Here is a 286,017-nt window from a genome sequence, read left to right on the forward strand (position 1 = left end):
GCCAGGAGGGGATTAGGGGCTCCAAAGGGGGTGGATAGGAAAATGGGGCATCCATGCCTGGGCTGTTTTGGGAGGTGTGAGTTTGGAGGGGCTGCCTGCGCCGTGCCCTTGCAGACCCTGTCGCACAGGGGCATAGCTGAGGGGCTCTTCCTCATGAGATGTGTGCAGCCTTTGATGCCACAGCTATCTCACAGGGACTTGGATTATGTGAAGGTCCTTCCTCTTTAATCTGAGACTCTCTCCCTGGAGAGGTGACAGTGGCACCAGCTTTGCACTTCAGAGTGGAGCCATCCCCAGCGGGGGCACGTGGTGGCAGTGGGGCAGGGGGCAAGCCAGTGTGTTGCCCCGAGGAGCCGCCCCCTGTGGGCACGTAGTCTGCTTTTGTCAGAGAAATCCCAGCTTTGGCCCCTGGGAAACTTGCCTTAATCCTGGGCACCCTAATAACCAGAAGTATGTCTCCCAGCTAGCACGGCCACCCACCCTGCCCCGCAAAGGCCAGCAGGTTTTGGGGTGCCCTCGAGGACAGGGAGCGTGCTGCAGAGGGTACGTGCCTTGTTGCAGTAGGGCTGCATAACCCGATGTCTCTTGACAGTCGCTACCATTGGGGCATGTAGGGTGAGGAGGGGCAGCCCCCCAGGGTGCTCCCGAGGCCCTCAGTGCCAGGACACGGGTGCCTCAGGGAGTTGCGCTTCCTCCTTAAAATAAACATGGGAAGTGGTGATCTGATCCCTCTGCCTCAGGGATTTAACAGTGGCTTCATGTTTGCTCTTGGCATGTTAATCCATGTGGCCCTTCGCTGGGGCTGGTTGAGATGCTCTCATGGGCTCTCTTCACGGGGTCTGGGGCCACCAAGACCCCCACCTCGGCCACCAAGTCCCAGCAGGGCCGGTCCAGGGCTGCAGCTGGGGGCAGCAATGTTTTTTTCTCAGGGTGGGAAGGGCATGTTGAGGATGTGGTGCCTACCCCAGCTCCCCCCAGCTGGCGGGGGCATCGGTCGGGCGCCTGACCCCTGCTGCCACCCTTCCTCCGCCCAGGGGAACACTGCGCTGTGTGGGAAAGCAAAACCTGTTGGTGCTGTTCCTGAGCGATGCTTGGAGGTCAAAGCTCTTTGGTAAGATGAGTTATAGGTCACACACACCCTGCTGGGGTTCAGAGCCCCTTCCTGCTCAGAAAATATCAATTTGAGGGGGAAATGGCTTGTTTTCTCATGGCTGGGATGTGTAGCGCCCTGCTCCCCAAGTCCTGCTGTGAGGAGGGGCCTAAGAAACTATTATTGGTACTTTTAGGCCCAACTGGTGTGTGTGACACCTGTATTTCCAGAGTGCGGTGTGTATGGGAGGAGGATGGGCGAGGCTGATCTCAGCAGGCTGGCTGTAGGTACAAGGGGCTTTTCCCACCCTTGAGAGGGATTTCCCCAGGGGTCAACTTGCTCTGTCACAGCTGAGTGAGTCAGAAATTGTCCTCTAAAAGGCAGCTTTTTTTTTTTAAACAAACAAACCAAAAAGCAAAACCACCACCCCGTAGCCATCCCGGAGTCAATGCAGGTCTCTCAGCGGGGCGGAGGGACGAGCAGGAGCGCTGCGGGGATCCAGGCAGCCGAGGAGCAGGGTTGCTGTGTGGAGCGGAAATGCAAACCTATGAGACTGATTTTTTTTTTCTTCTTTTTTCTTCTTTCTCTCTTTGTCACACGATGTGAAAAGAACTGTGATTTATTTTGGGATTTCTGTCATCCTAGGTATTTTGGAAATATTTGCTGTGTCTCAGGGGATTGTAGGAATACGAGGAGTTTTCAGCAACAAATTTTTAGCGATGTCAAAAAAAGGAAAACTCCATGCAAGTGTAAGTAAACCCCCGCTTATCAGTGTGTATTGTTTATTAAAGGCCTTGTGACACCTTCATGTGCACGCAGCAGCGATGCTCCCGGGCAGGGCCCCAGCGTGCCGAGCCCCTTTGGCTGCCGGAAGGGCTCCGCGCTGAGTGCCATTGGCACTGCACAGACTGATAGTGGACAGGTGGAGCCAAAAACGCTGAAGCCTATATCCCTACTTAACGCTTTTAGCCAAGAAAAGTCCTTTTGTTTTTTTTTTTGCAGTTGGGTATTTGCATCAAAAGGACTTGTTCTTTGAGCATTGCCGGTTTATTTTTAGCAACTTGTGCAGCAGATCGCGCAGACGGTTTTAGCCAAATGTCTCCTGGAGAGCGGCACGCGTGGTGCCGGGAGCCCGCCTGCGCCTGTGCACGCATAGGGAAGGGGCTGCAGCCTCGGAGGCTTGGCTGGGTTCGCCCGTGGGGGAGAGATGTACTTCGGTGAGAGCGTGCAGCTGCATGCAGGGTTTCGGGCAGGTGAGGTCGAGCCCGTGCAGGAGCATTGCAGCTAGAGAGGAAAAAATCCCAGTAACTCTTGTTTCTGCAGGCTGTTTTCCTGAAGGTTGGGCTTTCTACAGGTCTAAGTGTGCTTTTTCCAGGTTTTTTGCATTACACAAATTGTATAAGTTGATTTAACCTATTTTTTTTCAACTTCAAGGTGCTTCTTCCTAATTTTTTCCTGTTAGTTCTACAGATCATTTAAACAAACAGAACTAACTACTGTGGTCACAGGAAGGCTGTCATCTTTTAAGGGTGTGTATAAATGCAACACCCAGAGAGGGCATTTTTAAGGCAGATCTTGGATGACCTGTCACCCAAGCTTGTTCCCAGGGAGTCTGTTCAGGGCCAATTTCCTGGAAGAGGGAAAAGCCAATGGCCTGCCCCGCAGTTATGAGCCAAACCTCACGGTCACAAAGTGGGTGTTACTGATGTGCTTATGCTGCCCAAGCCCACAGACTGCCTTCAAGTGAGATTTATGAACTAGCCTCTCTCTCCCTTGAGTCTTACTGGAGTGTTGCTCCTGGAACCTAATGATGCTTAAAGGGTGAGCACGTGGCTGATTATTTTAGGAGAGTAAGGGCCGAAACAGCATCTAGGGGAAAGGGGGAATGGCTGTGTGGAGGAAAATATGAGGGAAGGAGGTGGTGCAGGAAATGGGCAAAGCAGGAGAGCAGTGGAAAGGTAAAGCATGGAGAGGAGAGGGAAGCAGGCGAAGCGTGATCCCCGGACCCTCCAGAGCCTCTCCTCCCTCGCAGTGTACAATGGGCCTCTTATTTGAGTTGAAGCCTTGATTTATGCCCTGGCGCAGGCAGAAATTAAATCAAACCTCTTTGGTGTATGGTTAATTGTCGGCACACAAAGGGCACTGCCGGAGAGGATGTCAATTAGGCGGGTCAGAGCGGGGGGTGAGGACACACGATGCCCCACTCGGATGAAAGCCGCGAATTTGTAGAAACTTGACCCAAATGTCTAAAGATTGCTGGGCTAAATAATACCAATAATGTAAACCCAGCATCTGTTGTTCTTTCCTGCCTTGGCAGGATAAAGTTATTTCATGGCCTAATGAATTTTGAGCAGTACAAAGCGCGTCCTGCGCCCGTCACTCAGGGCAGCGCTTTGATATGGGAGTCATGCCGGTGACTTTGTGCTGAACTGCAGATAAAAGTCATTCCTGTAGGGATTCAGGCTCCTTCAAAACCGGTTCTCAGGGCCCAGCTTTATCCCAGCTCGGTGCTTTACAGCAGCCCTCCTTCCTTTTTTTTTTTTTTTTTTTGATGGCAACTTAATTAAATTACCAAGCAGTTCGTTTGTAGAGGCACCGGTTTCAGAAAATGACAGTAATCCTGGCAATTATCAGTTGCGCGCACAGATGGCTTTTTCCTTGTCGTTAAATTCTCAGTCCCCTCTTTGTACATTTTTAGCATGGAACGGGCAGGAGGGGGTTTGGTGTCAGTCTCGACAGGGGCCATCACGAACCCCAGAGGAGAGACTTGCCTGCAGAGGGCTCAGGTAATTTTCCTTTCTCAGTTGTTGTTCAAAGCTGACCAAACGCTGCGGTCCTCACTGGGGCAGATCTCTGTTACGTTGGATTTTGAAATTTAATTGACTTTAGGATTGTTATTCATGATTGTCTTTGGAGCTGCTGCAGAGCAAATCCGATGGCCAGCCGGCACGCCATGAATGTGTGCCGCCCGTCCTATGCTGGGAAAAATGCCTTTTCCCCAGCTGAAATGGTGTGGTTGCAGAGCTGAGAGGCTGGGACGTGGGGAAGCCTGTCAGAGTGATGGCGCAGCAGCAGCTGATGTGCTTCCCGGGGCAGTTTCCCATCTGGGGCTGAAGGCTTCCTTCTGTGCACGCTGGCTGCGGGTCTTCTCCTTCCCCACACCACTGTGGGAAGCAGCCCAAGGCATCCCTCCCTGTCGAGGGCTGGGGGCCCCCCACACGTCCCCAAACCCCACTTTGGAGAGGATGCTACTCTGACGTTAAGGGAGCAGTTCCCCTAAACCCACTTTAAGCAGGAACTTTTCCTGTGATGCTCCAGACGGCAGCTGAGCGGCCCTCTTACTGCCATCTCCCTTTGCGAAGTGGTATTGCCCCAGAAATGCTGGGCCAGATTGGAAATGCTGATTTCATAGAACCATAGAATGTTGTGAGTTGGAAGGGACCCAAAGGACCATCAAGCCCAGGTCCCGTCCCTGCACAAGACAGCCCAAAATTCACACCGTGTCTCTGAGGGCCTTGTCCAGGTGCTTCTGGAACATCGCCAGGCTGGTGCCGTGATGCCTCCCTGGGGAGCCTGTGCCAGGGCTCCACCACCCGCTGGGGGAAGGACCTTCTCCTAATGCCCAGCCTAACCCTCCCCTGGCACATCTGCCTGCCATTCCCTTGGGTTTGGCTTAGCTATGAGCAAAGCAGCAGCAAGCTGACACGTCTGTATGGGGATATGTGTGAGCCGGGGCACAAGCGTCTGCTCTATTCACAGCAGCGCTTGCAACACCCACTGGAGCCAATTTCAATATCGGATCCTCAGCCATGGCCAGCAATGATGCCTGGGGCAGGGCAATCCACTTCATCTCCTACTCAAAAAAAGTCTGCTCTTGCCAAATGCCCAAATGCCATGCAAGGCATGTTTCAGGGTCCCGGCAGGGTCTCCTCTGTGTTCAGCACCCTTTCAGGCATGCATCGGCGCCTCGGTCGATCCTAAAACCTCCCTGTGCAAGGGCTGATGTGGGGGTGCCTTGCCCGAGCACCGCTGTCCTTGTCCAGGCTTCAGAGTGCCCAAGCCTTACCTTGGGAAGATGAACACTTGTGCATGGGTAATGCAGCATTGAGGATGTATGGAAGATGGAGAGCAAAAATGAGTCATCAAGGTGATGTTTCTTTCAAGCAAAGAGCAAGATGAGACTTAATTCAAAGTGGTATGACAGAAAAAAATGCATTGCAGGTTGGCGACTCTGTCACTTATATTATAGGGCTCAACTCCTCTGGTTAAATTAGGAGTTTAAAAATAATCCCAGCTAGTTGGGCCTTCTGCGTGGTTATGAAACACTGCTTGGGGGTTTTGTCTTGTTCTCCACTGCTGGGGGTTTTGAAGCTAAAAAGCTCCACACCCCTTTCATGTCAATCGTTTTGAAGTGCCGTTTTGCAGTCAGGCTGCGGTGCCCCACACACCACTGGACAAGCTATCAGGGCACCAGGTACCGTGCCTGTGGTCAGATTCAAGTATGGCAAAGGATTTCAGAAGGGTGGCTGGAGGCTGCAGCTAGGTGTACCCACAGCCCTGGGGCATAGCTGGGTTGTTACGGCTCTATTTTTGTATTTCTGCGTGCTTTTGTTTTCCTCCCCCTCCTTGACAAGAAGGAGCTGTTATGGGGAGCATTCATCCTGAGCCTGACCTCTTGGGCAATGTGAAGCCTTTCCTCTTGGCTGTCTGGGAGCCAGTGTGGCCACCCTGTTTATAAAAGGCGATGCTCTTGGGCTGCAACTAATTTCTTCAGCTTATCAAGGGACAAAACGCCCTGAATTCATTTAATAGGAAGAAGACAAAAAAAGATCCAATACAATCAAAGCCATGTTCAGTGAAGCAATGAAAATCTGCATGCAAATTGCCTTTCCATATTATTAAGTGGTGATTCACTGTCCACGTGAGGGGTGTGAGGGTGGGAACGGAGATGAAGTGGGGGCTCAACCCCAGGGTCCTCAGGCAGGCTGCAGCAACGGGGGTTGGGGAGCCATGTCCTCTCTCCTGTCAGCAGGAAGGGCAGGAGGAGGGCTGGCGCGGGAGGGAAGGAAAGGTGCTGCTGGGGCAGATCAAGCCTGTTTTTTCCAAGAAAGTCCAAAACTGGGTGGCAAGCAGCTACTGAAAGTAGCTGTGCTGGGGTTTTCCAAATTTCTGGGTGTCCAGTGGCCTCAGAGTGGGTTTCCCAGGTGCCCTGTATTGCTGCTTGCCTCTTTGGACCTGGTTTTGGGATGCTTTAAAAACGCGGTAAGCGTCATGGGGCAGGGGAATGGGTAAAACCAGCCCTTTGCTAACGGTGCCCCTGGCTTTGTCCCCGCAGGCCCGGTTCACGGCAGACTGCCAGTTTCGGGAGCGCTTCCAGGAGAACAGCTACAACACCTACGCCTCGGCCATCCACCGCAGCCCACGCTCGGGCCGCCAGTGGTATGTGGCGCTCAACAAGCGGGGCAAAGCCAAGCGGGGCTGCAGCCCCCGCGCCCGGCCCCAGCACGTCTCCACGCACTTCCTTCCCCGCTTCCGCCAGCCGCAGGCCCCCGAGCTCGCCTTCACCGTCACCCTCCCCGAAAAGAAGCCCCCGCCACCACCAAAACCAAAGGTTGCCCCATCCCCACCTCGGAAAAACCCTGGCCCTGTCAAGTACCGGCTGAAGTTTCGCTTCGGGTAGCACGGCATGGTGGGGATGCCGGGGCAGGAGAGACCGGGCGCCTGGACAGCTTTTGGGGGTGACCCCACAGGAGACCTGTGTCCCCCTTCCCTGGACGGATGTGGGGAGGCTCCGGGGAGCTGTGTTGGGCTTGGGGTCTTCACCCAACAGTCCGGACAGCATCTTTGGTGGCATGCGCTGGAGCGACATAACTTGGACTTTCCAAAGAGTATTCCTGTGGTGAGCAGGAAACACTTGTGATGGACCTCGGGTTAATTTTCTGTTGTTGAAAGAAGCAGAAAGGTACCTCTATGGCGAACGTATTTTCTTACCTTATTTTCACTAGTGACTCTTTTGACAATCATTTTCATACAAGAGATATGTTCAGAGCCAATCTATTATGTTGGGGTTTTTTCCTTTTATTTTTTTGTTTTTTAATTCCTTTTTGCTGCACTTTTTTCCTCCGACTGTACCTCAGACACCGTGTATCCAGGTCTGCCCTTTCTCCATCTCTTAAAAACTAGCTCCTCCCTTCCACTTTTGAACAACGAGACCACGCCAAACAAATTCATTCACCTTACCTGTGGTGCAAGAGGGTCTTAAAACTCTTTGTTGGCAATAATGTAAATATATATATGTATTTTTTAAGGGTTGCTGGCTTGGGGAGGGTGGCTGTTTGCAGCCCTGTTCCTGGTGGTCTCTCCCGTTCTTCTCTGGACAGCTGGAGGAGTGAGTCTCCTCCTGCCCATCTAAGTATGTCTTCAATGTCTGTGTTGTTTAAAATACCTCTGCCCCGGCCCCGTGGCATTCCTGCTTGCACGGGGAGGGACCCACGCCGAGACCACTCCCTGTGGGGTGGCCAGGGGCAGCCCCTCTGCACCCCTGCTCCCCCAGGACGGGGATGCCTTTGGCCCCTGGGTGCCTACCGGTTTCTTCCAACAGTTTGCGCTGCTGATTTATTTTATCATTCACACAACACTTCCAGAGGGAGGGGAAAGGGTTTTATTTTATAGCAAGCGTGGCAACGTGGCAATAAATGCCGTTACAGCTACCCGTACCTTTGGAAGTGGTTCTTTCCTGCCCAGGTTGCCCAATGACCCTGGCTGTTGAGCTGTTTCTCCATTGTGGTGTTATCTGTGGAGTAATTGTGTGTATGGAGTCTTAACTGGCATTTAGCTGTGTTGCGTACGTACAGAAAAATGGTAGCATTGAACCTCACCAGTTAAGCCTTAAAAGGACCCCAGGTGGGCTCGTGTTAGCAAAACCCCTCCCAAGCTCAGCCCTGCTAGTTTCGAGCAGCAATAATGAGGGCAGGCGGCACCGCCGACCCTTTTCTCCAAATCTGATTGCGGTACAAATGGCTATTTCTGTTGAAGTCGTGGTTCTTCGCCCATCATGCTTCTGGGCAGGCCCTGGCCAGATGCATCCGCTCCGCGTGGCAGGAAATGCTTTCGCAGAAGGGCGCGCGTTCCACGTGCGGGGATGGATGGGGATGCCAGAATAAAATATAGTTGTGCTTCATTTTATAACCTGGTTATGTAATCTCTTGCCTGTCCGCTGTCCGTGTGTTTTTTTTCTTTTCTTCCCCTGAAAGAAAAAAAAAAAGACCGTTGCAAAGTTAGCCACTACACATGCTTTTCTCGGAGGGTTGGGCCAGTGTGGTATCGACGACAGGGTGGAGTGGAGCAGAATCGGTGCACGTGCTTCCTTTGTATGCCGTGCCCCGCACACTGTGTGCCGAGACAATCCTCCTGATGGCTCCTCTGGGGCAGTTGTTTGGGCCTGAGTCGCAGCAGGGGAGCGCAAGCCAAACACAGGTACGTTGCGCACCCCAGCCATTTCCAGCGAAACAGCCTCACTGCGAATTTACAGAATTCACATAATGCTGCCTATCTGTTGTTCAGCAGCCAGGCACAATTAGGTGTAATTAATGCTCAGTGAAGCATGGGGCCACATAAATGAACTAAGTGAATGAAAACATTTGCAGGAGCCCCGTAGGACAAGGGTGCCATCCCCAGCCTCAACCTGGGGTGGGTGCCTGGAGCTCCCCCGGCAGGTAGGAAAGGAGTGGATGTGCTGGTCCCTTGCTGCCACTGCTTTCCTTCAGAGGGAAAAGGTATTTTTTTAATCCTAATTTAAGGAAAATTCTCATCAGTAACTAGCCTGTATGACAAAAAAAAATTTTGATCTGTGTGTTTGTGGGCAAAAACTGATGCCAAACTGAGCTGCGATGGCAGCATCCAGTGTTTGCCATAGCAACTACCAGGAAGCGCAGCTTGCTCTGTTGCGGTTGCCGGGAGGGACCAGAGTGCGGGTGGCCACAGTTCGAGCACGTCACCCTTGGGACCCACCCAAGGAAGGAGGGGTGCTGCCAGCAGTCGGGTTCCCCCTTGAGCCAGCCCTCCCGCAGCCCCCGTGCCCACATGGGATGAGCACCACCGTCACCCTGTGCTTGTTGGTTTGGGTGAACCGCTGCTCCCACCGAGGAGAAAAGGAGCATTTATCGCATTTCAGAGCTGTCGGGTAAAATTTGGCTGAGGAAGCTGCCCGGTTGTCTCCTCTCTCTGGGGGCTGGTGAAACCTGTGCTCTCCTGCCCGGGGTGGGTGAGGATTTGGGCGAGCTAAGGGGGTGCAGGTGCTTTTCTCCCTCGCACCCCATTTCCCAAGGGGCATGGGGGTGCTGCGCTGCATGTCACCCGCTGTTGCTGAAACCCTGATGTTTTACTTGGGGTTTCATCAGGAAGCAGGAGCAGCCCCACAGCATGCAGCTAAGGGGTGCTAGCAGGCGTGGGAAGCTGCAGGGGGAGGCTGGTGATTTAATATTAGAGTGATTATTAAGATGCAGTCACCCTATTGCAGTGAAGAGGTCTGTGCCACAGCAGACAGCAGCCCGCTAGGGCCTCAGCAGAGAGCGTAATGCAAGTTAACCTAAGTGGCGTGGACTGACAAACCTTCCTTTCCTGCCACTCTTCTGGAAGGGAATTAACAGGTTTGCTTATCAAGAGGAGACTGAAGGTGTTTAAAAAATGGGTAAATATCCCTGTTTAAATTTAAAAATGGCCTGAGAGACTTTTAAGGCATAAAGGTAACTTTTTCAGCGTGATACATTTCTTGCATTTCAAAAGTGGTTTTGCTGTTGGCTTGCTTTTATTTACAGCTGTTGATTGCATTGTTGACTGAACCTTTCTGGCTAGTGCTTCCTCAAGCACAGAGGAGGTCATGTTGCTGCCCGAGCGGGATGAGAAGCCCAAAACGTGCAGCAGAAGCCCAGAGCCTCCCGCGGTCCTGCTCCAAAGGCAAGGGGGAGCCTCCTCTGCCCTTCAGCCGGTGGGGATTTACTGGGAGAAAAGACACGAGACCAAAACACTTCTCTTCCTCTTCCCTGCTCATTGGCAGCACTTGGTCTCCCGTGGAGGTGGCAGTCCCGCTCCTGCGGAATCAATGGGAGCAAGAATAAGCTCAGTATGGTGACTTGAGGGAGGGAAAATGGCAGTGACAGCCCAGGAAAAGAAGAAAGGCTCCGGCTCCTGCTTTGCAGCTCCAACTGTGACACGAACTATCCTGCCAGCTGCTTCTGTTTCATCCCAGTGGATGTATTGTCTTGGCTTCAACAGCAACAGCAGTAATTGTTGGACTTTTATAGAGATTTTTGTACTTTTTTTTGGATAAAAGCTCTTCATGTTGCCTTTAAATCTTATTGCACACAGAAGAAAAAACTTCCGGGGAAACCAAGGGCAAGGGGGCTTTCCTACGCATCTTCTTGGGGTGGCTGCTGAGGGCAGCGGGGCATGCCGGGGAAGGGGTTCTGCTTTTGGGGACCATGGGGAGGTCTGGCTGCTGGAAGCAAGTGGGGAGGAGGGTTGTGCATGAGCCGGCAGGCTGGCCTTTCATGAGGGACCAGCGGGCTCTCGGGCAATTTCAATCATGAAGCAGGGCTGGTACAAGCCTGGCAGTGTGTGACATCAGGGAACCAGGACGTATGAAGGTAGCATGGATATGTGCAGCTAACCATCTTAGGACACCAGCACGATGCCTCCAAGCTCTTTGTCAGCAAGGCTAAAAATGGCACGATTGCACAATGCGGACCGATAACTTCAATTCGCCCTTTCTTTCCCTCCCATTTGCTTTCTGAGTCATCTTTTCCTGCAGGCTTTGCAGATATAAAAAGTGTCAGATGTTGATTAGGCGCAGTACTGCATGGGGAGAGACACAGCGCCTCTGGAAGCTCAGCTCAAAGCACAACGTTAGCAAGCGTTGGAACAAACGTGAAGTCTCCTGGGAGCTCCTGACTTCCTTTTTGCTCTGCAGAGCTGGCGTTCCACCCCAGCCGTCTCGCTTTGCCGCGAGCTTTGCCCCTGCAGGCCGGGCCGGTGGCCACCATGGGCTGCACTGTCGGTGTGCTCCCCCGCAAGGGAGCAACTCCACTCTGCGCTTAACGCCATAGGGGGGAAACATTGGCTTAAACCCTACGCCGTTTGGGACGTTGGGGGCTGGCGTAGGGTTTCGTTTCATGACTTGTGGGTTTTTTTCTTTCCCTTCTACCATGTGGTGCTGGGTGAGGAAGCTGGAGACGAAACAAAGGGGATTCCTGAACTCCTTACCAAACAACTGCTGCCTTCAAAGGAGGTACAGGTCCATGTGGAGCTGAGAAAGGGGCCACATGGAGCCTGGCAGAGCGCACTGAGCTGCCAGCTGTGGCCCAGCTCCTTGGGTTTGGCTGTATTTGTTAAAAATCAGAAATTAAAAAACCTGCCCACATTCCCCTTCTCCCGATTGCATCTTGTTTTTGACCCCTACAGACATCCCTGCAGAGGCGTATCATTTTCCAAATCTCCAGAGATATTTGCTTACGTCCTGCACTCCTGCACTGCAGCGTGTTGCAGTGCAGGACCCTTCGGCACAGCCCACAGACGTGGGCGCAGGAGCTGCCGGGGCGCTGGCTCCAGATGCGCCGTGCTGTCCCCTGCCTTCCCACAGAGCCCCCGTTACGCCTTCATTTCCACTTCTCCCAAGTAGGACGGCCAAAAACTGGGCAATCACGTCTTAAAAAATCAGTGCGTGGGGTGCAGCGTGCTGGGCCTGTGGCGGTTTCCAGCAGAGGCTGCGGGCGTTTGTGTTCACGGGTCGGCGGTAAAACGGGGGTGCAGGGTAAGCTGTTTTCCCCCCTGGGGTTTGCTGGGGCCCTGTCCCCTGCGGCCCGGCGCAGCAGGGGCTGCGGCGGGCGCTCCCCCTCACGGCCAGCAGCAGGTGCCCCGACTGCGCCGCCCTGGTGAGCGCCCCCCGAAACAGCCCCGAGAGCAACCCACGCCCCGCGGAGCAAACAAGCGCCCCGGCCCGCGCCGGGTACCGGGCTGCCGCGCGCCGCCCTCGCGCGGCGGGTGCTCGCCCTGATTGGGCGGGACGGGGCGGCACGTGCCGCCGCAGCCGTTGGGCCGCCGCTCGCGCCACCGCCCCGCCGTTACCACAGCGGAGGGCGGGATGGCGGCGGGGGGCCTCCCGCCGCTGCCGGCCCGCACCTACGAGGAGTACCTGGAGTGCCAGGTGACGGCGCGGGACCTGCGGTACCTGGAGGTCAGTGGGGGGCGGGACACCGGCCCGCTCCGCCCCAGGAAGCCCCCTCAGCTGGAAAGCCCCCGCTGAGGGGCCTCCGGGCCGTGCGCCGGGAGAGGCCTGAGCCGCTCCCGCGGGGGGCTCCGCGCCGCTGCGGGTGTCCGCGGGCTGTCGTCAGCCAAGCCCGCGTCCGCCGGGGACGGAGCGGCCGCTCTCCCCGCGCAAGCTTTCCCCGCCCGAGGAGGTGTCGCGCGTGTCGCGGACGGGCAGGCCAGGCAGAGGTCAGTCAGCAGCGGGGCCGGGCCGGGCCATGCGTGACGTGTTTGAATCGTGGTCGGCCGCGGGGCTAGCCGACCGCAAGCTTCCGAGTGCGGGTCTGGGCCAGGAGGCCTTTCGTCTGAGCTGCTGTTTGTTTTGTAGCGTTCGCTGTCCGTCTGTCTAGGCGTGTGGGGTGAGATGAAGACAGTGGGGCTGGCTTTGATGTGCAAAGGCAGCTTCAAGCTAGTGCTGGCCCGCTTCTTAACCAAAACTGGCAAGGTTATCTTGTCCAGGGCTTACGAAGCACAATTTTTAGGCTGAATCATTCCAAGGGATACGCCTGGTCGAAAATGTCGTATCACAGATACTCGAAGGGTGCTGACTGCTGAAACGTTAATCTCTAAAAATGATCGCGCCCAGTGCTTGGAGGAAAACACTTTGAGGAAGGTTGCAAAGGGTGTTCTGTGTCACGATTAGAAGGCAGGTGGGATTGCTTAGGAGATTGCTCTCAGAAAGCAGCTACTTCTCCCCGTTTGGCTTTAAGAGACTGAGTTGTGCAGCCGGGGAAGAGCTGGCCGAGCCGCCTGGCTCGGGTGGAAGCGGCAGGGGTATGGCCTGGGGTGCTTTGCCTGCCAGGGCTTATCAGGTGTCCCGGCTTCAGCTGGAGGAAATATCTCATCCCCAGCTCCGCTACTTCCTGCCCCAGTGCTCTGTTCGGCAGCGCGACTCTCCTGTGGGGATGTTAAGTCTGAACTCGGGAACTGGTCCCAGCGGGAGGCATAAAAAGAGGACCAGACGTCCTTTCCCCGGGCCTAGCTGTGGCGCAGGCAGAGGCAGGTGGGCAAGGAACTGCAGGGCTGCAACTGCAGCCTAGGCTGTCGTGGGGACGGCAGGGGCCCCGGTACCACCGAGCTCCCCGAGACCACCTCCGGGGCGGTGCTGGGCGCTTCTCCACCGCGGCCGCGCTCGGGCGTCCGTGTTGGGCCGGGTCAGGGCAGAGCCCGTCGGAGCCTGCAGCCCCCGGCTGCCCAGCGGTGCGGTGCGCAGGTTCCCTTCCTGGGGCGCCTCCGGCCGCTGAGCACCGGAGGTGCCGCCGCGGCCGGCGGCGCGGGGGAGGGGTGGTGGGGCGCTGCCCCGGCGGCGGGGCGAGGAGGGGGGGGTGTGGGTTGCCCCGGCGGCGCGGCGGGGGGGGGGGGGGCCCTGCCCCAGCGGCGGGCTGCCGGAGCGCGGCCGGGCCGGGGCAGCCGCGGGGGCGAACCGGCGCTTCCAGGTGGTGTCCTCAGCCGGCGGCGGGGGGGCACGTCCCCGGTGTGCCGGCGGTAACCGGCGCCCTTTCCCTTCCGTTCCCGCAGAGCGAGGCGGTGGGGCGGCAGCTGGTGGAGCTGGGCTTCTGCGGCTCCGGAGACGTGCTGCGGCGAGAGGAGTTCGAGGCCCGGGCGGCGGCGGCGCCCCCCCCGAAGTAAGTGTCTGCCTGCCCGAGACACTCCGCGCCCGGCACCCGCCGCCTTCGGGAACGGGGACGGCGTCTGCACGGCGGCCTGGCAGCTTCCGCCCGTTTCCTCCGGTTGTAGTTGTTGTAACACCAGCTACCGGCCCCTGAAAGCTGCACTCTGGCTGGTGGGGCGGCTTCGTGGATTCGGGGTGTGCGTACTCTTCCTTCTTGTCACCCTTTCCCTAGGCTCAAATGCCGGTGTAAGAGAACTGAGGCAACGATGTTTCTGAGGGGGAAGATGTGCTTGAGACACCTAAACGCTGCTACTTGGCTACAAAATAATGTACTTCAATACCTGGATCATCCTTTCAAAGCTGTAGCCAAGAAACGCGTATTTTCTAACACTCCAGACTTCTGGGGCTGATGGTTACAAGACGGGTAACACACTCATGGAAAGGGGCGGTGTGTGAGAAGGGAAAATATTTTTCCTTTGTTGGTCAGTTGTTAGGCTTCGAGGACCGACTTTACTGAGTAATGTAGTTTAGAGTTCTTTTCCTGCCAACAGCAGCAGCTAAGCTTGTCTTGGTTCTTTGCAAGTGTTTTTTTTTCCCTGGGTTAGGGACTGGGATTGCTGTGGGAGTGCTCCCCTCACATAGGGTAGCTGGAGCAAATCATGCAAAGGTCTAAGCGAGCTAGTGCTTGGGAAGAGATTTAAATGGCTCAGACTGGTTGAGGGGCTCTTTGGATACTGTTATAATCTATCTGCTCCTTCATTAGTGGACCATTTTACTTCTGTTTCCGAATGCCTTTGCAGGAAGAGCCGATTCACTCTGTGCAAGTCCCTGACAAGTTCAAGCAGTGTATATGTTGTTTGGTTTTTTTTTTAGGGTTTTGTTTTGGTTTTAGGGTTTTGACTTTTGCTGTCTCGCTCTTGTTACAGCGTGTGTATAGCTATGGCATGGACTTGCCATAAAAACTCATATTGCACTGAGAACTCAGTGCTTTGCAATCCAGCTTTATGTTGTACCTTGTGGCTGGTTCCCCCTACCTTCTTATTTTTGCACCTTCTCCGCTCTGTTAAACTGGCCTACAAATCTTAAAATGTTTTGATGTTAACTTCTCTGTTTTCTTCCTTTCTTTGCCTCTTGAGAAAAATAACTATTTACAGGGGTTGTTCATTTAACTTTTTTTTTTGCTGCTATACTGCAAGAAGCTAAATACTATTATTACAATACTTATTTTGTCAGCATGCTTGGTGATTAGAAGAGCCACTGAGCAGTCTTACTCTCTTGTGGTACGTTTCCCTTTCCGTGCTATAGTGAAATTGTCATTGGATAATTTCAAAGCATGTATCAAATGCCTGTCATACTACACGTGGGCCGAGAACATGTGTGCTGTGTAGTTAAGCTATTGCCATACTTGGTGTATGATCCTGTATCAAACTTTTATTCCAGGCATAAGGTGACTTTTCTTTTAATTTAAAGAATTAACTGTTCATGTCACTATATGGAGAAATTAATTTTGCAAAACCAAAGGCTTAATTATTTGAATAAAGACAAAAAGGATTGATTTTTTTCATACACGTTTAGACTTCTAACTTTGTGTGACTCATGCCCAGGTGTACTCTGCAGCCAGATAAAGCTGATGGTGGCAGTGCTGGTGTCATCAGGAGAGAAGGAACTGAACTCAAATGGCTGAGCAGTTGGTCTTGTAATGTTCTCGTAAAGTATGTTTCTAAACCACTGATCATTTTTAATTACTCTTCGGGTGGTCCCGTGTGCAGAGATGAGTGAAAAGGAGCTAAAGCCAGAGCTCCCAGTGCAGTGGTGTGTCTTCCTTGATGTCCTGAGTGCATGTTCTGTCCTACTGTCCATTTTTGTTCAGTTATTCTTTGGTTAGTTCCTCATTAGATTGTAGGTGGAGATGCCAGGAATGACTCACAGTGTTAAGTGACTTATTTTAACCATGTTTGGTTGAGCAGATTATCCAGAAGTCTGTGTCAGGAGTTGGTGTTGTCAGGGGTTCTGAAGCATCTGCTTGCAAAAATATATTTCTGGCTTGCTTGTGAGCAGAAACAAGTTTCCTGGAGTTGGACTTGGCGGCACAGGTCTCAGAAATTCAGACTTCCCAATGGTTTTTGCGTACGAGAGCAAACCCTTTAGGCAGGTGTCTCTTTCTGCTTTGATGCTCCCCTCCACCCCCACTTACTGCCAGGGCTCTCCTGTCCCTTATAAAAGGGTTGACAGGGCTATTTCCCATCCACTATCATCTCCTCCATCAAAGAAAAACAATGTGAGTCTTTTAAGGTAAAACGTGGGAGATGCATATGGTGAGGGATTATTTGGATCAAAACACAGAGGAGTTAGCTGGTAAGTGACTTCTTGTGTTCTCTCTAGGAAACAAACTTGTGTTTAATGGTTTTGGAAATATATGCAAGTGGCTGGTACTCATAGCGATGGGCTCCCACAGCCGGAGTGCCTCCTGTGTACCTTACTGATGTAAACTCACTGGGCCCTAAGGAACTGTGTACACCACTGGCATTGCACAACAATGGCTTCAAGCTCCAGGTGCTAAAAAGTACTAAAATAAGTCAACAGCCAAAATACATATCGCCTCTGCTGCTTTTTGGCTCCATGGTGTGCCACTGCATATTATGTGTAGCTGCTGTGTTGGCTGTAGGCTTCCATAATTCCCATTTTACTTTTAAGGTTCACCTGTCGGTGGTCAGAAACACTTAATTTACACAGGCTGTGTTAGTTGGCAACATTTTTGTGCCACACCTTCTGCTGCAGCTGTATTGCAGAACAATCATGGAAACCTGTAATTTATTGGAAATGTTAAGCCTTATGTGAAGATCAGTTAGCAGGAGATGTCCTCCTAGCTGCAGCAGAATACTTCCAAGCGTCGTTTGTTTGGAGTAGCAACAAATCAGCAAGACAGAAGTCAGTAGATGAGGTAGAGCAGTTGTAAAAGTGAATGCAAACAAGGTGGACATTGTTAGGATGCTTCTCTCTTCTTTCAGTTGTTGCTTAAATGTAATGGTCAGGGTTTGCTCAAGAACTAAGTTGCCTTCACGTGTGTGGGAAGGCTTATCTTGACTGATATTTGAAAAATTAGCCTCGGAGTAACTATGTATTACATCATATCTCAAAGCTGCTTCTGGTAAGAAGGGCCTATATTTTCCCTCGAATGTGTAGAATGGTAGTGTGGTTTTCCTCTGAATCCTTATGTCCACCTTCTGAATGCTTCTTGCTCAGTTAAATAGCATTATCACTAAAGGCATGCAGTTGGTAGGACTTGCTTTACAAATGGTAAAAGTAAGTTGAGTACATGTTGCAGAACATGGATTTGGGTCGGCTGGAGGCAGTGCATTTATTTCCTTTTTTGGACTCTCTGTGAAGCAGTCTTAAACTTTTCTGGTCTCAGCGTCACATCTGAAGTCTAGTGAAAAATGGTAGGGGAAAGCAAGTAGAAGAAAGACTAGTTCCTTTAAAACACATTGTGCTTATCCACAAAAAATGGGCACCATCAGAGGGGTGGGTTTTGGCTTTTTCTGGTAAGAACAGAGGAGGGGGACAATAAGAAACAGTGAACCACAGGCACTGAGGGGCAGATAGAAACACTAGATGCCACCTGTTCCTTGTGGCGGCCAAGTATGTGTGTTTCTTTGGGATCTGAAATGAAGGGGCTTGAGCCCAGGGTTGTGTGTTGTTTTTTTTTTTTTTTTAACACAGGCAAATTGCAAGTAAGAAAGAAAAAAATCTTGATTAGGCCATCTCTAAATGAGCGCAAGATCGTTTATTGTTTCTGTTGTCCGGAGTGACAGAGCGGGAAAAATCTCATGTTTCTCAGAAGTGTCCTGTTACTTGCATAGCATTGAAGTTTAAGACCACCTGTGTTTTTCAGCCAACCATGCACAGAACAAATTAAACTCTGGTTGACGTGAGGACAGGAAACAACTTACTGTCAGATGTCTCAACTGGAAATACAGAATTGCCTTATGATGCTTTAAGCTCCTCTTGTGATAAAACAATCTGAGGCAGCAGCAGTTTGTAACTGCTTTGTATTTCAAAGTGTGGACCTGGGCTGTGTGGACTTCCTGACATCTATTTGGCACCTATACCCACGTTTCACTGTGGGATTGTTGTGGTGTCCACTCACAAGGCAACTGCACTGCTCTGACATGGGTTGGAAGTGACTTTGGAACAGATGGGTATTCGCAGATGAGTATTCGCTCCCCCTAAGATTTAGTACTAAGCAACACCAATAAAATTGCAAATCACTTCCATTTCAACTTTTGCTCTGCTGATGTCCACATCGAACAGCTGTCTGTGGTACTGCCCCGGTCATTGGTATGGTTTCTGTATCTGTGGGTTGTCTCTGACCCCTGTGCAGGCAGACTTGCTGTAATTCTGATATAGATGATATGATATATGGAATGATAAAATTGCAAAAGCCTGCAGTTGAAGAACCAGTGACTGAAATGGGGAGAATGTTTAGGACAGGGATCTTGTATCTCTCTGTGCTTCAGGATTTTGGTGCCTTACCTGGTATAACCAGGAGAGGCCTCCCTCTGCTTAAGATTCACAGCCCTTGAGCTCTCATCTGACTGCTTAGTGGTAGGAGTAGACTATGATAAGGGGGGAGTGGAAAAAAAGCCAAAACAAGAGAACAGGAACCATCCTTGTTATGGCTTTCCTCTGGTGGAAAGGCTGCTGCCTCCATTTAGATTATCAGGGCTTATCACTCGTGCAGGTGTTAAAAATACTGCGTAGCTTCTTCTATGCTAGAATATTTACTGGCATGTCCTGGGAAATGCAAGAATAACGTCCAGCTACATGCTGCTCTGAAATGGAGTGCTGGATCTTTGTCCTCTGAAATGGGTCCATTTAATGTGTAAAATACCCTTGGTGGTATTGTTTCATTGGTGTGTTTTTTTTTTCCCCTCAGAGGAGTATGAGAGTGACTAGTTAGCCCATCAGTCAGGATGCCTGCCTGAGCAGGGGAGGGTGTCCTTGATTCCAGCATGAATCCCAGGGTTGCTTTTCTGTGGCTTAATATACCAGCGCTGGCCTTTGGAACATGGACAGGAACCCAGAAAGATTTCCTGTGTGTAAATGGGAGTGGGAGTTGAACAGCAGATGGCAGAGCTGGGCTTTGCTCCTGCGTGGTAGAAAACCTGGATTTAAGTTTCATCGGCCTGAGGAAGGAATGAAATCCTGGTGCCAGCCATCCTTGAAGTGTGTGTTAAGCCATGGGACAGAAGTTACCATCTTCTCTTATATCTTTTGCATAATGTGATTCAGAGATACCTTGCAGTCTGGTCCTTTATCAGAGAAAGCAGCGAATGAAGCAGAAGGGGGAGCTAGTTTCATTTCTGCAAACTCTAGGCTCAGGACAGTTGCAGAGCAGTTTGCTTTCAAATGTTCTGTGACTGTCCTACCAAACACAGTTACCTTTAACCTGTCTGTCTTTGGCACCTGATCCCTTTATGCTACTCCTTTGATCCTTGACGCAGGAGGTGTGGGCTCAGAAACACCTCTGTCTGCTGAGAGTGGTTTTATGTGTACAAATGTCTCTCATAGAAAAGCAATTGGATTTAAATAAAATGTATTCCTTTTACAAACCATGTGGAAAACAGGTATTTTGGTACATGGGTCAACAGTGGGTTTTTGGCTGCCCTCTCTCTTTAACATGTTCTTCAGGAAGCTGCTAAAATGAAGCATTAAAGGTTAGGGAGGGAATGTTGCGTTGCTTCTTTTTTTTTTTAAGAATTGCTTTGGATTTTGGTATTGCAAGTGGTCCCACTGAAATATAATGGAAAGAGTTAAACTTCAGGACTCTGCACTTAATGGTAGCCTCATTGTTTTAATGTATTTCAGTGACTGGAGATTCAGGAAATGCCAAATTCCAAAGCAATTATATGTCTATAATGTTAAGTGCAATGTCTTCAAAACTAAATGACTGGTTAGGGCTTTTTACATGTGTATGCATATGGTCTAAAGGCTTTTCTCCTGTACAGAAAGAAAAAAAAGGAATCTGCCAAAAGCAGGCCTTCATGCAATATCTAGGATTTGAATTTGCAGTTTGATTCTTCCTTCAAGTCTTCTCTGGGTCTTGTGCTAGAGCGGCTCTGTACCCAGCGTGCACCTCACGGACTATGCTGTGACTGCAGGGGAGACTCTAAGCAGTTAAATGACAACCTATGGACTGAAATTTCTTGGAGAGTACTTGCTTCGTATGAATCAAGTTGTGGCTGAGTATTACTTGGGTACTCCTTCAGAGGGAGGATGCAGTAAGGGATCAATCTGTTAACCCTTGAAGGAGCGTCGGAAGTGACCTTCTCTGAATGTACCCAAGGACCTTAGAGAAAAGTGGCATGGCTTTAGTCGTTGCCTTTCCCATTTTAGCTCATAAATTAATTTCAACTTTGGCCTGGACTATACCTTCATGGAGTAGAGAAGGGGGAGAGGTACAGTCTGTACTAGCTAGTGCGTCAAACTGCTTCACAGGAAGGATGTGGGGAGTGCGTGATGCTCTCCATTTGCTGCGTGGGCCAGTGTCTTACAGCCAAGGATGGATTGAGGGATAGCCATTTTAAACACTTCGGGCTTTTTAAGTAGCATTAAAAATACGGAGTGAACCTACTCATTCCTAGGCTGAAATGCTGAAAGGCATTGAAGGTAGCTGGGTGCCTGGTGCAGTCAATTAACCAGCTGACTTCCTCCATGGCTTTGAAGAGTCAAGTCCCTGTGGATGCGGTAGGGCGCTCCTGGTTTTGTCCCCTGCCAAATCTCCCCCCGAGCTCTCATAGAGTTTGTTTTTCTGTGATGTTATGGAAAAAGTATGGTTAATTATATTTCACGTCAGTGCGCCTCTGCAGTCTTAGCACTTGCTGCGACTAGAGGCCAAACAGCTTCCGTCATGTGTCTGACAGTCTGCTTTTTGGCTTAACCAGAATGAGTGAGAATTGGAGAATGTGCAAGAAAATCCATGGCAGGAATATCTTAGAGCTTTTCTCCCCCCCCCCCCCCCCCCTTTTTTTTTATAAGCCCATAATATACAGATAACAATTAGATTGATATCAATGTTGGAAGGCTTCTCTGAGCTAAATTTTTTTTGAAGCTTGCTCATGTGTCGGTAATTCAGGATTGGGTGAAAGAGCAAACCGGAACAGCCTTAAGAATGTTTCGTGGTGGCCCTGCAAAATAGCTTTTTGGACATCTTCCCGTTGTCTTGGTGTTTCTCTCCTCCTCCTCTACGCCCTCCCTGGGAGTCTTTAAAACCAGTACCTTAGTGGGAAGGGGAGGATGACCCGTTCCTGACCCTAAACTGAACACCAGGGTTGAGACCAGGTTTTTCCTATCCCTGAATTTTCATTGCTGGTTCTATTGTTGAAATAGCAGCATGTTTTTCTCAACCATTCAGTGTGAAGTGGTGGTTTCTCAGACTAATGAAGGAAGGATTAAAATGCAACCCCCCTCTTGTTGGAAGACTGATTGTTTGATAGTCATTTGCTGATGATGGAGAGATCTGGTATTTCTTTCTGATTCTGTCATGATTTGCATCTCCTGAGATGCAGATATAGAAAGGAGCTGGCTTGACACTCGCTTCTTATCCGCAAAGCAATATTTTGCAGAAAATACTAGGAGACTAATTAGTTGGTTAAGTTTTAGAGTTGTACTAGTTGTTAGCGTCAGCACTAGGTGCTGATAATCCTGGAGTCATGCCCTTCTGATACTTAAAAATTCTCTGCGTTTCCTATTACATCTTGCCACCTACGTCTGTCTCTCCGTTAGCGTTTTAGCACGCTCTTAGCAACTCAGCCTTTCTTTAGGAAAACAAAACCTCTTTCACTTACCTCCAGTCTTTGCTTTTGCGCTAAGAGCAATTCTAAGTCTGTAAGTGGTCATGTAACCTAAATGCCACCTTTTCTTATATGTTTTGGTAAGGAAAGAAATAATTGCTGATGCTTTATGGACTGTCCTTATTTTGTTTTAATTAGCCCCAGGTTGAGTGGGATAGGGTAGGTATCCATAAGCTCCTTAAGAATTCCACAGACATAAGCAGACACTTAAATTAGCTCCAGTAATTTTTTTCTGGGTTTTACCCAAACTTGTGATGGCTACGTACTCAAATGTAGAAGACACAGAAGGCAATCTGAGACTGCAGAGATCAGTTTAGCGACCAGTTACTTTGTGCTTCCCCGTGTGTCTCTAACACCATAGGAAGTCTCTGTGCCAAGTGGCGTCTTAAGTGTAAGCCTCTTGAACAGATATAGCAATAACTTCCTTTCTAGAGCGTGGGCCTAGGAGACAGTTGGGTCATCATGAGCAAGAAAACGATGGATTATTCTTTCCCACAACAGACCTCTCCTGGTTGTGTACGATGTGTCAAGTCAGATGCCTTGAGAAATGTGCATGAAACTTCCTAAACCTTACAGGGAAACAAAAACACCTACCTGGATATGTTTGGCTGAAGATATAACATTAAGGTGTACATACTAACACTTGGTGCCTGAGTACTAAAGGTTTTGGGTAGAGTAGGGCCTTTGGTGCTTCAGAAGTCGGCCGGCAAGGCTCAGGGAAGCCTTGATGGCTGCAGGTGAGGACAGTGTTTTCTGTTTCAATTGTCTAGTCCAGAATTGGGCAAACTGGAAGAACAAGAGTTTTCCATCTTTCTGTCCATCACTGAGCAGAATTTTAAGATGGTGCTGTAATAAGCTCTTTATTTTGTGGTTTAGTTTTTCCTGTGTTTTTAATATAAGTGGTACAATGAGGAACAAGTTGATAGGTCACATGATTTCCAACTGGTAATTCATAGAAATAAGTGTATATACATGCTTTCCAGCGAATGAAAATATAATGTGGGAAGAGTAAGTAAAGATTTCCAGCCTTGCCTATGCAGGCTGTGACATAGGCTTCTGTCATGGTTTTAGCTGGGATAGAGTTAATTTTCTTCACTCTAGCTGGTATAGTGCTGTGCTTTGAAATTAGCATGGAAAAAAAAACCTGTTGAGATCACACACAGATGTTTTGGCTGTTTCTGGGCAGCGCTTATACTAGTCAAGGACATGTCTACCCTCCCATGCTCTGCTGGGTGCACAAGAAGCCGGGAGGGGAGGGGGCACAGCCAAGAGAGCAGATTCGAACTGACCAAAGGGATATTCCATATCATGTAACGTCATGCCCAGTATGCTACCTGGGAGGGGCTGGCCGGGGGAGGGAGGGAACTATGGCGGCTCGGGGACGGGCAGCGTCGGTCGGCGGGTGGTGAGCGGTTGTATCGTTCGTGTTTCTGCGGTTTTTTTTTCCCTGTTTTCCCTTTCCTTCCTTTTCCCTTTTATTATATTAACATTATTGTCATTATTATCATAATCATTTATCATAATTTAATTGTAATTATTAAACTGTGCTTATCTCAACCCACAAGTTCTTTTGCTCGTCCCATTCTCTTCCCCATCCCACAGAGGTGGGGGGGGTGAGCGAGCGGCTGTGTGGTGTTCAGTTGCCAGCTGAGGCTGAACCACGACAGCTTCTGAAAAAGCTATGTTGCTGAACAAATACCTAATACAAATCTCGAGTGGTGTATATTTGTATCTGGGGACCATTCATTTCACTGTATGTGAAAGTTGTCCCCCAAGTAGCATACGAACTCAAGCATTTTTTGGTAATTCCGAGTGTTATGTCCTTAATGTTCTTAATACAATCTTAAATATTTTTTGAAGAGGTCCAGGTGTGTTTGGATAGCTTTCTACTCTAGCCAGTGAAGTTGTTACACTAGCAGAATTGTTTTTTCACCTGTAAGTGTGTTGCAATAATCAACATTCTTTACTTAAGATGATGATGACCTATTTATTCTTAGTTTTTTTTCTTTATAAATTGTGGATAGTTTGGGAAAAACACTCGCAATAGGAGAATGAAATGTGTTTAAGTAGGTGCTGAAAAGTGTTTCCTTTCTAGAGGGATGGTTTGTTATTTTGCTAGTAATCTTCAAGCCAATGAAACAGGAGTCAGGCAAATGGATTTGCCTGTGGATTCCTACAGTTCATAATCTGCTGCTTCAGATAGCTAGAGTTTGCACTTTTTAAAATATCTATCTTGTCCAAAAGCTAAGAGGAGCTAAATACCTAGAGAAGAGAAATGGTTTAAAAAGAATTTGATACTTGTTTCCTTTTGGTAGAACTTCGCCTAAGGCAGGGAGGCTCCAACGTCTGCACCTTATTCCAGCTTCTCCTGCTGATGTGCCATATGAACATGCATCTTCAAAGCGCCGAAATTCGGTTGTTCTGTAGTAAATGAAAAACAAAGCAGCTTTCCTCCTCTGAAGTATATCAGGGATTGCAATCTCTTGCAAAACAGTAGTTCTGAGGTAAAATATTTCTCTGCACCAAAGTAAATTAAGAACCGTGGGCCCACACTAAGGAATACACAGAACTTTCTGCCTGGCCACCTCCAACGCAGTGGAGAGCGAGTTGTGAAAAAGGTCTTGTCAGGAGCTCTGTTGTGGTAAGGAAGCAGCTTTCACAAATACATGTACAGAAGCTAAATGTCTGCCAAGGCTGTTTGCTTAAATGTTTCAATGTCTGGCTGTCTTGGCTGCGCAACCCCCACATTGCTTTGGAGTGCCAATCTGCTTAAGGATAGCAGGAACCTCAGTGTTTCATGCTGAGAGCTTTTGATGCATGAAGTTCGATGCTATGTCTGCATACTCCTTGTGTGGGAGCCGGCACCCGTTTGTGGCACGTTCTTGTGAAGTTATGGTAGCCAGCATCACTCGGTTGGTACTGAGCAGATGTAGCACTTGGGATGAAAAGTGTTTCCTCCCCTGAGAGCTCAAGTCTGTTGGTTAGTGCTGCCTACTGGAAGAGGAATTACATCACATTTTTGTCTTCCACACATAGAAACATCTTTTAACGTAGCTTTGGAAATACTTGCAACATAGTTTTCTAGTTCATCTTCTAGCATCTGGTTCTGCTCCAAGACATTCTGGTGCATTTCTTAAACTGTGTGTGTGTGAGTGGTGTGCTAACAAGGCCAAATTTTTCTCTGGCTTACACCCCTGTAGAGAATTGCAAAACTGGTGGGAACAGCATGAGCTGTCAGCTTGGACTGGCTTTTGTGCGGAAGATGTGTGCATGAAACTATACAGTAACATCAAAATGGAGACAATTTGTGCTGGTCTCTGTAGGAACTTGAGACGCGTTGTGCTCCGCAAATACACCCTATTTTCGCATAGTGTTGTTCTCTACGCTCCAACTGAAGTACCTGAATCATCACAGATTTCAGTGTGTTAATTTCTAAAAGGCAAATGATAAAAATTGGCTGCATATCCAAGATTCAGCTGTATGCAAGCTTCTCTAAGCAAGCATCAGGTTTGGCACAAGCATGTGGATTCATATCTTTAACCTTAGTAAAAGAATAAGGATGCTATGATGAACGGTTTTAAAAAGAAACCCAAAACTTACTGTTAAAGCCGTTTGGAATAAAAACAAACAAGAGCAGCGCAACTAGGGTAAGTGTGCGAAACCATTGAATTGTGGTAGACAAGAGCTGGTAGTAGGTGATTTAGGAGCTCTATTGATCTTGATCTTTGTGTGGTTTTCCGCACAGAAGGGTGTGAAGAGGATCTCTCTTTAATGCTTCAGTGGCTAGATTTTCTCGTCCCTTTTAAACTGCACTGTAGAGATTCTCCGTAATGCTCTTGCAGGGTGTTAGATGCTGTTCACTAACATTCATATCATCTCATGCTGAATGCTGGTAGGGGCCATCAGCTTCCTCCGGAGTCAGGGGAGAGGGCTCGGCAGCAGGGTGTGTGTTACAACTGGGTTATTCCTCCTCACACATTCCCGTGTCCCAGCTGAATTCTGCCTAGTCATGTTGCTTTCAATTGTCTTGTCACTACTGTTGTTCTTCTCTTTGGATCCTGGCAAGGATTGTATTATGAAGATAGTTCCTGTCTGATGTTGTATTAAAAACCTGGGATTTTACTATGTCCTTGTCAATGGAGACAGGAGGTAATTGAAGGATATAAGTCTTTGGGATTTAGGGAGTAAATTCAGCGTTTCCAAATGCTTTACGTTTTCCTTTGAATCATGTCACAAAAGATTGCTATAGAAAATCTATGTTCCCTGCTACCTTTTTTTCCTAAAGATAGGAACCTGGCTGTAGCATTATGCTGTCATTCTCTGCTAGCAAGACAAATACCAAAACCTTTTTAGCCTATTTCTTCTGTGTTCAGAATATTTTTTTAGTGATGGTATTTGCAGGCTAAAGTCGTACTTTTTTTTTTTTGGAATTGCAGTTCAGTTTAGTAACTGGAAAGCAATGAGGTGTGAATGTCCACATTTCCTCAGGGTAATAAATACGTAGATAGCAGAGTTGCACATTCTTCGGACTCTTAAGGATGTGGTAATACCCAGTGACCAGCGAGTTCTTTGTTTTACGTTGGCTTTGAAATAACAATCTAAAAATTATAAGCTTGAAACTGGCTATTATCATTCAGGAGTCAGTTCTGTAGATTACGATACACAGTCTGGGCTGTAGCAACTACTTGCAAGTCAGTCCTGTTTTAATTGTTTTCATACAAGTTTATCTGTGCAGGTAGGGTTTTTTTCACTGTAGACATCTGTATACATCTGTATATATTTTTCTGCATCGATTGTCCTTTTGGCCTTTTATTATCCAGTCACAAAGCTTCACGAGGTCTTTCTGTAACTTGTTGTTAGGGTGTTGGACTCATCCCTACCCTGAATCATTTCCAGTCATCATCATGCTTTCTCTCCTAGTTGCTCTTCCCTTTTCCCAAGGTTTAAGAGCACGCTACCAGCCAGTACTCTACTGCAGTCCCTTTGTCTGCAAAATAGAAAATAGAGGGTAGAAGTAAATGATGAAGTTCTGCAACATTTATCCTAGAAAATGCTTTTCAGTATGCTTTCCACGTGATGTGGAGTCAGGGACACTAGCAAGAAGTCTTTCCTGTGGTTCAGTGTTTGCATGCTCTGGTTTCTGTTGTATGTAGGTAACATGGAAGATTTTTCCTTCTTTCTCTTAGTTCTTGATGGTATTTCTTAGCGAGTGCTAGATGATCACACAAGCTCTATGTATAATGACTATGGGAGGTGCTATGCAAAAGTCAGAGCGATATAGTCATATTACGGCTAACTTCCATGAAAGCCTACTCATGGATCTCACCTTTTGCTGTTGGGAAAAGCCATCATCTATTGCTGTTTAAGATTGCTTCTCATGGAGAGTTATGTCAGTCTGTGTATATATCACTATATGCTGTCCACTGTCCACGAGCAGTAATGTGAGTTTTGCTTTCTACTTGGAATTCTCTTATGTTGCTCCTGTTCTGTGATCGAAACAGATGTGTTTTGAAATGTTTGCCTGAGGGAACTAGTCAGTGACTAGCTAGGTGTAGGAGATCTTCGTTTTTTTTTTAATTTCCTTCTCCCCCCCGCCAACCTAAAATCTTGATTTGAGTCCCACAGACTACAACATGAACAGACGACATGCAGCGCTGGCTGTCTTTCCCAGTGATCTGGGACCTAACAGTTGACACATTGCTGTTATTAAAGAAATACTTAACTTTAAACAGCAGGAGCATTGTTGTGGCAATGTTGGTTAATATCCATGTACATTCTCGGTCCAGGAAGTTTATATTTTATGCCATCTAGTCAAGCATTTCAGGAGCTTGCTGGGTATATGTCTTTGTATTACATGCCACGAGAAGGCTTTTGAGTGTTTCTACAAGAACAGTTAATTTGTGAGGTAACATCAGCCTTAGAAATGAGTGCTTATGCATTTACATGCCTTTACTCTCCAGCAGGTGTCAGAAGAATTTGCTTTGTAATTGGCCTTTTTGCCAAGAAGTCTGCTGCTCCAGTTACCTGCAGTAACTTACCTTTGGAATGCACTGAGAAGCAAGAAGTTACACGAGCCTGTAACATTGCAGTAGTTCAATGTTTCAGAGGAAGGCTGATACAACTAAAAGAGACTGGTCAAAAGCCGAGATGAGGACCATGTCTTCTATTAGTATGTGTAAAAAGAGTAAGCCTACAGAACAGCACACCTTGAATAAGAAATTAAACTAGTAACTTTCAGTGCCATCTGATGCTTTTTCATTGATGTTTCAGTACAGAATACAATGGGAAAGATGCGTTCTTTTTCTGGCAGTGAAATACGGGCAATGGTATTGAAAAAAGTGCTGGAAACAAGTGATAAATATTTTAATAATGTTTGATTAAATTGATAGAAGCAGTATCGGGAATTCCAATCCATGTACTCCCTGGAGTCCAAGAGTAGGCAGTAATGAAGTGACTAAATTTATGGCATTCATCATTAAAACCTGCTCCTATCTTGCCTCCGTGGAGGAATAGTAAACGCTGTGGCTTTCAGAAATGCTTAAAGGGAGAGGCAGAGAATTGTAGATCAGTGAGTGTTTCCATAGGAATGTGTTTAATTGGTCACAGAATAAATAATAAAACACCTGGAAAACCATGATAATGTGGTTCTGGCAAAGGACAAGTTGGATTTCCACTCTTCAAACACATTGCTAAGAGGGAAAGAAGAGAAACAGTCTGACACGATGCACTTAAACTTTCTGAACGTCTTTGACAATATTTCTCCCTGGGGTTAGTAAAGCAAAGAGACTTGCCTTGGTATGCATTAAACCAGCTTAAAAACCCCAGGTGTAAGAATCTTTAATCTTGGTGGAAGAGATCCTTCCTCAGATCAATCTTACGTATGTCTATTAACTCCTGTAAAGGTTAAAATGCTCCTGAGGAACTTAGCTAGGCTACATGGATTGGGACTACAGTGACTGGTGAAATTCAGTGCTGAAAAATGCCACGTTGCAGGCAGCAGGAGAAGTATTTCTCAAGTCTTGAAAGGAAAAGGAGAAGGCTAGAAATGTTAAAGGTAATGTTAATTGCCATACGTGTCCTTCGGCCCTTGCCTGAGGAGCAAGTTTTCACTAGATCAACTGGGTGGTGCCATCAACTCTATTGTGTGAGGTACACATATTATTTACAGGCTTAAGTTCCTTAATATGTCTTCCAGGCATGGACTGAACTTAATGAATGATGTGATGTTGCTGTGGAAATGACAAGAGTAAAAAGACATCATTTGGGAGAGTGTTGATGCTCTTAAGATAACGTTTTCCTGTATTATAGAGTAACATGATTCGACATTTGTTCCATGCCCTTAAAAGGAGTAAGTTCTGGATGGTTGCTTAAAAATAACAATAGTAACAATAAAAAGTTACAGCCTTTGTTGGTCAAGTGACTACCCTGTGTCAAAGTTAACCTTAAAGGTTCTAGAGTGTAGTTTGATCTAAAGAGTGTGTGCAGAACAGCATTAAGCTTTCTGTTTGAAGGGAAGGGTGACTCTAGTAGCTAACTTATAGTTGTTGTAGGAGATGTATATGAAAAGATTGGATCAAGTCTGGAAGTAAAGAAAGCAATAGTCATGTGCATGCTGGCCCAGAAAATAAGTAGAGAAACCCAGTAACTGTAAGGGCAAGAGCAATGGTGAAAATGAAGAACTTGGTTGGACTTATTTATTATTAATTTTTTTGATCCCTCTTAGCATGTTGGGCCAATCGCTCGTCAGTGTTACTGATGGAGGTGTCCTCACCATTATGTGGCCTTGCATCATATCCAGAGTGAACTGAACCAAGGGATGAACAGGCCTTCCACTTGCTGTGATGAAGTATTATGCATTATAGCTATCTAGTGAAACCTTAAAATTGGAGAAGTTTCCCATTTTCTGATGAATGCTATCTTGTGATTTATTTTTAGCAGCTATTTCTCCACCACCATTAGAATTATCAGGAGATTTCTGTTGGGAGCTCCCGTCCCTCCCAGTTCAGTGCTGATAAAGCAGGCTGCTAGTTTGCAAGTACCTTTTTATCTCTTTTTGTTCCTCTCTTCTCTCCAAGTTGCTATTGCGCTGTAGAAGTAGTTAAGCAAGTTGCTTCTGAGAAAGGCCTTGTCGAGCATCTTTCATCATGATTGCCTGAGAAATTGAGTTGGAAATGAATGCATTTGCTTTGACTTGACACCTGGATTATGTGGTTTTCTCTCTGCCAATTTTTATCTCTTCCTGTTTTGTCTGCTGTTTCCCGAAGTATTTGCTTTCATCTCTGCCAGTATGTGTTGTTCTTCTTCACTTATGTGCTCATTTTTAACGTGCTTTCCTAGTTGTTAATTTGGTTTTGCTTCTTCTGAAGCCCCTAATGGAGGAAATAAGGTACGCTATAAATCCAAGAGCTATTTTCTTAGTAATTTTTACCTGGTGACTTGTGTTTTGGCAACACTGTAAGGGAGTGGATGGCAATGGCTCACTTTCATATCTGTCCCCATGGATGGGGGTAGAAGCACATGCCTGTGAACATGCCTCTCTGCTTACCAGAGTTTGTAATAAGTGGCATCCATGGGTCAAGAATTGGTGTCTAGGTAGATTGTTCTGATTAAAAATCTTGGATTTTTGCATTTATGACTCACAATATTGAAGGAAAAGCCTTTTCAAGGATTGTTGTAGGCTTAGGAGTGACATTACATTTAGCAATTACATTACAGTGGAGGACGATATGAGATGTGGGGACCTTACTGGAGTTGTGTTCCACTTGGCACTGTAATAGTTGAAGAGGGTGCCGATTCTTGTAAAATTCAGCTGCTCTTCATGGCATTCTAGTCTCATGAGTGTTAAGAGTATCTTTCACTTGGATGTTTCCATCTTTATTTTTTGTTATTGGATATGTAAATTTTTGTGAGGATCCATTTGCACATCAACAACCTGTACCTGTTCACCACCTAGCTGCAGGAAAGCAAGAGGAGCGCAGTGAGTTTCATTTTACGCTCTGATTTGCAGGTTAACTGGACAGAAGAGCAGTATGTAAAGGTTCTCATTTTGTGGCACTGAAAGAGTGAAATGGGATGGAGGGAGTTTACTCTATAGTGAGTATCTTATTGCTCACAGCCTGTGCACAGCATTTCCTATTGCTGTTGTGGAGCTAGTGCTAGATCTGCTGCAATCCCAAGGCCCTATTCCTGTCAGCAAAGTTGTCAAACCATGACAAAATCGGCTGTACTGTTCCTTGGGGTGCACTGAGGTTTCCCAGGTCAACCAAGAAACTGACAGGATGTGTGGAGTTTGGGACCTTGCTTATATATGACCAGATGCTAAAGAGTGTACTTTGGTCCTTCTATACTTTATTTTCAGTGAAGGCCTTTAGTGCACACTCAAATTCCCTTAGATTCAGTCCATGTACTTGGTGTTGATAGGAAAGAGGTGTTTGGCAGAAATGGGGTGGTATTTTAGAAGAAATGCCTTTAAAGCCTGCGCATCGTTTTCCCCTTGACACGTTCTTTCAGGTTGCGTGTCTGGTGCAGTGGCACAGGCTGTCTCCCTGAATATACAGAGAAGCAGGACTGAAATTTCTCCTTGTCACTAGTGTGTATCTTATTTTTGTTTTCCCTTTAGCTTCTACATTGAACTGTGAATCATTTTGGCCTACACAATAGTATCATATTACAATGCGGCAAGAGTTTTTAAACCACCCCAACTCCCTTCCCTTTGCAAAGGCTCATGAAAAAATGTCTTATTATTATGTTAGCCATTTAAGAAAAATGATAGCTGCTATCAAGCTGCTTTTCTCTACTTAGTCACTATAACAAAATTCTGTGAATTGTAGTACTGCTTCCCCGGCTGTTCGTGCTTAATTGGTGACACCCTTTTACAAACAGCTCAGGAGCAAAGGAAATGTCTCTAAACAGCGTAATATGTAACATGGCAATGTGTGATTAAAATTCACTACATGATCTCTCTTGGTATTTTATTGCTGCAGGTGCATAACAGCCAATGATCACACACATGCTACAGGCAGCATTGCAATTAATTGAAGCTATTCTATTTATACACCTGCCTTCACAAAACATCCTGCATGCAAATAGAAGATTTCAGAGAAAAGAATGAAGGAAAAAGCTCTGACTGAGCCGACATCATTGTAAATTAATCACTTGCTTAGGGGAAATATTGCAGAAGGCTACAAGCACTTCTTTAAACAACTTGATTTTCACCCCAAGGCTGCAGGTGTTCAAGGCATTTTGAAGGATGTTTACAGGTAAACTTCCACAGCAGCAGAGGCTGATTCAGCTCTTACTGAACTCAGGGGGCTGTCCGATTGTAGTGATCAGGCAATTCTTCGCAATGAAGAGAGAGCACAAGTACTGCATGTGGCATTACTGTTGATGGGTTAGCAAATCTTGCTCTCAGGCACGAGAAGGTTCTCCTGTCACCTCCGTGGTGGAGATGCACTAGAGCCACACCAATACCCTGTGTGCAGGAGAGGCTAGTCATCCTCCTGGCGAGCGTGGTTGGATATCATGTTGGTGCTGAGGCGCCAAAGTTGCTGAAGGCTGCTTGCCTGGCCAGACTTTTCCAGGGTGTGTTAGAGGGAAATGTGGTGAGTCACACTTTGCTGTTTGTCAGGAGCAAGCAGTGCGGCGTGCAGTTGCACTCTGCTACGTGCACTTGTTCGCGGAGATGGCATTGGCTGTGTTTACCCGGTCTGATCACTCTGCTCTTTTTAGGGCTGTGATGTGTGGGTTTGGGCAAGAGCTGTATTGTGCCCTCACTAACTTCCCTCGTGCATTCCAAGGAAAGGGTGTTTTGTTGTGTTTCCAAGAACGACTCCAACAGCTGTAGACATTCTAATTTTTTTTTCCTGGAAAGGTTAAAGATATGGTGAGAGAACGTGGATAATTAATGGGATTTGAGGTAACTTGCTGCATTTTTGTCAGATGTGTAACTGGTGTAACGGGTGGGTTTCTAGAAGAAAAAATTTCATAGTAGCGTAATGGTTTCTGTAGCCAGAGTGAGATACTGTATGTGTACCACATTACAGCATAAGACTTCAACCCTGTAAGTACTTCCACAGACTTAAGAGTCAATGAAGTGCTTAAATTAAGCATGTGTCTGAGAAGTAGCAGCACTGCATGCTGAGTGTCTGTGTTTAGAGAGAAGGTCTCGTCTCAGTGATACAAGATAGATGACAGTATAGCCGCCACATTTTGCACTGATAGCCGCAAAAATCTACAACTGCTGTTCTTGGAAGACTGGTAGTTCATGGCTTAAACAGTTTCATTTGCGAGGGCCGTCATGATGTGGTGATATCCACAGTCAGGCAAGTGCCTGTGACTGGGTTAGATCTAGGAAGGGCCGTAGGTGACATGAGCAGGCCTTTGGAAGATGCTGTTTGCGAGAGCCATGGAGAGACATTCATTAGCTTCTGTGCAAAGCAGGAAGACAGTGTGACTAGCCATGTGGCATTTGCTTAAAACTTCAAACGTTCATTATGTTTCCTCATGTGACTTTGAGTAGGTCTCATAACTACAGTGTTCTGGAGTCGAAAACAATAGTGGATCTGTGTGTGGGAAATTTAAGGTAGCTAAGCAATAGATTACTCCTGCTTAGTGTGTACGTGATTGAAGGTTCTGGTCAGCTATTTTAATATAAAGTTATTTTTAAGCAACATTTGGAATAACTCCTTGGTGGTGTCTTAAAATGTTGCTGATCTTCTGTGTAAAACCTATCCTGAAAGGGATACTGTGTGTTCCACCTCCTTAATACAGTGTTCTCTGTATCACAGAATGTAGACTTGATTCATTTTCCAGAGAAACTAGAAAATAACTCATTTGAATTACAGAAACATGTTTCAGATAGTTGAGGTTTTTTTAAAGAAAAAAAACCCAAACCCAACTAAAACCCAAGCTTGTTATCTGTGAGCTTTATTGGTTTTGCTTTATATTTGAGCCTCCCCTTAAAATAATGATTTTGAAGCCTTCTAGAAACAGTGTTGAGTAGATTTTGCACTCTTTTAGTAAGATCTTCAGGCCACATTTTTTGATTGCTGTGTTAATATAATGCCAGAAATGGAGTTAATTGCAGGTACAAGGTGACAGCAGTCCGTGTATCTGTTTTTCATTCTTGCGCACAAAGTTACTCTTTCTGGACAGACAATGCACCTCAAACCAGGAGGCTTGTTTGAAACTTTACGTTGTAGTTCATAAACATACACAGTGGTTAAACAATTTGTCTTGTGATTGCACTACAGAAAGAAATAAAGAAGGTTAATACAGTATTTGCTTTGAAGATAGACTGTTCAAAGGTATTGGTGTGACAGTTCCTATGGATGACTCTTGAGGAGCACGTAACTCTGGAGTACTGTAGTGCAGGACTTAATAAAGCAGTATCTGAGAAACAGTGACCGATTTCATTTGGAGTACTTCTAACCAGAGAGCTGTATAACTAAGTTACCTGTGTTGCTCAGGGCTGCCACCTCCTTCTAGTGGAACAAAACTATCTTGTTCAAGTTTTTGCCGTATTAACCAACTCACTGTGGCTGCAGAAGGATCCTTTCTGTCGTGGTCCACACTTCTGGAGCGGTGTACCAGGGGAAGAGTTCATGTTCATCTTGAATCTGAGTTGAGTGGGAAATGGAAGTTTCCATTTGTGTACTATGGGAGCCCTAAGATTTAAAAGCAGTTTAATGCTTAATGAGGCAGAAACTTTTTGTGGGACTTATGAAAAAAGGCTTTGAAAATCGTACAGGCAGTGACTGATGTGTATCAATGGGAATTTTTCAGTTGTGTTCAGAACTTTTCAGAACTCCCTCTTACCTGTCTTTTCACAAAATGGCTTGTGGATGTACAAGCTTAGAGTTCTCAACTGTCTTACCTCCAAACGCGTAGCCCTTGCTCATCCATGTACGTTATGAGGCAGAGGAGTCAGTTGTAAAAGGAATCACGAGACAGTATGTTAGTGCAGGATGGCCCTACAGCTTCCAAGACCGAAGGCCAGTGTCCCATGACATTGGCGTGTGACCAAGCTATCTGGAGTGCGGGTGTTTGTGCAAAGATAAGATATGCTGCACCTTGTCTGTGCAGGCGTAATGCTGCGTTGTGGAAAGGACCTTGTATTCCGCTTCAGAGGGGTGTATGGACAGGTGGTTGCACACTGGCGGCTTGGTTTGTGTGTTGCTGGTGTTCTAGTTCAGAGCCAAAACAGATGGATTGAGTGTGCAGGTTTATAGCCATGACTTATTATGACAAAGACAGGCATGTCAGAGGGTTAAAGGATTTCCAGTTCCACGGCCCAAAACCATTCCTGATGTGCTAGAATATGACCTAAACCTTAAAAGATTTGTATTTTATCCTTAGCCTGAAAAATATTCCTGTGCTGTACTTGACTTGTTCCCTTGCACCTGCATTTCACTGTGGAAAATATTTATTTCAGTGAGAAAATGTTGTCATGACTAATGTACCAAAAAGCAGAAAAGTTTTTTTATAAAATGTGCCTTGAGACTGTGAGTTCAAGCCAAAATCTTGATGTGTTATAATGCAATACCACTGCAATAGGAAAATGGCATTAGGTGCAAAGTCCTGAAGAGCTGTGGAAAACGGGAGGTAGGAGGTGAATAAGAGTAAGGATAAGTACTGATTTAAACTGTGATGGGAATCAATGCAGGAACAAATATTTCTCATTACAACTTCCCAAAATAAGACCTGTAAAATCTTAGCTCTCTCTTCAGTGGATTCTATTTAGTTAGCATTTGGTTTTCATGATTACATAAATATTGAGTAAAACAATTAACTACACTGTTTCCTGCTTTTGGGACATGATGGATTTGTGAATGCTTATGTATTTATATTGTTCTGTTTGATCCACTGCAAGCTGGGTTTTTTTTCTTGTTTTTTTTCAAATGATTCCCGCATTAGGTGCCACTAGAAGGATGTGATTCTTCACAAGGGATCTTCTCAGGAATTTATCTGAAGGAGTATCAAGCTAAGCCACCAAAATTACTATTTTCTACCCTAAAAAGCTTTCCCTCGAGGACTGTCAATACATGTATTTATTTTAATCATGTAGCCAGATGTACTAAGATTTTTATTTTAAAAGAAAACACTTGTAGTAGATTTTTGCCAAGTATGTTACACATCTCCTCCAGTGTGATAGCTGTGGGGTTTTTGTCGTTCAGTGACTTGAGACAGTCTGTAGACAGGACTGTTTTCTTGTATTGCAAGTGACTTGTTCTTGCAGGTGGATTTGCAATTAGAAAAGTCTAGTGTGACACTTGTAAAAACTAATCTTTCCTAAAACCTTTTTTAATACATAAAGGGGTATGCGTAAATTTCTAAGAACTTAAGATTACTGAGGAGAAATTCTGTCATATGTTCTTAGAGGTATATTTTTCTAAACCACAGAATTTAAACTTATGTCCTTACAAAGTATTAATGGAATTATATTTTGAATTACTCTTCAGGGTATGTCATGCTAGTGTTTTCCATAGTTTTCCTCCTTTGAGGGAGACAGCTCCATCTGTTGGATAGAAAGGAAGTATCCCTGTTGTAATTTTAAAATTACGATGTAAATAAGCACACGAACCAGTTGAATTTCACAAATAGGTCTAAAAAGAAAGAGCTAGTAGAAATCATCTTGAAATACTTTACTTGGAATTTCTACACTGAAAATACCGCTTAGATGTTTGCTTCGGCACATACTTCGCTGAGGGTTGAACAGGAACAGCAGTATCAAACTGTGCAGGGAGAAGAAAACAACAAAAAAACCCCACCTGTTTTTAGCTTTTCTGAAGTACGTATTGCACCTGAACTGAGAACTGAAGCTTTCGGTCTGCATGGGACAGGAGGAAAGACTGAAATGTGTGAAGTGGGTCATCTCACTGAGACTATCTCACTTGGGTTCCAGGCTTCGCATTGGCCGTCTCATCATTTCCAGGTGGTTACTAAAATCTGGTATGGTGCTCTTGAAGGAATGCCAGTGAAGATGGTACAGCAATACTGGAGCTGCAGAGTAAGAAAGAAGTGGTCAAGGAATATTATCCTGAAGAAACTAACAAGTCCAGCTGGGAACACCTGGAGGAAGCAGAGATGTGAACTTGATTTGTTCATGATGGGAAGTGAGGTAGAACACAAACACCAAGCAGCTATTTTGACTATTGCAGGAACTGAAGCACTTTACCTGTTTCAAGTGTGGAATTAAGTGAGAAAGACCGAGTTGATTACCAGAAGGGGTAATGAATGATAAATTTTGAGTCCTGAAAAGTGCAAAGCATTTGAAAAACACTAACTTGGTTAAGAATGGGGAGCATGAGAAGCTGTTGAACAAATTCTGCAGAAAGAAATCTGTCCGGTTGTGTCAAACCAACTGTTTATCTAGGCCTCTGGATCCTTAATGAAAGAGGAGACTTTAATTAGGAATGAAATCTCCAACTTCAGGCTTTGGAAAGATCATTGGTAGACCCTTTTTTTAACTAAAGAAGGGGAAAAAGGAGACCTAGCCAAGGTGCAGGATAAATCGGAGCATGTGACAAATGCTGGTGGAGAAAGGAGACAGTCTTGTAGTCTGTTTGGCTAGCAAACTTCTGGACCGTGGGGACATGTGGTCTGCACATCTACGCTTGGAAAAGAGTAACAGATGTCCTTTCTAGAACTAAATTGAAACAAGCAGCAAAATCTGTTACTCCTGTAGCTTTTGAAGCAAACAGTATGAAACTGTTTCCATGAAGATCTCTAGCAACTGGAATATACAGGAAGTGACCTACAAATGATTTATGTTGGTCTTCAAATAACACAGACACCAGAGGAAAATAACTCAGGATTGTGAAACTTGGCAACTTGGAGGTTGTTGAGCAGTTATAGAAACTTAAGATAATGATTCAAAGTTGGCCTGGATCTATTCTAGATATGCTGAGAAGATGTGCTTCTTGACTTGGGGTGGTTGTCTTGTGTCTTGAAATAACAGCATTAGCGAATACCACTGTGGGAAAATTGCTCCTTATGTGTGAAATCAGTATTTGCTAGTGTCGTGGTTCTAGCTGGGATAGAGTTAGTTTTCTTCACTGTAGCTGGTGCAGTGCTGTCTTTTGGACTTAGTATGAAAAGAATATTAATAGCACACTGATGGTTTAGTGGTTGCTTGGTAGTGCTTATGCTAGTCAAGGACTTCTCCAGCCTCCCATGCTCTGCCGGCTTCACAAGAAGCTGGGGGCAGAGGGGGCACGGCCAGAACAGCTGACCCCACCTGGCCAGTGGGATATTCCGTCCCATATGATGACATGCCCAGTATATGAACTGGAGGGAGTTGGCCGGGGGTCAGTGACTGCGGCTGGGGGACCGGTGGTGTTGGTCGGTAGGTAGTGAGCAATTGCAGTACTTGTTATTTGGGTTTTTTTATCTTCCTGAGGTTTCACCTGTCTCTTTCTCTCTCGTTATTTTCCTTTTCATTTTATTATTATTACTACTACTATTTCAGTTATTAAACTGTTCTTATCTCAGCCCATGGGTTTTCTTACTTTGGCCCTTCCGATTCTCTCTCCCCCATCCCACAGGGGTGGGGGGAGTGAGTGAGCGGCTGTGCTGTGCTTAGTTGCCAACTGGGACTAAATCACGACAGCTAGCAGGAGCACACAGAGCTGTGGGTAGAACTTGGAATCTTTAGCAATAGTATTGGCCTTGTTTTAATTGAGTACAGTGAGTCAAGTGTCTGATATCTGCAGTCCTGTGCTGTTGCAGAAAACAATGCCAGAAATCGCTAGTGGCACATGTCAAGACTCCTGGCCCCTGAATTACACCTCGAAGGAGTTGAGTTGTTTAATAGGAAGCTTCAGTACGATTGTGTGTGAAATAGGTATAGCTTATTGCCATGAGTGGCATGAAAGCAAACAAAAAGATGGGGACAGGACAGGTAAAGCTTTTTGTAATAGGAAGACAGTTTACATGTGCAATAACAAAAGAAGACTGCAGGAGGCAGTTGTTCGTCAGGAAGTTGGTAGTTTGTCAGTGGAGGTGATCACTGAAGATGCAAAAGGGTTGTGGGCAAAATAGTGTCCAGCACTTTATCCCCCACCCCCCCCTTTTTTTTTTCTTCCAAAATTAAGGGGAAAAAGAGAGGGTTTCCAGCTTCTAAGATTAGAAGCTTGTGGAAGAGTTTGTGCAAGGGTTCAGATCTACAACGTAGAGACTAAAGCACGGGAGATTGTGTAGGTGTCTATAAGATAAATTTTCTTCAATTAGGCAGTATTGATAATGTATCCAAGAGGCTTCAGTGCTTGGAAGTTACTTTCTGCCTCTGTGTGTGTGTGTGTGACTTGTCAAAAGAGATCTATTCAGGGACTGGACTGCCTCTTCAGGCTCGAGGACTTGACATTTGAAAATACAGGATTAAATTCGACTCCTAAGGGACTAGTTTCTTTAAAAGCAACAAAAGTTTGAATTGAATCATGCTTCTGACTCCTCTAACTAAAAACAGTAACCTAAATGAATTATCTCCTCCTGCCCTTCCAATAAATGTCACAGTACGGTTACTTTTAAAAAAAAAACCAACCATATTTTTTTATTACAATGCATGGAAAGAGAGTGTATTGTTCATCCATTACCATAACCTTTCCAGAGGTTATGTGTTCTGCACCTTGGTTTTCAAATTCTTTTTGAAAGTCCTGCAGAATTTGAAAGAGGCTGCACTTGTGCCTGCGTGTGTTTCTAGCGGTAAGGTAATAAAGTGGCTAACTTTATGCATCTTTGCTTAAAACGAATTTTGGTGGAAGTCCATAGATGTAGTAGCTTCTTTTCCTTTGCTTGAGGACATCTTAGGGAATATACCTGAATAAATAATCTTGTGATAAGATTAGACACAGGAGGTACATGGTACCTTGAAAAGCAGGAGTCTTCAGGGGGACACAGGGAAAGGAAGTACGTGCAGAATTTCTGTAGTGATGAGTTAAATATTTGAACACTAAAAGAAATTCACATATATGGAAAAGATGCTGATTTTCTCAGGTTTACAAATGAATCTATGGGTTAAAAGCTAAAGTGTAAAATAGGAAACTAGGACTAAGCATGTGGTCCCTTACAGCAGGAAGGTACCAGTTCATTTTGTGGCAAGAAATGCAATAATACTCAAGTAAAACCTCCCAGGTCTCCAGGTTTCTTTGTGGTTTTGTTTTTATATTTTGTTCATAATTATATTAATGTAATATGCGAGCTGAGAAACATCGCTTTCAAAAATGTAACTGGAGAACAATTGGGTAACATCTACATACTTTTAATCTTTAAATTTGAAAGCTTCTAATGGAAGGAAGCAGGATTTTTCTGTTAAACAAAAAAAAAAAAAAGGATTTGAGCCTTATAACCAAAAAATCAAACTTGTCCAAGGTTAAAAGGTGCTGTCAGCTATGCCTATGCAATGTGTAACATCAAGTCTTACTTTTGCAGCGATTGCTCAAAACTCTTGTGGATATGAGGCGAAGGCTGTGTGTACATTATCTAATGCCAGAGTATGGCAGTTATAAAAAATAAGTAACAATTACTTGGGGTGGGGTGAGACTCTAAAGTATAGTTTGGAAGGGAACTGATCCTTATCGGGCAGTAAGATGGTTTACATTAATCTGTCAGAATCACTCTTCAGTGGGAGCTGAGTGAACTGGTATTAGAGAGAACAAAAAGTGTGGATCAGGTGGGGCTGTTTGGTGGCAGAATGAGCTCCCTGCTCCCCTTGCATCTCAAGCTCTGTGGGCCATGCAGGTGGACACAGAGCACTACCTCGGAAGAGATCAGAGACAAGTCTTGACAGAAGAAAAAAATAGAGAATACAGCTTAGATGTGTTTGGTCTTGATATTAATATGCAAAAGCAAGTATGCAAGAATACAAAGATTCCAGGCCTGAATCAGGAAGATAAAAATTAAACGAAAAAGTTTATTCACGACAAAAATAGAGCAGGGGAAAAAAGATAAGCTTAGCAGAACAGCAAAACAGCAAAAAGGGTGATGGGAACATACATCTATCTTTATTTATCTCTCTGCTTCAATCCTGCACCAAAGACAAATGTATTTTCAAATGCTGGTTTTCTTAAGGATAATTGCACTTCAAGTCCAGTTCATAGATTCTGTAGGATTAAATTCTGCAAGCCAGAGTCGTTAACAATTCTGTATGGAACTACAAGGAATAACCTTTCTCCTCTTGGACTGGTATAACAAAGATATTTTTCTGAAGAAAATACTTGAAAAACCACCTACTCCAGCCAAAACAATGACTACAAATGGATTTGCCTCTTAGAGACCAAGGAAGTACACAAGAAAATTTTCTTTTTCTCAGGGAGACATCCAGCCTCGGCAGACTAAATAGAAAATCCCTTCAACACCACAGCAGAAAGCCTTGACAGAAACAAAGGCTCTACTGCTTTTCCGCTTTTTCTAAATTTATCAAACCTACTCCAACACACTTCCTTTGCTTTGTCTTTCTTTGCCCTTCCAGATTCAGCTGTTATGCTGCTTCAACTGGTACAACACTTGGTTATGTCTCCTCTTTTTCCTTTGTGTTGTCGTGTGTCAGTTCTTCCCCCCCCCCCCAGTTTTGCAGGCAAAGGGTAAATAGTAGAGGCACTTTGTTGTTGAAGTTGCTGCTGTTAATGTTCATTCTTATTTCTATTGTTGTAACTTTCTGGGTTTTTCATCTTTTCTTTCCTACCGTCAGTTCAACGGGTTGATTGTTACCTGTTTTTAAGGGGTTGATCCAGCACTGCTCTATTGAATCAGTCTTCATTTAGGTAACTACTTCAGCGTTGTTGTTCTTCCATCCTGAAGTAGTAGCATTAAGAATAAGGTCCATTATCCCTTAAGAAGCTTACACAACAAAGGAGGAGATGGATTCAAGTTGTCTGTTAGTCTTTGTCTTAAATATATAACAATATTGAAGTTAGGTCCAGCTTTTCTCTCTCTTCTTGGTATTACCTCTTATGATGTTTCTTCTACCTATTACACTTTTTAATCGCTGCTAGATGAAAGAATTAATGAATCAAAACATTCACCCTCCCTGTCCAAAATTTATGCAGGTGGCCACTCTGCTGCATCTTGTAGGGCTGACCCTAGAGGAGCAAGGGACAGCGGGAATGAAGTTAACGTTGTGTCACTTCAACCTTGTAGATGGGCTTTCCTGGGGACTTAAACCTTAGCTGTGCAATTCTCTCAAACCTCTAACTTAGCACGTATTTTCAGGCTTTAGCGATCATATGCATAAACACACACACCTCTTGCACAGATATAGTAGATTCATGTCACTCAATTTGCTTGCAATATAAAAGCAGCTGAAATCGACTGTAATCTGGCTGGAATTGGGTTCTTTTTTGTGTGCTTTTCTACTTAAAGAATAGTGTTGCTCGCAATGATTTTTTTTTTTTCAGTATCAGTTGTGTGTAATAAAGCCTGGAGTTCCTTTGACATCTTTGTCTATTAATGGAATAGGGTTTATAGGTTTGTAACCTAATGAGAGCTCTGTTCAAATACTAAGGTAACCACAGTAGTCCACTGCTTGTAACTCTGGATGCAAAGGGAGAAATAAAATAACTGCTCAAAGTGCAGGAGTACTAAACAGATCACCTTTTTCCTTCTTCCTTTCCTTTTAGTTAAATCCATTCGGAAAGAGGTCAGTGGAACTTAGGTTGTTTTTGTGGTTCAGGACTTCATTTGAATCCAGGCAGGGATGTCTGTCACAGGAAAGGGAGGGTCAAGGTTGACACTTTGGAGACAGTAAGCAACCCCACAGCCCAAGTTTTCCCAGGTTTTATTTCTGATGTTTGGATCACTTTTCTTTTTTCTGGATTTGTGACCTGTTTTTTAAAGCTAATAGCAGTGCAAGCTTTTGCCTACATAGGTTTATCTTCTAATAGAAAGAAACAGGGCTTGGCAGTAGCTGTCAGCTACAGCCTATTTCAGCTGTATTTACTTATTGAATAGCACCACATCGGCCTAAGGTCCGATCCTTATCCTTGGAGATCCAAGAGAAGTATATCACCCCTTTTACCAACAAGGTGGGCAGGCCTGCTGCTTGGAGAGCATGTTCTTCATCAGGGCTTGCAAAGCTGTAGCCAGCACTTGGTGTAGGGGGAGAGCTGCACATAGCAAGCTGCCATGACCCCCAAAACTTCAGTCCAATAACATAGATTTTACACCTGCTGAAGGTCTGCAGTACGTTGGAGTAAGAACCGTAAACCGTAATCTGTGCACGCAACCTAGTAATAAAATTCACAGCTGCTCATTGATGTTCTAATTGGTTAAGGTGTGTAGAATCTGCCCCACAGGTTCTTGGAAGTTACAAGTGTAAGGTCTGTCTGTATGTATTTAAAGTAGGCCTTTTTTCTTTCTTGATTGTACCTTTTGCCTCCTCTCCGATTCATGAACACTCAAAAACTTAAATACAGTACATGAACAAACTGCTACGAAAATAAAAGATCGTTAAATGATTTGTATTGAATCTATTTGAAAACAGGGTTCTTTCTCAGGGTTTCCCCATGCTCCCTTAGTCTCCCTGCTTCTAGCTGCATGTAGAAAGCACAGTTGACTACCTTAAATTAGCTGCAAGGGAGTAGAGCGTGGTCTGCTTCTTCCTGTGACTCCTGTGTTTACCTGGAACCCTTGGCAGAGCGTGACCTTGCAGCCGTCCTTCACACAGGCTACTTGGTTTGCTTTCAGCCATTGCAAGGAATGCTTTTCCCACATGTTCACTAGCAAGCACAGTTAAACTAGCGATTTAGGGGTTTTTGGTTTGGAAAATAATGTAAATGAACTTTCTGAATACTCACTTATAGGGCATGTTTGGTACAACTGTCTCTTGAATTCATGACCTGGAATCGGTTATGCCTTGGGACAAGCGTTTCATTTTTTTTCTTTTCAAATGGGACTTTCTGTTAATTCCGTTGGACGGCCTTTGTGTGGTGTGGTTTTGGGTTCTCCCCCCCCCCCCCCCCCCCCCCCCCCAAAGTCAGGTTGATGTGGAAAGAAAAATAAATTTTGAAACCTGTTATAATAAGGCACCGAAAGAGATATAGATGGGTCAAATCTTCTTCCTTATCAGTAAAAAAAAGTGGAATAAAGAAAAAATAACTGAAACGGGGGACTGCAGTGAACAAGCTGCTCTGACTTGCTGCCCTCCTTGCTTTTGCGTGTTTTGGGGGGTACTGGTTTCATCACAGGAGTAGGATGGCTTGGGGATTTCAGACCCGGTAGGCTGTAAGGCTCTAAGAAGGGAAGCTGCACTTCCTTGCTTGTGGACTTGCTCTGAAGAATGTAGCTACCGTTGCCGTTCCGCAGGCTCCTTTACTTCACAGAAAGGGGAACTGGAAGGCATGGGTCAAAAGTCCCTGTTTCTCCAACATGGATGAGGCATTCCAACCTGACAGATTTAGAGTGAGAACATCAAAAAAGAAACTACCTTTAGGTAAAACAAGTAGCGGTCATATCTATCCCCAGCTTCCATAGCCTATGGTTTTATTTTACTATTTGTACTATTTTGCGGTCCGTTTCCTTTGGCATTCTAACGTCTTTAGAGATGACACATGTCTTTGATTTTTGAATTGGCTGTCAGGCTGTGATGTTTTAATATTTTTAGTCCCTGGTTTTGCGTTGCTGCCACATTGAGCTTGATAGATAAAACAAACCATACAAAAATTACTTTGTATACCTATTCGGTGAGCTGCATAGCTTTTTCATTTCACTTGGTCACCAGCAGAGTAGGGGTTTAAGACTTCAACAATATGCGCTCTTCCCTCACAAATACAGTGCTACGAACGAGCTTCAGTATGCTTAGATGGCACTGGTTTGCTGTTGCTGCAGGGTGTTGTGTGAGTAGACAGTCAGACAGATGTTCAGGAGCCTGGATCTCTACAGATGTTTTGGCAGAACGGATCAGAATTGAAGTGCGCAGCTCATCATTGCAGAACCTAGCAGTGCTTCTCATAGAACTAGGCCCTCCACTGGCGTCCTTTGAAGGTCAGCAGGATGCACACCACTGAACTGAGCAAACTGGGAAGGGCCACAGGCAGTGGTGGGCAGCCTGTAAGCAGAAGCCCATGTGGGCTGTGGGTCCTTGCCAGCCATCTGGCAGTGGTCATTTCCAGGTTCTTTCCTATTGCAGCTCTAGCCAGCTGTGCCAGTCCATTTGTATTTATGGTCTACCCGCAGATGGAAAGCAGCTGCGTTTTTTCTAACTATTGTCCCTTAGGGACAAGCTTGCAGGCAAAACAAACACACAGAGAATGGGTGTGCATTATATTTTCCCCCTTCTCTCTTAGATTTCTACGTTTCTCTTACTCTTGAGAGAAGCAACCTATTTCTTTATCAACCTGCAGTTTAATTGGATTTTAGATGAACTTGCATGTGGGTGTCCTTGGTCAACCCACAGCTGGGTCCTGCTGTGGTGTCACAAAGAGCTCCAGTGGACTGGTAATACTGAGAATGATTCCCACCCCCGAAACACGTGTGGTGAGCCTGCACCAAACTGAAGCAGGAGCTACTTAACTTGTTATTGCTGAACAATGCCAGGCGCACGCCCGTGTGTGAAAGCAGTCAGCCAAAGGCATAATTACATTCTGTGGTGTCCACCAAACGTAGCTCTTGTGGGTACAGAAAGTCCGGACAGGAATACAAAACCGTTGTCCCAGCTGTCCTGCGGTTACATGGAATGAGCAACAGCAGATCCAGTTCTTTGCGCTTGAGTAGTTTCCAAAAATAGTGCAAACATCCTTTCTGAGGGCACAGATGGTGGTGTTGTGGCTTTATGCACAGTTGCACTGTATCAATTACAGAGGAGTGGTATAGGTATGTAGCTATATATCTAGGATGTAGAGGTATGAGCCTTTGTCACATGTAAAGTCGACACTATACAGATACTTTTAAGCTTAAAATTACCTGCATCTTTTTTAAAGAAGTGTTTGCAAATTCCTATTACTTGATTTTTTTTTTCTGTACAGTAAGATCCTGATAATAGCAGATGTGACGGTTCAGTAAGCAGTCCTTTTTTCTGCAGTAAGTGAACACTTTTGTTACTTTTAACTGTCCACATTGTCTCTTGAAGTCTGCTTGTATATTTTCATTGGTGTCGTCACTAACTTTCTCCTCATGTGACCTTGACACAGCTTTCAGGAAAGAATCCTGGAACTAGTTTGAAGTTTCTGGAGTGAAATGATGACCTTGATTTTCACTGGGGTTGGATTTCACATGATGATGTGAACTTCACATTCGCCTCAGGTGAATCCTGTTTTGTTTACTCCCCATACACAAGGCTGTGAGTTGAGACATTTTAGGCGACTGTTGAAGAAAAGCCCACTAAGCGAAACAAACCCAGAAGTTACAGAGGTGGAGTGGTGTTGTGGGGTCCTGTGCCGAAGAGAAGGTCTTCCAGTAATCTTGAGAGAAGCTGACTACAAGAAAGCTGGTTCCCACTGCTGTTGGGGTAAACTAGGGCACTGATACAAAATGGTAACACCCTTGGCAATGCATGGAACAGTAGCCCAGTGTAGAGGTCTGTTTACGCAGTTTGTGTGTCGTAGGCCATAGTCAAGAAGGGTAGCGAGGTGCACGGAAGTGTAAGAAATACCTGAATCTAAGAAATGACTAGGTTCCCTTACTCCTGAGTTGGGCAACTTTCTCTTGTGTATGGGACGTTCTGTGGAGCTCTGAATCTCCTTATATAATCTGTCTGTATAAATGATTTTCTAATGATGTACATGTGAAATAAGATAGTATGGCTGAAGAACAGGTCCCACATTACTTTACATCTAATGTGTAAGGGCAACAATGAAAAAACAAGGGAAAAATGATAGTTACTGCCAATTGCATAAGAGCTTTTCTGTCAATTCACTTTTTATGAAATCATGTGAAAAATGAAAATGATGCTGTTATGGGGATTTTTTTGCTGTTTCAGTGACATTATCACAGAAAAAAATTCAGAATTAAAAAAAATTAAGTTCTTGCCACAGCACTTAAGTTAAAGGCAGGCTGAAGTGGATCCAGTATTGTCTGCAGCTGAGATTGGCACCGAATGAGGCTCTTGACATTGCATGAACTGCGAATTAAACTTTGCTATGAATAGTAGTTCCTAAACTTTGCTATGAATGGTAGTGTTAGGGTTTTAAATGCACTTTGTGTTACCACAGCCTTAAGGTTCTTCCAGTCTTCACTGGCTGTTTATACTTTGAGAGCTGCAAATATGAAAAGACTTTTTAAATCTCATCAACCTCTAGCTTACTCAAGGTCAAAGGTTCATCTCAAGGCATTTGAAGTTAGATCTCTGTAGCTTCTCTCTTTGGTATCTATTTTTAGAGAATGAATGTGTATGTGAGTGTGTTTTTAAAAAAATACCCGAAGCGTAGATATACTGGCATTATTGCAAAAAAAAAAAGTGCTGCACTCTGAATAATATATTAAAAAAAACACAAACCCAAACCAAAAACCAACCGCAAACCAAAAGAACAAAAAACCCCGGCTGTACTTCTATCAATCAATCATAAAGGATTATTTAAAAAATTGTCGTGATTTTACTTACACCAACTTTTAACACAAGGCCTCATACATTTGATGATTCTTTGAGTGTGCATTAGTGATTTAAGGTACCTTTTGATCTCTTGCGAAAACATTACTCTGCACTTCAGCGTACGAAATTGCTCAGGCTGCTGTTTCATTGTCTGCCTCTTTTTCTACCAATATAAAAACCTTTTGGCCAGACTGGACTTGATGTTTTTCTTAAATGCTAGATGATAACTGCAAGAGCATTGTTTGCACTTATGGTGTTAGATGAGACCTGGCTTATTACAGTACCGCAAATTATGGTAACCTGACAGGTATAAAATCCCTTCTATGGATCAAGACGTTTTGTTCCACTGAGCAATTTCCTCTCCAGCACCAGGTATTGGCTCCTGTTGCATTTTTGAAGTGCTTAATTGCCGTTTGCAGTAGCATCCTTTTTGTAGGAGCAGATTGCAGAATTGACCCATTTTGTTATTTCAAACATACTCAGAAGAAATTGAGAGAGTACCAAATGCACGTAAAACATGGAAACAATAATGTATTTAGGTAACTCTTAATACAATCTTAGCTTGGCTTCAGGAAGAATTCTTGCTTGTTATTGTATGATGTGGTTACATAAAGGGGAGCTCCTCTTGGAACACGTCTGGAACATTCACCCAAGGGTGCAAAAAGTACTAAAAGATTCATTGCCCTTAGGCATGTGTAATGTGGAAGACAGCCACCTGGGAGTTCACAAATTAAATTCCTGGATTATCTTCTATCATAGGAAAGGAAGTGTTTGGTGTTTGAATAGCATATTGCAACACATTAGCCCCAAGTTTTGCTCTGGAGATAATTGTGTGGGGCACCAGAATTCTGTAATGCTTCTCAGATTGTTTTAATTGTTCTGTTTGAAGCTCAAGTAACTTACACTGTACAGTGAACAACTGAAGAAAATACAAACATCTAGTAGCTTCTGTTTGTTCAGATACCTGATTCGCTTTGTTAACCCTTTTTCTGAACTGTTGGTTTTTTCCCACTGTTTTACCTGCCTTGGAGCTCGTTCTTGCCTCTGTTTCTTGGACAGAGATGGCCTGTCATGGTTGCTTCTGATGACAGTTTTAATCAGACGCATTTGGTGAATTTGGGCCAAGTGTGGTTTCTGTAGCTTTTGTTGTCCTAGGGCAGTAAGAAGTGACTGCCCATCTGCAATGCCTTGTTATGGCGGTCGCTCTAAAAATGGTTCTCAGCTTATCATGGCAAACTGGTTAAGCCTGATAACTCCAAGTTCCTGCTAAGTGAATTTTTACATCACGTTTGTATCAAAGCTGGGCTAGATGCTGTGTTAAAATTTAGCACAAGTTGGTAGCTGCTTTGAAGAGCTCAGAGTTGAGCAGGTGAGGCCAAGCGAGGGATGTGAAGGCTGTCTGAAGTTTTGTGGCTGTGTGTGTGGCTTGTGGATTTTTTTGGTGTGGGTTTTTTGATTATTTCCGCCCCCCCCCCCCCCCCCCCCCTTGTCTGAGCCTGAGCCTGACAATCCTCTCTTACTTTTTTATTCTTTCCTTTCTGGAGCTATGGCCATCACTGCTCACAGGCAGTCATGCAGAGGTTTCGGTGCAACTGAGTTTAGAACATTTTAGGCTCTTAGGCGTGGGTGGCTGGATTTGCAGATGGGTAGACCTGCGCTGAAGCTGACTACACCAGGTACCTCAGCTGAGGTGTGATCTACAGATTTCACTTAGATCCTCTGCCGGTAGATTTTTTTTTTTTTCCTGGCTTGTGTTGGAAATTGGAAACACAACTTTAGTTGAGAGACACAAAATCTGTATGCTTGTGCCACACTGAGCAGATATCCTTTGGAGTAAGACTAGTCCAGAATTGTTTTATTGATGCAGGATAATACTAAATGTGTGCAAGTTCAATGGCAACATATATTAAAACCTACCAGCGTAGTTAAAAGATCCTGCTAAGGTGACTATCGGGAACAGTGGTGGAGAAGTGATGCAATGCGAAAGCCAAGCTAGTCGAAGAAGGATGAAATTATATATATATGAAAAACATGAGGTGTTTTCCTCTGAGACTGCATGTTGTGAAGAGAAGGACAGAGCGGGTGTTCAAAGGGAGCTTTTATGATTATTTTCATTTGCAGTCAAAAGCTCTACAGAGGCCCCAGGAACATCAGCTTCCTGAGAAGCTTATGCAAAAAGGCCCAGGACTGGGTAGTTTGCTTGGGACTTGCAAAAGCCTAAACTTGAATTTCATTTAAAATAAAATGGATGGCACCAAAGGAATATTTCAGATTGTCTTCTGGAGTTTGTTGCAGGCCATCAGTTGGAAAACAAAGACCAACACGCTTCCTGATGCATATTAATGTAAATCAAAAAGTGAAAACTGTGGCACTGTAGCTGTTTGTTTTAAATAATCAGAAAACTATGATTCATCATAGAGCAACAGGCAGGTAGTATCAGAAGCGTTGTTTTGAGTCTTGCATATTTATGGGAAAATACATAGAGGTTTTATAAGCAAGGATATCTGGTAAGAGGCATGAGCCCAGGATTTTTATCTCCAGCACCTCTAAGGGTTAAGTAATATTACAAATTAACTGTATTTGTGAAATGGAAGCAGTTGCATCTGGTTTGGAGAGTGTTTCAAGATTTCCTCTATGTTGTTTGTTTTTTTTATATCAAGATATACACACACACACACATATATGTATGGATATAATTTTTTTCCCCTTCTGTATTCCCAGTATTACCTGGGATTGTTTGCTTTTATGATTGCCTTGGTTTCTATGGCAGAAATCCATACATTAACATTAAGCAAACCACAAAAATTCCTATAATTACATCTTTGAAGATGACATCTTTTCTCTTTTGAAAAATTGACCAATATGTAGTTGGATGTCATTAGCTTTAAAGCCTTTCAGCCACAATCAAAAGTACATAAAAACTGGTGTAAGATGCAAACCGGTAAGTGGGTGCAAGGTGCAATAAGTGGATTGTGCTCAAACTTTGGCAGGGTTTTAGAGCACAGGGTGTACCATGAAACGCAACTGCGAGGAGGACATAAGATCAGATGGGTCATTGGTCTGCAGCTCTTGCTTTATGATGTGCATGCTTGTTGAAAGAAAAGAATATGGACGATGTTGTAATGCAGTACAAGTTGATGGTATCGTCATCGGGAACCCTTGGAAGATGTTGCCGGTTACAATTACATTTAGGACAATCTGCGTGAGAAGAGCGAATGACACGCAAGCAAAACTACCTGAACACTGTTCTACCCCTTGACTTAAAGATTTCATAATTTAATAATTTAATTAAATTTCATCGTTTTCTTCTAGCAGCTGCATTTTCTTTATAAGAAAGCTTTTGAAAATGTTAATAAGAATCACAGAAATAGTGTAGTCCTTATTAAGTACTAATTAATAAGATGGAGCCATAAAGAAAAAAGTAGTGAGGTGCAGTCTTGAGATCCTTTTTCATTTGTATTCCTTAGGCAAAAATGATTGAAGGAAACATGTGGAAGATGCTCTTTGCAAGGCAGAGGGCAGACATTAGCGAGATGTGTCTGGGGGAGGATGGGGATTTTGAGTTTTACTTGGGGTTAGAATTGATCATAAAATGCATTTGTGACTCTCCTGGCTACTGACTTGGGAATTCCTTGCTACACTTGGAGCGTTTGATGCTTAGTCTTGAAGAGGTGAATAGGTACCGATGTGTGCACATCACTTGACTGCCAGGCCCTAAGCTTATGAAGGCAGAAATTTGCCAGCAGGTGTCCTGTCCTGCTCTCACATCCTTGCCCTCAGTCATCTGTGTTAGTAAAAAGGAGATGATACAGCCACAAAGTATTCTGGTTGTGCATGATGTCACTTTGGCAACTGTAAGAGACCAGTGTGATGCAAACTTACTGGTGAAAATCTGAGTCTGTGAGCACTACTATAGCTTATACAAACCTATGACTACTGTGCGGGTTTGGGTTTTTTTGGGCTTGTTTTTTGGGGTGGTGGGTGGTGTGTTTTTGGTTTTTCTTAAGTTTTGGTTGTTTTCGGTTGTGTTTTTTTCCTCTCTGAGTTGGCCACAGGCATCAGAAGTATCTTCCATTTCTCCTTGTGCAAATGACAGGGCCAGCACAAGATTTGACCATTGAAGAAGGTGAAGGACTCTCCTTCAGTGAGGTCACTTTTGCTTCCTGTTACTGACTAGTCTGCGAAGGGTCAGTGTCTGTCTGTCTGCTGTTGGCTCTCACCTCCTGTTGAAATTGAATGCCTTGCCTGGTAATGTCAGATACGCAATTTTCTTAGTCATAATGTTCAGTCTTTTTCCCTTTTCCTTCTTAGGGAACTGTTGAATAATTTCTTCTTTTAGCTTATCCCTAGAATGTCCCTTACTAATTTCTCAGTTAAGTTGCATGGTGCATGTAGCTAGCTGGCTGTGGGAAGAGACAAGTTACTGATTGTGCTACTTGAAAAGATGAGAATAGAAAATATTTTTTCGGAAGATTTCACAGTAATAATAACAAAGTGATGGTTGAGCATTCCTTAAGCATTTATATTGTATTTATTAGGAGACAAAGATTAAATATTTGCATTTCAGGAGGTTTGCACTTGTACTTTATAGCCAGGTGGCTTGGATTTGAATTCTTGTGGTGGCAAATCTCCCAAATGGGATAGATACAGTATACTGTGTGTAACTACAGCCGCTCAGTGTTGCAGTGTAACCCCCAAATGGCTTCCGTTAATCAGAGATTTGACTCTTTCCGTCACAGATGCTTAAAGGTAATGTAAAAATACTAAATTTTTATTCACACTGTAACATTTGCTTTTAATAGGTGTCAGCTCTGATAAAGAGCCACAGTTCCTCTCTACCAAGAAGTCTTACTTCATGACCACAACACCTGATACCTTGTTTAAAGCATTTGTGTTATTGGGTTTGGCCTGATTTTTCAAAGCAGGCTGAGCATACAAGACAATTTTTGTATAAAGCTAAGTTAAGATGTTCCATGTGCTTTTTTCCAGTTCAGTTTTAATGGCAGAATGATACCTTCAAAGGTACGTGTTGTGCTATACTTGCATTCTTAGGAAATAACTTGATCTTCCAGGGTGAGAAGGACCATTAAACATAGGAACAGTTAACAGGATGATGAGGTTATTTCAATTATAGACAGCATCTTGGGGGTTGGACTATCTACGCCCTCTACGGCTTTCACGCTGTTTTCCCGGTGCAACTGGTATAAGATTCCATCCATGCAGCACTCACGTACGTGGAACACAACGTTTAGTCCATTGACGAAGGCACCAGCATGTAACAAGGCACCTGTAGAGTGCCAGTCGGCATCCTTGCACGCAGGCAACAACCAAAACCGAGTGCTCTCGGCAGACTCCCTCTTCGTGGGCCAGGCCTGGGGGTTCCTCTGAGTGCTCTTTCTGAATCCACTGTTCTGGGAGACGTATCCATGAGACGCAAATAAGATGGAAGCAGAGATAACATGCAGTGAGACGAAGGGTCAAAGAGCCAAACAAGCCATGTTATCATTACAGTCTTGTGTTACCCCCCACCCTACTGCCCAATGGTTTAATCTGATGTGAGCAGATGACTGGATCTGCTTTCAGGTTGTGATAAAATCTCCCTGATTCTGAATTGAGCCATCTAAGTAAACATCATCTTAAGTTTTGCAAGAAACCTTTGAGTGTTTCCAAGTGACAGTAGTTTGGATTTCAATTTTTACCCTTGCACGCTTAGGAAAACTCCTCGCTCGACTACTGGTGCTCGATTTGTGAGTTCTTCCCCACCTACTAGTCACGTTGCTCCATGTGACTGCCTTTCCTTGATGCCTTTGCTAAAGGAATCTTACTTTTTTAATAGCAGTCTGCTTTGTTGTGATGTAGTGCCATGAGGAGGGTGTATTCATTTAGCTTTCAAGTGTTCAGTTAGCACTTACAGTTGAAAAGTTACTTTTAAAAAGTGAAAAAAATAACACTCCATGCAGTGTTACTTGGCCTTTTAAACTTTTCCCCATTCTTTTACTAGGGGGAAATAATTAGGTTTTAAAAAAACAAAGAGAGAAAAGAAATTGAGGGAAATATGGGCCTTTTGCCAGTCTTTCTGCATGGAAAAAGGAGTCCCACTGAAAATGTATATTAAGAAAGATTTCTTTCTTTTTTTCATGAAATGTTTCAGCTTGGTTTCTAAACAAAACAGTGACAAAATAAACAGGTTTGCTTTCATGTAGAATTCCGGTCCATAAACTTGTTGTTTTGATAATTAGACTTGAAACATTATTTCTTTCTGCCTGGTCCTACAGAGAAGTCTGCAGGTCACTCTAGCAGAATAAAGCACAACTGATCTAAAGACAAGCCGTAAGACTGAGGGATGTTTGGACCCTGGGTTTTCAACATGTCCCTTTTCTTGCGTTAGGAATATATTTTGCCTTTTCAGTGATTCAGCAAGTTGCTTTTTAAAGTTATTAGTTGCATTCAGAGCCTGGAGGGTACTAGTATTTTCAAGGCTGACAAACATAATTTTGGATTCACACCTGCCTGAGTACAAATAATAATTCTTATTCACTCATCAGCCTGAGTAATTTGTCATTTAATAGCAATGCAGTTGTGTAGTAATAGTCTTTCTCACAAGGTGCTTCAGTTATTGTTGTACCAAATGCGGTATGAATGTAACAGTGATGACTAGGTAACGGAATGACATTTTCATCAAGGCTGGAGAAACGGAATCTCTCTATACTTGATAAGTTCAGGAATTCTTTTCTCTGCTGGTAAAAAATGCTCTGTCAGCTGTCTGCTGTCTTCTTGCATTTGAACCCTGTCCTTCATAGAAGAAATCTGAGTTTTTTCTATGGGAAAATGTCAGTTTACCTTGTAAAAAAACATAGCTAAATGTACTGCGTTAAAACAGCTGTCTCTGTGTCTCAGTTCATAAATTGAAGGGACATGAGCGGCTTTGGTGGGATGTTGTGGTGTACTGTTGAAACTCTGTTGGCTTTGTCTGGCTTCAGCTGCTAGCTGTTGGTTTTGGCTAGGTTGTTCCCTGCTGAATTAATGAGCTTGGTAATATCCGGTATTTTCTCCACATGAAGATATTTATAATGCTGTCACCTCTTCATCTTTCTGATAAGCAATTCCAACCATACCGATGTACCACGCTTTGAAGTACATCTTCGAGGCATATGCTTCCTCGTTTGGCAGTGCAGTGAAATGTTCTTGACCATCACTAACTTGTGGGTTTATATCGAGGGAGGAAGCACGGAGGGTATTGGGGTCCTTCAGCACTCCTCCAGTACTCACCAGCGTCATGTAATTAACATGGAGTTCCTGTGCTCTTTCGTGTGCTTGTAGAGGTCTGCTTACCCCCCTAAGTCCAAATGTTCTCCACAAGATGTGGAATGAAAGGCGATATATACAATAATATCTGTCCGTTGTAATGGTGAGTGATTCTCTGTCGTATCATGGTGTTATATTCTTGTCTCCAGTTGTGGTCTCTATCAGTCTTCCTCCCTGTCTAAAACCTGAATGAAGCGGCATTTACAGTATGTTTAGCAAGTTGGGCTCTAGCAGAAAGGATGCTTTTGCTCAGAAGGTGCTGCCAGCACAGTCTCCCCCGCTGTAAGTCAGGTTCCTTAAGTCAGGCTTATTCCCTGCCTAAGTACCTCAGTGTGGACAGTGGTCACCTGACAAGATACCTACATATGGTTACACAGGAACACAGAAGAGAGTGCTTTTTTCCCTTTCACAGGTGGTAGGCTTTTCTTTTTCTCTGCAGTGATGTGCTTGGCTGCTATGGACTTATATTTGTGCCACAAAAAACATTTGTTTTACTGTCTTTTTTTTTCCACAGCTCTCATCAATATCTCATTGCATTGTATTACATGAAGCATTTATAATTAAGGAATAACCTTAGTTTTCTCTAGGTCCTCTCGGTGGTTGTTGATTTTATTCTGTTCGTATTTACAAGAAATAGCTAAAGTCTTCCTTTTCAGTGCAGACTGCATTATATTTGACCGTTTTCATTGGTGTCGGGTAGTATGACTGAGGAAGGATACGAACAACGTAAAAAGCCATGAGACAAAGTCTGATAAAGAATGAGAAATGAGAAAAAAGCCAAGATTAATGTGTTTATTGCATCATAAGGCCAGATGTGGAATACCTGACCGTGGCAGTAATCCTGGCTGATGTGTACCCACTGAACAGGTTTACGGGGCAGAGTCAGTGTGCAGGTCAGACCATCCAGCTTGAGTATATTCTGTTTTTAACTGTTCTTTAAAGGAAGAATGTGTGGAAGTGTTTAAAGAAGCCTTAATTCTGGGTTAGTGTCTACCCAATTAGTGCTATATCTGCCCTAAAGTTGTTGGGATAAATGGATGTCTGATTGTAAAAAGAAGGTATTAATGACTTGAGTAAGAAAAATATCTCTGTGGATAAGTGGAATTCCTTCAGTTTGTTAGCATAGCCTGTAATTTTGTTGGAAAGTGCTGTCACTGCAACGGCAAATTCTGTTCTTCTGGAAACTGTTTAGTTTTTGTGGTATCTGGCAGCATCTTCAATATGAGCCTTCAGTTGTATTTGATGGAAATAGAACCGAGTTCCATCTGTTTAACACGTGCTTTTTACCAAAATTGGGGCACACATGCAAGTTTATTTCCGATGTTCATAAATAATAGACCAGCAAAACCCACAGTATCAAGGCAGACTCTTCTAGAATGGATTTTAACATAGTAACCACAGGAAGCAATTGAGCCCCCTCCTTACCCCCCTTTATTTTTCCCCGCCAAGCCGCCCGCATGCTCATTGTGGTGCATTAGGATTTTGAGCTCCATTTTAAAGCCTTCTTCAATTTTCCTGAAAAACCAAATGAAAATGGATCACGGTGACTTTAAAGAAAACAGGAAAATTGCTAATGATACTGCAGCTGTCCAGTTCTGTTTACAGTACACATGGGAGTATTGAAAATGGTCTGCTGAAGAAATGTAGATGCTTAGCCCACAGAAATATGGAAGGCAGAAGTAAAAGGCTTGGAACAGCAGCGGACTTAAGTAGAACACTAGCAGATTTGGCCCCATCAGGGTAACGCAGCTTCAACATGCATCAGTGGCTTCAGAGGAACCTGGCCTCCGAGATCTCCTGGCATACTCCTGCCGATCTCCGTGCCAGGGAATATGCCAACTGCCTCTCTGTGGCTCTCCGCTGGAGGATTGCATCTCGCGCCTATTCACAGGTTTTCTGGGCCCTCTGCTCTCCTTGGCCTGCCTGCTTTGTACAAACTCCTCAGTCTTGAGGAAAATCCGACTGCCTCTGGAACATCAAGGATCTGTGGCGCATGTTTCAAGTAAATGCTCCCAAGAGTTAAAAAAGCATAGAGTAAGTGGTTCATAGCAGTTGTAGAAAAATTTTAGCACCCCATATAGCAATCATCATTGAAGCTTAAGTAAATAAAATCAGCCCCTTTTTTATTTGGTGTCTTTCTTTGTTGGGCCTGGAATGGCCTCTTTAATCAAGTTGTTCAGGTAGGCAGAACTCAAAGTTTGTTACTGGTACGGAAATAACAGGCATTAACTTCCACAGGGTTTTCTGTTGTTTTCAGTGGCTGTCTTAGTTATTGTGTACTCATAGTGTGTAATAATAATAATTCTAGGAAATGCTTCTAACATGAGGCTAGGGGAAAAGCGTGTTTTGTACAAACTAAAACGGGCCTGCACCCAGTTTGTGACAAAGAAAGTGCCACTTCACCTGCAAGCTCCTTGCTGTCAAAGGGATGCTCAGAACTTCCCAGGGCTCCAGCAGTTTTGCATAATTCACACGCTTTGAAGAAATGGAATTTTTTCTTATCATACAAGTATTTGGATTGCTCTGTGAAGCAAACAGGCAGTATTTTGCCAACGTTTTCATGCTGGGTGATAAGTAGTTGTATAATATAGCAAGTTCCCACCACCATGTCTGCTAATTGATTAGTCCCTGCCTGGATCCTGGATTTGAGCTGCTGCTCTAGGCAGGTTGAAATTTCTGGGAGGTTTGTGTCATATCTCACAGCCTCATGTCTCTTAAATGCTCCAGGATGTCTAAAATGGCATTGTATGCCTGCGTTTAGATAGCATCAAATTTCAAACTGTGAAACAGTAAGTCTAGCGCAGCAAAGCAGGCCAAGACTGTGGAGTCTGCCAGAGCTTTTGGGGTTATGAGAAGTCTTATGTGTGAGGTATTCACATGTTGCCATCATGAGTATCGGGGTAATATAGAAACACCGAGGTGAAAGATGAGTAGTTTGTATTTCCAGGGAAGAACAGAGGTGCTGTTAAACCCCGAATACAGACTTTGAAAACACGTTTTTTTTCTGTGACGTAGTTCTCATTGTAAAATGATTCCTAAACCTTGGTTTTGATTTGTCATGCTGTACCCTTTATTTAGTAAAATGGGCTACTAAATTTGTGCGTGTGGGTATTCAGCATTACGATCTTGGAGTCTATAGTTAAATGACCCAAGATCAGGTTTGGAGTCCTTCCTTGCTAAAAAAACTAAGGCTTGCCAAGCCATGGAGCTTTACTAGTCAAAACATGAAACTGACTGTCAGCTGGACAGAATCTAGAATGATTAATTTTATTTATTTATGATAAAATTAGACCTCTCTTAGTAATCATTCGATGCACTCAAAAGGAATGTCACATTATAACCATATGGGCTAAAGTATATATGCACAAATACTCTGATAGAGGCACTAATAAATTTTTTATTAATACAAATATTGAGATAGTAAATTTTTAGCTGTCAGCAATTGCAGAGTAAGTTGGATCAGAAACATCTATTTCATTGTGCCAAAGAGTCGGGTGAATGATATCACAAAGCAGCTGGCCTGTGCTTTATGCCAAAGCTATTCGTTAACCTTTAACTTGAAAAAATAGAGGGGAGGATGGGGGCGGAATGTTGAGGTTTATCTTTGTGGCTGATTTACCATTGAACTTGTTGCATAAAATTTCTGTGAAAGCCAGAATCAAGTCCTTAAGGGGAGTTAAGGGGAAGTAGAGGCATCTTCTGGGAACTGTGAATTATTTTGTCAAATTTAAACTTGCATAATCTTACGGCATTCAGGCAGTCACAGGTAAAATGTTTTATATGTCTTTGGACTATCAGCATCTTTCTACTAGGTGGTCGCCTCCAGCAAATTAAAATAGAGTTCCCCAAATTAAAAGGTTTGTTGGGAATTCCTTTGGCTGCAGTGGGCTGAAATATGAGGAAGCCGATACGCTTGGCTCCTTCATTGCTGTCTGTGGAGAACTTAGAAAACAGTGTAAATTTTTTACTATAATTGTTGGAAAACAAGCTGACAAAATTGGCTTAACAATGTGTGGAGAAAAATGTGAACCAGGATCTTGTTGTTGTCAATAACATCATTCCCTTTTTAAATGAAGTAAAGCTTCTGTGGAGCTTAACGTTGGAGAATTTCATCACATCTGGCAGAGAATTACCTGTAAGATGAGGCTCGCTTATTCAGTCCCCATTTTCAAGAGAGGATGGTAAGTTTTTATGAGTTATTGTTAGGACTTGAGGTCCTTATTTAACGTTTTAATCCCTAGCTGCTCTGGGCCTTTACAGAAGTTTTGTGCAGTATAATAAGTCTCTCACTTTCTGGGAGGGTGTTTGCTTTGCTCTAAGTCCCTTAATGTTTTTTTGGATGCTGACTTAAAATTATTTCCTTCCGCTCTTGTAATTCTTGGTGATTAATGCAATTCCTCCAGTTGTACCAGCTGTGTCCATTCACACGCATCCAGCTCGTGCTTTGGGCCTGGGTTAGAGCCACATAACAATTAGCAAGCCCGGACTGCTTGTGAGTGGCGTGGTTGAACCTGATTCTTGGCCTATGTTTGAAGGGGTGGGAGGAGACAAAAGGTGACTCAGTAGTGTGTTGAGCCCCGAGTCCCAAAGCCATTTTAAGGGCACTGTATTTCACCATAGTATTGCTTGGGAGGCTCCCACATTATCCTTGCTTGGTTTGTAAGCATCGTTCCTCAACGGTACTGAGCCTCTTGGTGACAATATCGATGTTAGAAAGGTAGTCCTATTCTCCTTTCTTTGAGGCAGTGACTTGGTTGTTTAATTTGGAGGAAACATTTCTTGAAGAAGGGCCTTTGCCAGTCCTTATTCAGTTCGTTTTTTTCTCCCTGGTTCCTTATGTTTGCTCTGTGAAGGTGATTAACTGTAGCTTTCAGTAGCCAACACCCTTGAAGCTACCACCCCTGTTTGTTGCAGATTTTATTTAATTGCTCACTTCTTGAACTGGTGATGATAGACTTCTACAAGAACAGAGTTTTCTGATCCCACGCTGCTGTCTGTCAGGGGTTGCTGATGGTTGGTATTATCTAAGTCCTGATCCTTTTTAGCAGTAGGGAAATGGAGAGAGATTTTGTCATCTCCCGTGTGCTGCTCAAAGGTGAGAACAGCTGCTTACACAGAGAGCAACTGCTTCCTGAGGGAGGAGTGCTAGGGAGGGTTCTGCATGCAAATGGCTGCTGCTTGGTGTGCCGCTGCAACTCCAACTTGTTTTGGACTCTTCAGCCAGTTCATTGAGTAAGATGGCTCTTAGTTCATAAGGTTCCTGCTCTGGAATTTTCTTCATAGTTTTGGCTCAGAGAAGTGTTGGTGGAAAAGATACATTCATTGATATCCTCAGAATGTGTCCAGTGCCAAAGCTTTATTGTGTTTGCCTTTTTTCCCCCGTCTGTAACTTAGAGGCACTGGACCCTAGCTGACGGTCTTTTTTCCATATGCCTGGGATTCACAGATCCCTGCAGTCGGAGCCTGACTAAAGATGTTGCAGCAGTGATCATAATTAGTTCCGTTTGTGGTAGGAAGGGATGCAACTCAGCTGATAGAAGCAATGATTGTGTCTGTCGCTAATGTAATACAGAAGCTTCTCACAGCCTTTCCTCTCATGCTTGGGGTCTGCTTTTATTTTTAGCTTCTCTGACAGCTTTATTGGACTCGTCAGCCTTGACTTCTTAGCCCCATGACTACACGTAAGACATAGCTGTGTGTGATGGTAAGACCGCTGGGAAAATGGCAGTAAGAGGGTAAATGGAAACAGTGGGAAATGCCCTTTGGAGTTTGGTGCTTCTTCAGCTGCTGAGAAATAGGATGGTCTCTGTGAATTTGCTACTGTACGGTACAGATCAAGGAAGTTTAATAAAAGTTCAGTTGAGTCTAAGTGGTAGATGACAGTATGCTATGTAAAGCATATTATAAGTAACCATTATTGATATGCTTCTGAGCATTTTATCTGAGTGACCAGGATACGTAAGGAATCTATTTTAATCTGGAAATAAAGCATAAGTCTTTAACAAGGATCATTGACCTTTCAGTGGCTTAATATTGTATGCGCAGTTAACTCTCATAATTTAAATTAAGCCTGGGTGTCTCACTGATACATGAACTTTCAGTAAACCAACATATTTTATTTAGTAGTAATTTTTTATTACCCATGCTGAGGAGGATGTTCTATTTGTTATGAAAAGGGTAGGTCTTGTTCAGAAGTCTCTGAAGGTAATAATTGGGTTCATGAAGTCTGTACCACATCTCTGGTCACCAGTTGGGTGCAGGTGAAGAGGATTGCCCCTGAATAGGCCTCATGGTTTAGAGATGAATCTCACCTGCTGCTAGAGGATCAGGTGAGGTCAGGGATCAGAGCAGGAAGTCACTTGTTTTTCTTTCTGCTGTGTTCAAGGCTGCTGTGGTAATTTCTTCCGTAAGTTTCAGATAAAAATTCTGCTTGTGGGCTTGTGTTTTAATCTTACAGTATCGTTAGTTTGGAATGTGGCAATTTCAGGGATATGTTACCAGAAATATTTGTAGTTGATGCTGTCTTGTCTGTCATCTTGTTGTATCATTAGAGATAGGGATTTTTGTTGTTGTTGATTTTTCTTTTTAATCCATGGTGGCACAAATTACTTAGGCCCAGCCTAAATAAGATTTCCAATGTAGTTTCAGTGATACCTGTTGTTGGATTTCCCAGAGCTGGTTTGTTTAATTTTGGTTTTGTGTGATAAACAGTTGAAAACTATGTTTTCCCAGAATTTTTCAACAAAATCCTTAACATAACTGTTAGCTTGCTTATACTGCTAGGAATGTTGTTGCTTAAACTCCCTTAGTACCGGAGCATTCCCAGGTTTTAAATATGACAACGGTTTTAAAAACATATTTTAGGGGAGAGTCAGTAAACTATTCACTAGTAAGGCTGTGACAACCCTGCAAAGCAAATGGCTGAAATGGTAATGAGGAATGGAATTAGAGGGTATGGAGAAGTGCCGTGTACTGGGGAACAGCAAGCACGGTGTTTCTGTGGGGAAATGCTGCCCCACGAGTGTGTCAGTTATTTAAAGAAAATGGCAACTGTGTAAATTAAGGTGATGGGTCTGATGTAGTATCTATACAGTGTTTTTCAATAAGTGGGGAACAAAAACTGTTTCTATTTACTAGCTGAAGCTATACATGAATTTTTGCCCTGAGAGCTGTTGAGTTCTGTTGACATACTGAATGAAGATACTGGGGGGAAGAGGATTTCTGGCTTGTTTTGTGCTTTTGGTTTTTTTTTTTTTACTCCTGCTCAGAATTTTAAAACGTTTCGAGTACTGAAAACGTGAGAGATGTTAAATTCAGTGCTTACTAATCTGAGAACTCTATTTTTTTATCCTATTTTTTAGGAAAGGTTTTCAGTTGTGTGCAGAGTGTTGCAAATGGTTTTATGCAGAAAGCATTGTGTAAAAAGCAGCGAATAATCCCCCTGCAAGTGCTCACTAAGGTTGTTCAGCCAGGGTGAGTGAATCTGGTCCAGAAACACTGCTTTTTGGTCAAGTGAGCAAAATAGAAAATGAATTATGCTCTTCCCCACCAAAGCTGTGTGCTGCCCTGTGGTCCATTATGGCATTTCTAGTGGTGCTGTTTCACTTTAGGGAAACAGTTAATTTAGTATGCACTTCAATCCAAATACTTTGAGCTGCGTTTCTGATAGTAGTTTCTTAATGGTTTTCAGGCTTTCTGTTTTATACATCTCATTACATGAAACTTCAGAATGTGAGGCAGAGCAAAATTCTGGCTTTTTTACTGTAAATGTAGTTCAGCCAGAACTCGGTCTTCACCACCTCTAGAAGTTGTCCCAAAACCATCGTGCATGTTTTGGCACAGTTCGATACAACTGGCAGTCTCTAAGGCAGTTAACGGAGCTGTTGCGCGGGATGAACTGTTTTTCACCTTGAGGTGCAGTGAGGTGTTTGCGAGTTAGCGTGGAGGCCACTGGTAGACCCTTTTGCATTGCATCTGTCTGTGCTGGAGTTGCCACATATTGCAATTCGGCTTGAAAATTTCCTTGTATTGGTTCTGGTTCCTGCAGTCCGTTTCAGACTTATTCCTGGTCTAAGTTTTACATGAGGAACCTGAACAATTGTTAACTGGAGGGAATGGGTAATGCAAGGGCCTTCTCATGTAGCTAGGGAACACTGTGTTAAACAGGCTCTGTTTACCTCACCAGGGAGAAGTGGGGAGGGCTCCTTCACCGATATGAAGTTTGAGATTATCATTAGAAGCAGCCAAATATTGCAAGTCAGTGCATGTGCTATGGGGGAAGGCAAACAGCAGGAGAAGAAAGAAGCTAATTCAGACTTGATATTGCTCATCTGCACATGTCTAGTGTCTTTAGTCACTGAGCAAATGCTAATCCAAAATTTATCACTTGCCAGTCTGTAAGAAGCAAACAGTTTCTTGGTAATGATGACGACTTGTTGGGTTTAGCATTCAGTGGCTATATTACTATCAAGCCCCTCTTCTTTTGCTATTAAATTGTAAGACAGCTGCTGAAAACAATAGCAATGGTTGGGAGTGGGGGGAGTCCTCTCCCTGACCAAATACATGGGTCTGCATAATCTAGGCATGTTTCAAACTCTTCTTCCGCTACAGATATGTAAAGGCTGTGTGGACGTGCATTGCACAGCAGTGATACCTCTCTGCCTCTCCCTTTTTTGGTGCAGCTTTTTAATATTAGAGCATTTGTCAGTTGGTCTTAAATTGCAGGGATTTCAAGGGCTTCGGCCTGGAATTCTCTTTCAGAAGCTTATGATAAGACACCTCATAGTATCTTTCGTGCCATACACCTCAAAGTAATAATTATCTGAGTGTCGAATACTGTACAGAGCAATTATTTCGATAGCGTTTCCCCTGCCTTGGAACCCCGTCAGCTTTTGTTTTGTTTTAAATAAGCAAAAGCCCAACCCAGAAAAGCTTTTGTTCTTCTCACTAACTGCTCTCATGAAAACAGCTGTATCCCTTCAAATCAGACATGCCCAAAAGTTAATATTGAGGGGAAAAAGCATATACAGCTATCAATGTTGTTTGCGTTGCTGCTGAAAAGAAGGCACACGTTAGAAAGGGTTAGGCATAACTAAATACTCTAGGCAGTCAATACAACACAATAAAACACTGAATGTATAAAAATATTAGGAGCCCTTGGGAAATATTATTTATTTATTTCTGTTTATTTGTAAAGCTTGATTTATGTATCTAATGATGCTGTACAGTTCAAGAGTTCTTACTCTTATAATGCTGCTTCTAATCGTGCAAGGTATAACCCACGTGATGAAAAGAAAAGAAAAATGGCGGGGAGGGGGAATTAAATGCACAGAAACTCCTGTACTGAAACACATAACACTTAAAACCAGTCCTTTCTGTGGTGTAAGCACATAGAAGGCTGAGTCTGAAAGCTAGAGATGGGCTACAGAAACGTGAACTCAGATATTCTCACTTGTTCACATTTGGCCTCAGGGCAATATTAAAATCCAAACTTACACCTAGCTTATAATTTATTAGACAAATTAAAAAAATTTTGGAAGGTCCTGGAGTTCACGGGGGTTTCATTCTAGTTCGGATTTCAAGCCATCTTCTGTTGTAAAGTAACCAAACTGTACATGCTACAACTGGCAGATTTTTAAAAAATTTTCTTCAAAATATTTTGAGTGCTCTACAGCTGTTTTGCTGATATTAACATCTGCAACAGTGCTTTTCTAAGGAATGTAATTAATATTATTCCGCACAGAATTAGATGTCCCTCCAATTATTTATGATGTGATGAAATGTTTTCTGAACCAGTACTCACACTCAGGGGTCAAGGTTCACAACTAGAATTATGTTAGTAACTCCAGTTGCAATGCAGACTCTGTAGTCATGCCCTTCTAGCTGTGTAGCATGTTTTATAAATAAAATACTTGCAATTCTCTGTGGCCTTACCTCTCATATAAGTAAATAAATTAATGGATATGACCTTGCAACATCAGTTGTGGTATTAATTTTTTTAAACAAGAATGATTTTACCATTAAATACATCTTTTTCTCTCTTTTGTTGATATTTTCCAGATTTTAATTTACTTCTTACTATAGACTCAAACTTACTTTAAAATACATGGAGGAAAAAGCAGCACATGACTAAAGCACTTATGCACTTATGAAGAGCAAATAAGAGGATTATTTCAAAAGCTCTTCAAAGGAAAATCTTAACTGAATTACTTGGAAGCTTTAAAAATCAATCTTTTCTTCATAATTAATGACATAATGAAAGGAAGCAAAATGAATGGATTTCGATACAGTTTTCAGAAGCAGTTTAGGAAGTACAAACTGCACACAACTTTATCAGCAAGATGTAAGAAATTACTTCTTTGTCTTCAAATTCCATCTTTTATTTAGGTGATTTTTGTGGACAGTTCTTCAACTTAAAAGGGAATGAGAGTTTAAGATCTGTTGAGATCTAGCGTGAAACTTTCTAGGTCAAACCACCAGTAAAATAACAAGCTGATGTCTATGTTTTCACTTTGTTTTTCTCAGGTATAAAAAATGAACTAATGCTGTTCTCATCTCTGGAAGTTGCAGGGCAGACGACATTTCCTGCTTCAGATGTTACGGCGTATCGGACTGTTAGTTTGCACATATTTGATAAAGTAATGGGCAGGATTCCACCCTCTTTTCAACAGGTAATCCAGTTGAAGAACAGGTAATTCAGCTAAGCCTGTAGTTCCTAACCCCAAATATAACTTCCATCTACTGTTTTTTTTGGCTAACATAGTTAAACTCTCTGTTTAAAAATCCCTGCCTATGCACCTCCATAGTGCCCAGATGCCGTGAGGAGACGTCGGTGTACACCTCGTGCTACAGAACTCCCATGAGTGCAGGAGTTGCATCGTGTTAGGAGCACTTCTCTCATGCTTTGCAGGGATCGGCGAGGCTGTGGGAGCCTCCTTGGTTCCTCCTCTAGTTCTGTCACAGTGGAAACCTGTCTGTCTTTTTCAACCAGCCCTTTGAAAAGCTCATAGAAATTACATGGATGGACAGTGGCTACATTTGGATTGGTATGGGCTGCCAGAGCATGAATTTCCCTGATTTCATCATAAAATTGCGCAACTCCCAGGGTCAGGTTATGTTTTGAAAGAAAGAGTAACCCAAGGGTAAAACAAAGCAGAACAATGCCTGTCTGGGCAATGCTTATTGGTTTGTTTTCTGCTTAAATATTTTAACATCATTATGATTCTTGTAAATGGATTCAGGAAGGCTGAAGAACTGTAAACAGGAACCATATGCTTCAAACCCTTAACTTGTAACTTTTTTTCCCCCCCTTCTTAAACATGCTGCAGATTTTCTAAGTTACAGAGCCCTTCTCATTACTATTTAGCAATTCCGAACTATGGTCGTGGTAAGATGGATGAGGTATGAGGCAAGATTTACTTCTTGGCAAAAATTCAGTTTCTTGGATTAACCAATTGCCAGTGAGCTTGTTTGGGGATATGTATGGAAGCTGAGCACTGTGCTACCTTTCATCAAACATAATAAAACTACTATTTTATACTTGCAAGCACACATATTAGCAGCATGTAGACTCCTAATAATAGAAGTTGAGTTTAATGTAGTCTTTTTTTATTGTTTAGGATGTTGCTCCACACCCACAACTGTTGTCAGCTGTGTAGCTCTACTGAAGGTAATGAAGCTTTACTGAGATGTGTGACATGTCTATGTGTGTGTTTGAGTGGGAGATGTGGTTCACTCGTTGTGTGTGGTTAGGACTAAAAGCATTTTAATAATTTTAAATCGCAACATGGGTGTTTGCTGTTATCGACATAGTTACTGTATCTTGAGTTAAACAAACTCAAGTGCCAAAGGTTGAGGAGTTGATTATCCCAGGATAAATATATTACCGTATTTAAGAGAACACTGGTAGTTTATTTAAAAGATTATAGTAACGCTTTCCATCTTCCTCTGTTAGCTACTAAAAATCTCCCTCAGTATGTGCGGACACGTTTTCAAAATGTCTTCATCTGTATTTCCTCAAACACGGCCATTGCAATGTTTACCTTGTCTTCCTACCTTATCAGTTCAGCTAATATATTTATTTTCATACCTTTAAATCCATTTTTTTCCATGGAGCAAAACCCCCCAGTCGTTCTTCACTCTGAAAACCTAAATTCAATACAGGGTTCAATGGCTTTTGTATATCAAGAAAGCTAACTTCCATAGGCTCTCATACGGAGAAGACACCCGCTTATTCATTGTCTTTGACAGGTCAGTTGGTTGTATGAAGCTTTAGTGCAATGATTGTGACTTGGTCTAACTTCAGTATGCTTTTCAGGTAATGAGATTATCTTTAGGGAACATAGCGGAGTTAACGGAAAGAAGTCATTTTGTAGCTCGTCAGAAGAGAAAATACAAAGCCTTATTTCACTGTAAGCAAAGCATTCTCTGGCAATCAGAGGAAACTCTTGTCTGCAATAGCTAAGTAACTATAATTGGGCAAAAACTTACTCTCTTAAATACACACACAGAAATACTTTCTTCAGTCGATTTGTTCCAAAATCTTTTTTTTTGTACCTTGGAATTCAGATCTAAAAAAAAAAAGATTAAGAAAAAAACTCAAGCTGCTCTGAATTCCCTTGCAATGATAGGTATCCTGCTTGGAAATCCACTCTCGAGCCTTGCAGTGTATGGCATTTGCTTTGGCAGCAGTCTCAAAGCTTTTGGAAATTTCTGGAACATTTTGGGCAGCCGCTGTGAGCCTCGAGTAGTGGTGGTAATTATATCAAGCCATAGCTTGCAATTTTCAATTCCATCAAAGTCCACTCCCCCAGCAGAAAAGCAGGGAACTTTTTTTCCTTCTCTCTTCTTCCCTTTCTTTTGTGGTTTTTTTTTTTTTTCCCTTTAGCTGTTAACTGATACACTGCTTAAAAAAATCTCTTGTTGCTCAGAGCCCTAAAATGTGAATGTATTATGGAATTATTTGTATATGGGGCCAGGATTCAGCCAACTCTCTGAAATAATCTATTTTGCTGGTAAGGTGTTAAGTCCATGTGCTGAGGGAGACTGCACTTTTCCCACTTGGCAGATGGCAAATAGCTGTAATGTTCTCTCTCAAAAGTCTCAGGCACATATCCCACCCTTCGTAGTGGTCCCAAGAAATTTCTAGACTAACTCCAGATGCTTTGCTTGCCACCACCTGACTACCATAACTTATCTATGTCAGCGTGTCCACTGGCCTTATAAGAAGTTTGAGTAGGCCAGAATTCATCAAATAAACTGTTGTCCTTGAAAGTATCCAAATAGGGAGCCAAGGCTTTCAGACCCCGTTGGGACTCCCCGAGCAGCTTTGGCATTTTGAGGTGGTGCCATTGTAGCTCATTAGAGAGGTTAGAGTGTGTTTTGGGGACATGGGACCTCTTGGCAAGGGGTATGGATCCTTCTGTTTTGATCTAGCTCAGCTGCATTTTCGCAACCCAAACTTGTGTTAGCATCATTGTGCCTCTCTTTGTATTCCGTTTGGCCCAGTCGCTCTTGGGTTATCTCTGTGCTAAGCGATCGAGCAGTGCCAAAGCCCGCCTGCTGGCACAGAAATATGGTCATCCTGTAGTGAAAATGTTGGGCTGGTCCTTGACACTGGTACTTTCGTCCTTGGGCCAAAGACCTGTCAGTTGCAGTTCTGGAGTTAAGCTGATCCTGGAACAAGTCCCGGTAGGCAGCTTGGATGCAGCAACCCACTCGTTAAAGCCCTGTGGATTCAGTGCTCGTGTGTGTTTCTCCACCAGTTGACTATTGCAACTGTTTTGTTTTCTACTATGCGTATCACCTGTTGGTCTTTTTTTTCCTTTTTTGTCTCCCCTCCCACCTCTGGGTGAGAACTCTGGACAAGGTCCTGGGGCCTGTTCTGCTGGTGCCCCAGCATGCTGCTATCGGGCTCTTTATGTTGTGTTTTCGGCTTGCTGATTTGAGCAGCCTTCTTCACAGCTTGTTACAGTGCTTGAGCCTATTTCAGCTGTGTGTCGTTCTGGGTCACAACTTTTACATTTAAACCTCTTGATGACTAGGCCATTGCACTTCCCATCTGCCTTGGGGACTTGGAATGAAAATGTGATGCCTTTTTTAAAATCTGAAACCTTGTCTTTTCCAAGAGGACCACAAAAACCCAAATCCAGACGTGGGGAAGAAGAGAAAGAAGCTAGGAGTGGCTCCAGCCCTTTCGTATGTTGTCAGCAGTCTTAGTTTGCTTATATAGACAAGGCTACTTATGTCCGGAAGCAGACTCAGTGAACACTTCTGCTTTGTACGTGGAAGAGATAGTCCCTAGAGACTGTATTTTATTGCTAAGCTATTAGCAAATATGTTGGTTACTGACCCAAATAATAAAAGATAAGACTTTCTTTTTCTGTCATTTTGGTGGAGAACCAGTTTCCAAATAGCAAATTATTTTGATGTGGTACAAAGGAGATTTGGTGCCTTCTGACCATTTTCAGTATGTAAGACAGATTTCTTGCAGTGTTGATGCATTAGAGAAATAAGGCCACAGAAGCACAGCATTTCAGTGCTCGAGCCCAGATATTACCCAGTAATCTGCGCAAACCCCATCCTAAATACCCATTTTGTGAAATAATGAGGATTGGCCTGCTTGGAAGATATTAGCAGCTGTATGTTACCTTTTGGCTATGCTAGCTAGGTTGTGTGGAACTTGGCCTTGAGAAACTGTGGAGATGGATGTGTTGAATGCAGTCTTGTGAACAGGCGTGGTAACCTAAACTCTTCAAAAGAATGACCAATTTTTTTTTTTTCTATCGCTTGGGCCATGGGTTTTGATTTTTATAAGGTGGATGCTCAGCACTTGTTTCCTTTCAAGTGACCCTGATTTCCAACAACTTGAGTTAACTATCTGTAGTTGCTTCAAGAAATACGTGCTGCTATGTTGTCTGCTGTAGCTTTAAATCCAAGCATGTTGCCAAAAGATAACTATATTTGTTGTTTTGAAGTGCAAAGTTATTTAGGTTTTTAAAGTCAGCTTATATAATGAGTAATGTTCGTTCACAGCTCACCAGCCTGCTGCATAGCAGACTTGGTACATGAAAACATCTTCTTGTGCACAGGGATTTCCATTTTCTCAATCGCTGTTATCAGAAACATCTCTGTGCTGGCCCAGGGGGACTTCCTGCAATTGGGTGTTTGAGTCATAGTTGAGTTGCAGGGAGCTGAAACAAAGGCTAGATTATCCAAAGCAAAATAATGTATTTTGCTCTAGGCGTGTAGGCTGCTGATGGCCGCTGTGTTAGTGAGATTTCTCCTCTCGCTTCTGTCTTTCTTCCTATTGTTAGGTCAGAAATGAAGGGTGTGAAAAGTGCCCCCTTGTTCCTGTAGCCTCTGAGAGTGTTCATTTTTAATCTTTGCTTGAGGAATAGCTTGGACATTTGGAAAGAATGTGCAAAATTAGCTTATTAATTGGCTGTGACAGTTTCTGTGGTCATTTTTCTTGGAGGCAATAAGTCTCTGAAAGGATAATGAAATAAAATCGGTTTAAAGCTTGCATAAAAAGTTTATATAGATCTTTCATAATAAAAATAATAGTACAGCATAATACTGGGGAAAAATTAGTGGCATATTGTAATGGTTACGAAGGAAGGTAGTAAAAATAGCAAAAGTACTATCAGCTAGATAAGAGCCTGTAGTCTCATTGCAAATCCCACTGGATTTAAAGAAATGGAACTTTAGCCCAAGTAAGTAATAATTGTATCAGTTATCGCTTTAGAAAATTGGAATGGAATATCTTACTTTGAGACTTTTTTTCAGTCTCTCTCTAATGGTATACTTGTTAAGACTTCACAAATAATGGACTGTGTCAGTGTAATCCAGTGCAAGTATGCTGTAGTGCCTTCTGTCCCTGGAACACACGGGGTTTGCTTGCATTTACTTGCCTCCCTTTATGCAGGTCCATTTAAAGGTATTATTTCTGTTATTGTTTATTTTCACTTCTGTAAATTGCATTTGCTAGAGAGAGATACCTATAGTGAGGTAATAAGTCTGAATATTTTCATAGGACTTGTTTTCGTTTAATTAACATGAGTATCAGCATTTCAAAATGAAACTGTGTTCTTTTTACTCAAAGGCAAATTCTAACCCAGCTGCTGACTCCACTCCAAAATGGACGCCCCGTGCCCCATCTCTGTCAAGATAACTTTACTCCCAAGAAAAGCACAGGCCATTTCATATAGACACATAATCTTTGAAAATCCTGAGCAAAACATGATGTAAGTTCATTACATAGGGGGGATTTATTTGATAGATGATGGTATCCGCTTCTGTCTGTTATCTTGGGGATGTGGCTCGGGAGGGGAAGAGCATGTACAAGCACTGCAGAACATTATTTCAAACTATAAATTCCTGTGCGAGGTCCAAGCACGCGAGGTTCACCGTAGGGGCAGTGTCTTCCTTCCCCGGAGGGTTTGCAAGTGCTGCTGGTGGTTGTGGGGAGGGGGCTGTGCTGCAGCAGACAAGGTGCCCACTGACCTGTCTTCTTCCAGAACACTTTGCTGCCTCTCTGCGGTAATGCAGAAGGGTGCCCTAGAACAAGAGAGCTGGTGAAGCACCAGGTATGCTTGGTGCACAGGTGACTTCCTTACGTAATCTTTTAGGCTTCTAGATAATATCTCGGTTGTCCTTTCTTAGTGCTTATGGTTTCAGTGGCTTTAACAGAGCCCCATCAGTGTTTGCAGAGAGCTGAAAACAAATTCTGTCAAGCTTTGTTATTGCTTCAGGCATCTCGGTTTGAAATCTTGCAGAAGCCACGGAAGAACAGGGTGGTAGCTTTGTACGGTAGGTCAGGGTGGAGGCAGGCCCTCGGGGACACGCAGAGGGGTGAGTTACAGCTAGAGGAGATCCCCAAACTGCTTTCATGTTGGACAGACATACACAGAAGGTGCTTGGTGTTATCACTTACTGGTGTAAGAGTGCTGATAAAAATATAAGCATAATGCAATCTTAAAAGCCTTTTTTTCCTAAGAGTGTCTCTGGAAAAATTCATTTTGTAATAATAAAGCCTTCAGTGGGCCGGTTCCAGCATCGCCCTTGCTCATTCGTTACAATCTGGATAAGAAATGGAGAATGCTTTGTAAAGGAAAAGGGTTTCCATCTATGGCATGTGGTTAAGGTTGAGCGAGGCACTAAGATAAATGCAATAGTCGGTGGGTAATCCTGCGTTACACAGAAGGATGAGGAACATGAGGCACAGCGCAGATGTTGCTGGTTCTGTCTGGCCTCAAACCTATGACACTCGTGGTGCAGGTGACTGCATCTCTCAAAGTCAGGAGTCAGAGTGGTTTCAACCTTTTCTGGTGTCTCCTCTCCTGAGCAGTTCCCCTGGGGTTTTTTAATCTCCTTTGACGACCTGGAAGGTCTGTCTTTTTTATCAGCTAGTAAGTCCTTTTAAAAATTCATTATGGGTAGTGTAGAACAGAATAAACTTCTTTATCTGTAAAGAAACACACCTGTGCCTTTCCTCACCCAGCTTCAAGTCAGTCGGTTAGGTGTTTTTCAGGGGAACAACTAGACAAATGCTTGCAAACAAACACACCATTCTCTAGGGAACAACTTTCTTGCCTTGGCATTGCCGTGGTCTGGGCTTGACTCTGAACTTGGGCAGCTGCGTTTCACCCCGTTGGTAATGCGTGTTGCACTAGTGATAACCTCTATGGGTGTTAAATATCTGTGGTTAAATACCACTGTATGTTGTGTGCATTGCTGTCACTTGGTCTTACACTCTCACCCTCATGCTTACGCTGTGATCCTATATATATGTTAGGACAAGAGAGGCTTTGCTATTGTCTGGCAACTTAATTTTGGCTAACCAAGGTGGTTTCTGAGTAATTTCCCATCATTTCCTGCTGATTGTGTGGCCCATAGAGCACAGGCAGCCAGTGGCATGTGCTGTTTTCAGCATAGGTTGTGTGCCAAGGTTAGATGACAGCAGAGAGCTTCTCATTTGTTGGAGCCACCCAGCCTTTGCTGGCCGTGCCCAGGCTGTGACCCGCTGCCTGCTGTGGAGCAGCTGGGCACCCCTCCATGTGGGCTGTGGGAAGCCCAGGGCAGGTGGCTGGCTGGAGACTGTGGGCACGTGTGGGAGGCTGCCGTGGGGCAACGTCCTAGTCAGCCACCACCATGGCTGCCCGCTGGAGCCCCAGCGGCCACCAGCTAGCCTCCGGTGGAGGTGAAAGAGCCTTGATGCCCCAGAGGAAAGGGCGATGTGCAGGTTGTTACAGCTAATGTGCATGCTTTTTGAGAAGTATTGCAAGGAAGCTGTGATTGGGAGCCCTCGGCACAGTAAAACCCAAAACGGCTTTCTCTGTTTGGCCAGTATTGGCAATAGCCTGCTTAAGAAAGGCCAAAGAGCGAAACAGCGAAGGTGTTTAAGTGTTGCCTATAAAATGTAGAGTAGAGGTTGCTAGGAAATGTTGTGTAGCACCTGTCTGCAAAGGATTTAGTTTAAGCCAGCTCTGTCAGTTCCTCATGCTGAGGGTTCAAATACCTCTAAAAGTATTCCTGTCTGAAGTGAGGAGGAAAAGAAGGGAATCAAGATCTGTTGTTATTACCAATTTGCATTTTTCATTGGGTTTTCCCTACCATAAACATGATGATACACTATTCCTTCCCAAGTCCCACACCTAAAATACATAGTAATTGCAGTTTCGTGGAGTATTTTTTTTTTGGCAGAAACATTGAAAAACTGTGTTCTATTACATGAAGAAGGACAGAAGACGAGAAAGGGGTGGCTTCCAGCTCTCCCGACAAAATTCATAACAAATTTGCTGCTTCATTTAACATCAAATTGACAAACCCCTAGCTGCTGGTGAGGGAGTTTCTGTGCATCAAGGACCTTAGCTGGACTTGAACAAGTGACTTAGACTGAGTCTAGAAACTGTTTGCTTTTCTTGGCAAATAAGAACTGAGGAGGAGGGTGGAAGCTTCTTAAAAAGGTGATTTTTTTTTTTTGTAGGTTCCCCCCCCGTACACAGCAGTGTTCCACTACTGTGTTTATTTTTCATCCCATCTGTTAGTGGTTTATTTTTTCTTAATAGTACCAATAACAAAATATCAATTCACCAGTAAATCTGTGGAAGGGTATGTATAATATTAATTAGTGCTGACAGCTTAAATCTTCTCCACTGAAATGATTATCAAAGCTGGTCACCTTGACAAAAGCATCAGTGAGCTCCTGGGAAGTAAAATTGTTCAGAGCAATGGAAGTTTGATTCTGCAAGAAAATAAGGTCCTGTGGAATGCTCACAACACTTGGTTGATGCTCAGCCTGGTCTTGTTTTGGAGACACTTGCTGATGTTAGTGAAGGTTTCCTGAAGTTTGGGCTAAAGCCCATTTATTTCTTGCTCTCCACAGAGACCTTATCATCTCCTTCTCCATTGCTAGACTTCAAGAAATCTGATAATCATGGGATTTGTGGGCAGAGAATTGCACATAGGTTAAAGTTGAGGCAACATATTAGTAATTTAGAGGTAAGAATTCCTCCAGAGACAAAATGTGTGTTTAATGAAGCTCAAAGGAAAACAAACATCTAAAGGAATGTCAGCTACTAGGAAAAGGAACACAACTTTTACAATCAAGCATATCTCCCAAAATGCAAGAATAAAGTTCCTCTTGACGCTGTGAACCGTACTAGAAAATGTGTAAAGCCTTGATACTGCAAACCATACCGTACATAGCTTAGTTCAACGTCTGAGTTGGATGTGTTTGTTGTTTGACAGTAGGTCTGCTGGGTTTGGACCTTGGTTCTTTTATCACATGTAAAGTATCTGGGTGCGCAGTAGCAGCTGTAACAAATGCTATGTTTTCAGTAATATCCAATGTTTTTGTTGTTCTCAGCTGTGAGACCATGTCTAACCATTGTGTTGTCATGAATTCTTTGTAACTATTGTTTGAGCTGGAGAAGCCCTTCACCTGCCCTACTGTAACTCAAGTTGAGCAATCCCACATGCCTGTTTACCACAAAATAGGGCTTTAGGACGTAATAGGAATATTAAATACAGGGACAAACACAGGTGCATAACTTCTGGCTTCCTTCTCATTTGCATAATAGCAAAGTAATTGAAGTGGAGAAGGGTCAGGCAGCCAGGCATGAAGAAGATAAGAGCACCTCATTTATGTGTGCTGCCTTAAATCTTTTTGCTTTAAGACTTTTTTTTTCCCCTCAGAAAAAATTGGACATCTAAAATGGAGCATTTGTGAGGTGGAGCATGCAGGTGTATGCTGGCTCTCCCTGTTTCACTTGAACCTGCGTTTGCAAAGTATTTGTGTCTGTCATCCACTGCTCCAGCCTTACTCCCAGCAGTAGACTCTGGTTTTGTCGGTCATATTGAGGAAACTGGGAGCAGCCTGTGGCCATTGCTCATGTTTCTCAACTCCTCCTCCTCCCTCCTGCAATGTCCTCCTTACTGTAACATCTCTTTGTCTAAGCTGCTATTTTTTTTGGTAAGAAAACGAAGGGAGAAGGGGAGTGACAAGGAGCCTTCGACCTGTGTTATATTAGAGAACTGGCTGGGACTGGGGGAAGCTGATTGAACCTGCAAGGCTATTCACATCTATTCAAAAGTGGCAAATACAGAAGATCTTATTTAGTCTATGGGAAAAGCTAGGAGTGATAATTTAGTTCTGGGTTACTAGAGTAGGCATGGAGAATGGGTCCAGTGAAAGAGCATAAATCAGATGAGAGTTGTGTCCGATGTTTGGGTAATTGTAATGGGATGGTAGTCAGCAGCACACGTTGGACAGACACTGGGGCTGGGTGTGGAGTGAAAGCAGTTTATTTAAAGATTATTCCTCTGTTGTTGCTTCATCCAAAAGCAGATTTTTGATTTGGTGGTTATAGCAAATTCTGTGTTGTACTGGAAATAGAGATTTTCTGACTTTGAACCGTGCTGTTGGACCTGATAGTAAAATGTTGATATATTCTCATGAAATCAGTTTTAAAAGCCATCTCTTCTAGGCAAATGGCTAGCAAATCTTGACTGCTATGACCCTGATCCATCTGTGCACTTAAGCAACTGTTTTTCCCACACCTGGAAGCATCCCAGGAGCTCCCCTGTCCTGTGGAAGGCACCGTCCTCAAAGAAAGTAAGTGGTGTGCATGAGCCAGGAGGTGAGGGAATTCGGTGACTGTCGCTTGGGTGCTGCGTGGCTCCTGCAGAGTGGCAGTAGCTCTTCATAGCTCGCTTTCTCACTTTCCCCAGTCAGAAATGAAGGGTTGGACTGGGTACAGCGTAGAAAGGGTTAAGAGGTGGATGTTTTCCAGAGTTGGAAGTAAAAGTTGAGTTGAAGAACTGCAACTTTGGGGCACAGTTTTCACAGTTCGGTAGTTAAATCATAGCGTTACCTTGTCTAGACGGTGAACTATGACAGCAGCACAAGGGAAAATCTCTAAAACAACGAATGGAGGACATTCAAACAGGCTGTTTTAAACAGGTGTGTGTATTCTAGGGCCTTACCCAGAGCTGATAAAGGAACGTTTAAATTGTTTTTCTTAAAGTTTGTGAATATTGGATGAGTGACAGGACCATGTTACTGGTTGCTCAGACCATCTGAAACATTGGTGCCAGTGTTTTGTCAGGTGTGGGCTTCTCAACATAAGCTAAATCTGCAATAGCACTGGACAGTGTTCGAGAAGTGCATGAGCAACTCACATGTGGGTGGTTGTTTTTTTTCTTTTTTAAATTATTCCATGGAGTTTCAAATACCATGTAGTAAATGTAGTTGCTGCAGATCCTTGTTCATTTTACTAAATGCTGCAAGGTATGGTATTAAGGCCCTTAGACAGAAGAGTCCATACTGTGCATGTCAATGTCAGTATGCCCTGAGCTGCTCATATCAAGGCCTTGGGGTTAGGAAGCTCAGTGGGAGCTTTGCAGAGGGCTTTTATGGGAGTACATTTAGGATGCAGAGACCTCTCAAACTGTGAGAAGGGCTTTGTGAAACGGGGCACAGTCACACTGGATCCAGTTCTGCCCATGGATACGCTCCCTTCTCTGGAGGTCAGCATTAAGCTCCTCGCTTACTGTGCCCTTACAGCCAGAGCTTGGTTTTTGCTGTAATTGAGAAGTTTTGACACTATTTTAGAGATTGACTCTTCTACAATACACAAGGTCATCAACAGAGACACACAGATTTTAAGTTTGTATGTATTTTAGTCTTAGCCATGCCTTCTCGTATAGGTGGTCTGCTCTGGTCATGCTACACATCTTATGTAATAAAATCGCAAACTGATGGACAGAGGCTCTTCATACAAATGGTGATGCCTAGTGCCTTTTGATGCTGTGATTTTAGGTTCAAAGAAATTTAAATAACTGTCTTTCCTTGCATCGTTGTCTTTGTAAAATGTAAGAAAGATCACGTGATGGTTTTAGCTTTTGGTGTAGATTATAGAAGCTCCAGTTAACTCAATAGGCCAAACAGGGTAGTAGGATCAGCAGGCTTTATTTTACAACGCTGAACAAAAAAAGTGTGGGTTGGTGGTTTTTTTTTTAAATCTAGACCTCCTGTTTAAGCAGCCCCCCATCATGTTTATTTATAAATGAAGTGCTTTCCTCTTTATCTCTAGTTAGACATTTGTGTGTGCAGTAATCCAAATCCAGCTTGTGGTTTCAGCTGATGTTTTAGGTGCCTTTTTTTTGCCTTACCACTCAAATACAGTGGAAATACTGCTGGAGAGTAGAGGACTGGACTCTGAGGGTTAGACTTGGAAAGGTTATTGTACATCAGTGGGGGGTTTCTTGTTTTGTTTGTAGAAGGTTTTTTCTTCCCTTCCTTTTTTTTAGATTTTTCTTCTTTTTTAAATGGAGACCAACTTGTAGATGGAAACTTGTAGATGGATTGAGGTAATAATGATTTAAAGGATTATGGTTCTTACTATCTGGTGTCATTGCAGTTTGAAGGCATTCTGTGTATTGTTTCAATAAAATTACAAAAAGATGGCACCATGCAGTAAAAATCAGCCATACATATCTCCTTGCATATCGGTCTTGGCAATGCTGATATACTGCCTTCATTCTTCCTTTATATTGCCCTGGCTGCGTGTGGTAGGTCAGCCAGAGACTGCTTTCTTACTTTGCTAATCTTTACTAGGATTTTGATGGATGTTGGCTACCCTTGCATAAGTTAGGGTTTTGGGGTTTTTTTTTGAACCTCGCATCCTGTTTGAGGCGAGTTAGTTGAAAGGGGCAAGGGGGCAAGTATGCTTGCAGTGTTAGGTCTGTTGGAAAGGGAGGAGGGCCTAAGAACATGAATTAACAGGTCTCTAGAGCCGGTCTGATACTTCCACAAGGCAGCCTGCAGAACCACACCAAGGTTTGATGAATGTAATATTCTACTGTGGAGGCGGTGCGCTTTGTCATCCTTGCAGAGGCGGCTTGCTAATGAGAAGTGGTTTGACCAAGCTTACAATTCATGTGACGGAACATGAACGAATAAGTATCTGTCCCCATTACTACAGCACCTGAGAGCTTCCCAAGGCCTTTTAAAGTGTTGTGCCCTAGTGGAGCCCCAGGCAGCCGTAATGTGTCTGGCCGTATTGAGCTGGAGAAGGAGAGTCAGCCCTGTTTTTCAGACTGGAAACTAAGGCGCAAGAAAATGGAGCAAGGTGCCAAGCTTGCACCATGTATTTGTGAGAGAGCGAGGTGAGAAACTTGGATCTTTCCAGTCCCAGCCTTACGCCCTGGTCTCTGAGGTATAATTTTGTACTGTAGTCTCTCCCTCCTTTTTAAAGTATGCATACCTCACATAGAGAAAACAAGTACACATCTGATGTCTTGGAACATTGCTCAAGTAATAGTCCTGCCTCAGGACACAGTGCTGTAAGTGCATGGCACTGGGAGGTTGAAACTTGAAATGTTTTAAAATAAAAATTACATGTCTCGAGATGAGGGAGAAACTTTGGGACTGAGTTCTTAAGCCTGTCTCCCTGCTAATCCTGGGACAGGTGTTTGCAAAACACAGCTGCTTTGCAGAAGTTAGGCGAGAATGCGCATTCCAGTCTGGCTTTCTGCTGAACTGGAACATGGAGCGTACTTTTGAAAGAATAACAGTGTCTCTGTTAGATGTTCTGCCCATTATCTCAGTTTGATAAAAAGCATTCTTCAGGTCAACAGGGCTCTCTAAAAGTTAAACTACAGTGTTCTGTTTCCAGCTGTGACTCCAGTGCTCTCAGGAAAAGCCCACATGGTAGAAGATGTAGGAATATAAAATAAATGAAGCCCTAGGGAACCATAACAAAATGGGGGGGGGGAGGCCGAGAAGCAGTGTAGCCTGTTAAAATAAGAATCAAGGAGTCCTAACCCAAGTTCAAAAAGAGCTTTCCTTCTTTCTGCTTCACTAACACCTGTCAGTGAAGACCAAAAAAGTATGCTGCAAGCAAAAGGTGCCTGAACTGGGCAGGTGAGAAGGGTGTCTGGGCTGGTGGAAGATGCTAGCAGCTCTTGGAAAGAGGAGAGCAGCTTGCAAGGACAGTGTGGAAATGTACAGTTTCATAAGTGAAACTTTGAGTGTTATAAAGTAAGGATTGTATTTACGGAATTAAAAATGGCAGCCAGCAATTAGTGTTAACGTCACTAGGAGTTTCTGTACCCAAACAAGTTCCTCTAGAGAAGTATCCCTTCTAATTTTGCTAAATTATAATACTACTTTTCATTATTTTTTTCATTGAAGGACGCTGTAGCGAGGAGTGTTACTCATTGTTGATGCTTCCTCTTCTGTATGTGCAGGAAAAGCGTGTTTTCAGAAGGGGAGAAATTAATATAGGAATTAATATTTAACCCAAGTAGTTACTGAGGATTTGCCACCAGGGTGGTGACAATAACAGTGTGTGTGAAAAGGCATTCTGTTTTATCTTTGGATAGGTTGCTTGATCTTTGCCTGTCTGTTTCCCATTTGAAAAATAAGAACAGTAACCTTCTCCTGTATGTTGCTTCTTCCACTAGGCTGTTCTGTGTCTGGGAGTTTGGTTTCCAAGCTCACCACGACAGGAGGGTTGTACAGCACCTACAGCACCTACCACAGTAAGATCCTGCTCTCGCTGTGAGCCTCCACCCATGTGGTGCAGACGGAAACTGAAAATATCATCAGTCCGAAATGTGCAGTGAGGAGGTGACTGTAGTTAACATTAGAGTGCCTTGTAAAGAGAGAGTGCTGCCTCACAAATGGGGCTTTCACTCTAAAGCATCCTTCAGTAACTACGCTGAGGCGTGAAATGAATGGTAGGAGTAGTTAGGGGCAGCGTGTGAACGTTACGGTTACATGCGTGATGCTGGAGATGCCTAAGTCTATGCTAATAATGAAATATTTTCTGTTCTTCTCTTCAAGGACTCCAGTAACCTGCAAGCATGTTTTCTATACTAGTATGTAATTTGTAATCCTCTAGCTTTGTGAAGAACCTAATACAGATTTAAGAAGTAACTTTTTTTTTTAAAATAAAATTCATTTAAACAGCAGTTTTGAGGTCATGGCAAGTCAAGTAACCCTCAGTAGAGAGAAGTAGTGTTCAATGGGTGCTAGAGAATTCCTCGCCTCTCATTGTGCTCAGAATTCCCTCATCTTGCCTAGCAAGAAGCTGGAACAAACATTTTTGTGGCCTTCATGAATTCCTAACTAGTCACACCCCAAAATTTTGGCCTCTTTATGTGTGCGGGAACTTCCGCAGATTGGAATGCCTTGATTATTTTTTTTTTTCTCAGCCTTCAGTGTGATGGTAAACTAGAGTGCAGGAAACCAATTTGGTGCACTCTTATGTCTCCAGAAGTTTGCATTTCTTCACGTACGGTTTATTAAAGTCAAGCTGATTTTTAAACCAGTTCAATGCCATTATAGGCCTGCAGAAGCTTGCAATTCCTTGTGGACAGTTCAAGTCAGGCCAGTCACTAATTGATCATGCTGGGTACTGAAACGAGCCTGGTTTAAACCAGTCTTAAGAACATTCATGTGACCTTTTGTACTGTTTTAACTACCTTAGTTGAAAATCTCCCTTGAGGTAAATAGGTGCGCGTTTCCTGCGTGGGCAAGCCCCAAGAGGAAGGACGGATCTCTGAGATGCTCTAGTGAGATAGAGGATACACATCCTGAGAGGCAAAGAAGTGAAAAAGACCAAGACTCGAAGAAATAATCTACACTTCCATGAAGAAAATGAAGGAATAAATCTTTACCACTTAAAAAAAGTGGGGAAGGTCTGCCAAATAGCTCTTTGTCATTACCTCGGACAATGCTTGTTTGGGTACTGGGCCGTGCTTCCAGATCCTGGAGTTTTAGAATTCAGGCTTTAAGTGTTAAGCTCTTCATTCTCTCTAACACTCGTTTCCTAAATTTATAAAGTTTTACCTCAGAATGACCTGAGCCTATTTCTGCTTTCTTCATGATTCAAATATAACAGCGATACCTTCTGTTGTTCTTTATCCAGGAATAGCGTATATATAATAATAGTGTGTATTTGAAATGGGATTTCAAAGGGGTTAAGAGTCTGATACAGAGGACATGTCTCATGTTTTATTTCTGCACTCACTGGTCCCATGGCTTTTTTTTTTTATATACTTTTAGGCTATTAGGGACATTGTTGTGAGGGGAAAATGATGTTGATATATTTCTAAAAACATTTCTCTAAGTGAACAAATGCTTAATACGTTTCTCAGATATGACTCAAGAATAATTTCTCTTGATTTATTGCTTTTTTCCTTCTCCCCTTCCTGGGTGTCATCTTTCCCACCCCCCCTCGTCATTACAAAAAAGCAGCCAGTTAGTGCTAAGCTCTGCTCCAAGTGATCTTGCTTCTCTGTCACTTCAACCATGATGTGTTGCATTCCTGATGTTTTATTTAGTCATGGTATTGTTGATGGTTTTTCTCATGGGCCATGGGAGAATGAATTTATTTTAGTCCGATCCAGACCTTTTGTTTTTTTCCCATTTCGTAGATGTTGAAGCATAGTCTACAGAGCAAGGGGGGATTTGACACTGACAGTAGTGTATAGAAAATACATATGTATCAGATCATGCCTTTCCTTATCTTGCATCTTTCAGAAGTTAGACTTGCTGAATTAGACCCCTAGTAGTGAACACAGTACATCAGGCACAACAATGCCCTTTTGGAATTATCTCAAGGATTGTGAGAAGTTGCTGCCTTACACCTGTGATGCGTTGGCGATGTTTTAGTTCGGTGTTTTAACACTCCATGATTTTTAACCTAGGCAGGGCCACCCAGTGATAACTTGTATTTTTCAGAGACAGTGCAGCTTGATTTTTGGGCACGGCTCAGTGGGTTCTAATGCTGAAGTAGTGATATTTACTCAAAAAAAAGTTTTATACATCTTTGTGTTCTGCAAGTGGGGCAGTGATTATTTGCTGGTGATTGGCGAGGAAGACAAGGTTTTTAAGGAAAGGTGAAGTCTCGTATTGGAACCCAAGATTTAAGTGGATAAAGTTGCATAGTCTTTCAGGTGCCAACACCCTTCTTCTGGTTCAAAATAGCAGCCACAAACTTCAAGTGAAGTTGGCTAGCGCAGTTGTTGAACATGGATTTGTTAGTGATTCAGTATTAACCTCTGCCAGAAGAAGGAAGACTCTGAGAATCTAGAGTTCGTAACAGGACAGGAGAAGGAAAATTTTATACTCAATTAGATGTAAAAGACGGATAAGAAATGAATTGAGGTGTTTTAATCCATATGTTAGTCTTTCCTTCATTTTTCTTATTTTTATGGTGCAGCAGATGCACTTCTGAAACAGCTTCGAACTAATGTACTTCTGGATAACAGCTGGTAAAGTGGCCAGAGATTGACCTGATAGCTCTGCATCAGAGTTTTGAAGCTTAGATACAGGCTTTTCACTCAGTTTAAGGACATTAGTATGCACGTCTATATTAAAAATTGAGAAAAGGGAATTTTTCAGGTTTTGTGGCACTCTTTTATTGGAAACATGATAATGTGTACACTTGGTAGAAATACCTTTTTCTGATGCTCTATTGTGTCTACTTGGATTGACAAATGCCACTGCTTTTTAGCAAAATATTCCCATTGAGATAGCTGTGGGACATAATAATCCCTCTCCTTTCAGGTAGATCTGTGGTGAACTCGAAGGCTCTAGTTTGCCTTGGATTGCCTGAGAGCGCGCTTTTCAGTCAGTGTTCACTGCTTTAGACTTGAAAAGGAGAAAAGTTCCCACTGAAGCCACTTAACGTGGGGCTTAAGAAGTCTCGGCTTACTTCTCAGGTGTGTGAAGTACACTGGAGTCAGTGCAATGACCCTTGCAGAAGGAGAAGGTCTTTAGGTTAGGTTAAGAGACTTGTAGAAACCATTTTTAAGAATCTCATTTATGTTGAAGGGTTTTGTGGTTTAACGACAGCTGCCAACTAAGCCCCATACAGCCCCTCGCTCGCTCCCTGCCCCGGTGGGGTGGGGATAGAATCGGAAGAGTGAAAGTGAGGAAACTCCTGGGTTGAGATAAAGGCAGTTTAACATGTAAAGCAAAATCTCTGTGCACAAGCAGAGTAAAACAGGGAATTCCCTCACTTCTTCCCAGGGGCAGGCAGGTGTTCAGCCGTCCCCAGGAAAGCAGGGCTACATCATATGTAAGGGTGACTTGGGAAGGCAAATGCCATCACTGTGAATGTGTGTTCATCCCCATCCCCCCATCCCCCCACCCTGTTCCCCCGTTTTCCCCTAGCTTTATGTGGTGAGTGTGATGTCACGCAGTGTGTGACATCCTTGGGGTCAGTTGGGGTCACTGTCCCAGCCTGTTCCCTCCTGGCTCCTTTTGTACCGCCAGCCCCCTCGCTGGTGGGGTGAGGAGCAGCGAAGGCCGTGGCTCTGTGCAAACCCTGCTCAGCAGTAATGAAAACATCCCTGCGTTATCAATGCTCTTCTCAGCACAAATCCAAAACACCGGCCCATGCTAGCTACTATGGAGAAAATTTACTCTATCCCAGACAAACCCAGCACAAAGGATTTGTTCAGTGTTTTTGTTCATCTGATGCGTGTTTTCTATTGACAATGACCCTGAATTCTAGGGCACGAGGTTCAAAGGCTAACAAGTAACTTCTAGCTTATGGTATTCTTTCTAGTGATAGCTTTTTTTTTTGCCGGTTTTTGTGGAACAAAATTGGTTTTTCTTTTCATAGTTTGTACTTAAGGATACATAAACTTTATTGACCCTACTGCACCAAACAGTCCAGGTATGTACTAGTTCATTTGATAAGTTGCTGGCTGAGAATAAAGTATTAGGTCCGTTTAAGTTTATATTGGTACACTGTGAAAACTTGCTATTCTTATGCAAACATGACTTTGGCTGTAATTCTGGAGACATAAAGTAAGTGCTTAGATTACTCTGGATATATAATTGAAAAATGTGTGTTAGTGCAAGTCACCTTCTGATTAGCTATTATTATATCATACATGTGTGGTATTCATGTTTTTTGAAGAGTGGTTTAGGGCTTTGTAAAAGCAGAACAGACAATAGACAAATTAGCTACAACAGGGTGAGGACTGTCTGTGTATATTTACAGCACACTTAACCCAACGATGAACCCAGAGTCTTTGGCAATAATAAATAGTAATAATAGTCCCGTTTTTTTCTTCCTAGGTCACTAGCAAGTGTACGAAAAGAACTAAAAGATAACTTTTTGCAGGCCCTGGCAGACAGAGAGGAAGCCAATCGCACTGGAAACATTTCTGTGAGTATTTGTGAGATCACATTTCCCTTAACAGCTTTCAAAAGAATCTGAATAGGAAACCAAGGTACGTTTCAGGAATCCTTGAGGTGGAATGTTTGAAAAAGATTATTTGATTTAGGAGAGATTTCTTGAAACATTGAAGTTTGATGGTGGTGGGTTTGTTTGCTTGGGGTTGTTTTTTTTGTTGTTGTGGGTTTCCTTTGTTTTTTTTTAAATAAGCAAAGCGTATGAAAACACTGCTCAAAAGTCTACAAAAGGTAAGTGATGAGCTGAAGGATACAAGAAGAAAATCATCCAGTCAAGTGTAGTTTGATTTCCTAAGAAGTTGTAGAATCCTGCTGTGCAAATTTCATTCCCGTGTGTGCCTCAAATAGAGGAACGTGCAGCCTGATTGTTGGGAGCATGGCTTTGAAACTCATTACCACTGGTGCTGTTGGAGTTTCCCTGCTGAGTTTTGGTGGGGTGCTGGGTGTGTTGGGCCTAACACAGGCCTGCCTTACAAATATGGCCGTGGACCTCCTGACTGAGCCAGCTCGCACACACTAGCAAAGCTGTCTGTGTGCTGTGCTTGCCGGTGCTTTACTTGACTGGGATAATGATGGCAGAGGCCACTTGGGAATATGTCCTGCTTTGCCTGTCACTCCCCCACGTTCGTGTAGGTATGCTCGGGGGACAGTGTTGCTGAAGTTCAGATGGCCACTTGTAAATGTAGCTAGATCAATATCCTTCAATTTAGAGGGTGGAGGGTCCTATACTCTTGGCTTTTTAATAGCTTTAGTTTTGCGCAATGAAGGGTTTGTACCCACATGCTGTACAGAGAAGGAGGTTTTGAGTTTCCTGATTTAAGTCAATCTGCTTCCATTTAAACTTTGTAACGCAACGGAAAATGAGCCCAGAATTGTCATCCTAGTCTTATTGCCGTGTTTAGGGAGAACAGTGCGGGAGCCTGATTTCTGTCTGTTAGATCGCTTCTCATGTCAAAGAAAAATAATAGAAGAGACTGCAAAGGCAGCGCTGGGTGTTCTGGAAGTCAGAAGTGATCATGATCTTATTTCCTGCTTCTGCTTGCTTAGGAAGTTGAGCAGGCATGTACTAATGATATTTTTGCTTTCTTTATACTCTACTAATGGAAGTAAAAGCATAACATCCCTCCCTTCTGGAGTTCCAGGGTTGATATTCATTCTTTTATGGCTAGCTAATTAATCTCTAAAATGTGCAGAGAAAATGCTGCCTGAAGTGTGGTTCCACAACATATGTGGAACAATGTTGCGGTGGTTTAGCCTTGAAAATGGAAACACTCTGCGGCTTCTACCACGTATTTACTATAATGTTAAAAAGAAGAAAACCCAATTGCTAATGGGAGCACCTTACTCTTGTAGTTCACTTCTTCTAGCTGTGGTCTTCAGAGCATCCTAAAAAGGAAATGTAATGTCTTCATTTTACAGAGCGAGGCAGAACCCTTTCAGTGCAGGAAAGGTCCGTCACTTCATACTAACAGGTATTCCTGACTTCATGTAAAGGCAGCAGGGGTTAGCCCAGCACTTCGGACTGGCTGAGACCTCCCTACAGACTGATTTGGGTCCCCTCGCTGTGCTGACAGGGTACTGTGTGGATCTAGGGGTGGGAAGTGAAACATGCTTTTCTGTTACCACAGAGTGCCTAGGGAGGGCACTGGAAAGAGCTGAGGTCAGTGATAGGCTTCTCAGTCTTCTGGACAGGGTGCAGTAGCACTCAACTGGGATCCAGTGCAGTCTGGGAACTCAGGGAAACTTCTGCTAGAGATTCCCCTCCCTGGGTGAAACTCAACCCTCAGTAACCTGGACAGAAAGAGGTACAATAGCTTCATATGCCTAATATTTTTTTTTTTTTAAATATATTTTACTCATTTGGTTTACTAAACCAAAAGAGTTATGAGGGGCTTTTTTTTTGTTTCTTTTTTTCTGATGCTCTGAAGCATGTCTTTATATGTTGGAGCTGGTTTATTTCCCCTCTTTGTTATTGCGCTGTTCATCCTTATACTGCTGTGGCCGAGGATATTGAAACGAGAAGGCGGGAGCCACCACAGCTGTGTTAAGCAGAGCTTGGATTTGGAAAGCACTGTAAGGTTTTAGCACTCTGCCTGGCAAGTTAAATGCGGGGCTCTAAAAAATGAAGGTAGATAAATTATGGGATAGCCTTTAAAATTAAAGTAAAAAATAAGTAGTAAGCTTTCTATCAAAATAAAGACAGCTGTTCTTAGTTCCCTGGCCTTCTGCAGTGATATAATTTCTAGGCCCCCAAAACAGCCTCTGGTTATGTATCAAAGGTTTTTGGAACAGTGAGTAGTATTACAAGCTATTCAGTAGATACCTAGATAAAATGAAGTGTATCAAGTGTGCAATTTTAGCATCAACTCTGACTCTCCTGCAGTTAGCTAGTTTAGAGGAGACCCCATAATGTTTCCGTAATATATTTCAGTGTGGGAAAGCATTTCAAACAGTGATTCAGAACATAAACCTGTTGGCGGCAATCATAGATCTACACAAAAGACACATTTGGTTTTTCACTATTGTGTACCTGATGAACCAGCAGAGACAAGGTATTCCCTTATGAAACCGTGTTTGTTCATTTGTTTTGATCTTGATAGTGCCGCCTGTATTATTACTAGGGCTCTAGACAATTCTGTACGGTTTTTTAGAGATTGCACTTGTGCTCCAAGACCACGTACACTGGCTGTTGAGAAAAGCAGCCTACCTAAAGAATCCGCTGCCTATTTGGAAAGCTAAAACTCCTGCCAAGCAATGCTTACGTTGCAGGATCCTGTCTGTTCTCAGTAAGTGAGATACCTACATGGTTTCTGTGCTTATCTGTCCAGTATGTGGTATCTAGAACCTGCTCATTGTTTTGAGGTGAAGGCAGCGCAAGCCGTGGGACTGGCTTCCAAGTCGTACAAGTTAGACTAATAAAAATGGGAGACGCAGCAGAGAGTTGTCATGTGACTTAGCATCCTCGTTTGAATGGGACCGTGTGACAAAAGCAAGTTGGGTCTCTCTGAGCCAACGGGCAATTTAATTAAATCCTTGGGATTCCTTACAAAACACTGGTCAATGTAAGACTAGCTTTTCTTAGTCCGTCCAGGTAAGGCTGAGTAAGGCTTTGTGGTCTACCTCAAAAATGACTGTGCACACATGACAACATTCTTGGGATGAGATTCAGGATTACTGCAGAAATGGGAGATGAAAAAGCAAAGGATCTAAAAAAGGTCTGAGGAGCTGAGTGAGTGTGATCTTGACAAAGCTTTTTGTAATACTTGCTTTGCTGTAGCATTATCTGCAGCAAGGCTCAGCCTGTTATTTAAGGGTGAGCAGAACTACTTCTGTGTGACACAGTGCTAGGAGATGTACTGAACAGTGCCAGAGCTCTCACCTGATGTTGCTGGTGGGAGCTCTGCTGGTGTGTCTGGAGCCTTAGAAAACTACTTCTGCCAGAGGATGATTTTTCTGTTTGTCTTCTCTGGATATACAGCCAGCCTATGCTATTTGTACAAGCCTACCCCCACCCCCAACAACAAAACCCCAGAAGACCAAATAAAAAGCCACCACTCAACACCAAAACCCACAAAACCAGAACAACACCAACCAAACAAAAAACAACAAAAAACCCTAACCCAACAAAAGCAACAAAAAAGTAGGGTGAAATATCTCCTTTTTCTCTCACAGAGAGCAGGAGGGAGAGGATTTAAAAAATCCAGTCTCGAAAACTGCACTGTACTGGAAAAAAACCCCACATCTCTCAGCTGTGATGGGTGACACTCTGTGCCTTGACTAGCTGAGGTTCCTATTTCCTCTCTGTTTCATATTGGCTTTTGCAGGTCATCCATATGTCAAGTTCATCTGGGAGGTTAATCCTCTAAAACGAGCCTGCATTACCAAAGTGTTGCATTATTTGCTTATTAACCAGTTCCATGCAAAAACTGGACCCAGAAAAGGTTCTGAGAAATAAGATGCATGAGGCAGAAGAGTGTTTTAAAAAATGAGCGGGGGCTGCACTGAAAAGTAACAAGGGGCTGCTGGTGGATTTTGGCAGTACTGGTGAATTCTCTGTGTTCTCATAAATGAGAATTCACCTGAAATCCAATGCAGGTCTTACGATCAGATGAACTCAGCAGGCAGACAGGTCTTGACTTCTTTACACAGGTGTATGTTTACCCTGTCTAGCCCTCACCTATACTCTGGTATGCATTAAATATTACTTGTTTATTCAAGGTGATAAAAGACTCCATGGATATCATAGTTTGTATTTACAAAAGCCTTAGGAGATTTTGCAATACTCAGGTGCTCCTTATTGTGTTCCAGAGCAAATGTCTTGGGTACCGTGTGAATATCTTGGGGCTGATGATTTGGCTGATCATTTGGAAGAGGTTTGGGATGATGGGGCAGAGAGGAAGACTACAGCTACACTGGTGTATCTGAAGGCATAGGTACCCTGCAAGCTTGGATTTGGATTTCGGGGCAGTTGGAACCAAGTTACAGTTATGTTCTTGCGGGCATCAGTGCCAGCATCGAAAGTGTTCAGGCACTTCCAATACTTAGGTGGAATCTGTTGATGGACATTAAGGACATTAGCAAGCTAAGGATTCATCCTTCCTCCCCCGTTCCACTGACTGGGGGGTGCAGAAAGAAGGTTTCTACACACACCAGCACCCCCCAAAAAAAACCCCAAACAAACCAAACCAAAAAACCAACAAAACCAACAAAACCAAAAACAAAGCAACAACCCCCAGAAAAACCCAACCCAATGTTCTTGTTATCAGTTGTGTGAGAGCTGCAACCAGGAGATCAGATGAAATTCATACCTAGTAACAGGGAACTTGTTCAGCTTTTTCTGCACTGAGTATTGGCTGTGAACGGAGCTAGATGGCAGGGCCTCTCTGGCTTTGAAATGTGTATTATTGAAGCTGTATAGGCGCAGTGGTTACAGCTTGTTCCTTTAGAGCCATACAAAGCAAGCACTGTCGCTGACTTAGAAAAACTTGTTCATTAGGCACGTTCTGATATACCTGTTTCCTCTGTTAGAAACTCGATGAAGTGTAAGATTGCACTGTATATGACTAAAAATATTGTGCTGACATGATCTTTTTTCCCTTTACTGTTTCCCAACATCTATGAAGGGTTACCGCTCAAGAAAAAGAGGGTATTATAGACATGTTTATTTCCGTTTTAACTCAGCCTATGTTTGCCGGTTTAATAAATTGCTATGGCAATTCTATGAGTCATGCAGGTGATCATAACTTAATTTCAAACAAATCACTTTTGTCCTTGAAATAGAAAATATATAACAAATTTCCTGTCATCGGAAAGAGTGTAGCATGAAAGAAATGAGGCTGTGTTTCCTGGATGTAGATGTGATGGATTTATTTCCTCTCTTGAAGGCTCAGTTTGCATTTTTCCCCTGATAAAATGGGCTAGGGATGTGTGGAAATCGTGTTACTTGTTGGGACCTCTTATGCGTATGACAAATGGAACCTTTGTTCCTTATACTTTATCTCCAGAAATCGTAGGCGTGATAGTCTGCTACTATTAGTGTACTATATGATGATGCATGTCTGGCAACATGTGTAACAGAGTATAAAAGCACTTGCAAAGCTTGGAAATGGGGCCGTTGGATCCAGAGTCCTGTGAACCTTAAAAAACAGGTGTTAGGGAGCTGGCTGTACATTTATGGTGTAGTTATGTTTGTTATTTCACTTGTAGGATCATGAAGTGCCGGCAACAGAAAGGGGATGAGAAAGCGAGCAAAGAACATTACTTCAAATGTTATACAGCACGCTAAGGGAGCTCTTAAGTTCAGTATGATTTTTTTTAGTGTTTATCAGATCAGTTCTGGAGAAATATATCTTAAAAAGGACCAGTTAAATTTTTTCCCCCAAGATTCTGCCTCGCTAAGTTGTAGGTGCAGCATCATGAAAAAGTTTCTAGTTTAATTGTAATATGTGAATTGCAGATTATTTTAAATGCCTTAAAATTCCATGATCGGATGTAGTGTGTGTTTTCTGTTGGAGGGCTGCAAAACTGATACTCCCATAGAAAAGCACATGAAAAAGAGAAGAAATATAGAGCATCTGTCATTTCTTCCTCCTTTTCTGTAATTTACCAAAAGTGAAGCAAAAGTTAGGAAAGCTAAGTATATTTTATAAAATACGTGAATTAGATTATTTTAGTGACCTAACAGCTATGAATAACTGCAGATTACTTGTGCACATGGTCATGTTTCAGATGAGCTGACAGCAAGGCATATGGCATAGTATTTGAATGGTTTTAGTTGTCATCAGAAGACCTCAAAGTTCACTTAGGATTCCGATCAAAATACGTAATTTTATTAACTTCTATTAATTCAAGACCAATTAAGGTCCCTTTTAAAGACCTTGTAGTTGGTTTTATTTGTCTCAGCAGCAGTTCTCGGTTCTTCGAAAAGACAGCTCAAGAGGGACTGATGAGCGATTGCATACATGTATGTGAGGCTGGGTCTATATTAGCATTTGAGTTGGGGTGGGGAGAGTAGCTCTCTTACACACAGCCAGCCCGGTTAAGAACACTGATCGGACTGGGGATGCTACTGTAGATACATACAGCAAATGAACGTTGCAGCTGAGCTTATTGTATTTGTGACAGTAGGACGTGTTAAACGCTAGCTAATGGAAAACTTCCTTTGCGGCCTATCACCTTGAAGAAATAAAACTCTCAACAGGAAGAGAACTCCTTGAAGTGGGTAACGCTTCGCTGAATCATCAAAGAGCATCGCTAAAAAACAGACAAACAGGTGATCACAGCCTATAAATAAACCAAACGTACTATTATGTTTTCCTAAAGTAGCCATAGTTGGCCAATTCAGAAGTCTGATTCTCAATGTCAGGGTACGAGGCTGAATATAATTTAACAACCCATATAAGAAACAGTTGAAAAGACTTCCTTTTGTTTTCCAAGCGTGTCAGTTGTGTGCATAAGTTGTTGATGGAGACGAGTTTGTCATGTGTTCGTTCACATTCTTAACCCTTCTTTTTTTTAATTCACAATTCGAGAGGAATGTAAATAAAAGTGACTATATAAATTCTTTAGCTAGAAAATACATGTTTTTTGAGACACCACATACTGGGATTAAATCACTGACTGAAATACATGGTGGGGGAAAAGAAGAGCTAAATGTCTTTCCTGCGAATGGAAGAACTCTGTTTTTCAGTCTTGAAGCACACTCCTGTGGGACTCACACTTTCCAAAGTGATTGAAAAGGGTTATTGATAAGTTTTGGGACAGGGCCTTCCCTCTAGCAAAGACATCAAGAATTGGAGGTGTTGTAGGATTTTGTTGTTAGACGTTCTCTAGGCGCGTGGAGAAAAAAACCGGAGTCTCTGATGTATTGTGTAGGCCGACTCCAGATGGGGACTGTCTGTAATTTCCTCTTCCCACGGGAATGGCAGTTGAGCCACCATTTCATCCTTTCCAGGAAAAGCAGCAGAACTTGGAGGTAGCACTTTCCTGAGGGATGCCTTGTAGGGTCTCTCTTCTCCAACTGACTCATTTCTTGGATGTGTTTTATTTATTCCCTGGAGTTTATTTTGCTTTTGGGGAGATTTTGATTGGACACCAGAGGGAAATTTTTCACAGTGAGGACAGTCACCATTGGAATAATCTCCCCAGGGAAGTGGTTGACTCAGCCACGTTGGACACATTCAAGAGCCGTCTGGACAGGGTGCTGGGCCATCTTGTCTAGACTGCTCTTCTTAGAGAGGTTGAACTAGATGATCCCTGAGGTCCCCTCCAACCTGGGATTGTGTGATTCTCTGATTCTGAACGCTCAAGTGGCTGTCTAGTGATTCAAATGTGCAATAAGCACTCCATGGTGGTCCCAGGGTCTACAGAGTCACAGCATGGCAGGGGTTGGAAGGGACCTCTGGAGATCATCCCGTCCAACCCCCTGCTTGAGCAGGCACACTCAGAGCAGGGGGCACAGGACTGTGTCCAGGCAGGGTGTAAATGTCTTCAGGGAAAAGGGCCTCCACAGCCTCCCTGGGCAAACTGAATTTGCTTTCTGGTGTAGCCCTTTGCTTCATAAGTATTCTGAAAAAATTGCTGTGTTTCAAGTTAGATAATAGCAGTTTGGAAACTTTAACTCAGATCATAAAAGGGCAAGTTTACCTTAAGGATGTGTGTTTGCTTTCTGGGATATTTTTCTGTGGGATCCTTGTAGAAAGCAGAGAACATCTACTAGCTGGCTCTCACCACATCTGCCTTGCAGTGCGTTGCCTACTTGGATAGGGAGGTTGAGGTCACGCCCTTGCAGAAGTCAGTGGCTATTTTGACGTTCTTGAGCTGACTGGAGCCAGGACCCCTATCTCCTTGTATGTGTACTGCTAAGTTCCAGTCCTCCTTGAGACAGCACTATATTATGGGGCGGGGGGGGGGGGCGGGAAATTCTTCAGCGTGAATGAGCTCTTCCTATATTGAATTGGAATCTGAATTTCATCTTCAGTTTGCTCATGTTCTCAGCAGTTGCTCTTTGCAGGTGTAGATGTAAGCCAAGTGGGCATTACAGAAGTTAAAATGGGTCACACAACAGATCCCAACTGGGAGGTGGTACATGTAACTCAGGAGATATTTTCCTATCGCTCCTGGGCACGCACGAAATGAACCTTAATGAATGCCTTTGTGAAACACGTTGTCAGTTCTCATTAAATAAGTAATAATGAGATGTAACCAGGAAACCTGTTTTGTGAAATAGCGTGCAAACGTTTTAAGAGCCTTTCAGTGTTTGTTCGTAGGCATCATATTTCAGATGTTATATGTTTTATGTTAACTTAAAAAAATAAGCACTGGGGTGAAAAGATATCTGGGTAAGCTCGGTGAAATATGATCGTACTGATAGTGAAATGACAATATTTAAAAAAAAAAACCAACCAACAATTTTATTTTTTCTTTTCGGTCACTGAGTTTTTCAAAATCGTTACGCCTACAGGTATTTATCAGCATATTCAGCTCTTGAACCTTTACAATAGGAGTATTTCTCTTTCTCTAGCTATAGAAAGCAAAACCCAACCATCTGGCTGCCTAATGTTACCAAACACAATGACTTTCACATTATAAATTATTGCCTCTAAAGGAAGCAACAGAAAAAGGCGGAAAGAGCTGATGCATGAAAGCTTTTAGTGCAAATGAATGAAATAAACAGCTATTCTGTCAACAGATCATTTAATTGGCTCAAATTAACTAATGGTCTGATAAGTAAGACTCGGTGAAAGCCAGCTGTAAGAAGAGACATTCAAAGCATTACTGAAGGATGCATAAGACGACAGCTGGAATGAGAACTAATGGACTTTAAGGGGGTTCTGTGTGTTACACACAATATTCCTAAATATTTCCCTTCTTAGTGTTTGAGTGATGTTCTAGGCCGCCTTGCCTGTTAATACGAGCAACTTCATAGCTGTACTTTCTACGTGCTTGTGGGCTGTTGGATGTCACTGAGAACAGAGTTTGTTACGAGGGGAAACTGTTGTTTTTTGACAAAGTGATTTGCTGTGACGAATGTTTACTGAGAGAGCCACCTGAAACTGTGACATAGAATCAACAAGTCATCAGACGGTCATACAGATTCTTGCCAAGTACCCAGTGACCTCCTAATTCAAACCATTACAGAACTAGTCGATACAGCATATGCTTTCATTATGATATATACGTTATGACTTGGACAGTAATAAATTACCCTAGTACATGCATGAAGTACACTTACAGGTCACTTCTTGTAGACCTAGAAAACAGCTAATGTCAACCACGTGCATCAGTTGAAACCTTCCGTGAGTGACAAAGACAATATACATTGGTTTTATGTCGCAGCAACTTGTAATGTGGTGACACCGCAACACATGGGAGATGTTCCCTTTCATGTGGAAGTTGCATTGATGCAGTTGAAATAGAACATGTTGTAAATAATATGCTGTACTTATTCGAGAACTCGCTTTGAATATGAGAGCGCTACATTGCACGGTAGCTGACCTTTCTACTACTTTCTACTGAAATCTCGGTACAGAGAAGGTTCCTGGCAGAGGGTGTTCTAGTGTGGCAGAGCTGCTTTCCTAGCAGATATGCTAACTCTGAAGGTTTTGCAACCCCTGAATAACTTGTAAGGAGCATTTTCTAGCTAGCTGGCTGTCTTGGAAGAGCTTGGGACTGTCGCTGTGCTTGTTTGGTTCCAGCCGCTCTTCTCTCTGAAGGAGGCTCTTGCCCCTGGGGTTGCTCTGAGGGTTGACTCACAAGGTCAGGGAATGTGCATTAGGACAAAAGCCAGTCACGGTGGGGCTGTGGCATGGGCGGTTTTTGATGTGGAGTGTTGGGGGTGAAGCGTAGATAGGTGTTTCGTGACATCTACGTTCTGTGTGTGTTTTTCCTGAAACTGAAAGCTCATATTAAGGCAATCAGTTCAGAAAATTCTTTCCAGCAGGGAGGGTGCTCCTCTGTGAAAGTTAAATGCTTTCTCTTCAATAATTTTGGAGAGTACCAAATACATATGTCAGAGCAAAAAAAGCAAGGCTGAGAAAGAGATTAGTGTTTTGGGGTATTTTAAAAGTTTATGTTAATTCATGTTTGTTTTGCAACAAAATATGAGTTTCTTGTAGATAAATAGTGCTAGATAGGTGTGTTAGATGTAAGTGTGTCAAAAGTGGTTAAGTTACAAGTTTCATTGCAGCTATTTGAAAATTAATTATACTGCAGTTCTCACTAGACAGCAGAGCCTGCTTGTTCACTACTATGTAAGTTCCGAACAGCTCCCCCGGGGGGCGAAAAAAGTGTGTGTGTGTGTAGGATAGTTTTCACATCTCCAATCTGGTGTCTTTATCTTGGAAGCAGTTTTCACTGTGAACAGCAAAATCCTAGAACCACATAGTGTAATGAGCTGTCTGGGAGACAAGTATTAGAAAAGTAATCATTTGTGCTTCAAGTTCTAAAGGAAGCTAATCTAAATTTCATCAAATAATGCTTGTAAATATCTGCCCATTTGTACTTAAAATAGCATTGCAGAATGCAAACAGACGCTCTTTTTACCAGGTGTTGCACAGTTCGAAGAGATCATAATGGCTCTTGACCAGCATCCTGTAAGTAAGGAGAAGGGTTGCTTTTTTCCCTTTAAGAGACAGAGTAACCTAAGTTCATGCCATAAGCACTTTGCAGCAGTGCTGGCAATGAACTTGTCTTCAGACATTTTGATCGTGGGATCACTGTGTTTCTGCAGTGCTCGAGTAATAGCTTTTGACAGCATATGAGAAACTCTCCTCTACTTTGCTTCCATAAAACTTGTAGACTAATTCTTAAATAGATGTAGGCCTCTCATGCTTAATTAATTTATTATATTCTGTTTTTATGATGTTCAGTCAGCACTGTTGTTCTAATAACCTTTTTCGGTTTGGCTGTCCTGGACCATAAACTGCAATGTACAAAAACAAACACTTGAGAGTGAGGTCTGCCATACTGAAATTATTCTAAGCATATTTGTTGGCGTATGTACTCCTAACAGCTATGTAAGTGTCCCACAAATGCCAAATAAAACAATATGAGAGAAAACAGATTGTTAACCTAAAATCCACCAAAATACCAAAGGTTAAACAGTCATCACCCCTCCTCCTTGGCTTGAAAATAAGTCAAAGGAGAGAACCAGATATCAGATCCTTTTCATTAAGTTGGCTGTTTTTCTTGCATGGTATATGAACATTCCTTGATGTTTAAGTTAACTATTTTTCACATCACTGCAAACTGAAGGGTCACACTTTGTGCTGTGAAAATACTGTGAGAATTTACTTCTTTGGAAAATGTATGTTAGTGTTTAATGAATATCAGCTTGTGGGCTCATAAACATTTGAGCACTTACAGGGCCTTCGATCCAGTCATTGCAGAAAGGGGTGTTCCAGAAACTTTACTGTTGATGACCTTGGTTTAGTCTTTCACATCTTCGTATTTTGTAAACAGAAATTGTATTTTAGTGCTTCCCATAATACTTACATTCTTAAAATCAAGGATCAGCTGCTCTTTTGTGTTCTGTAATCACCTATGCAAGGCGACAACTGGCTGTTAACTCAAGTTCTCTAACGTGAGAATGGGCTTTCTCCAGAAGGCTGAAAAACCGGCCTGGAAGCTGGGTCGCACAAATGTCTCCAGCAAAGATTCTTGCTGTGGTAATCTACAGCAGTGAGGTGCTATCTGCAGTGTAATTTTAAAGCAGTAGATGATCGAATAAACAACTGCAGTCAAATACCACCATCTCAACTAATGGAGATAATGGTTCTGTTATTCAGGAATACAAAAAAATAGTTCCATAGGTCAAAGTGGTTTTGCTGTTGAAGTGGAGCTCAAAGGAGTCATTCTTGCTTTTATCCCATGTCAAAGCAGTGACAGTCTGATGTTATGAAACTTGTACCTTTCCTCTAGAAAGCTGTTTCCCTGCCCTGCCCCCCCTTCCCCCCCCCTTTTTTTTTTTAATTTTTCCTAATCAGTCCCTGGGTGCTTTGACTGATGGTCATGATGGTCATGACATGCTCCAGCCCTTGCGCTTTGTCTGGTAGGGAAGGAAAAGACACAGCTTGTACTGGGTAGCCTTTCTGCTTTCCCCTCTTCCGCCCTTGCATGTTACTATTACCTGATACACTGGTTTTTTCCTTCCTCCAGGTTCTCCCCTTGGTCCTTTTCTCCCCTCTTTCGCTGACCCAGGCTGCCTTCCGTTCCAGAGTGGAAACCCGCCCACCTATGTTTGATTTCTGCCCTCCCCTTCAAATTGGGCATTGACTTTGCTGTGTAACTGTGTAACACCTGTTGTGGCAGGGCCCTGGCAGGAGCTGGCTGTCACTGCTAAATAACAATAGTCATGACATTCAGAGGCTGTGTTTGTGGACAGTTGAATTGTGGTGCTGTAGGAGCTGGTTGTGAAACTGCCGCTGACCACAGTGGGATCTGGGTTAGGATTGTTAGAATCTGGTAAACTAAAAGGAGTTTTTTAGTAATCGTTACTGCTGCTGATGTGAGGGGGCACGCTGTTGCTGTGGAGTTCTCTAGAAGGACATGCCCCTGGTAGAGTTTATAAATGCCCCAATGTGTTCTAGGAGCCATCCAGAGGCAGGTGAAAACAATTTTGATCAGGTCGTGTCAGAGCACATTGTAAATCAGTGTGACTCCCTAGCCAAATGGAAAACCGCATGAACCACATGAGTCAGCTCCCCTGAGACACAAATGTTATTTCTGTCCAATTTTTTTTATCCCCATTCATCAGTTTGAGGCTTTCATCTCCTATTTAAGCAATGGCTTTTCAAGCAGGGGTGAAATTACACCTGTTGGTAATGCACGCTCTTGGTACTCCATCATTCTGTCATTTTTACAAAAGGAATTACCTGGAGGTATGTCCTGCCATGCAAACCAGCCAGCACTCTCACTTTCCAGCCAAGTTCAATGTCTTCCTTTTTGTTATCCATGGTAAAAATAAGAGACGTGACCCATATTGGAAGAGCAGGCAGGAGTGATGCACGCATACCTGTGTGATTTGGTGCACAGTAATATCTTATCCCTCTGCCAGTGCTCAGACATAAAGACTAAATTTTGCATCTGACGTGCGGTCAGATGTGGGTTTAGGCGCAAACAAGGTTACAGCATTCCTGTCAGTCCCAGACTGCCCTTTGCTTGTTTTCTGCCTCTGTAGAACTCTTAAGTGTTGTCCTTTTGAAGAGTGTGGGATAGAGACACTTAGATGTTTAGTCCTTTTATTTTCTCCTCTCTTTTCTTCCCCCTTTTCCCCCCCTTTTCCATACATTGCACTGATTGTCTAGGAGCACTTCTGTGAAGGATCTGGCCTAACATTTTAAGGGCAACTAGTCCAACTCCCCTGCAACGAGCAGGGACATCTTCTATAACATTTCTTAAAACCTTTCTGAACTGTTCTTTCTTCATGTGCGTGATAACGAGATAGATGAATTCCAGCGCTTGAGGTGGGAGTTGTTAATTCCCCCTTCACATCTGGTTTGCAAGAATGATGAATTGCCTCTCTTTGCGATACCAAACATGCTTCTGGACTGGACGTGTACGTTGTCTGCGTGGTCACGTAGCCGAACTATGTCCTTGGCAGTACGTGGCTGTTGCATCTGCTGCTGTTCAGCCGTGTGCTAGGTGGGTCTGTCTCTCACCCGCAGGTCGTGATGGAGAGGCCACCGAAAACACTAGGAGGAACAGTCACCTTTTTTTGACTGCAGTCTCTGTGTTAGTGTTTGTTCAGATTTGTTTCAAGTTGAGCTGAAATGTTAGGCTTTGCTTCCTAAAGAATATAGAGGTAGCCATAAAGTAAAATCTAGCTTTCCACAAGGAGTCAGCAGGTATTGCACTGACTTCTCTGGTAGTCACTGAAACTGAGATGGATTCCTGAGGACTTAAGAATGCACGGAAGATGGGGCCACAGTTTGTGTATAAGAGGACATAAGACAAAACCCAGAAAAGCTTCAAAAGCATTAGAAAAATAAATTTTAAAAGTCTAATAGATAACACATTATGTCAGGGACTGCAAATTGAACTGAGCAAGAGACCTCAGGTGTTGCAAGACGAAATCCACCACAACAAAGGCTAATTGACATGAGAAAATTGGGATCTCTATTTCTCTCAACTGCAATACCAGCTGAGAATTTGCCCCTTGGCATGGTTGGTCTTTTCCTTAGGTGTACTTGGATAGCCTTGTGGTACCAGTAACCTCACACAAACAGGTGCACCTGAGCGGCTCCTGTTTTGTTAACACAGAGAACAAAGTTAATGCTTTACCAGGTGCAGTTCACACCTGTGCTGGGAGTGAGGAAGATGGTCAAGGTTCAGAGGGGAGCAGTGGGAGGGCGGCAGCCTGAGAGCCGGGCTGTGGCCAGATGGACCTGCTTTGGGCTGGCTGCTTGCCTCCCCTCTCTGTCACCTGCCAGCCTGTGGGAGCACAGGTGCCCGGACACTTGAGCGAGTCCTGTTTAGCCCCACTGTAAGTCTGAAATCTAACACTCGGCAGTACAGGGACTGATCAAGTCAAGCCCCTGTTGCTGGGAAGGTGCAAAATGTCTCAGTTGGCACTGATGCGTTTAAAGTACTAGGCCTATTCTGAAATGTTTGCTATAATAAACCGAGCTGCCAAGGTAGAAAGGAGAACACAGGAAACCTGATGTAAATTTACAGGTGTCCATAGGCGTACCTATCAGATATCCTGCTGTATCACTGTTTAGCAGAGTCATGTTACATGGCTTTTAAGTTGGTTTACAAACCAGGCGTGCATGAGGAGAGTTTAACTAAATCTGCAGGCCTGGCAAGTAGATTTTCTAATCGCCATTTCAGGAAGTTTGTGGTAATGTGTATTTATAAGGTGTTTTCTGAAAGAATATGTAGCACCCATACTCCAGAATGGAAGTAAATGCTGTGTTATTGTTGCATTGTGGAAAGCAAATCAGCTGGGAGATCGAGCACTGGCACTCCTAAATTAAAAAGGAAACATATACCCCGTAGCTCTGAGGCAAACCAAAAGCTTGACATAATAATCACTGCTTCAGTTATCTTGTAGGGATGCATTTGTTCCTTTCTCCATAAATTAGTACTCCTGATGACCTACGTTATCTTACTTGTAACAGTCTCTGCTAATAAACACTTTTGTAAGTGGCTGACCGAAAGAGAGTAACATCAGAGCATTTTCAATACTCTTTTCAGTTCAGTAGCAAAATAAATTAGTAAAAAAGGAAAAGGTACCTTGTGAAAATACTAGTTTCCCCCTGAAATCTGTAGGCAAGCTTCAGTGCAGACGTAGCAGAGAACACATAAATAGGCACATTGCCTTTACCTCAAGGCTATGCTGGTGTCAGCTGGGTCTGCAATCATGTACTCCTGAAGGACTGGCTGACAGATTTTTTGGTGTGTGTACAATCATAGTTTTCTGGGTTGGTTAGAAACCCTTTTTTTCCTTGCCAGTTTTAGCAGAGTGCTCGTAATTACAGGGACTGCAGAGGACTCTCGCTTCCCTGTGTGTGAGGTCTGTGTTGGGAAAATATGTAATCCGTGTGACTTAATAACTGTACATTGATTTTTGTAGGGAAGAGGGTGACAGAATGGAGAAAACAGTTAATAGATTACGTACGGATTAAGAAGCCCTTGCTTCTTAAACAGGAGAACCTCTTCCTTCTGCTCCCAGCCCTCTCCTTGATTTCCCCCTCCCCCTTTCATATTGTATCTGGATAGGGCTCAGGCCTTGGTCTCCTAATGAGTGGATATAAAGCTGTGTTAAAAATATCTGGTGAAGAGACTGTTGTGTCATCAGAAAGCACCTCCGGGATGCTTTCTTCCATGTGTCCATCTCACCTTCACTTTACTTGCTTGCTGAGTGTGGAAGTCGTCTGAGACGAGGAGTGCCTCTTGGCTCTGCTCATACATGCGCAAAACAGTTTCTCATGGAAGGCTGGGGATGCAGCACAAATCAAAATACTTTGTATTTAGCTACGTTTTCCTATGGTCAGCACAATTCCTTAGAAAAGGGCAGTGGTGGAGAAAGAGTGAGCCAAGTTTTAAATTCACCAATGGTCTTGGCAACTTTCAGCAGTCTTGCATCTTGCCGTATTATCTAATGGGTCTCATTTCGTCCTGTGTTACACTTCTCCGTGAAGGCTCTGACTTGCCTCAACAGTCACCGGTCTTGTGGTTTCCAGGCTAGTGACTGCTTTGGTTTTTGCTTTTCACTTTATTTATCTCTCAATCATATCTGTAGCATTTCAGTATGTTTCAAGATGCTACTTCTCTTTCTGAAAGTTCGTCTATTTTCCTTCAGAGAATTTTTAAAGTCTTAGAAGTATGGTGCATAACACCTGTTCTCAAATAGAGTGTTATAACACTTGGCATTTATTGAAGTTAGAATTTTAAACCATAGCTTCTGCTTAATTTTGTGGAGAAAAATGCTGTTGGACCTACCTGTAAATAGCTTAGCGGAGGGGATTTTGAATTTTGCTAGAACAACTTCTCTGTTGAAGTAGCTTCTCTATTTAGTCTCTGCTAAATTGCAGTAGTGTGTATTACTGTTCAAACTAATTACAAAAACGGTGAAAAATGAAATTGAGATTAAAACAGTCTTTGTCACACTTCTCTGCTGCAGCTGAACGGGGAACCATCATGGTGCTGTTACTGGAGCAAGTGAAATTCTGGTCACTGAAGAGATTTCTTTGGATATGCAGCCTGTTATGGGGCCGGTATTTGTTGGATTTAACCCCAAGACACTTTCTCAGTGTTGGCGCTAGTAGAAATATCGAGCTGAATAAAGGGTTGGCTGAGATGAAAGTTTTTTCTTAAGATTTCAGTTGTTTAGAAATCTTATCTCCCTCCTTTTTTTCTTGCCTGCTTTTTCTCCCATTTTCTTTGTCTCTTTTGTAAATATTTAAGTCTTTTTTTTTTTTTTTTTTGTGGTAATTGCTGAAGCCAAGAGCATCCATCATGTCTGCTGTTGCTTTGCCAGTGAGCTTGTGCTGAGTCAGCACACCCCAAGGCATCTCCAATCCAAGCAGGCTCACCGAGGGTGCTGTTTCTGGCAGGGCAGCTCAGCTCCTGGCAGGGCGTCGGATGCAGATGCAACAATTACAGAGCTAAAAAACAAGGACTAGTTCTCTTGAATTGTTTGGTAGCAAGTTAAACGCTGTATCACCAGGCTCAGGAAGTGTGACTTGGAGGAAGAAGGACATACTAGTCCTGACCTGCTTTACATCGGCTTGCTTTTGGCTGCATTGTTGTGTCTTTTAAGAGTTGTCTTAAAATGCACCGTTTGCACAAAAATGGGTTCCGTAAGTAGAGGAAAATGAGCAGGAGTGCCTCCTATGAATTTACGTAACCATTAGATCCACTAATTTCAGGCTGTCTGCTGAAAGTAAGTTCAAGAAAATGCTCAGGCGTTCTGTTGCCTGGTCTATGCGACTCCACTCCTGTTTAAAATCACCGATCGAGTATTAGACAGCTCTTGTAGGCAAGAGCTAATGAAGTGATGACTCTGAAGTACCTAAGAATTTTGGTAGTAGAGGGAGATTTGTCAGGAGCTGTTCAAACATCGCCTGCACTATGTGTGGAATACGTTGGCAGGTAGGGGCAAACGCGGTTCAGGCAGAGCATGCAAGATTCCAGATTACTGTAGGGCAAACCCCATTTCTTACAGTCTCTCCTGCAAAGAGCAGCACCGTTTTCAGCTGCTTTACATCAGCCACAAGTTCTTACTCTCTGTTTTTGTTTTCTGTTGCATTTCTCATCTCAAATGCAAGAAGCTGATCCATGGGGTGCATTTAAAGTAACTGATTTGCTGAGTTAGCTAATGTGTCCGAATGAAGAAGGCGAAGTTTATGTTACGAAAATGTGCTACAATCCTTTCTTGTTCTCTCATGAGGGTTGCCCTTGAAGAACATTGGTCACTTTGAGAAATAGTTTGCAAACTTAGTATGACTTGCTAATAATAATAAACAGCATGGGAAGGTCTGCTATGTTTTTATGACTGCATACCATATTTAAGCAAAATAAAATGGGCTTCTTGTTGCTTTTTGACCAGTACCTATTGTGTAAGCGTTTTCTATTAGCAGAAGAAAGTAAAATACAAGATATAAACATTTATAAAATAAACCTAATAACTCAAAGACCTAGGGGTAGGATTACTGGGATCGCTAGTGGATGCAAAAGAAACTTTCCATCTTTATCAGAATGATGGCCTGGCTTCTATCGCACAGAACATGACAGGAAAAAGTTCCCCTTCCTTTGATTTAACTCTGAGGGATGTTGGCTTTTTCTTACATTTTTCCCTCAGAAGTGATCCATTAATTTCAGAGCGATGAAGCTTGTTTTTTTTGCGGAAGATATTGATGCACAAAGGAGAAAGGATGAAACCTGAATACACAAAGAGAGTACTGGAAATTCTGTGAACAGTAACATTTATCAAAGCATGCTGAATGTCTCTGGTTTTATTTGAACAAAGCTTTTGCATGTTTAACTTGAAGCACAAGTTCAGCAGAGCACCTAGAAGGATGCTTAACTTAAGCACGTGCAGATCTTGGTTTGCATCTGGCTCTGTATGTGTGCTTAAAGATAGGCATGTGCACGACCATCACGCTGATTTGTAGATAGGTGATGCATATATATCAAAGTTTTATCCTGTCCCGGTCTCTGGCTGGCGGTGGTGCTTATCTCCAAGATCACCTGTGCTGTCCCTTGGTCAAAGAGGACCCAGAAAGTGGTACGATGATAACTCACTGCCTCCTAGTTCCTGATGGCTGAAACATCGTAAAAGAGAAATGGAATGGAGTATGAGAAGTGTTCTAGTACTTAAATAGAAAGAGAATGGATTTGTCCTGGTTGGACAAAGTCAAGTCTGCAGCGGGTTCCTGCCCATTTGGTGGGCTTGCCATTGGGAATTATAGTGAGCATGGCTCTTATTAGCGAGGATTATGTAGGATGGTTAATTTCTGTGATGCGTTGGTTGCTGTTCTCGGGTCCCTTCAGTTGATCCAACTTAGTTTCATTTAATTTCTCCCTTTTCTTCTGTAGTCTTCAGCATAGTCTTGAAAAAAATTGAAACATTTTATCTTTCGGTGTCATAAGTTGTGCTAGTCAGGTATGGCGCTTGTCAGGCCACACCTGGAGTACTGGTCCCCGCTATACAAAAACCATGTGGACAGGCTGGAAGGGGTCCAGAGAAGGGCCACCAAGAGATGATCCAAGGACTGGGAAGCTGCTGTACAAGGATAGGCTGGGAGAGCTGGGTTTGTTCAGCCTTGAGAAAAGGAGGCTCAGAGGGGATCTCATCCCCGTGTACCAGTACTTAAGGGCAGCTACAAAGAAGATGGAGACTCCCTTTTTACACGGAGTCACGTAGAGAGGACAAGGGGGATGGACACAGGTTGCTCTTGGGGAGATTCCAATTGAACACCAGAGGGAAATTTTTCACAGCGAGGACAGTCACCATTGGAATAATCTCCCCAGGGAAGGGGTTGACTCGGCCACATTGGACACCTTCAAGAGCCGTCTGGACAGGGTGCTGGGCCGTCTTGTCCAGGCTGTGCTCTTCTTAGAGAGGTTGAACTAGATGATCCCTGAGGTCCCCTCCAACCTGGGGTTCTGTGATAAGTTGTTTCTTATTCTCTCTTTAAAAGATGAGGGCGCTCTCTCTCTCTCTCTCTCCCCCCCCCCCCCTTAAATTTTTTTTGAAATGGAGATGTCATTGATACTCTGATTAATTTCCTCTTCCTGAAGACTGATGCTGAGGACAGAACAAATGAACAGTATCACAGGCTTTTGAGTTTAGTATATGGGGAGATATTATCAGGCATATCGATTCTTTCCTTCCTACATTTCCTTTCTCTGTAATTAAGAGCAAGTTTCTGTTTGTGGAATAATTCTTTATGTTCCCTGGAACAATCACTGACTCGAAATCTGAATGCTAGGTAAACTAAGGAGGGAATTAATTGTAACAGGGAACAAAGATGTTCTTTTGGGTGTTATTAATACTTTCCTTAGTAAATAGGAAACTGTATATCCATTGGTTACAGAACTGTAGGCTCAGGTTTTGGCCTAGCTCACGAACTTGCCCAGAGGAGTAAAGGGGGGAATATGACTCGCGTGGGCCATTCAGATTAGATGTAACATGGAATAAGAACATAGGACGTGGCTTCACGCTGTCTCTCCTGTGTCTTGAAGAGGGCCACAAGGGGACTCTTGCCTGGGCTTCCTGAGCCAGTGTGTCAGCTCTTGCGGCATGGCCCCATGCACGGGGAGCAGGAGTTGGAGGAGAAAGGACGTACTGGGTTGGGCAGTGGTGTGGATGAAGAGGACGTAGTTTCTGCAGGACAGCTGGATGTTAGCAGAAGTTGGTTGAGACAAATCAGGTTGCTCTGTAGTTGAGGGAGAAGGCAGGTAGATGTAGAGGAATGAAGTTACATTTGTGTGAGAAATGCAGCAAACAGGTGCAATGTCTGAAGAATTACAGGTCGTTTCGTTTTTGGTAAGGGAGTTTGGCTTCTCTTCTAGCTTGCTTCTGTGATGAAGCCACTTTTCTGAGTTAAAAGTGAGGGTTTTGATATCGGTACGGTTGTGGTGCCGCAGGTTCTGTACAGCACTGGGACATGTCAAAATAGATGTATTTTAAGGATGAAAAAAACCCATAGTCTTGCATAAATAATGATGAATGAAAGCGATCTCATGCTCTCCAAGATAGAAATGCCATAGTAGACATCAGGAGAATAAGAATGAACTCTTACCTGCTTTTTATTTCACCTAATCAAACTGGAAATGTTAAAAAGTCGTTGTCAGCAGCTGGTAATGGATACAGTGTAATGTACAGTAACAAGCGAAATTGATAGATAAGCATTTTCTTTTCTCGGCCTTGGAAAGCAATGGTTGTCAGTGCCTCTCCGTTTCCTGGACGCACCGCACAATGGCTGTGTTTGTCTCTGGCTTGTAGATCCAGAATGTTCAGCACTGAGCAGAACTTGCTCAGCAGAGGTAATAACCTGGTCTGCCATGCAGCTGAAAGATCAAGTTTAAAGTAGGATTTCAGAAGGATTCCCAGCACTATTGTGTTTCAGCCTCATGATGAGACTTACACTGCCCAGCCATTTGCTGTTGATGGGAGCACTGAAGGCAAGAGGGGAGGTTGATGTGCACTTACTTAAATCTTGTAAGTTGCCTTTGAAAACAAGGAGAGTGTGTATTTGCCTTTCAGGTGACCTAAAACTAAATGTCACATAACTAAAGATCTGATCCTTCATATTCTCCCCCCTACCCCCCGCCTTTTCTTTGTCAAAGGCTCATCCTAAAGCTGACGTCTGTGGTGAACTTGAATTAATCTTCAGTTCTAATTGCTACAGGCTGCAATGATGTCTTTAGAAAACAGGCTTAATAGAGCATCTTGGGCACTGCTGTTTTTTCCTGAGATATGTTTTTCACCTTATCCCTTACCAAAATTTGCATTTCTATGCTTAAAGGTATGAAGGAAAGCCTCAGTTTAGGTCTGGCCTGTATTACATTGGGTGATGGGAGTTTTGTAACTAACTGAGGTGGGAGAAGTCCCACTGCGAATGAAGCTTCACGGCACTAAACCTAAATGCAACGCACGTGGAAACAGCTTCATCACGCTGAGTGTTTGCTTTGCAGTGGACAGTGGAGCCTTGTCTGCATCGACAGCCAGCACGTCTGAGCTGTGCTGCCCACTAGAGATGACTGACCAGGCAGGCACAGGCTGGAGGGCAGGGGCTTCCCACGCCGCAAAGTGCTGGGAGCCTGCAGTGGCACTTGCCTGGCAGTTCCTCATGTCCATCACAGGGCCTCGGGAACGTTCCTGGTTTTGCTGCTGGCTGGGACGGAGCAGGAATGCATTTCTTGATTCGGTGCTGGGATAGAGGTTTTCGTTACAACATCTTGGGTGAAAGAAGGGGATGTAGCAGATTTTATACCTTGATTCAGGTGCTTTTCAAGTCAATTAAGTCAACTGGAATATTTTCCTTATTTTCATGTAACCTTAGCATGTATTTCAGCCATGGTGTTGAAATCAAGCTCTTGGGGTTCTGGTGGTGAGGTGAAGCTGGAACTAGTTAAGTTGTCCTGGAGGTGCCCTGGGCCTTAAAACACATCAACGTATTGGGAGGAGAGAAGCGAGCATCTTTGCGTCTGGGAATTGCCAGGACTTAATATCTTGTTCTGATGAATGACAGAAGGGTGATGAAGAAGACAGAACTTCACATTCTAGTTCTTGTTCTGAGTAGGAGTTTCACTGTCAGTAAAGTTCTTGTGCAGAAATAGCCATATCCAGAGCAGACAACTTTTTCAGAAGGACTTCTATGAGTAACATTACTTGAAAAAGTGACATCAGAGCAGGGAACAGACTTGAGATTTAAGGAAAGGTACTGTTTCATGGGTAGTGGCAAGAAATTTTTCCAACCCCAAAGATGTGCACAGAGAAGCTTTTTGAACTAGAAAGTAAAGAAACTGTCAAAAAAAGGGCAGAAAAATAATTTAAAAAACCCAAACAAAAAACAGGAAAAAACTAAACAATAAAGGAAAAAACTAGCACCAGCAGGAAAGAGAGTTTGGGAAGATGTCCGTGTATTTCATTATCCTGAAGGGTACAGGAAGCTGCCAGGATTGTTGGAGCTTCAGTTGATTAGGTTGTACTTGAAAGTTAATAGTAGCCTTGCATATGAGAAAAGAAAAGGAGGCCAAGAAGCCTTTCAGCAGGGTTGTACACAAAGGGCCTTCAAAGAGATCCAGAGATTGTGCAAGAGAGGCACAGGACGGGAAGGGCATTGAAAGGCGTTACTGTCTTGTGGTCATAGTGGTCTGAGTCCATCTGCCACAGCCTTGTCTTACATCTTTTGGCAAGTGGAGTTGCAATCAGATGCTTTTGGAAAATCACCTCCTCAGTCTGCCTGTTTCCCTGTTGATAAGGCAGAGGTAGGGTATTTCCCACTGCAAAGGGAAACAAACTGAAAATTGCTAGGCTTTCATACGCAAAGCGTAACGGGTACAAGGCAGTGGAAAAGTATGTGTGGCAGGTAGAAATAAATTACTGCATCCAGGTCTTTCAGGTCTTTCTTCTGAGGCATGACAATATCAATTGTAATAAATTCCTAACTGAAAGGGGATGTGTGCAGTCCCTACTTGTCACTGGGAAACAGAAGTCTTGCCTGCTTCTCGCTTTTTATTCTGCTTTAGCTTGAACGGCTGCAGCCACCTTCCCCTGTGCAGGCCTTTTTTTCCCTGGCAAGTTTGTGCTCTTAGTTCCATCAGAGCCTGCGTAGGTTTAGACATGTTTGCTAGTATGTTGTCCGAGCTGAATCCCTTCTGCCGTGTTGTCTCTTTCCCCACAGTCGGCTCTGGGCAGTGCCACGTAGCACACCAGGCTGTCTCTGAGCAAGGTAGCATGCCTGGAGCGGCTCAGCATGCCGCTGCGTCAGGCAGAGCTGCGAGGGCTGGTGCTGAGAGCAGGGCATGTCGTGGTGCCGATGCCCTGCTGGGGGGAGAAGCCTGGTTTGAAGGTCGTGCTAACTGGGGAGCGTTTGAATGGCTTTGCACTGAAGGGTACAGATTTCCTGACAGCGTCGCGCAGGTTCGAGGAGTACCTGCTGTTAGAGAGAGAAGAGACACCTGAATTACCAAGAGCATAAACAACAGTTATAAAAGTCTCATCTTCTCTTTCTTCAGAACTGTGCGTTGATCTGAAGCGCATGGGAACAGCAGACAGACTGCATGAAATGTTATGAGCTGAAAACTAAAAATGGATGTCCGCATTAAAAATACGATGTCTAGGAAGAAGAGGATCTGTAAGAAAGATGAGAGGGCCAAGCAGTTACAGTTTCTAGGGTAAAGCCAGGCAGGCTATCAGTTAGAGATAAAATTACCTTTGGAGGTAGAAATGTAGTGTGGTAGTAATGGAGCTGTGACAAGAGGGGGCAGGAATGCTCCACAGCGTTCAAGGTTGAATTGAGGTTCGCTTAATGCAGGGAAGTGGAAAAACCATCAGCCAGAGAGAAGGGGAGACAATTCAGTGTGTGAAAAACAGCGTTGCAGGACTTGTGCTGACATTAACTAGGGATATTTGTATAGCAGACGTGATTTAAATGCACTATGTTCTTTCCATCAGGCTTGTGACAACCCTAAGTATCCCTGTCTCCTGCAAATGCATCTTTCTGTGGCTGGAGACTGGAGATAAACTGAGTTTTTCAGAAGTTTGGAACTGTATGTTTTTAGTGTATTCTCTGCTCTTTTGTGGATTGTGGAAGAGCTGCTAGCATTTGCAGCAGCTGATATTTAAGGAAAAATTAAACTTGCTTTAAAAGGTTGTCTGGCATCCTTGGACTGCATTGTATGGTTTATTTTGATTATTCACTTCATCCTGTCAGAGTGATCTTGTAGCTTAGTCTACTTATTAAAAAAAAAAAAAAAGGGGGTGGGGGAATATAGAATTAAAAAAAACGATGACACCATATTGTAGCCCACTGTCATGCATCATTGAATGTGTTCAGGTTAAGATTATGTTTTTTTCTATAAACTTAGAGTACAGATTTTACCAGGCTTTAAGACTTTATTCATATGAAGTTTGCATAACTGAGTGCAATTAATGGAATGGAAAATGTCCCAGTAGCAAAATAACAGGCCACAGTATTTATTTCAGCTTGCATTTTATGTATGTTTTATCTATGATTATGTATGTTTCACTGTATCGAGTGTGACCTAATAGGTATTGCAAGTGCAGTATTCCCACTGAAGTTTTTAGGATTACTTAATAGCGATTGTTTATGTGCAATTAAAACGCACCCAAACCTCTTCCATTTTTTCCTATTCCTGTACTGTTTACATATGTTTGAGAGCTATACTCGCCCGAGCTGGGTGGACGTTCTGCCCATGTCTGGGTTATTCCTGAGGAGCACTTCGTGGTGAGTTTGTAGGCTGTGTTGAACTATTCCTACGTCTTTCCATTCTTAGGTTTGGTATTTAGGAAAAAACATAAACAAAAACTAAACCACCAAACAATCAAAAAAACTGCAACAAACCCCAAACTTGAAATGACAGATGTAAAAATCCAGCAATCAAATTGCATTTTAGCAGTAAATTATCAGTGTTTTAAATACAATACACAAGCTTTCATGTATTGGGTAGCTCTCTATTTCTTACTTGAATTATTCTTTCTTTTTTGTTTTCTAATCCAGAATTGAGCAAAATACCACCTATCTAGAAACTCAGCTTGTTAACCATGTCTTTAACCATTGTGGTGTAGGAGCATTCATAGGCAGAAAAAATTCTTTGGAATAGGGATTTACTAAAAATACAGTATTTATGAAATGGAAATAATTATATGTTCTTAATATTCAAAGCTTAATCAATACAAGTTTCAGCAATAGAGTAACCTGGTTATCAACTTCAATGCAGACAACAGTCTGCTCCTGTTAGTCAGGCAAAGCAAGCCGGACTTTGTGTGGTCTTATTTCCAGCAGCATGGTCATGGATTTGATCTTAAGGATGAATCGTTCAGAGTCTTTAAGGATTCAATCCCAAGACGCTTAAAAATTGAGTTAGTTGGCAGCTTCTTTTCCTGCCCAAGTAGCCCTGTCCAAGAGCCAAGTATTGGAGTAAAATCCTTTACTATTGACTGATGATGATGATCCTGATGAGAGATGTAATGGAACAATTGCTCATTAACTGAGTTGATCCCTCCTTGACTCTATTCCTCTTGAGCTCAGCTAGGAAGAAAGCCACAAGATATATAGGAGACGAATCAGGAAACCTGAAAGGTATGGAAAGATTCCTTCGAAGCATACCTGATGGTGGTCTGTGTGTGGTGGGTAACTTACTGTGAGCTTCAGTCACACACATAGCTTTGAGATCATTCCTGGCATAACCTGTGGAACTTGCTGAACTTGCTTATGTGTGAGTTGGTTCGTTGTCTTATACTGCATTTGTTGGGTTCAAGTAACTATTTTTCATAGTTTTAGCCCATGAAAATTTGTTTGGTAAACCTGTCCTGATAAAAGTAATCCTCTCCTGCAAAGTGAGGAAGACTTTCTAGAAATCATATGGAACGTAAGTTAATTGAAATGGAAGATTTCTAGTGCCAAACCACAACTGCTTTCTTAGTGTCTGTAGTCTTGCTTTAAACTGATGCAAATACATGTGTTCTACATCTGTACTGGAGAGTTTAGCCCTGACATTCCTTCATCCCATGCAATATTTGTGAAAGAAAAAAGAGAGGATTGGATATGCTTCATACAGATGGGATATTTAGTCAGCTTGGAAATGCTTCCACCGTAGTTTCAGTACTCAGTAACTATTCCTGACCACCTGTGTTGAATTTAAATTGATAACTAGTTGTGACTTATTCTACTTTCACATCACTTAATTACTCTAGGTCTACTGTGGAGAACAAGCTGGAGGGAGAAGATACTAGGAACCACAGAGAGCAGTAATTGTGCAGCCTCTTATCCTTGCCTTTGAAAAGCCCTGCACTTAGTCCAGTCACAGGACTGACATTCGTGATCAGTGCTTGCCTTCAGGTGCCTCCCCCTGAGGGCTTTCCCCTTGAGTTTGCTCAAAGGAGATTTCCATAACATATTCCGTGCTTCCTGGCAACTGGTCCTCTTCTCTTTAACAACAGGGACTGCTAAACAGGGTAAACATGTCGGGAACGGACTCTTGCTTTCAGTGATCAGCAGTAGTGAAATGATGCGATTGCAAACAAGCAACTTCTGCTTTCCATGCAGAATTGTGGCAGTTGTAGGATATATATTGTTGTTGTTGTTCAGCTGGAACTTGCAGGCAGTCAATATAAAAACATTGGTTATCATACAACTCCGAACTAGTGTTGACAACTAGAGTTATCAAAATAAGGTTGGATAAAAGTTAATTTTACCTTTTGACACAGGAAATGAGATGGATCTGTTCATAAGATTTCTTGGGTTGCTCATGTTTCATCTTAATGGCCGATTGCCCTTCTTTTGGCTCTGAACGTAGCCGAAACCTAGCAGCTATAAATATGAATAGTAGCTGTTGCCAAAGTAAACGGTATTGACTTGGGTTTTAAGCAAAGACTATTAAGCCGTGTCCCTTGAATTACGTTACACTTGTTCCTTGACCCTGTGTGCCCTGTTCCCCCCTTCTCTATCCAGTGTGTATAAACCTAGCACCCAGCGCAGACTGAAGTCAAATACTTGGCAGAGATGCTGCTTGGTCAATATTTAGCGCTAGTGTTGGGCAACCACACTTCAGGAGTGTTGCCCATGGCAATTGCCACCTGGTTCAGGTCATGTGTTGCAAAACGTTGAAGACTTCATCTCAATACCTCAGGTAACAGAAACTATAAGCCCAACGTGATGTTCCAGGCAGATTAGCCGGTTCCATTGCATGGAAAAGCAAGTCAGAGCTGGATGCCGCATGGATCAAAACACAGGTCAGGAGCATTAGCGTTAGGGTTCAAAATGCAGCCTTGGGTGGTAAGACTTGCTTGTTCCATTTAGCAAATATTTCTGATGTATCAGGCTTGGTGGCTGCCTTTTCCCAGGAAAAACCTTGGAAGCTGCCAACAGAAGGGAGAATAAGCTGACATACTTAGAGGAGCAGTTTCAAATTCCAGTTCTGAAATAATTTGTACAAGTTGCCAGGTTTTGCTTTAATTTTTTTCTTTTTTTTTTAAACATATCACAGGCATAGACATTACTGTCACACCAAAATTCAGAGTATATTTATAGCAACTGTTGTCTAAGATGGGTACCAAATCGGGTAAGAATAGAAGAACAGCCAGTGAAATGACAAATTGCCTTTCACTACAGATCCTAAATATCAGCAGGTTAAGTAAATCACAGTTAGAAGATTGAGCTCCTCCTTCACCGCAAACATCCCAAATGGCCGCAGTCGAGAAGTAATTTGAGAAGGCAGATGCTGTTCTGCATCGCTCCCTGCAAGGGTGTATAGCCTCAAACCTGGGTGGCGAGAATGTAGGCAAGTGATGACCGTGTGCTTTTTTTAGGAAAACAAATCCAAATATTTTGGTCAAATGTGAAGAGGAGGTAACATGAAACCTTTAATGCTCTCTCTTTTTTTTCTTAATAAATAAACTCCAAACCCTAGCCTAGGCTTACCTGGGGTCGCAAAAATATATTAGTGATGCCGTAAAGCCGCAAAGTGGCTTTTGTAAGGGAAAGACTTTACAGTAGCGCTGTGACTATATAAAATGAAAACAAACGGTCTAGACCAGTCTCGGCTGTCTGTGAATTATTTTTTGGGCACCGAATGCAGGAGAAAGTTTGTCTCGCAACTGAACCTGCATCAGTTGTCTGAGTAATGCCTAGCTATTTATTTGAGGTGGTCGGGTGTCCGTGTGTTCTGTGTTGTTAAGGATATGCTGTGAATGCTCTGTGGTTTTGTGTTTTTTCTTTCTGTTCGTACAGTAGCGTTTAAGTATCAGCAAAATACAAGTACTGATCTGCCTCTGATGCAAAAACAAAACCCTCTGAAGAGCTCAAAATCTGTGCTAGGTATCTTAGACCTGAGGTGCCAGTTGCTTGTGAATGTTCTTGTAGGATGCAGCCCCAAGGACCTGGGTGCTTTTTCTGTATTTTGCAACAGCTATTCAACCGTTGCATCGCTATGTGTGAAAGCAATAGGGAAACTTTATTTTAGAAGGGTACTTCTAATCCTGTGAAGCAAAGCTGTCTGAGGAGGAAGAAATGCCAGAATTAACATGAGTTTCTGTCCATCTTAAACTCCTTGTTACGTACGCTCCGTGGTCTCTTTCTTCCTTGCATCTTTACATGAACGTGTGCTCCAGTCTTGGGAATTGGAGCTCCTCTCCATCCTTGTTGGGTTCATGCGTATGCTTTCACTGTGTAACTCGGAGGTTGTAGAGTTCAGGAGCAGCCATTATTAACTGGGCTTTGCATGGGAGGGAGTATTTTCATGTAGTTTTCTCATGCTGTTTTAACCACAATGGTGTAAAGATGTAGGCACAGCGAGATGCACTGTCCTTTATTAGACTGAACGGTGTATTTAGCATAAGCAAGAAGCTTTCAGGAACGCAAACTGTTCTCCTTTCTTCTGCTGTTTCACGGGATATTCGTTATCCAGTTTGCCCTGTAACAAATTCCAGAGCGGCTTTGCTGGTACGACCAAGCGAGGGTGGTACAGGAGCAGGCCGTGGTGTTTGATGCTGACTGAGCACTGCGCCGCGGTGCTCCCAGGCTTCCTCTGGCTTCTGGGACCAGACTCTGACACGTTCTGAGCAACGTCCTAGGCTCTCCTCCGTGCCAGCTTTCCAGTGGCTGCGAGTAATGTCAGAGGGCCTCGTGAATGGCCGAGCCTAGAGAGTCTGCTTGTATTGCCTGTATCTGTTCCCCTGCAGAGGGGGTGGCTGTTATGGAAGGAAGTCTATATAATTGTTAAAAGAACAAGCGCTGTGTGAGGAAATGATATCAGTGGGTTGGAATGGATTGTGTATGCAGGCCGGGAGATCTTATACTTATTAGCTTAAAACAATAATATTTACTTTATAACAACCTCTAGAGCTCCTTCCTGAGGCTGCAGAGGTGGAGAGCAGGAGCAGCCTGGAGCAAATAACTTCATAGCTCATTTTCCTCTTTATCTGCCCAGGAATTTACTGTAGGAAGGAGAGAAATTTAGGAAAAGACCCTCTGAGCCCCTATGTGTGTTCTATATATTGGATCGTGTGCTCTCTCCAGTGTGGGGTGTGCTAGTTCTCGGTGAGCTATGTATGGAGATGCCTGTGCCAGCCTGGGCTCGTAGACCATGAAGACTGAGGCAGGTAAAATACAGCACCGAAGAGCAGCTGAAGCGGGAACAATGAAGGAAGCTGCGAGGGGATGAAGTTAACACAATGTAAATGCATAACTCCACATTCTTGGGAGAGTTTTGCTGAAACACTGACTTTTAAAGAAAATATTTGGGGATCGTTATTACAGGAAATAAATTTCATGGTGTTTTTAAGTTGTATCTATAAAAAGCTAGAAAGGATACTGAGTAGACAGTACGGGTCTGGTGAGCGGGCCCTGCAGCTGCGTTGGCTTCACAAATGTTTTGCATGTGCTGTTGTTAAAGAGCAAAGGAGAAGGGAAGGGGGGAAAAAATCAGACACAAAAACCTTTAGTTCCCTCATCTTCCAAACCATGAGAATTTTGCCTCTTTTTTGTGTAATAATTGTATCAATTATGGTTTGCATTTTTCCATTAAATGTTTGAAATAATTAGTGAAGACTTCAAGTCCAAGAAGCAGCTGTTAGGAAAATCAGGCATAAAAAGAGTCCAGCAATATTGGCAAAGTGAAATTGCAATTATGTAAATTCCAGCTACTGGATTTCTAAGCATGGGAGTCCAGGAGAACAGAACTGGAAAGCTCTCAATTACATTGGAGAAAAATACTTGTTTGCATTATAAGGTAAGGCCATGCTTGTCAATTTGCTCGTGAGCGTGCAAATTGGGTCATGGACGTGTTCACTTGCCTCTTCTATTTTGGTGTGGAAGTCGAGTGGCTGGAAGTTCCTATCTTTAATGATTTCCTCTTGTCTGTTCTAACAAACAGCTGCACAAAGTTGTCCAACACCATTTAGAGTATTTACTGGCCAGTGTTCAGCTGAGATGAAAAGGGAGACACTTAATCTAATCTTCTTGGATGTCTTGGTGTTTGCACTTGAAAGTTTTCTTTCAGGCAGTCTTTGAGCAAGTGCAGAACAAATTAATGTTATGGTTTGACACTGACTGACCTTTTGAGAAGGATTATTGCTAGGGAATTCTTAAGGCATGTTTTAAAGAGCTGTTTGCCATAGACTACAGTAAGTAGGAAAAAAAAATCGTTATTCAGAATGGTATTTAAGTATCAATCTGAGCAGTATCTGAGGAAACTCACTCCTGTGAATTAAGTGCTGAGCTGCTTCAACTTGTAGTTAAACAGTGGTTTAGACCAGACCTAGATTCAAAGTTTTTAAGTTAGGTGAATTTTGGTAACTCAAGCCTGCATCGAGGCATGAAGGAAGCTCAGATGTGAGTGGATGTGAGTTCACAACTCAGCGTGGGTGCACAAGTCTAGCTTGTGTCAGCTGGAGACATTCAGGTTCCTGAGCAGATTAAAAAGAACTGTGTCGTAACAACTTTCAATTACCTTCTGCTTGGAGCGGTCACTGCAAGGTCTTCAGAAAGGCAAGGGGGTGTCTCTGTGCTCGAAATGTACTTTCACAGCTCTCTCTTTGAGAAACAGAGTTGGTCGTTAGGGAGATGTGTCCGGTAGTAGCCTACAGCAGCTTATTGAAAGATTGGAGAAATGTATGAAAATGAACTATTGACAGGACTAAGATTGCTTTAATGGTCAACTAAATGTATAAAAATATACTATGATGCAATCCTGTACATTATTACCCCAATGTTTTGTGCTATACTGAATGAAAAATAGCCTTTAGTAAAGCGTGTTTTCAGTCAAGGTCATTTTCTTATGGACCAACCAGTTTTTGAGTGATATTTAAAGGACTGCTGAAGGCTTGAGCTGTGCGGTACCCAGAGGCAGTAATGGGAGTGTCAGGGTGCTGGTGACGGGTGAATCACCTGAAGAAGTTTCCAAGTTCTTGGATCTGCTGACAGTTGTGAGTGAATATGGCTGAAGGTTATCAAGCCAAGTATTGTTTGTATACAAGAGCAGTTATGAAATCAACAGTTTTAACCTCAGTTGGTGAAAGTCCACTGTTTTCATGAGCACCAGTATGCAAGGTTAGGGATGAAATCTAGAGACAGTAGAATAGTAATTGTGTTGGCTCACGTGGTACGCTGGGGAGAGTCAGAAATAGAAACTGTCTCCTGTACACCAAGATACATGCTTCAACAGTAAAACGATTTGTTTTCCACTATCCAAATCGCCAAGCTCTGTTTCCAGAGAGATATCTAGAACAGAAACTTTTTCTTTGAAATCCTGCTCACACAGCAGACAACTTATGTGCAACAAATCAAGATAGACATTGCTGGTTCATAACTCTCGATTCAGCCATATGCTGCAAGCGGTGGTCTTGACATGTGCACTCTTCCCTAGAGATTAAATTTACTTCATCAAACTTAGGTTAAATATGAAGGATCTGAGGTAAAATTCCAGAGCTCCATCCATTAGCCACTGAGCCCATAGCGTCCGCTTTAAAAAAACGCGATGGGAAATGTGACCCAGTGCTTGGGAATTGAACTAGTGCCAGTTGCGCTGCATTCATTATGTCATACCACACACATCTGATAAGGGAAGACATAATGCTGTTGGATAAGTTCTTGTATACAAGAACTCTACAGGTCATGGATAGCGAGCTGTTTTTTATTTAATAACTGAGGTATGCAGGTGCTAATTTGAACCATATGTACATGAGGCCAAAGCCAAAGTTTGTTACACCACAGAGAAATGATGGCCTAGCATTTCTGTGGGGCTGGAAGGAAGCTAGTTTTAGATTAATTTTTATTTACTGACGTATTTAGGCAGCCATGTGTTATATTGCTTGAATTATTTATTTCAGTTTGGCTCTATTTCCTTCATCAGTCAGAAGCCCTTTTGATACTATTTCACTTGAGAAAACATTTCTGGGAGAGGTAGAATTGGTACTGAAGTAACAGCAGGTTGTTCGGCTGAACCAGATCCTGCTCCCTCTTGAGTCTATGGCATTTGCCTTGTGTGTCTCGTCCTTGAGGTGAGGCATACAATGTAGAGAGGCTCTCACACAGGGTGCCGGTGTGTGGACTGAGATGGTCCTGACTCTGCTGCTCTTAGTCCCTCCAGTGACAGAGGAGTTGCTGAGCTGTGGTGCGGTGCAGGCATGAGCTGGTGGTGCTACATTATGGATATACCTTTTGTGTACTTTGAATTTAATTTTACATGGAGAGAGCTACCTGATCTGAAATGTAGCTCCTTTATGAATAGCACTATCATAGTACCTGATTAGGGGATTTATATATATATATAAAGAGTTTTCTCTTGCCTCCCTTTTCCTCCTCTTCAGACAGCAGGAAATAAACCTTGACTATTTGTGTGACTTGCTGTATTTCAGGTGAATGCATGCAATAGACAGAAGGCTGCATCAGAAAGCTGCACATAGCTTTTGGTCCATAAGGGTGGTCAGTCCAGGGAGTGCATTCCAGGTTCGCTGAGACCAACTTCCACACATGGAAGTTACGCCATGCTCAGGGTTGTATTTCTTACCAGTGCTGTAACATAAAATGGCATCGAATGATCCATTACCTCTGGTGAACCTGGGCAACGTGGACATCAGAGCTTCAAAGGTGTGAGGCCTGGCATCGTGATAACAATTGTGCCAGAGGAGCAGATGAGGTTGCAGGCGTCACAATTAAAATGCTTCTCGGTGGCCTGTGAGGGAGGCCTTACGCAGCTTGGGATTTTTGTTTTGAGTCAGGTTTATGTTTTATTGTGTTTGGCCAATTCCATCCTTCCCTGGTGCAATGGGAGGATTGAAGTGTTCAGCATGCAGTTTGATTATTGGCAGAAATTCTGGAGCCAGACTTCAACGTGACTGTTCTGAACAATGTTTTCACACATGGAGTCTCGGTGGACAGTGTTATTGTTTGACTTAATGACAGGTTAAGAGGTTTTTCATACTCATGAGTTAAAACCCCAGTAAGAGGTTTTTGTACTCTTTAACAAATGTTAATCTATCAAAATCAATAGAGTGCTTGGCTTGTCCTGGGTTTGTGCTCATCTTTTCTTTTTCTTCTACTTCATAATATTCATGCATTCTAGGAACTTTTTTCTGCTGTTGCTGCATAGCATAATAGCAAGAACAGCACTAATGCTTGCACAAAACTTTGTCGATCTCTTCTGAGTGCTCATTTGTAAGTCTCTTATGGGGCTTGGAATCAATAAAAATAGCAAGGTTGCTTTCCAAAATGGGCCTGAATTGACCAAATCAGCAGAGTTACAGCAGTTAATACAGTTTGGAACTGAGCTGCTGTTAGTGTGTTTAGCAAAATTGTAGATGTATGTAAAGGGCTTGTTTAAAATAGTTGTGGTTTTACTGTATGGTATGAAAATCAGTTTTACCAGGAGATAGCAGTAGCCTTACTGTAATAATATAAAAATAAGCAACTTGGAGCTAAACCGTTGCCATGCAAAATAGGCTTGCAGAAATGCGTAGCCAGAGTGAAATGTATCCTTCAAAATATGCACTGGGCGAATTCAACCTAAAGTGTATGTGAGCGGATCTGAAGGCAGTGTATTATATCAAAAATCAATGAACCTAGAAGTTGAAAGGAAAAAAAAAAGGGCGGGGGAGAAGTACCACACTGGTATTTTGTCTGAAATAAATAGTTACTTCTAATACAAAATGAATACCACAGTATGAATTACTATATCGGTGATTACGTGGATGGGAAAGCTCTTCTGCTTTTCTTTTTTAAAAGTTGATTAAGTTTCTACCGTATTCGTATGCCAGTTTTCAACAAAAGTACAATTTTCACCTGTGTGAATGCACTTTACCTGTCTCTGCTCCAAGCTCATTTTTACCTTCTAGAGGTTGTTTTATTGTCTGTCTGAGCTCTGAGTCACTCGCTGTGCAGTGTCTCGGCTTCCTTTCTGAGTTTGGGATCGCAGACCATAATTTGTAGCTGATCTAACAGCACACCTGTGTTCAAGCCTTTAATTTCCGGGTTGTCTTGCTCAGGCTGTGCCTGGATGGGTCATGTTCCATGATTTCTTCTCGCTCTCTTTCCTCTCTTTCTGTCTCGGACTCTTCCTCCTCCAACATATTCCGCCCCCCCCCCCCCCCCCCCCCATTAAAGGCAGAGGCAGCTGCTGTGGTTCTGGTGTTATTGTAGCTATCAAGTGAGAATCCATTCTGCTTTCCTGCCTGTTAGTCCTTTGTTTGCCTTGCGTGCTACGCTTCTACCAGCTCTCCCGTAATAACTACAGGATTGCCATCTCGGGTTGTCCCCTCATCCCTCTGCAGAGGCACAGTTGGGTCTTTTGTCAGGACCAGAAACCGTCATTCCTGCAGAATTGATGCTGAGTATACTTATTTTGCATAAGAATAGGTGAAAGAAGCATTGAAATCCCAGTTAATGTATTACCCAAGAGGTGGTTTTTAATCATTTTGCAGAGATGTGCCAGTCACCAGCAGGTAGATATGAGACCATGAGCTTGAAATGCAAGTTGTATTCTTCTGCGATTTTTTTGGAATCAGACTTTCTGCCAAGTCACCTAAAATTACGAGAAGGCTAAGGAAAGTAGTGAAGGTTATTCTGCTAAGAGTAGTTTGCCCTTCTTGTTTTCTTTTGGTGAAGATGATACACTTTATAGAAGCTGTCATTTCCATAGGCAAAAGGAAGTATTTTTAATAGGGTGGGATCTCTAGTTTTCTGTCAAAGAAGCTCAGTGTGATTACTGAAAGAACTAAAAGCTGAATGATGAGGTGAGAGCTGGCAATGCAAGTGCTTTTAATTTACTCTAATTGTTAACTTATACATAGGTCAATGAACTTAATGAAGACAGAATATGTGTTCGACTCAACGTTAGTTGCTCTGATTCAAACCATCAATGGGAAGGCATTTTAGTTTTGTGATTTACCTCTCCTCATATATCCAGATGTAGAGAAAGCACCTTCCACACAGGCCAATAGTGCTATGAAGCTATAATGTCAAGTCTTCAAATTCTGCCAGATCTATTGCTTTCTTCATCCGTATATTTTTCCTCCTAAACACACTAGAGTCAAAAGAAATAAAGTCTAAACACCTATGTAGTCGGTAAGGGAAACTTTTACCAAACAGCGTTATTAAAATGTCTGTATCTTGCATTCGTATCAAACAACTCTACTTACTTTTCCCAGTGTCAGTTTGGTTTACAGTTTCTTCTCTTTCAAAATCTACTTTGTTGTGGGCTTTTTAGTGGAGTTTATCTTGAAGAATGCTCTCAGGTGCATATACGCATTTGGGGTCTGAACAATGATTTGGTAATGAATGTATTTCACATACAGTTGACCATTCAGTCTTAAATGAGAAAGAGAGAGGGTTATGTTCCAGTCTCGTTTCTGTTGGGTTTTGTGACCAGTACATAATTGGAGTTTGGGCCTCTCTTTTTTCTTACCCAATGAAAAAAAGCAATTGAATCGAGTGCTTTGTGTTCTCAAGAGAGGTTTTATTTTATTAGAAGGAATTAATTCAAATTGGTCAAAATGCAAGTGTATTCCGAAACTTGCTGTATCGGTTCCCTGTTACCTCTGATTTTTTGTTTTAATCTTTTAAGCAAGGACATACTGTATTTGATGGCTTAATTCAGGTTCCAGCAGGAACACCATAGGTGTAATTTTCCGAACCTTTGTTGTGCCTGAGGAACACCTCAGGAATGTTTGTCGCAGAATGCTACCTCGCAAGCCCCATGCCGATGTTACTCTCCCATGTTAGAGTTCATGATCTAAACTGATGGTGAAGTAAAATTAGAAAACTTCCTGATGGAAGAGAAATATTGATTCCTTGACAAATTCCTTATAGTGCATTTGAGCAGTATAAGGGCTTTTCTTCAAATGCCCTTAATTCTAACAGCCATCAAGATGAGGCAGGAGAAAGCTTAGGTTTTCTTAAAAACTTCCAGCTGGGAACATGTGTTCCTAGTACTGAGGCCTCTCAGCTTTGACAAAGGAACACCCAGTTTATCTGATAGCTTTTCTAGAAGCTCCGTCTCAAAAACAGGATCACAGTGTCCTGCTCTGTCTGATCCCGCTGCAATTTTCCTTCACATTAGGATAGATGGATGTGCCTCAACTCCACTGTTAGTCAGAAATGCAACAGATCTGTTGCTGAGAGGTGAAAGGCAGGATCACATAGACAAACAGGAAAATGCCTTTTATGACTACTTTTACATAGATTTTATACCAGTGTTTCTTTAACTTTTTTCTTCAGGATGCCACTTGACTTGATTTTAATGTAGTCCAGGACCATACGTTTAGGACCCTGTTCAAGAAACAGCTGTGTTCAAAATTATGCTGCTTAGCTTTTATTTCATGTATTCTAACTTTACCTTGAAACTTTTTAGGCTTTGCCCTGGTTCTAAGCAAGCTCGTGGAGTCCCTTGCTGACCTTTGGGGAGCCTCTGACTGCAAACCCTTCTCCCTAGCAGCAGAAGGCTGGGAGAGCCAGGGACCAATACTTGCTCTTCTCTAACAGCAGCTATCCTCAAATGTACAGTTTACCAAGATGCCTTACTGTGTGCAAACTGTGTTTATAAGAGAACTCCAAACTGTTGCCAAAATACCAGTGCATGTTATGAAAACATGGCAGATACTTTGTATATGGCATTTGTTTTTAAATCTAAAGGGTGGGACAGTCCCATCTATGCAAAAACCTTCTATGGCACTCCACAGAGAGATATGAAGGAACCCAGTCCTTTTCCAGCCGAGCCACTGGGATGGCTTCATTAGGTGGTACATCAGCAGGGGGTGAAACTGGAACCATGTAGCTTGCCTCCATATTGTCTTTACAAACAAATCGCACTGATCCTTTCCTCCCAGGTACTGTCATCAAAGGCCATTCAAATTTGCAAGCATGTGTATATGGTGGGCTTATAGTTCTCCTTTCACATGGCTACTCAGAAGAATGACAGTTTTAATAAACAGATACGTCTGTTGCTGTAGTGTTCTCTGAATTAAGTGTAGTGATCTCGATCCGATCCCTAGTTAACAAGTTACTCAAGACAAAGCGTTAGACTCTGAGAGTTTACATTAGTTGCTGTCTCTGTCATGTCCTCAGCAATTTTTGAGGGGACCCTCCCCAAAACAACAACCAAAAAGCCCCCAGTGCCTCACCATACTTAGAGGCATATTAATTTTATTTTTGTTGAAGTTTATGGCAAAGAACTGATGAAAAAGCAAACGTTAAGGGATTGTGTCTATTCATGTCTCCAAGCTCAAACTCGGGGAAAAAAACTGTAAGGAAAACAGCTTCCTGTTGTACTTTCTGTGGAGACAACACAACCAGAGTTTGGAAAGGAAAAACTAGAGATGGGCCTCCATTTAAAGGGAAAAAAAAAAAAAAACCCAACCAAAAAACCAAACCCCAACAAAAAACCCACACCATAAACCCCAGAGGTCTGCAGAAGTGAGCTGAAATGTCTGGGGTAAATACATAGCAGAATGAAGATATGCACAACTTACTACCTCACTCGAGCGTTTCGAGAACAACAGATGTTGGCCAAGTAGCACTTTGTCCAAAAGATCTCGCTCAGGGTGTTGATGCGTTGCTTCTGCGTTCCCCCAGAGCTGGTTGGTGGATCTGTGCTTTCAGCTGCCTTGTCAGCCTTACTGTTAAACTCAAATGGGCCAAATCATTCCACAGTCTTGAGAAGCAGTTTTCTGTTTTGCAGATCTCCTGCATGTTACAAAACACAAACCCTACAAAGCAATAACTAAGAGAGTTTAAGAAAATGTCTTTGGCTGTTTGGTTGTTTTTTTCTCCTTTCCCCAGCACTACTTGTTCACTTCCAAAATACTGATGCATTGTCCAAGTAGGGATAGCATCCTTCCCTGCCATCACGTTGCTTTCTGAGGGAAGTGTGCTTGCTCATTCAGGAGCCGAGTTTGGTGCTGCGCTTAGTTGGGGAGGATGCGCAGGGAATGGCAGGATCGGCTCTTCTTTTGCTTCCTGTTTGCCTTCCGTTGTAGGAATTAAGCCAGAGTTGGAACGACCTCTTTTCATGAAGAGAAGAAAAAGGAGACGCCTCTCTCAGCTGGATCTTTATGCCTGTACTTCAGGCACACAGCTGGAAAAGATGTGGTATAAAGGATGAGGCTGTTCTCTGTTCTTGGAGGGCAGAAGGAGGGTGGATAGTTAATTACTCTTCATTACAGTTGAAAATGGGTAAATACTTATTCAGTTGTAGTCTTTGAGGAGTCTGTTCTGACTAAAAGCTAGCTTGGGATGCCTTTGGCCTGAATTTCTCCCTCTGCTGAAAGAGAAGTTGATGGCAGAAAATAATTTTATGGGGTTTTTTCTTCTCCTTTGATCCTCAAACTTCTGAGGATCACAGGCACTTGCTTCTAACCCTTTAAATGAACCAGAAAAGGCTCCCAGTTCAACTTTCCTTTTTCACTTGGAAGAAATGCTCTCTGATCTTTTCTTCACCTGAGGCTGTCTCGCCATCCTATCCTTAGCAGGATTGTGAATAGCTGAGATGTAGATATTTCTTTGCTTTTGTGGTCGGACTGAAGAAGCGATTGAAGTGACCTCTCGGTTAGGACATGTGTGTACCTCCAGAAGAGAAACAGAGCACAAAATATGCAACTCCCCTTTTTCACTCTGTAAGTAGTGAATGTCTCCAAGTAATGAATGTCTTAGGTTGACAAAGAGTCTTTTCTGCTCATCTTAAAGATGTTCACTGCGGCCGAGCATGTTATGTAGGGTCTTGTGTGTAGAGATCTTGAAAGCAGGTGACAAATATTGACCAGGAAGTCTAAGATACCTGCTGAGGCAGAGGTGTACACTGGTGTTGGTGAGGGATGCTGTGACAGGAGGGGGACAACTGTCCTGCGGAGAAAAGAGTCAGAAGGAGAGAAGAATGTGTAGAGAAGCACCTGGCTCCTGTGGGAAAAGCTGTGACCCGAAGGAGTCGGGTGTCACCAGCAGCCTATCAGAGTTATGGTTAAGTGAATCCTTAAGAAAAGTGCTAATCTGCCAGATGGCATCCAAAACTCTCAGGGTCAGGAAATGGCAGTGACAGTATTTACTGTCAGTATCAGTCTTGGCTAGTTTTAGATGCATAGCTGTGAAAGCAGAAGAATCCCGGCATTGCAGAAAAGTTGGCGTGCTCTGAGTAGGTTCCGATTCGCTCACTGCAGGGCTGCAGAAGGTGGGAGCCCTTGACTGTCTACCTTTAACGTACACTGTTTATCCAGTTCATATCTCCTTTTTCTGTGAGTTACACAGGTTCTGGTTGGTACCTGGCTCGGGCGGGTTTCTCTGAACAATCTGTTACTGCCTTTTCAATGCCACAACGGGTCTGGTGCGAGGGGTACGTGAAGGTCATGACATAGGCGGAAAGAGCAGAAGTGCCACACTTGTGGAAACCAGTGATGGCCAGTTTCTGAGACTGGGAACCAAAGTGGAAGCACCCGGAGAGTCACTGTCTCCCACCCCCAGGTGGGCATGGGTGGCAATACCCAGACTTGTCTTGCGTTCACCTCGTCTCTCTCCGTGCTCTTGGAATATGCCACGTGTAGTACAACAGCTTAGCTGCATCCGGCGTATGTCTCTGATCTATTGACGGAAAAACTGCCTAAGATTACTGAATATAATTTTTCTCTGAAAATTATCAGTGATGATTCAGTTTACGTATTCTTTATGAAACAACCACTGTGGTGTTTGGGAACCACAGGTCCTTTAGGTATTGTCTTTTCAAAACCCTGGGACAAGAATGTTATTCAACACGTGGATGAGGTTTAAATAACCTCATAGCACTGTAAACTGCAGCCATTTGGCCATGTCAGGAATGGAAGAATGATCAGTTACTTAGAGGTAGCATCAGGGGGGTGTGTGTGGTGAGGCCTCTGTGCGTTAATCTTATGTTTAGACTAATTTTCAGATGTAGGGTATTATTGAGGCTGAGGTGTCTGCCCTGGTTTCTGTTGTTCGTGATGAGAAATATATTTCCATAAATTACTGGAATTCTAACTCCCACATGTTCTAGTGGTGTTTCATATTGGGCATAAATTCTCAGATCTTAAACAAGAATAGTAATCAATGACACAAGCTACAGTCACTGACTCTGCTTGGATGCACCCGGTCCCCCTATGCTCTAATAGTGCAGCTGGGTCACGTAGACAAAAGTAGTACACATAAATTGCCTTTTATTACTAGCTTGTCGTGTTTATTTTCACGTGAAAAAGTTAGGACTGCTGAAATAAGTACCTGGGGGAGAAAAAGCCTTTCTCCTTTGGGTCCATGTATTATTCTCCACATCCCAGTTAGACTCTGCAGCACCATAAAACTTTTCCGTTTCGAATAGCTGCTCAAGGTCTGCACTGGGCGGCCCCAAACGACAATAATTTTGCTTCTGGCTGTCACTTGATATTGCAAATACGGTGAGCTTACAGTGGAGCTGGGGAAGTCACACATGGAGCGCATTCTTTGGAATCGTCTTTGTTTTATCCTTTCAGAACAACCCACAAAGATTTGTATTATTGCACCTGAATAAATAGTGCTCTGCACTTCACCCATTGAGGTCAGTGCACGTGGCTTGCAAGGGGGGCATTCTTCGGCTCTTTCCCTGCTGCTCTTGCGGAATAACAGGAGCCTCGGCACCCGTGCCATCTGACCAAATGTCACAAAGTGCATGTTCTTGATACTTATCTTGAAAGGCCAGCTGCTGGCCACCAGGAGTATTTTTATGCAGCAATATTTTTCTAGTGAGCAGGAACAGCATTCAGCTACGCAGTTCACAGTTACAACTACAGCGTAGTTTTAGCAGCATAGACGTGCCAAATTCTCTAAATATTTTCATTTCATTGTAATGCATAATAACAGGTGTACAGTGTAGTTGCCAGTTCCTGCTTGCTGGCTGGGAGAGTGAAGTGTTCTTCGCAAAACAAGAATGGTATTTAATTGATATTTAAAGATAGAAATGGCTAATAGCAAGGGCACAAGCTTCGCCTCCTAACAGTTATAGTGCGGTTGCTGTCATTTCCATGTGGCCGCTACATATATGAAAATGCCTTCCTTGGAAGTTATTCTCAGATGCCTGGAATGATAAGAAATATGTTGTTTCAGAAATATATTTTCCATATCATTCCTAATGTTTTGCCTACAGGTCTATTTTTTTTAAAAGATTTCCCCCCCTCTCCTTCAGTAACTGCTAATATTTGGGTGAAAAACTCTCCTTGTGCGGTTCCACCATGGCTGCTCTGCAAATATGTTCTTTAATTTAGAAGTCTGAGCAGATACAAAAGCCAGATTTCCATGGTCTTGGCTGCAGAGCCTTTTGGGGCTTACATGATTTGACTACTGCTGAGCTGAAGTCTGATTTAAGAGCCAAACTGTTCTTTTCTACATTGTTCTCATGGAGACCAGACATTTGTACTAGGCAGGATATATTGCCAAAATATGAAATTGCTCCTCCTGCACACTGGTATTACGGAAGAAGTCTGAAAATTTCTGCCTTCAACCAGGTCAAATGCTTGCACGTAGGCGGTAAGAGGTTACTGTAAACATGTTCTCAGACCTGTATGTTACTGTCTGTAGGTTCAGTCTAGCAGAGGAATATATGGTAGCTACAAGCAGAACGGGGGGCATCGTCCCTCACCTCAGGTCTGTCCGGTTCCTCTGAGACAAACCGATTTCTTGAGGCATGTCTGTGCGATAAAAACATTCTGCATAATGCTCCTTCAAAGGAACAGTATGGTTTTCCTCGGGCACCTGCTGCACAGTGCCAAGGGCTGGAAATGGCCTCCTGCGCCTTAACAAGCCTGTAGCTAAGTGGCAATATCAGTTTGTCTGGGCTTCTTCTTAAATGACTGCACAAAGTCCGGTCCCAGAGAACCTAAAGTTAAACTCTGACCGCTTCTCACAGGGTGATCACAGGGCATACATGTTAGGACTTTTCCTTTCCGCCTGCATGTCTTCCTGGTTCTGCCTCACTCTTGTGATGCAGCGTTTGAGTTTGTTTAAGAATTGATGAACATCATAAGTTGGTTTTATTTATTTGTTTGTTTAAGACTTGTTGAGTATCACAAGCTTAATAGGCATAAGCAAAGTCCCAGAGGGTTTCATGTTCACCAAGTAAAGAGCAGAGAGCTTGTTAACATGGAAAAATTTGTTCAGCAGAGCTCAGAATTCTGGCAAACAGATTGCTGCAGCCCAGCAGCAGAATGATTTATCTTCCTGCATTGATCGTCAACGGCAAGACTTGGTACGTGCAGCCCCGTTGTTTTCAGTGATGATCTCACTAATGTGGAACCTCTTACGGAGAGCCATGTAACCTACAAATCTGGACTAGCAATCGTGACTGCTGATACACAATGAAGACCTTTTATAGTACCAGATGAAGCTGTTACACTGCAAGGTACAGGAGACTGTTCCCATACTGTGGGACAGATGTTGAATTTGTGAGCCCAGGGTGAGCTCTCACTGAAGTTACTGCTGCTTTTGCTGGAGGGGAGAAGTCATTTTGGTCCTGTGTTTCTTTGTGAGAGTTGTCTTTGAAGCCTGTTTCTTTCTGGGATGCTTTAGGTTAGCTCCTTTAGCCCCACGCTAGAAGTAGAATTGATCTTCAAGGACAGCAGACTTTTCCCAGTCTCTTTTGATCAGCAGCTCTTTTAAGCTGCCTCACAGTCTAGATAAAAGTTACATGTTACCTCAGTATTAGCACAGGTTAAACCCACTAGCACAAGCGTAGCTGCCTGTCTGATCTGTGCATTCCCTATTGGGGGTGGACGTAGCTGTTGGGCAGTGCTGCTGGGCAGCTGGATGTTACCGACAGCTTCTGAGAATGATTTCCAGCCAGGAAAACTGCACACATTGTTTTGGAGTTCAGGTTGTACGCGCATTCCTCTCAGCCACATATCAGGAAATCAGGTTAAAATCTGCAGATACACATAAAACTGGAAGCTGTTGCCCAGAAGCTATGCAGCTTTATATTCTCTGAGGGTATGGTCCCCTTATCCTGTTATCTGCCAAGATCTGAGCTTCAGATTACATTTTTTTTAGCCTGAAGACATTGCTGGTTTACGCTTTGGAGCAGTATGAACATGCGAGTTACCTCGATTAGCGGTGCAGTTTAAACAGTTTTCAGCAATTCTTTCTCTCGAGGGAGAATCCATTATTTCTCCCTTACATGCTCTGCAGTGTTTGTATTTGGGGGAGTATTTGGGGACTTCATGCTCAGTTTCTGAGGGCTCTTTCAGGTTTCCTGAATAATCCCTTTTATATGCAACATTTCAGAATGACTGTACTGGGAGCTGGACTGGGAACTGCAGCCAAGGTTGGCTTCTAAGCGGTCTTAAACAGACGCCTGTAAAATAGATGTGGTCAGCATTGCTGTCTCCAGCAGGTGGGTAGCACTGAGATAAGTGATGTGACTTCTCTAAGGCTAAAGTGCAATTTATTATCCTGGCTTCTAACCTGCACGTGTCTCAGAACAGACGCAGAGCTCCACTCCTGCAGGTGAGAATAGACTGTCAATATTGCCAGAACATCTGAAGAAATGCTTGGAGAAAATGTGGCTGATACATCTTGGAGGTCAGGGAAGTCTGGCAAAGGGGTTAATTGCTTTGAATATCCTGCAGGCGTATCTAGGGACTTTGTACTTGGCTTTGGTATTTCTTTAACAAAACAAGGGGGACTTTACCTTTAATAGCTAGGGATAATTCTTTTGTTTACATAGCATAGTATTTCATCAAATGCTAAATTCCTTAAAATAAAAAAGTAAAAACTACAGGTTTAAAAGGTGCTTATGCCGGAATTCCTAGCTGAGGGGGAGCGAGAAGGGAGATTAATTTTTAGCAGGATGGCTGCCATCAGCTGTAAATTAAAGAAGGGCTTGGACTGTTTGGTCTCGTCACTTGCTTAGGAACCCAGAGAGGCAGTGAGTTCTTCCCAAGGGTCTGAAATGCTCTCTGTCTGCAGGGTAGCCTCGCTGAGGGGGCACCATGCTGTGAGCTGCGTGAGGTCATTCACTCCACTGTCCAACATGTATCCCTGTCTTGTAGCCCTTGGGATTTCTCATCCAGCAGGTTACCGCTTCGTGTCATGGTCTGGCGTGAAGGGAAAGGAAAAAAGGCTCATCTAGCATTACCAACACTCAGTTCCCCTGGAAGCAGAAGGAGCGTGTTGCGCAGAGCCCCGAGTGTTATGTGGTGTTTCGCTGAGCTCCCCTTTCCTTTGTCCACCTGCTTTTGGCAGCGCACAGACCCACATGCACGGTACTGTTGGCTCGCCTCAGCGAGAGCAATCAGGGTGTTATAGTGAGCGGCCATAGGTCAGATAACATGAAGCTTACTGAAAGGAATGATGCGCCACACTTAGCGTCACCTCTGAACAGTTCTTGTGGATTTTTCTCATTACAGCCCAAAGGGGAGGGGAGAAAACTTGCTGTATAGTGGCTAACATGTCTGTATACTTGGAGGAAACTTCCCCCGGGTGTGAATTTGGGTGCAGGTTGTGAACTAGACTTGTTGCTTCTGGCGTGCCCATCTGAATATGTAGCGTGCTTCTGCTGGCTGCCGGTTTTTCAGCTTTATTTAGTTTTCGAGAGGTTTAAGTGGCAGGATTCATAGGTGTGCGGATGGAAGCTTACCGTTTACCTTCAATTACTGACAAATTTCCTGTTGCAATCCTTTCTGTCAAAGTAGTATATAAACTGCTGCTGCAAGAATTAAGTGGTATCAGATTGAATGATGCTTACTGTGCGAAACGCACGATTCAAACAATTGCTACAAGAAATTGCAAACTAAACTGTGTTTATACATCATGCATAGAGAACTCCATACCAAAAAAAGGAAAGACAAAAAGCACAAAATACACAGATCATGTTCCAATCCACAATCTCAAATCAAATGTAACTTTTTGTAATCGAGTAATTATCCCTAGTGAGTTTGCAGCCGTGAAGCCTGCTGTGGTTTTGAACATCTGGCAGCTCTGTAGGCTTCAGGGTGACAGCAGGAAGAGCAGAGAGTTGGAGGGTGGGAACGTGAGGCTGGGAGGGCAGACGGGATGTGTTTAGAGCTTGAGATGTAAAAGCTCAGATTTGCTTTTCCTGTTCGGTCACAGATATCACCTATTATCTTGGGTGAATCACTTAAAGCTTAGTAGATTCCTCTTTATGATTTGCCATAGGTGTCAGGGAGCAGCAGGAGTTAGGAGCATCTCTGCCAAGGCAGGGAGCCTGGAGCTGAGGGTGGCAGCGCAGCAGGCAGGGGATAGACCTCACCGGCTGGGCACTCCCACAATGCCTAAGCAAAAACAGCAGAGCAGGTCTGGTGACAATAACCAGGGTCAGCCACAACCCTGTGGTCACCAGAGCAGCTTGCAGGGACGAGGCAGGTTAGAGGTTCAAGTCAGAAGGTCAGTAGGGTGCGTGGCCAAGCACCGTGCAAATCCAACATAGCCTGGGCCAGGGCATGGCCTGAACTTGTGGGTCTCTTGGGCAGAGGGTGCGTGGCGGGGAGCCAGGCACCTCCGTTCAGGGTGATGAGGGTCTGTGGGTACCCTGACACTGGGCTCTTGGCTCACAAAGGTGGCTGTGTTCTGGGGATTTTCTGTTTTCATGTTAGTTTGGTTTCTACTACAATTTTTTTTGTCAGAGTTCGGTGTAGAGTTTTGTTTTGAACTGTATCAGTGCTTAGTCTCCCAGCAGGCGAACAGGTTCAGCAACATGAATGAAATAACAAGGAGAAACAGTCCTCGTTGGTGGGGTTCCCAGGAAGGGGTGCAAAGGAGGGAGCCTCCAAAGGAGGAACACCCTGTCAGGGCTCTGTAAGCAGGAGGGAGATGCCGTGGCCGAGATGGGCCACAGGTACTTGCAGAGCATGTCCAAGCACTCGGCTGCTGAAGTCTGTGATATGGAGCTGTAAAACTCAGCAGTCTTTCATCCTTACTGAAGGAGGTGATCTTTGTGGGAGTAAATGTAAATTTACCTTTTGATGGAGACAGCACAAGAACTCAGGTTCTGCATGTGTTGGCAGCACGTGCTGGGGAACCTGTGATGGAGCTGGCTGCAGGCTCAATGTCAGCTGTGTCCCTGTGCCCAGGGCAAGTGCTCCGGATTCACAAGAGCCATAGCAAGTCAGGGAACAACTGGTAGTTGTTCACATGCATTCCATCAATGGTGCCTCAGGTGGCACCAGGGGACGTTTAGATTGATGTTAGGAAAAACTTCTTCACTGAAAGGGTTGTCAAGCACTGGAGCAGGCTGCCTGGGGAAGTGGTTGAGTCGCTGTCCCTGGAGGCTTTTAAAAGACATGTAGACATGGTGCTTACAGGGACATGGGTTAGCGGTGGACTTGGCAGTGCTAGGTTAGAGGTCGGACTTAATGATCTTAAAGGTCTTTCCAAACCTAATGATTCTATGATTCCATATGTACAGAAACGTGGGTATTGAGCGCATGTTCTTGAGAGGGAACCAATATTTAGAACTGTTAGTAGATATGTGATTTATTACTTGTTCCTGTGTGCATGTATGTGTCTGTCCTGTACATAAAACCCCCCTGAAGGTTTGCTGAGAGAACTTTTCTTTCCCCTTGGTTACAATGGAGCACGTTTATTCAGTGGCCTGTGCTTTGTCTTGGACTTTGGCCCTGTTTCAAAGACTTTGCATCAGCGTGCTCTGCAGATTGTTTTCACTTGACATACTTGAGCTGTGGCTTTCCCTGTGTGTTCATACAGGTAAAATTCTCCCTCTAATTCATGTATCGTGCGTCCGTCCTCCAGCATCCTTTCCCCCGCACCGACGTTCAGTGACAGATCTGTGCAAGAGCCTGTCGGCTTGCACCTGCCCTTATATCCCGCCTTCCTCTGGTGATGGACACTGGTGAGACTTTTTTGACTTTCAGGATCATCACACCTCCAGTCATGTCAAATAAGCTTTACCAAGTTTCTGGTAGGTGCCACCTTTCTGACATCTCTTGGTTCCTTACGAAGTGCAATGACTTCTGTTGGTTAGGACCTCTCCATAGACACTGTTACAATACAAAGACCTAATGGCAGGTAAATTTTCGCTCTCTGATATATCTAATAACAGATGTATAAAAACTTAAGACGTTGGCCCGAAAGGGGGCCAAATGGACACAAACATGCTATGTTTCCACCTGACTGTTCCCTGTACTCACACAGGACTAGTCGGCATTTTTTTGACTGACGGTCAGTGGCTTCAGTACTAATTTAACCGTATACCTTATCCACGTGTTCGTAAGCTTCAGCGTTGGCTCTTGATCTAGGACAGAAAAGCAACCCATCCCTCAAGCCAGCAGTAATGCCCAGTCTTTGTCTAGAAGGAGCAATGTAAATATTGCAGCCCACAGACCACGTGGTTTAAAGTACACAGGAGCTTTCCCAGAGAGCTGCAGTTCCTGTGTTGCTCGTGCCTTTTGCAGAAAGGTTTTCTACGATCCCACAGGCCGTGTTGAACTCCCCCTTGAGATGTCGTCAGAGCGTGCCTGGTATTGCCATTCCCAGCTGATAGCTGCGTGAATTTGTTTTGCATCATCATGAATCTAAAACTCACTTAGAATAAAAGGCACTAATCTTACTTGCCCTACTGGTGAGCAGCTTCCCTGGCACAGCAGATGCCCTTTTCTCCTCCTGAGATGCCTTGTTTTTATTTGAATTAATGTGAAAGCGCTTGATACTGCTAAACCGTCTTCACCAAAAAAAAGTTTTTATTTTGAGTGAGTTCTGGTGTAGCTGTATTTTTACCCCTGATCTGCCTGTAGACTGCAAAAAGGCTGCAAAACCCTGACCCTCAAGCAGGTGTCCTGCGGTGAGCCAGGGCAGAGAGGGAATGAGAGGCCAGGTCTGACAATCAATGACATGATGTGCTTTGAAAATTGGTTTTTAGCATCAGCATTACCGAGTGAAGAGAGTATCCTGTTGAAATGCACTGTATGGGAGATGTTTTGTTAGAGGCATCTGCCAGTGTTGATTTAAAAGCATGTCTAGGGAAAACTTGCCAGAAAATGTGCACTTCCCAAAAGCAGCAAGGGCAGCTGAACAGAAAACAAGGACAGCTGTGTCAGGTTGGCTTCTGGAACCAAAGACCAAGAGCAAAAAGTGACTGCTGTCACTGAAATCAGATGTGCATAGTAAGAAAAACAGTAGTTTCTTGAGACTGAAGGTGCCCCTGATCAACATTTCTAGAACTTCAGCCTGAAGAATTGATTTGGCTTGAAAATTGCTACACTTAAAGCAAATTATATGTCTTAAAACACTTGTGTTATTTTAGAGTTACAGACTGTTAAAAATAATCACCCAACTTTCAAACGTTGGCTTTGATGTAATGCTGCTTTCTCTCTCCTTATCTAAAGACAAGGGCTTGTTATTCTGAGTTTCCATCCTTAAAAGCTTGCAAATCTGCTGTCTATTTTAAGAAGAACCTGCTGAAGTTGATGAGAGTTGCATATTTATTTCTTGTGTATATGTGAGCTTCAGCTCTGCTGTCACTGATCGCAATAATTCAGCGATCCATCTTGATCCTATTAATGCCAATTGAAGATTGGGTTTCTATGTTGATCTTTTTTTCTTTTAACCAGAAATAGGGCTCGGAAATTTTTGGAAATTGCTTTTAGTTGGCTGGATGTGCTTTGGAAAGAATGTTGCTGCGCTTTGGAGAAGCAGAGCTTTTCCTTTAGCCCCAGCCGTTACAGACCCTAGTGTTTGGGTCAGGGAGATCTCAGCATCAGTCTCCTGTGTATGGATGTGCATTGCGTTATGATCGTGCCTTCTCTGTTGTTGGTGGCAGATGTTGATCACTATAGAGGAAACGCTACCTGGTGTTTACAAGTCTCCGTGCAACCAGCATCTGCTCTGAACGCGTTGGAAATACCCTCGGTCTCCTCTGGTGTCCTTGGGCGTTACACTGCTGGTGTTACGAGGCACTGATCTTTTGAACTAGGCACCTTGATGGCTGCATTAAAACTGGAGGACCTGGGGTTGCATCTGAAGTCCCTGTCTAGGTCAGTTCCCAGGTGCATGTAGCCTCTGCTTCGGGGTGTGGCCCCAGCGCTCCCCAGCCCATCTCCACAGTTTGTAACGGGGAGGCATGGGTGGGAGAGCAGGCATGCTGCGCTCAGCCCGGGGCCCTGAGCTGCACTGTCTGGGCACAGAACAGTAGGATTCCCAGTGTCCGCCCCTCTGCTCTGTCAGTCAGGCTGGACACGGCCAGACTCGGTGAGATGGTGCAGGAGGTGGCGGCGGCTGGGAACGGGAATGGACTTCCCAGCGCATTCCTGCACGCACGTTGCAGGTGTTGCCAGCCCTCCTGGGTGTGCCAGGTGCAGGACGAGATCTTCGCAGAGCCTGCAGCCAGGAAACTCAGCGCTGCTGGGAGCTGGTGGATGAGCTTGTGTGTGGCGGTTTCGCTGGTGAGGACGTGACTCAACAGGGGAGAGACTGTCCTGGAGCTCAATCCCAGGGCAGCCTGGTAGGTCAGATGCTGCAGCCTCTGCCGGCTTGATTCCCCGTGCAGCTGGAGATGGATATTTCCCTGCAGAAACCAAGAGATTTAGTGGGCAGCCAATGTGTCCCAGCTTCAGCAAGGCAGCTGCCCTGGAAGTGCTCTTGGGCTGTGTTTGACTCTGCCACAGGTCAGCCCGTCTTACAACTGTGTGTTTGTGTCTGATCCAGAGGGGCACCTGGTGGCCAAGTGATTTCCCCCTGGTCCTTTTCTCAGTTTTTCGGTCGTCTTTCTTGGGCTCAAGAAGAATTTCAATAGCTAAGAACTTCAAAGGACTTAAAAATAGCCTTGGATTTACAGGCATACTGCTACTTAAAATTACCACACAAATATTATTTTCCTGTTATCACCCTTGGGCACAGCGACGCACAGAAAGCTCAACTGATTGCACAGCCTGAAGTTGATGAAAAAGATGAGAATATAAACAGTCTGCTGCCTGTTGGATACCACTGTAATTGGACAGGAGTACTGGTCAGTGGAAAAGAAGCTCCGGAGTCTATTCTCAAAAAAAAAAAAAGCCACTTGTCTTTTCATTAAACAAAAATTACACAGCCTGTCATACCTTCTGCACATTTCTAATGGTAAATAAGCTCGTTGGTGCATGGGTGCAGATAGTGTTTCCATACAAGTGGAAGCAGTATGGCCTAGCAGATAGGATATTTGGCTGGGAATCAGGAGACCAAGGTTTTGTTACGGACTTGTTTGCTGAGCTGCTTGGTGATTTTTTTTTTTTTTTTTTTTGGGGTGGGGGGGAATGTCGCTTCACAAGTTTGTGCTTCTGCTCCCCCTCTACCCTTCGTCTGTCTTATTGATGTAGTTAGTAAGTTCCTTGGGGGAAAAAACATCTCTTGGGATGTATTTTTGCATCCCCACACACAATATGCCTCAAATAACATAGATGCTGCTTTCAGTACCACCTATTCAGAATGGTTTGGTTTTTAAAAAGTTGCCACTTGCCAAAAGCTATTGCAGAATGGTTCCCAGGATAGTTCAGATATTCTTGCCTAATAACCACAATGTCTGTAGAAATTGGTAATTTTGGAAGCGAACTCTTCTATTTAGGCTGTACATCTGAAAGCCCTGGATCCCTGAGCAGCTTCGCTGGGAGCATGGTGGGAGGGAGAACCCCTGGAGCTCCCCATTAGCATCGCTCAGTAGTAATCGGCTTGTTCACATGGGAGAATATCTAATGAGAAGTGCAGCTACGTCCTCCTCCTTTTCTCCCCGTTGCCCACAGCATCACATCGCTGCTGCTGCCAGCCCTGAAGCTGTCATTTGAATGTACTCTCTGTCACCGCACTGGGGGATTTCTAATTTGTTTAGAGGAATAAGACGAGGTACTTAGCTCTCGAAGCTGTGTGAGCTGTGTCTTCTGTCAGCTTCAGGAGAAGGAACCTTGCTGCCGGTCATAAAATGCCAAGTGGTATGCTATTACTTGTGGGCCTGTTTGATCAGCACAGAGTTAAGCCAGGAAACAGGAGATTTGCTGATATGGCTTTCTTGTGTCCACAAAAAACAATCTGGTTAATGGAGTGAATAATTGTTAGCAGAAACCTCTTATTTGTAGCGGTGTTGGTGGGCTCGAAAGCCTCTGTAATTCTAGTATATGCTGCCTCTCTCCCGCCTTCTTTTTGGCTAGGCTGTGTTTTGGTGGGACGTACGCGTTAAGTCCTGCGGCGTTCCCCATGCACCGAACCTGGGCTGCAGCTTTTACAAGTCCATGATATACAGTCACAGTCAAGGGCCTACTTGTCTGTATGATACTGCTCTAATCAGAGTGTTTAAGCAGGGCCGTAAGTTAGTGTGCCTGATACCTGCTGTCGTGGGGGAGAAAATCTCTTACCCTCTTTGTGTATGACCACAATCTGTTTCCTTAAAGATGGACTGTTCTGCAGCTGGAACGTAGTCACACAGAGCTGGACTGAGATGTGCTGTGATAGAAGTGCATCTAAGCAGATGGGAAAGGGAGATAAGGATGGAAATGGTTGTCTGTCTTCCTTACTCCTTATCATGCTCAGAACAAACAGCTTGCCTCCAGGAGAAGCACCATCGTGGGTAACTCATGAACTGTTTCTTTTTACTACATCTGTCATTTTCCTAGCCAAAGTCTTATTCTATCTTGCTAGCCCTTTTAATCTTTTCCAGATTTTTCAGTCTAAGAGATAGATTCTCTTCTCAGTCTTTTCTCCAAACTGCTCCGGGTTGCCAGTCAGAGCCGTCCATCTTCACAAGGGGAAATCGTGCTTCCTTGCGCTTGTGTTGAGAGTCTGCAATTGTGAGTCCTCCCTCCAACATGAGAAACCCTTTTTTCCTGTATCGGCCGCTGCCTTCTTGGTTGCTTCAGATAGCCCTTGCAAGGCAGGGCTAGGTTCATTTGGGGTTTGGATGTGTTCCTGACCACCAGCAGTGAGTCTATGTAAGCTGGGAACCTGTAGCAGAGCACAGCCTGAGCACTGTAGTAGAGCTGGAGATGCTTTAGCTTTCTTTTGCCTTGCTATGGTTCTTGGCATGTTTACGTAGCAAATGTGGAGATTTGGTGACTGACACCGTAGCGTTCCTTCTTTGCTGAGCAGATGTCCACGGCTCCCTGTAGAGGGTCCGTCTGCTCTCCAGAACAACTGGGATGAAGCACCAGAGAATATGGCCAGTGAGGCTTAATCAAGTGCAGGGAGTGGTTATTGCTGCCAAGTGCCGTTCATTTTCAGATAGCGGTTTACCTGTGTTTTTGGTAGTGTTCTGTACATAAACCAAAAGATCATTTGTATTTATTCTGTTGCAGTTACAAGTGCAAGTAACCAGGTTCCTCACTATGTTCTCTTTCAGCTTTGTCTTATGAAAAATTAAATGTAAAGTTTAGCCTCTTAGAGAAAATGTTTACCCAGGCTCCCGCGGCTGAGCGTGGAGCTTTCCCGGGAACCTGCCCCAGGGCTGTGACTGCTGGGTACAGGGCACTTGTGGCTTCTTGAAAAATCCAGCCTCAGGTGATGTATATGCCCAAGATGGCATGCTTGGTGTGTCACTGCACTGGGATCCCCCTCCCCGTGCCAGGTGTTGATTCAGAAAGTATTATATGTTTAATAATGATGTGAACTAACTGAAATGATCCCAGGCAGAGAATCTCTGTAGGTTGTTACACCACCTCAGAGCCAGCTGTGACATTTGATTACTTCTGCTGAAGTCTTTTATCTTCAGCTTTCCTCAGATTCCAATGCTTTGCATTCCAGGGGGGAATTAATTGGAAACAGGATATATCAAGAATTTAAAACAGTTTGACAACCCAAAGACTTCATACTTTTTCAAAACACCATATTTGCAAATACATAGAAGGCTTTTGCAGATGTTTTTCTTCCCTTTAATTTATAATTGAATAAAATGTTTTCATCTAGCCCATATAATTGGCATGCATTAATTATATGCCTCAACTACTCTGCAGGTCAAGGTGTAGGTTTATTGCTTCACATCCCAGCATATCACTGTACATGTGGCAGTGGGACAGATTGAGATGGATGGGCATAGATTTTCAGGAGAGGGCTCCCTGAGTTTTTAGCCCACGTTTGAAATTGCAGGTGGGAATTTCAGCAAGCAAATGTCAGTCAAACTACAGGTTTGTATTATAAAGATGGACAGGTACTCGGTTCTGCATCTGGAATTAATTTTCTATATGCAAAATTGCACCTGCAGAAGAGGAACCCAGTTCTCCCCTGACCCACTGTGCTGCAAGCTTTAGGAGTTTAATAAAATGAGTGACAAGTCTTTGAAAAGTTGCTGGGCCCCCACTGGAAATTGCACTCTTTCAGAGCTCTTAATTTTTTTACCTCCCCTCTCCACTGAGAGCTGTTGTGGAACAAGCATTGTTTTGCACTGTGATACATTATTTTTTTGGGGGGTGGTGGCGGGGTGATTTCCTCTGCCCTCGCTCTGGTTGACAACTTAAAATGTTTTCCTGGCAGCTGATTTACTTTTAGTAGAATTTATGGCTGGGGCAGCAGGGGCCCTAACTTTTTCTTGCTCTTCCTCCAGTTTCTACCTGTTTGTTTGCTGACATCCACAACTAAAAATCTCAGATTTGCTTTGCCCCTTCACCTCCCACCCCAGAAAGTTCCTGTGAATCACTCTGTTCAGTTAGAAAAATGAAATGCTCAAAGATTTTTTTTTTTGTTCACATGATATTTTGATGCAGGCTTGAAAAACTTGGAAACCTGCAGATTCAAAATTATTTCCAAAAATGCCCGTTTGCTTCTATCCTGTTTGTTTCAGAAATGTCCCCTCGGATCAGGAACTGACAGCGATTCCCACTCTGCAAAGGCACCGAAGCAGAGGAAAGGCGGTCCAACAGAAATAAGACTTAGAAAGCTAGCTGAGGAGAGGGGGGCATCTCAGAAGGGTGCTGCGGGGCCTGCTCCTGCTGTCTCTCTGCCTCATGTGTTTCCAGCCTTTTGGCTGTCACAGAATTTTTTGGCAGCCGTTTGAATCAAGTAATGACAATCCCTCCTTCACTAGTGTGTTATCAGAGAAAAGAACCAGGGATCTGTCTCGCTTGGGAGAGGTGCTTCAAGCTGCCTTTTACGCAGTGCCGGCTTTTTAGGGGTGCCTCATTTTGAGGTGGCCCCTTCAGAGCTTGCAGCTCAGTAGCGCCCATCTCCGCAGCTCGCCCTGGCGTGGAGCAGCTGTGTGTGTGCCTGGCACTTGAAAGTCAGTCAACCTGGGTACCAAACAGGCAATGCTTGCAAAAGGATAGTCGTGTTTCTCCAGCAGCTGCCTCTTCTCTGAAAGAGCTTCTAGGTTTTGTTTGGGTGGTGTTTTGTTTTTTGTTGTTTTGTTGCATTGTTGGATGACTACATTAACGTCTTTGAAATAATTTTCAAACGTCACAAAAACCCCATGATTTGGGGGCAGGTCTGTATCTCCCTCCAGTACTGTCTGTAACTTATTTCCTTCTAATTGCTTGTTTCTAAAGACTCATCTTGCCTCCTGTGTGCGACGGCGTTCAGGACCGATGTAGCCGCTAATGAGCAGAGTTAGGTAACTTGGTGCTACGCTTGGATACGAATCAAACATTCCTGAAATGGTGAAAGCAGCGTGCCTCTTCCCAAGCCTCTAATTATCAGGGAAAAGTAATTGTCGGTTACTAAAACCTTTTAGTGGATTGCTACCTCGGTGTTTTATGCAGTGTTTTCTAAAGGCACCGAACCTTGCTGGAGACTTCAATTAATCTTGGGCTAATGCTGTTACGACCGTGTTTGTTGTCACATACCCATGGAAATTGAGGTCGATGACTTTCTCTTCAGAATAATTGTTCTGCACTAATCGGTGTTGACAGCTACTTGCAGGCAGTAAATGTTAGACTTCTCTATATAATTAACTAATTACCGTTTTCTAATTGCTTAAGTTCAGAGACTCAGAACATAAAAATATTAGAAATTCCTGCCTGGCTTTATAAACAGTCTCAGTAGGACAGCGTTTTATAACTGAATGAGGAGGGTAGTAATGCTATCTGTTTCTCTGGTTTTAGGAAAAGCCTTGTAGATAAAACTCTGTGGTTTCTTTCAGCTCTTAGACATGTTGCTTGGCCCCCCCTCTGCTCAGTGCTCCGCTCCCTCAGTGTTTATGAGGCAGGCTTGGAGTCAGAGGGTGTATTTTTAGGGAACAAGTGACAAAAAACGGTAGTGTGGGAACAGATGAGTATGTGGGCAAATTGTCTGGGATCTCTCTCCAGTGGGAGGACCAATCTAAAAAAAAACCAAAAGTTGTTCCTGTAGAGCAAACTCTCTGCCTTGGCATCCCATACTGCCACTGGGCATCAGTAAATCTGCTTGTTTTTGTAACAACGGGAAGGGAATAATTTCAGTTGTGATGGATAGAAAAAGGACTGGCCTGTGAGAGCTATAGTTGACACTTACGCCTGGCTGAAAGGCACCAAAAACTGGGTAGACAGGTATAGGGAGTGTTGAGATACTTGTGAATAATTGTGATCCATGCTGACCTACTCAGTCATAAAAAAGGAAACAAGAAATGGATGATGAGATGCTTCTGTTGGTTAAAATAGGTGCACTTTGTTTTGAAAGCATTCAACGGCACTAGGAAATGCAATGACCTCCAAATAACACTGCTGCACGTGCACCTACTGAAGAGTGTGCGCTAGTGCCTGTACCATCAAGCGTAGAGGTTAGTGTGCTGCATAAATAGATACGTGTTAGAAAATACTTGAAAGCAGATGAGTTTCAAAACAATGATCTTTCTCACTGAAAATTTGAGACAGTTTCCCCAGTGATTTTATATGACACTGTTTTAACTCTAAAAAGATGTGTATGTAGGGACATTAAGCCATCTGATAGAACAGCGACCTCCCAGCTGCAAAGCGTGACCGCTAGGCAAGGTGCAGCCTTTATATCTGTGCGGTGAAATACTTTAGAAATTAGGCTTGAGGTAGGAACTTAAGGGCGGTGCAGAAGTGCTACTGCAGAAAGTAAGGTGTGTGAGGAGCCTAACTGAGTCCAGAGGTCAAGGAGAAATAGAGTTCCTGAAGCACTCTAAAAAGAGCGAATCTGCTTGTTATAGTTCAGAGGAAGAAACTCAGGGTCCCATCTGTTTCATGTCATAACTAAAGTAAGTTTTAAATAGCATTTATTTGTAATTCTCCAAAGGCATTATGGAGAAAATTATTTGGAAAATATTCTGTATCTTGGATCTCCAGCTGAACAGTTAACTAAATTACATTTGCAAGACCAACTTCTGCTTTTAATCCCAGCTATCCATTCAAAACGGGTGAAATTGCACAGAGCAAAGATTGGTTTCTTTATTTTTGTTGCTGGTGATGATTGAAATCGGCCCAGTTTGATATTCAGATCCCACTAGACACACACAGGGTTGGCAGTTAGGAAATGTGTTTGTTATACAAGTGCCCACTGAAAAACAGAAGACATTGCATGTGAAAGAAAGAATTCACTTCAAAGTTGCAAGAACTGTTGCTGTATGATAAAGGATTTGCTTTTATCAAGTTTATTTTCATTGGACAAATCGTTAGCAGGCAGGGATTTAGCAGAAGACAAGTGTGATCCTTTCTGCAATACTTACATTAGCAGATAGATATTTGGAAGATTTGTATTCCTGATTTTTTTTTTTAAATTTAAAGAGCAGTATAGGAGAGATTATCCTCATTAAACTGGAGGGATGCTTTGTGTTTAGAATTCAGTCGTGTTTCTCTTGAAGCTGGAACAAAAATACAAACGCAAAGAAATTCCACAAATAATCAGATTGCAACTTTATCAAATTACCAGTTGTACCAGTTTCCAAGCACATAATCATGAAGTGTATTTAAAAAAGACTCTCAAATGCTTATCTGCATGTTTCACATGTTCTGTCTTTCTGGCTTCCAGTGTCATATGCCGCTAGCAAGTTGGATAGACTGACTATCCCCTGCATGCATATAACCCTTTGGCTGTATCCCCGTTAGGCTCTAGAACTTGAGATCAGGACTTCATGCAAACAACACCGCCTAGCTATTTGGCAGGAATACCAAGTGCCACAACCACATCGGTCAAGGCTTTTATTGAAATATATTTGTTAAATGCAAAGAGTAAGTATTTATGTTCTAATAGCATAAACGGGGCAGAGTGAATAGGAGGCTGGTTGTTACGACATCCGTATGTGCCGTTGGCAAAGACGAGGCCCTGGCTCCTGGGCTGAGAGTCTCTCTTCTGGTGAGAAGGTTGAGAGTCCGGTTGCCACTGCTCTCAGTTCAGCTATTGGGAGGCATATTTGTCACCGTTGCGCGCCAGCAATGGAGCTGGGGGGAACAGCTTGCAGACGTGAGGCCTCGTGCTGGTAACAGGACTGATCGCACCAGTCACCGTGGTCTTCATCTTGGCCGAGACCGCAGTGGTATCTGCAAACTGCGTAATGGGAATGAAAACTAGTTTGTGAGTGTAAGTGGATTTTCCATCTCTTCTGGAGAAATTTTTAGGTGCTCAGAAGCAAAACCGTTGAAAAGTAGTGCCTCGGACACCACGGGTCTAAGTTTCTGAATTGTGTAACGGCGTAAAACAGTGGTAGTATAGGGCTGATTGACACTCGTAGGTAAGAGCGATCGGAGCAGTATTGCATTTGGGTGGCATGGTGCAGGACCACTGTAAATAACCCTGAGCTCTGCAACCCACAAACAGGTACAGTTTTGTTCACCGTAACACCAGCTCCTTGCACGCTCTGCTACGAGCCTGAATAGATATATTGTCTCCAGAGAAGGACAGAGCCATCACGCTTGCTGTACACAGAGCAGCAGTTTTATTGTGAGGCCTCTGTGCTCGCTGTGGGGGGGTTCATTCCCCCCAGCTTCAGGCAGAAAGCCTGCGTGTGGAAGCACATTCCTTCACACAGTACGTTTTGGAGCGAGTATGTAGCAGGCTAAGCACGTGTTCCCAGTCACCAGATGTGGAGATCTAGTACCTACTGTGCTTCAGCAGCCAATTACTCAAGCCCATAATATTTTTGCTTCTGAAATTAACCACTTTATGAATTACACAAAAGGAAATGATCGGTGTTGACAGCTGATTCTTTTAAATAGAGTGTAATCAAAAACATCATTAAAAATATGCCGGGAGTTCACCATTCCACAGTGCTGACTCTCATCAAGTTTTTAAATGCTATTAGCAATAGCATATCTTTCCTAAGATTCATAGTTTTCCAGGTATTGCCCTGCCTTACTCAATAAATCTCAATTTCTCCTCCTCAGAAATAATTATGATTCCTGGGCACTGCACCAAAATTTGCAGATGTTTTGAAGATGTCTCGATCAGACGAGATTAGGACATGAGTGTTTTAAACTGCATTCTATAGATCTGGCATACTTGATACTTGACTATGTTAACTGTTTAGACAGTCCAGTACAAGGAAGCACAAATTACTGCCTGTTAATGAACAACTCTGTTTCAGTGGTGACTGGGTGGGGGTGGGGAAGGGGGGGATCATTGTCAATCTCTTCAGAGAAATCTGTTCATTGCTGCTGGAGGCCAAACGTAAAAGAGGTATTATTTACCTCTGTTTTTAGACATCTCTGGTTTTAGCTTTATGGTGATGAGAATTTTTCCGTTGTGGAGGTGAAAAGAAGTTTTTTAAAGCTTTGGTAAGGGTGACCCAGCTCACTTTGATATTAACCTTGCTTTTTCTGTGTTTACTTGCTACCTGAGAAGATTACCGGAGCCGATGTACATGCTTCTGAGGCTGTTGTTTAGTCAGTCCCTTGCCGTGCTTTTCAGTTGCAAAGATGTACTGCACGTGCTACCCTTGCCTTCAACTTTTTCAGAGCTTTCCTCAAGCTTTCATTTTCCTTGAGGATGGTATGGATGTAATTGAAGTAATAGTATTGGCACTGTTTGAAGGAGTCTGTGGAAATGAACTCTGCATCATCTTTTTGAGAGCTCCTTCCCCTCTCTCTGTCTTTAAATGTTTACTCTCAGCATTTGTCAAGTCATTTTTTTATTTATTTGGCTTTCCATAAAGCCTGCTAACGGCAAAGAGTCTGTTTTTCCTCAAGAATACAGAAAAATCAGTCCCTTTCTCAACAAAACCTTGCAAGCGTAGAAAAGGTCTATAAACTGGATGAACGCTGGAACATGGGGAGTGCCTGGAAAGTTGGAAGGCATCGCCAGCGCGGCATTAGCAGCATCAAAGCAGCTTCCACTTTTTGAAACATTGTAAGCACAGCAAAATGTTGAGTTTTGAAAGGGGATATGGGAGAACAGAGGGAGTTTCTCTCAGGGGAAACATGGCGGGCTCCCAGGCAGGGATAGAGGCACAAAGGGATGACTGGCTGAGGCTGAGTTCTACTCCTACAAGTAATGTGGACCTCGTTGGCTTGCCCGCTTGTTTGTCAGACTTTAAGCACAGATACCTAGGAAGAACAGACAGAATTATGGATGTCCTTGAGACACTTCATTCAGACCCACTTGCTTAGGGCTCTGCCTGCTTGCGCCTTGCAAACCTCCAAGGACGGAGACGGCACAAAGTTTTTGGGCTGCTTCTTCCAGTGCTTGGCCAGCTGGTGAAATACAGTGAATTGCAACCACTGGCCCACAAGTGTTCTACAAAAAATGTTGAGAGGTGCATAAAGTTTTATTAGTGGGTCTGTAGTTGATGCTGAACATTGACTTCTGAGTTACCTTATTTAGAAAAAAAAAAAGGGTGGTGGAGAGAGGAACTTGAGCATAAGAGAAAATACGAGAGAGGTTTAACAGTAAAACTCTAAGGTGCAGGTCTTGCATGCAGACTAGTTATTAAGCTTTTTGGGGTTGTGTATTGTCAGGTACACCTATTGTATATTTAAAAGACCTTTACCTTTGTTATGCACTACGTTAAGTAAAACCTATAGAATAAGGGGCAGAAAGAGGTGATGGGTTTCCTGTAAGAACCATTCACAGCAAAAATATCTGGCCTTAAAGATGTAAGGCCGTGAGAATAATAACCCAAGAGGAGCACAGACCAGCAGTGCTGCCACAGAGGCTTGGGAAAAGCCACCGCAGCAGTGCAGGGGAGAGGCTGCAGTGCTGCAAGCAGGAGGCTCTGGCCGCGACCCAGGTTAAGGCGCACCAGAGGTGGTGCAGCGTGTCTTCCCACTACGTGTGTCCGGAGGGGATCTGGCTTTGTCTTCTCCGCGTGTTGAGGACACAACATAGCCAATGGCATAGAGATGCCTGAGCTTCTGCCACCCAAGTGGGTGTATCCACCATGTGCAGTGCCATACACACAGAAATACTAGTGGGGCTCTGGGAGCAGTAAGACAGTGTTGCTGCTGCAGAAGGGTATTGCTGCACCCAGGATAACAGCTCTGTCCGTGGACGTCCAAGTGCTGCTGTTGCAAGACAGCCATCCGTATCGGGTTCTGGAGCAGGTTCAGTGCATTCAGACCCTGCTCTCTTGCACAGTGTAGATGTGCTGTAGGGATATGGCTGTCGTATACTTTTCCAGCATCTGCAGTTTTGTTTTAAGTCACTTGTAATGATGTATGTACATACAGACCTCTCCCTCTCCCTTTGTTAAATTTCTCTTTAACATAAACATCTCGCAAAAACATTGATCCTCATCCTTCCCACACTTGTAGTGGGCTAAATTAGGGGGCAGCTGGCCTGAAATGAAGAGCTTTAAGACCAGTATTGAATATGTACCTACTAACTGACTAACCTAGGACAAGTCTCCTGCTGCTGGGGTGTTACCAACAGGGAAGGCCTGCGCAAACCCATCAGCCTGCAGACCTTGCCACCGAGGTCCCGTTACCTTCGGCAGAGCGGGTCGGTGCCAAGCGCTTCTGGAAATATCATCCTTGACCCAGTGCTTTGGCTGGGCCCGCTTTGTCCTTGCCTGTGGAACTTGTACTGGTGACCAGTGGCAGTCAGCTCCCTGGAAACTACACGTGATGGTTTTCTGCTTAAAGCTGGGCCGTATTGTGTTTTACAATGTTTGGCAGTAATAATACGATTAATCACGCTCAACATGAAAAATGCCTTCCCTTACATAAAACAACCTGTATGAGGTTAACTGTAAAATATTCATTGCAGCCTGCAGAATAGTTCTCCAACTAAATAATTTCTTTCTCTTTTTATCTTAGTTGGATCTAATTTTGACTTTACAATCTGCCAGCCTTTCCCCACAACTGTTTGCTCTTTAAAGAGATGCACCCATTTTTATATGTGTGGAAAAATACCTGAGTTACTTTACTCATGAAAGTCAATGTTTGTTGTAGCCCTCGGTTTAATAATTAAACTCTGTTTACTGTTCAGTACTTTAAGTAATATTTAATAGCTCTGGTTGTTAAAGCTTATATCACACAGTGAAATGCAGGTAGGGCAAGTGATTAAATGAACATGACTAATATAAATTCTTAAAAATGTAAACAAAGAAAAAGTAAACATAAACTGAATGTTCACTGGCACTTGAATATGCCCCAGGGCATGAAGACGTGTATAAGACTTACACAAGGGTGGCTTGTAAAAAGTGTCTTTCAAACTCCAGTGATCCCAGTTCAGTAACCTGTGTAGCATTGCTAAACTCGAAGGCCTTCAGGCTTGAGGTTTTTTCTGATTAGTCTTTGTTTGAGTTGAAATGTTCAGTACTGGCTTTTCCAGATGCCAGCTCCCTTCTTCTGCTCTACCTCATCCTCCCATTCTTTTTAACCTGCTGTGATAAAACCAATAGTCACTGGATCTGCAATAAGGAATTGGTGATAGGTCATTACACGATATTTTTAGGTTCCTTTGCCTGGTGATTCAAAAGATACAACTAAGCATAATAATATTTATTTTTTTTTATGTAGCATTTCTGGTGCTTTTTTTTTTCCTTTGGTGGTTGTTTTGGGGTTTGTTTTTTGGTGGTTGTTTTTTTGTTGTTCTTGGTTGGGGTTTTTTTGTATTTTGTTCTTTTTGGGTTGTTTTTTTTTTAGTGCTGTCAACCAAATTTTTGTTTGTGAGCCAACATACTTGTGGGTGATGTGCATGCTAGTGCAATTGATAACATCCAATTGATTTCACTTTATTGTTACACTTCTAAATCTCCCATTTGCAAACATCTTGCTATATTTATCATAAAGAAGTTCCACGTCGTTTGTAGTTCTCGTAACGTACTCATTAAAAATGCTTTGATTATCCAGAGATGTCCATGTGTCAGCCCGTTACAGCCCTGTGTGTGTCTGTGGTGTGTGGCGCACAGACGCTCAGAGCAGGAAGTTGTGAAGCAGGCGTATTTGTTTGGAAAAGGGCCAAAAGAGGCAGAAGACTTGAAGGAAATTATTCAGTTTGAGGATTTTTCCATATAAATGTTAATGCTTCTTTGAAGAACTGCCATAGGTGCTCAGAGGACTTGGTTAAAGAACAAGGCATTTCAGCTGTACCGCCCTTAAGAGAAGCGGTACATCTCCTGCCATTTATTCCCTTGGAGCCATAAGCCAAGCAGTTCTTCCTCACGGATTCAGGTAGATGATGATTGCCAGGCCTTGTGCTGGCAGTTAAATGGCAGTGTCCAGAGCTGAAATGGTTGCACTTGGTCCCTGGGATGTTCTGTTGATGTTCTAAGAGGACTTAACATCGCAGTTGTCGTGAGCACTTTATTTGTGAATCTGTGTTACAGTTCTTCATAAGGAAAATTTTGGGTTTGGTTTCTTTTGTGTAATTTTTTTTTGTTGAGTTGTTTTTATGATTTTTAAAATTCAAATCCTTGCAGGGAAATACGCAAGTATAAAAATGTCAGAAGGGAAGATAGGAAGGGAGGTATCACTGGTGGGACTTGTCTCACAAACATTGTATCAAAGGAAGGTTGTGATGCACTCAGATAATAGAAAGGTGAGATAATGTCTATCGCACGCAAATAATCAGGGCCGCAGGTGAAATACTTTGAGGCTCTCGAATTATCTGTAGTTGACGAGGAGGGAAAAAAGGTTACGATAATTACTGTTATTCAGTATCTGCATGGCTTTTCTTGGCATTTCCTTCTTTTTTTGCCTTTGTTTGTCAGCTTCTGGATGATACCATGCATCTTCCCAGGTGGCACTTCTCAGGGGCCCAAGGCAGCAAGGGCTGGTGCTCACTGAAGGCTGGGGAGCAGCCTGGAGGGCAGGGGCTTTAGCAGCTAGGGCCTGGCCCGGCTTTGGGCTGCTGATCCTCCTGTCCTTGCCCATCCAGCGTCTCTGCCTAAGCTGACTGCTTCAGCCAGTGAGTGATGGTGGTCCCCACACAGCCTATGTGAGGAGAAGAGCTTCCTCCGATTTCCAGCCTCCATCCACCCAGAGACTGGTCCTTGCCCCCCAGGATGTGTGCTGGCGTGGGATCTGATTTTGGACTGCCACGCGTTACACAGGCTTGCCGGGTGGGAATAGGGCCAAGCCTTCCCGCTGGAAAGGTGGCAAAGCAGACACTTTTTTATCAAGTTCTTATCATCTGTGTAAGTTTTATAGTATCAATACTTCATTAGATTCTGCAATAGCAAACAAGAAAGTGCTTGGAGAAAAGTGCTTATCACCTTGTGTGTTGTGTTGTGTTGTAGCAACTGATTTGCCTACCACAATGAGAACTAAGCAGTACTTTGTGTCCCATAAAGTTTATGGTTTGATATGAATGTTGGTGTTAGATATTGCACTTCAAAATCATTGAAAAGTGTGTCTGGGAGAGTTTATCTAGTTTCTTTTCGCAAGCGTTCTTGTGTTTTTCGGATGGAGGTTGCCAAGACTTCTCGTTGTAGAGAAATTGCTTTAACTGGAAGCTGTATCCTCACGGAAATCTGATGATGGCAACACTTCCTAAAGCGAGGACCCCAGTCCATGTGGGGAAAGTGGCTGGGGGGTGTCAGGAGGAAAGTTTGTTCCTCCACCAGCCTTGGGATCTCGTGCAGCGCTCAACACAAAGCTTGACTTCCCTGGCTTTCATGCATATTTAATTAAATTCTCAACAGTTACACCAGAGGATGGATGCTGTTGATTGAATGCAGCTGAGCAGGATACAGTGAAGCTCGGTGAGGCAGTGGAAGAGAAGTGCCAGACCATGTGCTACCGTAACCTCAGTAATTTCTTTCCAATGGATAAGGTACAAGGATAGGTAGTGACCTGCAGCGTCAGTTTTATGGTTGTCTGATCACTTGTTAGATGGCTTTTGATGATAAAACAAAGAAGTGCTTTGTATAAGTGATAGAGCTACTCGATGAAGTGGTGAAATATTTACTTAGCTGCAAGCTGTGGACTGCGTTGTAAATTAATAGGTCCTTCCTATGCAAGATTATTGCTTGTCGTGAGCAGTGAAGTAAATAATAGCTTGTAATAACATAATAGGACAGTAAGCAAGTTGTTTTGTCTATCACACAAAGAGAAGCATTTAACCTTGCTTTTACTGTTACTTTGAGTGACAGGAGCATTGCTACTTGGATGATTATTTCAAATGCAGTCTCAGAGTACAGCTTTGTCTCAGAGGGCTGAGGTCCACCTGTGGCACGATATGGCATGTTTTCACTGCGATTGCTTTGAGAATGAGAGAAGACCTGAGCTATATTAAACAGCTTTTCAAGACTATCTGCAGAATATTGCCATAACTGTGATCAGCTTCTGCAGGACAAAGCTTTGAGACGGGTTTTTTGAAAATAGGATCGCAGCTGCTTTCTTGACACAGAGCTCTTTGTCCGTGAAGAGAGACCATAGTCACAGAATCCCAGGATGGTGGGGGTTGGAAGGGCCCTCTGGAGCTCACCCCGTCCCACCCCTGCGTGAGCAGGCACACCCAGAGCAGGGGGCACAGGACCGTGTCCAGGCGGGGGGTGAATGTCTCCAGGGTGTGAATGTCTCTGACCCCACAGCCTCTCTGGGCAGCCTGTGCCCCTGCTCTGGCACCCTCAGTCTCCTCAATCACTATAGCCTACTGAAAAAAAAATTGACGACACATTTTGCTGTGGATAAATGCCACTTGTTGGAGCCAAACCGATTTACAGAAGCACTCAGATACTCAAACCAGTAAGTTGACACAGAGCAGCTCAGAGCAGCCCAGCCCCAGGTAGGCTCACCAGTAGAGTCACGGTTTCTTCCCAGTCCAGCCCCAGTGGTAACCAGAGCTGCTATTGCCTCAGACTTGCTTGCATTTCAGATTTGGGGTTATAAACCAAGTGACAATCAACTCTGACCTGTCTGTTTGCAGCCTTCCCTCAGTCCCACACACTCTCATTACCTGTCATGTCGTGGCACTTTCAACATGTCCAAAGGTCTCCCCGTCACCCTGCGGTGCTGTAAAGGAAACAACCGGGGAAGCTCAGGATGCCTTCTAGCAGCAAGCTGCTTTCTTGACAACCTTGTTGACTGTACACATGAAGGGAATGGGCTTGAGGGGAACCAGGAGCTGCCTGCTCTGACTTGTGGGGCTGAGCTTTCGCGTGGCAGCCTTCAGAAAGTGCTTTTGTGCCTTTCGAGGCAGGTTTAGATGTGGAAGGCATGTTTTCCATCAGGTTTCCATTCAGCAGCTGCATCTGTAATGTTTGCTTCTCCCTTCTGCACAGTCCTGTCTCTTTCTCCCTTAGCAGCTGCTACTTTGTCTGGAAAGCACTGATGGAATAATTCACTGACACATCCTTAATATTTTAAGTTACTCTGGGTTATAAATTTGATCTGTGACTTCTTCAGATCTTATTACAGCCCCTCCACGTGTGTATTAAGAAGTAAACAAGTACCGCAAGTGTAGCAAGGTTTCTTATGGAGGAAAAGAAATCGGTGTTTTGAGATGTAAATTTACAGGTCAAAGGTTATGAATCAATGTCTTCAGGAAAAACAAAAGCCTACTGTGTCAGAAAAATGGCTGGCTCGTCCAGTGGCAGCTTGTGTACTGTTTGGTGCAATTACCTTGAAACCTAGAGGGCACCTTTCCATTATGGGCAGCATTACAGAATATATATCTTGAACAAATGGTGAATGTGTAACATGTGCTTATATACACAGAAAAAACTATTTGCTGTAACAGATTTTAGGACAGCTATCGAGTATGTTCCATGTGTGTAATTTATACCAGAAAGTTATTTTTTTAACTTGATGTAATGAATTAATAAATTCAGAAGTCAATAATAATGTGTTTTAAGATATTATTAAAACAATTAAAATTCAAAGTTGATGTGAAAAATAATTTCTGAATAAATAAAGAGATGGTTGGGATTCAGGTTTGAAATCCCTAAGGCAAAAAAAGGGTTTAGATATCATTAATGAGCTTACATTGCGGTGAAAACAAATGCTGAAGGCATGCCTAAACAGTATTGCTTTTCTTCAGTCGAAAAAAATCTGAATGATCATAATAAACACGCTGTCATAATTCATTTACTCAGTTGTTTGCTCCTGCACCAGGTAGATAACTTCAATTAAACATCATCTTGCTATGTCATATAACAATAGCATATCAAGGAGCTATCGCTCAGAGGATGTTTGTCTGTGAGAGCCCGTGTTTCTGAGAGGGTGGATTTGAAATACTAATGTGACATGGCGTGATGAGTTTTTGCATAACGTTGTGCATATTTGGCATTTCTGAGGTGTCTGACGTGGTTCCTTGGTGACGTAATGGACATTTAGGAACACTTGAGGATATTGAAGTGATCAAGAAAGTAGAAGATACTTCCAAAATTAGACTTCCAGTGCTTGGCAGCTCACCTACAACCTGTATAAACTTGCAGTGGTGAAAAGCTTCAGTTTAATTAAAGTTCCACCCTGCTCAATTATGACTCAAGGACGTCAGCCAGTTCAGTAAATGAAATAATGCACCTATGCTAGTATGGAACCAAAGCTTCCAGTAAGTCAATGGGAGTTTGCCTGATTAAGCAGTTAAGATCAGTCCCGTACTAGAACTGTCATGTTTCTTTACAACTAGTGGATTTTATATTTTTTTTTTTAAACACAAGCATGACAGATAGAACTGTTTCAGGATCATGTAGATTAATTCAAATATGAGACACTTAGAATGCCGATAAACAAAAAAACAAGGGAAGACAAACTTGCATACGTTCACTTGAAGTCTTGTTCGAGGCTTATTTCAGCTGTGAGACAGAAAAATTCTGGGAGTTACACACCGTTCAGCTGCATGGAAGAAATAAACAGAACTCAAACCGAGCCTAGAATCATGTAGAATAACATTTGCTTAAGTGTTTCCAGGTGGATCAGGCTCTCTGGCTTCTCCTAGGGAAAATCATGCCTCATAAACCCTTCAGTTAATAGAATTGTAGATAATGTTGACACAGAACGAGGAATTTATTTTGATTTTTCGGCGCTATTTTTTAAAGTTGCATGGCATAATGTTCAGGAAAATAGACATATGATCAGAAGCCAAGGTTTTTTTATTGAAAATGAGGTGAGTGTGCTGCTGGTTACCGAGCAAGCAGAAGGGCACACTACCTCCAGCACGATGTTTTCAAATCCAGAGAGATGAACAACCCTCTTAGGAAGAAGGTTGATTTTTCAGAGCTTTTGTGTATAAGAGGACAAGCTGACTTGATGGCAAATGTCAGTATTGCTCTTCGAGTCTTTTTCTTTGATTCCCTTGCAGTTAAATGGGAGCAAGACCTCAAGGCCGAGCATTCGGTGTTTTTGGAGGAACCGTGGATGGTATTGCACTTAGAAGCCTCCCTGTGTTATTTGAGGTTGTGAAAAGGAGGGAGTTAGTCTGCCAAGCGTTTTTGCTGAATGATATTTTAGATTGGATATCAGGAAAAATGTCCTTACTGCAAGAGTGTTCAGGCACTGGCCCAGGCTGCCCGCCATCCCTGGGGGTATTTAAAACACGTGCAGTCGTGGCACTTCAGGTCATGGTTTAGGAAACACGGTGATGTTGGGTTGACGGTTGGACTTGATGATCCTAGAGGTCTTTTCCAACCTTAATGATTCTGTGATACCAAGGTAATTGAGAGATTAATTAATAACTTGAGGGTGGGTAACCACATGCGGTGCTGGACTGGGGAGAACCAGGGTCCCGTGCCGTGGCCTTCGAAGTCTTGTTCGTCTCCTTGTATCTGAGCCAAGGGGGAGTACATGCAGTCAATCCCAGTCTTTCAGGTGAGGAATCAGTTCTTCACTATTTCTTTTTTTTCTTCAACTTCGTGGGCTGTCTTTTGTGTATGAAGGAGTACCGAAATTGTTGTGTGTTTTCTGAGTAGCGTCTCAGGATTTTCAAGTGATTGCTTGGATTTTTGTGAAACAGGTGGTACACAAACCAACAAACCAGCACAGATCCTCTTGCTTCTTAGAGGTGTGTTTGAGATTCCTTAAACTTTGTCAGCCTCTAGCAACAAGAGTCAGAGTAATTTCTTGGGGGGTACATTGCTTGGGGTTTCTTAAGCTGTGAAAGTTACGGTACATGTCTTTGTCTTGGGCAGAAATCTGCTCGCTGCAGAGAGGATAAGCACAGGAGATGTGAACTTTTCGTAGAGATCTGACAAAATGAGCGATTTCATATCTGGTGTAAGGACTGACTTAGTTCCTGGGTGGAAAAAGGTATTTCACTAGAGAACTTTATCATGTTGTGGGCAGTGAAACCAGGATGCGAGACATTGTGGGTCTGAGCATCGAAACAGGACGAAGTTATTCCACCTTGTGTAGGCAACAGAATCTCTGGCTCCTTCGTTAACTCCCTGATGAGTTCTTTTTGCAGGGATAGCTGCCTCAAGAGCCACGTGTTATTTGACCAGTTATTACAGTAGCTGTATTCTGTAGTTCCGTTGCTGTCCTCTTGGTCCCCGGCTGTTTTAAGGTGCTGTCTCCGAGTTAAGTTGTATGCAGGTGTTGATGCACCTGGCTTACTCAGAGCTCGGGTAGACGGAGTGTACTGCTTGCCCTCTGAACGTGCCCTTTGTATTGTTTAGTGTCATTTAGTTACGGGTACAACATTTGGCTGCAGACCGATCAGTATTGGCGTCACCAGTCAAACCGCATTAACGACACACACTGATTGTGTTATTGGGATTCATAAGCTGTGAATTAGTTGGATTCTACCTGTGGCTTTGTGCACTTGGCATCCAGCCACAATTAGTAGGCGTCAGAAAGGGAGCACCTGTCCCGTAAGATTAAAAAAACCTTAGTAAACATTAATTATATTCTTTGTTTTCTGCATTCTGTGGGTTTGGAACTGTTACGCCTAATACAGCTGACTTGCTGCTTCGCCTATGATTTGTTTGGTCATGTTAAATAGCTGAGGCTCCTCTGTGAATGACATTGGCAAGAGGTTGCGGTTTCATCGCTCAGTGGAGCCAAGTGGTGCTAGCACGGTACCAGTAGGTTAGAGAAAACACCAGAGGATGTCTAAACAATAGCTCTGCTAAGGCTAATTCTTCAGATAGCCTGATGATAGCTGCCTTGGGTGTGCTGACAGCGCAGAGTTGTGTACCAGCTATGTAACAAACGCCAAACAGTGATCAAGCCAATAAAATGCTCCTTTGATCATGCTGGCAATATAAAAGACAGAGCAGACTGTCGACACCACCATTTGAAAAACAAAGCCTTAGACGTGCCAGAATGATGCCGCTTGTCAAGACTGGCTTATCCTAAACGTCGTGTTTTGTGAAAACGATCATGAGTGCTCTGTACCTACAAAGGACACGCACAATTAACCTACAAGGTGTCACGACATCTCAGCAAAGCAACTGATACGCACTTAGCATAGTTTCATTATAGTTTTCATCACGGGTGCCTTGGTGACTCTACGTGTTTTACGGTTTTGAGGTAGACAGCTTTGTGCTGTGAAGTATACAGAGTATAGTTTGCTTTCTTGATGAAGATTTTGGTACTAGGCACTTCGTTTCCTGGGATGACCCCCTACTGCCTCTTTATTCTGACTTACTCTTTGTTTCCCCCTCTTTGCAAGGGAAAAAAAAGACAGTGGCTTTGTGTTATTTTTATACTTCCTTTGTATTTAAAAGAAAAAATGTGGTAACTTCTTATTTACTTCAGTCACGTTTCACTGACTGGAGCACCAGTCTCTGTTTTATAAAACCACTCAAGAAAGTGCCTGTTTCCCTTCTGGCTTGCAAATGAGTTGTGCTGTGATTCTGCGTGGCAAACGGGCTCTTTCTGTGCTTCTGAGAAATGCTGAACCTGTGCTGCGTTTGTGTCAAAAGTCTGCCTGTGTCACAGGCCAAGTTCTGGTTTTCTTTGTAGGGAGGTGTGAGGGCGGGTTGTATATTCCTTCCCTGTACCTCTTATGTGCCCTCTGAAAAGTTGTCTTGACTCTCGGAATATCTGTCTGCCATCTCCCCTGTACGGCTACGCCCTCTCAAATGCTAGCAAACGTACCAAACTGAAATGTGGGGAGCAGGAAGTTAACAGCGAACTGATCCATTGAAATCGATCAGAGAGTTCTTACAAAAAGTAAAAACAAAGATCAAAGTATTTACTGACTATTAATTTCAAACTGTGTAAGGAACACCCCTGCAGTGGCAGAACATCTCTCCAGTAAGCTACTTGTTAGACGGATCTCATGGGATTGACGTGCTTTTCGTGCTCCTGTTGAAAAGCATGAACTCCTTCAACTTATCGTGCAAGCTGGTTTCACAGGGCACGTTCCTTCTGATTTCACAAAACACAAAGTTTAAAATGTTTTCTTTGCTTTATCCTTGGGGAGGGGGGGGAAGTTACATTAATGTTCCGGTGGTTTTTTTTGTGTCATATTAATTGATTGTGTTGCCAAAGAGGAAAAATGCTGTAGTTGAGCATAGTGAAAGCAGCGAAGAATAGAGCTGGAGGCAGGGGCTGGGGAGAAGGGGAGAAGTCTTTTCAACTCCTGCAAAAGGCTTGTTATTTAGCTTATTCGTTTCAACCTTTCACCTTCCAGGATGATAAGTGAATAACGTAAAAATGCCAGTTGATTTGGGTGGGAAGTGGGAAGCCGCTATAATCCGATTAACCAGAGTAGTGGATGCCTCTTTGTCAGTGTGAAACCAACTCCAACACATGCTCAGCTGTTACTCTTTCACAATGAGTAGTACAGTTGTCACTCCTAGTCTCACGCCAGCAAAAACATCCGCTGGGTTCATTTTACCACCAAATATTTTTACACTTCTGCACTAATAAATATGAACTACCCTGGCTGGAACAGACATGTGCAGTCCCACCACCGCTTGTGTTGCAGCAGAGACAGAAGTTGAGCTACGCCGCAGCCCTGATCAGCGCATAGGCTCAGCAGTGGTGCTTCCGGCTGTAATGGAAGAGCTCCTTCTCTGGTATGGATTTTTACCCATGAAAATAGGAACGAGCCGAGGGAAGATAATATAAAATGACCCCTTAAAATTTTACATTGTTGACAGTCGATACTGACTTCTCCTAAAGGAGCCTGGAAGTATTTTTTTTCTAGTTGGCTGCTGTGACAGGCACGTCCGCGCACATGCGGAGCGCGGGACGTGGTAGAGGTGCAGGCTCTGCTCACGCACAATGCATTGGCCCTGCCTTAAGAGTCTGCCACGTTCTGTGGCTTACGGGGCAACATGGCAGATGTGTATTTTGTTTACAATTGCGTTTTATTCTCCAACATGTAAAAGCATGTAACAATTAATGCAATCAACGGCAGAGAAGCAGGTGATCATGTCTTCTGTGGAGCACGTAGGGATAACTCGTTAGGTAGTACCCAGAATCTTACAACACTGTACCTGCAGTGCCTTTGCATGCAGTTAGTGCTCCTCTGTGCACCATAGAGATAACAGCTGAGATAGGGCAGCTGGCTAGAGAAGGATTACGCGACTGGTGAGGTGCTTGTTGTACTGTGCCTTGGCCTGATGCTCCGATGTCTTGACATAGGCAGGAACGTTGTTCAGCTGAAGGGTTACTACAGCGGCGAGTTCTTGTTCAGAAGGACCTGCCTTTGAGGCTTCATCTGAACGCTCTTTAAGAACATGCATTTAAGTACTGAAAATATACTTGTTTTCAACACTGTAGAAGGCTTACACAGCTGAACTCTCCAATATTTACGTTTGACGTCAATGGGAACATTGCCTGAGTGTGGGATTAGAACCACCGTGTCGTTTTCTGCTCCAAGCGTCAGTGAGAAGTTGTGTCCACACCCGCCGACCCTCCATGGTCTCACGCAGGCCTGATGCCTTGGCTGCCGATTTGCCATTACAGCAGCATTTGATAAGCTCTGCTGCAAAACAAAGTCTCTTTCATGTGTTCTCATGACAGTACCTTTTTTTTTAGGTAAAGGCTGTTCCTGCTGACATGGGACAAGTGCCTGAATGTTAGGGCAGTGTCACAGGTTGGGTTTCTGTTTAGGGTCAGTACTGCTGGTGTCTTATTTCCTGTTTGTATTACTATGGCACCCCGTCGAGGGCCGGGGCTCTAGAGAGCTGTGTGTTGTAAAAACATGGGTTTGTGCGGCCGAGAGGAAGAAACCGTGCTAAAACCAAGCAGGGCTGTTAATGCACTAGGCTGAATAAAATAGCTGACAGGCGTACTTTTTAAGACAAGCAGGATAGAAATGTCTGAGGGATTGATGAGGGGAGAGGAGCTGAGTGGAAGAGGGAGGATGCTGAGGCCAAGCTGAGTGTCCACAGGTAATTCCAGAAAAGCACCTGAAGAGTGAATGAAACCTGCTTTCACTACTAGTCTTCTGGTGCTCTGAGAATTGCTGACGCAGTCCTCTGTTATGACTCCATCACTAATCTTGGGTAGTACTGAAAAGATAATGTAGCATTCACCAAAGCAGCATTTCAGAGAAGCTTGTGTGTTCCTTCAGAACTGATCAGTACAGTCGTTAGGTCGTTTTGTTCTTAATGTCCTAGCTTGTAAAAGCACTGAGCTCCCTCTCCAGTATTTTGTGTCAGAAAATGACACAGTGGGTAAAAGGATTAGGCATGGTCATCTGGGTTATATTCTCTTCTCCTGATCTGGAAAATGAGACATTAATAACCTGTCTCTGTCTTTGGTGATTTTTTACCAAGGTAATATTAACAGTAAAGAAGTTAAGGAATAGAAGTTGTCAGGGTCTCTGATGACAGGATAAACAAAGGTTTCCACAATAGCTCATTTCCAGAAAAGTGCAGGGGGTTCAAGGGCGTACGAAATTCAGATGCTGGGGTTTTTTTTTCTTTTGTTGCTTGACCAAGTGATTGATAGATAAAAATGTGGGCATCGTCTTATTCTATGCCATTAGAAGACATACTGGACCAAATTAGGATTAAAAATATGGTCTTGATGTCTGCTTCAATCCTCTCACCGCAGGATGGCTGGCTTCATCCATTAGTTTCTGACAGCATACCACAATTTTCTGCTGCTCTCGTGGCGAGCTGCTGCAGGTGATTTTCTCAGTGGTATGATTTGAAATCACTGCACTTAACCAGTGGATTTCTGCCAGTTTGTAGCTATTTCAGTTTAACAGCTATTCACCTGCAACTGCTGTTATCTGTGAAATGGCATGAGCTATATTTATCTTCTCAGTTGTTCGTATGAGATTTTAAAAAACATTTGTGTATAAGAGGTCTTTTCAATACACCACTGTGCTACAAACAATAGGGAATAACTGTTCCTCCTCAGACAAGGGGAAATATGTTGTCTTCAATGGAGTAATGGTAATGGACGTGCAGGCTGCTGTAAGGAGATTAGACTAAGTTACTCTGTAGTTTTGGTTTACTTAAAAGCAGTACATTTTACTTCTGTAACACATCTTGTAGGACTTTCCTCTTTGGAGGGGGGGGGTTGGGAAATCTTCTTTCTGTTAAAATCTGACTCCTGTAATTGTAGCTTAATCCGGTGCTGTGATTAGCATGATTCTCTTTCTCCAACACACAGATGTTCTGGAAATTTGCATTTTGTTGACATCAATATTTAATTTTATTTTCTTAAAGCTCAATTGAATTTTGTTAAAGAATTATATAAACACGAACACGTGTGTAACTAAGCTGTGTTCCCCCCCACAACCTCTTGGAATTCAGTCCTTCGCTTCTGGGTGGTCACTATACTTACTGGGTGTTTTTATACAGTGGGGTATATAGTGAGAGCCGCCTTATATCAATGAGAATACAATGGAATACTGTTTACAATTAAGACATTTGATCTGTCTTACTGCAATTGTCCATCTCTTCCTGTGGTCAGCAGAAGAAAATTGGTCTTTTGTTAGTGGCAGCTTGGGATGTGTTTCAAAACGGGTGGGGGGAGCTTTGAGGAAGGAAGAAACATTCATCTTGTGAGGGCTAAGGACTCTGAGTTTGAGCAAGGATGGAAAATATGAGGCACTAAATCCTTTAATAGCAAAAGGAAATCCATAAAAAGCTGCATTATGCCTTTTACTTCTTATCAGTCCCTACCCATAGTAATTCATTTCTGTCAAGATTAGCAGAGTCAAACTTTGTTTCAGGGTACAACAGCCAAGGCTGTTCCTTGAACTGTCAGTGTTACTGTCCTAAAAGATGCTGCTGCCACATCCCGCTGTGCTTGCTTCACCTCAAGCATCCCTGTGAATGCAGTACAAATTTTAATGTGAAATAACTCTTGCATTCCAAAAAGATGGAAGTTGCTGGACGGATAAGTGCTGCTCCTTCTGAGGTAGTTCTTAGGAAAATCTTGGCTGTTTAAAGAGGGAATCTACTATGGCAGTGCCCCCAAACTCAGCCACCGGTTTGGATCAGTGCCATGTGAATGGTTCTAATAATAAACCCAACCTGCCTAAATATTGGTGCCTGAAGTTTGCCAAACCACATAGCATAATGGCATTTACTGTTTGGTTTTGAAATAGCAGAAGTGTTGATGAGTCCTTCCAGATCCACTGTTACTAGCGTCCCTTGAGTGTGATAGTGTGAACCCCCTGCCCTTGTCCCTATTTTGGTTTCAGGCCTCTGAATCTCAGAGCTGGACCCAGTGCGATCCAATCTGCTTTTGGAGGTGCCACTCTGCTTTGAGATGCAGCTGGTCCTGGTAACGTACTGGGATAAAGGAACAGCTGTGGGAGCTATCAGTGTTACGTACTTGTGGATTTCAGAGATGGAGATCAGTTTGGTCTTATGCCTAGTTTGTAGCATCCAATATACCTTATAAGTTGTGATCGTCTCATTACAGGGCATGATTTTAGTTAATTTCTTTCATATCTTCAAACGTGAGGGCTTTCACTAATTGCAGTTATTAACCAACTCTATTTTTATACCGCTTCTTCTTTATCTCTACTGCAGCCCTAGACTGAATTACACAGTGTCTGTGAGGAAAGAAGACTGACTGCAGCTGATGTAACGCTCCATCCTGAGTGGGTTCAGGCTGGGGAAGCTGAGAAAAGAATGGGTTAGGATTAAACCTCTTCGCTTGACAGAGGATGTGCATTACCACTTTTGATGTGTGTGCACGATCTGAGCTCTCGGTCAGCACCAAGTTGCTTATAAAAGAGATCTGCTGAAGCGCTTCTCTCCATCTGCTCTCATTGGGAAGACTGCAAATTTTTTTCTTTTGATGTGATCTTTCAGCATTCATTCATTCATCTCCTCCAAAGTAGAGGACTGTAACGTCCTGTGCACATCCGTTAAGTGTAAGCATTCACAATATCTAATTGTGCGCCATATAGTTAGGCATTTAGAAACATAAATTACTGTGGGGCGCAGCTACTCATATGTTTAACGCTGACCCTCTCACCAATAACAAAGTATATCATAGTTCCCCGTGGCAGATGCTCCTGCCCAGCAGCTGTGCTATGAGCTGTAGGTATAGCCTCTCCGCGGCTGGCACGAACGCTGCCTTAAACCTGTGGACTTTTTACCTTCTCCTAGGAGGATTAATCAAAAGACGTGGAATAAATAACCACATCTACGTGAAAAAGTTTAAATGCAAAGTTCTGCTCTGCTTGCATGCCACCTACGTTTGAATCAAAAATGGACAGAGAAGACAAACGCAGGGAAGGGATGTACCAGTGTGAGGCACGGCACTGAGGTCAGTACAGTTTGTTGCATTATATAATTCGTTACCACTTCTGTGACTTGCACTGCCGTTCAGGAGTTGTGGCGTTGAGTTGTGTGTCGTGCTCACGCCTGCTATGAGATGCCACTCTGGAAAAATTACTTGTTGGGTAATTAAAAAAAAACAACATTGGGAAGCTGATTTTGTACAGTAAGTGAAAGTGCAAAGGTGTGCCAGTAGAAAAATGTCCCAGCTTCATGGGAAAATGGTGGTTATTAGAAAAAGACATGAGAATCAGTTCTAGATTGATAGCTTTTATAACTTTGTAGAATGTAAAGGATAGGTCTGGTAATAGGTGACTTTGTGAATAAACAGGTAATTCCTTGAAAGATAAATCTGCTCTAATGCAGTAAGATGTCTACCTCAAGACTTAATTGAAATCCTGCATGTAGCAACAAAGTTAGAGCTCTCATTTGCGTGCAGCCCAGTTGTGCAGACCCGTTCCTGCCAAGCTCACTCGGGTCAGCTTCATTCAGGACCGATTGCTGTGGTGTAGGCGTGACTTTTTGCCTTTGCTTTACCCTGAATACGCACAATGCAGATATGGAGGACAAAGGAGAGTTTTTATGAAAAAAACAGGAGCAGTTTTGGTTGTTTTTGAGTCAAGGAGAGACAACTGTTGTAGTCCTCTTTGATGCCCTCTTCCATAACAGAAGGGAATAATCTCCTGTGGGATTTCCTTTTCGAAGTCTGGTACCTGTGCCTTTTTTGTGTGTATGTGATTGTTTCCAGGGGAGGGGCAGAAACCAACCCTTTGTGAGTGAGTTTAATGCCTTTCAAAATAAGCACTCGTCTAGTAATAGCAGGTATGGTTGTTCCCTTCTTTTTAAGAACAGAATCACATGCTCAGCTTGTGTAAGGTGATTTTCTGTTGCCTTTGGTAAGCTGATCTACACTGCCTCAGATTTGATGTCTGTGGTTTGTTTTTTTTTTAAAAAGAAGAATAGAGGACTTCTGCTTATTGACCTATTCCTTATGCTTATGATGAATAACAATGTGTTAAACTTGTCAAGTTCGTTCCTGGTGATGCTGTACCAAAACTGCAATGTGGTATTATCTGACATACCAAAAGTGATCCGTTCTGGCAGAAAACAAGCAAACAGATGAGCAAAAATCCCCCCTGGAACATCAAATGCCACCTCTGTTTCTTCGGTGTGGATGGAAAACTGAGTGTCACTCGCACACGGATACTTTCATTTTGTAGCTACTAAGTTTTGTGTTTTCCCATTTAGTTTGGTTTGTGATTTTTGGAGGCAGGCAACCCACTAACCAGCCGTTTTACAACATGTTTGATTTTCTTGAGTGTTAGGAGTCTGGTTTTTCTAACAAACCTGGAATACTAACCTATTTGAAAAGTACGTGAGATAGAGTAATGGTGAACAGAGAAGGTTTGAGCTGGATCACTTTTGATTCCCGGTAAAAAGGGTGGCCAAGAACATATTGCTCAAGCCATCTTTTTCTTATCCTGCTTCGACTCAGCCAGATAAGAGGCGTTCCCTCCATAAAGAGCATCCTGCCTGCTGCCGTTTCCGTTCTTGCCTTCCACTCCTTTCAAGTGCACGTGTCAGTCTGCAAGCCCAACGAGCACCTGCGTTTTATCCCTGTTCTATGATATTCCTTAGTCTCTCAGTATCAGCAGATTTTGAAGCCAGGTCTAAACCAAATATATTTATTTAGACTGTTCTCTTGAAAACTCTGCTCTGGTTGTGGTCATTAGGACAGAAGCACATTAGTACGCTGTGAGTTTTCCTCTTTTGCCTCCAGGAAATCACTGCTCATTCTCTCTCATTTTCTCTCTCATTTTCTCTCTCATTCTCTCTCATTTTCTCTCTCATTCTCTCTCATTTTCTCTCTCATTCTCTCTCATTTTCTCTCTCATTCTCTCTCATTTTCTCTCTCATTCTCTCTCTCTCTCTCTCTCTCTCTCCATTTCAAAGCAGCTGCTGCCCATGGTATCTCCTCCAGGATAGACTTAGGTTTAAAAGTTACCTTGTATGTTTTCATATAACTCACTGAAAAAGGTTACCATCAAGTCTGCTGACATTTAGAAACAGCTTTCCAGTCTCTGAGAACATATGTCCCATGAAAATACTGTACATAGATACAGGCTGGAGAGTGGAGAAGCAGCCCCTGTAAGGCTAAGTAGCTGCGCTCCATTCAGGCTAAGAGGACTTCCGAAATCAGTGTGAAGCTCAAAAGCAAGTTGTTCTGCTCAGGCCTCTGAAGACCTCTGCTTGGCTAGTTGGCGGGGAAAGGCTCTGCTTTGTTTTCCTTGTCCTCCAGCCGCTTAATGTTTTGGCACCACCTTCTGCGAGAGCTTCTTGGCTTGCCCGTAAGCGGGGGTAGAAGCTATGGTGAATTCTAGTGTCTGCTTCTGATAATTAAGCAGGCTTGTGTAACTTAAAAATAAACGTAGGAGAGTGAGAGGAGGTTTGAATGTGCAGTTTTATTATTGGAACACACCAAAATATTCCGGTACGTGAGCTGACAGGGAGTTTACGAACGCACTGACTCAACACCATAAATACTACAGTTTATGCCATTTGAGCATGTTGTCACTCTGTGAAAGAATCTGTGTCTTGTACACGTAGGTGATGGTTCTGGATGGGGATGCTTTTCTTTATATCGTAATGTTGCAGTCAAAACCATTTCTTCCAGCCCCAAGTTACTTTTGCCAGCTCTAATACTACATGAAAACATAGTAGAAATCCAGATGGATGAGAAATGCTGCAACATACCTGGAGCTGAGACCTCAGCGTTTCCAAAATCACGTGAAGTTAGTTATTTGGAATGAGAAGGATGTGTTTGACTTGTAGAGTTAATGTAAGACCGACGTAGTGCGTACATCTATAACTCATCAGGGATTCCTTGGCTTGGGTTCATATAAGGAAGTCCTCTGATGCGTGCATATGTAGGAGCTGCTAAAGATGTCTCAGTAGTTGGTCCGCAGGAAGGTAAGGGACCTGCTACTGATGTCCTAGAGAGAGGGCATTTTATTCCTGTTAATGGGCCTAGTGGAGAAAAGGTGCTGTCCCAGCTTCTGATGTGTGGTTTTTACCCTGTAGTCATTGCATCAAACAATTCCCACCACGGTGCCTTGGCAGGCACTGGCGTGGGAATGGTAAGGGCAGGTATCTTGCAGAGGAGAGAGACAATTCTCCTTTTTGACACTTTCTGCTCTGACAGCACTTAGTTCTCACTTGTGGTTGCAGAAGCAGAGCTGGGCTAGTGCTTCTCGGCTGGACGGAGGTGAAGTTGAGGGGGTTATCCTCCGCACGTTGACCAGCTGCTGCTTGCGTAGTGCAAGCACCCCCTTTCCTATGGCATTTGCTGAGCTGCCTGCTAGCTCCCACACCCTGCTGGGCCCAGCTCCTCATGGGGTTGCCGAGCATGTGGTTAGGCAAGCAGGAGAGAGAACTAAGAGATCTGGGAAGACACTGAGGTATGTTAATGAGAACAACGGCGGCGGCTCCCCGTGCTCCCTGGAGGGGGATTGGTGGGGAGTGGATGGATGTTCCTGCCCACGCTCGTGGTGCAACAAGTGATTTGGGAGGGAGGTTGAAATGATGCTATCGATGATGTGCGATTCACTTCCCCTTAACAAGCAGAACTAGCTGCCAGCAGGGAAGCCATTACCCCAGCAGCCTCTGTTGCCTCCTTCTTTTGAGCTTCCGGGGCTCCGTTTTCTGCTCTCGCTCTGGGCAGATGAGAACTGGCGAGGGGTTCTGCCACAGGCATGATTAGCAGTGCTCCTCGCAGACTTTGTGATGTCTTCCTGGCCTTCCAGACTTGGAAAATGCTCAGAGACAGACATGGGGCATGATTGCCATCATTTGCATAAAACCCCTTTTTATTTCACGCATCTGTGGACTTCACTGAACGTAAGTCATCTCTGGTGTAGCTACAGTAAAGTCATTGGAATGATAACAAGGGTGAATTTGGCCCTGCAAATGGCACGTGAAGCTCATCGTTACCATTCCTGCCTTTTCAGCGTTCCCTTCCTGAAACCCGACTGGAACCCTTGTAATAGCCCAAGCGTGAAGACGCAATTTCATGCTCAGTAATTGCAGATTCTCAAGTCATTTAAATTTTAAGCATCTTTGAAAACAACAGCTGATCCTGGTGTGACAAGGCTCTCCTAACCCCAAGCAGACCCATGCCCGCTGCTCCAGCTGCCTGTTCTGTACCATACACCCACATTGGGCGTTGTGCTGAGTCACCCCCAAGTCACCAAGCTGAAGGGCTGGCCACGATGCCTATGTACGGTGAGGTGGGGGACATCAGTTTGAGCTTTTCTTAGTGAAATCGACATGTCACATCAATTGGGTTTCATTCTTATTCAGGAAAATTTCTCTTTATGTTCAGTGGAACTTGATTAAAACTCTAGTACTCAATCCTTAATTATTTTGCAAACTAAGCTGTAGCAGGAATATTGACACATCTATATGTACAAGAGCTGCAAATTACTGAAGTTAATGAATATGTTTTAGTGGCAGAGGAAAAAAGCCAGGTTTGGTCCAGTGAAAGATGTGGACCGTGGTGTAGGTTTTGTTCACCCTGAAAACAGGCTAAGAAATGTCTTGACTGGATCCTGGAGTACTCGGTGCTCTACTCCAGGGTGTCCCGGCTGTGCTGTGGGTGCCCCGCTTCCTCAGGGGACGCAGCCTTCATACTGTCAGTTGTAGGGATGAGATACTGAATGAGGCAAATCCCTTTATTTTCATGCTTTGCTCATCTGCTATATTCACCGGTGGAATGAGGCCCGAGGTCTTAGCTAGGAGCAGGTGCTGGTTTCTCAGTAGTGTTCACAGAAAGGGTCAAAATCCATCAAGTCCTTTAAACTTTGCATAAACTTAAAATATCTGTAGCTTGAGGGCTATGCTTGTAAAAACCCAAGATAAATTTTGATCTTGCTCACAGAGGCCCCAGGAATTTCCCCTTACAATGATGTCCAAGAGCTCCAGGGCTGATCCTGGGAAATGAGTGCCTTCTGCCTTCTCCCCTCCCTCACCACAGGGCAGCTGGGTGCCAGGATTGCAAACACCACGGTTGATCCCCACCAAATACCGCTCTGGTTTCCCTGGCTGGTGTGGGGCCACCTGGCCAACCCGGCTGGGATTTAGGATAGGACTAACTGAGGGAGCTGAAGAAAACATGTTAAATCTTTGAGCTGGTCTAGTAAAACAGGAGTTAATTATGAAGTGGATGTTTCTGTCAGTACTGCTGTGCTGCGAGGCCCTCCTCTCAGTTTATCGTACCTTTCTGGGCCACGAGAATGGTTGACAGTCCGCTCGATACTGTCTTGGGTTGGGGCTCCCCATGATGAATGGGAAGCCAGCACCATTTTTCTCCCCTTGTTGATACCAGTGAGTGAGTATTTTTTGTCTTCTCCTCACCCCCAAAAGAAAATGTCTAATTGAAAAGAAAATTACATGAGCAGTAATAGAAATGTAGCATAATTTGTTACGAGGCTCCAGTTAAAAATCTCTGTTGTAAAAACATTGTCGTTTCTTGCTTGCTGGTTTTGGTTCTTACAAATAAATGTTTGAATTAAGCCTGTTCATAGAAAAGCTGCAAAGGTATATTTTGCCATTTTGAGTGTTTTGCAGTTATGTGTATATCTATGTTTTAAAAGTAAAGACGCAAAACTGACTAGCCACAATTAGTTGTCTGAGCACATTCCATGTGGAATTGAAAATATCAGAAATGCCCAGTGTCTCCACCAGTACGTGGTGGTAAATGGATCTTATTCCAAAGAAAAGGCATGAGCCATAGATTTAGTTGAGGATTTTTGAAGGGCTTTTCCAGGTTGGTGACAAACAGCATTGACTGTTTTGGTGCCCATCTGCTGCAGCCGATGGGATGCAGACTAGGTACGGTTGCTGTCCCCTGGCCCATGTCCACCGACGTGGGCAGCATTGCGTCCGTGTGCACCAACCGCGGGGATGGGCTTGGACCTGCGGATGGTGCGTGAGTGACACACACACAGCCATACAGGTGATGAACAAGTAGATATGACTAACGGGAACAGGCATGTACTTTATCCAAAGGATAGTGGGTTGTACCTGACACATCTTATTTGCGAGTCTGATGGTTCTGCAGCGTTGTACACTAGACAGATCCTTACTAGACTGCAAGACATCCTGTCGATTTGTAGTGCTTTTGGACTTCCAGAACTACCCCATGTGAATGATAACTTGCAGAAGAGGTATAGAAGTGAGTCAACTGGTAAAAAGAGGTGCTTTGCTTTTGAGGCAGCTTTACTCATGCTTTCTGCCGTTGCTGTGTAGGCAGCAGCAGTGTCAAAATGATGAGTGGCGGCTCAGGAGTTGATGTTGCGATCCTGGAAGTTTTGAACTGGAAATCCTTCTGGCAGCACTGAGGAAAGTGCCCGTGGCTGCAGGTGTACATGCTCTTCCTAATGCCTCAGAGCAGCTCATAATGTTGCAGCCTCGAGCTTCTACAAACTGTCCGAGTGATGAGATGGCACAAGTACGAGGCTTCTGTAAGGAAGCTGCCGTTGTTGGCATTTATCTGCTGTGAAAAATGAGAGCTGAATTGTATCTCTTGAGATAAGCCTGGCCATGTTGTAGGTGGGCTTGGAATGCAGGGGTCTGTTTATGATGCTCCTGTGACACTTTGCCAGGAGATGACCTCTCACGATATACGACACAGATACTTAGGCTGAGGCTTAGGCTGTCATTTAAATAAACTAACAGAAAAAACCCAAAACCAAACCAAAACACAACCCCAAAGCCCCAAGATCCCCAAAAAAGAGTTAAGGTCCCCATATTCCCTGAAGCAACAGGCTGTCTGCCTTTTTTAATCACCTGAAAATGCCCTATTTCTCTACTGAAATACTTTATTGTTGATTTTGTATGTTCAAGTACTAGAGCAAGACATAAAGGTTAATGCATCTGCTTACTGTTGAGGACTTTGGAATTACTTTTGAAGCTGCCTAACTCAAAACTGTATCAGATTTCAAAATATAAGAAGCGAGGATATGGAATACTATTGACAGAAGGAAATGACTAAGCATGAGATGAATCCAATTGAAGATTAAAGCCACGTCTACTTCACAACGTATCAGTGATAAATAGGGCTGCATTTTTGAGTGGGTAGCAGAGGTATTGGGAATCTTGGCTTAGGAGGGTTTCACGCTTGCTCCCAAGAAGAAAGCAGCGGTGTATAACAAGGTTTGACTTGATGCATGTCTCATGTCACGGTCGCTAGCTCTTCCTTGGAGGAGTGAAACGTAAATCCCTTTCTAGGACATTCTATCGTACTGGTCCACATCATTTTAGTCTGCTCATACAGTCTTTGTACAGGAAGCCATTTTGTATCTGTGATTTATCTCCTGACGTTTGACTGTGGGGGCTAGAGCCCCCATTAACTTCAAGCACTTGGTCTCATCAGCAGCTTTACACTGCTTCACATCACCCCTTCTTCCAGGGCATCTACATGCTTGTTTAACCACACAGATCCTAGCACAGAGCTCTGCAAAACTCCCAAAGTTTCCTCTATTACAAGAACCATTTACTTTTGCCCTGTTTCTTCTATCCTAACCAAACAGTCACTCCTTTTCTGGATAAAAAGCCAATATGTACAACAGCAACCTTACCCAGCCCTCCTTTGCCAGCGTAAAATAGCCTGTCAAGGACCAGGTTCCCTTCTTGTTTCCGACTCCTTTGTCTTGTTCTGTTGTGTTGCTAGAAGAACTCATGCAGACAGCAGACATCACCGCTTTGGTGCAGCTCCCTAAGAGAGTGTGTCGTTGGTAAGTGGGAGGGTGGAAGCATTGTTCATCCGCTTGTCTCCTTTTAATAGAAAAAGTCAGGAATAATCAGTCTCTGCATAAGCACTGCCATCAAGTCTAACCCTTTTTTAGCTTGTTAAAAGGTGGGAGAAAGGTAGCTGAACTCAGAGCCTATTGCTATATCACGTTGAAGGCTTCCTGCAGAATTTAACATCTTGCACGTTCTCTTTGGCAATGAAACGAGGGGTCTGTTATCAGAGGTGCTGTAATTACTTCCTCAAACCACTCTCAGCTTTTGCTATTCTAACATTTTGGTGAAACTGTTCAGTGTCCTCTTCGCAGTGTCGATGATCTGGCACCTGGCCTTTTGTGGGCTTTTCTGCAGCGTGAGGTTTTCTTCTGGTCTGGAAATGCACACCTAAAATGTGTATGGGTCCTCATTGAGCGCTTACGATAAATGATGTTAAGCAAATGTAAATCACAAACCCTTTGTTTGGCAGTCTGAGTAATCAAAGGAAGTATTCTGGGATAGCAGCAGCAGTGGCTGGGATCATTCAGCAAATGGCAGGCTCTGTCCAAAGTAAGTGAAGACCTACACCGATGTTGTGGCATGAGCGCTGCCGTTTGGGGTTGAGCTGTCGCACGAACTTTGCTGTTCCCCACGTGAGGAGGAGTCGGTGGAGGAGCCAGTCCAAGCTGCACAGAGACTTGGCACTGAGGAGCTAATCAGTGACTTGAACAGCTCTGATGCTGGAGAAATAAACCTAGCAAAAACCAGACCGTAAGGGTGTAAAAATCAACAGTTAGGAAATTATGATTTGGTGGACCGAGCTGGAGGAAGAGAAGACAAAGAGGAGAGCCTGGGTGGAGAAAGGGCCTCACAATTTGTCACGTGGCTCCTGTCTCTGATAAATGACTGCAAAAGAAGGTCACCTTCAGTTTGCAAATGCAGTTCTTTGGAGGCTTGCACTGAGAAGCCCCAAAAAGGAGAGCAGAGGGATTAAAAAAAGGCAAACCCTAGCCAAAAACAAGCCACAAGTGGAAAAATAAGAGGTTTTTGAATTTTAAAAGACGAATTATTTTCAATTACTTTCATTTTTTTAAAGCATGAAATTGTGAACAGGAAGTAGAAAGGAACTAGTGTGTTTTTGGCAACGTAAAAATAGCAACGGTCTGAACATAAGAGAAACTTGAGAGAATACAGGAGGAGAAAAGGGAAAGAGAGCGGGAGATGAGGAGGTAGGGTAGGGCTGGTAAAAGCAGCGACCCTTCAGGGTTAGAGACTGGGGAAATGACTGAGAAAAGGGACAAATATTAAGAAAAACTCAACAATAGCAAAACCTTGTGGCTGCTGCTTCTGGGTGAAGGTGGGAGAAATTGTGACTTTGATTCAGAGGGTAGTTCTTGTCCTGATCCTGGTAAGGCTCAGCTGTATGTTGCACCGAAAGAACTACTGAAAAACCAAATGCCCTTTGAAACTCTTGTTGTGCTTCAAGTACAACTTTTTGGGACGCTGGTGGGCATTTGGCCTAAGAACAGGCTGCAAGACCATGCAGCGCAGGGTCAGATTGGCTCCTGTACGACCCTTGGCTTCAGCGTGCTTGGATCAGGGCGTGTTTGGCCAACGCTTTTGAAAAAAGAAGCCCCATTAAATAGAGCTCTCCCAAAAATGCACTCACCTGTGTTTTTGGAGCTGGGGCTCCCAGTAACCTCTGGCTCTTTTGCGTACTTGCATCGACAAAGAGCGTCCGTGAAGGCAGTTAAGCCTTGTTTATTGGTATTTCGTGTTACAAGAGCACTGCAAACAGGCAGACCCTAACAGGACATGTGCCCTTTTCCCTGTAATTTGTCGGGGCCTTTGAGGTGGGGAGTTGAGCTCTCTGTTTCACTGAAGTCGAGAGTGTGTCAGAAGAGAGTTGGAGGGTAAAAGCTTCAGAGCTTCCACCTATGAAGTGCTGCCCTGAAAGGGACATGTGGGTGCTGAGCTCGCTTCGGAAGGAGGTCCCAAATTCCTGCATATGTTGTGAACTGTAGTTGCTCTGACGGTCTGGCTTTCAGAAGCTGTGAAAGGCAAAACAAATTACCCTCAACTCTGCTGCTTGCTGGCTTTTAAACTGAACACGTTCTTTTCAAACTGAAATATAATTATGGACCTGGTGTGCTCTGAGCATTTTATTTAGTCAAACTGAAAATTACATTCTTTGCAAGTTGCTTTAAAGCCAAAATGAAAAAAAAAAAAACAAACCAGAAAAACAAAAACCCCACACCTAATTATAGCAGCAGTGTGGAGGAGGTCTGCTAGTATATTGTACGATACATTTTGACAGCTGCTTTTTACTGGAAGATTGTCAAGAGCCGCACAAAAATGTTTTCAAGTGCTTAAAACGGGTGAGTACAAAATCTGTAGCTGTCGCGTAGGCAGCAAAGACAAAAGGAGTTGTGCGTTTGGTTGGGCCAGGGTAATAGCAATGGATGACAGCATATTATCCTCTTATCTGGGCTTTTAAGCTACTTTCAGAAGCTCTGCACCGCTATTTTGCACATAGGGAAACTCTCCAAAAACATTCAGCGAGTGAGAGGCATTTCAGATGTTTCTAATTTTAAGCGTTTGGCATGGTAGGGCCATTGTTATGCTTATGGTCAATAGGCGGATGGCAGATGGGCAATTAGAATAGTGAACAAAAATCATCCTTAACCCCTTCCTTCCTTCCATAGCTATTGCCATGTTTATGCAGAGTCCACAAACTTTACTCTTGAAGGGACTAAGGAATGAAGTTCCAGGTACGTGGGCTGCATGACCGCCACAAATACAAAGACACGCTTTGCTGAGAGGGCACGTGGCAGAAGAAAAGGGCAGGAGGGACAAGAGGGAGAGAGTTCTCTTCACTGGCTTTTCAGACGCGAAGTCAAAAATGGGCACAGGCGGTTGCTGCAGCTAGTTGGAAATGCTGAGCGTTTTGGCTCTGCAGTAACTGGTTCTCTGTGTAAATGCTGTGCGTGTGGAGGAAAATCTAGTCCATCTCTCCCTCAGCCCTGCCATTTTGTACCAGTTCTTTTTCTTGTGTCCTTGTTGAATAGTGACACGGTGTCCGATAGCTGCTGCCTCTCACTCCGTTGGCTGCGCAGTCGGGAACACGCGCGCTGCTGCCCCTCACCCAGGAGGGCCACGCTGGCTACGGACCCTGAGAGAAGCTGGCTCCAAGCGGGGCTGGGCACGGGCTCCCTCCTCCTCAGGCAGCAGCAAACCAAGGCAAAGCATTCCTATGGGATGCCTCAGTCTCCTCGCCTTATCGTTTGGGTAGGGTGCCAGGCCTCCAACTTGCTGGCTCTTGTATGCTTTCTTGGGGTAAGTGGTGGGAACGGAGGGCTGCGGCAGACAGCGCATCTGCAGCTGGGTCAGCTGATGAATCGCGTGCTGTCGAGAGAGCAGAAACTGTCAGGACCACTATCGCTTTATCTCTGGAGTGAAGACTTGAGGCGCAGCGGCATGCGTGCGGCTGCCCCTGCGGGGGGAGAGAGAAGAAACACCCGGCTGCTGGGCGGTTCGGTCGCCGCCTCTCCGTGCGCAGGAGTGCCTGTGCGCAGAGGCAGTGCCAGCGCCAGCTTCAGAGATGCTTATCAAGGTATCCTGTTATAATCCTAGCGGCGGCATTAGACTAGTCAAAAGATAAGGTGAATTTCTGGAATATTAAGGAACTCTGTGTACATTCAGTGACTGGAGCTTTCTAATTGTTTCCAGTGAGGAAAGCACATGGCTTTGGTTTCTTGGGGAGTCACGGGGCAAATGGTGCTTGATTCCCATGCTGGAAAGGCATGTTTTCGACTCTTTAAAAAAAAAAAAAAAAAAGAAAGAAAAGGAGAGAGAAAGGAAAGAAAGGGGAAAAAAGAAATTACAAGTTCTGTCCATCACGTGGAGATGCCAATCTATCCTTAGGGTGCCTTGGAACATTTGCTTATTCAACAGGTTTGAGAGAACACTGAAAAGAAACAAGCTTCCCTGAAGTACAGGTTAAAGGAAAATTGGAGTTTATCAAGGTAGCCAAATATCGCCTTTCTTTAGAGCTGCGAAAGCAAAAGGTGGAGCCGGCTGAGGACTAGAGTTCAAAAGGAGTAAAAGATGTTCCTGACAATGCAACTGTGAATGGTGGATCTGATTCTCACCTTAATAAGTTGCAGCCTTTCCCAGAATATATTTGGTGCCAGATCTTTTGTCTAACAGCGACATGTCTGGATAAGGAAAATTGGAATGAACTAAATTCTGTAGAGTAGCTATCATTGTTCAGTAGATAACTTTTCCTGGGAGATTAATAACTGGTGTTATTCTTACAAAGAGCAGAGAATACTTTCTTGATGACCCATATAAGCAAATTCATCAGCAAGTTATACCATGTGTGATTTTGGCACCCAGGCTGAATGCACTTAGGTATTGACTCATTCAGCTAATGCTCATTTGCATCGACTGACATTGAATCAGAGTTCAGGGGAATAACATTTAGCTGAGTTGTGAAGTACGTTCAGGATAACTCTCCTCCCCCCGCCCTTCTTTCTTTAAAAAACTGCACTGGTATGAATTCCAGAAGCTTGTACTAGAATTTCAACACATGATAGAACTATCCCACTATTGAACTCTCTTATTTGTTATTTTTATTAACATCATTATTCAAAGAGGATAATTACTTGGAAAATACTCCTAGTTAGGATTACCACATTGCTTCGTAGGGACTGAGGAACCCGCTTCTTATTTTGATTAAGTAGTTCGGTCATGTCTGTCCTTGCAATGCGTCTTTGGTTTCAAGGTCGAGAATGGTGTTTTGCAAACGGGGCTTAGGGCTTGTCTGCCTGAGGAGTTAGTATGTGAGAAATGAGCGTGAAGCCTTTGATGTGAAAATGCATCCTATCGCATGGCGGGGTATCATCAAAGTAAATCATCGTGTTTAATTTGACAGTAGGCACTTCCTGATGGTGTTTAGGAGATTACACCTCTCTGTCATATTGGTGCGAATGACTGAGTACAGCAGCTAACGAACTTTCAAAGAGATAATGAGGTTTTTATAAGGAAAGTATCAGCTGATGCTGGACAAAGCTATGAATGTAGATGACACTGGTGTTCCTGCAGTGACTTTCCAAACTGTTCCTGGCAAAGGCAGCAGCAGTCCCTGGGGCTTAGGATGCTGCACTGTGAAAACAGACTGCTTGCCGGGAGAGCCCACCCGAAGAAGCAGCTTGCGTGCCTGGGGTGGGAAATGCGTTCTCCTTCGTTTTTCCTCATAGCCACCCCCCAGGCTCCTTAATATCACTGGAAAAAACTAAAGCGAAATAAAAGAGCAAACACCACCTCTGTTGTTGTGGGGTTTTTTTTTTTCAGTTGGAATACTTCCAGTTAAAGCTGATTGTTCTTGTGTCAACACGTAGGGAATGTCCTTATCTGTTCTTTAAGGGCTCTGTCAATATGCAAGAAAACTCCACTTTGATGGTAAAACTGATCTTTTTCCTCTGACTGATGTTTGCCTTCCAGTTACGCAGCTCCTGTGGATCAGTCTGAGGCATGGCGCTTGCCTGCACTACAGCCTTAGCTTTGCCACTATAGCTGCAGGAAACATTTTGCAGGTTTTCTTCTACCCAACAAAATAGTTTCCTGCGCTTACTTCACCTGACCTTCTCGAGTGGGAGCATCGCTCCACCTTCCCCTGATGGCTCCGTGTAGGGTTTTCCAGTAGACTCACCATCTGAGCAGCGCCCAGGAAGTATGCTGGCACCATCAGACATTTCCACAGTTCTTTCTGCTTAAGCTGTCTTTTTTTCAGTTTGTGATTGCTTTTAAGATGCTTTTGGCTGTAACTTGAAGTGTAGTTTTTTGTAGACAGGGTTGCTTTATATTTGCTGGATGACCAGTGGCTTTGATGCTTGGTGACAGCCTAATGATTTTGGCTCCTCTGAAAAATTAATCTTGAAACAAGGGAGCATGGCTAATAGAGTTAGCTTAAAAGGAAACCCCCACACTTCTATTTGAACTGCGTTTAATATTTCCTGTGGGCCCGTGTACACGTGTGCTCAGGTGTACAAGGGCCTTCTTGATCGTGAGCCACCCTTGACTTGACTTCAAAGTAAAATGAGGAGGGGAGAAAAGTAATCTGTCTGTCAGTGTTTATACTTTTGTCAATTTGAGGGCACTAACTCAATTACGTATAGCACTTCACTTACCTATTATGCTACCTAAGTAAAAATAATATATGATTTATTACCACAGTAATATGAAATTTATACTATGGATGGGCCTGATGAGCATGCCCTGTTTAGATGTGGATTAAGAGTGAGTTCAAAATATGTTGGTATGTCTAAAACCAGGTGGCCAGTAGGTAAGAAAGCAAGAGGGCAGATGACCTGTCGGTGAGGCCTTTTTGCTTGTTCTTTTTCTCTTTGTGTTTGCTTTGTCTGAAGGGAGATCTTAACAAGAACTGTGGTAGGTGAGTTTGATGGGCTCTTGCTTTTGGACAAGGAGTCATTTTTAACCATGCTTCATGTTCTGATTGTAACTTTTTTGCATAATAGCCTGATCTCCAGAACCAAAACACTCTTCCCTGAGCTGAGGGCGTGCGCATTTATATGATGGGCTGGGGATGCCATTCTGGCACACCTGACCAAGGAAGAAGTGTATGTAGTGCCTTGTCTCTCCATAGCATTCAGGAACAAAATCAGTCATGGGATATATCGCTTAATGGTGGCAGGCCCTCTGTTCCCCAACCTTCTTGTGTGTGTCTGTGCTATATGTGCCGTATGTTGCTCACTATATATTAAGCGATCGTGACCCAGATTATATCACGACTCTGATAGATTCAGTTCCTCCCCCAGAGGTGGTGACGTTCTGTTCCCTGCTGTTACTACTCTGCCTACAGCCTTCCAGCAAACTACCTTGAGTCAACACAAGCAACCACAACATCAAAAGCTATCAGAATAATAGTTGAGGAAGTAAATGGCTATGTTGGGTCAAAATGCGTGGGCTATAACATATAGTAGTTATCATGGAGAGGGGGAAGCACAGGTATCAGCTTCATTTCCTTATTTTTGTAGCTGTGTTCCGGAACATTATGTGTTCTTACCCTACCTGTACTGCAATGCTTTTTTCTTATTAATATGTGACTTAGTTAAACATCAGTATTTTAAAATCAAATGCACTAGATGGTGAGGATCTTGTTCCAAGTGGAAGGGCTATTTCATCTAGTTCTACTCTACAGGACTTAAAGGAGAGGTAAACTTCTGGGCCTTTTCCTCCCTAAAATCCTGTTAAAGCTATCATAGAACTCTCTTTAAAAACTTCAGTAGTGGATCAGGTGGAGCATTACATTGATTTAAGAGTTAGCGATCTAACTAGAATCAGAGACTGAGTCTTGAACTCTGAACTCGGAATCTGGATGGGTTAGAAGTTGCAGAAGTTGTCCTGATCAGTGATTTATGGATGTTTAGATGATGATGAACAATGATTTTGAAGAAGCAATGTAAACAAAGTCCACTTATATTGGTGATTCTTTGATGTGAAAACCTACTCAGAAGTTGCCAGGGCACCATCAGGGAACGTCATCACGAATGTCCCGATGTGTAATTCCACAGTAGGCATTGCCTGCTCTTACTCCACGAGATCACACCTTGTCTGTTGTACTGCTGGGAATGCCTGTCGCAGTACAGGGGTTAATGAACTATTCAAAGAGATGAAGAGGTTCTTGCAAGAATGGAAACTAGGAAATGAGTTGCTCTGAGCTAGCTGTTCGGATGAACGTGGGGCAAATTTTCAGTCAGTCAGAAGTGGTGCTTAAGAAAGTTTAACTTATACCTAAATAAGATAGTTTTTGGAAGTGCTCCTCAGGATCCGGTAGCGCCGTGTTGATATCTCTTTGTTTCAGTCCGGCCATTTGTTTTGATGACTCCTGCACTCCCCACAGTACTTGTGTTGCGATGGCTCCTCAGTTTTGAACAACTGCCCTTTATGCTGGCACCAAGCCGCTTCACAACTTGAGCGCGTGCTCATGCCCGGCATGAAGCACCATAAAGGTCCGAATGTACAGTTATGAGTGCGGGGGAAAAAAAATCAGAAAGAAAGCTTACTCAGGTATTTGCTGTTCAGTTTCAGCTCTGTCCAGGTGGACTTTTTTTTGTATATGGCAAATCTGAGAAACTCGCTTCGCTCCCGTGAAGGTGCAGGTACCTCCCATTCCCTGCAGTTTCTGTCAAGCAGTTCCCACCCTGGACAGGCACACCCTGCCTCGCTTGCTCATTTAGCCTCCAGGGACATCGTATCCTTGCCGCTTGCTGCATCAGCCTCCATCGAGCCTGCAGTGCAGTAGCCTGTGAGGAGTAGGAATTTGTCAGTGAACTATCTGTGCGCAGAGGCGTCCTCCCGGGGAAGGGAGGACTCCTGGGGGGATGAGCCAGGCTGCCCAGCTTCCCTCAGGAAACAACCCCCTGGAACACCACCGCCTTCTGCAGCGGCCAGCAGTGTTTGGGGACTGCGGGGGCACCTGTGGCAGAGTGGCCCCCAACCCGTTCGAACCAAACAGATTTCTGACCCATCTTGCTACTTCTGCATTTCTTTTGAATATGTATGCTTAAGTATCAGGCAACTCGAACCTCAAAAAAAAAAAAAAAAAATTCTTTTTTAACAGAATAACTGCCCTTCTGAAAAGTATCAGGCTCAATATCAGGTGATACATGCCCGATTTCCACTTTGTCCTACTTTGTTCATTTTATAATCTCTCATGTCTCTTGGCTTGCTCTGTGGGGCTCCTGACATAAAAAGCAGTGCCAAAAAAATTGTAGTGTTTTGTATGCTCCTGCTGGTTCTTCCGATGAGACTTCAAACGCTCTGTTTCTTGCATGGAATAACAGCCTGCACTGATCAACAAGTGGATTATGATTTCAGATGAGAAATAAAAGCAAAGTCAAAATAATCCATCAGGAACAAAGGCTGTTAGTGACATGAGAGGAGAGGGACATGTGGAAAGTGAACTATATGGTTTCGGATGTGTTTTTTATAAGCTATTGAACATTTGGAAACATTTCTGATTAAATCAACTACTTTCTAAACTGGAGCTTTCCTAGGATGCTTAGGATATCTTTTGTCTGCTTGTCTTCTCAGAGGTATAGTTTTTATTTTAAACTGTATTTCATGCTGAAGTGATTGAGTGAGGAATTTTACTGATATAAGGAAGCAGGGTGTGCCTTAAGTGGAGTTACCAGTCAGATTTCATCAGAAATGCAGATAGATAATTTTATCAAGAGGATTTCTGGTCTACTTACGCCTTTCCCCTTATGAGAGATAGGCCGCACAAGGCAATTTAGGAAGATGCCAAATGTGTGGAGTTCATGCAGGCTGAATGCGTTTTTTTCATTCGTGCGAGCAGTGCGGGGATGAGGCACGTTGATGGAGCTTGGTCAGGACAGGTTTGTAATAATAATTTAGCTGTGACCGCTGAGCCCCTAACGTTAGTTCAAGTTTCCAAGCTGTCCATTCCTGGGCTGGAGGTTATTGGCTTTGTTGGATGAAATCTGAGTTTTATTAATCAGTGCTGTAGGTGCTGGGGCAACACAAAGTACCGCAGACCTCACCACAAAACTGTGAAGTCTGGCATCGCGCTATCTCCTTCCCGGTCTCCAGTGGACTGTAAAAAGAGCCCGGGAAATTAATAAAATTAAACAGTCAGAAAATGGGAACAGCGCTATGCAAATATCACTATTGGTCCAGGATGCAATTTGCTGTACTGTAGATTAAGCGGCTAACTAGGAAATGCGAATAAGAGCTACCAACAGAGAAAGGGAGCCACTCTGCAACAGAGGAGAAAGGGGAGAGCGAGGGATTTTTGAATGAGACAGAGGCATGGAAGACAGGGCCAGATCTGTGAATTAGCTTGGAATGAGTTGTCGGAGGGCAACTCTCCTGCAACTGTGCACGTACATACACAGGCCCATCCTTGTTTTGCACCGAGGCAGTGCAGCCATGCGTGTGGTGATCAGTAACAGAGCCTGAAAAATCAGGGCATATTTGACTGAATCCTAAAATGGATCAGAAAGGAAGGCTGTGGAATAATTTGTGAGAGGGTGAGGTGTGAGTCTGTTTGTGTATTTGAAAGCCTGTTTTCCCCCAAGAAGCCTGTCTCTTCACAGCTAATAGAGGCTAGGCGCTAGATGGGGAGACTTAATCTATTTAAGATGTGTTTCTCTGTATTTAAAGAACTAATACAGGGTAATGTCCTTCTCTTCTCCTTCTCTTCTTTCTCCCCTCTCCAGTCATGCGTCTTTTCTGTGGAGAAACAACAGCATTTCCATAAATAGAGTCTTAAGTCATGATTCCTGTCCTAGTGATCACCGATGTTTAATTAATGCGAGGCTTTGAGTATTCTGCAGCGCCCTGCTGCTCTGATAAAGGAGCCGAACAGAAGCACAGCACTGTGGTTTCCTCCAGCTTTGATGTTGGAGTACTGCCATCTTTGGAAGAACCTCTGAGGAAATCATTGAGATGTGAAGGGGAAGCCCTCAGAACCAAGTCCTCTGGAGAGGACTTGCCACTGCCTTCCTCGCTGCCCTCCCAGAGAGGAATTCGCTTTCCATTTCTTTCTCCATTTCTTCAACCATTTCCATGGTTGGCAGCACAATACACACTGCAGTTTTTGATGGTAACTTGCCTAGAAGTACATGTTCTGTGCTGAAATTTGGATGGGGGCAGGAAGTATTTGTTCAAGATACCTGAAAGTAAATAAGGTATAACAGTGAGCGATGGATATGACAGTTTTTGGTTGCGGTGCCTCCACTGGGACAAGCGAGGGAACAGTTCAGCAGTGCCGGTCGCACAGCCTCAGCTGAGCTGCAGCACGAGGCTTGGGGCGAGTTGTGGTGCACGTGTTTCCTAGGGAAAACTCATTTTCCCTTCCAAGGGCAGCAAGGTACGGTTCTGCTGTCAGCAGATTTGGCTCCACGTTGCCCCCCTGGGCTTTCGCGGCCCAGTGGCAGGAATGGTCAGCCAGCAGGGCTCGGGAAGGAGCTGGTCTGCCACAGGACGGAAAGTCCAGCTGGGGCCTTTGGATGGAAAGGCTGGACTTTGATCTCTTGAGCCCGGCGCAAGTCCCACGTGGTCTGTGGTCTCTAGAAGAGCCGGCACTGCATCGCGTAGGCCATGGCATGCCAACTGTGGGTTATGCCTGTTGGGCTTACTGACTTGTGCGTGGGAAATAATCCCAGCAGCACGCTTCTCCTGTGGGTTATTGAGGAGCTGTGATGATGCACATGAGGCTGCAAGGCCTGCATTTAAACGGTGACCGTCCGCCGCTTGGTCAGTTGGCAGATGGCCTGAATAGAGGCTTACAATGGTAGGAAGAATGGTACGCAGGTCACCTTTGTATGGTTTGACAGGCGCGAGGGTGTTGGCATGCTGTAGAAGTAACGGGCCAAAGTGTTTGCTTGAAACTTGCCTTCAGTGTAACTTTGGCCCTCCTTCAGGGCACAAAGTTGCGAGAAGTCTTGCCAAAGATGTTTAAGCCTCTCTCTCGTTTCCCGTGTTCCACCTTTAGCTTCAAGTGTGATAAAAGTCACCTCTCCCATGTCGGCACCCTTCATGATGCCAGTTTCAGTTTTCTCTATTTTTCTCTGGTCAAGTAAATAACTGTTGAGGGGGAGAAAAGCCCCATGAGCTGCAAATGTAAGTCATTAGTAAGAAAGACGTGACTGTCAAGCATCTCCTTTGAGTGACAGATCTGGGACCAAACGCGCGTGAGTCCATGGAACCAAAATTATAGGCTAGCTGTAGTTTTGCCTTTTTTTATTGATGGCAGAGTTCTAATGTGGTCACAGTACAGAGTCACATGATTTACAATCAAATGGATTAACCGCTGACTTATGCTTCTTATAAACCTTATAAATCCACGTACATACCTTCCAGATGCTAGGCAGAGAGCAGTGAGACATCTTTAAAATGTATTAGCGAGGCTATTTTCCGATAGAAAACATACACATGGGACTAAATCCCACTGACATGAAATTTGAGGAGAAATTACAGCAAAGATGTGCCTGACAAGGCGCTATAGCTATTTATAGGCAGTTCTGTCAAATTTAGGGTAAACTTGTCTTCCCTCCCCGCCCCCTTTTCTTTCCAACCACATTTGCTGCAGGATTCTTCTGGTTAATTGTGGGCTGCCAAAGCTTTGCATGAAGATATCTGCACAGTGGCACCACCCTGTAATTACATGGGAAGGGATCTCCGTCTTGTGATTTTGCTGGTGGATATCATTGCCTGGCATTCTTCTGAGCCTGGTGGGAAGGGCATGGCGTTTGCACCAGCCCAGGCTGGAGCGGGGGTTTGGTGAAACAAATCTACAAACGGAGAACTGGGGGGATGCTTGCTGCTGGGCTGCAAGGAAGGGCTGCTCAATGAGAGCTTTCCCTGGCCCCTGAGGCCTCTGTAGGTTACGCTATGCTAGCTAGATTTTTTTTGCTACAGAGACATTCTTTTAAATTAACCGCTGCTGTTGCCAACGTCACCCACTTCACTCCTGCCATAAGTTAACCTAGCTCTTGGCAGCACATTTTCAGTGTGTAGGCATCGATCCAATCTCTGCTGCTATTTGATGCTCTACACTTCTCAAGGATTTATCACCTTTATGGACCTTGTCCGCATTGCATGACTCTGCCATGTCTCAGCTTGTGGTGTTAACCGGGCACGCGGATTTGCCACGCTGGCATAGTGCTGGCTGAAGTAAAGTGTGCGTTTAAAGTGGAAGTAATGGCCCTGTACCAGTCGGAAAGCGCTTCATGAGGAAGCCTGGTTTCCTTTCACTGTATGAGGAGTTGTTCCTAGAGCAATTAAGTCCCCCATCAAAAAAACACAGGTGTAAAACACAAGGGTGGGTAAAAATGGAGTTCCTGAGGTGCCATTTCTGCACTTGGCTAGAAGAGCTGTGAGTGTCTGAGTTCGGCTCGACTACTGCAGTGGAAGAGAATCTTTCTGGTGTTTTCACAAGCCTTGCATCAAACTCAGAGAAGATTGGGGTGTGAGGTTTTGCTTGTGATATTATTTTCATGGTATGTAGTATTTAGATACTACAGGTGCGTGGAACAGTTCAACCCCAAAACGAAGACTTAACCTAAGTGCTAAACATGCTGAGACACTCTACATGTCTGGTGCACTTTTAATGCCAGCTCCCGAATAGTTAGTGTCGTGTGCTGTCCTACTGATGTGGTAAAGGGCATCCGCAGAGTTCAGCTCAGGCAGGTTCGATTAAGTAGTCAGATGGTCAGCTTCCGAAGTCAGCAATTAGTTTGTGTTCAGGTTTTTTTCTTGGGTTTGGGTTTTTTGTTTTTGTTTGTTTTCAACATGGGGTGTTTGGTGAGTGTTTGGTGAGTTCAGGCTGCTTTTTTCAATCCCAGTTGTGTCTTCCCTTTTTGTTTATTATTCATACTGTGATTGCGCTCTCTGCAAAGGATTCTCCCTTTTGACCATTTCCCAGTGCTCGTTTGGACTGATGGGAGGGTTTCTCTACTCCCATAACAGAACCAGGTGAAACTCATTAGTGTTGAACGTAATTAAAGTATATTTTTTAAATAGAGGCTTCACATAACTAAAAATCTTATGAGCAGGAATGTTAAGAGAGAAATTAACCTGCCTGAAGGCCAGCTTTGCTTGCAGATGCCTTTCTTAGAATGTGTCAGCAATTGCTGAGAGCAAGGGTGAATCAGGGTGCTCTACCCAAGGGAAGCAGCAGGAAAAATATGCCGGATGCAGAGCGTACCGTTTCTCGGGGCGGTAGATTTGGTATTTATTAATAAAAATCCATTAACAACTTCTGCAACTTGCCAATAGGCGTTAGTAAAAGCTCCCTACCCTGAAGATACTGCAGACTTGAGTCCTTTCAGAGCCTACCGCTGCCCCACGTCTGTGCTGAACCACGAGCTCGTGGACCCTGGACTGTCCTCCTCCCTTCAGGTCGGGTAATGAATCTGTAACCGATCCCATGCAAAAGTGAAAAATTCTCCCTGGTCTCTTCCAGCAGTGCCAGTGTTAAGTACACACAGGGTATACAGCTGAGGCTAAAGCCCTGAGGCTGCCAAGCAGATTTTATGAACGTTTCAGTAAACAGCATTTTAGAAAAGAAGAAAAAAGGAAGTCTGGGAAGGACTAGTTCAGCTTAACAGTTGGAGGCATGACATTCATTACAGTCAAATATGTTCAAATATCCTTGACAAATACCGGGAAAGAGTGTTCTTTAGACAGGTGGGTTGTTTTAAAAGGTCACTCCTTAACAAACAAACAAACAAAAAAAAAAGGGTGGTGTGGGGGGAGAAAGCTGTTAGGATTGCAAATCCTTCCCTTCTCTCAGAGGCAGCATGGTTGGAAGGGAGGCACTGCAGGTGGGTGTGCAGGAGGGGGCCCGGGAGCCAGCTGCATGGGTCGGGCTTGACCTGCCCTCGAGTTGGACATGTCTTACACCCTGAGCAGATCAGGTAGAGTTAGGCAGATCTACGTCAAAGCCTGTTTTTAATTAGGATTTCAAAATCAGCAGCCCAACTGACTTCTGTGCCCGGTGACAGGAAGAAAGGTGTATGCTTTTATGTGGTCAAAATAATCTAAACACTTGCTTTGCTTTTATTTTATTCCTTTTTCTGCCTTTCTCCTTTTAGTTCGTTTTGGGTCCGTCCCGTCCTGTCCCCACATCCTCCCCCCATCCCTTTGTGGAGGCTTGAGGACTTTGGTGGATGCTTCAGCTGCTTTTTAAGTTTCATGCAGCTCTCTAGGGCCAGGGATCCTAGTTTTGTTTTGACTGACCTAAGTAAAGCCGTTTTTTAACCATATCATATAAACCTTGAGCCATCAGTGAATGCTTGTTCTGTGGCAGGAATTTTTGCAGGGGTCCTCCTTCAGGTCTCACAACTTAAGGAGAGTTGAAGTGTGTACGTGATCGCATAGCGAGTGTTCATGAACCTCACAGCTGCTACTAGGAGCTGCTGTCATCACACCTGGAGTTCAACCCTCTAGGGTTTTGTATCGCAGTATGTTCCTCCTGCAGTTTTTGATTTCTGCTTCCTCTCTCCTCTGCCTTTCTTGTCTCTCCTAGGTTTCATCAGAACTGGCATCAAGAGAAGTGACATTTTATCAGTTTTAGTAAACTGTGCCCATTTGTGCCTTGGTGTGAATAAATTCAGGAACGAGCGTATTCTGCTCCTTTTGGAGAAGAAAGTGGCTGTAGATGTTAGCACTGGTCGGCCCCTCTGCACCTGCCAAACGCTGCAGGTTTTCCAGCTGCCCAAAAGGCCAAGGAGTAGTAAGGGGAGGCTTCAGAAAAACAAACTCTTGCTTGTGTCAGCAGGATCACTTCCTTGAAGTTGTTGTTCTGGGAGTAAAGATGACCCCAGAGCACAGGGGGTGATGTATTCATTTCGGTCCTTGTCCTTCAAGTGGAAGGCTATTAAATTCTATGCAACTTGTTGCTTTTTTTAAGGTGTTTGTTGATTCCCATGTAGCTAGGTAGTCTGGCACAAAATAAGGTCGTTCTGGTATCATAGTGAGTTGTGTATATGTATCTCCTTAGGGGAGGACTGATCTAGATAACAGAATCTCTTAATGTAAATCACTCTGGGGGGTTGTTGCTGAAGAGCGGAAGAGTCCAGCATAGCCCTGGCTCTGTGGTTTGCCTCAATGACTGGAGCGGTAGGTTGTCAAAACATCATGTTTGCCAAGGCAGTGGGACGTCCTGGGGTGAGCACAGGTTATGTCTGTTGAGAACAAAATAATGCTGAGTTGTGTCGATTTGCTGGCCAAGATGGACTCTGCGTCTTGTGAGACAAAGCCCTGATCCAGGGTCGGATGCTCGGGTCGCTCCGCTGGGTCATGCGTGCCCAGCCCGAGTCCCGTGTGGCGCCCGGGCTGGGGTGCCTGCGCCCATCCAGCGCTGCAAGCAGGGAGATCTGTTTTCCTCATTGAACTTCCCAGGCTGTTTTTGACAGCCTATCTGTGTGACCTTCCCTTGGCTGCAGTCCCCAGGCCTGCGACCAGCGTGCCCGTGCTCTGTTCACGCCGCCGGCAGGCTCCCTCGGCCGTGTCTTAAGCAGTGGCTTCGGAGGCAGCTGGTTTGCTGAAGTTGAGCTACTCATCTAATCCCAAAGCTAAGTGAGAATCCTGTTTTATAATCCCTCACCCCCCCCCACCCCCCCCAAAGAAAAAATGTAATTGCAAGAGGTTCTGCAACCGTTACCAGCACCGAAGGGGCGGCATGTGTCATGTTTTACTCTTAGGTCAGTGGAAAATAGGAAAAGATTGGGGAAGTTATTTGCTTATATTTTTCCATCTAAGAGGTCTCTTCTCTTCTCTTTTTTTTTTTTTTCCCTGTGAAAAGAAAACGAAAACACAAAAACAAAACAAAACCACCAAGTTCAAAGACATGCAAATGAATCCTTTACTATTTTTACAGTAATTTTTCTCCACTGGAAAACAAATTATATAAACAGACTTCTAAAAAGAAAACCCCTCAGAACTGGGCAGAGGAAGTGTTCCTCCGGTACGACTTGAAATAAAAAAGCAGCACACCTGCCTCCAGCTGGTTTCCCTGCGATACATGTCTCGCACAGCCCCAGCTATGTGAAGTTGCTTCCAAGTCAAACAAGTAGCAATTTTTAAGTAGCACCTAAAGAGGAACGAGGCCAGGCCTTGCCAGCAAAACCCCAGCCCCAAAGGTTCCCGCTGCACAGCCTTTATTTTCCTTTCCCTGACCCATTTGCACAGAGTTGTTAGTGATGGCCTGGCCTGGCTCCCCGTACACAGCAAACCAATAATAAATAGCAGGCAGCTGACACCCCGAGACACCTGCAGCATGCCGAACACTGGGGGATTGTTCATCCAGCAGGACCCGCGGGGCCGGGTGCCGTGGGGAGATTCCTCCTGGCTGGGTGTCCGTCCAGACACACGCGGTCAGAGAGAAGCTCAAGCAGGACAGGTCTGGGGCCCCAAAAGGTTTCTCGGCCAGTTAATAGAAAATTTTTTTTTCTTTCTTTCCATCAGAGGAAGAACAAGGATGACCAGGATGTGAATACAGGAGCCCTCTGTGCGTCACTGCCGTTGTCTTGGGGGCAGGCTCACCTGCGGAAAGCCAGTTGGTACAATATTTGGGCAGGCTTTGAGCAGTCCCTTTCACTGACTTTAAGCCATACCCTTATTATTCTAGTTTCTCATGACTCACTACTCTTTTTGTTCATAAATTAGGTGTTTGCCAGGGAAAATACTTTGATGCCCTTCTGATGGAGCAGGTATAGGAGAGTGAGCTGAAAAAAAAAAACAACCCCCAAAACCAAAATCCACCCCAAAACCCTTAAGCAATATTTATGGACTTTTGAAAGTTGAGATTCTTGGAAACCAAAGGCTACATTTCTTCTCACAGACTTCCCAGGCTAAAACCTTTTGCTAGTTTATCTAATGATTTGCCTGCCTAATAATTGCACATCTTTTACACGTTTCAGCAGGATAAATAGAAATATATGTTTTCAGTGAATCGCCTAGGAAAGTGACTTGAATTTCTACGTTTCTTCCTGCACGTTTCATTTTCTACAGTACCGTGGGTGAGTGGCAAACCCATAATTACTTTTGCAAACTCAGAACTGACTGTATGTTGAGCTATGCTTGCAATTGTTTCTGCTGTCTGACCCACAACACATTCTTTAGCTCACAGGTAAGCGTTAATTAAAAAAAACAAACCTAACAGCCTAGTTTTAAAAATCCCCGGTTTCGGAAGTGCATGAGCTGCAGGTTGATGGGGTTCAGGGTACTGCACTGAGATGGCAGCATTACACACCTGCCCTGTCGTTCTGTATTTTCCCAGTTATGTATTGTTGGTCCCTTCAGGGACAGGAACACATTCTGTTAGACTTCAGTCTGCCAGTTATCTGTTTTTGTGTCCCAAGGACAGAGCTTTCCTGGGATCAGACCACTGCTGTTACCATCAGCCAGGAAATCCCCTTGAACAAGTGGTGTTTTGCCTTGGTGTGTTCTTGTTACAGATGGACCATAGAACTGGAGCTTGTAAAGACGTGGTAGGATGCACTTATTGTTAGCATACAGTTCTCTGGGTTTTTATATAGACAGGGTACAGAACAAGATCATCTCTCTTGTGTCAGTGAACGTGCCCTGTGGCCAGGGTAGTCTTGATCCAGGAAAGATGCCTTTCCTGCCTGATTCAGCCAGACTTGGCTATCACTGTTCACTTACAAGCTGCAGAAGTTGGCCTCGGTGTCAAAAACAAGTAGCCGAGGAGCCCTTGCCAAGCCTGTCGCTTGTGCGTAATTTTGTAAGTTGGGGTTATCTCAGCCTCTCTAGCTCTTGCTGTGGCCTTTGACAGGCTCCTGCACAGCCTCGTGTCCTAACCTCTTCCTGCCCCTCGGCACACAGCAGGGCTGAAGCGGTCCAGGCTTTTACTGGCTGCTGTCACTGTGTCTTTGGGGGGATTTCTGTCTGGGTTTCTTTGAGGCACAGGAAGTAAGGACACTTCTCACACATCTTTGAGAAAACTTGGAAGATATGAGTCAGTCGGCTTTCCTTCCAGTGATTCTTTCTGTTAGGGATGCTTGAGGGTTCCTATCAAAGTTACTATTATGATAGCACATCAGCTGTAATGATGATGTGGAATATATGTATATACAATGTCTGCTGACGTGCGAGAATCAGTGACTTGCTACTGACAGTAAAATATGTGGCTATCAAGCACTTGAAGCTGATGTATTTGAAGCAAAATGAGAGCAGAAGCTAGCAGTGCTTTTTTTCCTTCTGGTTTGTTTCACTGCTAAACTGATGTCGGCACTGAAATGCCAAAAAAAAAAAAAAAAAAAAGGAATAAGAGAAGCATTTAGTTGAGGAAAACAACAACTTGTGAAAGTTTAGTACCAGCAGAGCTCAAAGAGCTCAGCAATGGAGCCGTTAATAAAAAAAGAGAAAACTAGGGACTTAGCTGCAAGGCAGTTTGTTTTACCAAAATAAGTGTCAAGGATGCTATTTTAAAAGAATGAAATGTCATGGAAGGTTTTGATTGACAAAGGATCCTTTCTGTGAAGTTTTCCCTGCTCTTTAAAGTCTCACAGCAAGGCTCAGCGGAGTTGCACTCTCAGCCAGCGTGGTTCAAGATGACTTTGTTCGTTCCAGAGAGCGTAAATAGCTTGAGATGGCAGCTCTTCTGGGTGTTCTTGGGTGTTCATCCCTCAGCTTTCTTTCTCCATGTACTGAGTTGGTGTTTTCTTTTTGGCTTTGCGTTTCTGGATTTCGAAAAGGCTTGTAGTTCTTCAGTAGCTTTCAAGTAAAGCTGGCTTTGTATAAAGGTTTCAGGAGGCATCTGCAGTTCTACTTTTTTGATAGGTCTTAAAAAGCAATCCCTCTCTCCCCAGACCTATGCTTAAATTCAGGTGGGGTGAGGGGTCCCGCACTGGCTTTTGTTTTTTGTTTTGGCTTTTTTTCTCCTCTTCCTTGTTTGGTTTTTTCCTTTCCCTCCCCCTCCCTTACGTATAGACGACTCTCTTTATACTTCTGCTTCTTTCCTCCTTATGTCTATTCACTCTGCTCAGAGCACTACCTGCCCCAACTGCCCCTCATTGACCTGGAGAGCAAATGCTCTTCTGCCAGGAAAACGTGCCTTGATCCGCACTAGCTGAACCCAAAGGCTGTGGCTACCTTCTTGCTGCAAACACTGACTTCTTTTGTCTGTCTGAGCAAATTTGAGGTTCTGTGTGCATTTCTGTTTTTAATAAGCTCCTTTATTTTAATGCTAACAGAATTAATCTAAACTCACACTCTCAGCAGGCTGTTCTCAGCCAGAATATTGTTTTCAAACTGAGGCAACACCCTGTTTACACAGATAAGCAAATTCACAGTCCGCCGAGCTTCTTCCAGTCAGAGCAGCTGCCGAACATTTAACAGTAAGGGACTGGGAAGCACATGTTTCACATACATAGCAAATATTTCTTCTTCTGAAGGGTAACCATATTTTTTTTCTTTTTTTATTTTTTTTTCTTGAAGAGTTGAAAGCTAGAACATCTGCTTCTTGGCCAGCCATTCTTTCCCACCAAAGCTGCTTCCCAGGTTCAAAAAAGGTTGGTTAGGTTATTGTGTGTGTATGCGTCTCGCGGCCTCTGTTACCGAAATATGCCCAGAACCACACCGGGGGAACACAGGGAACTGTTAAACGAGGCAAACCCTGTTGCGGACCCGTGACTCGCACGGCAGCTGCTGCTGCAGGGTGGTACCCCGTGGCCAGCCCCGAGGACCGTCACCACAGCGGGACTGCGCTTCCTCTGCCGGTCCTGCAGTGCTGCTGTGCCGGCCGGAGGCTGGCGGTCTGTGGCACAGGGCACCTACCCTTCTGTGCAAAGGCTCTGCAGGCTGCAGAGTCAGGGGGCTCTCGGGGCATAAATGCGAAGGTGCCAGGCCGGATGGATGAAAACAGTGCGCGCTCACAGTCGACTTCTCAAAGAATGTGGCCCCGGTGACAGAGAAACATGTTTTCTGTATCTCGGTTGCTTATTTAAATTATTGTAAAAAGTGGTCTGCTTTTCTTACATCCTCAAACTGCAAAGGTCTTTTTGGGGAGAGAAAAAAGAAGGTACAGCCTGTGCACAGCAGAGCTAGAGTTGAACTTAGGCTTGAGTACCTGGCAGGTGAGATCAGCACTGCTCTCGGGACCCTTCCGAGGTGCCTCTGCCTCAAAAATGTCCCCTGAATGCAGCATCTGATACCCTTTGCCTGGTGCATAAATGCACAGAATGCTGGCGACTGCTAACAAAAGCCTCGAGTCCTTCAGTACGGCAGTCTTCTGCTTATCACCGTGAAAGCTGTACCTTATCTGACAATGGGGGTCTTGGGCCTTGAGTAATAATTTCAGCAGCTGTGTGGTCTGCTCTCGGTGTTATTCCTGCAACACCAGCATGAACTAGGTTTCTGTGAACCACAGAAGAGTTGTACCCTTTGGTACAAGGTACAGCACATACTGCTTTATATTACGGCACAGTTTTTGTCTCTGTTTCTGCTAACTAAATAGAATATTCAAGAATACTTCTGTGTGCTCTGGTGTCCTAGATTAGCCCCAGCCAGTTCTCTCTGGGGCTGGAATTCAGCATTTAGGCGCTGATCAGGCAAAGGGTATAGAGATGCTAACTCGTATGGTCAGAGCTTGAAGATACCTTAAGCAAGGAAAAAAACATAGGCAAACAAAAATTTTATATTTGTGTGACCATGTGGAAGGATCGCTTCTTTTCTCTCTTTTTTTTTCTTTTTTCTTTTTTTTTTTTAATTTGCATTTACCTTTAGACCACATCCTGCTTATTTTGGATAGATGAGAAGAAAGCAGACTAAAGGTTGCTGTGATCCTGTGCTTACTCTCAAAGTCCTTGTTTTTTCTTCTTTTGTACAGTAATAGGCAGGTAAAAGATGTGTGTTTTCCAAAAGCCCGCTTGGCATTTTTGAGCATAGGAGAAGGAAGCCAAAGTAGTTTCAGACATATTACAAGTGTTAGAAACGTTTCAAAGTTAGTGTAAGAGAACGGTATTTCCAGATGAATGTCTGGGAATGTGCGCAGAGCGTGTTCTTGGCTTGCTTTGGTGGTGCTTCAGTCTCTCTACTAAAAGGACACCATGTTTCTGCTGTACCTCACCCCCTTCACCCAAAATGAAATTGTGCAGAAGGTAAAATCCCAACCTGTAAGCCTATGCTTTATGCTATTTTCACTCCCAGCTAGCCAAAAGAATAGGTCAGCAATTTATTTCTACTTGCAAAGCAGAAATGGTAATAGCATCTGTTTTAAAGATACAGCGGTGAGGTCCTTTCTCTGACTACTGTTGCTCACTGGTATTTCTATTACATGTAACATGATCTGCAGGTGGCAAATAAGGCCAAACACTATGCAACAAAAATAAATTGCTACTCATTAAAAATATATTTCAACTGGTAATGTATTTTACACCTGTCCCTTTCAGCCTAATTGTGCTTGATCCCCTGGGTCCCCACCTGTGGTACTGACCGCATGAAGAGAGCGTCCTCAGTGAGTTACTGACTGACTGACTCCTAGGTATTGTCTGTCTCTACTTTTCCTGCCATCTACGTTGTTTGGCATGCTATTAAAGGGCTTGCATTACAAGACTGTTTCAGCAGAGCACAGGGCTGGTCTCTTTATATTCCCATATATTCCCGCTCCTCAGCTATACTGCCCTTGAACACGTCTGCACTGCAATAATTTCAAAGAAAGCTGAATCATGGCGCGCTCCAGTTCATCTGCCATCTTGTAGGTCCCAGTCCAGCCAAGCCCTTGGATGCAGTTAAAAATCAGCTGCAATTAGTGTGTAGGATGTGCCCACAAACTGTGCTGAGGAGGTGCTGAAAGAAAAACCTGTATTAAAATGTTTTCTTTCGGAGTAGCAGTATTCTACTCTAAGGGTAGAGGCCAGACAAGGGTTTCAGGAGAGCTAAAAGTTTTCATTAGATAATTGCCACCCATACCTTTTAATCCCTAATAAGTAGTTGTTGTTTTTCCCCTTCCCAGGGATATTAATTGGTCTTACGAACAACGTTAGCTCTCACTATACTCTTTGCTAGCATAGAAGAATAAGCCTGAGCTCTGGTGAGCTCATTTGCAGTATGACCTTATGAAAAAACGTAGACAGCCTTCTGGTATGTGGGTAGTTATCACAAATTTGAGGTCTCCTCTCGGAAGGCTTGTCTGCATCAATAGCTTTCCTTCCGTAAGCAGCATTACTTGGCACCAGACTAAGGTCACGGGTCGGACTAACCCCACAGTCTGGCTATGCAGGGCAGATACTCATACCAACTCTTCCAAGAGAAGAGTGGGGCACTGAGTAGCGACGTGTTTGGCAGGTCTGTTGGTTCCTAGTGCGCTGACCAGAGAGAAATGATCCTTCCAGTGTGGAATACTTCAGAGCGCCAGATTTAGCTTAATGTGACGAATGTAATTCTGGTAATGTTAACACGATAGGAAAAAACACAGACGAGTTGTCCTCTAAGCCAGCAAATCCGATTAGCGCTCGCCAGCGTCAGTGGAAGCAGGTCTTCTGTCTTTGATGAACGTTGAGCCTGTCTCACGATGCATACCAATATATCCAAATGATGGGCAAGTGGTGGCGTTTAGGTGTCTGTGGTAAGGTCTTGCTGGGAATCAAAACCAATTTTAGGAAATGTGTTTTAGCGTATGAAGTAACATACACAGGCGTAAATCCATTGGCAGGTGGTGTTTGGGGGTTTTGTTTCTTAGAACTTAAGTTCACAAATGGAACTAGACCCCAACGGAGACAGTGTTTTCTCATGTGGACATTGTGCACAGAATAGTTAGTTTCATTAAAAGGTAAAGGTGGAAGGCCTTCATGGTTGCATAGTCCTGCCTTTTAAGCAGATATTTTTAGTAGCTTTTGAAACACAGCTTGAAGAACGTGCTTCAAAACCCGGGGAAACCCAATACCCATATCAGTCCAGTTACGGGCCAGACGCTTACCCGGTCTAATGCTAGTGATGTATAAGCAAACCACAAGCAGGAGGTAAATGTAATTTGTGCCTCTTGTAAAATCCCTCAGCTGTATGTAATGGCATTAATATATGTGAGAATAGAGTCCACAGTGTTTACAAATGACGGCCAAAGGAAAGCTGCGTTTGTATTTTTCCTGCCTGAACAGCTTTTCTGGCTTTCTTTTTTTTCTTTTGTGGATTTGCAGCTTGATACAAAGATCACACGCTTACGTTTTGTTGCTTTGAGTGAGCTGGATGAAACAGCCCTCTGGTTGCTATTCAAGTTAGAAGTGCTTGCAGGAGGCTGGAGTGGATCTTCAGAATGGATAGGGTGTGTGCCATGAACGAGAAGGCCCACCGAGTACATACAATATTTGTCAATATATGGATTTATAGGAAGCAGTGTACGACATAGCGTACAACTTGCAAAAGTTTTGTAGTTTAAGTTTGGTTCAGAAAAATTCCCCAAATAGTATCCAAATTAACTGAACCTCCGGGGGGGGGAAGAAGGATGCGGGTATTGACCTCAAAATGAAATGTCTTAGCGCTTCAAGTTTCTACCTGTGCTGGAAGTACTCAGAAGTTTATCTTCTTTCCATGTTTGTCCCCATCCAGCTGGCCTATTCCACTGTTTCTAAGTGGTAGCGTAGGACCTGGTTTTGAGCCAGAAGTCAGTGCAAATTTCGAGTTGATTTGGATGATCACTGGGTGGGAGAAACGCACTTACTGGAATGCTGTGGTAGGGCTGCGCACTACGAGGCAGACAGTGATGGCAGTAGAATTGTACAAATGTTCCATGTAGCTAAGAAGGTTGATAAATGTCTGGATAAATTAGTTATTCACAATTGTTTGTTGGGTGTCTTTAATCCAGTTTGAAATTTGATGGGTTTGTATTAGTCTTTTCCAAGGATCGCGCACATAGGTTGCTGAATTAAGTGTCCCCGTATTTAGCATAGCCAGGTGCAGCTCCTTATATGTGTTCTGCTTTTGCCTATAGGAAGCTGCAAATGCAAATGGTTTTGGAATAAGCAGAGCGCTGGCGTTCTACAAGGTTTGTCTACGGTAAAAACTTATCACTGGAGACGGAAGTGAGAAGGATAAGCACGGAAATGTAGGATCTTGTTCGGTTCCACGTGTCGGTTTCCTGATCTTGAACTTCATCCACTGCCTCAGTGGATAAATAGTGGATAAAGAGATTCATATTTATATAAAAAACAAATAAATAAATAAATGAACATATATGGAGATATTTATATTTATCCCTTATAAATACTGCATCTCCCTTCTCTAGCGTCTGACCAGAAGAGAGGCAAAAGGAACTCTGTGTTGCTAGATGACCATTGTAGGTCCCTTCCAAATGAACTGTTCTCTTCTGTTCTATTCTAATTTGCTCCAGATTGTAGTAATTGTAAGTCAGCTTGCCCCAGTTGTAAATAGGTTCGGCTGTCAGGCCCAAAAGCTGTATCTAAGTGTACCTTTCAAACGCCATCTTAAAGTAAAGCCTTTTCACCTTTTACCACATAGTAAGTTCCTGAAAACTTGCGGATGGATGTAAAGCACAAACTCTGTGCTTAATAGGGTTTGTTGTGTTAGAGACGAATCAGAAGAGTAACGAAGAGACTTTTAGGAGAAGGTGTTCATGTTCTCGTTCCGTTACTTTTCAGTCAGGAGCTGTATCGTTTTGGGAAGAAAGAGTGCTAATTTGTACAAGCCTTCTCAAGGGCAAAAGGGCACGACAATTAACAAGTTTAGAATAACTTAAGAAAGTTCAAGCTGATTCATAGTTTAATTAATAAATGCTTATAGGTGGTTAGAAATTAATCACGGATGAGGAGAGAACAGTGTTGACAGATGAGAAGGATCAAAAGCCTTTAGTTTTAAGGAGGAAGCCTCAAAAGCGTACCTTTAATATAGAACATTTTTGGTTTGGTATTCTGGTTGCTCTCTCAGAGTTCGTAAAGCAGTTCTGATGGCAGTCTCTGTGCTTGCCTGTAGTCCTGTGTGATTTATAGCTGATAATATGTGAACATCATTTTAGGAGATGAATTTTACAAGCTGAAGAGCCTTGAAAGGTAGCCCTCCGTTTAACCTTGCAGATAACGTCGTAACATCTGCCAGCTCTTTTAAACGATCGGCTGATCCTGCGTGAGTCAAGGCATTCATTTAAAACTAGCTTTTCTGAAGGAGGACGAATCCCTTTTCCAGATGCATGATATAAACCTAGTCTTGTGTCTAAGCGTGGGTGCGGCGCGCAGTTGCCTTGCTGTGTGCTGGGGACAGTCTTGTTTTTCTCATTGTCTCATACCTTTATCTGGCTTTCCTTTATCTGGCTCGCCAGACATATGAATGAGTTGTTCCAAATGGGGGGTGCTGGGGATAGGGAGGAGACATGTATTTCAAGATGGTCACATGTATTGTAGGAGATTCTTCTGGCTCTTCCTATCGACAACGTCGACGGTACAAAATTGCAAAATCAGCAACACATGTTTTGATGGAATTAAATGTGAAGTTGGAAAAGGAAACTTGTCTCAAGTATAACAAAGGCTTGCCAGAGAAACCATTGCACTCGGGAAATCTGCTGCTGTTAAAATAAAAAATGTTTTTTGAAAGAGTTCCATGTGGTATCGTTTCCATTTCCCCCACATTCAAAAAAGAAATATCACTTGATTTCAGCTGAGTAAAAACAAATATGCGTACAGCTAGCAAATAGCGTTATAGGTCACCTGCTTAACGGCCTCTAGGCTCAGCGTTCAGTTTTTCTTACGTGGACCCCAGGATGCAGGAACCCTTCTGCCTTGCAAGCCCACACTCATCATACCGGTTCTTCTTGCTTTGTGTGTTGCGGCAGTGTGTGAGAAAGAATTGCCTTCTACCAACCTGTTGGCAGTTCAGTTGGAAAATAAAGCAAACAGCAGGTAAAGGGACAGAGAAGGAGTAGCAAGTAAACGGGAAGCAGGGTTTCCCGGCAGCAAGCGCTCCTGAAAGCCTTCCCATTAGCGCCTTCGTCTGTGAAGTACGTCTCAGCAGCAGCAGAGATGTCCTTCCAGGTGTTACAGCCCGAGGCAGAGGGTAATCTCTTGCAGCCGGAACGGCCGTTGAACGTGCCGCTGTCCTTCAGGTGCCCCAACACCACCTTCAATTCAGCTCTGACACATGGAGGTGCAACAGCTGAATGAGTCATTTGCTCCCTCCTTGTAGCCACCCTGCTTTAGTCAGCTTTATTTCTAAGCACAAATCTTGCTTTGCTGTTTGTTTGTTTGTATTTAAATTATCAGATTTTTGCTCTGGAACTCATTAGGTGTTAGGAATGAAACAGGGCAGGGCTTGTCTTGCAAGAGAGAGGGCTGGCAACGTCTGCTCTGTTCTCTGGTCCTAGCACAGAATAGAGGGGTGTGTGGCAGCCAGCTTCCAGTCTGTCATCTTTCTGAAAAGCTGAAAACCTGCTGTGAATATTAAGCTTAAGTTTTGCTTTGGCTGTAGAGGTGCATCCCAAATAGAATAACATTCTCGCCCTTCTTTCATTGGTCCAGTAATTAGTGCATGAAGCCTTCCGAAGTGGCAGCAGGAGACGTGGGGAACACGTGAGAGCATGTTGTGTGACACTGCATTTGTATTTCTTTTTTCTGCAACGCTGCCAAGCCTGTGTTAAGAACATGCCGTAATATGCCATAATTTCAGTATCTTAATTCCTAACAGCAGCCTGGCCCAGGTGAAGTTGAAAACGTTTATATACTCTCTAAATATGGGGGTTTTTATATGGAAGTCTGTGCACGTGTGTATGTTTCTGTTCTTCATTTGTGGCAGTTTTTGTGTTTTCCAGTCCATAATCTTCATTCGTGACCGAAATTCTCACTGCCAGGAGGTGTCTGCATACATCGACTACGCACACAGACTGACAACAGATGATTTTGAAGTCTACTTCAGCGGGAAGAAAAGACTTTTCCCTCGGAACACTGATCTGAGGTATTTATCTTGACCTTGTTTTCATTTATTTGCATTTAGGCAATATACAGAGAAAGATAGCTAGATAGTGTTTTTCACTGAAAGGCAAACACCACAGATCAGTAGTGGTTGTGGAGAACAGCTTTAAGAAGGGTCCCTGTCAGATTTATTTAGTCGAGAGCAGGAAACTTAACTAGGGCATTACAACCATTGCCTGTCTCCGCATCCCTCGTTATCCTGAGGAGGCTGTAAATAGCGAGATGCTTTGATCAGTAAGAGCACAGTTCTGGAGATGCCGCCGGGCATGTAGCTGCGGTCAGTAATTGCCAGAACATCTCTACCTTTGCCCACTCCGCGCAGAGTCCAGGGGAGGATGTTTTGCTTTGCCTGCGGAGGCCTTCTGGTGGCAAGTAAGGTGGTATGTTCCCTCTGACTAATGAGAAACATAATCAGTGAGCTTTTTCACCGAAGAATGTATTTTTCCTTAAAATACATCCTGTGCCTGAGTGCCCAGAGATACACTTCTCGTGCAGTCCAAGCTGAAGAGGCTTGGTGCAGCAAAGCTTGCGGTGTGACTGAGGCCTGGGACCACGCTTAGCACAGGAGCATATGTGACGTGGCAGGCAGGCCCTCTTCACGTGAGGGAAGAGGTGGTAAAGATTTCAGCGGGCTGCGGCTGTGAACCCTTATGGGAGTCTCCTCTTCGCACGTGTTAGAAGGTGACAGCTGTCAACAACTAGCTGCGACGTCATGCACGGTTATTGTCTCCTGGTAAAAAGGTGTCCAGTACAAACGGGTTAATGCGTTGTCTCCGTTTTCTGAGAGTGGTTTTCCATGATGCAAATCACTGCAAATACTGTTCTATGAAATGCTGATACGTGTTAGGGAGCGAGAAAGCAGGAATGAGCGTTGCAGGGGACAAGTGTGCTGGTGAAGGCTTTGTGTTATTTGTTCACGGGACGGCAGATGTCAGCAATGAAGCAGAGGTACTCGACTGGAAGAAAAAAATCCTGATTTTGTGCTTTTAAATCATGGGGATGAACAGACAGTTGCTGTTTATGATTGAATTAAGAACAGCAGTGAACATAATTGTGTCTGCTTTGCGTACTATGTCCTTTCTACATATTGGGATTTTATTAGTGACTCATAAATAAGCCTTTTAAATCACTGTTATCATAGCCAATAAGAAATGTCAGTGTTGTATCCAGCAGGTGTGCTTAGTCCTGGTTAATCTGAGTTGAAAGAGTCTCATTTAATGTATGCTTCAACCTCTTTTTCTGTCCTTTGTGTCAAAACCAGGGTACACTGCAAACTCCATGGACAGCTCAGTATGTTCGTTCCTTCTAGTGGCAGACTGTAGCTTCAGGTGATATTTTATTTTACCTCTCTGTTAAAAAAGAAAAGGGAGTTGGGGATAGGGCATTGCTTACATACGGAGTTTTATAACTGTCATGTAACCCATTTGAAACTGCGTTTGAACTTTCCAGCTGAACATAAAGGGGAGTTCAGATAAAGCATAGGCAGTGCCAGGAAGGCCAGTTAGTTTTCCTTATATATACGGATGAATGTTTGCACTGTAGTTAATGAGGTCCATATACCTATATACATGCATATAACTATACCTATATATACTGAAGATGTGCTACACTGTACACTGGCTAAAGGAAAAACGTTCACTTTATGGTTAAATTACGTGGTTCTCGATGCATCACGTGTACAAACTGGCTTTTCGCGAAAGCCCCATCATATCACGGGAAATCTCTAACCATGTTCATGTATCCCGTGGTCCACTGCAGCTGTTGAGTGCCCCGTTTTGCATCAGTTCGGCGTCTTCAGAGCAGTGCGTCTCATTCCCGCCGTGTCTCTCACGGTTAACATGGAGAACGTTATTGGACAGGTGGAGGGCAGGTATGAAGAAGCCCAGGAAGAAAGACTTGGCCAGTACTGTACTGATTGAAAGATACTTGTTGGCATAGAACTTACCGTGTCCCTTGAAAACCTTTTTATTGAGTAGATAAAAACATCCTGTTTCTTGGTTCGAGTCTTAAATTTGAACTTCACCTGCTGGATCCTGTATTTGTTGTTGCATGCCAGGCTAAATACAGCTTTAGGATTCGTCACGTTGTAATTACATAGGCTGTCATCAAAACTGTCTTCAGCCATTCTTCAGTAATCTAAAAAGAGTTTTCTTACAGGTAATTGTACATTTCATGGTCATCTCTCGTCTTGGCAGCGTTGTCACTCTGCCTCTTTGTTTTCTTCCCGGCTTCTTCAAAATGTGTCAAGAATGCTGTTTGTGAATGGGCATAATTTGACTGTATGTATAGTTTTTGCCCTCAGTTTTGAATCTCCTGTTGAACTCCGAATCCAAGCCTTTTCATCGCATTTTTCTTCCCTGGATACTAATGCGTTTAGGCAAGTATAAAAATGTCCACCTACAGATGGCACATCTACTTCTCAAGCTGAAAGGCCAGACGAGTATTTGTCAGAAGTGGTTGTTCCTAGAAGTTGTCGTATCAGTCTAAGTTGTTCCAAAATGCTGCCTCCTTAAAGAACGAGTCAGTTTGGGTAACTGCCTTACTCAGAGCTTTACGAAGCCCTTACTCTTGGTCGTATTTACTCTTAGTCCCTTGGGAGGTCATAAATCCTGGGTTTTGCTGGAGAGGTTAGTGTCTTGTGCAGAGCTATCAATTATCTTTTAAATATGGAAATCCATTCTTTGCTGCAACGCGTTTTTTCCTTAGCTGTCTGAGGCTGTCAGAAAATGTTAAACTTGGTCTTAAGTACCTTCTGAACCAGATTCTTGTTCATAATACAAAGCAAAAATACTGTACAATTAAGTTTATGTGATGTTCATACTTAAAATCCGGTGGGTAATATCAGAGGCTCTTGTGTTTGATCTACGTGGTTCCTCTGGGTATTTTTCCCATTTTATTGCATTGCCCTATGGAGGGAGTATTATTTATATGATATAATCCTCATTTGGTTCCAGTTTATTAAATGAAAGGAATGTGTTAGGCAGTAAGTTCTTAAGAGGTCTGGAATCTGGACTGTAATTGGATCCATTCGCGCTCAGCTAATTTATGTAATCTGATGAGAAACAAGTGTAATACAATTTGTTCAAAGAAAACGGAGAATGTTCCCTCTATGGAACCGTACCAAAAAGTTCTCCGAAAGAAGCAGCACAGCAAAAGAGTAAGTTTGGGCTTCCTTCTCTCTGATCAGCCGTACTTCAAGTGCCTCTCATAGTGAATGAGGATGACATGAACACCTTGCAGCAGAACAGTACTATTTCGATTTTGCGTGAACTCCTGCCCTGGTTTTCATTAGTTTTCTGTGGCAGCATGCTAGGTATGGTATTTTTGATAGTGTTCGCTGTAGTGTTTTATCCTCACGCTTGGCTCGTGGTTGCAGCGTTTTCTTTTCTTCTCACTAGTGTGCACATTCTTCTCTAATCCAGAGCCAGGTAAGGAGCCATTCACATGCGTCCTAGATTTTTCCCCTGAACTAATGGTCTGAAATCGCTATCTCATCAGCAGTGAAACTCGTTTGGTTTTGGCCCTGGCACGCATCAGTCGGAGCATGGGAGGTCCGGCATTCAGGGTTTTGTGGTGCTGTGCCTCGTCTGCGATAGAAGTGCATCATGACACACAGGGTGCTTTCAGACACAGCATGTTGGTTTTTGTTACTGGCAAGAACCACCCCATCAGCTTCTGCCCTTCTCCTCTTGTGGTCTGTTTTGGCTGCAAGTGGGCGCAGCATTTGGCAGTCATTCGTTAACTGGGGTTGGAATTCCCTCCCATTTTATTGTCAGGTATATCGTAAGATACCATCTGTTAATCTGTAAAGACCTGTAGGCCAAATCATGGCCAGCAATACGTTCCCAAGTGTGGGGCATGAGGCAACTTCTCCCTTCCCTGCTCTGCGCTGTACCTCGCAGATTTGAGAGCGATTTACAGAAGAGTGCTGCCTCTCCGCTTACCCAGGCAAGAGCTGAGAGGGAAGCAATCGCATTTTCATGCTTTGTGGCACAGGGAGTCCCACCGTGCCAGGCAGAAGCTGTGCAGAGAGCTTCTCCTCCTTGAGGAACAGGCGGCGGGAGCCAAACCGAACTCCAGCTGTGCCCCAGCTGCACCCCGGGAGCAGCGAGACAGCAGCAACCCACATGCAGGGGTGGTGGTAATCCCAGAATCCAGCCCAAAGCCTCTGGAAATCGTTTCTCCCCAGCCCCAAGGCATGCTCTGTGGCTGCCTGTAATTTAATTGATTACAGCAGCTAGAGGTAGGAGCGGGTCACCTACAACAGGCAGTGTGAGCCTGTACTTGATGACACCAGTTACTGTGGATCTCTTTCCACCTTTCAGAAAGCAGGATGTTGAGTCGGGTGTTAGAGGAAAACGGGCTGGGCTTGTTTTGGTGTTTTCCGTTTTGTTGATCAGGAGGGGCTTTTTTGCAAATATAAGAGGAGGTTTGTCCGTGCGCTGAAAGATCCACAGGTAGCCGTTTCTCCAGTTGCCGTGGTGGTGTGTTTACTCAGTTGGGAAACCCTTTGGTAATTCGCTCTCGGTGTACATTTGCGGACCCCATTCATCGTCCTTTTGGCATGTCGCTCTCCAGCTACCCCAGCCGATGCAAGAGAAGTCAGCTTCTCCGAGGTTTTGAACGCCTGCAGATCAGAAGCTCATTAGTGCCTGTAATGATTGGATGCTATGGATGTGTAGACCACGAGTTAAGTCCAAACTTCAGGGAAAAGGTGGAAACATCTGAGTTTCCAAAATGTGTAATCTCCAATCTTGGAGAGCATTAGACAGACTCCACCCCCTCATTTGATCACCATACTGCTAGTAATATTACAGTGTGAAGGTATTCAGGGTTGAGAAAAAAACACCTGTCTCAAGCACTGCAATTTTGTAAGGCCTTTGCCATGTCTTGATAAATTTCATTGGATTTCTTACAAAAGAGACTGGTTTCAAAGAGTATGAAGGGGGCAATACTTTGGTTTATAGTTCACAAAAATTAGGGGTTTTTTTTCGGTTGTTTGTCATCATGCTTAATGTTTACAAAACCGTCTGGGTCTTTGGTCACAACCGAGTTCTGTGTTTGTTGACGAACATCCCAGTAATACCAAGGCGGTTGCTGTTGAGACTTTGGGGGAAAGAGTAGTAAAGGATGTGAAACTGGGGAGCCCGGATGAGGACGAAGCCAGCGAAGGCTGGTGTCGCTCCAGGCGTGCGTTGGCTGGAACCCTTCTCTCGCCATACTGGGGGGAAAAATGTTGTTCTCACTATTTATCTGTGAGTCCTGAGTCCTTTCCTTGTATGATGGTATTCATCATATACAAGACTTAGTGTCCTAACTCACAGATAGAGTGGCCTTATTTTTGAAGATCTTCAGTACCTGCGCTATTGCTGCTTTCAGTGGTGTTTATGGCTTAGTCACCCGTCAGGTTCCTACTTGGGCATGTTGCTGTCTCACGTCTGCCATCCAGGATTTTTCATCATAGTCTCCAGATGTTTTGGAGATGAAGCGATTCTATTGTATCGACAGGAGCAGTGGCAGTGCAGAAGTCCAGGGGATAATTCTTAGCTGCTGCCTTAACTGCCGTTCTTAATGCAAGGCAATGGAGAGCAAGTGGCAGAGAGACGCGTAGGTACAAAGGAGAGTGCGTTCAGACTTGACGTGTGCATGTGTGAGAAGAAAATTCCATTCCTGCCAACTCAGTAAATGTTTAATTTGGAGATGTATGCTTCCACATCTGGCTTGGATTTAAATACAGCAAATATTTTCACTTTTAATTTCTCTCTGTTTTTCACTTCAAACTTCTATCTTGTAAGAAAGATTAAGTCTCTTAAGAGGAAAGACTGGCTTTTTACACCTTTGAACAAGCTAACTGTATACATTTGAAATAGGGAAATGCAAACTACAAACTACTAAAATTGTGGGAGGGAAAAAATTGCAACGGGGGAAAGACGATCTCACCCTCCTTGTCATGCAGCCATGCTGTCACCGGAAAGAACGGAACAGTAGGAAAAACCACTTGGAAAACAGGAATTGGCCCAGTGCTTGTCTGGAATGTGATTTGGGTTGACGATTCTGTGTGCAATTTGAGAATCAGAAATGATTCACGGCTTTTTACGTGTGAAGACAGCGTTAGGATGCATGGACAGATGTATAAGGCAGTTGGACCTAAACACGATAGCTGTTTCTCCTCTTGCTGGTTCCCTGAAAATGAAGAGAACAATTTTGCAGTGCTGCCCTGTGCGTTCGCTCGTTCCAAGGGCGCTCTGCAGGCCATGAGATCAAATCCTATACATCTTGCCTCACCAGGTAGCCACGTATCTTCCCATCAGCCTCGGTTCCCTCTTCACGTGGACCAGAAATGATACCGAACCTTCGCAGTGCTGACGATAGGTATGCGCTGGTGCTGTCAAGGCTAGTTTTCATCAAGCTCTTCTAAATCATCCCATTGTTGGCGTGCGACCTGCCGGTCAATGCGCCGCAAACCCAGCCACGTCCCACACACGCAGAATGTGCCTAACCCTCTCAAGTTGCATTTTTAGAGGCCCCTTTAAGGTGCCGACCAGGACCGGCTTCCTGGCACAGCTGCAGTGTGATTAATAACATCAGAAACAATCACAGCTAACGGGCGAGGTCCCAAACAAGGGACCTAATTAGGCACTCACTTAACTGCTTCCGTATTTAGAGAAACACTTAAAGCGTGTATTTACTTACTATTACAAGCAAAAAGAAAAACCGGAATAAGGACCCTGGATCGGGGCTTTAATTACTGCGTGTGTTTGCCCATAAAGCATTAAGAAGTTACAGTGAGGTGCACCGGGATCAGTTGTATTGTTTATTTAAAATCTATGTTAGAAAGAATGGGTGTGTGAGTGTGGAGGGAGAGGAGTCGGGGCAGCACAGAGCCAAGTGCAGCAGGTGTCCCGCGCAGGGCAGCAGGCCTGGCCAGCACAGGATAACCTGAACGCCTCCGCTCCGACTCTGCAAGCGTAGCTTTAGTTTGCATTGTGGTGGCTGACCTGGCTATCGCTCGTTGGTAATGGGCATCAGTGGGATGCTTATAACGAAGCCGCAGTGTCCCGCAGTTTTGCAAGTACTTTTCTGGAAACTTTGTGCTCTTGGTTTGCTGTCCGGACATGAAAGTGTCAGCTAGAGCACCGTGTGGCGATCCTGAGGCAGCGTGTGATTTCTGCCACACATGGGTGTCTGAGAAGCCGCTTTTGCGTTCTAATTAGACCAGGAAATAGCTGTGGTTGAAGTCGGAATGTCCAGATTTCTTAATGGATGGTTGCATGGAATAACTAGTACTTTTTTCATTTGCCAGCTATATCCTAGTGAAAATCATGGCGAAATTCTCCCACACTGCATTGCTAACTAGTGGTATTGCTTTGGTGCCAGCTGCTGTAAGTGGAGCTGTGCATTTGTGGCCAACAATGTTAAAGCTTAACTGGAGAATCACTACGTCTTGCCGTAAACAGAATTTCTCCCTAACACGTAACAGGGTGAAGCCCCGACTCCTGTGACAGCCTGTGGCCGTGCCTGGCCTAAGAGAGCAGAGACTGTTTCTTGAGGATTAACGTCCAGAAGCCATAGTTAATACCAAGAGAGGGATCTGGTTTAACTCTTTGGAAAAACTTTCCCTAAAACTTCCAAAACTGTTATTTGGAAAAGACCTAGTATCTTTACAATGTTGGGGGGGGCGGGGAGGGGTGGGGAAAAGGAGCAGGGAGAGACAGCAAACAACCCCAGAGAGCTCAGCAATTACTGGCTTTTGTGGCTGCGTTTTTCAAGCTCTCCTGTCTGAGCTACGTCAAAAATTAAAGATCCAGAGAAGCACGGATATGCAACTGTATTTCCCACATCCTTGGTGAGGTCTGAGCAATCAGGATCTTGAAATAAACATTTGGTTGAAAAATTCCTCAGTACCCCAAACTTGAATCTACTTATCTCCTGTGCTGCAGCAGAGGTCTGCATGTAATTTGATTGTGTACAAAAAAGTATTTCCAGTTAAAAGTTCTTGTTCAGTATCACTGTGTCTTCCCTTATTTTTGGATTATTGTGATGCTACCTATTTGTCTCTTCTCCTGCGCGATGCCAGTTAATCTTCCTTTGTATGGGTATGTTTTACGCTTCTAATCATTTCACTGCTCACCCTTAGATCTCCTCAGTGAAAAGTAAGTATTTACATAAAAATCCACAGCATCTTGCAGGATCTTCTTTTCTGGATGCAATGGTCTTGTCACAGCTACTTTATCGAAACCAAGTTAGTGTAATTGCAGTCATTGTCAGTTTGCTTCTACAAGTGTTTTTAGAAAGGAACGCGCCCTTTACAAGCAGTGTATGCTGACTGCATTACTTCATGCCACCGTATCGCAGTATTTAGAAGCTTAATATCATGCAAGAGTTGCAGATTTAAGGAAGGTAAAAAAAACCGAACTCCTGCCCTCTAGCAGAGATCTGCGTGGATAAATAATATATTTCTCTGTGCTTTTCCTGATTATTTAAAAAAAAAAAAGAAAAGCGGGCAGGGTGTGGAGAGACAATCTTTTTTGTTTGTTTGTTTGCACTACAGAGTTCATATTTATGTTGGTGAAAATCTTTATACGATACACAATAGTGATTTTATTTTCTAAATATCCTGAAGGCACCCGTGCTTACAGAGAGCAGCTGGAAGTCTGGTTTGTGAGTCAGTAAGCCTTCAGGAGAAAGCCTGAGGGTCGCTTTTCAGCCTCACCTACCTCGAGACAGGGCAGCTTGCTTAATGCCAGCAGGGGGTATGCCAAGTAGGAATAACGTGTTAAGTTGTAAAATACTGTGAATGTTAAAAAGCATGCCATGTCCTTTTTGACGTGTTTTTCCCTGTCATCCAACATACGCTTCTCTCTCTTCCTCCATGAAATAAATATATGACTTTGTTTTTCTCCACTTCAGTTTTGTTTTCAATCTCTTCCCAGTTTTCTTGGTTTCTGAATTTCCTTAATTCCCCCGCCTCCTTTTCCCCTCTCCCTCACAGATGCTTACGGAGAGCTCACAAAATTGGACATTCCTCTGGGAAGCCTCGTAACAATTCCTGGTGTCTGGGTTTTCCATGGAAACGAGAATCTCTCGCGGTCAAATCCCATCGCGTGCTTCCTGATGCCGGGCTGCGGTGGGAGAGCGGCAGTGACACAGCTCTCGCCCAGGGGTGCCATGGTGTCATTTCGGCAGCGTCGGAGCTGCCCCCTCTGGTTCCAGAGCTTGCTGCTCGGGTCGCGGTGGCCGCTCGTTGCAACTCTCGGAGCTTTTCACTTTCCCTTTAATCCCAGGCTTAACGGTTGAGTGGCAGGGAGTTCCCGTGCTTTTCCAAGTGAGCCCAGTGGGGCTTGTTCAGTGCAATCTGAGTCTCACAGCCCCAGTAAATTATTCTGGTGCTTTTCCCAGGGCTGAAGCATGAGACCAATTTAAGGAAATAATGTAATACACTGCAATAGCAAAGATACCATACATCTGCACGTGATGACAAGTTAACTGCAGGTACTCTATGGGTCCCACAGGTTATTTTTATTATGTCTCTGAAAACGACCACAAGCTAGGAAAGGGACTTAATTCCCTTCACTGATAGGGCATTTTTGGAGGGTATGTTTTTCCTCTGCTATGAGTTTTAAATAGGCTCTCCCCCCTCCTGCTGGCCCCCTTTCTTGATTAATGCCTGGAGAGTATGGATTTAGAATGACATTCCAGGCTGATCTAGTAACAAGGTTTGGATGTGAAAGCTGTGCATGTCGAGCCAAGCTGGAGTCCTCGCTATGCCAGAAATGCATTGTTTCAGCACTCAGTCTGGGCAGTGCACCTGCACCTACGCGCCGGAGCTGCCACCGAGGAAACCTTCCTGCGACCCTGCTTCTCGTTACATCCCCGGATCAAAATGTTCTCTGTAAGGACACGGTATCTGGCCAGCTCCCTCTCCTGCGCTGGCACACCCTGAGGTTTGTGGGATGCTGATACCATGCTCTCAGAGACGTTCGTATAGCTCAGATAAACATTTGGTAATATGGATTTATGGCCTTCTGTGCACAGGCAGATCACACATGTTGTCATCACGTGGAAAGTATTTCCTGAAGAACAGCAGGGGAAAGGGTAGGAGAAGCATGGGCTAGCATTGAAGGTGGGGAAGGAAGGGCAATTCTTCTGTTCTTAATGCTCTTTGGAGTTAACGGTACCGTTTAAAACACTTAGTAGAATTAGTGAGGTAAGGAGAGATGGTTTGGGGTTTTTTGGGTTTGGTTTTGTCTTGTTTTTTGGTGGAACATTCAAATTATTTCTCACATCGTATAATTCCACATAAATCATATAATGTTACAAAATATAATCCCAACCTTTTCAGCCCAAAACTGATACAGAAGTCAGACCATTTGACACTTTTAATGGAAAAGGCACAGTTGACCCCTCGCATCTGCTAAAACAGATAAGGAAATAGAAAACATTTCAATAATGGAAGCTGTATTATTTGTTTCAATAATGCTGCCCTGAACACCAAAGCAGGGATGAAGAATGGGAGTGGTAGTTCTGATCTATGAATTCCTGTATGGCTCATGACCTACAGGTCAACGAGGAAGAGACGCAGTCTCCATGTGAGAGCGTGATGTTTGTCTCGCTGATGTTGCTTCAGATGACCCTGTGCACATGGATGGGAAAGGACGGCGAGGGCGATTCGGTGGAGGCTGTTTGCTGTGAAAGCTCCTTCCCTCGCCTGCAGGGCAGAGGACAGTGACAGCCCCTGGCTGCCAAGCATGCCGGCAGCAGGGATGTGGTGAAAGCTCGGAGCTGTTACAGGCTGTGATTTGCCAGGGTGTCTGCAGTTCTTCCAGAGCATATTTGCATACGTTCAACAGATGAGTGTTGATAGGCTTCCTCTTTTAATTCTACGGTAATTTTCCACTCTGTTCACGTCTGCACTTAAACACTGATGCATGCCTGAAAATGCCTTCTAAGGTATGTTTCTTGCAAAATTATAGCTTTACATAAAATACTGAACGATAACACAAATTAGGTTGTGTTCTGTACCTGTGAAATTCTGTCTTGAAGATGACAGGTGACAGATATTAAACGTATAGAAGGTGGGGGTTGTGGTAGTGTATAGGTCTAGTTGGATGCATAGGAACTGCAAAGTTTTCTCAACTTTTGGTGGAGAATATCACTTTTTCGTACTGCTGGACATGTGTTGTGGTTTAAGCCCAGCCAGCAACTGTGTGCCACGCAGCCGCTCGCTCACTGCCTCCTCGTGGGGTGGGGGGAGAATCCGAAGGGTAGAAGTGAGAAAACTCATGGGCTGAGATAAAACAGTTTAATAATTGAAATATAATAAGATAGTAATAGAAAATACAAAGCAAACTATGCACGATGCAGTTGCTCGCCACCCACCAGTCGATGCCCAGCCAGTTCCTGAGCAGCGGGCCCCCAGCCGGCTTTCCCCCATTTATATAGGGAGCGTGACGTCTCCTGGTGTGGAATATCCCTTTGGCCAGTGTGGGTCAGCTCTCCTGGCTGTGCCCCCTCCCAGCTCCTTCTGCTGGGACATCTCCAGCCTTCTCGCTTGGTAATGCACGGGAAGCTTAGAAGTCCTTGATTTAGTGTAAGCACTCCTTAGCCACGACTAAACCATCAGTGTGTTGTCAGCAGTACTCTCCTCCTAAATCCGGAACACAGCCCTGTACCAGTTACTAGGGAGAAAATTAACTCTACCCCAGCCAAAACCCAGACAATGTGGCAATATTCGGTTCTATATATGACACATACCTCGTATTTCCAGTACCTTAAAGCATTCAACTGCATTAAGCAGATGTGGACAAACAATGATTACATCAGTTATAAATTATAATCTTTTGAGTGGGATTCTCAAATATTAGGGAGGGGAACGACTCATCTGTGTTACTTAATTTAAAACTGCTAGAAAGTTATTAATCTGCTACAAGTCAAATTTTCCCATTGTTAAACGGTTGTGCTATTCCAGTGTTTTGGGAAGAGATGAATATTCATTCTTTTCTTGTGTACACCTGACATATGCTGTCTTCAAAGACAGATGTTTCTCGCTTTTTTGTAATTCTTTTTTTTTTAAGTTCTGGTCTCTGTCCATCGGAGTTTGTAACATTGCTGTCTGTGCTGCCTTGTACGTGGATGTTCTCCATCGTTGTCGCATTTTTGCATTTCCCCCTGTCGCTTGATAACGATTGTTGCATTTTCTTGCAGTCTTACAACTGTCATTACCTACCCGTTAGGTAAAATCAGAATAATCTTACTGTAGCTCTCAAGGAACTTTATGGATATATTCTTTTGCAAAGTATGTGAAAGAATTTGCTATCTCTGTTTTTACAGTGAGAAATGCTACGCGTGCTTAAATGAGAGTTGTTCTTAAATTGCTCCTAAATGAGAGCTAACTTCCCGGGATTTGCAAATGATCATTCTGAATATCCTTCATTCAAAAAGAAGCAGTAGCTTTGGCCTGAAAGGGAGTTTTTCCATTCACCTCTCTGGAAAGGGGTTTTCCTCGTGTGTAATGTGCAGATGTGTAAAAGGCACGTGAGGTTGTTCTCACTGGAGCTTTGTCCTGGACGTGACTGAGATCGCGGCTATTGAATTTTTTTCTTTTCTGTCTCTACAATCGCAATCTTCCTCACACGTTAAAGCATCTCCGATGATGCACAGGAGATGGGATCCACGCCCATTCTCTGAATACTACAAAATCCACGCTTTTCTTTAGAGTATTTCTTAAAACCTGTGAAAGTGATAAACATGGGGCAAAAGTTCGAAACAACAGTTACTTTCTACTATCAAACTGATGAGGGCACTGAATCAGTTTCCAGGAAGCCTTCATCTGCACTTCAGGCTTTATAGGACATCGACTTTTCCTAATTACTGTGTTAATATTTTCCCTAATGATTATTCAGTGGGTTTTTTTCCTTGCTATGGTTCGTATAAGTTAAAACCGTTGGCTTGATACTCCCCACTTAAAATGCTTTCATGTGGAACTACCACTAAAAGTAATATTTTAACCTGTGAAAATCAGCTATATCTTAGTGAACAACTGGGATCGTTCTTTCTGTATTGTTTCCCATCTCTGGCTTTTGACCATTGCACTTGCATCTGAATTTTGTCAAACCTGGGTTTTGCTATGAGCCCTGATGTTTGCCGCTGAGCAGCGTCTCAGCCAGATGCCTCAGACCCCATTTGCCATAGCTGTAGCATCAGTGAGATTCTCGGGCTTTATTTCCCGTACCTACCAGTTAGATTGCTTTGGCTGTATTCCTGAGCGTTCGTTACCATCTATGCCAATGATCGCCCTTTTATTTTTTAACAAACGCTGCTAAACCTTTCTGTTTCAAGTAACTGTAAACATCCCAGCAGTACGTGAAAGACTATAGGGAAAGAACTTTTCATCATCTTTTGAAATCATGACAGACCTTCACGTGGAGCACAGCAGCTTTGGGAGGATCTCCCCCTTGATTCCAGCGGGGCTAAACTTCGGGCTTCAACAGGGCCCACACTGGTGGTATCAGACTTGGTGGGTTTCGAAGCAGATCACAACATCTATTTGTTTTATGTTGTTTGTGATAATCTTCTCTTTTACTGGGAGACGTTGGGAATTGTCAAGCTTCCAAAGTGATGCTCTGTCAGAGAGTTAGTGAAATTAGGAAGCGTAAAATTCTGAAAGTCAGCAAAGTCACACAGGGAAGTCCAATTAAAACTGTAGGATTGGGGCATCTCAGCCATAGTGCCACTGTTCCTCTTTTTGGATAGGGTCTTTTAAGTCATTTCACATTTCCTGTGTTATGATACACTCGATACTACATCTTCATACGTTTTGGTGAACATAAATGCAGAAAGTGCATATAAGCGCACCCCTGTTGCGGCCTGAGGGTAGTAAGCAGAACAGGTTGGTTGATGTAAGCTAGAAAAAAAATTGATTCTAAGTTGTAGCTTTCTGGAGGTTGTTGCAATTGTTCTTTATCTACAGAATGCACTAATGTCCTCTTTACATCTGCAGATTGCAGGCAGACGGGGAGAGTGATTTTCTTAAAAACTGTATTGCTGATTCGGCTTGTTCAACAGGTTTGTCCTTTATAGGGCTACAGATTATGCAGTTATCGAAACTGCCGTGTTAAGTGTGCACCCTCTGGATAGCTGATTCTTCAAATCTTACAGAAAGGTGTAACAATCACGTTGTCAGCTGTTTATCTGAATGGTGTATTTTGGAACAGTTGCAGTAACTACAGCCCTAGAAGTCCTACATGTCAGTTTATCCTGTTTTGAACAGACTCCATCATTCTGTGTAAGGCTATGTACTTCCTTTGTTTGCTTCCTGAGGTTCAAATAACCTCAGGTGGTTTGGAGCTCGTGTGAGCAACTATTAGCACGGCCAACTCACTCCCTTCGTGACACTTTATTGGCATCCTCCCTCTGTCACATCGGATCTGTGATCCGTGTCCTCACCTGCAAGACCCAGCAAATGCTTTCAAACTGCTTGCCCTGTCTCCTCACATAGTCAGCACCCCTTCAACCACGTGAAGTTCTCCTTCAACTTCCGTCTCTCTCTCCTGCCTTTCCTACTGTCTCCTGTTCACATGTACAACCTCGTCCTGTTCATACAGGCTCTTCCCGGAATGGCATCTCTGACCCAAGCATGTGCAGAGCTTTCAGCGCACTGCGTAGTCCTGCTGTATTCAGTGTGTTTCACGTAGTTTTAGGAACTGGGGCCTCCATCCTTTCTATCCCTCCAGATTTCTAAGGTGTTCTGGTTACAGACTGTTTCTCTTTCTAACGTGCAAGTAGATGACAGAGTTTGACTATCTAGTTATAGCTGATCGTCTCATGTGCATAAGCTCTGCAGTCAGAGAACAAGCTATGAATCTGTCGTAGAGGAGAGAGAAGGAATGTGAATACTCTGTATGCCATGTTGCTTCGTTACTATCACAGCTCTGCTGCCTGGTTTGGATTGAAATAGAGAAGTTGCCTGCCTGATGCGCTGTCATCCCTTTGCTCCGTAGCTAAATGTGAGTTTAAATTAGATATGTTGGTCTCCCAGATTGATTTGAAAGCATAAAAAAAACCCCAATCTGTTTTCAGTAATTGTGTTGAGTTGAGCCATTCAAGCTCTATGTTGCTGTGCGGCACAACGGTAGTTGGAAAGTGTGTGCTAATGGATTGTATCAAATTTTTAGCAGCAAAGAGAATAGGCACTGCCTTTTCCTGTACCAAACATTCAACTCTAAGAAACTAATGGATCATACCAAGGCCGGTGTTTGCAAGATGTGGTGCCTGAAGTTAAATCTACTGTTCTTTAAGTAACTAAGTAAGTTGCTTTTTAAGATGTTACTTTTACACTACTAGCTAGTAGTAATTCTCCCCAGACTTAGCAGTCTCGTGGGCGCTCTGGTCCTGCCAAATCCTAGCAAAACACATCTTTTTCTTAACTAGTATTGACAAGCTGGAAACTGCAAAGCCCATTTTCCAGCAATTTTTACACCCTGAACCCAGGGTTTGTAATCAAGAGGTTTTCTAAGGATGTGTTTTACAACAGCCCTTAGGATCTAGTAAGCTTAAGAGTGACTCTACCAAAGATCTTTTTCCTCAAGACAGGGTAGTCCTTTCCTGAAAAGCTGACCTTTTGGCCACTAGAAAGGGAAGTTACATCACTGGAGATGGAAACTCCTGATGCATTCTCATTTCTTGTATTTGTGTGTATTTAAAAGCTGAGGTCACTGTGATACAGATAAAATCCCGAGTGTATTGCAGAAAGGAGGCGGGGAGGCGCGAGTGGGATGGAGGGAGTTGTGGAGCAGTATTTTGAAAATGTGCCTGAATATTTAAAATTTGTCTTCCGAATAGTTGTATAGTTGATGAAGTTTGATGGATATGAGACTTGTTATGCAAAAGCTTGCAGAAAACAGCAAGGCAGGCCAGTGCCGCGCCTCCGCAGTGCCTGATGTGGCATCCAGCAATTTCACAGTCTTGTAGACTAAGGTGCGAGGGAAACTGAGCTCTTCTCAGGGACTGAGATATTCCTTGTACTGTTTTCCAGATCCAGTGGGAAAGATATATCTAAATGTCCCCAGGCCGCTTGGAAATTGGAGCCTTGGTCATTCAGCAGACCGGTTGCTCTGAGGAGTCCCTCAGTGCCCAAGCCATTCAGATTTCAAAGGATTTGCATTAGTGAGGTCTGGGAAGGAGGAAAGAATCCTTTCCAAGCCTTGAAGGTTGGCTGTCTCCCCTGGATTTACCTCACACCACTAAAGTAAAATACTGGGAAAAAGAAATGTTCATCTTTCATAAAAGTATTATTTTTCATCAGTTCAGCTGCTAATTAGAAGTTTTAGCACATGGTTTTATAGATTAATTCTTTCTGGGCTCGACTCTTTGCCTAAGGAGATTACAGCTGGAAAGGAAGACGACCCTTCGAAAGAAACCACAGGAAGAAAGACAGAGAGGTACATGCATACATGAAGCATGCTTTTAATACATGCCTTCAGAAAAATCCATCATTTCATCTTAGATGCTTAATCCAACTTTGATCAAGACGCTGATTTATTCACGGATGTTAACCCTGCTTCCTTCAGAAGGGAGGACGTCGGAGAGGCTGGCCCACCTCCACAAATACGCCTATCCAAATCTATAGGCAGCAATGCTTTGACATTTCCTTTACCGGCTCCCCTACCTGTCTGGCTGCCATTTAGTTCCTCCAGGTCTTCCTGCTCATCGTGCCTTATTATGACTCTGATCCAACAAAGCACCTAAGCGTTGTTTTGAGTGCAGCTTTGGCACACGTCTGAAGGTCATGTTTTTAAAGGTGTTAAAGGTGTACTCAGGTGCCCCGGGAGGGATTTTGAAAAACCAGTGGAAGCTCCCTGCAATGCATCCCGCCTACTACGAGAAACCGTCAGGCTTTGCAAATCTCTCTTGGCACATACCTGCATCTTTGGCACCTGAGGCAATTAGTTGAATGGTAGCGCAAGGCTGCAATTGTTCATCATGCTGTTTTTCGTTAATGGAAGATGAAAGCTAATAAGTGAACCTATGTGACAACCAGACAGACAGATGCTGTCCTGTGATGCCTTTCTTAATTTCTAGGTCGGCCTTTGCTAGAAATTCCCCTCAGATAATCAGGTAATAAATCTTTCCCTAAGATTCGATTCTCCTCTGAGGAAGGCTCAGTGATCTTTTCTCCCGTCTCTGTGCTGATCATTATATACTCCCTTGTCTGCCGTGGTGAGGAACTCGTTTCGGTAAAACAGTAGTGAAAGACTTGTGGTCCCCTGTTCTCCAGAGGCTGTTGTTCAGAACCTTAGCTGGCCACATCGCTTGGTGTGGAACAGGGACGTACGTGTGTGCGTGCTTTTGTAAATGGCGCTCGCTTTATTTGGTTGGTTTGGTTTTGTTTTAACACTCGAGGCCTGGGTAGGAGGGAAACTTTGACTGAGGTTTTTATTTTTATAGGGTGGATTTTTTTGGCTCCCGTCTGAAGACGCTTTGAGAAGGCGTATTAGGAAAAAAATTACTCGATTGGCTGACTGCTATCGCAGTCACCGTGTACTGGTACACAGAAGAACAGGGGCTCTGGTTTTGTTCATTGATCTATCGGCTATGTGCAACTTCCAGCAGGCCTTCAGTGATTATTAATTGCATGATATGTATAAACTATTCATCCTGTTGTTCCTTCAGCAATTACATGCCTCTCTCTTTATCTTCTTTGTTGTAGCTTCAAGGTAAAAGTTCTTGTTGGCCGTAAATCCTAATGTGTTGGGTGGTTTTATTCTTTAAAGATGGAGAGACCTCATAAGATAATACATTTGAGTGATTACTGCACAACTTCTGGAGCCTGACAGTAGTTTCATAATTTCTTGGGATTGGGCCGATAACCCTGAGGACTTGAATTTATTTTCCTTTTATTGCTTTTACTTCTTCTCTTTTTCTTATTAATCTTAGCCTTCATCCTGAAATGCAAAAGGTGTACCCAGCTGAAGTTCAAACAACGCTGGGAGCGCTGAGCAGATTACACAAAAAACATCTTGTCTACGAGAAACATTTCTAAACGCTCCGGCGCTGACGCTGTCTGCTAACACCCCCTGAAAGCAAAAGCGGATGGATCTCCTAGTTGGAGCTCTTAGACTATGGCCTGCACTGAAACGTTTTTCTGTTTCTTTATCTGTTTTAGCAGATGTGAGAGGTCAATAGCACGTTTTTCATTAAAAGTGTCAAATGTGCATTGCAGAAGGGATGGCCCAAGCTCGGCTCAGGTGCCGGCGGGTGGGGCGTGACATCTGGGCCGCCCAGCCTGCAGCCACCCGCGCCTTCCTGCGGGCCCCGGGCACAGCCCGGCGGCGACGGGGCGTTGCACGCCACGACGCAGGGCGGGTAAAAGCCCACTCGGCAGTGGTTAAGAAAACGACGTCAGCTGGTTTGTGGGACACCAGTCGCGATTCTCTGTCTGGCAGTGCCTGGGCTTCCAGGATACACAACTCTCAGAAGCGGGAGCGCGTTTAAGAGTTGGAGCGACACAGGTAACGGTTTCACTTTCGCCTTGTGTTTTCTGTCTGATACAAGACTCATTTTGTTGTGTAACTATTTGCACAGAAGCACATAGCAGTGTACAGCAGGGGCAAATCAGTTCTGTAAACTCCAGTGTATGGCAGCAGTCCTATGTCTGGAGATACAGTATAAATATATGCAGCAAGAGCTGTCATAGAAAGTTCTGCTAGAGTTTGAGGAAACGGCTCAATTTCCAAGTGCTGAAACCAGCTGAATTACACGGGTCATCCCAGACAGGCAGTAACAAAGTCTCTCCGTGATGATGTTCTGCAGAAGCATTTTGCAGGTTATACTAAGTATTTTTTTAAAATGGGTAGCGATTCTCTTTGTTTAATCTCCCATTTGTAGTTCTCGGTCCAAACTCAGTGAAGGAAAGGAAATCTTTTGCACTCAGAGGTACATTCAGTCAACGATATGCAGCGTCGTGTCAATGATGGTACATTGTTAAAATCTGTGCCTTGCTGTCCTGGAAGCCAAGGTAGGTAGTGTCCTTTCTTTCCCTGCTTATTTTTTAAATACTTCTTTCTACTTGTTAAGGACCCACAGAGAACCGTTCTGCCCAGAAGTGGGGAGAGTTTGGAAAGAAGGAAGAATCCTAAATGTTGTAAATTAAAAGGGAAGCGTAATGTAGCAGTTAAAGGTTTGTTTTAATTACATCCTCCTGAGGCAGCAAACTTCAGGCACGCACCTAGATTATGAGGACTGAAATATGTGGCCTGATGGAAGTCCTTGGGCTTTGATTGAAGGTGAAGCGCAATGGCTTGTGAGGTAACAGGATGATGGGCGTATCATGTGTTCTTTGTGTTACGCTTATTTGAAGTCATCTTTGATAGATAATTCATGACCAGAAGAAAACTTATCTGATGAGTTAAGCTCTGTGCAACAAATCATTCAACAGCTCTGTGCATGTACGTGTGAAGCAGAGGAAGAAAATCTAACCATTTTAGATGCTGTTAGACCAACAAGATGAGCTATACAGCAGCTGTTAATGGGGATAGGCAGGAGAGGTGTGCACTGGCAGCAGTTGAGAACATGGATAGGACTGTGTTTTTCAATATAAGAATGACTATTTTATACGAAGATTAGAGGGTTTTATTATTCTGTCAAGAAAGAGGCTGAAAACCAGAATCGCAGGATGATAGCATCTTTTGGCTGTGGGAATTCCAACTCTCTTGTGTAACAGAATTGCTTTCTAAGGCCTCTTTTTGTTGCTGCTGTTCTGACTGAGAAATATGCCGAGCCGTGATAAACTCAAAATGCACCATTTAGTTACTGCGTCAGCAAGAGCTGCGTGCAGTAGGAAAGCGTCGGACATAGAGCATCCTTGAGGCACTTCTAGCCTACATCATAGGGCTCATCTGTTTGTGTTATACTCTTGTCCACTCTAGCTGTACGTTTCCCAGGCACTGTGGGTTTATAGTTCAGTGAAGCTCGTTGCTGGTGTACTGCTCCCATTAGCCACCTTGCGTTTATCTTCACCCCCTTTCAGCGCATTGCCCTTCATGGTATGCCCGGGAACTCATAAGAGCTGACGTAGAGGCTTGCTGAGCAGGCATACAGTTTTACATCAGGTCAATGGAAGCTGCACGCGCTCATCATTTTTGCATATCGTACTGCTTTTTCCTCCTTGATGTAGGGAAAAATGGGCAATCCTAGAGGCAGATCCCAGGCAGGAGGTGAAGCAGCCATGTGGCTTGTGGGGGTTATCAGGAGGAGAGGGTAAGATCAAAGGGTTCCAGTGCCGAGGGGAGCTCTGCAAGCCTTCTGGTCTCAGAGTGGCTCCAGCTTGCCGGTGATGATGTTATATGAAAGCAGGCCTAAAGCCAGTCCCTGCGCCCCACTGGACACTCCCCTGCACTCACCGTGCGTGGCATTCATCGTCGGTCTTCGTGGCAGGGTCTCTCGTGCAGGGGGCTTGGCTGTCTGCCAGTCCTCGCAGCGCTGGTCCTCTGGTGCCAGGTCAGGATCTCAGCCCTTCCACAGAGTGTTGAGTTTTTCACCCTTTAGCTGTGAAATCACAAGTGAACGGCAATCAGCATGGATGTGCTCCTTTCAGAGCTCTTCTTGCCAAGCGTCACCTATGTTTTTTTTTTTAAAAAAAAGGGAAAGGAAGGGAAAAGGGAAAAAAATACATGCTGCTTAACCATAGAAAATAGGAGGTGTCAACAGCTCAGGGAGGAATTTTCAAACTCTTGATATTCATAAGCTTCATCACCATGGAGTAGCTGTAGTCCCAATGACGAGCAGTGATATGTTAGTTCCTGTCCTGTGCTTGCTGAACGTACTGGGTGAGCATCAGCCCTTTTGCAGCCAGTGGCGGCTTTGCTGCTATTCTCTCCTGAGCTGAATTTCAGGGTTCCTACGGTCGCTTGGGAGAGATGCAAAGGAAAGGCTGCGTTCGGGAACCGCAGAGAGGAGGGTTTGGTGCTGGCTGCCGAGTGCTGCTGCAGGAGCTGTCCAGATTTGAGCAAGAGGGCGAAGCTGCGTCTCTGCTAGGTTCAGCCATGTCCAGTGCGAGCTGGCACAGCGGTCTTCTGTAGAACTGCCTTGCAGCCACGAAACGTCGTTGCTGACCCGGTGCCGATGGGGCCGTTTCCCAAGTTCAGTAATGAAATGCAGTGTGCCACGTATTAGCTAAATGGCAACGGCAAGGCCAAAACAGTCTTAAAGATGATTTCTGTCTGGAGTGCTAACATCCTGTCACCGTGCCAGTTCTGAGCAGGGAAGCTTGGCCACGGATTAGAGGCAGAGATCCCCATTACTCCCTGTGCCAGGAGGATAAAGAGGACGTGTCAGACACTCGCTATCTACTGTGGTGACTCCTGCTTTGTAACTGCACCTGCAGCAGGCGGTACTGTGCTTTTCCACTGCCTCTAGGAAACGCAGGCATGAATCGGTCATATGGGCCACATGCTCATTCCTACCAATTTTGTACAAGAGTTCGCTGGAGTTACTCCTGATCTACAACCAGTTTGCAAGATAATGAGCCAATTGAGTTCAGCTAAATGCTACAGGGTTTTAATTCAATAGTGACAATATAGCACAGGTAAGCAGGGAAAAACATCACCAAAATGGGTACTGCGCACAATAGCTGTGGACAAATCGAACTGCCTTGGTTTTCCAAAGCACCGCAACGTCTTACCCTACCCTGGCAGTCATTCGATCAACGCAATTATTTCAGTCAAAGCTGCTTCACGATGAAAAAGCACAACTCAGCATTTTAAAATTTCTTAGGTGGAAAAAGTAGCTTGTTCTTGTTTAACCAGAGGTCTGTGACATGCATCTTATTATGAAACAGCGGTTGGCGTGGAGTCAGTCACGTGTGCTGTATTACATCGTGTCACGTCCCGCCGAGGCATTGACCTCGTTTGCACCAGGAGGCTGTGGAAGGACTGATGGGCCAAATCCCATCCAAGTATGTTGCTACTTTGTCGTATTTGGCAAGTGCATGCAGAATGCCAGCTTCCCCCCATTAGAATGATTACCAGTGCGCTCCTACCGGAGGGCAGAAAGAAAGAGAATGCCAGGATAAAGAAACTGGTGCTTCTTTTTATTCCCGGTTCTCGTCTCCTTTGTTGTGCTGCATCCCCCTATCTCCCTTGTCTGCACCCTTCTGCCGCTGCCCAGCTAAAGCAAGCTGGTCTGTAAATTACCAGGAGGTGGTCTGAAGCCAGATAGTTTGCATCACAAATTCACAGAACCACAAACTGAAGAAGGCTGTTGAGCCGTCATTGTTTATAATTAGTTTTTGACTGAAGTCCCAGTCTGCTATAGGGAATGGTTTTATCTTTGTGTATGTGTGGGTGGGAAGAGAAAAGCAGAGAACTGAATCAAGGAACCAATCCTTATCCGGAGGGGAAGAAAGAATAGGGTTAGTATAATCTAACCCCATGGGATCAAAGGTGGGGCCAACACAGACATAAACACCTTTACACTGTGTTCTGTCTCCCTGATTTTGCTGATCTAAATAGTAAATAGTAAGTTGGGACAACAAAGCCCTTACCCTGCAGATGCACACCTTCTTTTCTCTTGGTCAGACGGTGATGGGCAACCCTCAGTTCGTTCGGCGTCTGAGGCGCTCTCTGTTCTGTCCAGCCCCAATGCACTGTGGCATTTCAACCCCTGGAACAAGCTGTGTAAGTTTTTCCGTCACAGCTCGTTTCCCACTGCGGAATAAGGGAAAAAGGGGGACAATCACACACTGAGGCATCAAAATCCAGTTTGTAATCTTGCCAAGGATTTGCCTCTAGGAAAACGATTCTTCAGCTCCCTGAATGTGAACAGCCACAGGACTCCAACCAAAGCACCCATCTCCTGGCTGGAGCTGGCAGCTGGGACCCTTCGCCGCGCTGCCGTCAGCCCACGTGTCCCAGGGGAAGATCTCCAACATTTTTTGTGCCCTGGTTCCCCCAGCCACTGCAATAAAGCCTGCCTTACATCTCACAAGAATGTCAAGCGGTTTAATGTGTGTTTACAAAAGGACCCAGAGATTTTTGGATTAAAGACATTCTATAAGCACCATGTGTTTTGATGTGCTGCCATCTTGGTACCCGAAGGATAACTTTAAGGGTACAAAAACCTCTATTCAGACTCCTGTGTTCTGGGAGGGCACCTGCCTGCCTGCAGAACGAAAATCTGCTCAGACCAGAATTAGCTGATGAATGGGAAAAAAACCCCGCCTCACATACTTTAGTCTGTATTCTCAAAGTCAGGGTGCTACTTGTTATATACCCCTGCACGAACAAGTCAATTTCTAAAACAAAACAAAAAACATAGAAACAAAGAAACAAACAAACAAAATTTTGAAAAAACCCAAGGTGTATTCTTCCTGCAGCTGGACTATGGGCACCGCTAAGTCTCTCATACTCCACGTACTCAAGTGCCGCGCTGGAAATAGCTACATTTGTTCCAAAACACATGGTAATCAAACAAAATAATAGAAAAAAACGTATGCTGAATTTTTTTTCATTGGCCACGTTCTAGGTCATGTTCATCTGTTAGCATGTTTTCATCTCAGGGTAATTTAAATATTTAAAGCCACATGGGATTCTGCTAACAGAAATCAGTTTGATTAGATTGGGATTATAGTAACTCCTAAAAAGCACTTACTGCTGAAGTTTAGTTTACTATTTATTGTAGAGAAAGCAGCACAGATGAGATGGGATTCCCTAGGTCGTGATTTCCAGCCCCGTCTCTTGCAGCAGCCTCGTGGCAGAATACACTGATGACAGTGAGCAGGTTTCACCTTAACAGTAACTGGCAGGGGAGAGGTGGCTCCAGAGGAGCCTTCTCCAACCCCTTGCTCCTCTGATCAAAATGTTCTTCTGACCTCCTGCCTCTTCAGGCAGTAAAAGGAGCGTTAGTAGTATTTTCTGCTAGCATGTGTTACTTTGCCCTCCCAGTACCACTGTCCTCTAGCTGGAGCAGCCCTTCTCCTCCTACCTGCCGAAGGTGGGTGTGAGGCTTCCTCTAATCTCTTGATGTTGTCAGTTTTCCGTGAAGAACATGAATAAAGGTATGCAGGGGAAATGTCCTTCTGTGGCCAGACATCTAGGCTTCGTTAAAGCCGTCGCCGTCGCGCTGTCTGCGCTGGTCTTTGTTTTAGAGCACATGGGAATGCCAAGAAGCTCGGGGCTTGTATGGGGGGGCAGGCAGCTGGAGAGTTGCGCAGGCCACTGCCCCGTTCTCGTAGCCCTCGCTGCAGGCTTCAGAGAGATTCGCTTTGTTTTGCCGGTGGACTTGGGATTTATGCCTGACATCTGAGCACATGATGGGAACTTATCTGTCACGGAGTGAAAGAGTCCATAACAAAACTGTTTGCACCAGACATTGATTTCCCAGCAGAAAGGCTGTCTGAGCTCTGATCTTGTCTTCGCTGGCTTAAATGGGGAAGTATCGGAGAAGTGGGTTTGGAAACTTGGCAAAATGCAGGAAGTTATTATCCGACAGCTAATTGACAATTTCTGCCTTCAGATGTGTAATTTCTTTTTAATGAATGTGGGGAAGTCTTTGCAGAGAGACACATTTTCCCCCGCCCCGTGATAATGTAGAGCAATCCCTTCCTAATCTGGTAGTGGTTTTCTAGCAGAAACAATCTCTATTTGTGCAATTGGATTCATTAACCAGGTTGTGTCCTGGGAGAGAGGGAAAAGCTGTAAGAACGAAATATGGTAACCGAGTAGAGAGTTAAAGGATCTGTGTATTTAATTTGTATATGAGTTTGTGCATATTCTTATTCTTAGATTTAAAGTGTGAATGAAAAAATCTTCCATTTCCCACTTAATGTGGGTACTCAGGAACATTAAATAATCTTATAGATGACAGATTAACGTGACCAATTAGCATATCAAAGCAAAACAGTTATTACTACTAGGCTAAATGAATTGTGTCCACCCACCTTCCGCCCATTTTCTGTAGGCATCTAAGCATTCAGCTGCCCAGAGTTCCAGAGGGCAGCTTCTACTCGCACTCACTCGCTTGCTCAAGGACATAACTTTGTGCTGAGCACACCATTTTACGTTATCTGGCTATAATCCAGGGCTGTCGACTTCAGCGGCAAATCACCCGCCGACTTCCGTGATGCCGGGACGAACTCTGTAGGGGCATTGTAAATTCATCTCCTAGTCATTACACATTGCTCCGCTCCTGCCAGAGGTGTTCAGGCTATAAAAAGGTTTGGTATATGTAACAGCGAGGCCTGTCGTTTTGCCCTCTTTCAAACTGAGAAAGAAACCAAGGCACTCTGAAAACCAGAACCGTGTATCTGGCTGGAATGGAGCATCTTTGCAGAAGGCAGGAAAATGAAAAGGTGTTCTCTACGTTTCTTGAATCCTCCTTAGACACAGAGTGATTTCCTGACTTCCTTCCATCTCCTCCGTCCTTTGCAAAAGATACGCTCATCTGATCAGCAGCAGAAATGCAGTGTGCCACTTCAGGGATCAAAGGAGTGTCCCAGAGAGGTGCGCACGGCAGCGCCACGGCGTTGTCCAATTTGTAGGTACATCTGAGCTGAGAAGATATCTAAACAAATCCGAACAATGAGCGTGCCAATGACAGACTGCTCGTTGGCCCCGTGGCAAGTACAAGGGCCACAAGGCCTGAGGTCAGGTGATAAACAGTTTGAGAAGTCCGAAAGCAGAAATGTAAGAAGACTCGGGAAATTCCAGCACCTCTGACCTGAGAGAAAGGCAGATGAACTGCTGAAACCCTCCTGTGTCCATTTGGTATTTGACGTGGCCGACTGATTCCTTTTGACTTTTGTTCGGCGCCAGACGTTTTGGAAACTCGCGAGCGCAGTCAGCCTGATTGAGCGGTTTGCTCCAGGACTAATCCCAGGCTGACACATACAGATCTCTGGGGAGCTGGGATTTTCCTTGGGGAGCTGGAGTTCAGCCCATGAGGAGCCTTGCAAAAACTCCTTACTACCAGAATTATATTAAAAACAAGAGAAGGGAAAGCAGTAAGGTAGCAAGAGACTCCCAGTGAGATCCTAGGGGGAAACCATCAGTTCCCACATCTGGTCTGCAGAGCTGTGGTGGTCCAGGAAGCACTTTCAGGTGGTTTCCAGAGCTGTTTCTGTCACAGTAGTAGTTCTCAAGCGCTACCACTTCCCACTAGTTATAACCCAGGCTCCAAGTCTTTTAGTAACACTAGTGCTGAGTGAATGAGGAGGCAGCAAGGGGCCTCAGTTACGGTTTGCCAGAGATCAGATACGTAGGGCCGCACTTGGACAGGTTTTCAAATATTTAGTAGACTTCTGCTCCTTGGTGAATCTGTCTGGCTTTCAGAGGGGCCGTTGTGGAATCAGGAACTACTCAGCATGAATGAGGAGGTCAGAATCTGCCCTTTAAGCTGGAAGAATGACATCCATTAAAAGTACAGCATTTCTGTTTCCCATTTTCACAGCTTTTACAACTGGGATAGAAATGTCAGCACTTCAAATTCCAGCCCAAATTACGAAGTGATTGCAGAAAACGCCTGTGGACTACTCTTCAAGAACAGAAGTGATAGGAAGATAATAAATGTGGATCCCAAGGTAAATGTCTCTTCCCCCACCCTGCCCCACCCCACCCCGCCCAATATTCTAAGCTTTCTTTATGCAATGGAGTTTGACTGCTAAACTCTTGAGTCCGATGGCAAATAGTGTCTTTATCAATACACACCTAATATTTCAGGCTTACTCAGACGTGCTGTTCTCCTTGTTAACACAGCTGCTCTGGTCCGTGTCAGGGTAAAGTTAGCCTACCTCGTGTATGACTGAGTGTGTCTAAGCCTTTCCCTTGTGATGACAAAAATCAGAAGTTGAACTAACTGATAAAACCAAAAGGTTTCGGACGCAGGGTTTCTCTTATACCCTGCCCGTGATCCTTCCAACCAGAATGAGAAACTAATGCCATTCCTGCCAGGATAAGCTGCAGGCTGAGGCTATGTCATATTGACTGAATTGCTGAGAAGTGCTAAGGAGAGGGAGGCATGGCGGAGGGAACGGGCTGAGGAGGAAAGTGGAGCTGACTGGGAGATGAGAAGACTGAAGTATGGGAGAGTATAAGCAGGTATCTCTGGTGTGGAAAGACACTGCGTTTTACTCAGAGGACGACACATGCGCCTCTAGCTAAAAGGAAAAATTGCTAAAATATTGGCAACACATCCTGGGGCTGGTGGTCCCTGTATCTATCTCCTCTTAAAAATCAAGTCTCTATTGCGAGACATGCCTGCAGGTGGATAAAAATAAATATTGGATAAAATTAAATAAATATTAGGCTACTTTGACACAAAAAGCTGCAATTTGCACGAACTGTAGTACCCCAAATCCTAGCAGTGCCTTCTGAACACAAACAAGTCCAAAAAGCAGAATCAGTTCCTGCATCCTGAAGTGTGGGCCATCCTCTACCCCAGCACTTTTGCAGTGGTGAACCAAAACTGGCAGAATTCCCTTCCCAACCACACACAGTCCTTATTCTTCCTCCTTTATACAAAAGATTGCAGAAGTCGTGAGGAAAGCGGCCCTGTTAAGGTCATTTAGTTCTCGTTGCAGATTGAGATTGTCACTGGTGTAAGGGTCAAACGTGGATTTTAAACCCTGTCCCTCACAAAAGCGAAATTTGACACTAGGTGCATCTTCTTGGGGAGAGGTGTCTTTCTCCAGCACGGAGTAAATGGTTCAGAATGATTTGCAACTGCATAAAAGAAAGGATACTTGTGCCTCGGTACCACTATAAACTGGGCGAAGGTTGTGGACTCTGTGTCTGATTGACAGCATAGATGTATGCTTTGCTTTCACCTAAAAATGGCTCTGATTCTATTATTGCTGAAGTTGATTGGTCTCTACTGTTTATTTACATAGCAGTTGGATCCAAACAAAGCCAATGCTCGAGTCATACCCAGACGTCCCATTTTCGGCTGTAGTTGAAAGCTGGATTAAATTGCCGTGGGTATTTTAACTTTCATGTTGGAAGTTGAATGGCTAATAACGTTATAGACAGCTTCCCTCTGTAAGAAACCGACTGTGTTCCTCTGATGCCAGCTGCGCTTTTTTAAACTTTACAACTGAAGTACCTAGAATTTAGATTGGATGTGACAAACACACCCAGGCTTTGGTGACTCTCAAAACCAACATGAACTAAGCTGGGCAATAATTTGTTTGGGTTTCTGCTGAACTGATCTAGGATGATGGTTTCTTTGATGTGCTTCCCCTGAAAGATGGTCGCATATGAATAGTAACAGTACCAAATATCAAATTATGTGCATTTCAAAATAAGTGCATTGGTTTGTTAGAAATTCAAAAATGCATACCTAAAAATGTGTTTGGTTGCATTGAAAGTGGGCCACCAATCCAACTTCCTGCAGCTGCAGAACATCTGTAACAAATAACGAGCTCTTTAGTGTCTATGTGAAAGATCCTTGCGTGCCAGGAGCCACTTTAAGAAGCGTTTGTGCTTGTGCCCTGTGTCTCCCCACAGGTTGCAGGGCACAGCGCTGTGAGTCCCCATGACATCCATCTGGCTTTGGCTTTTCTGTAACACTCACTGATGGAGAACGAGATTTTGAGGAGTGCTTGCTACGGGCCAAACTGAAATTGGCACGAGTTCTCTCTCACAGGGTTCAGCTTGAACAGACTTAGTGCCAGCTGCCTGATCTTTGCAAGCGGGCCTTCTCCTTGACCAGTCGATGGTCCACTTGTTGCTAATTGTATTGAGCTAAAAGAGCTCTATCGCTGTCTTTGCACCTGCTAAAAGCGTTGCAGGAGGAACGAACAGCCTGGTGCCGGGACACGGATCTTCGCTAAGAAATCGCCGCCCTCAGAGCTAGTTGCATCTATGTAACAAGGGAAGAAGAAGAAAACTCACTACATTAAAATCCCTGTGTTTTCCCTCTCCTGACTGGGTCTCTGTCGTCTTTTGTGTTTCAGGCCTACCCAGGAGACAACACAACACGGACGCCTGTTAAAACCGATCTCTATCTCCATGTTGTTATCTATGACCATATCATCAGAAGAGGGACCTGAGGTCCATCTATGTGGCTCTTCTCGCAATTATTTGTCATCGGGAAGAAAAATAAACAGTTGAAAGATCTTTGTCTTGCGTTCAGGGGTAGGAAGCGGGATTTTTATACTGGTTTAGAGCTGGTTTGTGCTTTGCTCCTTGAGGAAAGTGGAAGGAAGATTCCATAGTGGCTGTACAGTCCATGTATCTGGGCCCCTTGTTTGGCTTGTGTGAAGTCCGTGGGGTATGTCAGTCGCAAAAGCACCTAAAGGGAAGACAGAAGGTTTGGACCCAACTTTTCCCACTACTCCTAAGGCAGCAGGGCAGATGGGACACAGGTGCTGAATTCTTTCCTGGGGTAAAGCAACGAAACTACTGTCCCATAGTTCCCCAGCAACAGGATGTTTTAAATTCTTCCTGGGAGACTCTTTTTTTTAGGTAGGCCTGGACTTCTGTTGAGCAGCTAACACCATGTAACACGGACCAAGCCATTCACAGGGTAGCAGGGAGAAGTGGTACCAAGTTGACTGGTAATTGTAGAGCGATCTGCAGCATTTTGATGGCATTAGTGGTTCCTTGAAAGCCGCCTCTTATCCGTTCCTGCTCGTGCTGCTGTTCTAGTACCGACTTGCCAGAAGTTCGGGCAGCAACGCAATGGCCCAAGGGACTCTTTTCCATTCCCAGGGCAACTGGAGAAGTTGCCCGTGCTTACGTGACCCAGCTGGCATAACCACCAACGTAGCTGTCTCCTTGCTGGAGAAGTGGAAAATGGCATAAAGGTAAGCAGCGGGGAGGCCTAGCAGGAAACAAAAGCAATAATTACAGATAAAAGAAAAAGGATGTGGAGGCGAAGGCAGAGGAAACAAAGGCAGAAGGTGGCTGAAGAAAATCCCCCGGACCTTATTCTTTAGGGGACTGGATTATTTTAATGATATTCTCTGGCCTCAGTACTGTGCATTTCTGAAAAGGACAAGCGAGGCAACTCAGACAAGAAGAAAAGATGGTAGCAGCGCTGCTGGGCTTACCGTAGGGTGGGGTTTATCTGCCAGCCTCATCGCGAGCACGTTCCCTTTGGAAAAGGCTGAGCGCCTCGGTCTGAGCAGTTGGCGCATTAAAGATCCCTTTACTGCAAGGAGAGGGAGTGTTCCAACAATTACAAAGTGAAAGTTGTTACTTCAAAGCTTCAGTAATTTGGGAGAGACTTAGAAGCCTTGTTTCCTCTCCCGTAAAACCTTCCATGTTATGAAGTTCTGCCATGTCTGAAATACCACAAAACCTTTTACTGTAAGACCTTGCTTTTATAGAGCGCGCTTGGCCCGTAGCCCCCTGACGCTGTGGCAGCTGGGGGTGAGGCCTCTGGCCCCTGCGCCGCGGGCGGGGCGCCCCGAGCGCCGCGGGGCTGCCCACCGCCTCGGGCCGAGCCTCCGCGGCCGGGTCGGCGAAGCCCCCTAGCGTAGCCGGAGCCTCCCGCCCGCTGCCGGCCGCGGAGCCCAGCGCTCGCTGCAGCCCTGCACATCAAAGCGGATGGAAACGCCGAGGGAAAAGCCTGCTCGGAGAACAGACGGGCAGAGGCGAACGGTGCCTCTTCCCAGGGCTATTAGCGGGAAGAACAAAAGCCCAAGGCTGTTGGTAACGCTTTGATTTTGCAGAGGGCTGTAGGTACGTCTCCAGAGGGAAGACCTTGCGCTGTTAGGGCAGGCTCCTCCTGACCTTGGTGCTTCTGGGTGTTTCCCTCAGTTACCAGTACCGCACATAAAGATTTCCATCGTTCCTTGCATCTCACCTGAAAACCAGGCTTCTGTCATTGACTCAGCTTTGCTTCGCTGCCCCAGTGTCTTGAGGCAGCTCAAGGGAAGGGCTCGATACTGACTCACAAATAATTTTATAGCATTGAAACGAAATGGCCTTTATAGTACAGCTTAGCATTTGGGATATTTTTTTTTTTTACCCCAAGAAAAGAAAATGAAAACTCCTGAGCCATTTTGAAAACATTAGGTTTGGCCTCTCGAACACTGGAAAGGGAGAAATCCTCACCACGAAGGCTGGTAGAAGGAACAAGTGGTGGAAAGGGTATGAGTTTTTTTTTTATTCTTCTTGACGAATGAATTGTCATTTTTCCTTCTCAGTCTAATCGGATTTTAAAGTAATGTTACAAAACCTAAGTTGGAAAGTGGTCCCTGGAGTTTGGAGAACATTATCTCAGAATCATAACAAATAAATAAGTAACATGAAGTAGAACTTAAGAGAAATAGATTTTCAACTTTAGAAGTTATTTCCACAAATTAATCTTTGTTTTCATGTTATTAATCAATACTCTTGATTCAGAAGAACAGCAGGAAGTCTAGGACAATCCACTGTCTACACGTGCAGGAAAATGGAAGGAAGTTTGGATCTGAGTGAGCTTTATGTATTTCCAGGTCAGTGAGCACACCAATGCACTGTATATGTCTAAGGATAGGTAATGGAAGACTGTAGATGCAGGAAGCCTCATCTTTTGCAGTCGGCGCTGACCTCCTACGCAGTTGTAATTTCATGCTGTTTCTGACTTGGTCAGTAAACCTCGCTTGTGACAAAAAGTGAACTGTAATATCTGCAACGAAAGGATGGTATTCACAGAATTTGGGGCTGTTCGGTAAACTAACGTGATTTCTTCCCACCCATCCTTGCGTATGAGCTAATCTCCTGGTGTTCTGTCTCTCTGACATTCAAAACCTAGGACCCCGGAGTGTTATCGTAAACGAAAGCTCCCAAGTTACATGTTGTAGTCCTTTGCCTGTCCTAACTGGAAGAAACTCTAGCCTCTGCTGTAAGTGAAAATCTGTCCCCAAACACTTCTGTAATAATCTGACTTGCATTTTAAAGAAGAGGCCAGTTTTCTTAGACAAACAGGATAGTGCCTAAAAGCAATGAAGTGCTGTTGGAGACTCCGTTTCCCTAGAAAGTCAGCAGTGGTTTTTCCCAACATCTTGTCACTGTTCAGCCCTGGGTAGACAGACGGCGAAGTGGACTTGCAAAACATATGGTAATCAAGAGAGAAGCTTTCAAGGACTGATAACCACATGAAAGCTTCCTGTATATGTTCTTACGCTCTGTGACTTTTTAGCAGAAACAAATGCAAACTGTCCAGCCTGGAACTATTGCCTGCCATAAACGTACGGTGAATGGAAATTTCCCCATTCTGTTCTGAAAAGGGACTCTGGTATCGTCGCTGATCGTGACGTTTACTGCAGGTACAGAGTTCGCACGCTGCCGTAAGATCTCTGATTTTAGGCATTGATGGGAAAGGGCACCCTTGCAAGGGATCCCCAGAACCTTAGATTTTATACCAGTAGTGGCGGGGTTTGTGTGTTGGGTTTTTTTTTTTTCAAGCATGTCTAAACTGCATACATGAGTTACGGTCTACAGATTTTTATTAGCTTGTATGTCTTTTGGATTCTTCTATGTTTCTTTACCTCCTCTGCCAAAATCATAGTTCTTTTTATGTGGAGTCTGGATCTTTGGTCTAGCAACAACGTTCGGAACTGTTGCTGCTGTTGTTGTTTTGCATAATAGAGTGAAGCTCAAATGTAGTGTGAGATTGGTGCCGAGCAGCTCCGTCCTGAGCTGTAAGCGGAATCACAAGAAGAGTTATTGTTTAATACAAAATATAGTGCGTTGAAAAGAAAAGTAATTTTCCGCCACAATCTGAAGTTCTTTATTCTTAATTGTCACAATGGGATGCTTTGGTGTAGTTAGAAACTTTTCATATTCTGTGAAATGAAATAACGATGAGTTAGGTGTGGTTTTATGGAGAGGCATCGGCAGCCTTGCATTCTCTGACTGGAAGTGGTTTCGTGGAAGGCCAGCTGTCTGAGAACCCCAGCAATGGCGGTAACTGAGCCCCACTTGTGAATTTGGTAGCTGTACGGTAAAGTATCGGCTCAGAGAACACAACAACGCTTCGCGAACTCTTAAGTTGGTGACTCCAGCAGCAGCCTTGCCAATCTAGCTGCATCTTCAAAGCTGAAAGAAGGAAATGGGGGATGGTACCGCCACCTTAATAGCTGACCCCTATCTCGTGTATAAAACAGGATCCCCAAGCAGCATACAGCTTGGTCATTAGGTGTTCTTCTTTTGGCCATCAGTGAAAGAGGTTGTAGGGAAAAATTCTCCATTAACTCTAACGCCCTACATACAGAAAAGAAATCAGATTAAAAATTAAGAAAACCTTTGGGCAATTCTCTGCAAGGCAGGCAGGGACAAGCAGTGCAGGCCAAGCCACTGTTCCCACTGCAAAGAAAACAAAAACACAGGTGCTGAATGTACTGAAGCCATGCAGATTAGCCCCGTGTGCAGTATACGCTCTTTACAAGAACAAAAAACATCACTCTCGTTATTTGGCTATTGTTTGCTAGAGGCATGTTTTATTTCAGCTCAACTCCAAGCAGAGTTATTACAGATCCCACAGCAGAAGTTCTCTGTGATGAGAGAAACATGTGATCTCCGGGCCCTAGAGGAAAAATTATGCTGGGAAGGCACCTTCATCAGGAAGGCTGATGCTGGCCACCTGAGCAAACACCCAGTCTAGCGAGCGTAAAAAAGCGAGCATAATGGATATATGTAGTGGCTGTGCACAGGAGCGGCTTGGTACAAGTTTCTCACCGTGACCTTGCCTAGCAAAAGGAAGGTTTTCTGTACACATCTCTAAGACCAAGGGCAAGGATGTTCGAAGAGAGCAAGCACCGCTTGGCTCCCCAGTAAAAGCGGAGAGTGATTTTCGGTTTGCGTAGTGCGATTCCAAGCGCTGCTGGCTGATGTGCTGTTTAGTGTTCTCCTGTGCTGGTTATAAACTTCACGGTGTTGTACGTGGGAATGTGTGTGTATAAGGGACGTAGAGGAGTGATTTGGCTTAGGATAAGTGGGTCATTCGGAGTTGACTGTGGAGGCTTCTGCTGACTGTGTCACAAGAGCGAATCCAGTGAGACTAGACAAGGTTTCTCTGGAGTGATGGCTTCTGGGGGGCAGGATGACACACCTTAGCCAGAGATTATGGGTCTACTAAGAGTCAGGGTGACTATGTGGGGTTGGAGACGTGCTGCTGGGAGCAAAGCTGGTGTCATTGACCCGAAGGCTTGGTGGCGGGAGCCCTGCCAGAGCAGAATACACAGAAGCCCATCTGAGACGGGCAAACAGATGGTGCAGAGGGCTGGTGCGAGCCAGCCGAGGTGGAGCTGCAGGAGGGTATTTGCCAGATGACAGCGAGGAGAGCTGGATGGAGGAGCTGCAGCAGCGGAGATTGCTTTTGTAAGTAAATTCTGGAAAGCCTGAAAGCCAGGCAGCTAATCAGCGCAAGTGTGGGACTGGCCTTCACATGCTGAACAGATTTGGCTAATATCTCTTTGTTATGCAAATACGTAATTATTTCATTTCCCCCAGAAGGAGTATTTGCGGTTTCCTCTTCCCCAGGACTTCCGAATGCTTGTGTGGAGGGAACAAATAACTGTGAAGTTACCAGGTATGTGCATTGCATGGCAAGCTCTGAAAAAGTGGAAACCTGGAAGTTTTTGGTGGAGGTTTTAAATAGCACTTTTGAAAGGGCTTGCTGGAGGGTGGTGAGGCTGGCCCTGACAATGGCACAGGAGTTGCTCATCATTTAAATAAACTTAATTAAGATTGCACGCCCAGGGCTAAGGAATAAAAAGTCTAGGTTGCGTCACAAACCGGAGACTCTGTGGTGGATTGGGATGGAGCTGCTGGAGCCCAGCAGGGAGGGGGCAGGATCTGCAGACCCGCCTGGCGCTGCACTGCCTGTAGCTCGGAAGGTTGATGCTTGCGGGTAACCTATGCTCCCTGACGCAGACAAGAACAAATGAGAAGCACTGTCTGACCCTCTCTTTCTTATAGTACCATCGTAGAATAAGTATAGGTGGGTGATCAGCCTGGAAAGTCCAGTCCTGCCCAGCTGTAAGGCAAGGAACCTTTGCCTTACTACAGGGGAGAAAGGCAGTCGGGCTGTCTTATGCGTAGCCGGATTTTTAGATAGTTTCAGTTTGATTTTGCCCTAAATATCTGCCTCCAAGTGCATCCGTAGACTCACACGCGTCCACATGTACGCACCAGTTGGACTTTGCTGCCTACTTCTAGAGCAATGTTTTTTGACCTCTTTGCATTTTCCCTGTTTCTTAATAGAAGGGGGAGCCAAGAAGGAAAAAAAAAAATTACAGATTTTCTATAGCAGTCCAAATTCTTATCACAGCTCCGCAGATGGAAATCTAGAGTGACTGGACTGGATAAGGATGGAGTCACTCCATAATCACACCGGTGTGTATGCAGAATTTGTCCCATGTGGATGGTTATTCTTTTTGTCTGTCTGCATGTTTTGTAGCTGTTCATGCCCCTGCAGCTGTTTTGTGTAGAGACCTGCCCTCCAGACTGACTAAGACCTAATTTGTACATACATACCAAAATGATTTGTATGCTGTGCAGAAAGGCAGATGAGTTTATATGGATATTCCAAAGAAGTGATTTAGGAAGTTGAACAGTGTTTTGAGATGTGGAGCCTGTCAGTATATCATACTGAAATGTTTGCCTTGTTTTTATAAACACAGGAAAGGTAGGTGAGCTTTTGTTTCACGCTTGCTTTGATGATTATGGCATTGAGCTGCTACGTTTGGCACACCAAGACAGAAAAAAGTAGGAGGGGAAATAAGAAATTAACACCGCATTTCACAGAATCACAGAATGGTAGGGGTTGGAAGGGACGTCTGGAGATAATCTTGTCCAACCTCCCTGCTTGAGCAGGTACGCCTAGAGCAGTCATCTCCATTAAAAATGCAAAATCTGTAGAGTGTTTCTGCACCAAGTTCAGACTAGATCTCATTCTGCTCAAATCATTTTTACTGCTGTTGCATCGATGTTAGGGCTCAGTGGATTCTTTAACCCTTCTTAGCATTCTAAATTACTTGGTTTGCCTTTACCAGTAGAAGACTCAAAACGTCGATCAGGGTGCACATCAGCTGTCACCAGATGGACCCATGTTCAGGGACAAGTTCAGGTGTTTCATTCCCCTGAGTTTCTCTTCAGGCGTAACTGGGATCAGTTCTGCTGACAGCTGAAAAGCTGAGACGTTAAATTTAGGAACTGTTATTAACAATTTTTGCACTTGCTAAGTCAAAAGTGTACAGAAGGAAAATCATTACAGCTTAAATCACTGAAGTCATACTAGTTTACTTGGCGAGTAAGCATCTTCTTAAGAGTCATGGAAAAAAAAAACACCGTCAATCTTTTAAGCATGGCTACTATACGAGGGTGAATCTTGGCTGTGCATGTAACACCGAAATCAATCAAGCCCTGTAGTTTGTGTCTGCCGAGGGTCTGGCCCAAAGAAAAGACCTCAGTATGCAGATTTCACTGCGTATTGAGACAAAGCAAACACAAGCTTTAGCCTCAGTCAGTCGCCGAGAGGTGCGGTAGTCTCCTGCAGCTGTCCACTTATTACTGGCCTCCAAGTGGAGTCTGTCCTGTTAACGTCACCTCTCTGAGCCTGGTCATTTAAGTAGTTTTTCAGCCATCCAGACGGTAATGTCCTCACTCGGATATGGTGATTTTGTCAGAGGTGGTGGTAAAACCCTGGCTAAAGGCGAGGTAAATGTCATCCACTGGTCTCCCTGATCTGCAAGTCCAGTCAGTTTATCACAAAAAGCAGTCAGGTGGGCCGGGCGTGATTTGCCTGTGGCAAATCCGGGCTGACTGTTCCCAGTCACTTTCTTCTGCCTTGCATGCCCCAAAATGTGTCCCGAGAGGACACGCTCCATGATTTTTCCCAGAGACTGAAGTGAGACTCTCTGGTCCTCGACTGTTGGTACACCTCCTCTTGACTGTGTAGCTCTGAAGGATCAGGCGGAGGAGCCTTTTTTCCCCCTGCGCCCCTGCAGCCCCTGGTCTTTCCTGTACCAGGGCACGGTTGAGCTGTTCAGGAGCTGCTTTACACCAACAGGCGACAGTGATTAGGTTCTGATACTCGGTGATCCGTTGCATAGCCTGAGGTCATACCGGATGAAACGGAGTCTGGACCTCCCGTTATTGTGGGAGGAGATTCAGATCTGACCTTTTCATTTGGCCATTTTGGTAGAAAAGATTAAAATGTCAGAGCAGCACCACGGCCATCCTATTTCTTCCTTCTTTCCAAAACAGAGCTAGTGGAGTCTCTTTCAAGGAGCTCGCCATTTACTTTTTGAAAGAGCGCTACGCTGGAAGCACATGAAATTGCTGCCGCGATTAAAATGCATATTAATTTTGTCAGAGAATGAAGCGCAGTAGTAAAATGTATCAGTAAATGCTGACTTCGCTGTGTTATTAAGTATATTGGCCCTATGAAACTTGGCCAATCAGTGCAACCAGGCTAGAGCACCCATCTGCTGCACTTGGAGCAGGACTCAGGCCACAGAGTATATTAAGAAAAACTGCAGCACTACATTTCCATTCTGGAAGCAGCGCCAGTGTCAAAATATCTACTGAAAACCAAACCACAGGTTCTTTCCGTAGCCCTTGTTGCTGTTTGTAAAATGTTAAAGAAACTTGAGCTGAGAAGATGCCCGTGGAGAATTTCAGATGGGGACATAATCAGATTCCAAACTAACCAACTGTGGTTTATTTCAACCAAAATATTGCATTTGAAATGAAACCATTTTCTCACTTTTCCAAATCCCTTTGCCTACCTCTCGGTGTTTTAATACATCCATGTCTTAGCAGTAAACATTGATAGATAGAAAGAAGACAAACCATAGCTGAGAGGATAGCAGAGTTGCTTCTGCCAACTCATCAAAGGCCATTAAGTGTGCGAACCAGTAGCGATGAATATTCATCAGTTGATGAAAGATTTTCTCCCCACAGTCATCAAGTTCAGATACTCTTTTCAGAGGCAGGGACTGCTGTTTGTGGGCCAAGATGTGTATTTTCAAAAGTGGGCACTAATCTGGAGAGCCTCTTTGCCACGTATTCACCTGGATGCCCCTGAAGAGGAAGGCTACAGAATCATCTGGGGGGGCTCACGATCTAACTCAGGACCATTGTTCCATCCTCTGAAGTTGAAAGTCCCAGCGGTACAGCTCCAAGGGGGTCTTTGCAGTTGCACAGACAGCAAACTGGCTGACTAAAAGCCTACTGTTGAGTGAGGTGAATAGCGCTTCAGATCCATCTCCTCGCATTAATGAGAAGGGCGTCGTGGACACCCGGCTAGAAAAGACACCTAAAGCTAGGTGTCTTAATCTCTACAAATATGCAGCATTCATAATAGTGAGTGCTTGTGGTGGTCCCCTGTTAAAATTCCAGAAGTACCTGAAGTGGTTGAAAATAGCAGGTCCGCTCACTCCCAATTTGGCACATCGCCCTGCACTTATGCTGTAGTAGTTCAGAGAAGCTTGAGGGGGGAATCAGTCTTACTCCACTTGAATAATAACTTGACTTGCGCTGAAACCTGGTACTTCCTTGCGTATTTGCTGAGTGCTGGCTGTGTGAACTAAGAGTCCCAACGCAAGCTCGTAGCCAGGAGTATTTTCTGTGTGGTGCTGAGTGCACATTTAATATGTGCTTCAAAACCTGCAATAAGAAGATGGATTAAAAAAATCACCCTCGTGGATTATCAGCTGCTTAGTTTCAATTAAGCACAGCTTCTTCCTGCCAAAACATGGTTCGCTTGCTAGATCAGGACCAGCAGACTGCATGTTTCAGTCCCTTTCTTACACAGAACGGTGAGACCTGAGGGTGTTGAAATGGACTGGGAGCTTTCAGTGCAGCATCACTGTCCACGCTTACATCTGTAGCACACTTACTGGGTGTGCATTGTCCTAACAGAAACAGTAATGCTGTCTCAGTCAGTAATACTGGGACAGTTCCCAGTTCCGAGGCAGTCATGCCACCAAAATGACCGTGGCAGCTGGGATTAGCTGGTTTCTTGTTGGTCAACCACAGCAGAAGGCTTACAGAGAAGAGAGGTCATGAAGATTAAACCACCCCAAAAAGAGAGATACTCCTTTCAGTTCAGGGTAGGCTCTGGTTTTGCATAGTACATTGCTGAAGTGCTGTGTGGTTAGCCTGATATTTATTATTAGACGAATTATGGAGCAATTTTAGCATGCACGAGGGAGCAGGATGGAATGACAAGCCTGGACTCTGCTTATACTGATATGAGTGTTAAACCGTCCTGCTGGGTTTCATGGGGACAGGAATATTGCATAAGGGAATAATTCATCTGCTGTGAAAACGGTCACTAAAGACCAGAACAAGGGCAGATTCTTCAATGTCATCTGCCCCTCAGTGCCCCATGAGAGCAATGTAAAGAGGGGGAGGATTACCTGCAGGGAGGGGAGCTCTCTGCTGCAAAGCTGGGGGGAGCAGCTACTCCCCTGTTTGGCAGGGTACCTGAAGGAACTTCCCCGCTTGTCTGTATTGTGCTCTGGCATGGCTGTGGGAAGCGGTAAAGCTTAAGAGTCCCCTCCCCTCCTACCACAGCCCCAGCAAGCTAACGCTGATTCAGGGCTTGCTTGCTGCAAGTTAGAAACGGTACAACACTGAAAGATGCAAAGCAAGCTCACACGTATTAATATCTCCACCCAAAAAAAGCGCAGGGATAACAAGTCATTGAGCTATCACTCATTAATGGAGAATTTAGCGAAAAATTAAATGGAAGTCAGTGTCCCATTGCGAATGTCCTTGATCTGTTTAACTGGTCTGGATCCTTTTCCCTCCGTTTCCTATTGAGATTGGGTAGGGCAGCAGTGTAACGCAGCCATGTTTGGCAATGCTGGTTGCACAGTCCTTTCACCAGGCGTTCGGTCTAACAGTGCTGGGTGACCTAGGCAGCCTGGACATTATCACAGCATGTCCTTTCCCTGTTACAGCGATGCCCAGTCCACTTGTGAATTACTTCTTTCCCCTTCCTGCCCTGTGCCGTAAAGGCTATATGCAAACACATTATTATAGGGTTGTAGAAGCAGCTGGAATCTGAACATGATCTAAATAACCTAGTGAATTTGATCTTTCAGATTCTTTTACCAAAGCCAAAAAGCAGAGTGTGCCTCCCAGTTAGAAATACTGCATCTGCAAGAGGAAGGGGTGGTTTCAGTGGCATTCACTGATGCTTGCAGTTAAAAAGGTTTACGGTCCGAACGGTTGTTTTGAGGGCGAGTCTGTGGGCGCCTCTGCCTCTCTGATATCAGTAATGGAAGCATCCTGCCCCTCTGTCAAGGCTGGGAACACAGCTTTGACATTGCACGTGACACCAGTACAGTTATATATAGGGCTTCAGGGGCCTCTTCTTTCTCGTGGAAATCAGCACAACCTTCTGAAACCTGCAGGGTTAAACCGTAAGCTCTCCAGGACACAGTCAATATTTTTTTCTCCAAACAATGATACGCTCGCTAGTGATTTGCGGCGCTTCCGTGGAGAAAATGGAAAAGAAATAGTAGGGAAGTGCAAAAGCACCATTATCTCAGAAGTCAGGTCTGAGAGTTTGCCAGTTTTTATTTACTAATGAGGAGTAACTCCTTACGTGTACTCGTTTCGTTCAGTCACAGTGCTCTGTTGTTCAGAAATCTCATGGCCAGTTGGAGCTAAGGATATCGTTTTAACCTTGGGAGCCACAGAACTGAGTGCAGTGAGCGTCCCGCTGTGTCACACGGACAATCCCTAAGGCAAGGGGTATTTTAAACCCCATGGTTCTTCTGCAGCGCACTCAAAAAACTGCAACGGCCTTCTAAGAAGGGGGATTCGGAGAAGGCACCTAGTGCCCCGAGAAGTCACTTCTCTCTGCCTCACGCCAAGTGTCCTCTTTGTCTCTGCTCACTGGCTGTAATAGGATTGTATAGGGCTAGCTTTCTGTTTTAGACACTTAACTTAAATAACTGCAGTCAAGTGGCAGGGCAAGGCTCTGGGAGACAAATTCTAAATTAATTTTGCATAAAGAAGGGCTTTTTGCTAACACTTAAAAGGTTTTAAATAAAAGCTCAGCAATAGGGTGCTTGAGCTTCCATGTTGAACTTAAGTGAGTTCTTGTCTGATCCTCCTTTGCTTGAGTATGGTGTTAGATACGTGCTGTCTCTTCAGTATTTTTTTTTTTTTTTTTTTTTTAACCAAAGTCGTTCTTCATTTACAGTGGCCCAATCTCAAGAGTCAGCTGCAGTCTGGGAGGTGTGTTGGATATGCAAAACATCACATTCTTAGGGCCAATTGCTTGGTGCTGTAGGTTTAAAAAGAGGATTCAGTTATTCTTGTTTTATTTAAAGAGTTGTCGTGTGTCGTTGTGTTTTTTTAAGTCGCATCTCTCACCAGTAGAGAAGACAACGACTAAGCTGAAATAGCAATTCCAGTATTTCAGTTGCCTAAAGATTCTCCTTTGGGAGTGTCAGTTCTGCCACGGATATAAGCCAGAGATTGCTGCTTGCACTGAATTTTTTAGCTGTCCATTCAAATAGTTTTGTTTTCTTCCAGCAGAGATCTGCATAGGCTTTATTATTTGTGTCCAAAACATCGATCACGCTTTAATGTTGTAATTATGAACGTTCACTTGTGCAGGTTGTATATTGATTGCACTAATATAAGTTTCTTACGCAGAGAAGTGAAAAGTGCGATTAACCTTACTGTTAGCATTAATATTGAAATTGTGTGTGTTTGTACATATACGGTTAATATTTTTAGGTGCATAGTGCAAATTTCGTACCTCAAAACCGCTTGAAAATAGGACACTGCCATGAGTTGTATTTGAGCCCTCAAATGTAGAAGCACATAAAAATCATTGCTCTGCTATTGCAAATCTTCTCTTTCCTTCCTACCTGCCAGTAGGCACTTGCCTCTTGTAGTTATGGGTGGACTTGTTAAAACTGCATAACAATATTTGTTACTGATCCCAAATTCAGTGGCATTTGAAAGGCAAGTTCACCCTCCGATACATGATGTATTTTACTGTTATACTTAGTGCTTGATAATGATACGCTTTCTGTAGCCCATAGAAAATGAGAATGCCCCATGCTGGAAATAATGTGTGCTAAGCTCTACGTGCTAATCTGCAAGCCAGTTTTCTTATTTCCTTTCTTCAGGTTAGAAACATTCTTGTGAACCAACGTATTCATAAACTCTGAAAATGCAAGGAGGCTTCTCTTCCACCCCCCAGTGTTTCCCGCCACTATATGAGCGAGGTAAGGCACCCTTTGTGTTGCAAAGCGTATTTTGGAAGGGACAACGTTACCTATCCCGTGGGGTGTTGTCTGATGCTGTGGCACTGGCAAGGAGGGTGAGACATTTCTGTCTCTTGGTGGTGAAAAGCAGCAAAGGCAGGAGGCATGTGCAATCCTCTCAGCCGAGCAAGGAACACCTTGCTGTGCCTTGCTGTAGTGGAGGAGTCTGGATGTGCAGGATTTCCCTGCCCGATCCCCTGCAGCTCACAGAAGGGTTATGTCCCTGAAAGGGCTTGCCTTCCTCTCACCTGGGCGTGGTGCGTGTCCCTTCCCATGGCCTCCGGGCTGCTGGGGACGCCTCTGCCAGCCCTGGGCGGCTTGGAGGGTGACAGAGGAGGAAGCAGAGTGCCACTGAGTGTGGCTGGCCCTCGGGAGAGGAGGGCTGAACCCCAACACAGCCCGGTTAGCATCCCTCCCACCTGCCTGCCGCAGACTGTGCTCCGAGTCCAGCCAAGCCTTGAGATTTTCAAGGGGAGAAGGCTGAGTGCGTTTTGACTCGTGATGTTTGTTTTATTGCGATCATGTTATTTTGCTGCCTTTGGAAGAGACGGGGAAGGGGACCGTCCCACCACCCTGTTCCCCAGGGATCGGATTCCCAGAGTCAAGGCTCCCTCTGCCTCTGCGTGCGTGTGCGCGCTTCCCCTTGGGTGGTGGTTCCCCCCTCGCGCTGCCTCTTGCAGCCGGAGCCGCCCGAGGAGGCGGCGCGACGGGCTGCTGATGACACGGGCCGGCACCGGGCTCCCGCTCGCACACGCACACAGGCGCGCACCGCACCGCACCGCAACTCACCCGCCGCAGGGAGCGAGCAACACCTCCGCCTCTCGCCAAAAAACAACCTGCACAGCAAGGGGGGATAACCGCCTTCGCTGCCAGCGCCGGGACGCGCGGGCGGTTTATACCGTGGCGCTTTCCTCCAGCCCGCTTCTCCTCCTTTTTGCCTTTTTTTTTTTTTTTTTTTTTTCTTTTTTATTCTTTTTTATTTCCTCCCCGCTAAAGACGAGGAAACCCTGTCTGCGGTTTTACGCGCAGCCCCCTCCGCTCCCGTCGCCGCCGGGGGTCACATCTGGCCGGAGCAAACTTCGTTGGGGGCCTCGGTCTCGCCCGCCCGCTGGACGGGGCCGCCGGGACGAAGGGGACCCCGGAGCCCGCCCAGCCGGGTCGGAGGGGCAGGATGGCGGCGCCGGCCCGCTGGGTGCTGTGCCTGTGCCTGGGCTGGGGCTGCCTGTGCCTGGCGCCGGGGGACGCGCCGAAGGCTCGCTGGGCCGGGCTGCGGCGGCGAGCGGCGCCGGGCGGAGTGCGGGGCGGCCGGGCCGGGGCCGCGGCAGGTGACGATGGCGTGGGGCAGCGGCGGGAGCCGGACGAGCGGCGGCGGCCGGAGCGGCTGCAGCCGGCGGACGGGGTCTCGGAGCACATGCTGCGGCTCTACGACCACTACAGCGGCGGTCGCGGGGGGCGGGCGGCGGCGCGGCCCCGGGACCCGCCGGCGCTGCCCGGGCTGCGCCTCCGCCAGGGCAACACGGTGCGCGGCTTCCGGCCGCTGGCAGCAGGTGAGTGCGGGGGGTGCGCCGCGCTGCGGGGACCCGCACCCCGGCCCCGCACACACCCCGCCGAGCCGCCCGCGGCCCCTCGGCCGTCCGTGCGAGCCCCTAGCGAGGGCGGCGCCGGCAGCCGCCCCCGCCCGCAGAGCCCGGCGGGGCGCGGGGGATCGGCGCGGTGCGGGGCGCGGCGGTGCGGGGCTAGCGGGGGCGCGGCGCGGCAGGGCTCCTCTCCCGGGCTGCACGCCCCGGCTGCGGGCGCGGCCCCGCCGCCGGCAGCGCAGCGCAGGGGTCTGGGCCGGGGGGCCGTGCCCGCTGGGCAGGCTCAGCCAGGCGAGTAGGCTGCAGTTGGGTAACGGTCCGTTCGTACCCCTGCGAACAGGGGAACCGGGCCAGCCCTGCGCGGCAGCGGTCCCCTAGAGCAGCGCGTCTGTTTCAGTGCCTGGGGAGCCTGACGTGGGGAGACGTTGACAAAAACATCAGAAAAGTAATGCTTCCTGCAGCGATAGTCATGTGTTTTAGGATATAATGTTTACGGTGTCTCCTATATTTTATTTACTGGTTTATCCCTTTAACTCTGTATAGCAGCGTCTCTGCCGTATGATATCTGAGTACCATATGAGGGAAGTAGAGTAATTAACATATCCTCTCTGGAGGCTCCTTTTATCGGCGTTTTGCACGTGTAGCTTCTGTTAAAACCAAGTGCTGATTTGCATGTGATACAGCAATAGTGTGGTTTGGCAACCCTTCAGACTGTCTACAGAGTACCCGTTTTGAGACGTTGGTGACAGTACAGGCAATTAGGGGCAGTGGCAGGCGAGTTCAGATGAAGCATAATTTGTGCGTGGTAAATACGGGCCTCTTTGGCAGCGGCGCGTAGATCTCTCCGTCTTCACAGAACAGCATGCACAGGTAGATATATGAAAATGTAAAGTCATTTTTCAAAAAGAGGGGTGTGTATTTAACATGGCAGAGTCCCAAAAGGACTGGGTCCTAGCAGAAAGGGAAGATGGCGCGCTCTTGGCGACTCCGCTGTTCTGCTTTTTGAGCATCTGACCTCTGCAAGGGCTAAACAGAAATGCCAGGACCCAAATGTGACCCTCAGTCCACTGCGTCCCAAAAACTTGCTGATGTATGACAACTGTCGTGCCATACATAGCAGCCCGATTTGCCAGGCTCATTTTTCATTGCACTAGTGGATTGACCCAGCAGCTTTTCAATGGACAAGCATCTACCAGTAAAACTGAGCGTTGCCTGGGAGTTTTAGTGACCTGCATTGATTCCTTCCTCGCCCGGAAAACTGAGAGCTGGGTGCCAGACTTCCCTTACATTTCTTTGCGAGTCATTACTACTTCTTCAAGGGCAGCAATGTCTATTATAGGATAGCTCTGCACAGAGATCAAATACCATGAATGATTGAATGGTTTTGGCGTCTTTGGACTCAGCCCTACAAATGCTCTCCATCATATGTTGCTGCAAGTATTTCTGTCCACAAGAGAGGCGTTAGGGGCTAGAGGCGTAAATACCCTGGGTTTGGAGGATGAAAAGCTGGCACTCCCCAGTTGCTGCTCCTACAGAAGAGCTCGCTTGTCTTTCTAACATGACCATTTTTTGTAATATAAAATCTAAGACATGTTGCTTTGTTCTGAAATAAGCAGTTTCTTCACTGAAAGGGGGGAAGGTATAACAAAACAAACAAACGAAAAAAGGTGAGTAGGCATAATCCCAACAGTGTGATATTTGCTCTTTTAAGCATATCTGATTAAAGATATTTATTGTTCTAAACCCAGAAGGCCTTTGGTTGAAATCCCATCTCTGTGGTCTTTCCGACTGTATCTGTACGCTCATTTGACATTGGGTGGCAGCAGTCCTATAAACACACTGTTTGCTAATGCCTTTCCTCCTCCTCCAATACTTTCACAGCTCAAGTGCCAAAGAGATTATAAGTTCTATGACACTTTTATAAGTAATTACGCAAAATATTTAACCAGGTACCTGTTGCCTTTCACTTGCCATAGGAAAAAGCAGCTTGTTTTGTGTGGTCATTGATGGCAGAGAAGTGCCTTACCCCTTAGATCAAATGTTCCTTGGGGCGGTGAGGGGAGTAAAAAGGCATTTTCTGGTTTCTGACTTCTTCCTTGCGCCCGCCTGCCTGGCCAACCCTGCAATGGAAATGGCACATCAACAGTATTTCCCTTTTGAGGTAGTTTGTTTCCAGATCCTCTGCTCTGACTGTTGCACCCCTAGGCTGCAAATTTCAGTCTCCCACAGACTTCCCCTTGTCCTTAATGTGGCTGCATCAGTTAAATCAATAAACTATGCTGCCATTTCAGCATATTCAGCACATTTTACCGTCCCTGTTGCCAGCCACTTCAGGAGACAGCTTTTTGTCTGTGATGATGTGGTGGGTTGACCCTGGTTGGACGGCAGGTGCCTCCAAGCCGCTCTGTCGCTCCCCTCCTCAGCAGGACAGGAGGGGGAGAACGATGAGATGGAAGAAAAGAAGTCATGTGTCAAAGCTAAAAGCAGTTTACTAAAAGGAAAAGCAAAGGCCATGCGTGGAAGCAAAAGGAAGACAAAAGATCTATTCTTTACTTCCCATCAGCAGGAGATGTCCAGCCACTTCCTGGGAAACAGGGCTTCAGTACGCGTAGGGCTTCCTCCAGAAGGCAAACGTCATAAATAACGAATGCCCCCACTTCCTTCTCCTTTCTCGAAGCTTTTATTGCTGAGCATGATGTCATATGGTATGGAATATACCTTTGGTCGGTTTGGGTCAGCTCTCCCAGCTGTGCCACCTCCCAGGATCTTGCCCACCCCCAGCTTACTGACGAGGTGGGAAATGCTGGAGAGACAGCCTTGATGCTGTGCCAGCACTGCTCAGCGGGAGCCAAAACACTGGTGTGTTACCAATGCCTTCCTAGCTACCGATACAAAGCACAGCACTGTGAGGGCTGCTGTGGGGAAAATAAACTCCATCTCAGCCTGACCCGGTACAGACGAGCAGGACTTCCCTAAGAATCTGCCCATTTCTCCTGCATCTACAGCAAGAGGCCTTGAAGGAAGTCTTTAGTGATTTCATTTGCAGTTAAAACATACGATTTGCAATTTAATCGTATATTTTCAGGAGCGAAACTTTCTTTTCTGAAATGCAGCTCACAAATGCAGTTGTGAAATCTCGCTGTCCTCGCTTTTCCCTTGGTGGTCTTCTGGATCTTGTGCAGCACACGGGAAGGGCCTTTCCTGGATCTCCCAGCTAACTGGCCAGACAAATTTTTGAGACCCTGTAAGATAGCGTGTTGCGTGATGAGACCAAGAACTGGTAGTATTTGTTGAAAGTCATCTCTGTTTCTCGTCCCAAGACAAGTGGTGTTGTATGTGGTAGATAGAGTCTTGCAGTGCGCAGCCAACAAGAAAGAACAAGCAAAAGAAGCATCTTAACAACTGTTAAATGCAAGATTCTCTTTCCGTGGCTCAGTCCTCTGAGGGGATAGGACGAGAGCTTCAGCCCTGCATGGGCACCTCTGAAGTTTCCGTCCAATGGAGCCCTGAAATCTCTTGCGCACCAGATTTCGTGACTAGGCTGGATTTTTAGTGGTTTGTTGTTTGGGCTGGGGGGTTTTGGCCTTTGATTTTGATGAATGCTCATGTGATCTCCTAATCAGGCAAACTTGTTTTTCATTAAGCTTGCTAAATTATCTCAAACTGTAATCGTTCAGTTTGAGTCACTCCAAAAAGGCACCTCCGATGCCTGTGACAAAGCTGAAAATCCATTATGAGTGAAGTCAGGATGTACATCATTCATGGTAATATCTAGTTACATTCCAGCACTGCGCTCTGTCATTGACTTAACTGCTCTAATTAATTTCTATGTATTTGAGTCAAAGGATGTTCAGCCCGTGATTTCTGTGGCAGCTGTGTCATCGTTGTGGGATGTTTCTGGGGTGACACTGGCAGGCCATTGTCTTGCTTGGGCCAAGCCTCACAGAGAGGTCTGCTTCAGCAAAAGTCCTAAGACAGAGCCCTTTGCGGTTCTTCACCTGCGGGTACCACAACAGTGAGTGGTTTTCCGTCCCTTGTGACTCTGGAAGGAGAGCTAGGAACAAGGTCAGCTGATAGGTGAGTTACAGCCAAAGACTCTGACAGTTCTGGCAAGCGTGCTCTTAACCTACAGTGGAGTGCGTGCATCAGTTTCTGCACTCATTGACCGTTCTTTTCTCTTGCCAGTTAGAGAAACGGCTGAATGACCAGACCTCCAGCTGATATACATCTGCTTCCTTTCAGTGCTTCCCGTAGAGGTGCGCTGATCTGCAACTTCTGAGGCACGGGATCTGGAGGAAAGATCCAGCACAGAATAAATAAAAGGGAACGGAAAGATAAAAGCCTCAAGCGCAAGACTTTCAGTTTGCTTTTGAAAGCACTTTTAATAATAGCATCGCTAAAGGAACATGTCTTGCAAATGAGTCATTTAAAAAACTTGACTTTAGTTGGAGGGTCCCTCTAATGATGTTATAGTAAAGCTATACAGTCAGAAATTACTTTAAACTATTTTTTATTGACTGAATTTCAAGTAATTTTAGGTATTACACCTGCCCCTAGGCTAATTCCTGTGGTTTAAGAACTATGTTCCCCTCCTTTTCAAAACGCCTTTCTTTCCTTTGTTGTGGTATGAAATGCCCACGCAAACAGGAGAGGCCAGGTGCTGCACAGGGAAGCCAGCTAGTCACTAGCTGCCATCGGCCTGCAGAAAACAGTACGGGCCAAATTCTAGGCTCTTTGAGGTCTAGTAATGTTAAGGGTCTTTTGTAACGAGAGCTTTAAGAACATTCAGGCAGGAGATGGTGAGAGCGTGGGGGGTTTTTTGGTTGGTTTTCTGGTTGGGGTTTGGTTTTTTGGTTTGGCTTTGGGTTTTTTTGGCGTACCCCTGTAAATAAAATGTAAACAGCAGCATCCTGGTAGTTTTTAGGCAGAAGGAACTTGAAAACCGTTAAGCTGTGATTTGGGCAGGCTGGCCCCAAATCTGCAAACCTTCTCTAAGGCAAAGGGGCAGGATCTGTAGGTTTGGCCTCACGGGACCACATCCAGAATTTGAATTTTCTGGCATCTGTTACCACCTGTCTCACTGTGCGGCCACGCGTGAGGATGTCCTGTGTTCACGGTCCCCAGCTGGTCACGGTTTCTAGAGCATGTCGCTTCCCACGTGAAGAGCTCTGGCGTCAAGGGGACAGACTCTGCACCATTTGTTGTTCACACAGCCGACCCACTGCCACCAGATGAAGTGGAATTAATCGTGACTGTGAGCAGGAGCAGAGCCGGCTTTTCGTCTTCCCTTTCCCAGATTTATGTACGTCATTGATGCAACCTCCTTACTTTTTTAGCTTATGCTAGCCTTGAGTTCGGTATTGTGTTTAGTTTTCAGATCTGCTGTGGTCTTCGTGCTTAAAATACCTAGAAGAGAGATCATTTGCCCACTGTGCAGCACATTTATGATGTGCAGGGTGCATATTTGGGGTTCTCATATCATAAAATCCGCGTGTGGGTAAGATCCTGAGCATGCAGCATCACTGCATCTTGAAGTTCTTTACTTAAGTAGCTGATAGCTTTAATCAGAATGGTGGACTTTTTTATATCAAGTTACTAGCTGCTATGACCTTACATGCTTTGCTAAAAGAATTACTAAAACCATTTTGGCGCCAAGTCCTATGCTCTTTAAAGAGAGAGAACTGGATCCTATATTTGTCTTTTGCAAAATACTCAACTTTGTAAGGGGGAAGCAGCAATCAAGTAAGAACAAAGGTGGGACAAGGGAAGAAATCTGGCTTTCAAATTTGTGTTCCTGTTCCAGAACGTGTTCCCATTTCCAGCCCTGAGTGAACTTCTGTAGCTGGGCTCTGAAACCACGAAAACAAAGTTTTACAATGGAAACACTGATACATTCTTAACTGTGCACTGGCGCAAGGGCACTGCTTTAGTATCTAATTTAAATGATGGCTAATGATGACTACGTAACTAAATAGTCCTCGTTACTGCCTCCTTTTTCACCCATGGGATAGACTTGGCAGTCCATAAAAATGTCAGTGCATCCTCTATAAAGGTAAACATGCCACATGTTAGCAGACTTGTTGCAGCTTATTGATGCCTGGAAATGCTCCCTGAAACATTAATATGTTCGTGCCGCTGATGTCAGTCTCCACAGACCTACTGCCTTTTTAATGCCAGTAACGGGCAACCTGTAGAGCTGTGGGTTATTGCAGGAAGGTGAGGAAGCACGGGCCGTGCATCTGAAGGTTCAGCGGGTACAAGTACTTCAGCTGTAGTGCTGTGAGCTGGGTTGCTTTCTGCTCTGAGCTATCAGTAAATAAGCTGGCATCTCTTATACCCTGGACAGCGAGTCACGTGCGCCCTGACTTGGCGTCTGGGTGGCAGCCACCTGCGTGATGGAGTAAGGCTTTTCTGCTTTAGGCTTGGAGAGACTGTACTTCCCCGCTCCCAGCCAGCCCGGAGAGCTCTGTCGTCGCTTGTGTAGCAGACTGGGGAAGTGACGCTGGCCCAGTACAGGCTTTGCCACGGTGCTACTGGGGTCTGGGTTTCATTCGAGCGAGGGGAGAGCGCACGAGTGAATAATGACTTGCATATGGGCTGAGGAGGACAATAAATCTGTAGTTTAACTGCATGTACCTTCCAGGTTAGGTTCTACGTGAATACAGCGTGAGGCTCTCCTTGTCAAGTACCTTTAGGCCCAGCTTGTGGCTGCCGCTCCAAAGCTCTGCACGGTAGAAGCCAGTGATACTAACAGCGCAGTGATGTCTTACCTATTGCGGTTCCAATGTCTTACCTATTGCATTGCAAAAGAGCTCAGTCTTGCAGAGCTTCGTCTTCAGAATTCCTCATCAGGCTGGCAGCAGCTTAGGGTGATCCCTTGAAGGGGAGCAGAGATTGCCATTAAAATCTGGCCTCAGAGTATCTGGAAGGCAACAGTGTATTCCTTCCATATAGCTCCATTGAACATATTTTTCCTTTGCTCGTTTCCTTCTTAAATCTCCTTACGTGCTTTGTTGCTGAGAAGTCTTCTGCGCTTCCTATTTTGTACTAAAGAGCAAAGCTGAGTTAGCAGAACTCACTTCATATAAGGAAGAACTAAAAGATTTAGCTCAAGTAGTGGTGCTCAGATAGAAATCTGCTGCTTGCAGAGCTGGGAGCCGGGGAAGTTACTGCTGGTCAAATAATACCAGCATTATTTTATTGTATGCTGCTGCAAATGAGTGTGACGTTTACAAAGTACAGGTGCTCAGAGATAGCGGACAGAGTCTCACCGGGCAGCAGGGTGGTAGACCCAACGGTGAGTTTGCTGCAGCAGCTGCCTGCAGTGCAGGGACACCCAGGGCTCATAAGATCTTCCCACCGCTACTGCATCCAAAGAGCCAGCCCAGGCAGATGGGGACGTTCTGTCCAGCATCCCTCTGAAGGGTTGTATTTCAGCATCGGATCCTTATCTGTGTCTTCAACAGACCATTTCTTGTCTGGGCAGCTGGCAGGAAGAAAGCTGCTGCAAAGCTGCTGTTTTCACTGTTGTTGTTTGATATTGAAGACATAAGAAAAATGCTGTTGTGATGCTGTGACCTTCCAGGGTGTAGGTTTCTGGGCCTGTGTTTTACTTTTTCACCTGCAGAGCTGACTTTTTTCTTCTAGACCAACAGAGGGCTTTGTTGCAAGGAGGTCTTTTTGCCTTTGAGACCTTCAAGGTCTTGTCGCAGAGCTCAGACTCTGATCTGAGTCAGGTATCGCTGTCACGCAACAGTTACATTTGACGTAGCGTTCCTAAGTTGTGACAGAAACCCAGGTCACGCGGTCGGGTTTTGGAGCCGAGGGCCAGCAGATCCGTAGGCATCCGTGCTGGCCGCTAGTAACTCGTTTCAAGATGATTTTGTGGGCTGAACGATCCGAAAGCTCTTCAGAGCTGTTTGAGCTCGGAGGTCATTCACTGAGAAAACAGCACCACCTACTGCAAGGACTTAGGCTTGAGTGCAAAGTTAAATGCTTCCTGAGTTAATGGCTTCTTGAGTTTTGCTTTTAAGCAATACTGTATATTTCTCCTGTGTCCACTTCACGCCATCTGAGGTTTCTTTATAAACAAAAGCAGCTTGTTTCGTGTTCCACTACAATATGCCAATTTAGAACAGGCAGTATTTGGTAAGTGGAATTCTTACTAAAAATTAAAATCAAAACTTGTCATTCAACATACAGTGGTGACTCAAATAGTAACTTTTTTAACAGGCGCTCATGAAACATCATAAATTCGTGTTTCCCAGACTGATGCACTCTAATGCTCTGCCAAATTACATATTAGCCTTATTATATTAGTGATTACAAACGAAGCAGAGGTCAGCTCCTCATGTGTGCTTAGTACAAATGTAACAAACGGTCAGTTTTGGCTTGAGGAGTTAAAAGTAGGATCGAATTCCAAGAAAATCTAGTTCCCCGGTTCCCTGCCATAAGTAATAGCTAGAAATTCCATGGGTTTGGTACGTTAGTTCTCAGCTATTGGGAACGTACCTATGTGATCCGCCGTCAGGTTGTGCCGATTGTGTGAACAAGGGTGTCGTCTGTGAATGATTTGGCCTTTTTCCCCTCCGTCTCTCTGAGAAAAGTGTATGTTGGTTTTTTCCCCTAATTTCATGAGGCAGTGCATGCGATATATTGGGGAGAAGGGTTCTGTCTTTCTAGTGAGACCGGTTCCTGCTTTTTTAATGAATCGGTCAGAATATTGATGAGTATTCAGAAGAAGAGGCCACTTAGATTGTTGGGGTGGGGATGGGGAGGCAGAGGGATATATAAAAGTCTCTTGCTGGACTTGTCTGAATGGCACTAGCAGTTGGGATGTCGCAGCCTGGAAGCATAGAATGTCACCCAGAACATAAAGCTGTCAAAATCATTGAAAGATCAGTACCGGAAATGATGTTTTTGCTAGCTTGGGCAGGGGACTTACTACAGGGTTTTGAGGGTGAAAGCTGGGGGCTGGTCTTCCCTAGTCGGTGGGCATCTCTATGCTTGTCATTGTTTGGAATAAAAATCAAATTTTAAAAAAGGAGCAAAACTCCTGTAAAATTCTGTAAACTATAACTTCTCCTCAGCCTCCAGAGAGGGTCTTGATGTGCCATGATGTCAAAGAAGCATTTAACTCCGTGATTCCTTGTTTTCCTAAGGCGTTGGGTTGGTTCCAGCCTTTTGGGGGGCTGCAGACCATACCTTTGCTTTACTGTATTTGACTTTTGCATATAGCCTGGTTTTATAGCTTTCAATAGCACCCTAACATTTGGATCTATATTCCTCCCACTCTGAAGGACAGATTAACTGCAGTCCAAGCGGGAAATTTTAAAACAGAAATTAAACCTTTCCCCTAAGCCCTGCTGTTGCGCTCTACAGGGGGCTAAAGCAGTCAGCTGTCTGTTACCACAGAGGGGCCTGTGTTTGGAGTGCATCTCTGGGTGTGTGCAAGTTACCCGTGGTTAGGTTGTCTTCTCTAATTTCACAGCTGCAGAAACCCCACTGTTCCCCGCATCCCTCCTCGCCGGTACAGTAACATCCCAACCACAAAGAAGGGCTGTCCTTAGCTTGTTTCTCTCTGCACAGAGGCAACTGGGTGCATTTTGCTGACACCCCCACCCCCAAATAAACACCCAACACAGTTTGGGTTGGCTTTCTTTTGTTTACTGGGGTGGCTCTAGTTCTGTCCACCTACTTCCACCTATGCTAGTAAATAGTTTCTAACTCTGGCTGGCATGAAAATTGATTAAATGTCCTAGGTGAAATGACTGAATTTACCCAGTGTAACTGAAGCAGTCTGGGGCTTGGTTGTGATTAGCGTCTGAATTAGCCAAGAGGCTGCCGGACCAGCTTGTGCGTCTTCAGCTCCTTATAAATGGTGAATCGTCTCTTCCTCCAGAGCTGGCATCCAAACCTTAAAAATGATTAACCAGTGATTGTGTCCTGGTGTTTCTTCACCCCCCGTCTTTAACAGGCGAGCCACATCCCTTCCGTGTGTGCAAGGCTGTTGTCAATAACTTCCTATTTCCTTCTGTGCCCAACTCTAACCTTGCCGTTGTGAAGGGCTCTGGGTCCTGAAGACCCAGCTGCGCTTGCAGAGGGCACTGGCACTTCAGGGACCAAGAAACTGGTCTTATTGTAATGGAGAAATGGTTAATATTGAGAGGAAAGATCCTTTGTGACACAGGATGTCAGTTTGTCTTTTTCTTTAGTTTTTGAACTATGTAGTGCTTTCTATGTTTGCTTACCTGGTTTGCATCCTGATGTACATAGGTAGCTGTACCAAATGGTATGTGATTTTGAGTCCCTTTTTAATAGTCTCTTTGGCATCTTTAGAAGCTAAGAGTAAATGCCACCGAGGCCCCAAAGTCTCTGTCATGTAGGAGAGGCCCGGATCCCAGTGGAACAGAGTGGAAGGCTTACAGGAACGAACTAGGGGTTGTTTTTGCATTGAATGGCTTGGCAATTAGAGCTTAAGTGGCTTACTTGGCAATACACTTGAAAGCCTGTGGCAACAGTGAGAATCATGCCCCCTTTGAATCCAGGCTTTTCCTCTTCCCCGCCCTAACACTCAGCCTCTGCCAGTAGCAAAGCAAATCTTTCTGTGCCAACTGTGGCCGTGGCTCAAGGAGATAATGGAAGTTTACAGACAATCTTGTGGCTAGTGAAGCCAGTGGGAGCCTTTCTCCCGCTTCAGCTAGGTCTGGGCTAAGGCCTGCTTCAGTGCCATTGATGACCCTTTGATGCCCTAATTGTCTTGGACAAAGAAAGACAATTCAGGACCGGGCAGCCACAGTCACCTAAGTGCATTTTGAGAGGGAGGGAGTTGGAAATGGTACAGAAAGGGGAAGACAAAAGAGCAAAACCTTACCACTGCATACCTCAGCCTTCTGGATGATAGATAAAGTCTTGGGTGCATCTGTTATCGAGCTGTGTTCCTGTGACCTAGTTTGTTTCCTGAAGTCAGAGAAGCAGTAGGAAATTTGCAAGTATTTCTGGATGGAGGTAGGTATTACGATGAAACCAGATTGAAAGTGTGTGATTTACAGCGATTTGCTACCTTGGTTATTTTTCTGAATAACGGCCTAAGCCTGTTCCCACAGCACCACGTGAAAATTTACTGTGACCTTAATGGATGACCTAGAAAGCGATGCACTCAGTCCTTTCTCTATAGTATTTTGAAATGCTTGTAATTTTATCTCGGTATTTCTTCTTCTAGGGAGCCCTGAAAGCCAGGAGGCATATGTTTTTAATTTGACTTCACTCACTGAGTCTGAAAACATCTTGTCAGCTTCGGTGTACTATTATATTGGTGATCTGCTGCATGCTAAGTGGAACTGTTCCCAATCCAGAGGCTGTTCTCGTCATGGGCACAGGAGACCTGAAATTCAGATACATCTCTCGGTTTGGACCTTTCCTTCTGTTGGGAACCAGACTCGGAGCTTGGGACATTTCCTGATAAATGTCTCCGCTGCTTACCCGGATGTCCTGTCGTGGCAGTGGAAGGATATCACTCAGCTCCTGCATGAAGCAAAACGAAAGAATGAACTCCTGATCAGTGTCAGAATGGATCTGACCAGCCATCACCCCTGGAAAAGGGCACCTTCTCGCTATGAACCCTACATCCTGATTTATGCCAATGATTCTGCTATTTCAGAGCCCGAGAGTGTTGTCTCTAGTTTGCAAGGGCACCGTCATCCTCTGGCGAGGGTCTTTCCCAGGCCAGAAAACCACATGAGGGGCGGCCTTGGCAGGCGGCGGCGAAAACGCTCCACAAACGTCCTGTTGCCTTTGCAGAATAATGAGCTTCCAGGAGCTGAGTACCAGTACAATGAGGACGAGAGATGGGAAGACAGAAAACCCTATAAAACCTTCCAGCCACAGCTAGCAGAGAGGGCAAAGAGTAAGAAAAAGCAGAGGAAGAATCCTCACCAGAAGAGCCAGACTCTCCAGTTCGATGAGCAAACGCTGAAGAAGGCGAGGAGGAAGCAGTGGAACGAGCCAAGGTATTGCGCCCGGCGTTATCTCAAGGTGGATTTTGCAGACATTGGCTGGAGTGAGTGGATTATTTCCCCTAAATCCTTCGACGCCTATTACTGCTCAGGGGAATGCCAGTTCCCGATTCCAAAGGTATGGTCCTTATTGATTCTTTTGCACTGTGTCTTACTGTAAACCGTGCATTTTCTTTCCTGTGTCAGTGTGGTATTTGAGGCTGGCCTAAAATGAGGGGTACGTGCAAAAAATGCCTACAGGAAGTGTCAGTAAAGGTAAGGCTTTGGTATCACTGTAACCTCTCGTTCAAGAGTCTGTATTCCTGCCACACTGAAGCCTTAGCAGTTAGTTCCAAAATTTATGTGGCGTTTCAGTGGCTGAAGGACCCAAGGGAGCCACCCTTTGAATATGACAGGTGGAGAAATGTACCAAAGGGGATGGAACCTGGAGGAAGCAAGCTGAGGCAGGCACACGTGTCTCTTACAAAGAATAGATGACTTACCTGACTACTTCCAACTGCAGTGCTGTGCTTTCAGGTTTTGGATCAAAAGGAAAAATGAAAGGGAACAGGAAGAGATAAGAGTCGACCTTTTACTACATTGCATTGCGTGTTTTACTTTATTGTTGATGGGAACTGTGGTCTGTCAAACCAGTAACTTAGCATACAGGTTAGAAATTTTAAAAACACCAGACCTGGACTTCTTACAATTTTAACTTTAAGGGCACAGAAGAATGCCCGCTGGATCCCTCTGCTTAACACTGGGGTAGCATTCCCAGTTGCAGCTTTAGCATTAAAAAACATCGCTTTGATTTTTGTTTAGGAGAAAATGGTGTATGATACTTAAACCTGAAGACTTAAGTACTCCAATTCAAAGGAGTACAAAAAAAAAAAAAGTGTCTCTGGTGCAGCTGATCCTGGCACCTAAATATATGCTTCACTTAAAATGAGATGCCTGCTGTGGGCTACCATCAGCATTACAAAAGAAACGAAGCAGAGAGTCAAGCGCACATCGGACGATCGGTGATTCTTCTGGGGGACAATTTCAGTCAAGTTTCTCTGTATTTCTGATGATAGGAAAAAAAAAAAAGGTGTCGCAGCTTCTTACAAAGGCTTGAAGGCGTCTTGTCGTAAGTCCACAAGTGTTTAGGTGGCTGTTTCCTAAGGTTATCGGGTCTGGCTCTTTCGGCTCTCAAAGGAGTAAATAATAGTTGAGGTGCTGATTAACTCCCAGGATCTAGCACTTGCTAGAGAATAACCATTTCAACCCTGTCACTAAATGTCTGTTTGTTTGTTTGTTTTGGTTTTTTTTTAAATGTTTGTCAGACATGCAAAATAGGTTTCTACCTTCTGAGGCAGAAAGGCCTTCTTGTAATAGTCAATACATAGCGTATCTTTCAGGGTTAGCCGACACCCAATGTAGAGAGACTGGGAACAACCTCCCTTTGCCTGTAGAAGAGTCTGGATCTCAGATTGCTCAATAATGTGCACGCTCAAGAGCAAACAAGGCTTTCTCAAGAACAGTTTTGGATGTAGTGGTTTTAGAAGCCTTTGTTACTGGTGTCTCCTCGCTCCGACTGAAATTGTGTCCTGCCAAGAGCTGATGGGAAATAGCAAATTTAAGGCAGAAAGTAAGTCTCTCTTAAAGAGTCAAGGTGAGGCTTTGAGAACACTGATTCTCCAGCAGCAAAAAGCGTAATGTACCTTTATGGAGATTAAGAAACTCTTAGAGACAAAAAGCAGAGTAATGATTAAGAAGCGCTCTAATAAAAAGGTTCCCATTCCTTACGCAGAGCCTTTGTTAGCACCTGCAACCAGAAAATCCCAAACGTGCTCCATAACCTCAGAGCTTAATTCCCAGAGTAACTTCAAATCTCTGGAAAGAAACACTATGAGCTGTACAAATGCCTCTGCAAGTAAAAAGTCCTGAGAGGAGTTTAGTGCCAGCGGTTCTGAAGAGGCAAAATGCAGTTTAATCGAAGTTTAAACTAAGGTTTGACACTCTGAGGCACGAGAGACAGGTACGAACGGTGCACACAGCTGAAGGGTAGTTAACAGGTATTGCTTGGGTGAAAGAGGAGTTCCAGCTTTGTCTATGAGTTGTCCGCCTTCGGGTAATTCCCCTGAGATATTACACTGCGCATCGGAAGATTTTCTAACATCCAGAGCCAAATTTTTTTCTGCCAGATTTCGGGTTCTGCTTTCCTGCAGATAGTACTATCAGCCGCTGAGATGTCATAGTTGAGTCCCATCTTCTCAAATAAGTACGCTTGCAGTATTGGCTACTATTATCGCAGCAGCTAAGTCTAGCACTCTGAAAGGAGCGTTCTTCCTCATTCTCTTCACCCCTCTGCTTTGCGTGGGATAGGCACGCACACACAATGGGAAGTGGTCCCTGCCCTGGAAAAAGCTCAGGGTAGAAAAAAGGTGAGAAATAAGCACAAGAGATGGGTAGGCAAATAAAGCACAGCGTTCAAATGACTTTGCCGACATGAAGCAGAAGGTCTGATTGCCATGAACTAAGCCTGTAGCGCAAGCCTGCAGGGCCATAAGCAAGACACCAGTTTTCTTCTACGAATTCCTACTAAAAGGCCTATTCGGCCTTTCTGTGTGAAACTCTCTGGGTTGGGTGAAGAATTACAGCAGCAGAGCATTGTAGTTACATAGACACTGTGAAGCTGAATATTTGCTGCCACGTACTGCGGGGAACGCTAGTTTGTTAAGAGAGCAGGTTACTGAAATCCATCGTAAGCCTGGCTCCCTGAAAGCAGTTGGTAGAGTTCTGTCTCTGTTGGAATTCAAATTGTTTCTGTTGCGTGCTTTTTTTAATCACAAAACCCAAAATGATCTTGTTTTCCGAAGAGAATTAAAAGCTAAATTATATAAAAAGGTGAAGCGAGTGTCTTCTAGAGCAGCGTGTTTTTCTTGAGCCCTGCACAATATCTGGTGCTACTAATATGACCGTATTTGCAAAATGATACTACAACCATCAGGCAATAAGAAACTAATCTGTGCCTCTGGGTATATAATGTTCCCTTGCTGAGGGTGAGCTCCTAAGGTTGACAACCTGTTGCGTAAGTGAGAACAGATGTGCCTCTTGCCCCCACTGCACCCCGGCCACCCTCCACCTCCAAATTTTCTGGTCTTATCCTTTCCCCGATTTCAGTTGACTGGCGTGACTGCTGTCAGGCCCACACGTGTCAGGCTTGCGTCATGCTGCAGAGCGTACGGGCCGGGCAGACCCTCTCCCAGGTCAGGAATGAAAGCTCATTTGCCCTGCTCGTAATACATCTCTAATGAAATTCAGCAGGGCAGCAGGTCTCCCAAGGATGCGTGCAGCTCAGCAGGTACAGCCTGAGCCACAGCTGGACTCATTCACAGGTTTGCAAGTTTGGAGTCTCTTCAGCATTTTTTCCTCCCACCGCTCCTCTCGGCCTCCCCTTCTTCTCCCCTCCTAAAAGAAAATCTCTGCCTGCTTTTCGTGACCATGTGCTGGCCGGAGCGTAGGCAGCCCACAGGCCATAATGGCCTAACTCACCCCCCTTGTGCAGGGCGTTACGCCAGCTCGGTACTCCGAGGGGGATTCCGGTTTTCTGAGAAGCGCACGCCTTCCGATTTTACTCCGCTCACAGTTAAATTCCCACTGGCAGAAGCAGAGCTATGCCAAAGCTGGTTATCCTCAAGAGTGCGCCTTGAGGGCCAGGGGCAGTGTATTCAGGACAGACTTCAAGTGAGTACAGAGGATGTTCTGTGGCGTATGATACCCGTGCCAAACAGAGGTACTTCTTTTATCATGCAGTGAGAGGGTGTATCCGGGCTGTTCCCACTGGTAGCTGAGGCAATGCTTGAAATCACTTCTGTACAGTTTAGCGGTACAGATTCTGTATGCAAAGGGAAGGGTTTCCGAAGAGACTTTAACACGACATATTCGGAGACCTGTTTTTAATTCCAGTACTACTGGCAATGGGAAGCAGGGTCTCAATTGATATTTTACCTTTTGATGTGTGATCAGCAGGCTTAGGAGATCTCTTTTAGCTCCCAGTTATTTTTGTGGAGAATGCTGCACTGCAGCTGGTTAAGACAACAAGCCTGGATGCCACTGGAGCTTTCATTTCTTTTTGTGGGCAGAAATGATACAGATAGCTGAATTGTATACTAATCTAAGACTTTTTTTTTAAATCCCTAACAACTACCGCTGAGGAGTATAGGTACTCTTGAAAGCAAAACATGCAAAGAAACGAACAGAAATGTCTTTCTTGAGATCAGCTACCTAGATGGTGAGTCATGTCTTCGTAACCATGCTGGGAAACCTACAGCGGATGGTGCAACGAGCTTTGCGTTGGTATTTTAATCAGCATATCGCCGCTCCCCGGCATCTCAATCATCTGATAAGGTATGACAGTAAACTCAAACAGCAACGGGAGAAAAAGATCAGGCTCTGTAAGACGTCCGCGTTTCTCAGAGGGCAAACAAAAGCAAGGGATGCATGGGTCTGGCACCCTTTGTTGCTCAGCCTTACTGCAGGTGAAGTAGGTTCCTCATGAGAAGAAGAAAAAACATTCCAATTGTGTCTGACACGTAACTGAAGAATAGCTGAATGCTCCCCAGTGACTCCTTTTCAATTCTGTGTCAAATGGTTCCAGTTCTCTATTGAGACTAGTTTCAACAGCGTGATATGGAAGAAGTCCATTCTGATCCATTTCTGTTGGAATTCGAGGAACAGCTGTCTCCATGAGAAGGAAGGAAAATACAGCTGGCATTAGTCATGAGCTACGTTGCCATAAGGAGGGACACGTTAGACATCCACGGGTATTGCCAGCAGAATTGGAAGCGGTTGCTCCTAAACATACTAATATGCTACACAAACGATAGCATGGTCCAGAATCTCAGCGTGACTCTTGTGCTTTTTGCACGCAAGGTCATTAAGACTTGCACCTCAGGTAGGTGGGTATCTAGCCCTTAGGACTGATTTTTCCAAAAGCAGATCGTCTCTCGTCGCAGAAAAACTGCCAGTTGCGCATTTGGCCCGAATGATCATCTTCTATGTATTTCTCAGTGGCGTCTGACCAAGCATTATTGAACTGTGTGATTCCCAGCTTCAACATGTAAAAGGAGCTCTAAAACGCATTGTTTAAGTTTCTCTTTTAAAAAAACAAGTCTTTTGCTAAAAACTGCACCTTGTGCATTTTTCATACTTGCCTATCTTTTGTACAGGGACGTGGATCTGGAAGGGTTTGGGGGTTCAGAGGGAAAACTCAGTAATATTCATTTCTGTGAATATGTTCATTTTTATTTTTATGAGTGTATTAATATACTCTGGCTTTGTGAACAAATAGTTATCTCACTGGTCAGATTCGCTTTTTGTTCATGTCAAACCAGAGCATGTTCTTATTTGCATGAGTATAAATCCAGGAAACTTTGTCCTTTGGAGAAAAACGTCATCTTAACACGAGGTACAACTGACATGGGATTTGGGGGGCTCTGTTACTCAGCGATGTCACTGATGATGTATATTGCAGATGAGAAGTGATTTGGCATGGAAGAATGAGCAAGGCAACCTGACGTTGCACGGGAGCAAACCGGAACAATTGGCATTGTGGCATAAATTCCGTTCTCTCATCTGTACGCATGTTATCCGCTTTTGCGTTTCCGATGCGGCCACGTTCCACCAGTCAAACTTCCCAGCCTACGAGTTACGTTTCTGTTGCTCCCCTAAGGACTCAGCCTGCTAGCGTGTTGTCTGCCTCCCTCTCAGCTGACAAGTTTTATGGCTAAATCGCAGACCACGTGTAACTTAATTCACTCAGAAGAGACTACCTCGACCTACAGGTACACCTTGCTGCAAGGTCTGCTGCCTGGGTGCTTTGCTGGGAAGGCACGTCCCACAGAGAGCCCGACGCCCTGTCCCCAGCAGGACGCTCCAGCTGAAAGCAGTGGAGCGACACTCGCATCCAGTGGCCAAAACAACCAGACCACATTCGCGTTCCCTGCTGCTGGCTCTGGGCAGCTAGGGTAGCGACTAGAAATGGAATGAGCGGGAGACAGATTTTGCAGCTAGTCAGCTGTGGGACCTCCACAGGACCCTTCTTCAAACGAACAGTTTTGTTCTAGAGTATGCAGGTCCATTCTAACACAGGTGCAGTTACATTTTCTGCTGTATCTTTCTCTTGCAGGCCTTGAAGCCATCCAACCATGCCACCATCCAAAGCATAGTGAGAGCCGTCGGAGTCGTCCCGGGCATTCCCGAGCCTTGCTGCGTTCCTGACAAAATGTCTTCTCTTAGTATCTTATTCTTCGACGAAAATAAAAATGTGGTTCTTAAGGTGTACCCCAACATGACAGTGGAATCCTGTGCATGCAGATAACATCTCGGGAGACCCTTTTGAAATGCTGAGGTGATCACTTGATATTTGAGGGGGGAGGAGGGTGGTGGTTCATGATATCTACTTTTTGTTTGCACTGCCAATGCATTTCCTATGGACAAAAAAGAAAAAATGTAAACAGATCCTAACAAAGAGGATGGAAACGGAACGGATTCCGAATAGTAATTCCAAGGAAAGCGAATACAAACTTTGCGCGTCTCTGAATTTGGCACAAGTCTTGGCATTGGGGATTGCCTGTTTCTGTTGAAATCAAGCCACAAAAGAGGAATTTGCAGACGACTCTTCAAAATTTTTGAGACTGCCAGAAGGACATACTGATCTATTTTTGTACGAGATTTCGGAAGCAGCAGCAGCTGCTGTCTCCGTTCTTATGGTGACTAATGGGGAGGGAGATTAGAAATATGCTATTCTTCATTTTAAAGGTAAGCTTTCTGCCTTAGGTTATTGAGTAGTGCAGCAAGGAAGAAACAAATCCGATGTCCTAAGAGCCTTAGATAATCCACCTTGGACATATATCTCCTTAGTGTGACGTGTCACCAACTGCACGTGTGTATTCATTTTCATTGACGAATTCTTTGTCATCCAGCTTACTAGACATCAGTACTCTCAGTCAGAAGAACACAAAACACGTTACTGCTGCGGTGCATAATTGTGGTGTCTCAGAAGCAAAGACTTTTCTTTCATGCCATTATGGAAACTCAGCAAGCCAAGGGTATGAAAGTATTGCACTCAGTGAAGTGGCTGAGTGACCTGTTCAGAACACCTATTCTAGAACACAGCTGCAAATAATCTATGAGTATGTCGTGGTAGTTGAATGCTGACATGAAATGATTTGGTGCATAATTCTTATCTGTAGGCCTTCGCTACGATTATTTGATCGAAACTGCCTCTGGTTGGTGAGTTTTGATTGTTATATTCATCGGGTGGTGGGGGGGGGGTTCTTATCTCCATTCGCTTCTACTCTGAAAATCAAATTTGTTGCACCTATGTCGTTCATTTAAGATTTCTTACTAGCAGATTTTGCACAATAAACACACAAAACATTCTTTCAATGACTTTATCCACCAGAAAATTCAGCTGAGAAACTACAAGCAGGAAAGAAAACATTTAATGAATCTCTGGCACAGCTGCAAAAAGTTTGTTCTGTTACGGAGTAAATGTTCACAGATTTAAAAATGGGAGGGAAAAGGCTGTGCTGAAAAGACAGGCAGTTGCTGAAAAGACAGACAATTGCAGGCAGCCAAGAGTTTTTCACCGTTATGTCTTGGTAATGAGAAAGAGCCTGTGTCTCTAGTGCAGAGCTGCGTGGGCTCCGGTCTTGACTTCAAGGACAGGGAGAAGCTGTGATGTGCATGGGCTGCCCGTACCGTAGGGCTCACTGTTAAATCCACTGGCCTGCTCCTGGGCCCGGTGCCGTTAGGACACGTGGGGGATGCCACTGGCTAAGCTAAAAGCAGGCTTGGATTTTCAGTAGATACCAGGCCTTGCAAGCAAAACCAGATGGAGTGGTTTCCAATAGTTGTCTTTTGTAAGAGCTGCACAGGTAGGTGCATCGTTTATGCAGTTCAGCGTGACAAAGGCTGCTGTTAAAAAACACACAAGCTCAAACAATAAGCCTAACTAAATCTAAACTTCAATTGTAGGGAGCTTGCAGTAAAATGGATTTCACAGAGCGTGAAAAGGCAGCCTCAGCTTTGTGCCAGTACGTCCCATTTCTTTGTCCGAGGTGAGCTCACCGGTGATGAGTAACCTCTTATTGCCAAAATCATTTCCTTCACAGTTTTTTTGAAGCTCTTGAGATGCCCACCTCTTGTCCCGAGTAGAAAGGTGGGAGCTGCTCTGTAGCTCTCGAGGGCTGGATTTCTCCCCACGTTGCCCCATTCTAGGGGCACGTTCCTTCCTTAGAATAGCACCACATTACACCTTCCCAAACGCAGCACCGAGGAGCAAGTACCTCGCAGCTAACTCCCCATCGGAGGGCAGGGGTCATCCCACTGCAAATGAGGCTGTCGCATCAGAGAAGGGCAGTCGGTCCCCCAGGGAAACGCTGCGGGAATGGGGACGCCACAAGGTGAGGCATCGCTGAGCCCCAGCCTCCCGCTTGCTGGGTCAGCTGGCAGAAGATCAGGACTGAGCTGAGCCCAGCTCAGTCTGTGAACGGTGTCTGGCACAAGCAGTGCCAGGAACAGGGCTCCTCAGAGGAAAAGGCAGAGGTCAGATGCTCCCTGGCCCACCCCTTGGACGGTAGCAGAGTTACCGAGATCAGAATAGGGTGTGGGCAGCCAAGCTTCCCAACTTTGCGCTCCACAACAGGCGTGCTAACTAAGCATAGGTGTTTCCCCAGCACAGCGGTCTGGGGCAGCCGTGCTCCGAGTCACTCTTCAGAACTGAAGCTGAGTTCAAGGCTACGGGCAATGCTTTCCAGTGCTGTGATGAGACTGCCTGGAAGTGACCTTAAAAGCGTCACTCAAAAACAAGTGTGGATTTATTACGCTTGGTTTTTTTTCTGGGTTACAGACAGACTGTGTCATGAACCATATCGTGTAGAATAGGTACAACCATCCAAGTAAAATGTGATCTGCCTCTTGCAACTCTATGCTAAGAGCGTTTGCTTCGGTTAGCCATTTAGAAGTGACACATTTTATGCCCACGACTTGTTTTGCATTTGCATCTGTAAATTAAACTTTCTACATAAAATCATGTCTAGCATCAGTACTGTTTTAATCACGCAGGCAATCATTTCTGTGTATGATTTTGTATTAGTAGGGACCTCAAAATAATTTCCAACTGGTGTTATTAAACACCTTTTTAATCTCAAATCAGCACGGAGTGCGGGGGGGATGTTTCCCACCTGACCTGTTTTTTGAAATACTTCTAATTGATAAATGGCTCTGCTTCCCATCTGATTATGGAGTGTCTGGTGCCCGCGCCTTATTTTTATGGCTGTCTCAAAAGATGGGCAGGAGGATGTCTCGAGCTATGCAAGCGCTCTTTTCACATAGGCTCTTCCGGCAGCAAAGTCCCCGAGGAGGAGCAGGCTGTGAGGAGGCCACTGGAGAAAGCTCTTGAAAATCCCACTGTAGGAGGCTGAGCAGGGAATCTCACAGTAAGTGTGCAAAATAAAACTTGCTTTTCCTGCAATGCGGTACCTTGACCCAGGAGAATGGCCCGCTAGAACCAATGACACTGTTGCCCTGAACGGGGTCACGAGGCAAGCCTGGGGGCCCTGAACTTGCAAGGAGTCGAGAGCACCTTTCATGCAGTGCTGAGCAGCCCTGGGGTTGCACATCGCTGTGCTTTGCTGCGGGGCTGGCCCAAAAGCTTTGCACACTCACCTCTGAGGAGAGGCTCAGCAGTTTGCAGGAGACTGATGTTTTGTTTAGCGACCCGCTTCTTGTAAAAACAGCCTTTTTAAATTATTTCTGTTGAAAGATTAATCTTTGTACAGATGATGTCAATTTAAAGAAAATAAAATTACCCCCAAAAAAAAGAAAAGTTATTTTGTATATGGAAAGAAACTTTTACAGGTGCCTTTAATTTATTGTCCTTTTAATGTTTCCTTCTTTATCTCAGTGCTCTTTAAACAATACAATTTTCTCTGTCGTTGCAAAGATGAAATGCTAGGACCAGAGTCAAGTTCGCAAGGACAGGTCGCAGCCACACTGTGAAGGGCATGTTTCACTACTGATGTATAAGCTTGCCTGATTTCTGTTTTTTTTATTTTCCCTTCAATAATGGGAAAGTTTCACTAGGAACTCTTGAGAAAATATAAAATAAAATCACATTTTAAATTAAAAATACATTTTTTTCTGTGTGGTATTCAGGTCTTTCCAAGAATATTTAAGTGTTCCCTGCTTTCTGTGTTGAGCATTCTGGAAACGCATCCATCTCAAGTGTTCATTTGCGAAGGTCATTCAAACAGGCGTTGTCTTTATAGAGCAAAGTCGGAGTGGCTGGGGAGCGGGGACTCTGGATTCAGTTAAAGGTGAGCTACTACGACAGTAAGAAGCTACTGGGGTGACCAGACCTGATCGAAGGCCCAAAGATGTCAGTGGGCAGGTACGTGTCCTCCAGGTACGGCATTGCTTGCCACAGCCAGAGCACTCCAGCTTGAAATAATCTCTCGCCTCTTGATTACAAGAGGGTGACGAGAGCAGGGACTGTGACTCCCGAGGGGTTTTTGGATGCTTCTGACTGCTCTATTGTTCCCCACCAGTGCAACCCATCAAGTAACTTCCCGTTGGGTCTCCGAGTAACACCCTGCCCTCTTGTCCGGAGGTGACCCAGGCTCCCAAGCCACAGGGACATAACGGTTTGACGAAGGCAGGTCACGGCTGCGCACGATTACAGACACGTGGGCTCGTGACATCAGCCCAAAGGAGATCCTGTCTCGGGCACGGTGATCCCACACGTCCTTCCCAGCTTTTTTTGATGCCCAAGCCTGCCCTAAAAGAAAGAGGTGCTCGGGACCTTGAGGATGAGTACTTGTGCCTGAGCTTTACACATGTGCTTTCCTCTTCTGTGGCTCCGGGAGCTGGTCCAGGCTTACCTTGTGTTTTGATTGCTGCCTCTTACAGGGATGTCAGTCAGTTATTAACCAAGCAAAGCTTACAGCCCCTGGCAAACCTGAACTCCATCGCTACACGGAACATGAAGAAAGCACGGTTGCATGTGAGAGCACCTGAGCAGGGGTTGCTTACCAGTAATCCTTCGGAAATCAAACATTCCATACAAAACCACTAACTCCTTCCTTTTGAGCTAAGCTCAGGATTTTAGATGCTAATTTTCAAGACGAACAAGCTTTTTCCAGAAATCTTGAATTTAGATGTTAACTCATGCGAGGAGGTCACACGTGTGCTTCAAAGGATGCGAAGAAATCAGACTTCGATGTTTGAAGCTTGCACACAAAATAAATCCACCCACATTTTTTCTTGCCACGTAGAATTTCCATGAGGCCTTTATGAAAAGATGCTGCCTTCTTTTCAGCTTCCTATTTCACTTTGAGGTTCCCCTCCTGCAACACAGACCAGAGAATCCCATTCTCATAAATGAGCCTTTTTAGTGATCCCCAGGTGATCCAGATTTCCAAAGAACTTTGCAATATAGAGAGCTGGATCTAATTTAGATTTTTTTTTTTTAAAAAAAGCTTTTCACACTGTTGAGTTCTTGTCATAAATTTCACATCTTCACATCTGCTCTCTGCACAATCTCCTCCTTGCTCTCCACTTTCATGAGGAATTGCCTCATTTTACTCGCGCTGCGTTCTACCTCTTTAGCACTGCCTCCTTTCTCTCCCTAAAACTGCACCACGCACAAAATACGTTAATCGTGATGTGATGCAAATGCCTTTTCCTTGGTCTTTCACCTCAACAGATCTTACGCGCTTAAGGAGCACCACATCCATAGGAACCATTTATCTGAGCGCAGATGTGCAGCCACTTCAGTGGTGAGACACCAAACTGGAAGACAATGTCCGTAACAGGCATACGGAGATGTGTGTATTTGTCTGTATCTCTTGATTTACTCCTGCTTGGTCAGCCCTAAAGAAAGAAAGAAGTCTATCAGAAATGCTCAAACCTGTGCCAGGAAGGAAAATAACTGTGCTACAACATTCAAGCAGAGGAAACTCGAAAGATACAGAGCACCAGCCTTGTGCTGCCTCACAAGAAATGGGAAGGGAGGGTGAATTTAGGGCAGCGTGCTACACTACAGCTGAGAAGACTGCCTTTAATTGTCTCCTCTTTCCCACACTTCCTGTGCAAACTTGAGGAACTCAAATTGTCAAACTGCTGGAGGGGTCTAAACGCAAAGCTACACACGGCTCTGCAGAGGCCTTTCAAAAGTCACCAAGGGGCTTAAATCTCTCAGGACTCCAGCTCCCACTTCGTCTTGTAACGATAAAAATCCTTCTCCCCACTCCACCACAATGTCCTTGGGGACCACAGCAGGGGAAAGCTGTGTCTGCCCGGACAGATGTGGTTGCATAGTGGGAGGAGAAAGGGATCTCAGCTGCTTTTCATTGCAAATGAGATCTGTCATATCCTGAGCTACCTCTGGATGTTGTTGGCAGCTGATGGACAGAGAAGTCCATCCATTTCCTTTCCAGGACAAAGATCTGAACTTAGTCTTGAAAGCTGGAGGCTAATCTGGGGATAAGGGAGGCAATGTTTTCTCACGCTACCCCAACGTCCACATAAAAATTGTGGAGGGGAGGGGTACCTGAACCCCAGTCCCCTTTCACGCACTGCAGAGCACAGCTGCCCATCTGCTTAGTGCTGCTTCCCCCAGTCAGAAGGAAGTTATCAGCACCCCGCTGGCCTCTCCAGCAGGAAAAGCTTTACATTGGCAAGAGACAGATCGTGTTGGACATAGAAACGCCCAATCTGCAGCTGACTGAATCCAACCTATCTGCAATCCCAGAGTCTGTGTGTCAGGACGGCTGTTTCCTCTCATTCAATACAAAAAACGTACAGGCTTACACATCATAGCATCAGCACCCCTTTTATGTAAGAATTCCAGCCTTTAGGGCACTGAGGTTCCTTCTGCCCCTTTTTATTGGCAGATGAATTTGATTGATTGGTGATTCAGGCAACTTTGCACCATGCTGACGGTCACTAGTTTGCATGCAATTTTTAAAATAAAAATTATTAGCCTCAACAATTCAGCTGCTTTCTATCTGATTACTGAGTCCCCAGCGAGCTCCATGGAAAAGAAATTCAGTCTACAAAGGTACCCTTATCGCTTTCACCTGTCAAACACAATCCAGGTGTTTCTAGAGTCAGCAACTCCTAAAAATATTATAAGTTTTGTATCAAATGTTTTCCAGCTTCTTTTCCCAAGACTATTATATAATTTTAAGAGAGAAAAAAATGCAGTGGGGCTCTCCCTTGGAGGAGAAACATTTTCCTAAGTCATCTCCTCGTGTCAGGAGAGGAAAGCAAATGGAAAGAAGATGTTTGCAGGGGGTCTGTGCTGGGTTACCTGCGCGTCTCTTCCGTGCATCCTTGAGGAGACATTTAGCTCCTGTTGGGCGCTCGCAGGTGGGGACAGGGCGAGCTGGAGGCAGGATCGGTGCCGGCACTGGTAAAGGGACGGGCGACGAGCTGAGAGAAGAGGGGGCAAGGGCTGAAAAAGGGTCTCCAGTTCTGCAGGGAAGGCAGCGGGATGTGACTCGGCAACCGCTCTGACGAGTGCAGGGTCATTCGCTGCGATGAAGTCGGGGTCTGTGGCTGGCCCGGAGAGGCAGCAGAAATCCCAAACTCTTTGCGGGGGTACCGGCCAGATTAGGGCAACACCTGAACAGTAAAACCATTTAGGGGAAGCAGAGCTGGGCTGCACCGCGTGGCCAACCTCCCTCTTCTCCGTGAGTCCCAAAGGGGCAGCTCCAAGAATGTGCTGAGAATTAATGTCTTGCGCTAAAAATGAGACGCAAGTAGCACCCACCCGTGAATTTTATTTTCTCTCTCGCTCTGCGGCTCCTGCCTGCTTGTCTCTCCTCAGTGCGCACCTGCACCTGTGCTCGGATGGGGCAGCTGAGGGAAGGTGCTGCCATCTCCCCAGCCCCGGCGGACCGCCCCTCAGCTGTGTCCTCTGTCAGGGAGCGTCGTCATCTCTCCTGCCCCCCAGAGCGTGTCCTGTAGTGGCAGACGCGCGGGCTTTTCCCTGCACGCGCATACGGGAAGGGAAGGGAAGGGAAGGGAAGCACAGTGAGAGCTGGGCTTGTCAAAGCGTAATGGGGGTGGTGGGAAGCGTAGCTAGAACCGGAGAGCTACAGCACAAAAGCGAAGCGGACGGGACACAAAAGTAAAATGGTGCACAGGAATGCTGAGGAGAGAACTCCCGCAGCACGCAGGAAATCAGTGTCAGAATCTATTTTCTTCTGACTGCCAAATTAAAAATAATGGCACGCTTTGCAACGCTAAGCTCGCTCTAATCGTCTGAACTGTTTCTTTCCAGCCCCCCACCGCCCCCAGCACACCGTTCAGCCTCCTCAGCCTGAAATGCCTTGTTTTCCTGCTTTTTTTTTTTTTTTATTATTAATGACAGGGCAACTTCTGTTCCCGAGGTGGTGCCTACAGTACAGCTATCTCTTCGAAGACAGTTTGGTTTAGGTCAGAGAATGTTTAGCCTGGACTGAATCAGCCTCTGTTTCTGTTTCTGGAAATCGTCGGTCCTGTGCATCAAGCCCGGAAAAAAGGAAATATGAACCAAAGGACCTGGGGCCTGCAGGGCTAGGAAAATATTTGAGAAGAGGTTCAGTGGGGAAATGACTGTTTGTCTGTGGGGCGTCCAGGCAAGCAACCCAGCTGCTAGAAAGCGGCGCTGTCCCCAGGGTGGCCTCGGCGGTCCCGTCGGAGTCGGGGGAACAAGGACAAGGCAGGGGGAAGCATCTGGCCTGCCGTGTGGACCGTGACTGTACAAAGCACGTGTGATGCACTGCAAGTTTACCTGTTTAAACTGTGAGTTAAAGAAGGTGTGCAGTTGCTTTGTAAACAGCCGACGCTCTAAAGCTACACCCATCTAATTGCTAGCTGTATTAAATCTATCGTATTGCTGTTTCTGCATTAAAAAAGAAAAAAACCAACACACCTATGTAAGCACGTCTAAGTACAATGGAAAACCACTGTTTAACGCGTGGCATGTGCGGGTGGTTTTTTTGGGGCGGGGGGGGTGGGGTGTATGACAAAAACCTGCGAGAGACACACGCACACACGCACATGTCATGTTTAGCGCTCACCTAAACCCAAAAAAGAAAATCCACTCTTTATTTTGCAGCATTAGCATTAGCTTCCAGCGCACAGCCTGAGCGCGCACCTCTGCTCTCACCGTCTGCTCCCTCTTCAACCGTGCGTGGCTGTCATCAGCTTGCACAGGCTTTGCTCGTGCAAGTTTCCGCGACGGCTTACGAGAAGGCAGGCAAACAGACCCAGCAAGACGCGTAGTGCCTTCCTCTAGGGGCTCCGTCCAGCCTTTGTTAAAATGAGCAGAAAAGAAATCTGCTGCGGCCTTTGTCCTGACTGACTCTTACAGAGAGCATCTGACTTGACCCGCAGCAAAGCCATGCCCCAGGCAGCAGCACGTACTGGCGCGGACCGCGGTTTCACCCACCTGCTTTACTGCGCCGGTCCTTTCCCACGGCCGATGCCGCAGATGTGGCGCGGCCCACCCCCAAACCTCTTTACGAGGGTTCCCTGGGCTCTGCAAGTCGCCTGCTGGACGTGTTGCTGATTCAGGCACGGGCAAAGTCAGCTTCTTCGCTGGCCTCGGGCCAGGGCAGCCCCGTACCTGAGGGAAACTGAGAATATCTCCAGCGAGATCTCACCGGGAGGCTGGGACCTCGTCAGTAGGGGAGAAGGCCAAGCGACTGACACTGAAAGGGAGCTCTTTGCTAGGCTGTAGATCGTAAAGTTAAAAAAGAAAACAAACCTGCCTTTTTTAAAATGCCCCCCTTTGAGTCTGCCACGTTTGATACAGATTTTTTAAATTGCAGGGTCTATCTCCTACAGGCCTCATGCAAAGGGAAGCGAGTACCTCTGGCTCTCAGGACAAGGGGGTCCCTCAGGAGCCCAGGTGCTCACGCCAGCTGGCATCTGGCACAGCACAGGGCAGGAGCTTTGGCAGTAGTACGTGAGCTGAGAATGAGAGTCCGGCAGCGCCGCACGCTTCTCCTGTCAGCCGCTGAGGCTCGCGCGCTGTGCCTTCCGCAAATAAAAGGCCAGAAGAGTCAGCATTTCTGCTAGTTCCAGCCTCATCCACACCCTCGTCGGTGTAGCTGTAAGCAAGCGTCCCGTAGCGACTGGGAGCGTGGCAGCTGGGCTTCCTGCGCTGCCTTAGGTTGTGCCCTTGGAGAGACCCTTCTCCGAGCCCCGTGAGCCCCGGGGTGGGTGGGCTGCGGTGCCGTTCAACGCTGAATAGGCACGAAGGCTTGTAAACAAAATGTATTTATATCGCACCCATACCCGGCAGCCAACCGCCGCTTTATTTACGTATCCTGCACCTCCTGCCGACGCTTTTAAACTTAGCCGATATTGCCGCAGTTTTCACTGATGGGGCAGGGGACTGCCACGCTGCAGGGGCAGTGTCTGGGTGTCTGCCACGGACACAGACGTCCTCAGCTGGGTAGGGACAGGGTGAGAGCTGGAACAACTCTGCTGACATGTACGGGCCGTCCCAGGGCAAGGCTCCTGGGTCTGGGGGCTGAAAGGCGAGCCGCGCTGGGTGGTTGGTGTGGGAGTTGTGGAGCAAGTAGGGGGGAAAAAAAGCAACAAGAAAAAACCATCCAAATGTTTCACAGCAGGTAGAAAGCTTGGCAGAAAGCAAACTGAATGCTGTAAAGACAAAAGCCGAAAGCCGGCTATGGACTGGACGAAAAGAGTCAGTGCCACGGAAGGAGGTTATTTCTTCCACTGACCGTAGGAGGCTTTTTTGTGAGAAAACACAACACCTCTTCTTTCGGCTACGGCGCGGTACCGCAGCAGTAACGGGCCAGAGCGTGCGAGCGCCTCTGGCAGTATCGGTAACGGCCGGGGCACGGCCGAACGGCCAGCCCACCTTCCGCACGAGGAGAACACCGTTCCCCTGGAACGCCACGCAGACCCAGGACGGGTACGGCGGAGGCCGAGCCCAGGCGCCCCCATTGCCAAGGACCACCTTGGCCTCGCAGCGTCTCACGCTGCGGGGTGTTTTGCAGGCCGTGGCTAAGCTCAGGCCCCCTGCTCGTGGCTGCCCCCGGTCCCCCGGCGCCGGTCGGGCCCCAGCCCCCAGCGCGGTGCGGCGCAGGGCAGCGGCCCAGCAGGGCGGCCCCACGGGCCCCAGCCCGCACCCCCCCCCCCCCGTGCCTGCGGGCAGGGCCCCGCGGCCGCCGGCCCCTTCCTCCTCTGCTCGCTCCCGTCGCGGACGGCTCGGTACGTGTCACGAGCGGCAGCCCCGTTCAGCCGCTCCCGGAGGGCGCGCGGCTCTGCCCGGCCGTGACCGGGGCCCGCAGGGGTCTCTCGCTCGCCCGCTCGCCCCGAAAGGAGCCGGCCCCGAGCCGGCGCGTCCCGCCCCGCCCGGCCCTCGGCGCCCTCGCGAGCTGAGCGCGGCCCGGCCAGCAGGGGGCGCTGGCGCTCACCGGCTGGGCGCGGGGGCGGTCCGGCGCGGGGGCGGGGCCGGTGGGGGCCGGTCCTTCCGGCCGCCCTCTAAGGGCCGCCCCGCGGGGCCCGGGCTTCCGGTGGCGCGTGCGCGGCGGAGCGGAGGTGGGAGAGGTGCGTGGGGCGGCCGGGTCGCGAGGGGTCTCTTTGCGGTGCCGGGACCCCTCTGCGGCCCGGCGTGGGAAGCCCGTGGCCGGCGGAGACTGCTCGGAGCTGGGCGGGGAGCGCCGCGGCGGTCCGGCCGCAGGCAGCCATCCCCTGCGGTGGCCGGCATCCCCTCGGGACTCCTGGAGGCCTGGCGGCTCCCGATCCTCGTCTGCGGCAGCCGCCTGAGAGAGCAGCGCGGCCGTAGCCGGGGGCCGGAGAGCGCTGGTGGGTGAGTTCGGGCAGCGGTGGGGGCTCCGTGTGGGCCGGGGGTGGGGGGGGCTCCGTGCGGGCCCGACCCTGGGCCGGGCGGGGGGGGGCTCCGTCGCCGGCCCGGGCCGGGCTCGGTGCCGGGCGGGGGGAGCTCCGTCGCGCCGGGCCCGGGGCCGGGCGGGGGGGGGGGGAGCTCCTCCGTGCCGGGCCCGGGGCCGGGCGGGGGAGGGGGGGGGCTGGCTCCTCCGTGCCGGGCCCGGGGCCGGGCGGGGGAGGGGGGGGGCTGGCTCCTCCGTGCCGGCCCCGGGGCCGGGCTCGTGCCGGGGGGGGGCTGGCTCCTCCGTGCCGGCCCCGGGGCCGGGCTCGTGCCGGGGGGGGGCTGGCTCCTCCGTGCCGGCCCCGGGGCCGGGCTCGTGCCGGGGGGGGGCTGGCTCCTCCGTGCCGGCCCCGGGGCCGGGCTCGTGCCGGGGGGGGGCTGGCTCCTCCGTGCCGGCCCCGGGGCCGGGCTCGTGCCGGGGGGGGGCTGGCTCCTCCGTGCCGGCCCCGGGGCCGGGCTCGTGCCGGGGGGGGGCTGGCTCCTCCGTGCCGGCCCCGGGGCCGGGCTCGTGCCGGGGGGGGGCTCCGTGCCGAGCTCGGGCCCCGCAGAGAAGCCCTGGTCGGGCATCGTTCGCTTTTGCACAATGTAGGGCTTTCCCCGTTTATTTTCTGTGTACTGTGTTTTGGGCCACCTGAAACCCTTTGGCCGGGGAGGTTTGGTGCGGGGAGATGGCAGGTCTGGAGCCTGAAAGATCTCGGGTGGGGGGCGGGGGAGGTATTTTTGCCTTAAAACTCTGGGCCCACCTCGTGTGTCATGTCGTGAGTCTCGTGACTGTGGCAAATGGCTCAGTCAGGCGTTTTCTGATAAAAAACTTCTGAACGTGTGCGTGTCTAGGCACGGGGAGATTTGTGCAGGGTGACGGAGCCCCTTGCGCTTCTGTGCTAATGTCTACCTGTTCTAGATCTCCAATGTTGGAAAGCCTTTGTTTAGTGCCTGGTTGTGCCTGCGTAACAAATGTTTTAGCTGCTGATGTGTTATACCTCTGCTGTGAACTTTTTCCTGGGTGGCTTGATTGTTTCTGGTTGTCCGTGTAAATCTAGGCAGCTATTTTCTGCCCGGTGGTGAAGCCTATCGCTTTGGATAACAAAGGGCAGGAGAGCAATAAAGAAAAAGGTGACCTGTCTGCTGCAGCTCCTTGCAAACGATTCGTTCCTTATTTTCTGCCCTTGGGTAGGTGTTGTGCTTTCCAGATAACGCAGCCTCTCCTGTGCCTGTCCACGCCGTGCATTTTTGTCCTGCCCTTGCTTGAAAAGGCTCTCCTTGCCTTCCTCCTCTCTGCTGCAGTTGGCTTAATCTCTCGCTGCTGCTGCTGCTGGAAGAGGGATAAAGGGAGTGTTGTCGATGGGGTTGTTAAAAGCTTTTTCGCGGGCTGTAACGCGCGGGAAGGGGTGGGCGGGGGGGGCAACTCAGTACGGGGGAGGGGGGAGGATCAGGCTGCGGGGAAAATGGGAAACCAACATCACCTTCCCCTCCTACGGCGCAGCCCGGCCGCACGGCTCCCCGGGGATGCCCCTGCCCGCGGGTGTACCGTGTGTGCGCCCCCCGCGTGGGGCGGGGGACGACGACACACCCCCCCACACCGTCGGCGGCACTGGGGCAACCCCTGCCCCAGGGCTCCGCGCTCGTACCCGGCTCTCCCCGCTCCGGCACGGCACGGGGCTGGACGCACCGAGGAGACCCCGGGGCGGCTTCTCGCGGCTGGGTGAGAACAGGGCCCGGCCCCGAGCAGCAGAGCGGGCACCGCCGGTAGCTCGGAGGAGCGGGGCCGGCTCGGCTCGAGGCGTCGGAGCGAAAAGGGACGAGAACCGGCCCGGAGCGTCCGGGGGTTGCGGGGGGGCGGCGGATGGTCCGGTGGCCGGGTTCGGCTCCGTGCCGGGCCGTGGGGCAGCCGGAGCCGCGCCGGGGGGCAGGTGAGGAGCCGCGTGCGTGGCTGGGCGCGCTGTGGGTCGGCGGGTTTCGGCTGTGGGGTCTCCCGGTCCGCGGAGTCCCCGGGGGGGGGGGGTTGCGGGCAGCAGCGGCCCCGGGCCGAGCGCTGTCGTGGGTCGGTGGTTGGGTTTTGGGGCCGAGCCCGTGCCCGGCCGTGGGGAAGTAGGGGCAGCCCCACCCGGCTCTCGGCTGCTCCTCGTCGGGGTCGGGCGGCGGCGGCGACCCCGGCGGGGGCCCCTGCGGTGCCGGGCGGGTCCCCCCCTTGCCCGCGAGGCAGGCAGGGACCCCGGCTGCTGCCGCCGCGGTTTGCTGGAGGCGGGCTGGGCCCGGCCCCCTGTGGGGTTGGGGTGCGGGCCCGGCGGTGCCGGGGAAACGAGGCCTGCGAGAGCAGGAGGAAAGCGCTGCCGGGCCGGCGCTGGGCTGCCCCGCCGGGGTGCGGGGCCGGGCCCGCGCAGTTCAGTTCCCGAGGCCTCCCCGACAGTGCCCGCGTGGGCCGTGGGGGTGCGGGGCTGCGGGGTGGCTGCGCTCTCCGCGGCCCTGAGCGTTGCCCGTGGGGACTGCGGAGGGGGCCGGGACGCAGCCAGGCTCAGCTGGTTTGGTCCCTGAGCGGGGAGAGCGCAGCTCTTCTGTTCCTGGGCCGTGAGAGCAGGCTCCTGTGGCTGACGCCGGGGCCCTGAAACAGATCGAGTCGTGCGTTTTGAGGGCCTGACCGAGGGGACTAAGTCGTGTGGTTTTGGGCTGAGGAGCAGAGGTCGAGTGCTGCATTTTTGGGACTTGAGAACAGGCTCAGCAGCTGGGCTTTTTGGCTCAGAAACGGTCCCAAAGTGAGCTGGTTTGGGGGCCAAAAGCAGAAGCCGGTTTGGCTGCTTGTGCAGGCTGGGGGGTTGGGGTGGGGTGGGGGCATTGGGGGCTGCAGGGGAAAGCAGGGGTTGGGCAGGGTACGCGGACCCTCCCCGGAGGTGGGGGTCCGGTCACATCGGACCCCGAAGTTCGGGAGGCCGGCATGCACCAGAGCGAACTCGCCACCTGAGGCGGGTCTCTGGAGGAAGGGTGCTTTTTGGATCCAGCACAGCACACCCTCTTTGGGTCCAGCTCTTCTTTCTGTGCTGCTTAGAATAGTTATTAACCAATTAATTAATCATACAAACTAAGTCACAGCAGCTCTATCGGCTCCATCGTGGTTCGGAGCTCTGAATCAGTTTCATTTGGTGTCTAACACGTTTTTTTCCCCAAGGAGAGGCTAAGTTTCAAAGTTAGTTCTCACAAGTGTGTCAGTCGACAAAATTGAGTTATGATTATTAAAACCACAAAGGTGACAGGAGTCTCACAGATCTGGTCTATTTCTGAAAATGTATTCATCCCATGCAGATGTCGTCGGGATACAGATCATCTGCATCTTCATGCTCTGACAAGACAAGATGCTGAGACAGGGATGAGCTCCAGAAGGACTGCGGAAAAGAAAAAAAAACCGCACTCCACAAAGTCATGGGGTTTATTTTTGCGTTTGGGGGGGCGGGGTGGCTTTAACAAAAGAGTGCAGTGTTGGCTGGCAGCAGCCTGCAGGGCATCTTTGCTGCCTGATCTCTCCTTTTCTTCTCTTCCACTCCTCTTTCAGGGCTGTGATTGTCATTTGGATAGTTTTAGAAGAGCAGTTAAGTTCCTCGCCTGTGTCAATGTGCTGGTAATACCAGGAAGGTGAACGCTTGAACCGGTCGGGCGGGTGGGAATAACTTGGCTGCAGGTAGAACTTCTGAGGGAAGACCAGCAAAACCAGGAAGCAAATAGCAAGTTCCCCAAAAATGTGCGGGTGTCAAGCACGTAAGCGTTTCATTGCCGAATGTTTTTGGGAATATGTTCCAAATGGCTATTTTTGGTAAACATAAATTTTCAGGAGATTCAGGGTTGTGTGTGGCAAAACATGTCCCTCTGTTTTTGTGTCCTGCCGCACAAACGGCCGGCGGCAGGGCTCTTGTTCCCCGCTCTCGATATTGCCCCAGCAGGGCTGCGATACTTAGACCTAAGTGGGGATGGGTTTAGGAGTGGAAGGAGAGAGAACGCCTGTGTTCTGTAAGGGCTGTGAATGCTGACCCTTTGTCTCCGTCTGCTGCTTTTCCCGTGCGGGTGATGAAGCTGTTTTACTTTTCTCTGTTGTTCCTGGTCTAAATAGTTGCAAGGCTGTCGCCGCTGTGGGTGTGCAATTTGTGTTGCTGTGTTTCTGTGGAGTCCTAGCCACGGCTCGCTTCTAGTGTGGCCAAGGGTCAAGGTAGGGCTTTCAGCTTAAAGCTTCAGAAGCGCTGCGCGCTGAGATGGGTGTAGGTGACACTGCTGTTGCGCCTGCAGCTGTGCTCGCAGGGATGCTGGGCGGCTCCGCATCAGACCGGCGAGGTGCCCGTGGACCTCCGTCGGGCTGCGCCCTGGGTGCGCGAGCGTGCCGTGGGTTTGCTGTTCCGGCTTGTACGTGCGAGGGCTTAACGTTTGATTTAACGCATTTCCTTTAACGGCAGGCTGTAGTTGGGCTCTAGACGGTATTCCTACGTGGGTGCAAGAGCTGTGGAATGGTTAAGCTGTTGCTGTGCCTCCAGGTGACTTGTTCAGTAACACTGTTTTTCCAGGTGCAGATGGATGAGTCGTGCAGGGCAACGGAGGAGAGCCCAGGGGAGCGCTGGAAGAAGGTGAGTCTGTGTAGTACTGGAGGGAAGATGTGACTGGTGGCTATAGGGCTCCATTATGGGTTTTACTCTTTTTTTGTGTGTGATCTGAGGGCGCTAAGCGATGAGCCGAGCGTGATCTGGGCCCTGGAGGTGAGTCAGGCAAGGTGACGGGTGCTTGGTGGGCTGGAGTAGGTGTTCTTTTTCAGGTTACTCAGGGTTTTTTTTCCCTTGTCTTCACTTTCCCATCCCAATTTGGGGCCGATTCCCTCAAACGGGGACTTCCCCCTGTGGGGCTGCTTATGCAGCCTGGGAGCTGCTGCCTGGGCACAAAAATACCTCAAACCCCCTGACTCTGGGTCTGCAATGGGGGGTGAAAAAACCAGAAAGAATTCTGGTGGAAAGAAAACCACTTGGGGCTTCTGGGAAAGCCAACTCAGCTGGATTTGTGCAGCTGGAAAGGAAAAAAAGGGTGGTGGTGGGGAAGGAACAACCACCTAAAAGCACCCACCAACCATTCTCATGCACAAAACCGAAAGTGAAAATGACCATTTTTTGTAGGGTAAAAGCACAAAAAGTCCCCACAGAACTCAGTAGTTTGGAAAAGCAACCCCAATTATTACATTATGTAAAGAAGGCAGGGGAAAAAAAGAAAACCACAACAAAACCCTATCACGACCCTGATGCCACATGCCTACAAGCAGTTCCTGGGGCTTATTCTGCGGGGGTGGGGGACCCAACCTTGTTCCCCAGGTTTGCTGTGCTGCTTCTCCTCCCTCGGGCATGGGGGGGGGCAGGCAGTGGCATGGACAGTAGCAAGCACCAGATTTTTTTAAGCAGTCGAGAGGAAAGGACTGAAATGCTCGAGACGCTTTGCTGTTTGGTGCAGAGGCAATGAACAGTGCTGCTGGGGCTGCGAGGCGGAAAGGTGCAGAGGAATAGAAGCTCTGTGGATGCAGCCAAGTTACGGTTTCTGGATGGTATTAATCGAGAAGAGTAATTCAGATAATGCTGCTGCCCAGCGACCAGAGTTGGGTACTGAGCCCGGGAGCCGCGCACGCACGGTGGCGTCCCTGTGATCCGCATTGCTCTCTCCGCAGGTGACAGCCCTGCGATGCTGCGGTGCCTGCGAGGTGATGCCGCCGTGCTCGTTGCTGCTTCCTGGTAAGGAAAGGCCTCCTCCGCTCCTGCTGCAGCGTGGTGGTGTGTCGGACACGATTCCCTGTGTCGGGTGAGGCCTAGGGCTGCCGGCGAGGTGAGCGAGCCCCTTTGGTGGGTGCCGGGGTGTCTCCTTGTGTGCCTGCACTACCGGGGCTGGTGGGATGGGAAGCTTCAAACGACCTGCCGAGGCAGGCTTCTGGTATGCTAAAGGCGAGCGGGTGAGGGCAGCCCCAGGAGTTACCCGGGAGCTGATAGAAGGGAAGAGGGAAAGGAGGAGGAGGAGGATGACCTTTTCCCCCTGCCCAGGGTGCAGAAGATAGCCGACTCCCCAGCTCACCAGAGCTCCCCCTCAGCCTCCCCTGGCCCCCCTTGCCCCGTGCTCCTGCCCCCAGCTCCGGCACGAGCGAGCTAGGCTACGCTACGTGCCTAGGAAGCCTCATCTCGTAAGAGCTGTGAGACACCCTTGTATTCTCTTCAGGTGGAGGACGGCCTAGAGTCTGGAGCTGCAGAAGAGGCAGGGCGGAGAGGAGGGGAAAGAAGCATCTGAACGGCTAAATTGTGCCAGCAGCGCTGAGAGCGAGAGTCGCGGTGAGTCCTGGGCCACTGGGGCCCCGTTGCCTCTCTTGTGCGTCCTGGGCCCTCCCTGTCTCTCCCCCCTGGCCCCCTCTCTCTGTCCTGTAGCCTGTGGCTACTTGTTTTTTCTCCGCCTCTCTCTGCCTGGCTCTGGCTCCGTTTTTATTTTTTTATTCCTCCTGCTCTGTCCTGTAGCCTGTCGGTATTTTGTCTTTCTCTGGCCCTCTTGGTCTGACTCCGTGTGTTACCGAAAAACGCGGTAAAATCGGAAACAACTCCTCAACGCCGATTTAGTATTAAAGAGCAGGCGTTCTTTATTCACGGCGCCGGATGCACGGGGGATCGCTCCTCCTGGCGTGCGTACCTCACACACCTTTCCCGTAGAATTTGTAGATCAAAATTTTACGTATTCATACATATTCATTATCGTCCTGTCTACTGATCGGTACAAACTGGCTCGTTCCGTATGTAAATCACTGCGCAGGCTCGGTGGTGGTCCGTGAGTCGGTGGTCGCGATCTCCCCCTGCCAGAATTGCCTTTTACCTTCTTGGCTCTTAATCTTGGCAGTCTTGGCTAGTTTTCTCAGTGCGCTACACGAAACCGCGTTTTGTCATCCTTTTCTGACAGAAGCACGTTGTCTGTTGTTCTGCTGACATTAACGATCGCCTAGGGACTAAAATGCAGATCGACAGATGCGCTGATTCGTACGCTCCGTGTTCCCGTAATGGAACACCGTCTCTGGTTGGTTGATTTCATCGCTTTGGTTACACCTGTTCCTGTTGTTCAGTTTCTTCTTTTTTGGCTTTGTGTGATTCTCTCTGTGATTCTGTTTTTCTCTGCCTCGCTTTTCCCAGCTCCCCGTCCCTCACTTTGAATACCCGTTATCCTTCACCAGCTCACTCTCCCTTGGTTGCCATCCCCGTTTCTGAGTTCCTCCTGCTTTGCCACGTAGCCCGTGACTTTTTTCTTAATCTCTCTCTGTCTGCCTCAACGCTCCCGCCGCGCTTTTTAGTTCGTCTGCTCTGCTCTGTACCCTGCTACTGTTACTTGCCTTTCTGAGTTCTTCTCTGTCCAGCTCCCTTTCCCTATTCTTGAATTCCTGTTCTTCCTGCACCCGCCGCTGTTCCCTGTGATCTCCGTCTCTCTCTGTCCAGCTCCCTGTCCCTAGGTTTTAATTCCTGCCTCTGCCCGCCGTAGCCCGTCTAGATTTTCTCTCGGCCTCTCTCTCTGTCCAGCTCCCCCTCTCTGTGTTCTAATTCCACGTTCTCTGTCACGTAGACCCGTGCTGTTTGTTTGTCCTCATCTCTCTCTGTCCAGCTCCTTGCTGCTATGTTTTATTTCTTCCCTCTCTGTCTGTCTTTGTAGCCCATTGCCGTTGTTTGTTTTTTTTTTTTTCCTACTTGTTTCTTCATGTGTCTCTGTCTGCCTCCCAGTGCCTGATCTTTAATTCCTCCTTCCCTGTAGGCTGCTGTTCCTTTTCTCCATTCTACATTGTGTTCTCTTTGGTCTCCTGTTCTTATTCATCGATTCCCTCCTCGCTGCCCTGTGGCCTGTCCCCATTTTATTGTTGCGCCTCTCTCCCTCTCTCTGGCTTCTTGCCCCTGTTTTGAAAATTCCTCCCTCTCTTCTCTCTTCCCTGTTGGCCGTGTGATCTTCAGCCTTTCTCCATCTCTTTCTGCCCAGCTCTCTGTGTCTATTCATTAATTCTTCCCTCTCTGCCCTGTAGCCTGTAGCTTTTGTCCTTTCTCCATCTTGCTGTCTCTGGCTTCCCCATGACCCTGTTTTAGAATTGTTTCTCTCTCCTTTCTGTACGCATTGCGATTCCTTTTGCTCCCCATCTCCCTTTGTTTTGGGTGTTTTTTTTTTGTTGTTGTTTCTCTGGCTCCCTGTCCCTAATTCTTAATTCTCTGCCTTCTCATGCTCTGTACCACGTAGCCCCATGGTTTGTTTTGTGGTGTTCCCTCCCCGGCCCCTTCCCTCCGTTGTTGGCTGTCTCGGCTCCCTGTCCCCGTGGCTTCATTCTTCCCTTTCTGCCCTGTTCTTGTCGCTTGTCTTGTCTGTCTCCATCGCGCTCGGTCCAGCTTCCTGCCCCTATTCTTCTTTCCTCCCTCGCTGTCGTGCTGCCTGCCCCAGGTTCTTTGTGCGTCTCCAGCCTGCTCCTCTTCCTTCTTTGTTGGTCTGTGTCCTGCTCTTCCCCTCTCTCTGCTGCCTCTCTTCCCCTCTCTCTGCTGCCTCTCTTCCCCTCTCTCTGCTGCCTCTCTTCCCCTCTCTCTGCTGCCTCTCTTCCCCTCTCTCTGCTGCCTCTCTTCCCCTCTCTCTGCTGCCTCTCTTCCCCTCTCTCTGCTGCCTCTCTTCCCCTCTCTCTGCTGCCTCTCTTCCCCTCTCTCTGCTGCCTCTCTTCCCCTCTCTCTGCTGCCTCTCTTCCCCTCTCTCTGCTGCCTGTATCTCCACCTCCGTCAGGCTCCCTGTCCTTCTCTGGCCGTCCTGTTCCCTGCCTCGTGCCTTCTCACTACACGCACACACGCCCCCCCGCCCCCGTCCAGCCGGCTGCCGCTCTTCTCTTCTCTCTTCCTACTGTCCTGTGCCCTGCTCCTCACCTTTGGTGGCCTCCCCCTCTGCCCAGCAGCCCGTCGCTCCAGGAGCCAGGCGACGGACGGTCCCTTCCCTGCCAAACGCGGACAAGCGCGTGCCGTGGTTTAGCCCCAGCTGGCAACTCTGCACCAGGGAGCTGCTTGCTCGCTCCACCCTCAGTGGGCTGGGGGAGAGAGCTGGAAGGGTAAAAGTGAGAAAAATCATGGGCTGAGATCAAGACTGTTTAATAGGTAAAGCAAAAGCTGTGCGTGGAAGCAAAGCAAGGAATTAATTCACTCCTCCTTTTCGGCGGGCAGGTGTTGAGCCACCTCTGGGAAAGCAGGGCTCTGTCATGTGTCATGGTTACTTAGGGAGAGAAATGCCGTAGCCCCCCCCCCCCCCCCAAGGACTCCCCCTTCTTCCCCCAGCTGCGTGTGCTGAGCATGATGTCAAATGGTATGGAATATCCCTTTGGTCAGTTAGCTGGGAAAGCTTTCCCAGCTGTCCCAGCCTACTTGCTGGTGGGGCACTGAGAGAACCAGAAGAGGCCCTGACTGTGGAAGCAGTGCTCAGCAAGAACCAAAACATCTCTACATTATTAACGGTGTTTTGAGCATAAATCCAAAACGTATCCCTTCCTAGCTACTGTGGAGAAAATGAGCACTATCCCAGCCACCACCAGCTCCGTGCGGCTGCGGCAACGGCGGCCGAGGTGGCCTTGGGGCAGGGGGAGCGTTGGGGACCCTGAGCCACGAATCGCTCCTGGGACTTGTTACGTGCGCGCCTGCACCAACACCTGCCCTCTCCTTTGGCCTGAGGGCTGCGTTTGCGCTCCCTTGGCGTGGGGCAAGGGGCTGTGACGGAGCCCAGGGGAGGAGGTGGTGCACTGTGGGGGTGAGGGGAGGGGGCCCCCCGTTGCTGCTGCGCCTCAGCTGTGGGCGGGGTCTGGCTGGAGGAGCCCCAGGTGCGGGCAGTGGGGCTGGCGGTGCCGGCTCCTCCCTGGAAAAGGGGTGGTGCCCTGCTCCGGGGGGCCAGTGTGAGCCGAGGGCGGGGCGGAGCGGAGCTGTGGCCGAGCGTCAGCGGGCTGCGAGTGTAGCGAGGGAGGAGGTGAGCGGGGGCTGGGTGGGGGGCCGCTGCGTGCCGGGTCAAGCCCCGAGGAGGGCTGCGGCGGGGCAGCGGCGGGTCGGAGCGGGCGGTGGGGAGAGCGAGGCTGTGCTGAGGGCTCGGTGGGGCTTCCGGGTGCATCGGCGGGAGGGTCGGTGCCCCGCAGGGTCCGAGAGCCCCGAGGAGGGCGGGCTCGCGGCGTGCGGAGAGCTGTGGTGGTGCGTGTGGCGGCTGGGCGGGCGGCCATGTTGTGGCGCAGAGCGTGCCGGGAGCTGTAGTCCTTGTGGCGGGGGGCTGCCGGGCGGCCGTGTTGTGGCGCAGAGCATGGCGGGAGCTGTAGTCCTTGTGGCGGGGGGCTGCCGGGCGGCCGTGTTGTGGCGCAGAGCATGGCGGGAGCTGTAGTCCCTGTGGCGGGGGGCTGCCGGGCGGCCGTGTTGTGGCGCAGAGCATGCCGGGAGCTGTAGTCCTTGTGGCGCGCGGCTGCCGTGCGGCCATATTGTGGCGCAGAGCATGGCGGGAGCTGTAGTCCCTGTGGCGGGGGGCTGCCGGGCGGCCGTGTTGTGGCGCAGAGCATGGCGGGAGCTGTAGTCCTTGTGGCGGGGGGCTGCCGGGCGGCCGTGTTGTGGCGCAGAGCATGCCGGGAGCTGTAGTCCTGGCGCAGTGGCTGCCGGCCCTGTCACGTGGCTCGCCGGGGCGTGGCGGGAGGCGCGGTGTTCCGGCGCTCGGGTGCCGGGCGGCCGTGCCGCGTACGGTAGGCGCGGTGTATTTTTGGGGTTGGATTCGTGTTGATTTCTGGGGGCTTCCAGGTGCGGCCGCTCCCCGAGAAGCGGTGAGTTCCCCGGGAGCTGACAGAAGGGAAGAGGGAAAGGAGGAGGACCTTTTCCCCCTGCCCAGGGCGCAGATGATGGCCGCCGCCTCCCCGGCTCACCGGAGCTCCCGCTCAGCCTCCCCTGGCCCCCCCCTTGCCCCGTGCGCCTGCCCGCAGCCCCGGCACCTCCCCTGAAGCGTGCTGCGTAGCCCTTGGCCGCCCCCAGGCCCTGTCGTGAAGGCAGCGAGCCGGCCCTCGAGCGCACTGGATTCCCCCTCGGCGCAGGGGCCCTTAGCAGTAGCGCGGGGAAGGGGCGGTGTGTCCAGAAGCCCCTGCGCAAGGAGGGGCTTTGGCCAGGGTCGATCGACGGTAATGACGGTCGCTGTTTCTTCTTTCCCTCTCCCAGAGACCGTGCTGAGGACGTGGTTGTCTGTCCTTCCCCCGGGGATGCCGTTGACTGCGGCCGTCTCAGGCTTGCGTGGCTTCTCTCTGCCCGGCGTTGCCATCCTCGCAGCGCGGGGGCGAAAAGGGACACACAGAGCCCTTCCCGGCTGTGGACAGGAGCTGCCTCGGCTGAAGCTGGAGACGCCAACGAAAGGTAAAGCAGAAGAAACTGAAGGCGCTCTGGCTGCCAGCTGCCTTCCTGCCGCAGGCAAGAGAGAGCCTGTCCCTGCAGGTGAGGGAGGGAGGATCCCCCTTCGTAGCCCGCAGCGGGCCAGGCCACCAACGTGCACCGCAGGGTCTGTACGCGTAACCGGGAGTTGGGTACGGGCGTGTAGTGCACGAGCGAGCTAGGCCACGTGCCTAGGAAGCCTCATCTCGTAAGAGCGGTAAGACACCCGTGTATCCTCTTTAGGTGCAGGACGGCCTAGAGTCTGGAGCTGCAGAAGAGGCAGGGCGGAGAGGAGGGGAAAGAAGCATCTGAACGGCTAAATTGTGCCAGCAGCGCTGAGAGCGAGAGTCGCGGTGAGTCCTGGGCCACTGGGGCCCCGTTGCCTCTCTTGTGCATCCTGGGCCCTCCCTGTCTCTCCCCTGGCCCCCTCTCTTTCCTTACCTGCTGCAAAATGTTTTTGTTTTTTTTTTTTTGGCGCCCCCCCGCCCCTTCTTTCTCCATCTTGCTCTGAGTGGCTCCCTGCCTCCCCGTCTTTTCAGGCCTCCCTTTCTCTGTCCTGTAGCCTGTGGCTACTTGTTCTTTCTCCGCCTCTCTCTGCCTGGCTCTGGCTCCGTTTTTATTTTTTTATTCCTCCTGCTCTGTCCTGTAGCCTGTCGGTATTTTGTCTTTCTCTGGCCCTCTTGGTCTGACTCCGTGTGTTACCGAAAAACGCGGTAAAATCGGAAACAACTCCTCAACGCCGATTTAGTATTAAAGAGCAGGCGTTCTTTATTCACGGCGCCAGATGCACGGGGGATCGCTCCTCCTGGCGTGCGTACCTCACACACCTTTCCCGTAGAATTTGTAGATCAAAATTTTACGTATTCATACATATTCATTATCGTCCTGTCTACTGATCGGTACAAACTGGCTCGTTCCGTATGTAAATCACTGCGCAGGCTCGGTGGTGGTCCGTGAGTCGGTGGTCGCGATCTCCCCCTGCCAGAATTGCCTTTTACCTTCTTGGCTCTTAATCTTGGCAGTCTTGGCTAGTTTTCTCAGTGCGCTACACGAAACCGCGTTTTGTCATCCTTTTCTGACAGAAGCACGTTGTCTGTTGTTCTGCTGACATTAACGATCGCCTAGGGACTAAAATGCAGATCGACAGATGCGCTGATTCGTACGCTCCGTGTTCCCGTAATGGAACACCGTCTCTGGTTGGTTGATTTCATCGCTTTGGTTACACCTGTTCCTGTTGTTCAGTTTCTTCTTTTTTGGCTTTGTGTGATTCTCTCTGTGATTCTGTTTTTCTCTGCCTCGCTTTTCCCAGCTCCCCGTCCCTCACTTTGAATACCCGTTATCCTTCACCAGCTCACTCTCCCTTGGTTGCCATCCCCGTTTCTGAGTTCCTCCTGCTTTGCCACGTAGCCCGTGACTTTTTTCTTAATCTCTCTCTGTCTGCCTCAACGCTCCCGCCGCGCTTTTTAGTTCGTCTGCTCTGCTCTGTACCCTGCTACTGTTACTTGCCTTTCTGAGTTCTTCTCTGTCCAGCTCCCTTTCCCTATTCTTGAATTCCTGTTCTTCCTGCACCCGCCGCTGTTCCCTGTGATCTCCGTCTCTCTCTGTCCAGCTCCCTGTCCCTAGGTTTTAATTCCTGCCTCTGCCCGCCGTAGCCCGTCTAGATTTTCTCTCGGCCTCTCTCTCTGTCCAGCTCCCCCTCTCTGTGTTCTAATTCCACGTTCTCTGTCACGTAGACCCGTGCTGTTTGTTTGTCCTCATCTCTCTCTGTCCAGCTCCTTGCTGCTATGTTTTATTTCTTCCCTCTCTGTCTGTCTTTGTAGCCCATTGCCGTTGTTTGTTTTTTTTTTTTTCCTACTTGTTTCTTCATGTGTCTCTGTCTGCCTCCCAGTGCCTGATCTTTAATTCCTCCTTCCCTGTAGGCTGCTGTTCCTTTTCTCCATTCTACATTGTGTTCTCTTTGGTCTCCTGTTCTTATTCATCGATTCCCTCCTCGCTGCCCTGTGGCCTGTCCCCATTTTATTGTTGCGCCTCTCTCCCTCTCTCTGGCTTCTTGCCCCTGTTTTGAAAATTCCTCCCTCTCTTCTCTCTTCCCTGTTGGCCGTGTGATCTTCAGCCTTTCTCCATCTCTTTCTGCCCAGCTCTCTGTGTCTATTCATTAATTCTTCCCTCTCTGCCCTGTAGCCTGTAGCTTTTGTCCTTTCTCCATCTTGCTGTCTCTGGCTTCCCCATGACCCTGTTTTAGAATTGTTTCTCTCTCCTTTCTGTACGCATTGCGATTCCTTTTGCTCCCCATCTCCCTTTGTTTTGGGTGTTTTTTTTTTGTTGTTGTTTCTCTGGCTCCCTGTCCCTAATTCTTAATTCTCTGCCTTCTCATGCTCTGTACCACGTAGCCCCATGGTTTGTTTTGTGGTGTTCCCTCCCCGGCCCCTTCCCTCCGTTGTTGGCTGTCTCGGCTCCCTGTCCCCGTGGCTTCATTCTTCCCTTTCTGCCCTGTTCTTGTCGCTTGTCTTGTCTGTCTCCATCGCGCTCGGTCCAGCTTCCTGCCCCTATTCTTCTTTCCTCCCTCGCTGTCGTGCTGCCTGCCCCAGGTTCTTTGTGCGTCTCCAGCCTGCTCCTCTTCCTTCTTTGTTGGTCTGTGTCCTGCTCTTCCCCTCTCTCTGCTGCCTCTCTTCCCCTCTCTCTGCTGCCTCTCTTCCCCTCTCTCTGCTGCCTCTCTTCCCCTCTCTCTGCTGCCTCTCTTCCCCTCTCTCTGCTGCCTCTCTTCCCCTCTCTCTGCTGCCTCTCTTCCCCTCTCTCTGCTGCCTCTCTTCCCCTCTCTCTGCTGCCTCTCTTCCCCTCTCTCTGCTGCCTCTCTTCCCCTCTCTCTGCTGCCTCTCTTCCCCTCTCTCTGCTGCCTCTCTTCCCCTCTCTCTGCTGCCTCTCTTCCCCTCTCTCTGCTGCTTGTATCTCCACCTCCGTCAGGCTCCCTGTCCTTCTCTGGCCGTCCTGTTCCCTGCCTCGTGCCTTCTCACTACACGCACACACGCCCCCCCGCCCCCGTCCAGCCGGCTGCCGCTCTTCTCTTCTCTCTTCCTACTGTCCTGTGCCCTGCTCCTCACCTTTGGTGGCCTCCCCCTCTGCCCAGCAGCCCGTCGCTCCAGGAGCCAGGCGACGGACGGTCCCTTCCCTGCCAAACGCGGACAAGCGCGTGCCGTGGTTTAGCCCCAGCTGGCAACTCTGCACCAGGGAGCTGCTTGCTCGCTCCACCCTCAGTGGGCTGGGGGAGAGAGCTGGAAGGGTAAAAGTGAGAAAAATCATGGGCTGAGATCAAGACTGTTTAATAGGTAAAGCAAAAGCTGTGCGTGGAAGCAAAGCAAGGAATTAATTCACTCCTCCTTTTCGGCGGGCAGGTGTTGAGCCACCTCTGGGAAAGCAGGGCTCTGTCATGTGTCATGGTTACTTAGGGAGAGAAATGCCGTAGCCCCCCCCCCCCCCCCCAAGGACTCCCCCTTCTTCCCCCAGCTGCGTGTGCTGAGCATGATGTCAAATGGTATGGAATATCCCTTTGGTCAGTTAGCTGGGAAAGCTTTCCCAGCTGTCCCAGCCTACTTGCTGGTGGGGCACTGAGAGAACCAGAAGAGGCCCTGACTGTGGAAGCAGTGCTCAGCAAGAACCAAAACATCTCTACATTATTAACGGTGTTTTGAGCATAAATCCAAAACGTATCCCTTCCTAGCTACTGTGGAGAAAATGAGCACTATCCCAGCCACCACCAGCTCCGTGCGGCTGCGGCAACGGCGGCCGAGGTGGCCTTGGGGCAGGGGGAGCGTTGGGGACCCTGAGCCACGAATCGCTCCTGGGACTTGTTACGTGCGCGCCTGCACCAACACCTGCCCTCTCCTTTGGCCTGAGGGCTGCGTTTGCGCTCCCTTGGCGTGGGGCAAGGGGCTGTGACGGAGCCCGGGGGAGGAGGTGGTGCACTGTGGGGGTGAGGGGAGGGGGCCCCCCGTTGCTGCTGCGCCTCAGCTGTGGGCGGGGTCTGGCTGGAGGAGCCCCAGGTGCGGGCAGTGGGGCTGCCGGTGCCGGCTCCTCCCTGGAAAAGGGGTGGTGCCCTGCTCCGGGGGGCCAGTGTGAGCCGAGGGCGGAGCGGAGCGGAGCTGTGGCCGAGC

General features: G+C 45.5%; 3 protein-coding genes across 7 annotated transcripts; all 3 read left to right on the forward strand.

Annotated features, from left to right (window-relative positions):
* Positions 1–1,665: 1,665 nt before the first annotated feature.
* Positions 1,666–8,094, forward strand: FGF5 (fibroblast growth factor 5; the record flags this gene model as incomplete). Its single annotated transcript, XM_064450830.1, has 2 exons — positions 1,666–1,839; positions 6,426–8,094. Coding segments are annotated over 2 exons (519 nt in total), but the record flags the coding sequence as incomplete, so codon positions are not given.
* Positions 8,095–12,164: 4,070 nt separating this feature from the next.
* CFAP299 (cilia and flagella associated protein 299) lies at positions 12,165–226,505 on the forward strand. 4 transcript variants are annotated; one of them, XR_010372857.1, is made up of 7 exons: positions 12,167–12,320; positions 13,910–14,016; positions 84,283–84,373; positions 196,544–196,686; positions 223,146–223,275; positions 225,649–225,829; positions 226,406–226,505. XR_010372857.1 is itself a non-coding variant. In XM_064450770.1 (6 exons), the coding sequence occupies exons 1-6, from the start codon at positions 12,228–12,230 to the stop codon at positions 225,742–225,744; spliced, it is 621 nt and encodes a 206-aa protein (XP_064306840.1). In that variant the 5' UTR covers positions 12,165–12,227; the 3' UTR covers positions 225,745–226,505. The 4 variants fall into 4 exon arrangements, 3 of the variants coding, with proteins under 3 accessions (XP_064306840.1, XP_064306839.1, XP_064306838.1); XM_064450770.1 differs by having other exon boundaries at positions 12,165–12,320; positions 196,583–196,686; positions 225,649–226,505; XM_064450768.1 differs by having other exon boundaries at positions 225,649–226,505.
* Positions 226,506–239,724: 13,219 nt separating this feature from the next.
* BMP3 (bone morphogenetic protein 3) lies at positions 239,725–262,683 on the forward strand. Of its 2 annotated transcripts, none has more exons than XM_064450771.1 (3): positions 239,725–240,476; positions 251,728–252,638; positions 258,672–262,683. In XM_064450771.1, the coding sequence occupies exons 1-3, from the start codon at positions 240,101–240,103 to the stop codon at positions 258,861–258,863; spliced, it is 1,479 nt and encodes a 492-aa protein (XP_064306841.1). In that variant the 5' UTR covers positions 239,725–240,100; the 3' UTR covers positions 258,864–262,683. The 2 variants fall into 2 exon arrangements, with proteins under 2 accessions (XP_064306841.1, XP_064306842.1); XM_064450772.1 differs by having other exon boundaries at positions 239,725–240,254.
* The last annotated feature ends 23,334 nt before the right edge of the window (positions 262,684–286,017 follow it).

This window comes from Phalacrocorax carbo, chromosome 4 (assembly GCF_963921805.1).
Source record: "Phalacrocorax carbo chromosome 4, bPhaCar2.1, whole genome shotgun sequence".
In the NCBI taxonomy this organism is placed as follows: Eukaryota; Metazoa; Chordata; class Aves; order Suliformes; family Phalacrocoracidae; genus Phalacrocorax; species Phalacrocorax carbo.

Excerpts from the sequence above, each read along its gene's own strand:
- CFAP299 (XM_064450768.1), top strand. The coding sequence starts at position 12,228 with ATGGCGGCGGGGGGCCTCCCGCCGCTGCCGGCCCGCACCTACGAGGAG. Across the intron at positions 12,321-13,909 it reads GGGACCTGCGGTACCTGGAG|AGCGAGGCGGTGGGGCGGCA; the intron begins GTCAGTGGGGGG and ends CCGTTCCCGCAG. Across the intron at positions 84,374-196,543 it reads ATCGCACTGGAAACATTTCT|TCCATAATCTTCATTCGTGA; the intron begins GTGAGTATTTGT and ends TGTGTTTTCCAG.
- BMP3 (XM_064450771.1), top strand. The coding sequence starts at position 240,101 with ATGGCGGCGCCGGCCCGCTGGGTGCTGTGCCTGTGCCTGGGCTGGGGC. Across the intron at positions 240,477-251,727 it reads CTTCCGGCCGCTGGCAGCAG|GGAGCCCTGAAAGCCAGGAG; the intron begins GTGAGTGCGGGG and ends TTCTTCTTCTAG. Across the intron at positions 252,639-258,671 it reads GCCAGTTCCCGATTCCAAAG|GCCTTGAAGCCATCCAACCA; the intron begins GTATGGTCCTTA and ends TTTCTCTTGCAG.